This window comes from Rhinatrema bivittatum, chromosome 4 (genome assembly GCF_901001135.1).
Source record: "Rhinatrema bivittatum chromosome 4, aRhiBiv1.1, whole genome shotgun sequence".
Taxonomy (NCBI): Eukaryota; Metazoa; Chordata; class Amphibia; order Gymnophiona; family Rhinatrematidae; genus Rhinatrema; species Rhinatrema bivittatum.
In genome coordinates this window covers 303934945-304172339 of record NC_042618.1, presented here as the reverse complement: position 1 = coordinate 304172339, position 237395 = coordinate 303934945, and the positions used below count along the sequence as shown (strand labels likewise).

The 237395-nt window shown below is 45.7% G+C and overlaps 1 protein-coding gene across 1 annotated transcript; it reads right to left on the bottom strand.

Annotated features, from left to right (window-relative positions):
• Window positions 1-14101: 14101 nt before the first annotated feature.
• On the bottom strand, window positions 14102-197656 carry ELAC2 (elaC ribonuclease Z 2). The gene is made up of 24 exons (XM_029600234.1): window positions 196727-197656; window positions 190680-190730; window positions 173086-173156; window positions 161620-161684; window positions 153264-153321; window positions 142614-142682; window positions 141419-141571; window positions 132373-132431; window positions 131945-132003; window positions 131777-131849; window positions 131410-131522; window positions 123443-123541; window positions 108763-108901; window positions 91579-91664; window positions 90702-90823; window positions 85161-85257; window positions 84464-84602; window positions 77379-77417; window positions 76538-76647; window positions 65120-65219; window positions 55479-55599; window positions 45486-45564; window positions 39331-39475; window positions 14102-20970 (listed from the first exon to the last, which is right to left on the bottom strand). The coding sequence occupies exons 1-24, from the start codon at window positions 197092-197094 to the stop codon at window positions 20716-20718; spliced, it is 2670 nt and encodes an 889-aa protein (XP_029456094.1). The 5' UTR covers window positions 197095-197656; the 3' UTR covers window positions 14102-20715.
• Window positions 197657-237395: the final 39739 nt, after the last annotated feature.

Below are 237395 nucleotides of genomic sequence, written 5' to 3'. Positions count from 1 at the left end.
ACATATCGGGTACTAGGAAGGGAGAGACACAAGGAAGGAGGAGACAGAATAGAAGATACACATAGCGGACCTGGAGGGAAGGAGGAAGCACAGGGAAGGGAGAGCTATACACATGGAACCGGGAGAGGGGAGGGAACAGGGAAGAAAGACAGAAGAAGTACAAGAGGAGGGCACCAGTGAGAAAAGAGAGAGGGGAAACAGTATGCCAGAGGGAGGGAGAGATAGAGACTAGAGAGAAAGGAAAAAGAGGGCATACCGAGAGGCAGGTGGCACAAGAAGACAGGTGAAAGGCTGGGACTGAGTTAAAAAAAAAACACCTGGGGAAAGTGAGAGGGTTGGGTAGGAGATATTAAAGAAGGGCTAGGGATGAGGTGATGGAAAAATAAAATAGATTAAGGGAAGAAAGGTAAAAAAAAGATGATACACAATAGAATAAGAGTGAGTGATTGATGGAAGAGAGATGAGACGTGTCATGGAGGGATAATGGCAGCTGTAGTGGAGAGTTACAAGAGAAAGGAGTCATAGAAAAGGGAAAGAGTAATAGACTGGATATGCATGTGTGTACGGGAGAGAAAGCTGTGTGGGAGTTTGTATGTTTAATATATGTAGATACCCAGCAACACATAGCTGCCTCCTCATACACATTTCCAGAGAGATTTTAGTTGTGGACAGAGAGCAAAATTGTATATGAGAGAGGCTGATGTTGATGTATCTATGAGGATGGTTGAAATAACATTTTATAAAACAAAGTGTATGAAAGGGGGTGCTTGAAGCCCAAATAATGAGAGGACTGTGGTTCCACAAGTGATAGCAGCTCCCTCCCCCCTTCTAACACACACACACAGTTCTCAGACTCTGAAGGAAGCCCCTGCCTCCCCCCTCCCCCAATTTGGTGAAGTGTCCAGTTACAGTCCTTGGAGGAGTTGGCCACCCTAGCCCTGTCTCTGCTCCCATGGTTACACTGTTTACGTTCTGCTCGGAGGCTGTTGCTTTAGGGACACAAACATTCTCCTCCCCAGGTCCCTTTCATGCAAACAGAGCCTCTTTGGGATTTCCATTGCTCCTGCAAGCTCAGGCTCTTTCTGGAGCAAAATTAGTGCATAGAAAGGGCTGGGCTGAAGCTGGTGCTTGTGTTAGCCCAGTGCTTTTCAACCTTTTTTGATGCTCACAGGCATGACACTGAACACATGATCATCATAGGGATAAATGTAAGCATACACTCCACATCCACAGGAAGTCCCCTGCCCCCCACCCACCCACCCCAACAATGAGTGCAGAGCAGAACTAAGACATTCCCAGTACAATTCACCCTACAAAAAAGATATTCTGATTCTGGTGTTAGCTCAGTAACAGCAACACAAGCACCCTCTACCACCAGGCACAATAACCCTACTTATGAAAAGGCAGCAGTTCACCACCAATGCATGTCCTATTGAGAAAGCACAACAAATAAGACTAATGCAGACATTTATATGCTAGTAAAATACTTGACCTTGGTTGCACATACATAGAACCAACTTCCACCAAATATAGAAAGACCACAAATTACAAACATGGAGACAAACTGGAATGGAAACAAAAAAAGCCATTCTGCAATCCAGTGCAAAACTGGAGAATTGGAAACAAATATAGAACCAGGATCTGTAATAATGCACACAAACTAATTCACATAAAGGTATACCTGTATTATGAAACACACTCAAACCTTATCTATGAAAAGGCAATACTATAAATATTAAACCAGGCCCTAAAAATCACTCCACCTCCTATTATTAGCCAAACTGCTATAAAACCCTACACAGAAAACTACAAGCTTGCAGAATACCATTACACCTTGGTCACACATGCAGAACACAAACAGACCCTCACCAAATACAGTTAATGTTTTTGTTTTTCCATTGTTGCACTGCATACAGAGTATGGTTTCTTACTGTTTCCAGTTCAATTGTCTGCACATTTTTATTTATACATTCCTCATATAACATCAAACAAAATCAAGAAATAAAAATGATTGCAAACTATACTAGTAAAACAATATTTCAAAAAAGCTGATGAATAGAAAATCCAATAATTAAAAAAAAAATTAAAAATTCTCCAACCACCAATAAAATATTTCAAAATAGCAGATATCACATAATACCCGATAAAATGGTAGTCAATCAAAAAAAATGAACTTAAAAAGCCACCTCTACTTACCCTCTCCAGCAATTCTTTTTTTTTTATTTATATTTTTATTCAATTATAGCATTTACAATAAATGAAATAATCATGTATACAGATATTCCAAACAAATCTAGAACAATCCCATAATTCACATAGCATTTCAATCACTAGGAACATCTGTTCTAGCCCACGTCTAGGGGAGTAGAGAGAGATTGAAACTTGAGTGCATGTCACTTTATTAATACATCCAATTCCTTAACCTATCTGAGACTTTTGAGTCTTATCCCTTAGGAAACGCTGTAGCTGTGAGGGATCGAAAAAAATAAATTTGATTCATAAGTGATTTGGCACTTGCACGGAAATTTTAAAAAGAAAATAGCACCTATATCCAAAGCAGCTTGCTTTAAAGATAAAAATTGTTTCCGTCTGGCCTGTGTAACTCGAGATACATCAGGAAAAACGTGAATTTTTTGGCCACAGAAATCAAAAGATTTATTTTGAAAATATTTACTAAAAAATAAATCCATATCTTTCTTCAATGAAAACGTGACCAGCAAAGTAGCTCGGGATGCTATATTATCCAAAGAGTCTTCCAGGAAAGTTGATACACCAGGACTCCCTAATGCATCAACACCTCCCCTCAGCAGCTTGAGACATTTTCCTTTGGGGAAGATAATACATTTTTTAAATCGTTGGTACATTCTGAATTTCATAGGAAAGAATTTCAACCACATACTTCTTAAATAGTTCAAAGTCTGACATTAATCTAGATATTGGAAAATTTAGTAGATCCAGCAATTCTCCTACTCCTTTCCCTAGCAAGCCAGTAGCACATACCAGAAACAGTGGCTGCTGAAGTTCTGTCTTCATGGTCTTCTTCCTTAGGGACCATGACCAGTTTTTGTTTCTTTCATACACACATACCAGTCACACCCCATGACCAATCTCTGATTCTCACACACCAGTCACCTGCCCAACCAGTCTGTCTCACATACCAGTTACCTCCCTGACCAGTCTCTCTCTCATGCACACAACCTGCTTCTCACTCCCATGCTCTCTCTCACACAGACGCACCAGTCAAATCCTCAGTCTCTCATACACACTCTCAATCACATTTGCACACACTGTGTCACACATATGCTCTCTCCTACACACACATCCTTTTAATCATACACACACGCTTATGCTCTCTCTGGGGTTAATGAATAAGCCACACTCAGCTTGCTGTGCGTATTTGTGAGTGGTTTTCCCTCACTGATGCAATGTGTGGAATACTGTGTTCTGCGCAGGAAAAATGTGCGCATATATACCCACTTAAAAAACAGCAGCTAGTTTTGCACTGGTGCACGCAAATGGCATGTAAAAGAGGCAATTATCTATTCATGGGTAACGTAGGGAGCTGCACTAGCAGGGAGAATGGTTAATGCAGGTTTTTGTTTTTTTTAAGTGGGATTTTGTTTAGCACCAAGCGGCAGGAGTGAAGTGAAAGTGCTGACTCTGGAAGCCATTTTACTCCTTTGCTGCCATTAGTGTAGGTGTATTTCCATGCAGTTCTGGTATAATGAAGGATTACTTACTTTTTTCCTGATGCTCTGGTACATTTAGCAGGTTAGCAGAAGAATATCAGAGGCAGATGCCTTACAACATGGCAAGAGATAGGACAGTGAGGAAACAGGCAGAGAGAAGGCAGTTTTTCGTCAAAGAAGAGAGAGGAGCAGGTGGTCCCAGCTCAAGTTGTTCGCAGAAGGGCACAAGGGCAATGGATATTTTACATGTGGGCAATGTTACTGGGGATGCCGGAGACTGATGTGATCCGTACTTACAGGCTGAGCTTCAGGGCTATTCTCTGTCTCTACAAAGAGATCCAAGAGGACATAGATCTTCTAAGAGCATGGATGTGCCCTTCCAGGCCTAGACGAGCTTCTCAGAGCCTTGCATTTTCTCACCACCAGATAATTTCAGAACATAGTGGTTTTTGGTGGCTGGCATGGAGCAATTAATGTTCTCTAGGCATTTCAGCCTGATACTGAGGACTATGCTGAAATTGGTTAGGCAGTACATAAAGTACCCACAGCAGCATCAGAGTGGCAGGAGATGAAGCACGCTTTCTACAACATAGCTGGCATGCAAAATGTAATGGGTGCAATTGATTACACCCACGGCATGTCGGGGGGGGGGGGGGGCAACTTGGTAAAGAAATGGTATAATCGCAACAGGAAACATTTTCACTCTAAATATTCAAGCTGTTTGCAATGCGTAAATGAAGATCGTAAACGTGGTCTCCAAATTTGCTGAAAGCAGTCATGACTCTTTCATCCTTGCATAATCTGCACTTGCATACAATTTCACAGAAGGGAAATATGGTGAAGGCTGATTGTTTGGTACATTAGAAATGAAAGTCCATACAAGTACTTTCTTTAAGTTGTAAACTGCAACTTGCAATCAAGCTCTGTGGGGTCAGGGTGTGCACTAAAACAAATGTTTAGGCAAAAGTAAGTGTTCAGGAGAGGGAACCAAAGGCAAGTTAGTACGTGCTTTCTGGTACATGGGTGCCAAAGCGCCTACTAATCTGGTTATCCACCTTACAAGCTCACATGTGTAACTGCTGAGTAGCCATTTTTGTATCCATGCAATAGAAAGATTGTACTATTCTGCCCTGGGACCCTTCCCTGAGAGCGGACATGTTTAACAGATTAGTAGGCGCTTTGATACCCATGTACCAGAAATAACGTACTAATCTGCCTACTGTTATGTATAGCAAAGGCAGCATTGTACACGCTGTCTGGTACATGGGTGCCAGTATGCCTGTTAATCTGATACAGATATCACGCAGAGATGGGTACTGAAAGTAGAGAATTTTCAGGAAACTAGCTCCTTTTTTGCCAAACAGAAATAATGCTAATTTTTTTTTTCTACAGATGATGCTGGGTACAGCTGCTTGCCATGGCTACTTACTTCCTTGCCAGTGCCATATTCTTCTGATGAAATGCGGTATAAGGTGGCATATGACAGAACCAGGGGAGTGATTGAGTGGATAGTTGGGCTTCTTAAAAATCAGTTCTGCTGCTATTGGCTTCCAGTACCCCTCCAGCCCTAATTCCCCTCCACCCCACCACCAATGTAGAGAGCAGCGCCAGATCTGCATCCAAGTGAACATCCAGCTCAATTAGGGGTAGCAACCGCTGCAACAAGCAGGCCACACCCCTGCCACATACTCTTACCCACCCCTGGTTTTTTTTTTTTTTGTTTGTTTGTTTTTTGAGATGGCAGCCCTCCATCCTTCCGCTCCGTGAAGGTGGAACACCAACCACTGGCATCCCGCTCCATGAATGCCTCTGTGGCTACTGCTGCTCCGTGCAGTGTTTTGCTGCCTCCTCTTTATTCACGTCCTCTAGACTTGATGGATCCAGTGTTTATCCCACGCCCCTTTGAAGTCCTTCACAGTTTTAGGTCGTCCTGTAATTTATCACAATCCGCTTGAGATTTAGCTACTCTGCATAATTTTGTGTCATTCACAAATTTCATCACCTCACTTGTCATACCCCTTTCCAGTTCATTTATAAATATATTAAAAAGTAGGGATGTGAATCGTTTTTTGACTATTTAAAATATCATCCGATATATTTTAAGTCGTCAAAAATCGTTAGGGCCACGATACAATACCAATTCCCCCGATTTATCGTCAAAAAATCGTAAATCGGGGGAACGGGGAGGGCAGGAAAACCGGCACACTAAAACCCCCTAAAACCCACCCCCGACCTTTTAAATTAAATCCCCCAACCTCCCCCCAAATGCCTTAAATTACCTGGGGGTCCAGCGGCGGTCTGGAACGGCAGCGGTCCGGAACGGCCTCCTGCAATTGAATCGTGTTGTCTTCAGCCGGCGCCATTTTTCAAAATGGCGGCGCAAAATGGTGGCGGCCATAGACCAACACGATTCGACTGCAGGAGGTCGTTCCGGATCCCCGCTGGACTTTTGGCAAGTCTTGTGGGGGTCAGGAGGCCCCCCCAAGCTGGCCAAAAGTCCCTGGGGGTCCAGCAGGGGTCCGGAAAACGATCTCCTGCCGCGAATCGTTTTCCGTACGGAAAATGGCGCCGGCAGGAGATCGACTGCAGGAGGTCGACTGCAGGAGGTCGTTCAGCGGGGGCAGGAGATCGACTGCAGGAGGTCGTTCAGCGGGGGACCCCCCGCTGAACGACCTCCTGCAGTCGATCTCCTGCCGGCACCATTTTCCGTACGGAAAACGATTCGCGGCAGGAGATCGTTTTCCGGACCCCCGCTGGACCCCCAGGGACTTTTGGCCAGCTTGGGGGGGCCTCCTGACCCCCACAAGACTTGCCAAAAGTCCAGCGGGGATCCGGAACGACCTCCTACAGTCGAATCGTGTTGGTCTATGGCCGCCACCATTTTGCGCCGCCATTTTGAAAAATGGCGCCGGCTGAAGACAACACGATTCAATTGCAGGAGGCCGTTCCGGACCGCCGCTGGACCCCCAGGTAATTTAAGGCATTTGGGGGGCGGGTTCGGGAGGTTGGGGGATTTAATTTAAAAGGTCGGGGGTGGGTTTTAGGGGGTTTTAGTGTGCCGGCTCACGATTTTCACGATACTTTAAACACCCAAACGATAACAATACGATTCCCTCCCCCTCCCAGCCGAAATCGATCGTTAAGACGATTGAGGACACGATTCACATCTCTATTAAAAAGCACCAGTCCAAATACAGATCCTGAGGCACGCCACTGTTTACCTTTTTTCACTGTGAAAACAGACCATTTAATCCAACCTTTTCCTCTCTTTAGTTTGCAATCCACAAAAGGACATCACCTCCTATCCCATGACTTTTTAGTTTTCTTAAAAGCCTCTCATGAGGGACGTTGTCGAACACCTTCTGAAAATCCAAATACACCACCATCTGCTGGTTCACCTTTGTCCACATGTTTATTCACCCCTTCAAAAAAATATAGATTTGTGAGGCAAGACATCCCTTGGGTAAATCCATGCTGGCGGTGTCCCATTAAACTAGGTCTATCTAAATATTTTGTGATTTTATTCTTCATAACAGTTTCCACGATTTTTCCCAGCATTGAAGTCAGGCTGACAGGTCTATAGTTTCCCAGATCACCCTTGATGCCCCTTTTCAATATTGGGGTTACATTGGTCCACCTTCAGGTCTCCAGGTACAATGGATAATTTTAATGATAGGTTATAAATTAATTGTTATAAGTCTGATAGTTAATTTCTAAGTTCTTTCAGAGACTTCTGGGGTGTATCCCAGGTGATTTACTATACTTCAGTTTGTCAATCTGGCCTACCATCTCTTCCAGGTTCACCATTGTTTGGTTCAGTTGATCTGAATCACCCACCCTTGAAAACTATCTCCGGAACAGGTATCTCCCCAACATCCTCTTCAGTAAACCTCAAAGCAAAGAATTTGTTTCTCTTTCTGCAATGGCTTTATCTTCCCCTAAGGCCCCTTTAACCCCTCGATCATCTAACGGTCCAACTGACTCCCTCAGATGTTTTCTTTCGATATATTTTATAAAAGTTTTTATTATGAGTTTTTGCCTCTATGGCCAACTTCTTTTCAAATTCTCTCTTAGCCTTGGTTATCAATGCCTTACATTTAACTTGCCCATTCTTATGCTTTATCCTATTTTCTTCTGCTGGATCCTTCCAATTTTTGAATGGAGATCTTTTAGCCAAAGTAGCCTCTTTTACCTCACTTTTTAGCCATGCTGACAAACGTTTAACCTTCCTTCCATCTTTCTTAATGCGGGGAATACATTTGGACTACACTTCTAAAAATTAAAAAAAAAAATGGCCATACCTGTTGCACACTCTTAACCTTTGCAGCTGCACCTTTCAGGGGGTTTTTTCCCACCCCCCCCTCTCATTTTATCAAAGTTTCCCTTTTGAAAGTTTAGTGCTAGAGACATGGATTTACATACTGATTCCCTTCCAGTCATTAATTCAAATTTGATCATATTATGATCACTATTGCCAAGCAGTCCCAACGTTACCTCTCTCACCAAATCATGTGCTCCACTAAGAATTAGATCTAAAATTGTTCCCTCTCTTGTCGGTTCCTGAACCAGTTGCTCCATAAAACTGTCATTTATTCCATCCAGGAACTCTCTCTCTCTGTAGCATATTCTGATGTTACACTTCCCTAATCAATATTGGGGGAGTTGAAATCTCCCATTACTGAACTAAGAATTTGGTTAGCGTCCCTAATTTCTCTTAGCATTTCACTGTCCATCTCATCATTTTGGCTAGGTGGACAGTAGTATACTCCTAGCGCTATACTCTTCCCCCACATACAAGGGATTTTTACCCATAAAGATTCAATTGTGCATTTAACCTCTTGCAGGATCTTTATACTGTTGGAGTCTATGCCATCCTGGACATAAAGCACCACCCCGCCACCAAGACGCTCCTCTCTGTCATTGTGATATAATTTGTATACTGATATAGCACTATCCCATTGGTTACCCTCTTTCTACCATGTCTCTGAAATGCCAATTAAGTCTGTCATCATTCACTGCTAACAAAAGAGAGAGATGCCAGATGTCCTTTATAGGCATTTATTGTAGTAGAGATTCTGAATGTTCTTATATTTAAGATCAGTAATTTATGTCACCATTTTAGTTGCAACTATTTTTCATGTCCATTTTATTCAGTGTTTAGTTGTAATCCTTGTTCACTGATATGGTTGGTTCATTTATAATTTTATAACTGCTTGATGCTCTTGGGTTCTAAATTATTATTTTGTCACCATTTTAGCTGCAATTATCCTTCATGTCTGTTTTATTCAGTATTTTATGTAAGTTATGTACCATATTTATGTTTTTATTTTTGTATGTGCATAAATGTGTATTAATATTTATGTATTTTATCATAGCCCCTGAGGCAGCCACTTGAGAAGTGGCGAAACTCAGCCTGAGTCAGGCATTTTTGCGTCTCCACTACAATAAATGCTTATAAAGGACATCTGGCATCTATCTTTTTTGTTGACACCATTACGGCTTTCATAGATCGCCTCCCTTCTTGTTTTGTGGATCATTCACTGCTATATACTAACTCTTCCATCTTACGTCAGACTTTTTGCATTAGCATACAAATATTTCAACGTGTGTTCTTGTTTGCATTAACATTCTGCTTTTCAGTTGACAGAGAAACATTGGAATCTTTTAGCTCAGGTGAGTCTAATTATAGACACTTGGAATACTTATTATTGTAACCTCTCAGTTGGGATGCCCTAATGTGTATCCTAATGTGCTGCTGAGCAACTGTCTGCTTTCCCCTTTTAGTTTAAAAGCTGCTCTATTTCCTTTAAGATTAGCGCCTGCAGCTTGGTTCCATCCTGGTTAAGGTGGAGACAATCCTTTCAGAAGAGACTTCCCCCTTGCCCAATAGAACATAAGAAAATGCCATACTGGGTCAGACCAAGGGTCCATCAAGCCCAGCATCCTGTTTCCAACAGTGGCCAATCCAGGCCATAAGAACCTGGCAAGTACCAAAAAACTAAGTCTATTCCATGTAACCATTGCTAATGACAGTGGCTATTCTCTAAGTGAACTTAATAGCAGGTAATGGACTTCTCCTCCAAGAACTTATCCAATCCTTTTTTAAACACAGCTATACTAACTGCACGAACCACATTCTCTGGCAACAAATTCCAGAGTTTAATTGTGCGTTGAGTAAAAAAGAACTTTCTCCGATTAGTTTTAAATGTGCCCCATGCTAACTTCATGGAGTGCCCCCTAGTCTTTCTACTATCCGAAAGAGTAAATAACCGATTCACATCTGCCCGTTCTAGACCTCTCATGATTTTAAACACCTCTATCATATCCCCCCCTCAGTCGTCTCTTCTCCAAGCTAAAAAGTCCTAACCTCTTTAGTCTTTCCTCATAGGGGAGTTGTTCCATTCCCCTTATTTTGGTAGCCCTTCTCTGTACCTTCTCCATCGCAATTATATCTTTGAGATGCGGCGACCAGAATTGTACACAGTATTCAAGGTGCGGTCTCACCATGGAGCGATACAGAGGCATTATGACATTTTCCATTTTATTCATCATTCCTTTTCTAATAATTCCCAACATTCTGTTTGCTTTTTTAACTGCCGCAGCACACTGCACTGACGATTTCAATGTGTTATCCACTATGACACCTAGATCTCTTTCTTGGGTTGTAGCACCTAATATGGAACCCAACATTGTGTAATTATAGCATGGGTTATTTTTCCCTATATGCATCACCTTGCACTTATCCACATTAAATTTCATCTGCCATTTGGATGCCCAATTTTCCAGTCTCACAAGGTCTTCCTGCAATTTATCACAATCTGCTTGTGATTTAACTACTCGGAACAATTTTGTGTCATCTGCAAATTTGATTATCTCACTCGTCGTATTTCTTTCCAGATCATTTATAAATATATTGAACAGTAAGGGTCCCAATACAGATCCCTGAGGCACTCCACTGTCCACTCCCTTCCACTGAGAAAATTGCCCATTCAATCCTACTCTCTGTTTCCTGTCTTTTAGCCAGTTTGCAATCCACGAAAGGACATCGCCACCTATCCCATGACTTTTTACTTTTCCTAGAAGCCTCTCATGAGGAACTTTGTCAAACGCCTTCTGAAAATCCAAGTATACTATATGTACCGGTTCACCTTTATCCACATGTTTATTAACTCCTTCAAAAAAGTGAAGCAGATTTGTGAGGCAAGACTTGCCCTGGGTAAAGCCATGCTGACTTTGTTCCATTAAACCATGTCTTTCTATATGTTCTGTGATTTTGATGTTTAGAACACTTTCCACTATTTTTCCTGGCACTGAAGTCAGGCTAACCGGTCTGTAGTTTCCCAGATCGCCCCTGGAGCCCTTTTTAAATATTGGGGTTACATTTGCTATCCTCCAGTCTTCAGGTACAATGGATGATTTTAATGATAAGTTACAAATTTTTACTAATAGGTCTGAAATTTCATTTTTTAGTTCCTTCAGAACTCTGGGGTGTATACCATCCCGTCCAGGCGATTTACTACTCTTCAGTTTGTCAATCAGGCCTACCACATCTTCCAGATTCACCGTGATTTGATTCAGTCCATCTGAATCATCACCCATGAAAACCTAGTTCCTTACAAAACTGAATTCTAGTTCCTTACAAAACTGAATCCCTCTTCCTTGCACCATCATCTCATCCATGCATTGAGACTCTGGAGCTCTGCCTGTCTTTGGGGACCTGCATGTGGAACAGGGAGCATTTCAGAGAATGCTACCCTGGAGCTTCTGGATTTCAGCTTTCTACTTAAGAGTCTAAATTTGGCTTCCAGAACCTCCCTGCCACATTTTCCTATGTCAGTGCCTATATGTACCACAACAGCTGGCTCCTCCCCAGCACTGTTGGAGATGGATCTGACGTCAGCACGGGGGTGTATATATCCCCACAGGAAGCGTAGCTAGTCAGTAATCTTCCTTGCAAAAGCTGTTATAGATGTGTGTACTGACGCTCAGAGAAAAAAGAAATAGGATTCCCCTGACCGATTGATAGTAGCTGGAGACCGCCAGCATTCCCAACCGGAAGGCGTGGACACCTGGTAGAGTGTACGCTCTTATGAAAACAGATGACATGGCTTACCTTGAATCGGAGAAACCCATGTACGCAGGCAGCTGGGCGGGATGCTGAGTCCATCTGTATTCAATAAAGTCAAGGCCTCACAGGGAGATTTATCCATGATAGGAACAGGGATAATATTTTAATGTAAAGAAACAGCTCCACTCTTTGCAACATTTGGCCAGCTGGAGGAAGGCTCCGTGACCGGCCTCACTTACCCCCCCCCCCCCAGGTACTGTGATGCTGCAAGACTAGGACACTGCCATTAGGCTTCTACCCCAGGTCTCTCTAGGCAGGCACGTGTGGTGTAGCACATCTTGAAGGCCCTGCGGTGAAAACTCTCTTCTGGTGCTCTCTAACGACATCAGCCAGCCCATGTGATTTAAGCATCAATTGTGCAGGAACTCAACACCTCAGCAACAAGTCTCCCTGAAGCCTGAGTGTTGCTTTACATGTGCTTTATCTCCTTGTTTCTGTGCCTGCCTTGCTCCTTGTCTGTTGCCTTCCTTGCCTGTGGTTCTTGTCTTGCCTCCCCATGCCTTGCCCTACTGGTTACCACCTTGCCTTGTGTTCATCTGTGTCTGCCTGACTGCTAGACACAGACTTCTCCTTTGAACTTCACCTCTACCTTGACCCAGATACTGTTGCTTGCTGCCAGCCCTGGCTTCTGCTTGTGTCTTGACTGAGTGCTTCTTGTCAGACTCTCGTTTAAGCTCTGCAGCCCTCAGAACTCAAAGGCTCAACCTCAAGGGAACAGGCCTGGTATAGGCAAAGCCCCACCCTCCAGTCCTAGCAAGAGCGAGTCCACCATCCGGTCAGCATGTGTCTAGTAGGTATGCCTGTAGGCTGTGTCAACCGCACCAAAGCCCAAGGGCTCACATCCATGACACTTACCTCAAGATCGTTTACTCAAACAGCCAGATCCAGATTAAGGCCAACTGATTTCCTAAGCACAGCCCAACAATGGTGTCCCCTTGGCCCTTCTACTGCTTAACAAGACTCAAGTGTTGGAAGGTGAAGTAAGATTAAAAATTCAGTTTTCTTCCAGGCCATCCCCCAAGCCAGACCCCACAACTATATTAAATACATTTTAAAATTTTCATTTAATACTAAATAGTGGTAAGCATAAGCAAGTTATTTACTTATAACTAGGGGGCAACAGAAAAAAAAATGCAAGTTTGACACTGTAGAGACCCCTTTCCCTGGTGCCCTGTGCATGTTCTTATTTTGCTTAATGGTTAGTCTAGCAAACAGCTATATTGACACCAACCAATTATAACTGGAAATGCATTCCAAAACCCTGATTGATTTAGGATTTTGCCACCCCTTGGCACTGTTTGTGCTCTTGCCCCCTCCCCCACCCCAGAAAAGGGTCAACAGAGTAGAGGTTGAAGGTACAGCCTTTTTATTCTGCTCCACTCAATTCAGTACTTCCTCTCGCATCCCTGAATGGCAGGAGAAAGAGGCTGAATTAGGGAGAAGAGTGGCTTTATTCCCTGCTGTGCTCTGGCTCCTCTGCCTCCTACTGTTTCCTGCACAGAATAGGAGATGAGGGGCTGGAATAGGGAATAAAGGAGCTTCTTTTTGCTCTGTTCATTCTAGCCTCCCCTCCTATTCTCTTCTCCAGGAGGGGAGCAACTGGATCAGGAAGCAAAAGCCTGCTCTCTTGAGTGAGATTCAGCACAATTGGAGGGCAGCAAATCTTCAGCTGGCTTACTGCCCACTCAGATTTTTGGCCACCCTAGGCACAGGCCTAGTATGCTTACTGGCAAATCCAGGCCTGCCTGCACCAGTATTATGGAATAGTAAAGCCTTGCACCTGAAAGTGAGTCATGCAACTAAATAACCTGCAGTGTAAAGTCAAGCCCTATCTTTGTTCCAGCTATGACTAAATATTTGTTTGCATGTGACTTATAATGGCAGGGACTCCAATCTGTCATGAGAGGTCTTGTCGAGGAGAATGATATTCTATTTTTATTAATAGTTCATTGAGGTGAAAAATACTATACACGCAGAACATTTTCTTAAATTTTTTGGAACCTTAAAAGTTTTTACTGGAAGACAAATATTAGTCAGTACATCCCAGCAAACCATTCTGCAACATGTGGAAACTGGGCAGCCCTACATGAAGCATTTTTTTGGACCGGTATACATGCTACTTAGAAATGAAATGGGACAAGACATTCATATACCAACTTAGATTGTTGGCCTTCTCTGAACAGGGACCTACCTATTGTACTTGAATTGAAGCTCACCTTGATTATGGGTTTGAATAGGTAAGTAATTTAATCCAAAATCCAGACACCCACACAAAATCCCAAGAAATGCTTCAAAGCAAATCTCTTTAATAAGGCCAGAATGAAGAAAAAAAATTTATATATTCTGCGCAGAATATATACAAATATTTAGGTTTGCCTGCTATATGTATATACAATATATATATTTTTAATCTTACATTTTATACTTACATTTCCCAATTAAAATAAAAATTAGTATTAAATTATGTTCCAAATTTTACTTTGGAGAGAAGGCTTCTGTCTTGAGGAACAAGGCCCACACATCAGCTTAAGAGTTCATTAATTAAAAATAAACTTGTCCACAGATTAAAACATTCTGTAATATTTTCTTCTGTAGTTCAGTGATATGTAATATTTTAGAGATTTGAATGTTTTACCCCAAAGTATTCTTATTTGGCTGTGTTTGGAATTGATACCATATACTCCTGTGACAACCATTCTAACTAGACTGGAAGCACTGAAAAACCTTTGTACCTGAATATACACAGATCAGTCCAGACCAGTGGGTTATGCATCCCTACCAGCAGATGGAGTCGGAGAACAAAAACTTTGGGCACTGCTATAACACCGAGAGTGCCACCTGCAGCCCTCAGTATTTCTCTGACTCCAGCAGATGGTAGAGTTGCATTCATGCAGTCTGTTAGCTATTTACCGTAGTGACAGAAAGTATAGTTTAGGGAAAGTTGTAGGTTAGCTAGCTCTGCTGCTTCCAGAGGTGTTAGGCACCTTCGTTGGCCATACCTCTGAGAAGTCAGGCATCCGGGAGTTTGGACACCCCTATCAGTGTCTCACCTGCAGCGGTCCAGTGGCTCGACAACCAGGGGCTCCTGGTTCCCTCAGCCACTGCAGCGGCTCTTCTTCCTCTGCTCCCTGTGGCTCCTAGGCCATTGTAGTAAAGTTTGTTTAAAAAGAAAAAAGAAAGAGAAATAGAAGTTAGGGAAAGGCCTTCCTCCAGGTAGGTGGAGTCTGTAAAAGGACGGGCAGTGCAGTTGCTGGCAGCTGGGCTGTGGAGAGAGCTTGAGCCCCAGCGTTTGTCGACCTCCCGGAGCTCCGGGTAAGTCGGCAGGAGAGGGGAGGAGAGTGTTTTCGCGTGTTTTTTCTCTTTGCATCGCGATTCTCTCCTGCTCCGTCGGGCGTCAGACCTTCGTTTTTGCAGGGGAGTGGTTATTTTTAGCTCCCCTGACTGAGAAGACTATTTTCTCGCCAGATTTTTGCTTTTTGTTCGGCAGCTGTGTGGTGCTGCAGATCGGGGTATGCCTCCTCGAGCCAAGATGGCGGCCTGCCATGTGTGTGGAGCCAAGCGCTGGGGGTGATTTTCTCTGCCCTGCCTGTTCTTCTGGGCAGGAGTGACCTTCTTCAGGGGTCAGGGCTGGTAGGCATGGCCTCAGATCCTCCAGATGCCAACCGTGTCAGGAGTCGCGGGACAGGAAGCCCCCTCCTGTTCTTTCCCCCATGGATCAGGATGGTTCAGTGGGGATAGATACTGGCCTCCCGGATCCCTCGGCCGAGGGTGGTGTGGATCCAGAGGAGTTTAGTGTGGTGTTCGTGCTGCTGATGCACCAGGCTTTCCTGGCTAGAAAGCAGGCGGTCCTAAAGAGAGCAGCGTGAACAGATATCGCTTCAGAACCTCTGCCGAAGTGAGCGTCCCAGGGACTTATGGATGCACAGCCATCTTTGTGGACCCCACAGCACTTCCCTTGGCTCCTGAACCTGGGGCTCCATTGAATGTTGATGATGCGACCCAGGACCCGGATGAGGTGCCCTCGGAGGGGGATGATCCCTCCATGGTTCGCTTGTTTAAGAGAGAAGAACTTAAGACTCTTATTCCCCAGGTTTTGGAGGTATTAGGGGTCAAGGTAGCACAGGAGGAGTCTGACAGTGATGGGGGTTAACCCGGTCCTGGATGGGATCCGGAGTCCGACGTCCTCTTTTCCGCTACCTAAGATGGTGCGCAAGCTGGTTACCTGGGAGTGGGAGGCACCAGACGCGGGCTTGAAGGTTGGCAAGGCGATGGCAAAGATTTATCCCCTCTCGCAAGATGTGTTAGATCTTTTGAAAGTACCAAGGGTGGATGTGGCGGTGTCGGCCGTCACGAAGACTACCACTATTCCCTTGGCTGGTGCGGCGGCACTGAAGGATATTCAAAACTGCAAGCTGGAGATTCAGCTTAAATGCATCTTTGAAGTATCCGCCTTGAGTCTGCGAGCAGCGGTGTGTACCAGCCTTATGCAAAGAGCCTGTTTGTATTGGGTCCAGGAGGCATCTGTGGCGTCGAGTGCTCCGGGAGTTGGACCATTGCAGGCCACTCGTTTGGAGGCTGGGGTGGCATACGTGGCAGATGCTTTATATGATTTGGTTCGGTTCGTACTTCGGCTCGTAGCATGGTATCCGCGGTCTTGGCACGTAGGTTGCTCTGGTTGAGACATTGGTCAGTGGATTTGTCCTCCAAGTCACAACTTTGTAACCTCCCCTTCAAGGGCAAGCTGCTCTTTGGGGAAGACCTGGACCAAATGGTGAAGTTGCTTGGGGAAACCAAAGGTCACTGGCTTTCAGAGAATAGGAAATCCTCTGGGAAAGTTTTCCTTCTCGAGCTCGTTTTCGGGATTCGCGTAGATTCCGACTGGGGAGGTAGGCTTCTCCTTCGGGGTCCCGGCTGGTGGTGGGGAGGCAGCAGTCCTTTCATGGAGGACGGAGTCCAGGCAGAGATTCCACGGGCCAGGGTGCTGGTTGTGGAAAACCCTCCCAACGAAGCCAGGGGCACCCATTCCACCATACAAGCTGTCTGAGGCAGATTGTCTAGCTTCTACGTGGAGTGGGAGAAGATTACCACGGACCGATGGGTTTTGGACCTGGTGCGGGACGGTTACGCTCTCGAATTTTTTCACCCGGTCCGGGAGGACTTTTTGGAGTCTCGCGTAGCTTCGCGGGCCAAGCGCGAGGCGGTTCAGGGGACCCTATAATGACTTCTCTATCTCCAGGCCATTGTTCCAGTTCCCCTGGTGGAACAGGGCCAAGGATGGTATTCGATATACTTTGTGGTTCCCAAGAAAGAGAGCGCCTTTCGCCCCATCCTGGATTTGCAGAAGGTGAACCGGTGTCTGTAGGTTCCCCATTTTCACATGGAGACCTTGAGGACGGTGAGACAAGCTGTGCACAAGGGGGAGTTTCTGGCGTCCCTAGACCTCACCGAGGCATATCTCCACATCCCGATTCGTCAGGATCATCAGCGCTTGCTCTGTTTCAAGGTTCTGGGTCAACATTTCCAGTTTCAGGCTCCACCATTCGGCCTGACGACAGCTCCCCGGACTTTCACCAAGGTCATGATGGTTGTCGCGGCCTTTCTGCGCAAGGGAGGCATCCTGGTTCACCTGTATCTGGACGATTGGCTGATTCATGCGAAGTCACAAGAGGACTGTGTTAGACTGGTTTGGAGGGTACTCCTCACCTTGACATTGCTCGGCTGGGTCATAAATGTCCAGAAAAGTCACTTGGAGCACTCGCAGTCGCTGGTTTACTTGGGGGCGGCTCTTCGATACCTTCCACGGCAAGGTGTCGCTGGCATCAGACCGTATAACGAAGTTGCAAGGTCAAGTCAAGGCCCTTCTTCTCCGGAAGTCCGACCGTCTGGCATCACTTACAAGTCCTGGGATCCATGGCCACCTTGAATTTGGTCCCGTGGGCGTTTTGCTCATTTGTGGCCGTTGCAGCATGCACTGTTGTCGAGGTGGAGTCCGGTGTCTGAACAGTTCCAGGTACCATTGCCTCTGCTTCCCGATTCCAGAGTCAGTCTGTCGTGGTGGCTGGTATGCAGCAACCTCATAGGGTGTGGACCTGGACCCTCCAAATTGGATAGTTAGCTCCACGGATGCCAACCTCTCCAGCTGGGGAGCGGTTTGCCAGAACAAATCAGCACAAAGCCTTTGTTCGATGACAGAGTTCCTGGTCCATCAATCATCTCGAGACAAGGGCCGTCCGGTGGGCTCTCCGGGTGTTTCTTCCCCTTATCAAGAACTCCATGGTTCGGATATTCTCAGACAAGCGACGGTGGCCTACATCAACTGCTAGGTTGGGACGAAGAGTTGGGCGGTGGCACTGGAAGCAAGGTTGCTGTTTGCCTGGGCAGAACGCCATCTCAAGTGCATCGCCGCCTCGCATGTCACGGGAGTAGACAACGTGCAAGCGGATTTTCTCAGCAGGCAACGTCTCGATCTGAGGGAGTGGGAGCTGGCTCCCGAAGCTTGGAACCTTATTTGTGCTAGGTGGGACGCACCTCAGTTGGATCTCATGGCAACTCGGGTCAGTGCCAAGACGTTATGCTTCTTCAGTTGTTGTCGAGAAGTGGGCTCGGTGGAGTCGGATGCCCTGGTTTGCCCTTGGCCCACGGGGATCTTGCTCTATGCCTTTCCTCCCTGGCCTCTCATTGTGCGACTTCTGCACCGCATAGAGCGGCATCCAGGCCACGTGGTGCTAGTAGCGCTGGAGGGACCATGTCGTCCTTGGTTTGCGGACTTGGTGAGATTAGCGTTGGAAGGTCCACTTCAGCTGGCTCATCTACCGTAGCTGCTCCTCCAAGGTCCCATATATTCGGATCGGGAGGATCACTTCTCTCTTGCGGCTTGGCTTTTGAGAGGCGGAGATTGCGAGAGGTTATTCACAGCCAGTTATTGCCACTCTTCTTCAGGCGCGCCGACCGTCTACTTCTATGGCTTATGTCAGGGTCTGGAAACGTTTTGAAGCATGGTGTTGCGAGCGTTCACTTGACCCTTTGTCAGAGATTCCATAAGTACTGGCGTTTCTGCAGCAGGGTTTGGCCTACAATTCTCTTCGGGTACAGGTCGCTGTGTTAGGTGCCTTATGGGGTAGGCTCCGTGGTCAATCGCTTGCGGTGCACCCAGATATTGCTCGTTTTTGTTTTTTTTTTTAAAGGTATCAAACATTTGCGTTGTCCTCTCCGTCAAATATGTCCAAGTTGGAGCTTAAATCTGGTGCTTCAGGTGGTTTGTGAAGCTCCTTTTGAGCCTTTGCGCAGGGCTCCGCTTAAGGATTTGACCTTGAAGACTGTGTTCCTGGTTGCCATTTGTTCTGCATAACGGATTTCAGAGTTGCAGGCTTTGTCGTGTCGGGAGCCTTTCCTTCGGGTTTATGATGATAGAGTCTCGCTCCGCACAGTTTGTTCAAGGTGGTGTCTGCCTTTTATGTTAACCAGGAGGTGGAGCTCCCTGGTTTTCCAGACTGGGCTCATGAATCCTCGCAGGGAAGGGAGCTTCATCTTTTGGATGTCCGTCGTACCCTTTTGCGCTATTTGGAGGTGTCTAATGATTTTCGGCGGTCAGATCATCTGTTTGTCTTGTTTGGGGGGTCCTGAGAAAGGTGATAAGGCTTCCAAAGCAACGATTTCTCACTGGATTAACGAGGCTCTCTCTTCCGCCCTATGTTGCCCATGGGCATCAGGTGCCCGTGGATCTGAGAGCTCATTCCACTAGAGCCCAGGCTACCTCCTGGCCTGAGTGTCAACTTCTGTCGCCTCAGGAGATTTGCAGAGCGGCGGTTTGGTCCTCTCTCCACACTTTCACCAGGCATTATTGCTTGGATGATCAGGCGAATGATGAATAGTCTTTTGGGGAGCGAGTTTTGCGTGCGGGTCTTTCGGGTTCCCGCCCAGTGTAGAGTGGCTTGGGTACATCCCACTGGTCTGGACTGATCTGGGTATGTTCAGGAAATGAAAATTGGTTCTTACCTGCTAATTTTCATTCCTGTAATACCACAGATCAGTCCAGAAGCCCGCCCTCTTTTCAGACGCCGAAAGACTGCCTTGTGAGGAAGGACTTTTCTGAAGATCTTTCCTAGAATACTATTGCAGATGCTCCGGTTGGAGCAGGGGGCGAGTAGGTCTTCTGTTTGGTTATTTCGTTGCGGGTGAGGCATTTGCGGTTAAGTTTGGTTCCAAACCCCTTTGCCCGTTAGTTAGGTTAGTTCGTTTTGTGAGCTTGGGGACAGACCAATACTAAGGGACTGCAGGTGGCACTCTTATGTAGCAGTGCAAAGGTTTTGTTCTCAGACTCCATCTGCTGGTAGGGTTACATAACCCACTGGTCTGGACTGATCTGTGGTATTACAGAAACGAAAATTAGCAGGTAAGAACCAATTTTCATATATTAGTGAGTCATTTATTGTTGAAAGGTCAGTCAGGCACTTGAATGCTGCTTATTTTTAGCCTATCTGTAGAGGAGTACACTGAAATAAAACATTACCAACAAAAGCTTCTTAAAAAAAATTATAAAAGTAATAATCTCCAGTTAATGCACATTTCTTGTCTATTACTGAATGAAAAATGCTGTCAGTCATTGCTTAATTTTGTAATTCCTAAAATCTATTCCCAAGATTTTCAATAAAGCTTTCAAGATCAAAATATACAAGTTAACTTAGCTCTTAGACCAATTATAAGTATCTCTCAAATATTTACTATGGACATCCTGAAAACAAGTCTTAGTAGAGTGTCTCTCAGATGAAGGTTAACCCAATTCCTCTTATGGCAGAGCATCCAAGAGCCTGCATGGCACACTAAAAAGAAATGTGATCTTTATTTTCTCCCAATGAGGGCTTTGTAATGAATAAAGGGTTTATGTTATGTCCCATGGACTCATCTGGCCTTTTGCTGCTTCTTACTCTTCTCCATATCCTGATCATTCTCTTCATGTTTCCTCTTTTTGCTGGATGGCGTTATGCTAACAGAGTTCTGGGAGCCATTTAACTTCTCAGACATCAGAAGTGCCTCTTTGATTTGCCGCAGCTCCCGCTTTTCACGCCTCTCCTCCATTTCTTCAATGTCACCAGCAAAGAGAGCTTTCAGTGGTGGGATAAGCTTAGGGATTGTTCCAAAGTCAACAAAACGAATCTGAAAAGTAGAATTCAAAGCTGAACTTTTATGATTTTACCTCTGCATATATAACAATTCTGTACAATATGAAAAAAAATATGCACAGGATAATAAACCATGAACCAGTAATACAAAGCCACCACAGAATACAATCCTTGAATTAATGGCACTGGAATTTAAACATGGCTTCACCTCTCTCTGAACTCCTGTGGTCTGTGGGAGAAGATTAAATTACTTATCTGATAATTTCCTTTCCTCTAAGGAAGGCAGGCCAATGCACACCAGTGAGTTATGCACCCCTACCAGCAGATGGAGACAGACAACTGACTCGCTGACATCATAGACATATAGCCCTGCCCCAACATCTTGCCAGTATCTCTAGAAAAACGAAGTGTGGACAACTGATTATACCTGATACATGACTTAAGAGTCCACAACTCGTTATCTCCATTTAACTCAGAAGCACTGAGTTCAGGCAAAATAATTATAAATGATTACATAAGCTTATTCTCACTTACCAGTCCTTTAAAAGACTCAGAGCAAGAAACAATCTGTATCATCCCTGAAGGAAAGGACAAACTGAAAATCAAACCACCAGTAGGGAGCCCAGAGTGGAATTGTGGATTGTCCTGCCTTCCTTAGAGGAAAGGAAATTATTAGGTAAGAATAATTTTACCTCTCTCTGCACTCATGCAGGCCAATCCACACCAGGATGTACTAAAACTACTCCTGAAATGGGTAGGAGACTGCCTATACACCTATTAATACCACCCTTACGAAGACCGCATCCAAGTATGTAAAAGGAAGCACACTGCTGTCCAACAAATCTCAGAATAAGACCACAGTCTAGTCTCCATCCCCGAGACCACCTGCACTCTAGTGAAAAGCACCCTGACTTGCCTAGGCAAGCTGCATCATGGGAGGCCTCTCAGGCTTTCTAACCCCCGGTGCCATATCCTTCACAAAGGGACTACCTCCTATGCATTGCTAAAACACCATAGATAACTCACTAGGGTGTGCAGCTGTGCCCATGCACGTACACACGAAACTGAAGCCTGCAGATTTGCTGTCAGGATTGGCTGAACTGGACTCAATTTACACCATCCGGGGGAGTGGCACAAGATGGCAGGTCAGGAATTGGGCTGGTCTAATGGTCTTCTGCCTAGCCAGTCCCCTCCTCCATAGGTTGAGCCCTTGGGAATGGGGGCCAGTAGAGCTTGGCTGAGGTGGCTGTACATCTTAGTGAGTGCAGGCAAGGACTGAAGCTTGTACTGGATACAGACAAGGCCCGGAGCTTATACTAGATACAGGCAGGGACAGGACACACTAAACAAGGAACACTGACCACAGAGGTCTAAACAGGCCACAGAGCAAAGACAGGCAAGGCGTGAGAAGGCCTGGAGGCTACAAGGCAAGGCCTGGATAGACCGCAAGGCAACAGTGGCTAGGGCAATGATCCAAGGGACACTCCATGCCAAAGACAGGAAGGTTTGGCAAGGCTGGATTATGTAGTGCTGGGGCTTGGTGTGGTGCAGGAAGGAGGAGGAAGAACTTGGCAAGGCTAAAGACAGGGTTCACCGAGGACTGATGGCTAGGAGGCTGCACCACAAGTTGGGTTGGATGACATATGAGGAGACTGCTTTAGTGGCTAAAAGCAGAGCTCACTGGAGGCCTCTGCAGGTGGGGAGGTGTCAGTTGTCCAAGACAGGATAGGTTAAGGCTGCATAGCAGGTGAAATCCTAATAGTACCCCTCCCTTTCAGACCCCCCTCCTCCTGGGTCCCATTTTCCATGGGGTTATGGCAGGGAAGACAAGGCGAGGCTTGGCTGAAAGATTTATCAGGACAGACACCCTCTACTGGATGGTCAGGCTGCATCTGAGCTGGCTGTGTCTGGGCTGGAGTCCTCTGCTGGGCAGGTGCCCTCAGCTGGGCGGACAGGGAACTGGAGTAAGACACCTGGAGTAAGAGTCCGAAAAGCAGGATCACTGGCACAGCGTGACTAGGAAGTAAGGCTCCTGGCTTAGGATCCTTTGCAGACTGGACAACTGGTACAGGGTGAATGGAAAGTTGAAGATCTAAAACAGGGTTTCCTTAAGGCTGTAGCAATGACTCTGGACTTTTCTGTGGAAGAACTTAAAAACCAGAGTCTCTCCAGAACTGGGATGGTTCAAGACATCTGGGTACCAGGGTAACTGGATGCACAGCTCCTCCTTCTGGATGCCAGGTGGTGGGGAGAGGGCTGGACTCACAGCTCCTTCTTCTGGACATGGGCTGGACTCAGCTCCTCCTTCTGGATGCTAGGGTAAAGGAGTGTGTTCTCTTGTATGTAAGGTTGGATATAGACCCCCTTCTGAAGCAAGTCTGTGGATGCAGGTTCTTCTTGGAGCAAGACAGGAAGACTGGATTTCCCTTGAAGAGAAGCAAATGGACTGGGGCCAGAATCTATGCCTGGGCAACATGCTGATTCAGCCTGAGGCAGGTTATCAGGAAGTGTTTCCCCAGAGTGTTTAATAGTAGAACAGCATCTGCTAAAAGCTGGGTGGTTATATTTTATTTATTTATTTTAAAGCTTTTCTATAACCGTTGTTTGGTGGGGACAGTCACAACGGTTTACATTAAGGCACATAAAAGTAATGATACTACAATTTGTCCATTTACATAGGTGCCATAAGGTTCGGTAACAGTTTGTGATCAGTGTTAGTTATAGCCATATTCCCCAAGTACTGGATGGCTGACATGGACTGCTTCCTCTGGAATGGATCAACAGGAATGGAGTCAATCTCAGAAGTTGGTTCCATCTGAAGGGAAGCACAAACAGGAGCGAGAAAGACTACTTGCTTAGGAAAAGGGGTAAAGTTAATTGCCTATGGGCTGCAGGAATGGTTGGTAAATCTTAAGAGGCAATGGAGAAATTACTTACCTGATAATTTCGTTTCCCTTAGTGTAGACAAATGGAGTCAGGACTAGTGGGTTTATGCTCCCCTGCCAGCAGATGGAGCAAGCTGACATCACAGTATACATAACCCTGCAGTGACCCCAGCTTGCCAGTATTCTCTGTATTTAAGGCTTTTATATACCGACTTTCTTGATACAAATCAAATCAACTCTGTTCTTTAAAAGCAACTGTGGACAAACTAGCAAAAAACGATTAAAAACAGGTAACCAGAACTGTACTCAGCCAATCATACTTACCAGTAATCTCTTGGGACCCAGAGCCCCACAGGAGGGCTACTGACACTCATGAGGTAGCCAAGGGTGGGAAGCTGAGTCCATCTATCTACACTAAGGGAAACGAAATTATCAGGTAAGTAGTTTCTCCATTTCCTAGCATGTAGACAGATGGACTCAGGACCCGTGGGATGTACCAGAGCTACTCCAACAGAGTGGGAGGCTGCCTGCGGTCCAGACAAAACCGCACATGCAAAGGCTGCATCCTCCTGCACATCCAGACGATAAAACCTGGAAAACCTGTGTAAGGAGGACCACGTTGCAGCTCAGCAGATAGACGGGAGACAGACTAACCTCCGCCCATGACACTGCCTGAGCCCTAGTGGAATGAGCCTTAACCTGAGTAGGCAACGGCTTCAGCATCCACATACATGGCTGAGGGCTCTTCCTTAATCCAATGAGCTATGGTAGCCCATGAAGCTAGAGCATCCTGCTTACTCCCACCATGGAGAACAAACAGGCAATACAACTTTCGAAAAGGTTCATAAACCTCTAGATACTGCACAAATCGTTTGACATCCAAGAAGTACAAAAGGCAAAACTCTGTATCCCTAACCTTAACCAGGGATGGCAAGGAGATGGACTGATTCAAATGAAAGTCCGAGACTACTTTGGGCAAGAAGGATGAAACATATAGAAACATAGAAATGACGGCAGAAGAAGACCGAATGGCCCATCCAGTCTGCCCAGCAAGCCTCACACATTTTTTCTCTCATTCTTATCTGTTTCTCTTAGCTCCTTGTTCTATTCCCCTTCCACCCCCACCATTAATGTAGAGAGCAGTGATGGAGCTGCATCCAAGTGAAATATCTAGCTTGATTAGTTAGGGGTAGTAGGGGCAGTAACCGCCGCGATAAGCAAGCTACACCCATGCTTATTTGTTTTACCTAGACTATGTTGTACAGCCCTTGTTGGGTTTTTTTTTGTTTTTTTTTCTCCCCTGCCGTTGAAGCAGAGAGCCATGCTGGATATGCATTGAAAGTGAAGTATCAGGCACATTTGGTTTGGGATAGTAACCGCCGTAACAAGCCAGCTACTCCTCGCTTTGTGATTGCGAATCCTTTTTTTTTCTTCACCCCTGTCGTTGAAGCTATGCAGGATATGCGTGAAGCATCAGTTTTTTGTTTTTGTTTTTGGTTTGTTTTTTTTCCCCTGCCGTTGAAGCAGAGAGCTATGCTGGAAATGCGTGATGTATCAGTCTTTCTCCCATGCCGATGAAGCAGAGAACCATGCTGGATATGCATGGAAAGTGAAGTATCAGGCACATTTGGTTTGGGGTAGTAACCGCCGTAACAAGCCAGCTACTCTCCGCTTTTTGAGTGCGAACCCTTTTTCTTCTCCCTTGCCGTTGTAGCAGAGAGCTCTGCTGGATGTGTGAAGTATCAGTTATTCTTCTCCCCTGTCATTGAAGCAGAGAGCTATGCTGTATATGCATTGAAAGTGAAGTATCAGGCATATTTGGTTTGGGGTAGTAACCGCCGTAACAAGCCAGCTACTCCCCTCTTGTGAGTGCAAATCCTTTTTTCCATTACCTCTTGCTGTTGAAGCTTAAAGCAATGTAGGAGTCACAGTAAGCATGTGTATGTTTATTTAATAAGGGTATTGTGTCAATAGCCATCATTCTGGCAAGTCACCCACTCTTCATTGGCGGCCTCTTGACTTTATGGATCCGCAGTGTTTATCCCATGCCCCTTTGAAGTCTTTCACAGTTCTGGTCTTCACCACTTCCTCTGGAAGGGCATTCCAGGCATCCACCACCCTCTCCGTGAAGAAATACTTCCTGACATTGGTTCTGAATCTTCCTCCCTGGAGCCTCAAATCGTGACCCCTGGGTTCTGCTGATTATTTTCCTATGGAAGAGGTTTGTCGTCGTTTTTGGATCATTAAAACCTTTCAAGTATCTGAAAGTCTGTATCATATCACCTCTGCTCTTCCTTTCCTCCAGGGTGTACATATTTAGATTCTTCAATCTCTCCTCGTACGTCATCCGATGAAGATCCTCCACCTTCCTGGTCGCCCTTCTCTGTACCGCTTCCATCTTGTCTTTGTCTTTTTGTAGATACGGTCTCCAGAACTGAACACAGTACTCCAGGTGAGGCCTCACCAAGGACCTGTACAAGGGAATAATCACTTCCCTTTTCTTACTCGATATTCCTCTCTCTATGCAGCCCAGCATTCTTCTGGCTTTTGCTATCGCAAAAGCCAGAAGAATTATGGAACAGTACTCAGCTGTAATGCCCCCAGAGTCACCCGAAGGAACAGCTCCCAGCAAAACAAGGCCTGCAACTCAGAAATCCAATGTGCAGAGCATATAGCCACAAGGAACACAGTCTTCAAAATAAACAACGGTAAGGAAAGGCTACATAGTGGTTGTAACGTAGGGCCCGCCAAAATGTCCAGCACCAAATTAAGACTCCACAATGGAACTGGTAGCCTCAAGGGAGGTCTAAGGTTCTTCACTCCCTTCAAAAAACAGGCCACAACAGGATGAGACAAGGAAATACCATTCACTAGGCCTGTGAAACAGGCAAGAGCTGCAACATGTACCTTCAAGGAATTAAGGGCCAAGTCTTTATTCAATCCAACCCTGCAAAAATCCAGAATGAGAGGGATCTTAACTGAACGAGGAAGAACACCCCGCTCCTCACACCAGGCCTCAAACTCTCCAAACCCGCACATAAACCAAAAAAGTGGAGAACTTGCGAGCACGGAGTAAAGTGGCAATCACTGCAGAGGAATAACCACGCTTTAACAGGCACGCGCTCTCAAAGGCCAAACCGTAAGACAGAATTGAGTCAGATCCTCTTGAAGAACTGGTCCATGCTGAAGCAGTTGCATGTGCGATGGAAAACTAAAGGGGACTTCCACCAGGAGTCATCGCAAATCCGCATATCACAGATACCTGGGCCAGTTCGGCGCCACCAGGAGAACTAGCCCCCTGTAGCCATCGATCTTGCTAATTATCCTGCTCAGCAAGGGCAACGGAGGAAAGGCATAAAGCAATTTGTCTTCCGGCCAGACCTGTACTAGCACGTCTATTCCCAGAGACTGCGGATCTCTCCTGCGCCTGTAGAAGCAAGGGACCTTCACATTTTGAGAAGTCATCAGCAGGTCTAGGAAAGAAGGCCCCCAGCGATCCACCATCAGCTGAAACACCTCGGCTGACAACACCTACTCTCCTGGGTCCAGACTCTCTGCTGAGAAAGTCTGCTGTTATGATGTCTTTCCTGCAATGTGAGAGGCTGTGATCATCTGCAGATGACCTTCCAGCTATTCCAGATGGTCTATTTCCTGTGACACTTGCTGGCTCTTGGTTCCTCCCTGGCGATTGATTCAGGCCACAGTCATTGCGTTGTCTGACATCACACTAACTGCTTGATTCCGCAGCCTGTGGCTCAACTGCAAGCATGCCAGCCGTACCACTCAGGCTTCCAGGCGATTAATGTTCCAGCGGGACTCTTCAGCATACCAGTGCCCCTGGGCAGTTAACTCCAGACAGTGAGACCCCCCCAACCGTGGAGACTCATCTGTCATGAATACCAACTAGGCCAGAGAGGACAAGGGAACACCCTTTCTCAGATGATCCTCCTGCAACCTCCACTGGAGGTGGGAGCAGATTTCCATCGGCAAGTGGAGTATTGGTGTTCCAACCAGATGGGAATATGAAGGTAAGCCTCTGACAAATCCAAGGTGGTCAGAAATTCCCCCAACTGCACCACCACAATTACAGAACATAAGGTTTGCATTCGAAAATAAGTCACCTTCAAGTGACTGCTGACCCTCTTGAGATCCAAGATGGGACGAAAGGAGCCCTCCTTGGGCACAAAATAAATGGAATATCGCCCCATACTTTGAGATGTGGGCACCAGAACCACAGCCCTCTGAGGAGCCTCTGAAGCGTGAAATCCACTGCCTGCTTGTTCTGCGGAGAGTGGCAAGGGGACACCATGTACGCATCCTGAGGAATACTGCAAAGTTCCAGTATACACCCTTCGCATATCACCTCCAGGATCCACTGACCTCAACCCGCCTCCGACAAAAGAGACGTCCCCCAATTTCCTGTTTCGGAAGGTGGGTTGGCAAACCTTCAGTGGGAAGCTCGGGAAGGTTCTCCACCTGAGCCCACTCCTCTCTTGGGCTGCTGGGATGAAAGGACTGAAACCTATTAAAAGGCTGTGTGCTGAATGGTCATCCCTCTAAGACTAAAATGCTTGGAAGCCTGGAAGCGACCCCTCTAAGGGTCACTTTATCTATTCCTTATCCTCCAGCAACCGAGGCACCGGAGACTCACCCCTTACTTTAAAGGGCATCTTGGTAAGACTGGCTTTGGAAGCTGTGTCAGCTGACCAATTTCACAACCAGAATTGATGCCTTGCCACTATCATTGAAGCCACTCCTCTGGCCAAGGTCCAGACCAAATCACAGCCTGGGTCTGCTAAAGGCGGAAGCAGGCTCCATAACTGCTCTGAAATTTCCTCCAGATTCAACCTCCCAAGAAAGAAGCAGACAAGACCTCGCCACTAGGGCACAACAGGAGGCAATCTGTAAATTTATTGCCACTACCTCAAAGGCTTGCTTAAGAATAGCCTCAATCATTCTATCATGTATATCCTTCAAGGACGCTCCTCCCTCTATGAGGATAGTCGTCCGTTTAGACATAGCACATACCAGAGCATCCACTTTGGCAAAACACAAACACTCTCTCGCAGCCAGATCCAGGGGGTACAGGCCTTCTAATGTCCAACCCCTTTAAAATTTGCCACTGGGGCATCCCATTTCAGATCAATCAATTCCTGGATGGGATAAATCATCAGGAAAAAAAAACAAGAGGCTTTACGAAAGGAAATCATAATGGGATTCTTCCTTGGCTCTTTCATAGCATCCAAATCAGGAACACCCAGCTGTTTCAAGGCCTGGGAAAATCAGGGGCAGCAGTTCATCTCTTTGAAGGAACCACAACATGGTTAGATATGGTTTCAGCCCTGGAGGAATTTCCCCATCTTCCAGGGAATCAGGATAAACTTCATTATCAGTGCCATCCGGATTCCTGTCGGGAATACCCGCAGGGAACAGAGGTGAGCCCTGACAGTTAAGTATAGGACTGGAAGAGAGAGGATCCACTGGCTGAGGGTCCAACCGGACAGAAATGAGGGAAGCAGAGGACTGTGCCTGAAGAAAGGCTTGTAAGCCTTGAAAAAAAATTCCACCCAAGAAAAAGCAGCTGGGTCCTGACCAAGCCCAGAAGGAACTGGAGCTGGTCCCACACAACTGACTTTGCCAGCGGAGCAGCTAGTCAAGGTCTGGCATTCTCCATCAAGGCTGTGACCAACCCATCATCAGAATGGGAAGAGCCAAGCTTAGTAAAATCTGAGGAAGAGAAAAGAACTCTTCCCTGAGCATCTGAGCCAGGTCAGGCTGAGAAGCCCTAATATGACAGGCAACACAAATAGGAAGACGCTTAGGCTTCTTGCTTACCAGCGCCATCGCTGTGGTAAACATGCGTCGAGCTCAAAAATAAAATGTGCCCAAAAATAAATACCTAGAAGAAAGCGTGGCAAGGTGCATGAACAACTTGTGAACCCAGTTAAGCACGTAAAGAAGTTTGGACGCGTAAAAAGCGTGCTCAAAAACTGAGCGCACAACACTGCCTGAGTGAGAAGGAAGCTCCCTTTATTGTTCTTTACCTGATCTCTGACCATCACCAGCTGAAATAACAATCAGGCCAATGGCTAAGTAGGGGAGAGGGCACAAGCCTTCACCGCCATGCTCCCTCATTCCTTTTCCTTTTTTTCTTGCGCCTAAACCTGACAAGGCACAGAGGCTCAACAACTCAATTGATGGAGAGCCCCAGACTGAGTTCACTCCAGGAACTCACATCTGTTTCTTTCTTTTCTTGACCACAACAACAAGGAGAAAAGAAAAAAGAACAATTGTACCACAAGGCTGTGCTCAAAAAATTTTTTAAACTAAAATTGACCGTATCGGCAAGCCTGGCAACAAAACCCTGTCAAACATGAAACAGGGATTGTCCGGACTTCTCATCATTTACAGTCAACCTTGAAACTCTATTTTTTACTATACTTTTTTGGAATTTGATTTTTTAGTTGTTTTTTCAAATTTTTTTAAAATATTTTCCATAAAATTTGTAAATCTAGATCAATATGTTTCAATTTTAATTGCAGTCAAAGGGAACTCTCCTCTCATTATTGCCCACAAGTGTCCTATAATAGAACAGGAAAGTATTTCATACTATTTTATAAATATATTCAACATTGTTTTAGAGTTACTTATCTCATTTCGAATGAGCACTGCCAAACCTTCATCGCGGACGTGCACAGTCTCAACTCACTTCCGGACTTGCAGGAAACAGCAACCACATTGATGTACCATGAGCATTTAAATAGAGGCGAAATACCAATCAAAACCAAGGGGTGGCGGTCAGTCAGAAGAACCGACGTCATTGACGTCATTAATTGATCAGCTGTGAATCGCAACTTAAAGGGAACCCCGTCTCTGCTGTGCTTGACGTTGCCAACGTCCTTAATTACTCAGCTGTGAATCAAAAACTTAAAGAAAAAGTTAGAGAAAAACGTTCAATTCTTGTTCACCATTCAAACCTTTAGGTTGTAGTGTGTCTAGGAAATTAATCCATCTTTGCTCAGCTTGCATTAGTTTCCTGTTGAGATTCCCTCCCCGCCAATGAGGTAATATTTGTTGAATGACACAGACCCTTAGATCTTCAAAAGAGTGTTCTTTTTCTAAACAGTGAGGAACTACAGGGGCACTTAGCCGTTTCGTGTTTAAACTAGAGCGGTGCTCAATCATTCTCACTTTCAACTGTCTCATAGTTTTACCCACATATAGCATTTGACAGGGGCAGATGATTACATAGATCACACCCATAGATGTGCATGTAGTGTTCTGTCGTAGCTTGATGGTTAATGAAGGATTTTGTAATATCAATTGCGTATCATCCATCATGATATTACAAACAGAGCATCTACCACAAGGTTGATGTCTCCCTTGATCAATATTAATTTGTAATGGCGAAGAATCCGAGTGTACCAGTTTATCCCTCAGACTAGACTACACTCAGACTAGACTAGACTCAGACACACTACAACCTAAAGGTTTGAATGGTGAACAAGAATTGAACGTTTTTCTCTAACTTTTTCTTTAAGTCTTTGATTCACAGCTGAGTAATTAAGGACGTTGGCAACGTCAAGCACAGCAGAGACGGGGTTCCCTTTAAGTTGCGATTCACAGCTGATCAATTAATGACGTCAATGACGTCGGTTCTTCTGACTGACCGCCACCCCTTGGTTTTGATTGGTATTTCGCCTCTATTTAAATGCTCATGGTACATCAATGTGGTTGCTGTTTCCTGCAAGTCCGGAAGTGAGTTGAGACGGTGCACGTCCGCGATGAAGGTTTGGCAGTGCTCATTCGAAATGAGATAAGTAACTCTAAAACAATGTTGAATATATTTATAAAATAGTATGAAATACTTTCCTGTTCTATTATAGGACACTTGTGGGCAATAATGAGAGGAGAGTTCCCTTTGACTGCAATTAAAATTGAAACATATTGCTCTAGATTTACAAATTTTATAGAAAATATTTAAAAAAATTTGAAAAAACAACTAAAAAATCAAATTCCAAAAAAGTATAGTAAAAAATAGAGTTTCAAGGTTGACTGTAAATGATGAGAAGTCCGGACAATCCCTGTTTCATGTTTGACAGGGTTTTGTCGCCAGGCTTGCCGATACGGTCAATTTTAGTTTAAAAAATTTTTTGAGTACAGCCTTGTGGTACAATTGTTCTTTTTTCCTTGTTGTTGTGGTGATTTAATTGAATGGAAAATAATTAGCTCTTTTTTGGTGATTCTTTCTTTTCTTGTCCATTTTTTTTTTTTAAAGCAGACAATTCCCACTAGGGAGATGCATGTCCACCAACTGCTGGAGACTGAGAATACTGGGAGACTGATGTCAGGACAGGGCTATATGTCAGAGACGTCAGCAAGTCAGTTGTCTCAGTCTCCATTTGCTGGTAGGAGTTTATAACCCACAGGTGTGGATTGGCCTGCCTGAGTGCAGAGGAATATAAGTTGATAAAATAATGAATGGGGTAGAATGGGTAAATAAAGGACAATTATTTGTCTTTTCAAATACTACAAAATAAGGGGACACTCCACAAAAGGTAACCAGCAGATTAAAAATCATATAAAGTACTTTTTCTCTCAGCATATTATCAAGCTGTGGAATCTGTTGCCAGAAAACATGATCAAGATGACTAGCATAGCAAAGTTTAAGAGATGTTTGGACAAGTGTCTAAAAGAAAATTAGGTCTTACCTTAGTTAATTTTCGTTCCTGTAGTACCACGGATCAGTCCAGACTCCTGGGTTTTGCCCCCCCTCTAGCAGATGGAGACAGAAGTTTACAAACAAAACTCCGCCTTATCTAGGCTGGTGCCACCTACAGTCTGGCAGTCTTACTTAATGTCAAAGCAGATGAAGCCCCAAAATTACCACAAATGAACTATATACAGGAACCTACCAACCAAAGAAACAGCTCAACTATCCCCCAAATGGGACCAGAACCAGAGCCATCGATAACGAAGAAAAGAGACAACAGAGACAGAATGGACAGAAAGAAACCATACCGTCGTCAGACCGGACTCTCATACCGAACAGTAGACTCGACGGGCGGGACTCTGGACTGATCCGTGGTACTACAGGAACGAAAATTAACTAAGGTAAGACCTAATTTTCTTTTCCCTGTACGTACCCGGATCAGTCCAGACTCCTGGGATGTACCAGAGCTACCTTAACTAGGGTGGGATCCGGAGAGTCCCGCTCTGAGCACCCCTGCCCCGAAACCGCCGGAACCCGGAGCACGCACATCCAGGCGATAATGACGAGCAAAGGTATGCAACGACTTCCAGGTCGCCGCTCTACAAATGTCTTCCGCCGAAATCTGACGCGTAGAATGAGCCTTCAGCCCCACCGGAACAGACTTGCCCTGCAGCAGATATGCGGAACCAATGGCCTCCTTCAACCAGCGAGCAATGGTAGTCTTGGAAGCCGCCTGACCGCGCCGAGGACCGCCCCACAAGACAAAAAGATGATCTGACCTCCGAAAAGAGTTCGTCACCTCAAGATAACGTAAAAGGGCTCTCCTCACATCTAGCCGCCGCAAATCTCGATAATTCGGAAGCGACTTATCATCCTCAGAAAACGCAGGCAACTCCACCGTCTGGTTGAGATGAAAGGCCGACACCACCTTAGGCAAGAAGGAAGGCACCGTACGAAGCGACACCCCCGAATCCGTAATCCTTAAGAAAGGTTCCCGACAAGACAAGGCTTGAAGCTCCGACACCCTCCTCGCCGACGCCACAGCCACGAGAAAAACTACCTTCAGCGTCAAGTCTTTCACTGTAGCTCCGCGAATAGGCTCGAAGGGAGCGGAACACAAGGCCTTCAGAACCAGATTCAAACTCCACGAAGGACACGGAGAACGGAACGGAGGACGCAATAGCTTAGCTCCCCGGAGGAAACGAACGACGTCCGGGTGTGCAGACAATGCCACCCCGTGGACCTGCCCGCGCAGCAAGGCAAGTGCCGCCACTTGCACCCTGAGCGAACTGCAAGACAAGCCTTTCGCCAAACCATCCTGGAGGAAAAGCAACACCTCCGGCACCGAAGCCCGCGTAGGCCGAATAGCCTGAGCCAGGCACCACGTCTCAAAGACCGTCCATACTCGCACATACGCCAGAGACGTGGAAGGCTTGCGCGACCGCAACAGCGTTGTGACCACCGCATCAGAATAACCCCGTTTCTTCAACCTACGCCTCTCAAAAGCCATGCCGCTAGACAAAAGCATTCGACCTGGTCGAAACAAACGGGACCCTGATGTAGCAGGTCCGGCACATACGGAAACCGCAGGGGAGGCCCCAGCGCCAAGTTCTGAAGATCCGCGAACCACGGCCGCCGCGGCCACTCGGGTGCGACTAGAATCACGGGCGACGGGTGAAGTTCGATGCGCCTCAGCGTCCGACCGATGAGGGGCCACGGGGGAAAGACAGAGTAGCACCCCTGTCGGCCAAGGCAACGCGAGGGCGTCGACCCCTTCCGCCCCCGTCTCCCGGCGACGGGCAAAAAACCGCGGCGCTTTGGCATTTTTGAACGTCGCCATCAGGTCTAGCACAGGTGTTCCCCACCTGGCGCAAATGCTCCGAAACGCCACGTCCGCGAGTTCCCATTCGCCTGGATCCAGCCGATGGCGACTCAGAAAGTCCGCCTGAACGTTTTCCACGCCCGCAATATGCGACGCCGCTATGCATTGCAGATGCCGCTCGGCCCAAGCCATCAACTGCCGCGCCTCGGCGGCCACCAGCAGACTTCTGGTGCCGCCCTGCCGGTTGATGTACGCCACCGTTGTCGCATTGTCCGACAGAATCCTGACCGCCTGTCCGCGAACCAACGGCAGGAACTCCCGCAGGGCGAACCTCACTGCCCTGGTCTCTAACCGATTGATGGACCACGCCGCCTCCGTCGGGGACCATGTGCCCTGCACCGAACTCCGGAGACACACCGCGCCCCAGCCGTACAGACTGGCCTCCGTGGTGACCACCGTCCACGCGGGCAGAGCCAGCGAAATGCCCTTGGTCAAGTTGTTGTGACAGAGCCACCAGGCCATGCTGGAACGGGCCGAAGGTGGCAGCGGCAACGGCAGATGAAACTGCTCCGACACCGGGTTCCAGCGGGAGAGTAAGGCCAATTGCAACGGTCGCATATGCGCGAACGCCCAAGGAACCAATTCCCGCGTGGACGTCATAGACCCTACCATCTGTAGATAGTCCCAGACGACCGGCATGGGCTTGGCCAACAAACGCCTGGCTTGACACTGCAATTTGAGTCTGCGCTCCTGCGTCAGATAAACCATGCCCTGACGCGTGTCGAACAAAGCCCCCAAAAACTCCAGGGATTGCGACGGTTCTAGCCGACTCTTGCCTCGATTGATCACCCAGCCGAGGCTCTGCAACAACTCGACAACTCGTTGAACCGCCAACCGACAGAGACGCTCGGACTTCGCCCGAATCAACCAATCGTCCAGATACGGATGAACCAAGCACCCCTCCTTGCGAAGATGAGCAGCCACCACCACCATGATCTTTGTAAAGGTCCGCGGGGCTGTCGCCAGCCCGAATGGTAGTGCTTGAAACTGGAAGTGCTGCCCCAACACCGCGAATCGAAGGTAGCGTTGGTGATCCGCGCAGATCCCGATGTGGAGATACGCCTCCGTTAGATCCAGAGACGCGAGAAACTCCCCTTGTCTCACGGACGCGATGACCGACCGAAGCGTCTCCATGCGAAACCTGGGGATCCGCAAGCACCTGTTGACGCCCTTGAGGTCGAGAATCGGACGAAACGTGCCCTCTTTTTTTGGTACCAGGAAGTAAATTGAATACCTGCCGCTGCGCAGTTCGTGGAACGGTACGGGCACGATCGCGCCCAGGGCTAACAGATGCCGGATTGTGCCCCGTAACGCCCGCCGCTTCTCTGAAAACCCGCCGGGCGACACCATGAAACAAGGCAGGGGCCGCCGTGCAAAATCTAACGCGTAGCCGCGATTTATCACGTCCAGCACCCACTGATCCGACGTGATCTTGGCCCACTCCCCGGCAAACTGCGACAGCCTGCCGCCGATCACCGGCACCGGAGCGTGGGCCGGCAGCCCATCATTGTGGCAGCTTCCCGGCCGGGGTTCCAGACCCGGTCCCGGGTCTACCAAACCGGCGCCCGCGAAAGGACTGCGTGTACGACTGCTGCCTAGCCGCATTGTGGCGAAAAGAGGAGACCGATCCTCGCGCATTACGGGGCCGACGACCTCCACGGAATCTACCCCGCGTGGCCGGCGTCCCCCGACGCGGCCTGTCCTCCGGCAACCGATGGATCTTGTTCTCGCCCAAAGACTCAATCAAATCCTCTAGCTCCTTACCAAACAGTAACTGCCCCTTAAATGGCAGTGAGCCTAAACGAGCCTTTGACGAAACGTCCGCCGCCCAATGGCGGAGCCACAACAAACGCCGAGCAGACACCGCAGAGACCATCGCCCGTGCCGAAGAACGAAGCAAATCATGAAAAGCATCCGTGCTATAGGCAATCACTGCCTCCAGACGAGTCGCCTGCTGCGCTTCCTCCGGCGACAAACCTTCGTTAGCAGAAAGCTGCTGGGCCCACCTAAGCCCCGCACGGAGGGAGAAACCGCTACAGATCGCTGCCCGTACATCAAGCGCGGAGACTTCAAAAATTTTCTTAAGCTGCACCTCCAGCTTACGATCCTGCAAATCCTTGAGTGCTGTCCCTCCCGTTACCGGGATGGTGGTCCTCTTGGTGACCGCCGCCACCGCAGAATCAAGTTTCGGAATCTTAAGGAGCTCGAGCGCGTCCTCCGTCAGGGGATAAAGCTTATCCATGGCCTTAGCCACCTTCAACCCCAAATCAGGAGTATCCCACTCCTTAAAAAGCAAATCGGACACCGAAAAATGCAATGGAAAAGCCGTCGGTGGTCCCCTCAGCCCCAACACCACGGGGTCTGTGCGTCCTAGGCGCGACTCCGGTCGTGGCAAGTCTATCGCCAACTCTCCGAGGATTGCCGGAATTAGCGGCGCTAATTCGTCGCGCCTAAACAAACGCACCACCTTGGGGTCATCGCCATCCGTCACGTGGAGACCACTCGACCCACTAGCTCCCTGATCCTCTTCCCCGTCAACGCCCCGCGGTTGCGATTGTGGATCCGGCGCCTCCGGATCCCCGGATTCGGAGTCCGTCTCTGCATCCCCCCGCGGAGCCCCCAAACGGAGCGGGCGTGCTCCCACCGGGGGATCCGAGACCGGGAGGGACCTGGCGCTCCGTTTAGGCTCCGGCCCCCGAACCGAATCCGGCGCTCCCCGCGATCTTTTCCTGGCCTGCCTGCTCGCTTTAAAAGCCTTATGCATAACTAAAACAAATTCCGAGGAAAAGGAGTCAGAGGAGCTGCGATCCGGATCCTCCTCCGGATTGCTCACAGCAGGAGACTGGTCCCCCTCGGAAACCCTCCGCTGCGGGGACAGGGCAGGAGGAGCGTCCTCCGCTCCCCCCGGTGACGGGGACGCCGCGCAGCCAGGCCCCGCCGAGCCCAAAATGGCGGATCTTCCCGCCGAAATCGCTGCGTCCAAAATGGCGCCCGTTCCCGCGCTCCGCGGGAACGGACCTACTGCCCCCGACTTGCGTCCCGAAGCCTCCGGCTGCCGCTGCCGCTCCGAACCAGGTCCCGCCGAAACGCCCTCGCCGCCCGAGACACAGCCAGAACAAAGGCTGTCCCGGGAGAGGCGACGGGCCGCCCCGCAGGCCCTGCAAACTGAACGCCGCGGCATGCTCCACAGAGAAGGAGCAGAAAGAAAAAACCAAAAACGACCAACACCCGCGGCGCCGCTCCCGTTCCCCCCCTCTGCACGCAAACGAGCCCGAACAGGGAGAGAAAGGGAAAAGGAGAGACAGGCAAGAAAACAAAATTTTTTTTTTTTTTTTTTTTTTACCGTTCGCCGCCGGCTCCGGGACCACCTGGGGGGAGTGAACCGAGTTCCCCGGTTTCACCCCCAGGCTAGGAACGCTGGCAAGGGCCCTCAGCCCACCCTCAGCGCGCTCAACTCCCCGGAGGAAAAGCTCCCCCGGGAGGAGACAAGCTCGGACCTGCAGGCACACAACTGCGGTCCCAGCGTCAAGAAAACTTTACCAAACCAAAAACTAGACCTAACCAATCACTTTTTTTTTTTTTTTTTTTTTTTTTTTTTAAACTAGGCCTCAGCTCAGACTGCAGGTTTTGCACCCTCTCCACCTGCTAGGAGACAGAAGAAGACTGCCAGACTGTAGGTGGCACCAGCCTAGATAAGGCGGAGTTTTGTTTGTAAACTTCTGTCTCCATCTGCTAGAGGGGGGGCAAAACCCAGGAGTCTGGACTGATCCGGGTACGTACAGGGAACACATTGTTTGTCAGGTAGACTAAAGAAAGCTATTGCTATCCCTGGGAGTCAGAGTTAAATCTACGTTTTAGGATCTGCCAGGTATTTACAACCTGGATTGGCCACCAGAGAGGCTGTTGGGCTTGATAGACCTTGGTCTGACTCAGCATGGCAATTCTTATGTTCCTATGCTGCCATGCTGGGTCAGACCAAGGGTAAATTGAACCCAGCATCCTAGCTTGGATAGTGGCCAATACAGATCTCTAGGAAGTATCTAGTAGATCCCAAACAGTAGATCCATTTTTTGCTACCACTTCCAGGGATAAGTGCTGGCTTTCCCCCAAGTCAAGCAGGCTAATAATTGTTTATGGACTTTTCTTTCAGGAACTTGTCCAAACTCCCTTTAAAAACTCAACTATGCTACCTGTGTTGAGCACATCCTCCAGCAACAAATTACGTAGCTAAATTTTGAAAGCTCAAGATCTCTGTCCCATTTAGTTTTTCATAGGGAAGCCATTCCATCCACTTACTTTTATCACCCTTTTCTGTACCTGTGCAAACCATCTTTTTCAATGTGGGGAGACCAGAACTTAATACCGAAGGTTTAGTAGTACCATAGAGCTATATAGAGGCATTATGATAACCTGAATTTTGTTTTCCATTCTTTTCAGAATAATTCCTAACATTCTATTTGCTGTTTTAACATATCATCCACAATGACACCAAGATCCTTTTCCTGGGTGATGACACCTGATATGGAACCCAGCATTGTGTACCTATAGTTAGAATTATTTTCCCTATATGCATGCACCATATTTCACCCATCCAGTTCTGTTCAACCCAAATCCACAAGCTGCATCCTGAACACCAAAATCTGTCCTCTTCTGCTTCCTAAAGGGCTGGCTCAAAACATTCATTTCTGAATAGAATTGGCTCAATCTCAGAACCCACCCAGCATGCTCAAAACTGGAATCATCAGTACAAACAGTAGGGAGTTTTATGAATGCATACTCAATAGGGCTTGAAAGAGGCTCATATTTTCAGAAGAATAAGACATCCTTTAACAATTGATCTAAATCAGGCACAAATCAAGGTTCTGATCAATAGTAAAATGATTTAACTATAAATGGCATTGAAAACAAACTTACTTGCATGTGATCAAATGCTATGCCAACCTTTTCATTAAAATCTTCTCTAAAGAGCGGGATTTTCGCATATCTTTGACTGAAGTGATTTAACATAATAAATTTTGCATTCATCCTCATCCCAACATCAATGGCCTGGGAAGTTGTGCTGAAAAGAAAAAATGATAGAAAACAGACTTACTGCACAGAAAACAAAAACATTCCTAATGTCAACACATGCATACAAATCCCAACACTAATTATGAAACCAGAACAAAATGATTAAAAATATTTTAAACACTTTAAGTTTTATTAGCCTGTAATGGAGAAATTACTTACCTGATAATTTTGTTTTCCTTAGTGAAGACAGATGGACTCAGACCAGTAGTTATGTGCTCCTCTGCTAGCAGATGGGAGACTGAGTCAGATTTCAAGCTGATGTCATCCTGGGTACATATACCCCTGCACTGACCTCATTTCCTCAGTATCCTCCTCAAAAGCCATTGTGGAAATATATTCTGCATAACTTGGTTATACCTATTAAACTTTATTAACTGGCTCAACTGATTTCAAAAACTGGAGACTGCCAGTGCACTCAACTAAGTCAACGCTGATACCAGCTAACTGAGGGTATCTTGAACTGAGAGTAGGAAATGGCTTACCCGTATTTGTTTAGTCTTGAGGTTTGCTTTTCCAGGTCCTCCTTTCTCCGGAGGGCAGTCGTGGGTGGGACGCTGAGTCCATCTATCTACACTATGGAAAACAAAATCATCAGGTAAGTAATGTCTCCATTTCCTAGCGTGTAGCCAGATGGACTCAGTCCAGTGGGATGTACAAAAGCTACTCCCGGTCAGGGCGGGAGGCTTCCCGTGGCCCACTTAGTGCTGCCCTTTCTGAAGGCTGTGTCTTCTCGGGCCTGAACATCCAGGCTGTAGAACCTGAAGGTGGTCTGTAGGGAGGACCACGTTGCCGCTTGACAGATCTCGGCAGGCGATAGCAGCTTGGTTTCTGCCCAAGATACTGCTTGGTCAATCAGTTCCTGGATGGCCTCCATCATAGGGATGTAGCATGAGGCTTTGAGAAGGAACACCAAGACGGGGCTCGCATCCGTGGTGAGCAAGATCCAATTCGGTGGGGATAAGTTTACTCCACTGCTTAGGTGGTCTTCCTGTAGCCACCACTGAAGCTGAGAACGTACTTCTGCTGGATGTTGGAGGAGAATTGAATAGTCCTGGGACAGTGGGTTCCAGCATGAGAGCAAGGATTGATGGAACGGTCGCATGTGGGCCCTTGCCCATGGAACGACTTCCAGGGTTGATGCCATGAGGCCTAGGACTTGAAGATAGTTCCATACTCTGAGGCGTGCATTGGTCATCAATCGTCATAGCTGTTCCATCAGCTTCCTTCTCCTCGGGGGAGGAAGAAAGACTGTTCTGTTTGGTGTTGAAACGGGCCCCCAGGTAACTCTAGAGACTGGGAGGACTACAGACTGCTCTTGCCCGTGTTCACGACCCAACTGAGCTCCTGCAGTAGGTTCTTGACTTTGCTGGTCACCTGCTGGCTCTTTTCTGAAGACTTTGCCCTGACCAGCCAGTTGTCCAGGTAAGGGTGGACCAAGCTCCCTTCCTTCCTTAGTGTTGCCGCCACGACCACCATGATTTTGGAGATTGTTCTGGGGGCGGTTGCCAGGCCGAAGGGTAGCGCTTGGAACTGATAATGGTGACCCAGTATCGCAAAGCGTAGTTAACACAGGTGTTCTTGATGGACTGGAATGTGACTGTAGGCTTCAAAGAGGTCAGGAACTCCCCTGGTTGTACTGCCATTATTATGGAGCAGAGGGTCTCCATGCAGAAGTGTAGTATCCACAGATGACTTTTGACGTTCTTGAGATCCAAGATGGGCTGGAATGATCCTTCCTTCTTGGGAACAATAAAATAGATGGAATAGCATCCCATAATTTGTTGTGGCGCAGGAACGGGAGTTATTGCCCTCAGGCTGAGTAATCTTGTCAGAGTGGCTTCCACTGCCAGTCTTTTGGTATGGGAGTGGCAGGGTGACATAATAAATTTATCCCGAGGAATGCTGCGGAACTCCAGAGAGTAATCTTCTCGAATGATGTTTAGCACCTATTTGTCCGACGTGATCTTGACCCATCTTTGCTAAGAGAGAGGGAAAGTAGACTTCCTATTTCCTCTTCCCGTGGATGGATCTGCTCCTTCTCATTGGGTGGCACGTCTGCTGTTCCTCTCTTGGTCTGTCGATTCCAAAAGGACTGGGGCCTTCCAGAGGGATGGGCTGCTTGGAACTGCGAGTTCCTGTAGGGTCTAAAGCGTTGAGAACTTCTGCCCCTGGCTCTTCTGGGCGAGGGGCGCTGGGATTTTACCCCTGTCTTCCGGTAGCAGAGGCAATGGTGATTTGCCCCACTTGCTGGCTAACTTTTCTAGTTCGCTTCCGAAAAGGAGATCCTTTAAAGGGCATTCTCATGAGATTCACTCTAGAGGTCGTGTCAGCAGACCAATTTCGCAGCCATAACTGTCTTCTGGCTGATGTACGCACTAGGTCTGAGCTTGCACCCGTCAGGAAAGCTGCTGCAGGTTCCATCATCTCGCCAGTATAGGTTCCGGAGTTATCTACCTCTTCCGAGAGGAGCAAACAGGAATGTGCCACCAGTGCGCAGCAGGAGGCAATCTGCAGTGTCATTGCTGTTGCGTCGAAGGCCTGCTTAAGGATGGATTCTAATCTTCTGTCCTGAGTGTCCTTCAATACAGCCCCTCCCTCAACGGGAATGGTCGTTCGCTTTGAGACAGCACAGACCATGGCATCCACCTTTGGAAAATGCAGGCGTTCCTTGGCCGCTGGTTCCAGAGGGTACAAGGCTTCCAAGGCCCAACCTCCTTTAAAGCCGGCCTCCAGTGTATCCCACTCCAGGTCAATCAGTTCCTGGATGGCCTCCATCATAGGAAAGTAGCATGAGGCTTTGCGAAGGGACACCAAGATGGGGTTCTTCTTTGGTTCTGCCATGGGGTCCATGGCTGGAATACCCAGAGTCTTCAGAGTCTGGGAAACAAGGGCTGGTAATTCATACTTGTGGAAGAAACGAAGCATGGTTCGGTATGGTTCCAGGCTTTTCTCCTTCTTCCAGGGAGCAGTCATCATCTGAGGTATCTGGGTCCCTGTCAGGGAGACTCTTAGTTAGACGAGGCATTCGAGTAAGGCCAGGAGGATTTTGTGCTTCCGGCAGGGGCTGAGCATGTGTTGCAGCCGGGGCTGATTGTGCCTGTATAAAGGTTTGCAGCCCCTGGAAAAATTCCAACCAGGAGAAGGTCCCTGGGTCCATGTTAATCCCAGGTGGAGCTGTAGTAGGGTCCCCTAAGGTGCCTTCCTGTGGTGCAGGCATCTCTGAGTTGCCTAGGTCTGGACCAGACCCGTCCTCAGGCAGTGAAGGACCAGGCTTTGGTCCCCCTGGGCTTCTTCACAAATCTGACACAGGCAGGACTCAAGAGCCACGCAGCCTGAACTGATGTGGCAGGAAATACAAAGAGTGCCTTCTGACCTTCTTGGCCACCGGTGCCATTGAATCTATGCTTGGGCGCACAATTAGTTTCACTGCGTGCGAGAATAGTGCACGTCCGGAGTTATGCGCATGGTGAGGATGTGTGCGTGGCCGTAGATATGCGTACAGAGTGTGCTTCGGTGGGCACGCGGCTAACTTGTGCGAGCGGCTCGGCTGTGCACACGGTCCAGTTGTGTGCATCGCTGTGCGCGCGACTATGGGATGCGCACAAGCATTGGCCGCCGGACTGTCCTGCGTGTACCGCCAAGGGGAAGGGAAGATGGCGCAGACAACTCCCGCGTGTAAGATAGCACCCCCCCTTAGGGTCTCCACGTGTGTGGACTCTTGCTTTGGATCGGGGCCTTGCCTAACCGAGGCCGCTCAACCCGATCGGTGCCCCCGTTTTAACTTGCCGAAGGCAGAGTCGGTACAGTGATTCGAGCTCTAGAGACCAGAGACCTGTATTTAAAGTTCTTTTCTTACCTGGTCTCGGCACTTACCACTTGTGCATCGGTCTCCAGCTGTGGGGGGGGGGGGGGGGGGGGGGGGGGGGAGAGGGTTTTACCTTCATCGCCGTGCTCAGATGTGCACCTGCTGCCTTTCAGCCACTCTGGGGGCTAAGTCCACGCCGGGACCAAGGCACACCTCTGAGGGATATCGGAGATCACCTCAGGAATTCTCAACTGGAGGAGGGACCATGAGGTATCACCGCATGAGATCAGGGCTCGATCTTAAGGTAATTTTATCTTTTTGTTGTAATTTTCCTAACACTGTGCTAGTGTCCGCATCTGCTTAGGAGACTGAGTGATACGGAGAAGTGAGGTCAGTGCAGGGGTATATGTACCCAGGATGATGTCAGCTTGAAATCTGACTCTGTCTCCCATCTGCTAGCAGAGGAGCACATAACCACTGGTCTGAGTCCATCTGGCTACACACTAGCAAAACAGGGAGTTTTGTAAACGCAGGATGAATTGGCCATAATGCGTGATGACCTCATCTGATTGTGTCAACACTGACCCAGCTGTCAGAGCTATGCTGCCTCATGAGCCACTCTCTTCCAGTGCTTAAGCTTTAGTGAAGCAGACTACTTTCCGGGGAGAAGGGTAGGTATTAAGTATGGCCAATTCATCCTGCTGTCTACGAAGAACCCGGTTTACATGACTTTTTCCAATAAAAAAGTTAGCTATTTTGAAAATATTCTCTCAATAAAATATTAAATTTCAATAAAATATTCCTCCAACTTGGTGTGCACACCAGCTCTTCTCACAGGGATCTTACACGTTAGCACAGGAAAGCTTGTTAGATCCCCCTAAACGTTTTAACACCTAATCTAGACAAGCAATAAATTCATACCCCCCCCCAAAACACACGAGAATCCAACCACCGGCCTAGTGACTCTGTGGTAGTGCCGCTTACAGCTATGGAAAAGGTCACAGGTTTATCCCCAGACTTCAGGCTAGCTGGGGATGCTTCAGAAGCAGCATTCACAATCTCTATGGAAAAAGGGAGTTCTGGTTATCAAGGGTGGATTTAGAGCCCATGATACAGGATTCAATAAAAGTCCCGGTACATGGCTCTTGGACTCAGGACCATTGCTGCAATAACCAGGTTATGAACAGTGGGAAGGATGTTCTATTAAAATAGGGGGAAATCCTCCAGGTGGTTGCAAGTTCATGGTGCCAGAATCCCAGCACTCATCCCAACTGAGCTGGAAGAAAAAGAAGAGGAACTACATGGTCAAAAAAAAAAAAAAAAAAAAGATACAAACAGGATAGAATCTTTCCACTATCAAAAGAGTGAAACTTCACATTGTCCCATAGATCAAAGGGATTTTCTGTAACATTAAATATCACCTTTGGACAGCTACTAGAACCAAGAAACAAGGGAAACCACAGTCACAAATGAATATTGCCAAAAAAGTTATAAAAAATACTAGTATAAATCTTAACCCTTTTTATCTCCATTCAACAACAGTTTAACTGGCTTTACTGCCCATGAGAGCAAAAGCAGTAGTTACAATGCAACACCTTCAGAGGACTTTTTTTTTTTTTTTAATCTTTATGCACACCAAGATAAGTATATGCTTCTTCTGCAAGAGGTTCTTCTTAAACAGTTGCAAGTTTATAAATACTAAAAAACTTCCCTAATACCATAACCTTTTTAAACCCACAAGGAAATTAGGCAGCAAAACCTGTTAAGGTCTGGCATCTGAAAGATAAGGATAACACAAAAATCCCAGACTTGCTATGACAGTGGCAACATTTGCATGTGGAATACAAAAGGAGACAATGTCAGACTCCAGAACTTAGCCGAAATGTTGCTGCATTGGATACCCAGGCCTATGAATACAGTATCCTTGTTTGCCTACGTCAAAACTATGCTCTTGAAACTTGGCTTCTGAATTGACCATACAAAGCAACATATGGGAAGACAAGTCTAGTGAGAAATGAGGCCTGTAACCAACTGGAGGTACCCTGCATTTGGTAACTGGTTCCTTACCCAGCTATACAAACAACAATAGTAAACAATGTTTGCAAAGACAGAATGCACACTGAAGTGTCGCAGGTATGTGTGCTGTATGCATAGATTCTAGGTGCAACATACAAAGAAAAACCTTCAATCTCACCTGTGTGTTTTCTCTATGGCCTCCTCTTCCAGCCCATCTTCCAGTGTAGCCTCGTGAATAAGCAAGGTGGAATCCTTTCCTATTGGTTAGATATAACATTTTGTCACTTAAATGAAAGAGAACCACCAAGCAACATTTTTTTTTTTTTAATGGTATATTTGGTCTCTGTTTCCTCTTGCTTCTTTGGGCTTCCAGATAAATCTAAAAAGTGTTCACTACTGGGCAAGAGAAACATTAACTGGTAACTACCTGGGTATTTATTTTATAACCTTTCCTAACCCAGCCATTGCAGCAATGCAGCCTGGCTGGGAGATATGGCCCACACTGTCCACTAGAACCCAATATATGCGTGTAACCAGTTTCAGCCAGTAGGTGTCAAAGAAAAATTTCTTACCTGCTAATTTCATTTCTGGAATACCACAGATAAGTCCAGACTCCTGGGTTTTGCCTCCCTGCCAGCAGATGGAGACAGAAGAAAAGCTTTACTGACACTGCTACTTAACCTAGTGTGGCACCTGCTGGTCCTCAGTATGACCTGTACTCAAGCCAAGACCAGAATAACTGAGACCCTCAACCTCCTCAATGAGCAGAAGGGAGGTGGAGCCTTTGTAGAAACAAATTACAATATTAAGCAGAATTCATGACAGGCAGAATTCTGGACTGATCTGTGGTATTCCAGGAACAAAAATTAGCAAATAAGAACCAATTTGCAGCCAAGACTCCTCGGATGTACCCAAGCTCCCCTATACTGGTCTAGCGAGCCCAGCAGCCTGTCTCCAACAGTGGCCAATCCAGGCCGTAAGTACCTAGCAGATCCCAAAAAGTAGATTTAACACTGTTACTCCCAGGAATAGCAATAGCTTGATCTGACCCAGTATGGCATGTTCTTATGTTACCTGGAAAATGTGATATGGATACTTGTTCAAACCTCTTTTAAAACCTCGCTATGCTATATACTAGCCAAACCTCACAAGTTTGGAACCCTGACATCCAACTGGGAATGCTTGGAGAAAGTGTGTAAATTTTCAAGTAGCCATTTATTATGAAGAAACCAACTGATAACTCTGCCCATAAAGTTGTCTGCACCTGAGTCAAGTGAGCCCTTAGACCATCCGACATTTCGCAATAGTAGCCTTGGATGCCTTGCATCCTTTTCTTGGCCCATTCCAAAGCACACAAATATGATATGATCTCTGGAAACTATTAGCCATATAGAGATACCTTAACAACCCTGCCACATATCCAACACATGAAGTTCCTTCACGTGCAGCACAGACAAATCCAAATTCAGAAAAGCGGGAAGTTCCACTGTTTGACTAAGATAAAAAGCTGCAATAACCTTCGGCAGAAATGAAGGCACCGCTCGCTCACCAGGACAACCCATTCTCTGTAAACTGAAGAAAGGGATCTTTACAAGACAATGCCTGAAGCTCTGAAGTTTTTCTGGCTGAACAAATTGCCAAACAAACCACTTTCAGGGTTAGCACCATCCAAGCCACTGCAGAGGACAACACCCTGATCACCAAATTAAGATTCTACAAAGAACACACCTTCTGCATTAGGGTCCCCAAGTATTGGGCTGCAAGTGTTTTGCTCCTCAAAGAAAATGAATCATAGCTAGATGTGAGGCCAGGTACACTCACTGCACCTTACCCCAAAGAGCCTAAAACCACCCTCCGTACCTGAAGGGAATTATAGGCTAGACCCCTCACTAGATTTTTTTTCCTTATAAAAAAAGATCAAGGTAGGGGTCACGTGATGTGGTGAGCTGAGGCTGTTTCCTACTAGGCTCGGCGTGCCGCACTCCCACAATCAGCAACAATCTACCCTTTCATAGGAGACTCTCAAAATAGTAAATCTGTTAAGGTATATGAGATTGTGAAATATATGCAGAAATCGTTGCCGGAGATGCCCATTGAGGGAAATGGCAGCAGTGCAGGAACAGGTGGAGGAGAGGCCGCAAATCGATCAGATCACTGAAATCAAAGTGGTAGTGCTAGCAGTCCTGGATGAGAAATTGAGCTTGCTGACAAAATTGATGACCTGGGAAACAGGTCATGAAGGTCTAATCTCAGATTTCTGGGGTTGCAGGAATCTATTGAAGGGCAGGCTCACCGATTAGGGTCAAGGAGAGAATCTGAGACACACCTTAGAATTGTGATTGCAAAAATCCCAAACTCTGCTCACAAGCAGTTGGTGATGCAAGCGTATAGAAAATGCCCAGAGTTAAAATACAAAGCATATCCCGTGAGAATCTTCCAAGACTACTTGGCAAAGGTTTCTGCACTGAGGAAGGGCTTTTCGCCAATTTGTTCTGCCTTATTTGAGAAGCAAATAAAGTTTTCACTTCAGGTCCCTGCAAAACTGAAAATTTGGAAAGATGGGGAAAGGAGTATGTGGGGAGTTTGAGAAAGGAAGATCTGCAATTTCACTTTGGAATTTTGCTCTGATACCCAGAAGGAAACTGGAATATTAGTTGGAGTCTGAGGAATCCTGCATCTTTGGGAACAATAATGGATGGATTAAAGTGAAAAGGTGTCTTATGACAATGTGAAGATGGCTTTATGTGAATGTAAAAGGAAAGACTTATTATCGGTTGGGGGGGGGGGGGGGGGGGGGGGATTTAAATAAATTTCATCCATCACATCACCATATGTACTAAGTGGCTTTGAGCCAGGAAGCAGAGCTAGTTCCTTAGATGGCAGAAAGTCACCAGCAATTTGGAGGCGGGTGATTTTTGGGCTGGAGAAACTTCCAGAGGCAGAAGTGAGTCATCTGGAGGAGTTTTCACGGACAAGAGAGGCATGTGAGTTTTTTTTGTTATATATGTGGAACATGTTATACTCTGATGTATTAAGACATTGGTATGGACAAAAAGAAAGGGGTGGAAACCTTCATTGCTTATGACTATTTTAAGTTTGAGGGGGCAAAACATTTAAATGTTTAGATTCTAGACTAGGTTGAAGAAATATGGGGTATGTATTGTGGTCTTAGAGAGGGATGGTGTGGTGGCAAGAGGTGGCAGTGTGGCATCTGATCACATGCTATGGACCCTGAATTTTTTTTTTTTTTTTTTTTTATTAAAGAGGCATATGATAATGGTGAGGGGAAGGGAAGGTGGGAGGGAGAATTGGAAGAAGCAAGGGTGAAAAAGGGAAGCAACTGGAGTGTCATTTTTGGGGTTGTATGGTTCACATTAAGGTTTGTATATGAGGCGAATGGAGGAAGATGGAATTATATACGGGGAATGTTTTTCAAGTGGAAGGGTGGGGCTGGGAGCTCTTCACCCAAATTATGGCGATATGGTCCTTACTAAATTTAATGGGGGGGATAATGTTAAAATAATTTCTTGGAATGGTGACAGTTCAGGTTCCCCAGTAAAGAGGAACATTTTTTTTTCAAGCTTTAGAACTTAACTCTGCTCATATTGCCTGTATACAACAAACATTTAACAGAGCAAGTCTTAAGATAAAGAGAAATTGGGTAGGGGCCTGTTACTTTTCAGCTGTCAAAGAAAAAGGCAGGAATTGCAATTCTAGTGAATAAAAGCACTTGTCTTCAGGTGATAAAGGAAATAAAAGATCAGGAAGATTGCTACATTATCCTAACTGGGAAAGTTAATGGGAAACTTCTTACTCTGTGCAATATATATATGGTCTAAACTCCTACAATCAGGGTTTTTTTTTTTTTTTTTTTTAAATCATGTTTTGTTAGAGAACATGCAAGGTCCACTAATGGTGGAGTATTTTAATTGCGTACATGATCAGCAAATACATAAGTCTGCTGGAAATAAAGGCCCGCCTTTGGGTAAAAACAAGGGTATATCTTTTTTCTGTAAGCAGTTAAAATTACTAGATATATAGAGGATGCTTAACCCAGAAGTTAAAGATTATACACCTGTCCCAGGCCATATGACAATGTCACAGATAGATTACATTTGCTCTTCCATAATCTTCACTGTGGTTAAGAAAGCAGAATTTGGTCCAATAGAAATTTCAGATCATGCAATGATTTGGATAGAATTAGAACTTGTGGAGGAGCAAGGGAGGGAGAAAATCTGGAGATTTCCAGGCTAATTAGTGGATATCGATTTTAAGAGTTTCTTGAAGCAAAAAGTAGTAAGAGTTGGAGAGAAAAAAATATGCCCATCTTATTTTGGGAAATAAGCAAGGTAGTATTAAGGAGGGAAATTCTCATATTCTAACATTAAAAGATAGAATACAAAAGGCAAAGAGGAAGTTGGCAATCCAGGTAAATAATGACACTAAGAGTATCGTAGTACGCTGAATAGCCTAAATGAGAATCTGCACAAGACAGCACAGCAAGCCGTGCAGAACGCAGAATTTATTTTTTTTCGGTTTGGCAACAAGGCAGGGAAAATGCTCTGTCAGTCAAAACATGGAAAGGGAAAACTTAGAGGGTCTCAATAACAGAGCAGAAAAACTGGTAACTAAAAGCAAAGACACATATGCGAAGTACTGGGTGAGGAGGACGTCTGAGGAGAATATATCTTTTTTCATGATTTGAATCTACCTCAGGTGTCAGAGGATCAATTAGAGTACTAAAAAAGACCCATTAGTATACAAGAACTAAACCAAGTGGTGAGGGCTAGTAAATCCCTAGTCCAGAAGGATTCAGTGCAGATTATTATAAAATGTTATCGCAGCAAATAGTTCAGCCTAGGAGGGCTTTCTTTGAGGCAGCGATACAACGAAAATTTTTCCCTGTGGACTTTACTATGGCCTTTATTACAGTTTTGCCAAAACCTGGAAAGGATGCTCATATTAGGCCTATTTCACTGCTAAATGGAGATCTAAAAATTTTTGCTAAGTAATATAATTCCAAATGAGTCTAACAGAACTCATTTGATAAAGCTGATATCGGCAAAGAGGAAATGTATAGATGTTAAAGTACCAGCTTTGGCCATTGGATTTGACTCTGAAAAAGGCTTTCTACAGTATTTTGGCCATACATGTTCTCAGCTTTGGAAAGGTTTGGGTTTAAGGGCTCCATACTACAATATACTGGTCTATTGTATTGATTCCTGGTTTCAAACATTAAAGCCAATGGCTTTAAGTCCACTGATATTGGAATTAGGAGAGGAATTAGACAGGAGTGCCTCCTATCCCTGATTTTATATACTCTATTGATCCCCTGCTCCAGAAAATAGCAGGGAAAGAGTGAATCGAAGGATTTATAATAGGAAAGGAAAAAAAACAAACTTTAAAACTGCAGCATTTGCAGACGATGTTCTGGTATTTGTCAAATCTTCAGCAAACTCTGGATAAAGTTTTAGAAATACAAAAATACAAAGAGTCTGGCAGGTTTGTTGGTTAAAAGTTAACCGAGAAATCAGATCATCTTGATGTTGCTGGAACTCTTAAAGAGGGGTGAGTAGGTAGTTTTCCGCTACATTGGGCTGAATCTGAGATGAGATACTTGGGTATATGTATACCTATGAATAAAAGTTATGAATTTAATGTGGGGACGTTAAAAATAAACTTAATGAAGGTACTACAATCCTGGACGGATTTACTACTTTTCCTTATAAGTGGGCTAATACAGTAAAAACCACGGGAGAGCCGGCACTCCGAGGCGAGTGCCCGCTCTCCCGACGCACGCAATTGAGTATGCAAATGAGGGCCCACGGTAAAAGGAGGCGCTAGGGACACTAGCGCGTCCCTAGCGCCTCCTTTTTGACAGAAGCGGTGGCTGTCAGCGGGTTTGACAGCTGACGCTCAATTTTACCGGCATTGGTGCTCGAACCTGCTGACAGCCACGGGTTTGGAAAAGGGACGCCGGCTAAATTGAGCGTCAGTCTTCTGGGCCGTGGGCAGATTTTACTTTTTTTTAATTTAAATTTTTTTTTTTTTAATTTTGGGGCCTCTGACTTAATATCGCTATGATATTAAGTCAGAGGGTGTACAGAAAAGCATTTTTTTCTGCTTTTCTGTACACTTTCCCTGTGCCGGCCGAAATTAACTTTTGCCTTTGGGCAGGCGTTAATTCCTGAAAGTAAAATGTGCAGCTACACTGCACATTTTACTTTCTGTATCGCGCGAGAATAACTAATAAGCCCATCAACATGCATTTGCATGTTGCGGGCGCTATTAGTTTCGGGGGGGGGTTGGCAAGGGTTAATAGCGCGTCAAAAATGCTCAGCCAAACCGGGGCTAAAGGTGGCTCGGCAGAGCGCACCATACTGTATCAGCCCGAAGGAGAATACAACTGCTGAAGATGGAGCTCTCCAAGTGGCTATACTTATTACAAATGTTGCCCCTGTGGATTTGTAGGACAGATCCTATTGAGATAAACAAACATAACTGCCTTTATTTGTAAGGGATGGAAGGCTAGAATTCAGTTGGGCAAACCAAGAGAGGGGAGCAAGGGGGGCTTAGGTTGTCCAAATGTCCAATCTTACAATATAGCTTGTTCATTGAGACACATATGGGGATTGGGTGTATGAAACTTACCACTCCCCTTTAGTATTTTTACAAAATTGGGCAAGGCCATTCACATTAGGCATCTTGTTGCAAATGAGGTAAGAAGACTTACCTAAGAAATCTGCAGAGCACATCATGGTATGTGCCTGTAGGAGTGCGTGGAATAAGATCTGTTCCATGCTTAAAATGTCAAGTCCAGTATCAGCGCTAATGTCCATAAGAGGGAACTCCTAATTTGATTGGGAATGGATAATTTCATATTTGCTAGTTAGCATGGGGCACATTTAAAACTAATCGGAGAAAGTTCTTTTTTACTCAACGCACAATTAAACTCTGGAATTTGTTGCCAGAGGATGTGGTTAGTGCAGTTAGTGTAGCTGTGTTTAAAAAAGGATTGGATAAGTTCTTGGAGGAGAAGTCCATTACCTGCTATTAAGTTCACTTAGAGAATAGCCACTGCCATTAACAATGGTAACATGGAATAGACTTAGTTTTTGGGTACTTGCCAGGTTCTTATGGCCTGGATTGGCCACTGAATGTATTTTTAGGGTATATAATCATTTGGTTAACACTCATGAAAGGCTTGTTTAAATAGCCATGTTTTAATACCCTTTTTAAATATTTTAATGTAAGATTCCATCCTTTTTACCACAGGAACTGAGTTCCAGTTAGGGACTGGTTATGGAAATAGCCCTCTCTTACATTATTTAAATGAGCAATTTTAGGTGAAGGTATGGGCAATATCCCTGTACATGCTGATCTTGTAATTCTTGATGGGATATGGTAAAATTTAAAGTACTCTAATTGCAACTCCCTTAGTGTCCTAAACTTAACTAGGAACTCAATAAAACTAAGATGAAGGCAGCAGTCCAGCAGCAAGAGGGGGGCTTTCCAGTCTTTTGCATTGGTTAATAAAACGGAAAATGTCATAATGCCTCTGAATCGCTCCATGGTGAGACCGCACCTTGAATACTATGTACAATTCTGGTCGCCGCATCTCAAAAAAGATATAGTTGTGATGGAGAAGGAACAGAGAAGGGCAACCAAAATGATAAAGGGGATGGAACAGCTTTCCCCTATGAGGATAGGCTGAAGAGGTTAGGGCTGTTCAACTTGGAGAAGAGACGGCTGAAGTGGGATATGACAGAGGTCTAAGATCATGAGAGGTCTTGAACGAGTAGCTGTGAATCGGTTATTTACATTTTCGAATAATAGAAGGACTGGGAGCATTCCATGAAGTTAGCAAGTAGCACATTTAAGACTAATCGGAGAAAATTATTTTTCATTCAACGTACAATAAAGCTCTGGAATTTGTTGCCAGAGGATGTGGTTAGTGAAGTTATTGTAGCTGGGATCAAAAAAGGTTTAGATAAGTTCTTGGAGGAGAAGTCCATTAACTGCTATTAATCAAGTTTACTTAAGGAATAGCCACTGCTATTAATTGCATCAGTAGCATGAATCTTCTTAGTGTTTGGGTAATTGCCAGTTCTTGTGGCCTGGTTTGGCCTCTGTTGGAAACAGGATGCTGGGCTTGATGGACCCTTGGTCTGACCTAGCATGGCAATTTTTATATTTATTTATTGGGTTTTATATACCGTCACTGGGATTCCATCGTAACGGTTTACAACAATAAATAATATACATGGTGCACAATGGTGTTAGACGTTCAGTATCACCAGATAGGGCCCCTGGGTCAACGACATCGCTTGGTAGCACCCAGCACCTGCAACATCCGAACGCATTTGCTAATGATGGCCCGATTGCGTTTGGCGCTAGATGGTGCACACTGGAGATGCTGCCCAACACTGGTCATTGCTCCATGTCCTGGTCAATGGCCACCAGTGCTCTGGTATTTGGATATGCACTGGCTACCGATGTTGGATCATAGTACCATTGGCATATCAGCAGTGCTAATTGTCCATGCTCACTCTTCCTTGTAGACTCCTACCAGAACATGCTGGCAGGCAATGAGGCTGTTTTAATCAGGATACCAGAGGTTAAGATTAATTTGGATCCTTGGAGACTAGTACAGTTCCCAGTAGTGTGGGAAGGATAAGCCCTCTTCCCAAGAATGCTCCAGTGCCCCCATGCAGGACAAGGTGTGGAGGGGGGGGGGGGGGGGAAGAGTATATCCTGGAATCCTTTGCTGCCCAGTGATTGGACTAAATTTCATGGAGCTCCTGCCTGAATGGGAACTGAGGCAAGTGCCCAGGCTAGAGGCCTAGCCTGATCACAAATGGACCTTGCAGAGTGTAGGCCTCATGAGGCAACCAAGGCAAAAATCTCATGAAGACTGAGGGAAAGAAACTCATAAGCTGTTGGGAAGCATTATTTATTAATGTAAAAACAAACCTTCAACCAGGCTGCACTAGGCACTAGACCCATGTGGCAGACAGAAAAAGTATTTAAAAAAAATTGAAAAAAAACACCTAAAAAAGGTACACGAGAGAAAAAAAAACCCTTTGCCTACAAGAAAAAACACTCACTGCAGTAGCTGGGAGAGCACAAAGAACTGGCTTGCATGCTCAGTGGAAAAGAAATTAGAGGGAGGTGGCTATAGTTGCAAATGCTCAGAGCATGCAAAAACTTCTAGAATCTTTGAAATCAAAGTTCTGTGCTGGGCTCCTTCAGATGACATCCCACATGTGACTGCCATCCTGCTTGTCCTTGGTGAATAAATGGTTCTTCTGATGTCCTATCTTTGGACACCTGTGAACTTTGAGATTTAAAATGCAGATAAGGGTCTTCTTTAACAGTGATACAGTATATTAATTTTCAAATTTTGGGCCATGGTATCTAAAATAAAAAAAAAAGACTCCAACTAAGATGGAGGAAGTAGAGAATCAGGAAGTTTAGTGAAATTAGGGGTGGTGTTCAACAGTAGGAGGAAAAATTCTTATAGAAGAGCTATCAGATTTCAGAACTAAAATTAGAACAGACTGCTTAGTTTCCAAAGAAATTGAGATTTTTGATTGCTCAGCACCAATCTGTGTCTTGGTGTTGACAAGGATATGGCTTTTTCGATGACAATGGCACTGAGATTCAGCACCAAGGAGCAGAACTGTCTTGATCCTGTGTGCTGAGTCATCACTAGCACAGTCAGGCCTGTTTCAGCACCAAACAGCACAGTTTCTTTCCCATATTGGACATTTTTTGTAGGAACATCTGGGACATATTTTGAAGCATGCTTTGTTTACATTTGAAAAAATAGCTGAAAGCTAAGCCAAATTCAGTTTTTACAACTGAGAGAAAATGTCTTTTTTTTTAAGAACAAAAATGAATACACTAATAAGGAAAATAAAAAAATAGCAGTAAATAGTCAATAAGCAGCTTAGGAGCTAGCGCAAAAATGCAGAAGGAAAAAGACTGAAGCAACTCAACATGGCAGCTGCATGGGAACACCCGTGCATGCTCAAAAAACCTCTGAACTCTTCCATCTTGGCACTAACGGATAATATCACTCACTTTTATGGCCAATTACTGTCTTGCTCATCCATGGAGGAAAAAAACCCCTAAAAAGATTTTTAGAATAAAAGTTTATTTTACTTACCCATCTGGATCAGAGCATCACATGGCATGGTGTCTCCAGAGAATACAATTTTCCAGCCTGATTTGTGGATCATGGTGCAGGCAAAGGCATTTCTACAGTGCCGCACTAAACAGGTCTGAAACTGGAGCAAGCAGAGACAGCAGAGTCAACAAGCAAACCCCAATTTGAACTTCTACAATGACAGAAAAATCAGAACCACCACCCAAGTGCTCCTCTTCACCTTTCTTCCTGCTTCCTATGTGCAGGAGATGCCTTTTACAACTGCACCAGTGAAAACCGCATTACACACTATATTTTATTAATGTATATCTTAGACAGTGCTTCATGCTCTCCCTGCAAAAATAACACATTTGCTTGTAAAATGAGTCAAGTCACGTCAGTGCCCATTACAAACATTTTGCTGTTCATGGACCATACACCACATTTATAAGGATAGTTTCTCCAAAAGTACTCCTACCATGCACCCAACTGCTGACAGCATCTGAAGAGATTTCTGTAAAATGAGCTTGCTTACCGTAAACAGAGTTCTTCATAGACAGACATCAGAATGAATTAGCCATAACATGTGAGTGGCATCTTCCAACTGTGCAGAAGGGACCACTCTCTCTGAGCTCAGTAGAGCTTCTGCTGCCTTGTGAGTGCTTCAGCTGATAATGCCGCTTAACTAGAAAGGTAGTCTACTCTCCAGGGAGGCAGGCATGTATTAAATATGGCTAATTCAACCTGTCTATGGAGAATCCCATTAACGGTTTACCAAACTCGCTTTCTCCACTGACAAGCAGGGCTGAATTTGCCATAACACATGGGATGCACCAAGCTGAAGTTTGCACCCACAGAGAACCTACTGAATAAGACATCCAGTGCTTCACATGGAGAATGAACTACTAGATGAAGAGGCTATGCAAAACTGCTTGTCCAGACAATAATGGGATGTAAAGGTGTGGATGACCCCACTGAAGCTTTGAAACAGCTCTTAGATAAGCAACTGAAGTAGCCATAGCTCTAACTTGAGCTTTGACAGAGTCTTTGATTTGGAGGCCAGACTGTGCATAACAGCACGAGTACAATTGACATCTGCTATTCCCATTCTGTTAGGGTCATAGACAAACAATTGGAATGCCTGTCAATGCAGTTGAAATCTTTGCAAATAGTAAACCATGAACCTATAGGGGGATACCCAATATTTTATCACTGAAGGCCCCAAAGATGACTCTCGGCCACAGAGATTGCAAAAGATGGATAATGATAGGTATCTTCCCTCCAAGACCTGTCTCAGCAGAGAAAGAAAAAAAAACATAAGAACTTTAGCCAGCATATCAAGATCTGCTTGTTTACCTGTTGACTATAAGCTACTGTGTAAATAAACCAAGGAGGAGAAAAAAAACCCTCCAAGAGCAGAGGTTCGACACGCCCAAGAAGAGTCCATATGACAGGGCTGTGCCCCCCTCCAGGGACAAAAGGAAGAATATGTGGACATCACAAGATGTGGCAGAACTGTCTGTAGCCCGGTCAGTAATTGAAAAAGATATTAGTCAGCTAAGAGCAGAAAGAGGATGTAGTTGAAAAATGCACACTGCAGGAAAGCGATCAGAACCATGAGCTAATAAAGGTACAAGACTTAGAGAAACAGATTGCTGAAGGACAGCCTCAACCCTGTTTAGATAAACTACTTGAATATTTAGAGAAAATTCAGGAATTGCAGGAGATTATCAGAGAACAGGAAGAGGCAGCAAATTCAGAGGAAGCTGCAGAATGGGTTCAATAGATAAAACATTGTCACAAGAAAATGTAATTGGAGTTTCAGGTCTCTGAAAGAGAAGGCAGATCAGAGATTTATAAAAAAGAGTCTCAAGAGATGTCAGTGATGGGGATTTTTAGCAGCTTCTGTGCATGTGGAGGAGAACAGGTGTTAGCTCTTGGCACTATTTGTCCTGCTTGCTGTTAAGGTACTGGTGGTGCAGGGAGGAGCAGCATGCACATGCAGCATTGTGTTCGTGGGGGTCTGTGTCAAGCATGGATGCACTGGTAGAATGAGCCTTGTGGGTGACTGGGTCTAGCGCTGAGGCTTTCCTCAACAGCACAGAAACAGCAGACATTTTCAATTCTCTAGCAGCATCAGTGGGGGAAGACAGGATAATCCCCCTCCACAATTATCACTAGCAGTTCCCTGTCCCGTGGAGATGCAGAGAGACACTTGCACCAAGGAGAAGTTTCTGGTTCTGGTAGGTTTTCTGTCTGTTTTAATTTTCTTATGCGCAAAGCAGGCAGCGGAGGATGCTGGCTCTTGGCGGTCAAGAGGCCTGAGCTGTTGAGAAGCTCATCAGGTACCGGATGTTGAACGGATCCATGCCTAAACACGCCGAAGGTGCAAGCAGGCTTTGCACAGCTGTGGGGTAGGCCGTGGCAGCGGTTCTTTTCCCACATATGTTTGCGTATGCGCATTCTCACCGCATAGTGGTTGCATGTGCAGGAACCTGTCCGCATAAGGCTGCGCCTAGATTTGAGTGTACACATCTGCAACCTAGAATTGAGCATGCATTTGTGTGCTTAAGGCTGCAACCTAGCCTGGAGTACATTTGTGTGGATACTTGCGCGCATAAGACTGCGACCTAAACTTGAGTATTTGCGCAGGTGCTTGTGCCTATACAACCATGACCTACACGAGCGCATATTTGCACATGTACTAGCACACATATGACTGTAACCTAGTCTTGACATATTTGCGTGCATCCTGGAGGGGCATGCATGTATGGCCAGGTGCAATTGGCATGCGTGCAGGAGGCTGCCTAGAGCCGAAGTTCAAGAGAGCTAGGCATCGGGGACGAACAGGTCCAAGCACCAAGCGGTGGGTCCAAAAGGGCTTTCGAGTGGCCGGAGGGCTATTCTCGTGACCAGCATTGTGTTGCTGGGTCACACTGGTGCGTGTGGGTCCAGTGGAGGCCGGGCCCAGCCTTGTTCCAGATTCCCTCGCTTGTCTTCAGTCCAACCCTGCTCCTGTCCATGCTCTGACATGCCTCGTCTGCCTCGGCACTTCTTCGGAGTTCCTCTGGGGTCGAGCCATGGCCCAAGAACACACTCTCCCTGAAAGTGGAACCGCTCCCTAGGGCTTCCAACACCAACTGATACTCTGTCCATGACACTGTCTGCATGCATGTAGAATGAGTTTTAAGACCCACTGGTACTGCGCAGCCTTTAGAAACATATGTCAAGGAAATAGTTTCCGTCAATCAGCGGGCTAAGGAAGCTTTAGACGCTTTTTCTCCCTTAGCTCCACTGAACAAAACAAATAGATGATTCGATTGTTGGAAAGAATTGGTGACCTTCAAATAGCACAAAAGGGCTCGCCACACATACAAGAGATGGAGATCTTACTCACAGAAGAATCATGAGCCCAGTCTGGAAACCCCGGCACCTCCACCATCCGATTCACATGAAAGGCAGAGGAAGGAACCATACGTAAAGAAACGTATTTGTATTTATTAAAATTTAATCGCTTAACACAAAATAGGCCTAAGCGATTTACAGTAAAACAAGCATAAAATTAAAATTGGCGACAACATACATAATAAAAAGACATAAAAGTAAGGACCAACCAACAACAGCACAGAATAAACAGAGGACATCTGCAGGATAGGATCGCAACAGTCTTCAAGGTAAGGACCTTTAAAGATGCTTGACTCAAAGGGTCAAAGGGGACCTCACAGAGTACCAGCAACACCAGATTGAGATTCCAGTTAGGACACACCTTCCGGACCGGAGGCTTCAAATGCTTTACCCTTTTCAGGAAGCTGACGTCGGGATGAGAGGCCAATGGCCTGCCCTGAACCTTACTCCTAAGGCAACAGAGGGCCGACACTTGAACTTTCAGCGAACTATAAGCCAAACCCTTTGACAAGCCCTGCTGCAGAAAGGACAAATATGTGGAACAGAGGAAAACAGCAGATCCAAACACCTTCCACACTCAGACATTCACCATGGAGGTCGAACGCCTGGCTTGAGGAAGGGTAGTAATGACAGACAGAATAGCCCTCAGTCGTAACCGTCACCTCTCAAAAGCCAGGCCATGAGACAAAAGTGATCCTCCCGATCCGAAAAGATGGGACCTTGAAGCAACAACCAATGCAGATGAGCTAGTCGAAGGAGTCCATCCAGGCCAGAAGAACCAAATCCACAAATTATGGACGCCGCAGCCACTTGGGAGCCACCAGAACCACAGAGCTGGGATGGGTCTCTATGTGCCATAGCACGTGCCCTATGAGAGGCCACTGGCTGGGGGGGGGGGGGGGGGGGGGGGGGGAGAAGAGAAAAGGTTCTCCTTCGGTTTTGCGACTGAAGAACCGAGTTGTCTTCACATTGAGCCGCATTGCCATGATGTACAGTTCAGGACCCCCCCCCCCCCCCCCAGGCTTCCAGGGACAGCTCCCACTCCCCTGAATCCAGCTGCTGATGGCTGAGGAAATCTGCTTGCACATTGTCTACTCTGGCGACGATGGAATCTGCGATCCCTTCTAGGAGGTGTTCCACCCGTGCAAAGAGCAATTGAGCTTCCCAAGCCACTGCTTGACTCCTGATGCCACCCTTGACGGTTGATGTATACCACCGTCATCACATTGTTCAAGAAAATCCGAACCATATGACCTTGCACAAGTGGCAGAAATTCTTCCAAGGCTCTGCGCATGGCCCTAGTCTCCAATCAGTTTATGGACCAGGATTTCTCCTCCAGTGACCAAAGTCCCTGAGCCGAACGACCCAGGCACACTGCTCCCTAGCCCCTGAGACGAGCATCCGTGGTCACCATCACCCAATCCGGTACTTCGAAACTCACTCCCTTCTCCAGATGGGGCCGGGATAGCCACCATGACAGGCTAGCTCTGACTTCCTTCCCTAGCGGCAGCGGAAGGCGGCATTGCTCTGACATTGGATCCCAGCGTGACAACAGGAATCTCTGCAGCGGATGCATGTAAGCAAAGGCCCATCGAACCAGCTCCAATGTCAAGGCCATGGAGTCTAGGACCTGTAAGTAATCCCAGACCTTCGGAACTTGGAGGTGTAACAGCCACTCGACCTGCTGATGCAACTTGGCTAACCTGTCTGCCTTCAAGAACACCCGGCCAGACTGGGTATCGAATCGGGACCCCAGGTACTCCAGGGATTGAGACTGTGCCAGCTGACTCTTTGCAGGTTTATCACCCAACCCAGAGAGCATAAATTCTGGAGACCGCAGTCCACTGCCCGAAAACATTCCTCCTTTGTCTTGCCCCAGATAAGCAATAGTCGAGGTATGGGTGCACCAGCACCCCTCCCTTTCTTAAGGCTGCCACTACCACCACCTTGGTGAAGGTCCGCGGAGCCGTGGCAAGACTGAATGGAAGTGCTCGGAACTGGAAGTGCTGCCCTAGCACCTTGAACTGCAGAAACCTCTGATGACCCTGCCCTATGGGGATGTACAAATAGGCCTTGGTGAGATCCAATGATACCAGAAATTCCCTCTTGCGGACTGCCGCAATCACTGTGCATAGTGTCTCCATCCAGAAACGTGGGACCTTCAAGCTCCTGTTCACCTTCTGTAGATCAAAGATGGGATGGAAGGTGCCCTCCTTCGGAACCACGAAGTAGATGGAGTACCGTCCTTGACCTTGCTTATTCTTTGGCACCAGGAGAATAGCCTCCAGGCTTAATCTCTGCAGGGTTCCTTTCACTGCCTCCCGCTTGCTGAGGGAAACACAGCACAACTCCAGAAAGGAATCTGAGCGGTCGAGAAAACTAACGTGCAGCCATCCCTGATCACCTCGAGCACCCACTGATTGGATGTAATCTTCACCCACTCCCTGTAAAAAATAAAAAAATAAAAAAGGGACAAGTGGCCCCCCAACTACTCCTGGAGAGGAGTGGGTGGGCCGGATCTCATTGGGCTGGCTTACTGCCTCTGAACCCCTGGCCGGAGCCGCCCATGGAGGGACGTCTGGAGGTTTGAAAGGACTTTTGGCGGCCGGCGGCTTATATCCTGAGAAAGCCACTCCTCTTCTGGAGTGAAAAATACTGACTCCCGAAAATGAAAGAGACAAGAGAAAGACGTAACATTCTTCGTCTTCTGGTAATCTATTGCCCTTAGTTTCAACGACTTCAGAAACTTAAAACATGGCTTTTCACGCACGCCTACTCTTAATCTGCCATCCCAGTCCCATTCCTCCCCTCCCCTCACCCCCCTCTAATCTTTCCTCCCCCTCCACCCCCCTCCACTCCCTCACCCCCCCCCCAACCTCCCATCCCTCCCTAACTTAGCCCCCTCCCCACTCCCTCACCTTGTATATTGATTGTACATAATAGAATGTACATAACCCCTGCTTTGGAAAATAAACCCCCCCCCCTTATTCCCTCCTCTGTTCCCAGCATACTCATATAGTTCCAAGTTACTGCCCTGCCCCTTCCCTCCCCTCCCCCCTAGTTATAATATCAGTTACAATGTAAAGCCCTGTTGGCTGAATTTCCTGTTGTCTGGAAACCGATGTGATGTCTCGTGCGAATGTCGGTATAGAAAAATGTTAAATAAATATATAAGCAAGCTGATCCAGATCCTCCCCAAAGAGAAGCTTCCCTGTAAAAAGGAAGGTGACATAACTGGGACTTGGACCACATGTCCGCCGACTAGTTGCACAGCAACAAAAGGTGCCTTGCCATCACCGCCAAAACCATACTGAGAGCCGCTGTGCGCACCTGCCTCCAGACAGGCCGCCTGAACAAGGGAGAGTACTCCCGAAGCCACTGGCTCCTGAGGCTTCTGAATCCAACATAGGCACGCTCGCTGCATCATACTAATGCAAACCGCAGCACGGAGACCCAAAGCGGAGACTTCGAACATCCATTTGAGTTGAATCTCGAGCTTGCGATCCTGCACAACCTTCAGAGTGGTAGCCCCTGCCACCAGAATCGTGATCTTCTTGGTAACCGCTGAGACTGTGGCATCCACCTTAGGAGTCTTAAGGCAGTCCAAATGTTCCTCTAACAGGGGGTAGAGCTTAGTCATCGCCCTCCCCACTTTCAAGCCTGCCTCAGGGATATCTCACTTCCCGGCTAATCAGCTTTTGAATCTTTTTTGGAATAGGGAAAGCCCTCGGCGGACCACTGAGACCATCCAGGACTGGCTTAACTCCTTTGCTATCTGACTCTTCCTGAGTCAGCTTCACTCCCAATTCCTCCAAAACCTGGGGAATAAGTGGTCTCAGCTCTTCTCTCTTAAGTAGGCGGACCAGCCGGGGGTCAACTCTGTCAGGCCCAGCACCTTCAAGGAGGGTTGACTGTCTTTACTGGCGTCCAGACCGGGGGCGAGATCCCCACCTGGCTCATCCGGGTACACTACCAGAAAGGAGTCCCCCCTCTCCCTGCGGATCTGAGTCTTTTCCGTCCTCCCTGTCCACATTGGACATCCAGAATGAGGCCCCCCGCATCTATGGAGATACCCCCGATAAGATACTAATCTCTTATCGGAACCCAAGCCTGTCTTCCCTGGGTCTACGCTTAGCTGCCTTCTTAGCCAAGAAGGCCTCATGTAGTAGGATGATGAATTCGGGCAAAAAACCCCAGGGCTCAGAGGAATGCACTCAGAATAACTGGAAGTCGAGCTAGAGCCTACATCATCCCCCTGCTCGATACCCTGGATCCCAGGGGAGGGGGAGGGTCATCAGCAGAAGCCCTGCCAGCTGGAGCGTTGTGGTCCGTAGCCCCTTCAGAGGTCTCAGGTACGGAGGTCATCACCTTGGGGCCCTGCCACAGCTCCTGAGGACCGAAAAACATTCCTGGGTTTCTGAGGCTTAGAGGAGGATCCCTTTCCTCCCAGAGCACAAGTAGTGCAAAGGGAGAGGGAGTTCAGGTAGGCAGGCCACACCCCACAGGCTTTGCAAGAAGCAATCCGTGGCTTGTCCGCCATCATGCAGCCCCCGCGGGAACAGTCAGTGCCCCAAATGGCTGGTCCATATGGCCTGAAGGCTGCCATGCTAAAAACTGCAGGTGCGTGGGAGAAGTGGCAGAGAGGAGAGGAGCGCATGCCAAAGATAGCCTCGCTGAACGCGGCACAGGCCGGTGCATCAAAAACAAGCCTGTCCCCCCCTCCACCTGGGGAAAATAAATCACCATCCTCCGCTGGCAGGCCTCTTTGGTTCCCTCCCCCAATATGGCCCTGTTACGCCAGGCCTGCCAGCTCGCAGCACTGTCATGGAGGCCTGGCTGTCCCACTGAAACTTGCTGCTCCCGAAGAAAACTTTTTTTTTTTTTTTTTTTTTTTTTAACTTTACAGCCCAAAAGCCAGTAACTAAAGAGCCAAAGAAAGAAGAGCCCCACAGGGGGATATTAGTGAGTCAGCAGCAGCTAGGAGAGAACCTCAGGGCACCAAGAGGGAGCCAGTCCCCTGGCTATCAGGGGTCCCGGGAATTACGGGCTAGTACAGGAAGGGGTATCCAAACCCCCCCCCCCCCCCCCCATTCGCCTGGCTCAACCCAAGGGATGGACCAAAAGAACTGAACCTGCCACCTTGGGGAGCCCTTTCCAGTCTCTAACACAAAACCAATCAGGATTGCAGGCTTGCACTTCTACCATCTGCTGGAGATAGAGAAATACTGAGGGACTGCAGGTGGCACTCTCAGTTACGTAGCAGTGCCTCAAGATTTTGTTCTCTGCCTCCATCTGCTGGTAGGAATGCATAAACCCACTTGTCTGAACTGATCTGGGAATGTTCAGGAAAATAAAATTACCTTTTTTCTTTACAGTATATGGCTCCCCTTTCCCTCAGTCCTACCATTACCTCAGTATAACTACCTAAGTGATCCCAATGCCCACTCACTGGCTGAAGAATTAAAGATAAGCCACCCTCAGAAACTGCTCCTTTTTCCAGCAGCTGTTTATGCAGCTGCAATGTATTCACTTCCTTAGGAGAGTATATCATCTGTCTCCAAAAAGCAATAGCTAAAATGTGCATATTTTAACTAAATATATTCTGGGTATGTATGGTTTTGGAAGTATGCAGTTTTTGTAAGGTCTTAGGATATGCGCAAACAACCTACTGTTTACATAAAGTGCTGTCACAAGGGGCAGGCAAGTAGGGCAGCCATCTAGTATGCCGATCTTCCCTTTTTGAGTCAGCCTATAAACAAAAACCCAAAAGGAAAGGGAGGCAAATAAAGCAACTTTTGCCCTGGGTGCCATTTTGCCTAGTAATTGCATTTTTTAGGTGGCCCAATGGATATATAATGGAAGAGAGACATTTTCAAATGTCATTTTCCCCATGTAAAAGGCTATTTATTCAGATAAAAAGCATGCCAGAAAATTGCCCATTTCGTATGCTGGTAAAAGTACATACAGGTATCAACAATGTAGGAAAAGCAGGTGGGATCAGAGGAGGCAATTTTTCATTTTCAAAAACTATACAAATTTGTATTTCAGTGAAAAACGACCACAGAAAAAGGAGGTGCAAGTCTTTAAGTACATTTTCCTCTGGAGTTTTCAAAGGGAGAGTATGTGTACATTTCCTTTGAGAACTAATGCAAAGTCTGTAGGGAAAAGTACAGACTAACAATATGCAGAATTTTGAAAACTGCCCCTTAATTCTGAGCCCTGATTTACAAGTTACACCATCGCTTGCCAGCTCTTACCTGCTCAAAGTCATACTTCTTCATAAATTCATCAATGAAACCTTTGGTCTTAAAATTAAGGATGTCAGCACCTTCCATTAAAGATTTTGCAGGAATGAGACTGAGAGAAACAAAACAAAATTAGAGAAAAGTATTAATATCAGTGATAATTCTTAGTTTGATTTCTGCATTAAGTATCATAAAGGAACTAGGAAACAAAGTCAGAAGATTGTTGCATTAGCAGTACTCGAGACCAAAGATAAATTGTGCATGACAGCTGAAGCTAAGCAGTTTCAACTAAAAGTCAATAGATCATGAAAAATGTATTGAACATTTCTATTCCACTTTTCACAGCTCAGTGATTTCAAAGCAGACCACTCCTGGTTAATCCAGTTATGACAATCTGATTGGGTTTCATTGATATTATCGATACAATAATATACTGCTCAAATTATTTTTTTATAGAAAAAAGTCCCCGGGGAAAGTACCTACAGACTAACAATCCATAGTTATGTAAATAACCCTCAGAGGGCTTTTTTTTTTTTTTTTTTTAAACATACACCACACAGGTATTCACAATGATCCATGTACAACAGGCTTCTGAAAATTGCCCTTCCTCAGTGCTGATAAAAAAGTAAAAGTTTCATACTATGTATACTGTTACTCGCAGGGGAAAAAGGTATGGTGTTAAACCATGTAAGAATTGGGCAGTGTATTTTTCTTTGTTTATCTTTGTTTAGTTTACTCTGTTTAGTGATGAGAGCTAATACTATTCTCAGTGCTGTTATTTAACTTGTGTGCCTGGGTTTTGGTTAGTTATTTATCTATGTTGATGATCATTTCATAACTACATAATTACCCTGCCGTTATGTATCTGACCTATGACATTTCTGATGCTATGTTCTTTGCAGTACCTGTCTAGCAGAGCTGCAATAAACTCCAATTAAGATGATGGGCTCGTGGGACTTGTGGTAGTTGACAACAAACCCTAGCTGCTCCAAAACATGGATGATCTTCCACCTTGATTCTGTGGCACTCACCTATGATATTCTCTTGACCAGCCAATCATCCAGACAGGGATACACATGCACCCCCAGCTAGCCTAAGTGCACTGTCACCATTGCAAGGCATCTGATGAAAGCATAAGGGGCTGACAGTGGGCCAAAGGGTAGCACGTGATACTGGAAGTGACAGTTCCCTGCAACAAGTCTGAGATTTCCTGTAACAGAGGTATAAGCATCCTTGAAATAGAGCATAACCAGCCCCTTTTTGAGGAACAGGAATTAAGGTGTCCAGTGAAAGTATCAAACTTCTCTTAGAAATTTATGCAAGGTCTTTGGTCCAGGATAGGCCAGAGTCTTCCTCTTTTCTCTGGAATCAGGAAGTACTTGGAAGTAAAATCACCCACCCTCTTTCCCCTGGTAGAATGGGTTCAACTGTTCTAGTCATCATAAGAGGGTTCTCTGCATCATAAGAGGGCACAAATTAAATCTGTTGTACTATACTGGGTCAGACCAAGGTTCCATCAAGCCCAGTATTCTCTCTCCAACTGTGGCCAATCCAAGTTACAAGTACCTGGCAAGTACCCAAACATTAAACAGATCCCATGCAACTAATGCCAGCAACAAGCAGTGGCTATTCTCTATTAACAGTAATTTAATGGACTTTTCTCCAGGAACTTTTTTAAACCCAGCTACACTAGTTTTAGCTACATCCTCTGACAAAAAATTCCAGAGCTTAATTGTGCGTTGAATGAAAGAATTTTCTCCGGTTTTAAAACGTGCTACTTGCTAACTCCATGAAGTGCCCCCCTAGCACTTATATTATCTGAAAGAGTAAATGAACGGGTAGATGTGAAACGGTTAAGTCCTTTCATGATTTTGTAGACCTGTATCATATCTCTCCTCAGCAGTCTCTTCTCCAAGCTCTATAACCCTTACCTCTTTAGCCTTTCCTCATAGGTTCCATGCCCTCTATCATTTTGATCGCCCTTCTCTGTAATTTCTCCAGTGCAACTATATCTTTTTTGAGATGCGGTGACCCAGAATTGCACACAGTATTCAAGGTACAGTCTAATTATTGAACGATAGAGGCATTATGACATCCTCCATTTTATTTGCCATTCCCTTCCTAATAATTCCTAACATTGTTTGCTTTTTTTATGTTCAAACAATTTTTATTGGTTTTACAAAAAAAACCAGAGTAAAGAGGGTGTTTCCTGAGCCCTCCCAAGGTTAGTCAAACCAACAAACATATACAACTTTTCTCCCCCCCCCAGTTACAAAATCTCCCTCCCCCCCTATTCCCCCCCCCCCCAACCCATCCCCCCCTGCAATCCTCTATAGTCCACAACATTGAAGACAGACGGAGTGGCCAGGCAAAAAATCCGAATCATCAGGCAGGTCCGCGGGAAAGATAGCAGTCCCCACTCCATCATCCAGCGCCCACTCAATCATTCAGCGCAAGGCTACGCGCCCGGGGAGGCAGCCGTTGAAGGTAGGAATTCCAAATGCTTGAGAATAGGTGACGTCGTCGCGGAGAGCCCCGAGCCGCCATACTCTCCATGGTCATCATGGCATGCAGATGATTCCTCCACCCCCAGAAGGATGGGGGCTCCGGGGAACGCCAAAGCAACAAAATGGTTTTCTTCCCCACCAAACCAGCTTTTTGTAATAACAGGCGCGCACCAGGATCTCGAACTCTTATGGGGGAAACACAGCCAAATAAAAACCACAGGGGTGAGAAAGGCAGGGCCACATCCAATAAATCTGCCATATAGTCCGCTATCTTTCGCCAAAATTTGCGAACCGAAGGGCACGTCCAAAAAACATGGGACAGCGTACCCACTGTCCCAGGACAGCGGACACAAGAAGATGAAACAGCTATAGAGGAATTGTACGCCATCTGGGGAGATATGTACGCCCGACTTAAAAATTTAAACTGCATTTCCCTAAAGTACATATTAGCGGAGATCCTGGTGAGGCGCCGAAAACAGTTGCGTAAAATAAGGCTCGTAAGACAAAAGTCCCCATCCCTATTCCACCGCTCCACTAGATAGGAGCATACATCCAACCTAAGCCGGTGCTGCAAGAATTTATAATAACTAGATAGTGAAGGGGCCCTGGTCTGCTCAAAATGAAAAAGACTATCTAGGGTAATGAACAGTGTAAGCTCCTTAGCAGCCGCTGGCAAAGTATTCACATAGTGGCGGACTTGCAGGTATGGAAAAATATGAGTAGCCCCCAGGTGATACAAGTCTCGGAAAACCGAGAACTGCATAAATTCCCCTTCACGAGTCCACAGATGCCCCAAGTGAGTAATATCTTTGGACACCCACACCTTAAACATAACCGACTGAGACCCCGCGGGGAAATCGACATTCCCCCCCAGGGGTAAAAAGTAAGCACATATCGAGGGAACTTGTAGAAGCCTGGTAAGACGTAGCCAAGTAAGCCTAAGAGGCCGAACGAGAGCAGTCTGGGACACAATGGCAGGAAGGCGGCCCGAACTCGCCTGCAGCACATAAGCCGGGGCCAGCGGATGCAAAAGAGCTTGGTCCACCGACAGGGACGCATAATGGGAGGTCCCTAGCAGCCAATTACGTATGAGCCGCAAATTGCAGGCTAAATTGTAACGAGCGAGATCGGGCACACCCAAACCACCCATCCCCCAAGGATTTTGTAGCCACCTTAGAGGAAGTCTAGATTTCCCGCCCCGCCATAAGAACGAGCGCAATGAACGCTCCAAAACGGCCAAATCTTTACGTTTCAATAGCAGAGGTACATTCTGCAAAAGGTAAAGCCATTTCGGCAATATGGTCATTTTGAAAAGCGAGACACGCCCCGTAACCGAGAGGGGCAGGGTCCCCCAGGTTTTCAAAGTGGTTTGGGTCTGATGAAGCAAGCGAGGCACATTGGCCTGGTATACTCGGTCTGGGTTCCCTGGAAGGTAAACTCCCAAATATCGGAGGTCACCTCCCGCCCACTGTAAAGGGAAGGGGCCCAACCAGGTATCCCTCAGAGTGCTAGGGTAAGACAACACCAGAGACTTGGACTTATTAAGCCGAAACCCAGAAAACCTCCCAAAATCCTGAATCAATCGCAGCAAAGGGGGTAAAGACGTGTGAGGGTTAGTGATAAAGACCAAGAGATCGTCAGCAAAGGCAACTTGCTTAAAAATATCATCCCCCATACGAATGCCTCGAATCTCTCGAGACCCATTAATGGCAAGTAACAGGGGCTCTAATTGTAAAAGAAATAAAAGAGGAGAAAGAGGACAGCCCTGTCGAGTACCCCTGCCCACCGGAAAGGGAGCCGACCGCGCCCCATTAGCCAGGATACAAGCTTTTGGCTCACTGTAAAGTAGTTGAATAGCCTGTAGAAAAAAACCGCCAAAACCCAGACGCTTCAATACATAAAACAGATAATCCCACTCCACCCTATCGAACGCTTTTTCGGCGTCGAAGCTGATAGCCAGGTATGAGTGGGACATCCATTGACTCATCGTCATGGCACTTAAAACTTTGCGGATATTATTAAGCGCGTAACGGTGACGGACAAACCCCGCCTGATGTGTCCCCACCAGAGCAGGAAGATAAACAGCCAGTCTGTCCGCCAAGATTTTAGCCAGCAGCTTGTGATCATAGTTAAGTAAAGAAATCGGGCGGTAAGACTCCGGCAATAGGGGATCCTTACCAGCCTTTGGAATCAGAGTAATATGCGCCAAATTTGCATGATCGGGGAAAGAACCTTGGGCCACCAAGGCGGAGAACATCAAAGACAACGGTTTGGACACCTGGTCTGCCAATAATTTGAAAAACTCCGCTGTGAACCCGTCGGGCCCCGGGGCTTTAAAATTTTTTGATCTTTGGATGGCCAAACGTATCTCCGCCTCTGAAATGGGGGCATTCAGCATAGTACATTGATCCCGGGTCAGATGAGGGAGGGACACTAGATCACAAAACTGCTGACAAGCCTCCTGGTTCCACCCATCAGAAGTATAAAGGGAAGCATAAAAATCTCGAAAACATGTTAATATAGAGGGTGTATCTCTGACCACCACAGCTGGGGAGCTACGCAGCGCAGGGATAAATCTACTGACCCCCGAGGACTTAATAAGGTTAGACATCATTCTCCCGGTCTTATTACTGTACTGATAGAGTTTAAATTTATAGTAAAGAAGGCTCTTCTTTGCCCTCTGGTGTAGAAGGGAATTAAGAGCATGCTGTTTGGACAAATAGGACGCTCTTGTCTCCTCGGATTGGGCACGAATCAACTGGGTTCTAGCAAGGCGCACCTGGGCATTAAGAACCATAATGCGACGATTAAGGGTTTTCCGGTGGTGAGAGACATAAGATATGATTTCACCACGCAGCACCGCCTTGGCCGCATTCCAAAATAACACGGGGTTGGACTCATGAAGCAAGTTATTGGCCGTATAGTCTGTCCATTTTGCTAAAAGGAACTCTTTAAATTTCTCGTCCTGGACGAGAAAGTAGGGGTAACGCCAAAGCTTAGGAGAGGTGAAAGGAGATAGGAAACCCATTTCCACCCACACAGGGGCATGGTCTGATATCACAATACTCTCAATTCCCGCCTCGACAACCTTATGAAATGCATGGGTACTCACAAGGAAGTAGTCTATGCGTGAGAAAGAGGAATGTGCCCTGGAGAGATGTGTAAAATCACGCTCAGTGGGATGCAGGTCCCGCCAAACATCCATTAAATGGAGACGCGATTCCAACAGCGCAGGGCCCCTGCCGACTCCCGCATCCCACCGGCGCCCTTGAGAAGCATCCAATTGCGGGTCCCGTATGGTATTAAAGTCACCCCCAAGAATTAAAATATCAGACAAATATGGAATTAAATGGGCATACAAACTGCGATAGAACCCAGGATCATAAGTGTTGGGGGCATACAAATTGCAGAGCACTACCGTTTGATTATAAAGTTCAGTTACCAAAATCAAGTAGCGCCCCTGGGGATCTTTTATTTCCTTGTTTATTACAATGGGGAGTTGCTTACGAAAAAGAATCGCCACGCCCGCTGATTTGGAAGTAGCTGAGGCGTATCTCACCTCCCCCACCCACGTGCGCCTAAGTTTTTCGTGCTCAGCGTCTGTAAGGTGGGTCTCTTGCAAGAAGGCCACCGCCAATGACTGTTTTTTCAAGTGAGAGAGGACTTTGGTGCGTTTAATAGGGGAGTGGAGGCCGCACACATTCCACGAGAGAAATTTAGTGGAATTACTCATTCCACAGAACAGAGTAAAGTATGTCACAATCGGTCAGAGTAATAAGGGCGGCAGAGGCCCTCCCAGCTGGAGCCACCGCCACCAACCACCAGGTACCCATCGAACCAGCCAAGCCATTATGGTTGCGCCTAAAGCCCATCCCATCCGCCCATCCAAACTGATATGTTATCCGGATTGCCCCCCCTCCCCCCCTCCCAAAAAACCCAGTCCCCCTCCCCGTCCCTCCCCCTCCCCACACCCCGCCCTTGAATTCCCCCCCCCCTCCCATGTTCCCAATATCCCCCCAGCCCCATCTTCCCCTTACCCAGTCCCCATCTAATGTCTCCTGCTAAGGAAGACACGAGGATCCAGTATTGATGAGTCCGGGAACCCACCCTTACGAGAAAGAAATGTGCGGACACAAACCAGCAGTGCACCACAAAAGAGAACTTGAAAATGTAAAGAACAGGCATGTATAACCAAACACAACTACACACAATCATCGCACTGGCACCAGAGGTGGTAAAGCGGTATATCGCAAAAAACAGTAAAGTAGGAAAAAAAAACAAAAAAAACCATTGGTACAAGAAACAGTCTCCATCTTCAAAAGGCCCCACAGGAGCGCCGCATCCTCAGCACAAGGAGGGGCACGACTACCAACAATGGTAAAAAAGGGAACTATAGAAGAAAACCCCTCCTGGTCCAGGTAGGCCTCTATGGGCATCAAAAGCACAACCGAAGAAAGAGAGAGAGAAAAAAAGGTCAATGGGCAAACTACACAATGTCAAGAGAGCGAGATCTGTAAAAAAAACCAGATCTGCCAACTCAAAGGGAGAGAGAAAAATAAATGGAACCTGTAAAAACAGTCCCAGATGAGTCGGTATACCAAATATGCACTTCCATTGATTCGCGATGGTCCATAGCTGAAGTAGTCCACAAAAAGCCCAGTAGTCCGTCGCAGGGTTAAAGGCCCATGAGCTCTAAGAAAAAGAACAGGAAGGGCAACCCCTCGGTCCCCGCGAAATCAGGGAAATCAAGGAGAACGCGGCTCCACGACCGCCGGGTGCAAAGGCTAATTATTTATTCATAGTGTCCATAAACGCCTGGGCCAGCTCCGGGGTCTCAAATAGATGTACTTTGTCCGCATACCAGATTTTCAGACGTGCAGGGAACATCAAGGAAAATTTTATCCCCTTACTGTGCAAGGTCGTGCAGAGAGGGACAAAACCACGCCTGGCAGCAGAGACGGACGCTGAAAAGTCCTGAAAAACCCGAATTTGGGTACCTTGATAGTGTAAATCCGGCTTGTTTCGCGTAGCCCGCCAAATTTCGGATTTGTGTGCGGAGTTTAATACTTTGGCTATCACCAGTCTGGGCCGCCCGGAGCTCGTGTTTCGCGCCCCAAGCCTGTGGGCTCGCTCAATAACCAGGGAGCCCTTCAAGTGTGGCAGAGCCAGGACATCAGGTAGCCAGTCTGATAACAGCTGGCACAGAGATCTCTCCTCAATGTCCTCTTTAAACCCCATAAACCGGAGGTTATCCCGCCTGGCGCGATTTTCGAGTTCGTCCACCTTTGATTGAAGGGCCTTGATATCTTTATCCCGGGTAGCCATGAGGGAAGCGCACGCGGCTGCCCCATCCTCCAACCCTGAGATCCGCGATTCTGCCTGGTCTAAACGGGGTGGGAGGGCCGCCAGATGTTCTCTTACCTCCCCCAATTGCGAGGTAATTTGGGACCACCGTTCATCCAGCGCTTCACGGATCGCCTCCTTTATTTCCGCGATCGTTAAGGCCGGGGGGGAGGGGGCGAGCGCACTATCACCGACGGCCGCCATTTTGGAATCAGATGTTTTCGGTCGTTCCTTCTCCTTTTTTCCACTCTTGACGGACATCACCACCCCCGATCTGTGCAGCGATCGGGTGCCCAACATGCACTCTGACCCGAGGTGAAATCAAAATCAAATTTGCAGAAAGAAACGCGGTAGGATGTGCCTCGATGGGCAGAGTGGGTCCCGGAGCCAGGAGAAACACGTCTCACCAGCTCAGCTCATCACGTGATCCCCAGTCTCTGTTTGCTTTTTTTAACCACTATAGTGCACTGGGCCGACAATTTCAATGTAATATCAACTATGATGCCCAGATCTTTTTCCTGGGTGGGGGCCTTTGAGACTGGGACAGAGAAAGAAGAGGATAGCATTTCAACTGGAAGTGCCTCTTCTGCCCTGTCCTCAGATACCTCCTAGCGGAGGGTGGATCTGGAGTGGTAGCGGACAATTGCTGTAGCATTTCACAGTGTTCATAGATCTATGTTACTGCTGCTTTTATCTTTTGGCTGAAGAAATTCTCTCCAGAATTCGGCACTTGTGAGAGTCTTTCCTGGAACTCTGGTCAGAGGTCAAGCCCGCAGCCAGGAGGGTTTGCAAGCACCATACCTCATGGCAGAGTGTCTTGATACTGTTTTGAAAACATTAAAGTTGAGCCATGTGTGTTTTCCACTCTCCATTCCCTTGTCCACCAGTGGCTGGAGTACATCTTAATGCTTCTGAGGGGATAGAACAACTCCCCTATGAGAAAGGCTGAAGAGGTCACGGCTATTCAGCTTGGAGAAGAGACAGCTGAGGGGGATATAATAGATGTGTTTTAAATCATGAGAGGTCTAGAATGGGTAAACGTGAATCTGTTATTTACTCTTTCGGATAATAGGATGACTAGGGGGCACTCCATGAAGTTAGCAAGTAGCACATTTAAAACTAATCAGAGAAAATTCTATTTCACTCAACGCAAAATTAAACTCTGGAATTTGTTGCCAGGGGATCTGGTTAGTGCAGTTAGTGTAGCTAGGTTTAAAAAAGGTTTGGATAGGTTCTTGGAGAAGTCCATTACCTGCTTTAATCAAGTTGACTTAGAAAATAGACACTGCTACTACTAGCAACAGTAGCATGGGATATTTTTAGTTTTTGGGTACTTGCAGCCTGGATTGGCCACTGTTGGAAACAGGATGCTGGGCTTGATGGACCCTTGGTCTGACCCAGTATGGCAATTTCTTATGTTATGAGGAATGAGTACTTTGGCTCTTGGCTCTCGAGAGCAGATCTGACCACTGCTAAACAAGATAGGAAGGCAGAGGCAGTTTATTAATACAGCCACAGAGAGTGGTTCTCCCACATCCCCATCTACATCTCCTGAAGGATTTTGTGCACTGGAACTGCTACAAGCTCCTTAAGGGGCTCCATGACCTGGATGACATCCAGCATCTTGGTTCTGGTTTCATTCCCTGCTTACAAAGAAAATGAAATGGCCTGGTCAAAACCAGTGAAGAGAGGGTCCTCAGGAGGGTAACCATATCCTCTCCGGGGTAGGGTAACAATCAGAAGAGACTTGTCAATGACTCCTCTTCAGAGGCAGTCTCTGTTCTATAGGCGTACCCCCAAGAGAATTTAAGTCCGACCCCTCAACTGGTAGGCTGGTGGGAAGGACACTGACTGGGTTCAATCCTCAGCCAAGGCCTCAGAGGGGTGCACTTGGCTGGTTTGGCCTGGTTCCTGGTGAGCTTCGGCACCCTGTGGAAATTTTCCTCTCCCACTAATGGGCAGGAGAACACCAGCAAGGGGACAGATATTGACCGCATTTCTCCTTCTGGAACCATCAGCTCTGGCACCAATATCAGTACATCACTGCCAAGCAGCTAAATGTACTCCGGCAGCAGCTTGAAGAAGGATGGTAACTACTCTAGTGCATTTTATGTTGAGATACTGATGTCCCGTCCCCCCCCAGAGCCTTTTCTAAGGCCTGCTGGATCTTTTTGTCCAATTCCTCCTCAAAGACAGTCGATTCAAACACAGACTGAGGCAGGAGTGGCGGCCTTGTCTTCCTTGGAACTGAGAAATCTATCAGTGGCAGACACCTTGATCTTCTGAGACTGGCATGGATCCCAGACTTTCTACGAAGATGAGCTTTCCTTGCAGTGGGTTCTCGGTAGCCACTAAACCATTCCCACTCTCAGCATTGCATACTGATGGAGATTGATGCTGATGCTTCTTCGGCTTCCTTCGATGCCCTGGTCGAAGAGATGGAACTTATGATTTTCTTTCAACAGGAAGAATCAGATGGCGGCCTGTCCTTGGGGTCCCTACTGACATTCACCAGTGAAGGAACTGACCGCTCCCCTGAAACTTCTATCTTCACTGGTGCAGCTCTGAGGTCCCTTGATGTCAATGCTGCCAATGCCGGTGATTCAGACTTCAGGTACCCAAAGTGCTTCTCCATTAGTTCCTGACAAGACAGACATTCTCTTTTGGGGTCATGGTCCCATATTTGCAACACCCATGGACATCATGTGATGATCCCAGGCACAAGACACATCTATCATGAGAATCCATGATAGACATGGCCCTGGTGCACCAGGGGCACTGCTGGAACCCATGGATGATCGAAAAATCTGGGAAGCAAAATCAATCTCTATAGTGGTAGTGATGGATGTCTACCAGGCACCAACTGCACACTGACTAAATGAAAACTTAAGAAAATGACCATAAAACCTACCTAGGGAAATTACTGGGAAAGAAGGTAGAAACTATATAGTGGAACCCCCATGATGAACAATTCTGTCTAGAAAAAGCCAAAAAAACAATGCCTTAAGCAGGAACAGTGAGAAAGAGTGACTAGAGGCCCTGTGAAAAGAGACTGAAGGGGCCCCTGTGTGGATGCATGGTATGTTGGCATGCTGAATGAAGCATAATCAAAGCCCTAGAAACATGACATAAAAGAACCATGCCAGACTCCAGATATCACCCACTTGGTGAGGGCTGACATAGGAAATATTGCTGAAATTCTGTGCACATTTTTTTACTGACATTTTATATTTTATTATATTAGGTGAACAGAGCACCCCATAGCTGCTACTCCTGACACACACATTCCAAAAAGAAAGCATCAAGCATGCAAGAGAAGGTGGAACTATGGAGACTTTCTTTGCCTTTGCATTGCCAGCTTGCCACAAACTGACAGAGGTAAAATGGAGGGAAAGATGAGCCAAATAGGGGAAATGGAGAGAAAGAAGAGCAACATGGGGAAAAATGGAATTTCAGTATAATTTCTCTAGCTCCTTAAAACAAAATCCTACAAGCATTTAGGAATTTCTACTATTTTCATAGTACTGCACTAGGATACTGCATAAACCAGCACCTGTTTGTGTGGCAATAATGTACTCACTTGATGTGTGTAAGGATTTCTTGGCAGTGATCATTGTACTGGTTCAGCCAAGTCATCAAAAGCACTGGTCCAATCAGTAGTACTGGACTGAAAGGCTTGTTCAGAGATTTCTACACAACACATTTTATAGGGAGAGAGAGAGAATCAGAGTGGTTAAAGTTGCTCAAAGTATTAAAGATTAACATGATGGTAATTAAGAAGGTAATTCTCACATGAGTGCTGCAGGTAAAGTAGTACTTTAGACACAGAAATGGCCCTTTAGAAAATTGAGACAGCAATATATGTACAAAATCATATAAACACACTATGCATATACTTTTATGCACATAGATTAAGCTATTGTCAAAGCTTGCCACATTCGATCCCTATGTTAAACTTTGTTATGCTTCACTTTGATATGTTAATCGTATGCTTTTGATCTCAACTCTCCCACTCTGTAAACCCCTGTTCATTGTAACTTTATCTTCCTAGTTAATTGGTTACCCCTTGTTTCAATGTAAACCGGTACGATAAGACACTAGTCTTGAGCATCGGTATATCAAAAGAATTTAAATAAATAAATAAATAGGGAAGAGGTGTCCCAGTGTGGAGTGGAGTTGAGATTTACAGACATACTTTTGGAATTTAAAAAGTATGCATGTAAATTCTCTCGACAAACTAATGTACACTAAATAGCAAATGTAATTGTGTGCACATTTTTTTGCATGGATAATTTTCAAAATAAGCTTACATGCATTTTGTTCACTTTATAAGATGCATAAACCTGCTGGCTTTTATATGCCCAAGTTTTAATTAAAGTGAACCTCAACATTTGGACTGAAAGCAGCAAATTGCAACTTACAAATGCCTTCTCTCTTTCAAGAAGAATATTTAATAAACCCTGGAAAACAAAAGGAAACAAAAAACAGCCAGTTTATATTTATTCAAACATTTGAATCACGCCAATAGCATTCAAAAAAACAAATACTACTTCTAAAGATCACCCTCAGTACATAAGGCACCATTTAGAAACAATTCACATGGTTATAACATCCCTAATCTAAAGAGCTTATGACCTAGGGAAGTACAGGAGGTACTTGCTTAAAGCAACAGCATGCCTCACATTCACCCAATCCCCAGGGAGAGGGGCAAAGATGTAATGGCCGCACAGCTGGCTACCATGTGGCTGGGACAGCTGCTTCTGGGTTCCGGGAAAGAAGCTGGCCTCTGCATCCCATCATTTCTCCTGGCCAGCCTCTTGCTGTGCCCCCCATAACCATCCCACTTGGCCCATAATTGAGCCGCAGGCGCAGTGGATGGACAGGACAGCATAGGAGATAAAGAGGATATATGGAGAGCACACCGGCTTCTTCCTCCTGTCTGCCATCGAAAATTGTTTGCTGATTAAGGCCAAGTACAAGGGGAGCATGCGGATTCTTTGGCAGTGGCAGGATTATAAATGAAAATTGGTTCTTGCCTGCTAATTTTTGTTCCTGTGTTACCAAGGATCAGTCCAGACCGCTAGGTTGTGTCTCCCCTTCCAGCAGATGGAGTCAGAGAAAAAAAGCTGAAGGCACCCTCTGATAACCTAGTGTGCCACCTGTTGTCCCTGTATAGCTATACACCCTCAGTATAATCAATATCAAAACAGAAGAGGTAAACTGAATAACCAATGACTAGATCAAGATAGTGCAACTGCACCAAAAAACTGTGCCAAAACTATATACATAAAAAAGAGCACTGATAGAAACCCATATCCAAAGTCTTCATTCTTCATACTCTCCGGAAAGAAACTGCAAAGAGAAAACAGGAACAAGTAAGCAGACTCTCCTGAACCCTATACCCCTGGGCGGGCGTCTTGACTGATCCTTGGTACTACATGAATGAAAATTATCAGGTAAGAACCAATTTTCCTTTCCCTGTACATACCAGATCAGTCCAGACCGCTGGGATGTATCCAAGCTGTCCTAAATGGGGTGGGACCTGGAGAGTCCCGCTCGAAGCACACTGCTGCCAAACGAATTAACATCCGGAGCCCAGACGTCCAAACAGTAATGCTTAGCAAACGTGTGCAAGGATTTCAAAGTGGCTGCTCTGCAAATCTCTTGAGGCGACACACATTGACTTTCTGCCCAAGAAGCTGCCTGCAATCTGATGGAATGAGCCTAAAGACCATCTGGCACCGGACGCCCGTGACATATGTATGCCGAAGCAATGGTGTCCTTTAACCATCTGGGGATGGTAGTCTTGGAAGCCTGACATCCCTTCTTAGGACCGCTCCATAGTACAAAAAGATGGTCTGATAGACGAAAAACATTAGTCATCTCCAAATATTGTAGAAGCACCCGTTGGACATCATCTCCTCAATTCCTGAGCTTGAGAAGTCAGATCCAAATCCGGAAAAGCAGGCAACTCCACTGATTGGTTCACATGAAAAGCAGAGACCACCTTAGGTAGAAAGGAGGGTACCGTTCTTAGAGAAATTCCCGAATCCGAGATCCGCAAGAATGGCTCTCTGCAGGACAACGCTTGAATTTCCAATGTATATCTAGCCAAGCAGATCACCACAAGGAACACTGCTTTGAGTGTTAAATCCTTCAAAGTTGCACGTTTGAGTGGCTCAAAAGGGGGGGGGGGGGGGGGGGGGGGGGGGGGGGGGGGGGGGGGGTCGCAGAGTCCACGGAGAACCAAATTTAAACTCCACGATGGACAAATGGCCTGCACCGGCGGATGCAAATGTTTGGCTCCTTTCAAAAAAACGAGCCACATCAGGTTGGCCTGCAAGAGATGTACCATCTACCTTACCGTGCAAACAGCCCAACGCCACTACCTGAACACGAAGCGAGCTGTATGCCAGGCCCTTTTTTCAAACCGTCCTGCAAGAATGCTAGAATATGTACCAAAGTGGCCCGGTGCGGGGACACGTCCAACCCACTGCACCAGGAATCAAAAACTTCCATACTCTAACATAAGCAAGAGGTAGATGTTTTCTGGGCACGCAATAAGAGTAGAGATAACCACATCCAGATATCCTCTCTCAGCTGCTGCCTCTCATAAGCCAAGCCACTAGACAAAAGCGAGCAGGTTGCTCAAAAAATACTGGACCCTGCCGTAGCAGATTCGGCAGGTGACCGGGACGCAAGGGGCAGTCTACCGCTAAGTTGGTCAGGTCTGCGAACCATGGTCTCCGTGGCCACTCGGGAGCCATGTGAATCACCGGGCCTCGGTGGGACTCTATTCTTCTCAAGACCTTTCCCACCAGCAGCCAGGGAGGAAACACAAAGCAGTATGTCGCAGGGCCACGGAAGGACCAAGGCATTCACTCCTTCCGCCCAGTGTTCCCTCCTGCGGCTGAAGAAACGAGCTGCCTTCTCGTTCAGACGAGTAGCCATTAGATCTACTACTACTGTAATTCTCTTCTACTAGGCCTCCCCGCCTCCACCACCAAACCCCTCCAGCTATTACAGAATGCCACTGCCAGAATACTTACCAATACCCGTAGAAAAGACCACATCACACCCATCCTAAGAGACCTACACTGGCTCCCGATCTCATCTAGAATTCTTTACAAAACACTCTCCCTTATACACAAAACCTTACACAACCAGAAGATCACATGGATTTGTAACTTTCCATTTCAATACCTCTAACAGGACAACCAGATCTGCCTATAAAGGAACCCTCCACATCCCTTCTCCTAAAACTACACAACGAACTTCCACTAGGGACAGAGCACTCTCAATAGCAGGACCCATCAACTGAAACTCTATACCTCCCGACCTACTCATTGAACCCTGCATACACAAATTAAAAAAAAAATTGAAAACCATTACCCCCAGCCACTTAGCTCTATTTTAAAGTTATAAACTGCTTTAAAGTCATAAAATGCTCTCTGAACATGCCTAGTCACCAAGCCATTTTCCTTTACACATTTTATTTCAACAGCCGTCTACTCGCTAGTTTTAATGATATATACTGCACTTTAAGCATGCCTGTTACCATAATCTTTAACCAAACATTGTATATAGTGTACTATATATATATATATATATATATATATATATATATATATATGCTTTTATCCTCAGTTATGTTTCACTCTGCATATAAAGTCATGCACCTTTTAGTTTCAATATATACTCTAAACTTGTTTATTACCTAATTTTTATCCAAACATTGTATATAGTACCAGATATCTATTATCGATATCCGTATATATATATACACATATACACACAAACACACACACACTTTTATCAACAGTTATGTTCACTCTACATATAAAGTTATTCTCCTTTCTCTGTTTGCCATGTAACCAAATTGTTCAATGTATTTTCTCTATCATTATTATACGTTCTATGTAAACCGATAGAATGTGAATACGATTATCAGTATATAAAAACACTTAAAAGGCCCACGGTACCAATTCCAGAGTTGAAGCCATCAAGCTGAGTACCTGCAAAGCCAACCAAAGCTGGATTTGCCTCTAACTTGCAGACTCTCTACTCCAAGAGAAACACCTTGCCTTCCAGTGTGTCGAACCAAGCCCCCAAATAGCCAAGAGTCCAAGACAGGATCAGATGGCTCTTCGCCAAATTCACCACCCAGCCTAGAGATTCTAGGGTGGTGCAACGCCACACAACTGTCTTCCAACTTTGCCCTTATGAGCCAATAGTCTAGATAAGGGTGCATCAGCACTCCCTCGGCCACAAAGCTGCCACCACCACTACCCATTACCTTGGTGAATATGGCAAGCCTGAAAGGGACAGCCTGAAACTGGAAATGCTGACCCAGCACCATAAACCTCAGAAACCACTGGTGATCCTGACAAATGGAGATATGTAAGTATGCCTCTGTCAGATCCAAAGAAGCCAGGAACTCGTCCTTGCGCACCGCTGCGATTACCAACAGAGTTTCCATTTGAACCTCAGGACCTTTAGCGCCACATTTACCAGTTCTAAATCTAGAATGGGGCGAAAAGAGCCTTCTTTGGAACTACGAAGTAGATGAAATAGCGACCTTTACCCCGTTCGCCCTGAGGAACTGGAACCACCGCTCCTAAGTCCCATAACCCGTCTAATGTCACCCAAATCGCCCAACGATTTTCCCAAAGACCCGCAGGAGGGAACTAGAAACAAGCTGTGAATGGACTGAGCAATAATGCATACAGTCTCTTATTATGGTGAGGACCCATTGATCCAGAGTGATCTTGGTCCAATCCCCATAGAATCGCACTAGACGATTCCCTATAAAAGGAACAGTGGAGTGGCCTGGCCTCCCCTCATTGTAAGGATTTGGCTTCTGTGGACCTGCTTCCTGAAGAAGCCCTGAAGGATCTTTGACTGCCTCGAAAGGACTTCCCCCAGGACTGACCTAGAGAAGAGAACTGCTTTTGTGAAGATGGGGCTCCCCTCGCATGACGTGACCTATCATCATAAAAACATAGACTGAAAGGCTGCTTGCCCTTAGGCTTATCTTCTGGCAACGTATGCAACCCAGATTCTTCATCAAGTGCTCCAAATCCTCTCCAAACAGGAGGCGTCCCTTGAAAGGCAGAGACCTCAACCCAGACTTAGATGAAACATCCGTCGACCAGTTACGCAGCCACAACCACCTGGCTGACACCACAGATCCCATAATATGGGACAAAGTTCTCACCAAGTTATATAAGGCATCTGCCACATAAGCAACTGATGCCTGCAAGTGCTCCGCTTTATCTGCCTCATCACCAGATTTTTCCTGTCTGTCCTGAAGCTGTCAAACTCAGCGCAGGCAAGCTCTTTGCATGAAGCTGGAGCAAATAGCCACTCGCAGACTCAAGGCAGATACCTCAAAAATCCTTTTGAGGTGAATCTCCAACTTCTGATCTTGAACATCCTTCAACTCTGTGGAAACCGTGACTGGGATAGTAGTCTTCTTAGTGAGTGCCAAAACCGCAGCATCCACCTTTGGAAGGGAAAAGAGCTCCAACATCAGTTCTGGCAAAGGATAGAACTTAGTCATCGCCCTTCCCACTCTCAAGCCATCTTTTTCACAGATTTATGATAAGGAAAAGCTCTTGGGGGACCCCGAAGCCCATCCACAACCAGATTCACTCCTTCCATATCGGAGTCTTCCTGCGGGACTTTTATCCTGTTCCTCCAAGACCTGAGGAATCAAAGGAACTAACTCTTCCTTCCTGATCAAGCAGAGCACTCTGGGGTCATCTCCCTCAGACTGGAATATCCTCTAGATCTCCCTGAGACAAGCCAGTGTCATCCGGAACAACCTGATCCGAGACCAACAATGTCTCTTGTGTCCCCGGGGGGTCCTCCTGTGACTCTGAGTCATCCAAGTCCTCATCAGCAAACCCAGGATGCCACAAACACTGTCCCAGCAGAGGCCTTTTTCCACGGGATTGCTCAGGCCCAGGAGTGCCACCCCAGACCCCCAAGAGGGTGAGACTGGCTACCCAGTCGTACCTGCTGAGCTAAAGCTTCATGCAGGAGGACAAAATCTGCAGAGAAAGCATGAGGAGCTTTTGGGAGCTGTATGGGTGTGGCATCAGTGGATTCAGGTATTGGTAGATATCAGAATTTCCTCATCTGCCCCCTCCCCCAGCCCTTCTACTGCGATTGGGTAGGACAGAAAAAGTCGAAGGCAAAACTCCCCCCTCTTCTGTCTGAGTGCACAGCACTGCTGGGGCAGCCAAAATGGCTACCATTCCCCGCATCAGAGGAAATCTGAGGCCTGCCGCAGGCTGCACTTCGGCGCGTCAAAAGAGCCCTGGGGGAAGAGCCCAAATGACACTTCATACCGCTCGCGGTCACCGGGGGCTCCAATGGACCCTCTCCCTCTGAAAAGCAGGCTGCACGTAGACCTAAGCGGCTTAGCCATGCCAAAACTGCTCCACATGCGCAGCAAACAGAGCTCTGCCGAGCCCTGAGCAACACTGCGATCGGGAGAAAACAGTCTGTCCACCCATCACTAGCAGGGACTGGAGGGGGAGAGCTGCCCGCGAGATAGCCTTAACACCCCCCCCCCCCCCCCCTTCAAAACAACTTTATAAACCTGGTCAGCCTCTCCTTAGCCTGGAACACAGAGCTGTCCAGCTCAGGTTCATCAAAAAGGAGAGAAAGTCTGAATCAGGAATTTTAAAAGGAAAAGGAAGAAAGGCAAGCTGAGCAAAAGAAAAAGTTACTAGCTGCCCTGAGCCTACAGCCACCTGAGCAGCCTCATGAAGGGGAGGGATCTGGACCAGATTTACACACCACGGACTAACGGAGTGAGCGTACCAAAAGGTCACAGACCTCCAGCTCGTCCACCTCAACCAAATAAGGAAGGATCCACCTGGACCCTAACAATCCTGGGAGGAAAGGCTCACCACAAAAAAAAAAACAAACTCGCCATACTGCAGAACTGCAGGTTTATGCACCAGCCACCATCTGCTGGAGACAAATACTAAGGAACTGCAGGTAGCACCAAGGATTATGAAGCAGTGTCAGTCAAACTTTGTCTCCATCTGCTGGCAGGGATGCAAACCCAGGAGTCTGGACTGATCCGGGTACGTACAGGGAACATAAGTTTATTCTGTATTTTTTTATGAGTAGGACTGAATGGTCAGTTCTCAGTAGAGGAAGGTAAATGAAATGCCGCAGGCATCTGTACTAGGATCAGGTCTTTTTCCTATGGACAGTAACATGACACTCTCTCTTGAAGTTGTGTAAAAAGCAGCATGGGATTTTTGTCCAGTTCTTACACTTAGCATTTTAAGGAAAGTTTGCAATACGTTTTCTACTTTCACGCATGTATAATTTTTTTTTCTGTAGACTGTCAGTTTCCTGCAACACCTGAGGGGCTAAAAGTTGTGCAGCTTCAGAACTGTAATTTTTCTTTCTAAAAACAAGAGCCTTTTTACACACACATACAAGTCAGATAAAACTGTTATAGCATGGCCTCAATACTCACTGTGTGATGGTCTGCATGTATGTGCGAAATAAAGACTGCAGACAAATTACAGAGGATTTCGTCCACATGATTGCCGTAGTGACGGTGCAGCTGGCCAAATGTGCCCTCACCACAGTCCAACAAAAACGACTGGGATGAGCTGTGAAAAAAAACAAAACAAAAAACCCAGCATGACAAGTAGTCCAGTCTGTACTGCTTTTATGAACCCCTGCAGAGGATTCAGACAACCTAGATTCAAACCACAAAAGCCTTTCCCAAGTAACCTCAACGTTAAACATGGCATCACATTTATCCTAAAGTGGTTTCCCCAGTGACTAAAGTGAAGCTACAGAGCTAAAATTCAGACTCAAGAAATGGATCCACTAACCCTAGATCAAAACAGTTGAAGAGGAAGAAAAACATTTTTGTAGGGACATCAGTCTAATTTCCAATTGACATTAGAACTTAGTAAAACTAGACAAAAGAGCAAATTTTTAAAATGCAGAGCATTTCCAAACCCATATCATCCTATGGCAAATCTTTACAGTAACATTCTTTAAAAAAATCTATTACATCAGTCCTTTACATCCCCTTCAAGGGCTGTACTTGAGGACTTCTGTCAAACAGAGAATAAGTAATATCCCTCCATGCTGAATTCTGCACCAATAAAGCAACATTACATTTCAGAACTATAAGGAGAAAGATTAGCAAACACTACCTGATATTTACTAGTGTTGAGCTAACGTTGCGAATTTTCATTGGCACTGCTGATCCAGTTCCCAGAAATACTATTTCCGGATATTTTTCCGTGCTCTCTACAGAAACAGAAAATAATTACGATTACTTTGAACAAACAAAAAAATAGTAAATGAAGTTATTGGGATCCTGTGTTTATAAAGGTTCCTTTGTGTATTCATTTTGGGGGTGCTATGGGCTTAGTAGTTTCCTCCTGCTCCTTTGGGCTTCCATTTTCCCTAACTGGGGCTATGGTCTGGCACCACAAGCCTGCATTCACAAATATTCATTTTTCTCTCTCTTTCTAATTCACCTAGCCCAATCATCGCAGCAACAGTCTTCTGCAAGGGTCTCTGCCTCAGAGATCCTTACAAAACCCAGCAACCAGGCTTTAAATTCAGCTACTAGGTGTCACCACTGTATAACGACGGACTCCTGCCTCCACAGTATCTCTGGACAGCCCAGGTAGCAGAGGACTTGATCTAGGAATTTAACCCAAATCCCCCATATGGGCTGAGCCACTTGTGCACTCTTGTGTACACAGCACTACACGTGTGCAGGGAAATGTGCACATAAAACCCACTGCATGAAGCTAACAGGTATCAAATATAAAATAAAACTGGAGAAAGTATTTTTGCACCATATGCACTATCAAGCTGTGGAATTTGCTGACCGAAGATGTGGTCAAGGCATCTGGCATAGCTGGCTTTAAAGAGGTTTAGACAAGTTCCTGGAGGAAAAATCCATAAACTACCATTAGCCAGGTATACTTGGGCAGACACCACTTATCCTTGGGAGTGAGCAACAAGGAATGGATTTACTCTTTGGGATCATGTCATGTACTTGTGACATGGATTATCCATGGTCAGAGAGAATGCTAGATAGATTGGACCTTTGGTCTGACCCAGCACGCTGAACAGGAAGACAAAATGAATCTCCCTCTCCCCCCCCAATCTATATCTCCTTATGGGCCTGCAGGCCGAATACACTTTACTTTAATAAGATATTAAATTGCCTAAAGCCAGAGCCATTAGATGATGTACAAGCTGCACATTCATAGTTTAAAAATGATACAAGACAATTTCCCTAAAAAATACAACGAAAAACTGATGTAACAAAAACAGAGTTCAGATTACAGGGCATAAGCCAGTTAAAGTATAGGATTTAAAACAAAATTATTTTAAAAGACTTCATGCACTCTATGCGCTGCAAACCTTCAGGCAAGGAATTCCAAAGCACTCTCACCCACCAATATACCCATAATGCTGCTTTTCCTGCTCTGCCAGCCACGCTGCTATTTTAATAGCAAGAAAATGTACTTAACCCATTAAGTCATAAATGTACTTAATATGTACACATAAATGTCATAAATGTAATAAATGTCATATGTAATATGTACCCATAAATGTAATAAATACCCATAAATGTAATTTATGGGTACATAATATGTACCCATAAATGTACTTAACCCATTAAGAGGGCCGGCAAGCCCCCTCTCAGCGCCGGAGGAAGCAGCAGCGCCGACCACGAGGCAGCTCGGTCCAGGAAGCCGGGCCCTCCTCCTCTTCACTCCTGATCCTATCAGGAGACGCTCCGACCAGCAGCCAATCGGGGGACAGCCCCGATTGGTCTTTAAATCCAGTGCGGCAGCTGGCAAGCCCCATCTCAGCGCCGAACGGAGGAAGCAGCAGCGATCGGGGTGCAGCTAGGCCTGCGCGATCGGCGCCGGAGACCCGCCGGGGGTAAGGCCAGACTTATCCTCACTCACCCCCGGCTGCTCCAGCGCCGACCACGAGGCAGCTCGGTCCAGGAAGCCGGGCCCCCCTCCTCTTCACTCCTGATCCTATCAGGAGATGCTCCGACCAGCAGCCAATCGGGGGACAGCCCCGATTGGTCTTTAAATCCAGCGCGGTAGCTCGGCATCACGCGCCGAAGGAGAGCGACAAAGGGGCCCGCCCCTTTGTGCGCCCCTTCGTGCAGCCCCGGAGGGCAGGCTATACACCTCATTACAGCCGCACTTCAGCCTCTTCCCTCAGACTCCCTGCAGTGCTCTCATGCATCTATAAATCTTCACATCAGCTCCACTTACCCCTGCCAGTAAACTTTAGCGGCGTTTCCCCCCTCAGATACTATATCTACACGGGGCCAACCCCCTTAGTCATCCAACACAACAACATCCACCATAACAGACCAACAACCTCACTACAACAGCTCTTCAGTCTCACATCATCAGTCCCTGAGGACATACTCTCTTCCTATTCTCAGCCAATTCTCTACCATCCCCCTCCTGCTCCCTCTATATACCTCCATTCTGGTCCACCACTCTTGCCAGATCGACTACCCAGAATGCATCCAGTTTTCACAATCCCGATTCTCCAACACTGCCTACCATCAATAGGAAAATCAACCAGGCAAGCCCAACACCGCAACATAAAATCCCTCACTCCAATTCTGATTGCACCGATCACCCAATTCCTAGGCTTTACTCTATTTTCTCTATCATTATTCAACACGCAATCAAGAAATCACTGATCCTCACCGATTATCGCACCGACGCTAAGCTCGATATATGCGCAATAACGGAAACATGGCTCAAATTGGATGCCCCAGCCATTATCCTAGGTGACTTTAACCTGCATGTAGACAACCCCACACTTTCATCCAGTTGTGAAGCCTCTCTCACAGCCCTCTCAGCAATGGGATTCAAACAGATAGTGAACAAACCTACACACAAGGCCGGTCACACTCTGGACCTTATCTTTGTCAAAGACATCAAGCCTGAATCGCTCCTCAATTGCAAGAAAGTACCGTGGTCAGACCACACTTATTTCGACTTCATTCTCACGTTCCCTCACCCACATTTTATTACAGAAAATCATGCTCCTCAGAAGACCTTAATAATCTCCTGACCTCACAACTTCTCCTTATAGACCTCACCGATTCGAACACTGCTCTTCGTTCCTGGAACAAAAATCACAGAATCTATAGCTAACAAGCTCTGTCCTCTAGCAACAAAAAGAGCCCACTCAAACGCTTCCAAGAGACAACCTTGGTTCACCAATGAACTTAGAAAGCTAAAACAATGTTTAAGGTAGAAAGAGAACAAATGGCGCAAAGCCCCATGCGCCAGCACACTTTCCGCCTACAAATTTACACTACACCAGTACAAGTCCTCTACCTTAAAATCAAAAAGGGATTTTTACGCGTCCAAGATCCATGACCTGGTCTTCGACGCCAAAGCACTCTTTGCTTATGTATCTAGCTTTACTCAAATCAACCCCCCAGAAGTTCCCAGCAACCTAGCACAAGCTAAAGCAGAAGAACTGGCTCTATTTTTCCAAAACAAAATTATCAGCCTTCTAACAGTTGCCCTCCAATACCTCCTCACACTCGACTTCATTTAATCCCTCCATCAATAGCATCCGCCTTGAAGCTTTCGAACCCATCTCCTGCACTGAGATACAAATAGTATTAAGGAGAATGAAACCTTCCTCTCATCCTGCGGACCACATCCCCACTAAACTCCTCTTGACAATTCCTGACTCCATCTCCAAAACACTGGCAGACATCATTAATTGCTCTCTATCCCAAGGATTCTACCCAGATGACCTCAAACTGGCTTCACTCAAACCACTCCTAAAAAAACCTAATCTGGAATCTAAAGACCCCAATAACTTCCGCCCAATTGCTAACCTGCCCTTCATAGCAAAGGTTATGGAAAAATTAGTGAACACTCAACTATCAGACTACATAGAAGATAAACTCCTATTCCCATCCCAACACGGGTTCCGCAAAGCCTTAAGCACAGAATCACTCCTCATTTCCCTGACAGACTACCTCATCACGGGCCTCAACAAAGGCCAATCATTCTTATTGATTCTACTGGACCTCTCGGCAGCTTTTGACACTGTCAATCACTCCATCCTCATAAACCAGTTAGCTGCCATAGGAATTACTGGCGTCGCACTTAATTGGTTCAAAGCTTCTCAACAATAGAGGCTACAAGGTTAAAATCCAAAACAAAGAATCATCACGATATGACTCAACCGTAGGAGTCCCACAGGGTTCCTCTCTGTCTCCTACGCTCTTTAACATCTATCTTTTACCGCTATGCCAGCTCCTCTCCAGCCTCAATCTAAAACATTTTCTATATGCAGATGATATTCAGATATTGATCCCCGTTAAAGACACATACTCGAAAACACTAGATCACTGGGAAAACTGCCACCAAGAAATCAAACGCCTCCTCACCAGCCTAAACCTAGTATTAAATTCCACCAAAACCGAATTCCTGCTCATCTCTCCAGAGAACAGTAACATCACCTCTACTCATCCAGGCAACCCACAAACCACACAAGTGAGAGACCTAGGAGTGTTAATTGATAATCGGTTGAACTTGAAAGCCTCTATTAACAAAACTACCAAAGACTGTTTTCACAAACTCCAAGTTCTGAAAAGGATAAGACCTCTCTTTCACTTTCAGGACTTTAGAACAATCCTTCAGGCAATAGTTTTCTCAAAGTTAGATTATTGCAATTCCATCTTATTGGGTCTCCCTTCCTCTTATACCAAACCGCTTCAGATGGTACAAAATGCGGCAGCACGAATATTAACAAACACCAGGAGGAGAGATCACATCTCCCCAATCCTAAAAAGCCTTCATTGGCTGCCAATTCACTTCAGAATCCTCTACAAATCTATCTCCTTTATTTACAAAATCATCCATCAACATACTACAATCAACCTGCAAATACCTCTCCTCTTACACAACTCTTCAAGACCTACCAGAGACGCATACAGAGGATCACTCCAGGTACCTCCAACCAAAGCCACTAGACATATTACCTTGAGGGATCAGGCACTCTCTACAGCCGGTCCCCCTTTATGGAATTCCATCCCCCCTGATCTCAGACAGGAGCCCTGCCTCCCAACCTTCAGGAAGAGACTTAAGACTTGGCTGTTTAAACAAGCTTTCCCGGACTCCAACTAATGTCCCACAACTTCAAGATCCATAACACAGCCAGCTCAGTTTTTGTATTAATGCCATGTTATACATATACAATCACACATGCATACTGCACTCAACTCAAAGTGGCCTTCACAGTCAGCCTGTCTTGATGAAACCAGGGAGAGAGCATTTTCTGTTGCAGCTCCCAATTTTTGGAATACACTCCCAGAACACTTGCTATTAACTATATGTATTAACTTTCGCAAGAGCTTGAAAACACATTTGTTTTCACAAGCATTTCCTATAGCCTCACTTTTTTCCCCCATCCTTAGATAATAGATCATTTTGTGAGAAAATTAAATGACAGTCTCTCAAGAAGCAATAATATTAATATCTATGTTTTCAAATAGTGGAGGTATAAAAAAATTGGTTGTTTCCATTTTCTTCTGATTTTATGAAGGTTTTATTGTATGCTGCCTCAGGCAATTGATCTGCAGGTACAGCTTTAAATAAAACTTCATAGTCCAAACGTACAGGTTTCTTGTTGCTTTTCATTGTTTTGTCAGTTCTTGTTACCTGTTGATGAAGTGGGAGCTGCTGTCAGGCTCCGCTGACATTCCAGTACTTGCTCCTGAAAACCAGGAATTTCCATAGCTTCTGTCACAAACTGCGAGGAGTCAATATCTGCCACGGCATCCCTGAATGGTAAAGTTACACATTATAGATTGCAGCAAGCCTTCATGTATAGTCCCTATGATGTCTAATGAACTGCAAGATAGTAGTTGTATCACAGAAAGCAGCCAGACCACAAACAAAATGAGGGCAGATGAGGACAGTCTTCCCTTCCCCACCTAATCACATTTCCATCCTGTTAGGACTCCATAAGAACCCAGCTGATCTCTGGCTTTCCCTCCACAGGGATCTGGTGCTTATCCCAGGCTTTCTTGAATTCTGTTACAGATTTTGCCTCCATCTACTCAACTGGGAAGCTGTTCCATGCCTCTTATCACCAAGTGAAGAAATATTTTCTAATGTCACTCTTAAGTCTATGCCTTTGGGCCTCATATGTCATATCCCATTTATTTAGGATCATTGTATTACACACTCATCCCAGTAACAAATGGAGTAAGCAGTCAGAAATGAATACAGACAACTAGAACATTTTACACTGAGTTTGCTTCTTGTGCATTTATACCTTTAAGTTATTTGATTATCAAAGGGCTTACCAAATCTGTCTCCGGCACACCAAAGCCAGTCGAGTTTTCAGGGAATCCACAAGAACTATGCATAGAATAGATTTGCATTCATTGGAAACCTAGTATATTCAAATATATCTCATACAGAAGCATTTTGGAATCTAAACAAGTTTGGGAAGCCCTGGTCTATCATAACCCTTCACATTCGCCCTAGAATATCAATATTTAGCTCCTTAAGTCTCATTTCATAGACTAACCTTTGCCATTCGGGTTTTGGCCGGAACTGGTATTTGAGTAGACATTCACCTCGGGTGTGATAAGTGCTCAGCACAGGTTCTTCCTCCTGAAAGTCAGCAGCAAGAGTATCAAAATCTCTCCCCTTCCCAAGGCCCTGTTCTCAGAAAGACAAACTTAGGACCTCCTCATTGTCTTCTTAGCCAGGTTAACTGAACAGAAGCTGAACTTATCAAGCCATCAGTTGATGGTAGTACAAGTTTACTTACTTGCAAACAGAATTCTCCATAGACTGTATGAATCAAATCATAATGCACGGATTTACATCATCCGATGACAATAACATGGATCCATTTCTCAGAGTTCAATTAAGACTAATGAGCACATGCAGCCTCGTGAACTCTATCTAGTCTTTCAGAGTTTAAGCTTTAGCGAAGTAGTCAACATTCCAGAGAGGCAAGCAGGAATTAAGTAAGGCTAAGTCATCCTGCTCTCTATAGAGAACCCTGTTTAGAGGTAAGCAAACTTGCTTTCTCTGTAGACAAACAGGCATAAGTTAGTTATAATGTGATGGAAATTTCAAGCTGAGGGCTGCAGTGCAGAACTGCTACTGAAATAAGTAACTAGACTTCAACGTGGAAAGTGGATTACTGGGCAAACAGGCTGCACAGAACTGCTAGAGCCAAAGTTCCTGTCTCTCCAAAATTTATCAAGACATTAGTGGAATGTGAAGGTGTGAACTGACAATCAAGTAGCAGGTTTGCATATGTCTTCAATGGGTGTGGCCTTTAGTCACAGAGGTCACTATGGCTCTCACTTGATGAGCTTTGACGAAGTCCATAATTTGCAAGTCAGCTAGCACATAACAATGCAAGATACAGTCCACTAGACCAGTGGTTCTTAACCTTTTTCCTGTCGGGACACACCTGACAGATGGTTCTCACATGCGTGGCACACTGAACACATGACCATCACGGGGCTAAATGTAAACATATACTCTACCTACGGGATCCACCCTGACTCCCCAACAGTGGGTGCAGAACAGATCTTTTTGTAAACTGATGTTATACCTGTTACACCTGTAAACCGGAGTGACGGCCTTTCGCTAAACTTCGGTATATAAAAGCATACAAATAAAATAATTAGGACAGCCCCCTTTCAATTTATCATGTAAAAAAGATATTTCTGGTGTCATCTCAGTAACAGCAACAAACAGTTTTTATGCGCAATAGCCCTCCTTATGAAAAAACAGTAATTTACCACCAATATATGTCCTATTGAGAAAAAAAGCAAGTTTGCTTACCGTAAACGGTGTTTCCGTAGATAGCAGGATGAATTAGCCATGCTGTCATGGGAACTGTCCTTCAGGGCCCAGGAGGCAGAGCTTCAATAGTAGAATACAGAGCTTTGCTCTGAGTGGCTGCGCATGCCTTCCCGCGCAACAGAAGATATTCTCCTCAGTCTGTGATTAAGTAGGACTCGCTGACTGCCTATCCAGGGAGGTGGGTGGGTCAGCATGGCTAATTCATCTTGCTATCAACGGAAACACCGTTTACGGTAAGCAAACTTGCTTTTTCCCCGTTGATAGCAGGGCTGAATTAGCCATGCTGTCATGGGAGTCCCAAGCTCCTGATCACGCTGAGCTGTACATCACACACCATCCGGCTTATCTCAAGTGATATTGACTGAGCCGGTCTTTTTTTTTTTGCGTGATGTTTGTAGTGGATAGGGTAGTCCAGGATTAATGAACAACAGAGTGTATGACGGCTTTGCCTACTGTCGCATCAGCTGCCGTTTGTTGATCTAAACAATAATGAGACGTAAAAGTATGTAAAGATGACCATGTTGCTGCTTTACAAATGTCAATAGGTTGTACGGCATGGAGATGAGCCACAGAGGTGGCCATTGTCCGAACTTGATGTGCGTTTGGAGTGGAAGGAATCATCTTACGCTTTTGGTAACAGAACTGGATACACTGAGCAATCCAACTGAAAATAGTTTTTTGCCACCGGAAGTGCTGGTGCATTTGGATTAAACGAGATGAACAATTGTGACGTTCTGGATGTAGAATGCGTTCTAGATTTATAATATGCCAGCACTCTTTTACAGTCCAAGGTGTGGAGAAGTTTCTCTTTATCATTTTGATGTGGTTCAGGAAAAAAAAAGATAGGTAACTCTATGGCTTGGTTTAAGTGGAACTGACAAAAACGATGGATGAGTCCATAGGATCACCTAGTTATGATGAAATTGTAAGTATGGGCTGTAATGCACCAATGCTTGAAGTTCGCAGACTCTACATGCCGAAGTTACCGCAACCAGGAAAACCACTTTCCATGTGAGATATTTTATGTGAGTGGATTCAATTGGTTCGAATGGAGGTAACATGAGTTGTTCCAGGATAGTATTTCGATCCCAGGAGATTGGCGGCTTGGAAATTGGAGGTCATAATCGTATGAGACCTCGGAAAAATCTGGAAACCATTGGGTGAACCGAAATGTGTTGCCCTTTGTGCGGTCTATATGCTATGCTGATATAGCACTGAGATGCACGCGAATGGATGAGGTGGCTAGTTCTGCCGTATACAGGGTGTGGAGATTGTCCAATAGCGCTTCCGGAGAACAATCTATTGGTTGGAAGGCCTTATCTAGACACCAGGTGGCATATTCTTTCCACTTGAAACTGTAATTACGTGTTATAGATTGTTTTCTGGAATGTAAAAGTATTTCCTGAGCGGCAATGGATATGCCCTGCTCCTTTAATAGGAGCCGTTCAACCTCCAGTCACGTGAAGGAGGCTTGCATTGGATGCAATAGAGTCCCCCCCTCTTGCGTTAGGTCTACTTGAGGTGGTAGTGTGAATGGTTAGTCTATGGACAGATCTAGTAGGTAAGTGTACCATGGCTGTCTGGGCCAAGCTGGTGCCACTAAAATTATCTGTGCCATGTCCCGTATGCACTTTTGTATGGTTTTTGTGATGCGTGAATTGGGGGAAAAGAATACATGAGAGGTTCCGTCCACGGAATCAGAAACACATCTTGTGCTACTCTGATTGCTGCTCCAGACAGAGCAGAAGCGAGGAACCTTTGCATTGTGTTCTGTAGTGAACAGATCCATTGAGGGCATTCCCCATTTCCTGAAAATGGTCAGTGCCACTTGTTGATTCAATTCCCATTCGTGAGGGTAGAATATTCGACTGAGCCTGTCCGCTCGAGTGTTCACCACTCCCAGTAGATATGTTGCTTGCACTTGTATGCAGTGCTGATGTGCATGGTCCAGAATCTGAATAGTCTCCTTGCATAGTATCCAGGAACCGGACCCTCCTTGTTTGTTTATATAGAACATGGCTACTTGATTGTCAGTATAGACCATTATCCTTCGACCTTGCAGATGGGGAAGGAACGTACAAACTGCAAACTTGATCGCTCGTAGCTCTAGTAAGTTGATTTGTAGGTGTTGTTCTTGTGCGGACCATAACCCTTGAGTCTGCAAATGATCCAAATGTGCCCCCCCATCCCTTGCGGGAGGCATCGGTGGTCAAGACTGCATTGTGTGGAGGTGGGGGTGAACAAAGCCCCTTTCGTTAAAGTTTGTCTTTTCAACCACCAGTCCAAGTCCTTTGTCATTTCTGCTGTGAGAGCTATCTTGGTTGTGAGAGGTTGTGAATGTTGTCTCCACTGCCTCTTCAGTCCCCATTGCAATTGGCGCATGTGCAATCTTGTATTGGGAACTGTGTAGATGGCTGCTGCCATATGTCCCAGGATTGTGAGAACTTGACGTGCAGTTGGATGTGGGGTTAAACGGCGAGATCGCAGAAGCCAACGCATCTCTAAAGTCCTGTCTTGAGGTAGAAACGCCCTTGTCTTGATTGTATCCAAACATGCGCCAATGAATTGAAGAATCTGTGTTGGCTCGAGAATAGATTTTTGAAAATTGATCAGTATGCCCAGTTGATCCAAGCACTGGATGGTCTGTTGGAAATGGTGTCGGAGCGTTTTGGGTTGTGATGTTACTAACAGCCAATCGTCCAGATATGGGAAGCTTTGGATGCTCAGTTTCCGGAGATGTGCCACCACTACTGCCATGCATTTCGTAAAAAAACTGGGGGCCACCGAGAGACCAAATGGGAGGACTTTTTATTGATAATGGTTGTCCTGAAATAGGAAGGATAGGTAGCGCCATGGAACGCATCAAGTCCCTGGGTTGCAGAAGTGGTAGAATATTCTTTAAGGATACCATCTTGAACTTTTCCTTGATTAAGTGTTTGTTGAGCTCCCGGAGATCTAAAATTGGCCGGTGACCTCCTGTCTTCTTGGGAATGAGGAAGTATGGTGAATAAAAACCCTTGTGTTGAGCAGGCAGTGGAATCAATTGGATTGCTCGTTGTTTCTGAAGGAATAGTAATTCCTTCCGTAGTAGGGTTTGTTGTGGGTGCTTTACTTGCCAAGCAAGATGTGGGAGGTGAGGTTTCGTAGCAAACTGAAGTTGGTATCCCTTTTCCACTACTTCTAGAACCCACTGGTCAGTTGTTATGTATGTCCATTCTAATAAGTGAGTGGAGATCCTGCCCGGTGGATACAGATTTGGTAGTGGTGGCGGTATCCTTAAAAAGAGGACTGAGTCTTGGTAGAAGATGTGGTTTGTTGACTCTGCGGACGTTGTCCTCTTGGTCGACATCTTCTTTGCTGTGCCTGACTTTGCTGCTGTTGATAAGGTTGAGGTCGATATGATGGGTACTGATGCATCGGCCTATACTGATAGGGCTGTTTGCGCAGGGGATTGTAGTATTTCCTCTGTGAAGAGAATCTGGATGGCTGAGTCAGGGACTGGACCGCTACTGCCTCTTGGAATTTATCCCCAAAGAGTTTGGAGTGTAGATCCTCACGAATGGCGCTTAAGCAAAGCCATGCGAGTCTTCTCGCTGCTATTGCTGAAGCTGAGATGCGAGACGAAGTTTCGAAAGATTCATAAACTGTCCGCAGTAGGTGTCTGATACCTTCTTCCATATTTAACTGGTGATTAGAACCGGTGGTAAGAGGTTCCGAATCTGTACATTTTTCTTCGTTTGCTGTACGCATTCAAACAAATACTGAACAATATAAAACTGATGTTGCTGAATGAGTGTAGAGAACATTGCTCCTTGAAAAGATTTTCTTGCAAATTCGTCCAGGAGCTTTTGATCCCTACCTAGTGGGATCGATGCATGGTAGCTTGAATCTTTTGGCCCTCTGCATCGCCGACTCCACTACTAACGAGGAGTGTGGAAGTTGCTGGACCAAATAGCAGGGAGCATACTTCATTCTAAATTTTAAATTAGTTTTTCTGGACACTGCTGGAATGGAAAATGGCATTTCCCACGACTTCTCAAGAACGGAGTCTAACATCTTATGTGAAGGTAAGGATGTCTGTTCAGCTGGTACGTCAAATATTTTGAGTAAGTCCAAGGTATCCGTCTGTGGATCTGGCAGCTTCTGTATCTCAAGATTTAACAGAGATCCAACTTTTTCCAGGAATTTGATAGGATAGATCCTCCAGAGGAGAGTATAGTTCCGGGGATTCGTCCGGGGGATTGGATGGAAAACCCATAGGATGAAGAAGGTGATGTTTGCGGGGAATCCTGGTCAATATCATACACAGGGTCTTGGTCAGCGTGAGCAGGCACCACTTGTGGCGGGGTTGGGTCCTTTGCCGGCACTGTTGGCACTTCCCCTTGGGAGGAGGACAAGGAGGAACGTGGGGAGTCACTTCCTGTTGGAGAAGTCGGCATATCAAAAGACGCTTGCATGACTCCAAAAAAGTCAGAGTGCCAACGAAAGTTGCAAAAAAACTTTGTCTGGGTCGGCATTTTTGGCTTAGAGCCAGTCTTTAACTCCAGAGATGGGGTGTGTGTCCGACTCTTGGTTGGTTAAGAAGATGAAGAGTGTGGGTCATGAGTAAACTCCTCTTTTCCTTTTACGCTGTGGATCCTGTGACAAGTCGTCAGTTAGGACATGTCTGACAAATGTATCTGAACAGACCCTGACAGAGGAGCAGGATGAACTTGAAGCATGTGCGCCCGATGGTAGTAGTTCTGTGGAAGAATGACTACTTAACAAAGACATTTTTCTCGCTCTTGATGGCTCATGCGTCGAGGGTATAGTACCCTGCATTGATCCAGACGCATGTTGTAATGATCTTGACGCTGTTAGCATGTCTGTTGATGCTCCATGCAATCCTGCCATCCTGTGCGCCATAGACAGCGCTCCATGTTTCTTTAACGCAGAATCTGCTCACCTTGTAATAGCAGGGGGAAGCGAACAAGTCCATGTCCAGTGTACCCCAGCGGCAGAACAAGTCTGCTGCCACCGCAGGGTTCAGGGGCCACTTGTGTTGGCTGGAAGGACCGATTGAGGCGGTCCGCCAGCATGTTTAGGTGACCCAGCAGATAGGTGGCTTGTGGAAAGGGCCCAATCCCAGACCTGTATTGCCTCCTATTTATTTATTTATTTATTTTTGGGTTTTATATACAGAGGTTCCTGTATAAAGTATATATCACACCGGTTTACAAGGAAATAAAACTGACGCCTCGTAGGGCAGTTTACATTGAAACAAGTAACAGATAATATAAAGGGGCATATAGGAACTTAGAGGAAGTTACAGAGAACAACATGTCAAGTTTAATTGCGATAAACTATTCAGAAACCTAGCAGAGGAATGAGCCTGTGCCGCCCTGCTTGTTGATGTACCACATCGCCACCTGGTTGTCCATTCAAATGAGGATGTCCTTGGAGAACAGCCTGTCCTGGAAGGCCCACAAGGCCTTCTGGATTGCTCGAAGCTCCAGAAAGTTTATCTGGCAGCGAGCTTTTGGCTGCAGTCCAGAGGTCCTGAGTATACAGGCCATCCGTGTGGGCCCTCCACCCCTGAGGTGAGGCATCGGTGGTAAGGGTCATCTAGGGTGGTGTGGCTGAAATGGGAGCCCAGTTTCCAAGTTGGGGAGGGCTTCCAACTAGGTCAGGGAGAGACAGAGGAGGTCCATGACCATAACTGGAGCCTCCAGATCCTAGGATGTCAGTTGCCACTGGGACCGCAAGGCCCACTGATGGTTCTTCATGTGGAGGCGGGCAAAGGGGGGTCACATGGATGGAGAGGCCACCATGTGGCCCAGCAGGCGGGCCAGCACCCTCTTGATGCTGCAAACAAGGGTGGCCAGTGCAGAGAGGGCGACCACCTGGTCCCTTGGGCAGGAAAGCCTTTGCTTGAACCATGTCCAACCTGGTGCCTATGAAGTCTATCTGTGGAGACTTGGGGAAGTTGGTGACAAACCCCAAAGTCTTCAGGGTCTGAACAGTCAGGCCCAGCACTTGCAAGGCCCTGGAACGGGTGTTGCTCTGGATGAGCCGCAACCCCAGAACTGGTCCGAGGCGGGGGGAGGATAATTCCTCAGCTGGTAAAAAGGCTTACAAGAGCTCGGCCTGGAGGTCTTCCTAGCGGAGGAAGGGCCTTCTGAGGGGCTGGCAGAGAGCTACTGAAGAGTATCATGCTGATCTTTCAGCTTCCTTCACTTTGTCCCCAAAAGTTTTCTGTGCTGGGCTCCATCGGATGATGTCACCCACATGTGAGGACTACCATCCTGCTTGACCTAGGAGAAAATCTGTGAGACATTAGCACACAGATGCAGATCTTCAAACTACTGACTGTGGTTTTCTTGGCCCTGGATTTCTCCATTTCACTTTTTTTTTTTTTTAGAACTGAAAAGTTCTATTGAGGGCCTGCTGATATAGCAGCTTAAAAAGACAACACAGTGAGGTAGAAAACTAGGCCAATAAAAAAAGGGCCAGAAAACAGATTGTGGGAAAACATCTGTGCGGTATCTTGGATGACACAAGGCAGTACTCCTACACAGACTCCTGAAGGTGCTCAAAGTCTACTGAGCTCTGAGAGTTGGGTCCATGGCTGCACCATTAGATGACATCACTCCACCAATTATGGCTAATTCATGCCTGCTTGTTGCTGGAGAAGTATAAAGTAAAATACTAAACAATGCAATTAACCTTCCAAACAAATCTTCCAAAAGCAGGATTAAATTCATGCTGAGAGACTGGTGAGGCCTCTCATCAGGCCAACCTACATTTTTTGGGGGGGAAAGGGGCGGGAGTTTTGGTAACTCCAGAGGGCAAGGGGACTAGTACTAACAATTCTTGCTGTCAGACTTTGGCCAATGGCAACAGATACTACATCTGCCCCAGAAGAGCAATACTCTGGGGAAAAAAAAAAATAAAACAAGACTCCTTTTTCTGCATTGGTCAGCTTACAGTTTGAGCCATGTGAAACTGGCAGCAATCTTGCTGCTCTCACTATACTTTGCAAAAACAGAAGGAAAACACATATGTGCTATCCAGAAAAGTATAATCAGGATTCCCTAGTCCAAGTGCTGTAGTGGGAGGGAAGGGGGAGAAAGGAAAAAGGGTGTTGGCCCACTGGCAGTGCTGTACACTGCCATGCATGTGAGTTCTATCCCCAAGTTGTGTGGCATTCCTTGGGTTGGCTGGGTTGGTGATACTCACAGCTTCAGCCATTCCTCCCTTTTATTAAACGTGAAATTACACTTCTTACCTGAAAATTTCCTTTCCTTTAGGATAGGCGGGCCAGTCTACACAAGTGGGTTATATATTCCTGCCAGCAGATGGAGACTGAGATCAATGACTCGCTGACATCACTCATATATAGTTCTGCACTGATAGCTTGCCAGTATTCCTGGAAATGCCACCTGTGGACAAAATAGTTAAACTAGAACCAGCATTTCCTGAAATCCCCGCCCCCCCCATATTGTTTTATATTACCAGGAGACTAAAAGCACTAGACTCAAGAAAAGAATGCCATTAACAATAGCAGAAAAGAAGATTCCATCAATTACCCAGATTTTCATTGATCTGAAACCTTTATTGGTTTCTAATAGCTTCTGTCAAAAAACAGTAACAGGCCATGCAGCCTCTGGTAGGAGGGTGGTCTGGCCATATCTCATCACATCCAAGACCCACTGGTCTGAGGTATTGTGGGTCCACCTTTGATAAAATTGAGATAGACGTCCGCCTATCTCGAATTGAGAATGAACCTCCAAAGCCTCATTGTGAGGAATGGGAAGCTCCAGAACCAAAAGAAATGCCATCCTTTCCAGTCTTTTTCCGAAATGACAGAGACCTCCCAAAAGGACTGAGATTTCAGTGTTCCTGAACTTCTGGAGGAGTGAAAATGACACTAATCCCAAACATGACTCCTAGAGAAAGGAGCGCAGTTGTCCACTTCCTACCCTTTGGGCAAGTGTGAAATCTTGGGAGTCTCCATCGATTTGCCATCTTTTCCGACTGTTCCCCCAAACAAAAATGTAGTCCCGTAAGGCAACTTTGGTCAACTGATACTATTTCTAAATCAAAATTAGCAGTTATGCAACCACAGGAGGAGTTGAGCTGCTATTACCGATGCCACTCTTCGAGCCACAGTGCATGCCAAATCATGGCCTGCATCTTTTCCACTACCTCCGGGATACCCTGGGTCAAACAAACTTCCCGTGCTACCACGCATCAGCAAGCAGACAACTGTAAATTCATAGCCATCACCCTCATAGCCTTGCTTCAATCATTCTATCCTGAGAATCTTTCAAAGCCACTCCACCTTTCACCAAAATTGTGATTATTTTGATGTCAGCACATACTAACTAGAGCATCCACTTTCAGAAAGTGAAGTTTCTCTCTCGCTTTAGGGTCCAGGGAGTAAATTCCTGCCAAGAATCTACCTGCCTTAAAATGTGCCTCTGGCACACTCCCCATTCCAAATCAATCAGCTCCTGAACCACTTCATGAAGAGGAAAGAAACAGGACGCCTTCCACAGACTAATCATAATAGGGTCTTTCTTCTGCGCCTTAGTCATGGTCTGGCTCTGCTGCTTCCATTCCCAGCACCTTCAGCATTTGAGTCAAGTCTGGCAAACTCATCTTGATGGAATAAACACAGAAAAGTTCTGCTAGGCTCCGTGTCAGATGGTATCTCACCTTATTCCAATATCACTTCTCCTAGTCACTCTAAGAAGCAGCAGTGTCTCCTGAAGAGCTCTCGGAGATAGTTGCTCACCTGTAACAGGTGTTCTCCTAGGACAGCACCATGTTAGTCCTCACACACGAGTGACATCATCAGATGGAGCCATGCATGGAAAATTTGTCAAAACTTGTCACGCGGGTTGATGCTTGGGAGCTCGTTGTTGCGTGGAGTAGCCCCAAGAGTTTCTAGAACTTTGACTGGCACAATGAGCATGCCTGAATCCACATGGGGTCCCCCTCTTCAGTCTCGTGATATAGAATTATGAAAAAATAAAAAACATAGGAGAAACCCAACTCTGCAGGGTGGCAGGCGGGTTTCATGAGGCTGTCCTAGAACACCAGTTACAGGTAAGCAACTCTGCTTTCTCCTAGGACAAGCAGGATAGTAGTCCTCACATAGGTGAATCCCTAGCTACCGGCTGCTCCCAAAAACAAAGGATCAGATGTCAAAGTGCCAATGGGCACAACAAAACTGGTGCTGTTGGTAAGAGGGAGACAGCTGGAACCCAAAAAAATTGGGCCTTAGGCAAGAGGAGTTGGGTTCTAGAGTTGAAATATTCCTGAGAACAGATTGGCTTAATCTATCATGTCGGCCACATCTATCCAGACAATAGTGAGGCAAATGTGGAGAGAACTTCATGTTGCAGCCTTGCAAATCTCCTCCATAGGAACTGCCCGCAAGTGGGCCACCAAAGTCGCCATGGCTCTGACAGAATGAGCCTTGACCTCCAAGCTGCAGTCCCACCTGCGTATAACAAAGATGTAGTCTGCTATTCAACTGGACAGTGTCTGCTTACCAATAGCAACTCCCAATCTATTCATGTTGAGAGACAGAGTTGCATGGATTGCCTATGACCTTCTGTCTGCTCCGGATAGAAGGCTAAGTCCCTCTTACAACCAGGCTGTGTAAGGCCCGCTCGCCCTGGTGCAAGCGAGGCTTGGGAAAGAAGGTAAGCAGGATGACTGGTTAAGATGGAACTTGGTCACCACCTTAGGTAGGAACTTAGGGTGCGTGTGGAGAACTAACCGGTCATGGAAGAACTTTGTTATGGAGAATAAGTCACCAGCACCTGAAGCTCACCGACTCTTCCTGTTGAAGTGTCTGCCACCAAAAATATGACCTTCCAGTACAGGTATCTCAGATCACAGCTGCTCAGTGGCTCGAAATAAGCCTTCATTAGCTGAGCCAATACCATGTTGAGGTCCCAAGACACAGTGGGAGGGCTTCAGAGGAGGCTTCAACTGAAGCGGGCCTCACATAAAAACACCCCAAAGGCTGCACAGATGGGTGAACCATCCACACCTTGGTGGTAAGCTCCAATTGTGCTCAGGTACACCCAATGGAGTTGGTTTTCAAACCAGCCTCCGAGAGGTGGGAGAGGTAATCAAGCAGCTTGTGAGTGGAGCTAGAAAAGGGATCCAGGCCACATTGTTCACAACACACTGAAATCCTCCTCCACTTCAGTCCATAAGACTTCCTTGTGGAAGGCTTCCTGGAAGCCACCAAGATCAGACACGAGAGGTTGAGGGACCGCAGAATCAACCTTTCAACTTCCAGGCTGTGAGAGGATCTGGAGGTTGGGATGCTGAAGCTTGCCTTGAACCTGAGAGATGTCTGAGAATGTCCCCAGGCTGATCGGTTTTCAGAGGGAGAGATTCCATAGGAGCAGGAACCAGACCTGCTTCAGCCAATAAGGGGCTATGAGGATCATAGTCCCTCTGTCCTGGCGAAGCTTCAGAAGAGTCCATCACTGGACGGATCGGAGGATACGTGTACAGAAGGCCCTGGCCCCAGTTGCAGGCAAAGGCGTCTGAGGACGGAATGCCATTTGCCTGTATAGGGAGCAGAGCAGAGTCACCTTGCTGTTGCAGGGGGAGGCAAACAGATCCTCGTCCGGGATTCCAAAGAGATAAAAGATCCAATCTGCCACCACCTGGTTCAGGGATTACTTGTGGGGCCTGAAGGCTTACTCAATTGGTTCACTATCATATTCTCCGTTCCAGCCAGATACATGGCTCGGAGTTTCATCCTCTGGGACAGGGCCCAGGACCAGGATTTGGATTGCTTCCTGACAGAGGGAACAATCTCGTACCTCCCTGCCCAGAGAGCGTACCTGATTGCCCAGAGCTCCAGAAAATTGATTTGGCATTGAGCTACCTGGGTAGACCATAGGCCTTTAGTGGGGAGTTCTTCCACATGAGCCACCGACCCCAGGTTGGATACATCCATCGTGAGGACAGGTGGAAATTGTAAAGATATCCCTTGCTTCAGATCAGAGAGGTTCCCTCACCAGGACAAGGAGTCCCGGAGACATGGCGTAACTTGGATGTGAACCCGGAGGTTCTGGGTAGCCTGACACCACTGCGACCTCAGGGTCCATTGGGCCCTGCGCATGTGCAAGCACACAAAAGGGAGTAACATGGACAGTAGCGGCCATGTGCCCTAACAGCCTCAATATTTGCCTCATGGAGTCCCGCTGGCTCCGCTACATTACCCCTGCAAGAGAGACACCAGGATCAGTGTTGTGGCATGAGGTAGAAAGGCCTTCGCCTGAGCCATGTCCAGCAGGACTCCGATGAAATCCAGTTGAGGCGACTGGCTGAGACGAGACTTCAGGTAGTTGATAATGAACCCCAATGACTTCAGAACCCAGATGGTCAGGCGCAGGAACCGTGTTGCCCCCGTCTGGGTAGCGCTCTTGACCAGCCAATCGTCCAGATAGGGGAAAACCTGCACTCCCAACCTGCGTAGGTGCCCCCCCCCCCCCACCCCCAACATGGCCAGACACTTGGTAAATACCTGTGGTGCGGAGGCCAGACCAAAATGGTAACACCCTATACTGAAAGTGGCATTTGTCCACCACAAACCTGAGATACTTCCTGTGACCTCAGAAGATCTCGATGTGGGTGTAGGTGTCTTAAATTGAGGAAGCATAGCCAGTCCCCTTTTTGCAAGAGGGGAATCAGGGTGTCCAGAGAAACCATCTTTAATTTCTCTCTTTTTAGAAATCTGTTCAAGGCTCTCAGATCCAGGATGGGACGGAGTCCCCCAGTTTTCTTTAGAATAAAAAAAAAAAATACCGGGAGTAAAAACCCCATCCCCACTGACCTGGAGAAACAAGCACGACCATCCTGGCCGTTACTAGGGCGGAGAGCTCCGCCAAGAGGTTCTTTTGACACCTTTTCTCCTCCAAGAGGGGTTCGGAGGAGAATCTGGTGGAACATCCAACAGATACAACCTGTATCCCCGTCATAAGATAGACAGAACCTACTGGTCTGAGGTGCCACCAGGCCATTGACCCATGAAGAATCGTATCTGACCTCCGGGGGGGGGGAAGGGGGCACACTGCACAGGGATGGTCGGCGGGCTTTTGGTCCCTCCCATCCAGTCAAAACCCCTGTAGTGGGGTTTAGCTGTCACACGGATTGATGCTTGGGAGCTCGTTGTTGCCTGGAGTGGCCCCAAGAGCTCACTCCTCTGCAGATGGGAGCAGGATGCAGGCGGTGAATACTTCCACCGATAGAAAGAGCGCCTTTTGCCGTGCTGATCTAGCAGAGGACAGCAGATTGGAATGCTGGCAGAAAGGTACAGGAGGGTCTTGTGGTGGCCTTGCAACTGAGCCACCACATCTCTCACCTTGTTGCCAAAGAGATTTTCATCAGTACATGGCAAGTCAGCAAGCCTCTCCTACACCTCCGGCCAGAAATCAGAGGCCCGGAGCCAAGCCATCCTGCGGGCGCAGATCCCAGCAGCTGCAACGCTTGCCGCTGTTTCAGATGGATTGTAGGAGGAACACACCTCATGCTTCCTGCATTCAGGAACCTGTTCTGCAACCATGAGCAAAGCCTATTGCTTTGGTTGGTGCAATCTGTCTGCTACCTCCTGAACCTGTTTCCAGAGGTTACAGTGGTACTGAGTCATATAGAGCTGGTAGGAGGCAATTCAGACTATCAGCATGGAGCCCTGAAAGACCTTCCCGCCCAGCACATCCAGTGCCCTATGTTCCCTATCCACAGGAGCCGAGGCATGGGTCCAGGAGTGTTTGGCCTTCTTAAGTGCGGACTCTACCACCACTGACTGTATGGGAGTTGTGGCTTCTCAAAGCCAGTGGCATGCTGGACCAGGTACACCCCCCATCTGCCTTCTTATTCACAGGTGGCACCGTGAGAGAGTGTTCCCAAATCCTCAGGAGCAGCTCCTTGAAGATTCTGTAGACTGGAACATCCACAACCTCCTTCAGAGCATCCAAATAGAGAATCTCCAACATTTTGTGGCTAGTGTCTTCCTCCATCATCAGCTGGTTCGGAATGGCCTCCGCCATGGCCCACACAATCCCTGCAAAGGTTAAGTCCTCGGGCAGGGACCTCGTCTTTCCTCCGGGGAGAGATGAGTCCAAGGGAAGGCCCTTGGAATCAAAGGAGGAATCTGAGGTGTCTTCTACCCAGGGGTCATAAGGGGCATCGTTCTCACTGAAATCAGCTGGGGATGAAGGCCTGAGTGCACCCTGAGGCCTAGGCACTGCGGGCACCAACAGCCCTGATGGCACCAATGTTCCCAAGGGTGGACCTGTTAGGGCCAGCTGAGGAGCGGGAGGGCGTAACCGTGCTGCCGGCCTTGAAGGGCCTTCCTCATGCGAAGAGCCATGTATGAGGATGACATCGGGCGGAGGGAGCAATTGTGCCCCACGGGGCACCTATGGTCTTCGGGGCACCAGAGTCAGCCGAGTTGGGAGGATGCCGAGAAGGACATTGAGAAGCTCTAACAGTGGCTCCAGCAGGGACATCGCGGTCATCAGCGCAGGCACCGGCTTGATGCCCCGCAGGACTCTATCCACTGCCAGGTGCACCCTTTGTTCCAACTCCTCCTGACTGTTGCCGATGCCAGGTCTGGCTGAGAGGGAGGAGAGGTGGCACAATTCTCCTCAGAGCCTCAAGGAGGTCGATGCCTGACATCGGAATTTGAGGGGACAGCCTCTGAGCCGCAGCATCGATGGAGGGATGCTTTGGGTGCCAGCCTGAGCCCAGCGCATCAACAGTGCTCAGTCTGGTGCATCAGCGCAGAGGTGGAAGGCGAAGATCCAGAAGTCCTCGACCTGGAGCAGAGCCGATCCTTGGCCCCCTCTCTTCCAGCATTACCAGTGGCGGGACAGACTGTGAGGAATCTGTGCCCATCGGTTCCCCACGATCCTTCGGTGTCGAAAGCACTGATGCAGATGTCGAAGGCTTGGACCTCTTAGAGCCAAAGCTTTTCCATTTTGTCTAGGTGGGCATGCCGGCCCTTAGGAGTCATCTTATCACAAAGCCGGCACACCTCCTGTACATCATGGAATGCTCCCAGGAAGAGGATGCAGACATTGTGTGGAACAGTGATGGACAGTCTGAGAGCATTGGGGGCACAGACGACAACCGATACCACCATAACAAAAAACAAGGCCAGTGAACAGTCGATGACCTGTGATCCCCTGAAAGACAACGCCTCAGGGAACCAACCACGCAACAAAGACTTACCGCACCGCAGGGACTAAGGCAGAGGTTAACATAGGACCACCCAGCGCAGGAAACAAAAAACCAAGAGTGAAAAAGTTTTCCAGAAGGACCTAATGACAGCTCCATGGGGGGGGGGGGGGGGGGAATGACTGAAGAGGGACCCCGTATGGACCTGTGGATTAAGGCATGCTGAGCATGCTCAGTGTGCCAGTCAAAGTTCTAGAAACTTTGACAGACGTTTTCCGTGCTGGGCTTCATCTAATGTCACCCATGTGCAAGGACTACCAGCCTGCTTGTCCTAGGAGAAAGCAAGATCCTCTTCTCCCACCTGATTCCTCCCTCCAGTGCTTATATCTCGAAGGGGAAGAGGATGGTCTTGAGTGTTTGTTGCTCCTAGGGGAGGGAGACCTCAGCTGAATCTTCTTGAACCCAGATGCTTTTCTTCCTGAGCTCTGCAGAAAGTCTGCAAACCTTTAAAAAAAAATCCCAACCAAGAGAAAGATGCCGGATCTATTCCTGGTATCATAGGATTAGATAAAGCAAACAGACCCCAAGCCCTCAGCGCCAGTGGAAATAGGAAACAAAAGCTAGACAGGAGAGCTCCTCCCCCTCTCTAGCCTGAGGCTCCCCCCTTTCTTGGGTGTCCCCTTCTAGTGACCTATGAATTCCAGAGGATGAGACCCTTGCAGGAGTAGATTCAGTTATAGGCAAATCTCCTCAAGCCTCCCAATGCTTCTGGCACAGATTAAGTGAAATGGAGGGCTGAACTGACAATCTACACAAATGGGAAGCCTCTTTCTGCATTCACTGCCTGTCAACATAACCAAATCTTCCTACACATGCTGCTCTTCCTGCTGCAAGCTGCAAATTCAAAATGGCACCCATGCCTCCCTCAGCCACACAGGAAGTGTATGTAGGACTTTGCCACTGAAACTAACTTGGAGAGAAGCACTGGTGGTGTGTGCAAGTCAGCCGGCTTGAATCCAACTTTTCCCAGAGAAGATTCACTGCAACAGCAGATATATATATATATATACACACACACATATACACACACACACACACACACATAGAAATGACGGCAGAAGACGACCAACCGGTCCATCCAGTCTGCCCAGCAAGCCTTACACTTATTTTTTCTCATACTTAACTGTTTCTCTTGGCTCTTAGTAATCTTATGTTCTAATTCCCTTTTCACCCCCACTATTAATGTAGAGAGCAGTGATGGAGCTGCTTCCAAGAGAAATATTAAGTTTGATTAGTTGGGTAAGCGGCAGCATAGCTCTCTGCCATGAAGCAGAGGGCAATGCTGGAAATGTGTGAAGTATCAGTTTTTCTTTTCCCCTGTCATTGAAGCAGGGAGTCATGCCGGACATGCACCGAAAGTGAAGCATGCCTTGAAAGTCACATATGTATGAGTGACATCAGGAAGTCATTGATCTCAGTCTCCATTTGCAGGTAGGCATGCATAACCAACTTGTGTGGTCTGGCCTGCCTAGATGAAGAGGAAGGTGTCTTACCTGAAAAGGTTCAGCACTGACTCCTTTTATTAATAAGTCTCTCCTCACAGGCTTCATCTCCCTCCTTCCCTCCCTATTCAGATGGCCTTATTTTGTATTTTCTACATTACCCAGTAGTCAAGAGGACTTAACTTCTTCTGGCAGCTGGCAAGTGGTGGGAAGATCTCAGAGTGGATGAGATTCAGCTGGGTTTGAATCTTGTAACTCCGGTGATTGTGTATTGTTGAAGCATTCTCATTTAGAATCAGATGTTCTGTTGCAGGCCCAAACCTAGAAGAGCACCAAATTAGCATAATAAAATATCACAAATTATTTAGCTTGCTGCACTTTAATTTACAGAACTACAAAAACAAGTTCAGGCCACAGTACAGATTTCTATTTTGAACTGACATTCTATTTCATTACTAAGGTAGATAGAAATAAATGTTTGAAAGTTTTAAAAAAAGGTCTACACTCTTAGCCTAAGTTTCCAGCCTTTTCCTCATTAATGAGGAGACTGGGAGAAGCTCTCTTAAAGTTGAGACTATTGTATAGCTTTCCACTTCTCCTTACATAGTCCTGTAACCCAGGCTAGACAGAGCTCTCTTTTCATATTCCAGATCTAAGGTGCCACAGAAAATGGAGAAATTACTTACCTGATAATTTTGTTTTCCTTAGTGTAGACAGATGGATTCAGGACCAATGGGTATAGTGCTCTTCTGCTAGCAGATTTCAAAGCTGACGTCACTCTAGATATACCCCTGCAATAACCTTAGCTCTTCAGTATTCTCTTAAAAAAGCCATTGTGGATATATCTTTGCTTAAATAACTTGTTTAAACTTTGAACTGGTTTAACTAATTTCCAAACTGGAGACCGCCAGTGCACTCAACCAATCAACGCAGACACCGGACAAACTGTGGGTGTTGAACTAGGGGTAGGCCGCGGCTTACCTGTATTTGCTTAGTCTCGAGGCTTGCTATCAGAGGTTCTCCTTTTCTGGGGCAGCCGTGGGCGGTATGCTGAGTCCATCTGTCTACACCAAGAAAAACGAAATCATCAGGTAAGTAATTTCTCCATTTTCTAGCATGTAGCCAGACTCAGAACCAATGGGATGTACAAAAGCTACTCCTAGACAGGGCGGGAGGCGGCCCGTGGCCCACTTAGCACTGCCTTTGTGAAGGCTGCATCTTCTCAGGCTTGAACATCCAGGCGGTAGAACCTGGAGAAGGTATGTATGGAGGACCACGTTGCCGCCAGACAGATCTCGGCAGGCGACAGTAGCTTGGTTTCTGCCCAAGAAACTGACTGGGCCCTCATAGAATGAGCCTTAACCTGTAGTGGTGAGGGCTTCCCTGCCTCTATGTAGGCTGCCTTGATTACTTCCTTGATCCAGCGGGCTATGGTTGCCTGCGAGGCCGCTTCTTGTTTCTTCCCGCTGTGAAGGAAGAACAAGCGGTCTCGTTTTGCGCACTGGTTCCGAACTTTCCAGGTACCGTAGTAGGAGTCTGCTGATGTTTAGTTGGCGAAGGCGGCGTGAGTCTTCAGAGTCCTTATGTTCATCCGGAGATGGTAGTGTGATGGTTTGGTTCAAGTGAAACTGGGAAACTACTTTCGGTAGAAAGGAGAGTACGGTGCGCAGCTGTATGGTTCCAGGCGTGAACCTAAGGAACTGTTCCCGACAGGATAGTGCCTGTAGTTCAGAGATGCAACAAGCTGAACATATTGCCACCAGGAATACAGTCTTCAACGTTACAAGGCGTAGTGACAGACCGTGTTTTGGTCTGAAGGAATCCCCAGCTAGGAAGTCTAACCCTAGATTGAGATTCCATAGAGGCAGCGGCCACTTCAGGGGTGGTCGGAGTTGTTTAACACCTTTCAGGAAGCAGGTCAAATCCGGATGGGTTGATAGCCGGATACAGTTCACGTCGGCCCTGAAGCAGGACAGTGTGGCTACTTGGACCTTGAGGGAGTTGTGACAACCCCTTCTTCATCCCATCCTGTAGGAATTCCAGAATCATGGGAATCTTGGCTGTCTGCGGGAGTATCCCACGGTCCTCACACCAGGCTTCAAATACTCTCCAGATCCGTATGTAAGACAGGGATGTGGAGAGCTTGCGTGCTCAGAGCAGGGTGTCAATCATGGCCTTTGAGTAACCGTGCTTCTTCAGGCGAGTCCTCTAAAGGGCCAGACTATAAGAGAATCGAGCCGGATCTTCGTGGAGAATTGGGCCCTGTCGGAGAAGGTCCCTGTGTGGAGGTAGGCACAGAGGGTTCCCTGCAAGGAGTCTTTGCATATCTGCGTACCATGGTCACCTTGGCCAATCCGGGGCCACTAGTAGAACTAATCCCCTGTGATGTTCTATCCTGCGGATGACCTTGCCCAATAGTGGCCATGAAGGGGGGGGGGGGGGGGGGGGGTGGGGAAGGCGTACACTAAGTCTTCCTCTGGCCAAGTCTGGACTAGAGCGTAGATTCCTTTCGGACTGTGGCTCTTGTCTGTGGCTGAAGATCTTGGGCACTGAGACGGGTGGCCAGTAGGTCCATTTCTGGGAGGCCCCAGCGATTTACTATCAGTTGGAAGGCTGTAGTCTACAGTGTCCATTCTCTTGGGTCCAGGCTCTCTTTGCTGAGACTGTGTCTTTCCTGCAATGTGGGAGGAGAGATTCCTTGCAGGTTTATCTCCGCCCATGCCATGAGGGGATCTATCTCCAGAGACACCTGCTGGCTCCTGGTTCCTCCCTGGTGGTTGATGTAAGAGACAGCTGTCATGTTGTCAGACATTACTCAAATCGCTTTGCCTCGGAATCTGGCTGAATGGCAGGCACGCTATTCTGACTGCTCGAGCTTCCAGGCGTTTTATGTTCCATTGTCCCTGGGCTGTCAGTTCCTGACAGTGGGCTCCCCACCCTCGCAGGCTCGCATCCGTGGTGAGCAAGGTCCAGTTCAGTGGGGATAGGCTTACTCCTCTGCTTAGGTGGTCTTCCTGAAGCTACCACTGGAGCTGAGAACATACCTCTGCTAGTAGCTGGAGGCGAATTGAGTAGTCCTGGGACAGTGGGTTCCACAGTGACAGTAAGGAGCGCTGGAGCGGTCGCATATGGGCCCTTGCCCATGGGTTGACCTACAGGGTTGATGCCATGAGGCTGAGGACTTGAAGACAGTCCCATACCTTGGGGCGTGCATTGGTCATCAATTGTCGTAATTGTTCCATCAGTTTCCTTCTTCTCGGAGGAGGGAGGATGACTTTGTTCTGTTTGGTGTTGAAATGGGCCCCCAGGTACTCTAGGGATTGAGGGGGCTGCAGATTGCTCTTGCCAGTTTTCACGATACAACTGAGTTCCTGCAGTAGGCTCTTGACTCTGCTTGTCACCTGTCTGCTCTCTTCCGAAGACTTTGCCCTGATCAGCCAGTCGTCCAGGTAAGGGTGTACCAAGATCCCTTCCTTCCTCAGTGTTGCCGTCACGTCCACCATAATTTTGGTGAATGTTCTGGGGGCGGTTGCTAGACCGAAAGATAGTGCTTGGAACTGGTAATGGTGACCCAGTATCGCAAAGGCTAGAACGCGCTGGTGATCTTGATGGACTGGGATGTGAATGTAGGCTTTGGAAAGGTCCAGGGAGGTCAGAAACTCTCCTGGTTGTACTGCCATTATGACTGAGCGAGGAGTCTCCATGCGGAGTGTAGTATCTGCAGATGACAGACATTCTTGAGATCCAAGATGGGTCAGAATGATCCTTCCTTCTTGGGAAGGATAAAATAGATGGAACAGCGCCCCATATTTTGTTGGGGCGTGGGAACCAGAGTTATTGCCTTCAGACTGAATAGTCTTGTTAGGGTGGCTTCCACTGCCAGTCTTTTGGTGCGGGAGTGGCAAGGTGACAAATTTGTCTCGAGGGATGCTGCGGAACTCCAGAGAGTAACCTTCTCGAATGATGTTTACTACCCATTTGACTGACGTGATCTCATCCCATCTTTGGTAGAAGAGAGCAAGTCGACCCCCTACTCCTCTCTTCCTGTGGATGGGTCAGCCCGTTCTCATTGTGGAGCACAGCTGGAACCTGCCCCCAGGCCTGCTCCTCTCTTGGTCTGTCTGTTCCAAACGGGCTGGGAACTTCTGGAGGGATAAGGTGCCTGGAGCTGCGAGTTCCTTTAGGGTCTAAAGCGTTGTGAACCTCTGCCCTTGGTTCTTCTGGGAGAGGGACGCTGAGATCTTTTATTCCTATTTTCCAGTAGCTGAGGCACTGGGGATTCGCCCCACTTGCTGGCTAACTTCTCCAATTCGCTTCCGAACAAGAGATCCTTTAAAGGGCATCCTTGTGAGATTCACTTTAGATGTTGTGTCAGCAGACCAATTCCGTAGCCATAGTTGTCTTCTGGCTGCCACTACCGAGGCTATGCCTCTGGCTGAAGTACACACCAGGTCTGAGCTTGCGTCCATCAGGAAGGCTGCTGCAGGTTCCATCGTCTCACTGATATACGTTCCGGAGGAATTTGCCTCTCTCTAGAGGAGCAAGCAGGAATGTGCCACCAGTGCGCAGCAGGAGGCAATCTGCAGTGTCATTGATGTTGCGAAGGCCTGTTTAAGGATGGATTCCAGTTGTCTATCTTGAGTATCCTTCAATGCAGCCCCTCCCTCAAGGGCAATCGTTGTTCACTTTGAGACAGCACAGACCATGGCGTCCACTTTCGGGAAATGCAGGCGTTCCTTGGTTGCTGGTTCTAGAGGGTATAGGGCTTCCAAGGCCCGATTTCCTTTGAAGCTGGCCTCTGGGGCATCCCATTCCAGGTCGATGAGTTCCTGGATGGCTTCCATCATTGGGAAGTAGCATGAGGCTTTACGAAGGGACACCAGCATGGGGGTTCTTCTTTGGTTCCACCATCTGGTCTGTTCCTGGAATATCCAGAGTCTTCAGAGTCTGGGAAACAAGGGCTGGTAAGTTCATCCTTGTGGAAGACGTGAAGCATGGTTCGGTATGGTTCCAGGCTGGGAGGAATTTCTCCTATTTCCATGGAGTCGCCATCATAATCTGAGGTGTCTGGGTCCGTGTCAGGGAAATTCTTAGTTAGGTGAGGCATGTCCAGAGGCATCCGAGCAGGGCCGGGAGCATCTTATGCTTCCGGCAGGGGTTGAACCCGGGGTGCAGCCGGGGCTGATTGCGCCTGAATGAAGGCTTGTAGCCCTTGGAAAAATTCTAACCAGGAGAAGGTCCCTGGGTCCATGTTAACACCAGGGAGAGTCGATGTAGAAGCCCCTGAGGGGCCCTCTTGCGGAGAGGCTCTCTCAGAGATGCATAGATCTGGGGAACTATCGTCTGTAGTAGTTCTGGATCCATCCACAGACAGTGAGGGACCAGGCTTTGGTTCCCCCTGGGCTTCCTCGCAATACTGGCACAGGCAGGACTCGAGTTCAGGCTGCGTGGCTCTTATGTGGCAGGCTGTGCAAAGAGAATCCCTTCTGGCCTTCTTGGGTGCCAGTGTCATTGCCTCTAGCTTCAATGCGCACGTGTAATCGTAAACATGGCTGTGCGTGTAGATGTGCACGCGGGGTGCACTCCATTGTGCACGTGGTTATTATCCACACCACTGTGTGCACGTCTGTAGTGGATGCGCACAACTTAGGTGCATCGGCCGCCCGGCCTACCCCTTGCATACTGCCAGTCAAGAAGAGATGGTGCCGACGCTCCCCGCGTGTAAGATGGCGACCCGAAGGTCTCCATGTGGACTCCTGTACCAGATCGGGGGCCTAGCTCAACCAGGGCTGCTCAACCCAATCTGTGTTCCCTTTTACCTCGCCAGAAAAGAAATCGAATTGGTACGGCAATCCGAGCCTCAGAGACCTGAATTTGAAGTTTTCTGCTTACCTGGTCTCTGTGCTTACTGATCGAGTGCCAGGACGGTCTCCAGCTGTGGGGGGAGAAGGCTTTGCCTTCACTGCCGTGCTTGGTTGTGCACCCGCTGCCTTTTGGCCACTCTGGGGCTAAGTCCACGCCGGGAACCGGCTACTGGACCAAGGCACACCTCTAAGGGATATCGGAAATCTCAGGAATTTTCAACTGGGGGAAGGACCCTTAGGTTTCACCACAGGAGAGTGGGGCTCGATCTTCTTTAAGGTAAATTTTCTTTTTTTCTTCTTTGCTGTAATTAACACTATTCTAGTGTGTGGGATAGTGTCCGCATCTGCTAGGAGACAGAGATACTGAAGAGCTAAGGTTACTGCAGGTGTATATCTAGAGTGACGTCAGCTTTGAAATCTGACTGTCTCCTATCTGCTAGCAGAAGAGCACTATACCCATTGGTCCTGAGTCCATCTGGCTACATGCTAGGAAATGGGTTAATATGCATCCTCCTAGTCAGCAGGTGCCACTGTGAAGAATAACCATAAACAGGGGAAACAGTGAGCACTGCCTTCAGTTACCAGGGCACTAATACAAAGAATTTTGGGCAGATAGTTTTATTTAAAGAGATTTGTATGCTGCATTTATCCAAAGTGGCTAACAATTACATTGCTAATAAAACAAACATAAAACAATTTAAAGCACTGGGAAAAATAACCCATGCTATAGTTACATAATGTTAGGTTCCATATTAGGTCTACAACCCAAGAAAGATCTAGGCGTCATAGTGGATAACACATTGAAATCATCGGTTCAGTGTGCTGTGGCAGTCAAAAAAGCAAACAGAATGTTGAGAATTATTAGGAAGGGAATGGTGAATAAAACTGAAAATGTCATAATGCCTCTAACGCTCCATGGTGAGACCGCACCTTGAATACTGTGTACAATTCTTGTCACCGCATCTCAAAAAGATATAATTGCAATGGAAAAGGTACAGAGAAGGGCTACCAAAATGATAAGGGGAATGGAACAGCTCCCCTATGAGGAAAGACTAAAGAGGTTAGGACTTTTCAGCTTGGAGAAGAGACGGCTGAGGGGGGATATGATAGAAGTGTTTAAAATCATGAGAGATCTAGACTGGGTAGATGTGAATCTGTTATTTACTCTTTCGGATAATGGAAAGTCTAGGGGGCACTCCATGAAGTTAGCATGTGGCACATTTAAAACTAATCGGAGAAAGTTCTTTTTTATTCAACGCACAATTAAACTCTGGAATTTGTTGCCAGAGGATGTGGTTAGTGCAGTTAGTATAGCTGTGTTTTAAAAAAGGATTGGATAAGTTCTTGGAGGAGAAGTCCATTACCTGCTATTAAGTTGACTTAGAAATCAGCCACTGCTATTACTAGCAACGGTAACATGGGATAGACTTAGTTTTTGGGTACTTGCCAGGTTCTTATGGCCTGGATTGGTCACTGTTGGAAACAGGATGCTGGGCTTGATGGTATACAAGACTTAAAAATGTTCATGTTTTTCCACTGGAAGCATTATATAAAAATTAACGCAAGCCAAAAGAATTTTAGCTCAAGCCAAATGCTTCAAACCAACCTGGTTTCTCCAGGGTAGCCCTAGATTTGATTTTCAGAATGCAAGACATTCCCTTAAGTTAGAACATAAGAATTTGCCATCCTGGGTCAGACCAAGGGTCCATCAAGCCCAGCATCCTGTTTCCAACAGAGGCCAAACCAGGCCACAAGAACCTGGCAATTACCTAAACACTAAGAAGATCCCATGCTACTGATGCAATTAATAGCAGTGGCTATTCTCTAAGTAAACTTTATTAATAGCCATTAATGGACTTCTCCTCCAAGAACTTATCCAAACCTTTTTTGAATCCATCTACACTAACTGCACTAACCACATCCTCTGGCAACAAATTCCAGAGCTTTATTGTGCATTGGTGAAAAAGTTGTATCGATTAATACCATACTTAAAAAGTTGAACTGCCTCTGCCTCCCCATCTCCCTGGCAGTCAGATGAGGAGGCAGAGGCAGTTCAGCCATGACAGCAGGTCAGCAAATTGGGAACATCCACTCTTATCTTCAGGTAACTCCCCTTCCCACGTGCTAGGATTACAAAGGAAGCGTGCATTTTGGAGAAGAGCAGCTGAGGGAACAGAGGCAAGGAGAATATACTCACCAAGTCCCTGGCCCTGCCACTACTCTACCTATAGTATACTGTACCCAAGAAACTGAGGGGGAATATGAAAAGGAGGAGGAAGAGGCAAGAAACCTGCAGTGATGAAGGAGGATACCAGTGATAAGCAAAATTGCTTACCTTGTAATAGGTGTTATCCCAGGACAGCAGGATGTAGTCCTCACATATGGGTGACATCGGTAATGGAGCCCTATGTACGGAAAACTTCTGTAAAAGTTTCTATGAAACTTTTGACTGGCACCAGAGTGCCTACTGAGCATGCCCAGCATGTCATGATATTCCCTGCCACAGGGGTCTCCCTTTAGTCTTTGTTTGTAGCAAATAGCGTTAGCCAAAAATAAAACAATAAAACGTATCGGACCCAACTCCGCGGGGTGGCGGGTGGGTTTCGTGAGGACTACATCCTGCTGTCCTGGGATAACACCTATTACAAGGTAAGCAATTTTGCTTTATCCCAGGACAAGCAGGATGCTAGTCCTCACATATGGGTGATTAGCAAGCTAGAGGCTGATTCATTTTGTGCTGAAATGACCGTAAGGTATTGTTATTGAAATGAATCAGTCGAAATCACAGCAGGTTGGATGTAGAAGGAGTTGGGATTAAACTGGAAACAAGTTCTTTAAGACAGATTGTCCATAGGCTGAATCTTGTCTTCCCTCTTTGTCTAGACAGTAGTGAGCTGCAAAGGTGTGAAGAGAACTCCATGTTGCTGCTTTACAAATGTCCAGAATAGGTACAGAACGAAGGTGTGCTACTGAGGTTGACATTGCTCTGACTGAATGTGCGTTTACTCGCCCTTGGAGAGTAAGGCCTGCTTTTTCATAACAAAATTGTATGCAATCTGCTAGCCAGGTTGACAGAGTATGCTTACCCACTGCTTTACCTGGTTTGTTTGGATCATAGGACACAAACAGCTGATTTGATTTTCTTTGGGCTGCAGTGCGGTTTAAATAGAAAGATAACGCACGCTTACAGTCCAAAGTGTGTAAGGCTCTCTCTCCCTGGTGAGAGTGAGGCCTAGGAAAGAATGTAGGTAAAACTATGGTTTGGTTCAAATGAAATTCCGTGACAACCTTAGGAAGGAATTTTGGATGTGTACGGAGGACTACTCTGTCATGAAGGAACTTCGTGAAGGGTTCGTAAGTTACTAGTGCTTGTAGTTCACTGACCCTTCTAGCTGATGTAATGGCTATAAGAAATACCGTTTTCCAAGTAAGGAATTTAAGGTCACAGGTATTTATGGGTTCAAATGGAGAACGCATAAGCTTGGTTAAAACTACGTTCAGGTCCCATTGAATGCTTGGGGAATGAATTGGAGGTTTAATGTGAGTTAGGCCTCTCATGAATTTACTGACGAGAGGCTGCGTGGAGATCGATGTATCTCCTAGCTTGTTATGATAAGCTGAGATTGCACTTAAGTGTACCCTTACAGATGACGTCTTAAGACCAGAGTCTGAGAGATGGTAAAGGTAATCTAGTAGCGAGGTAGTGGGGCAAGTGAAAGGATCTAAATCTTTCTGAGTGCACCATAAAGTAAACCTTTTCCATTTGTAGGAATAATTCTTTCTAGTGGAAGGTTTACGTGCAGCTATAAGTACCTGAGATATATTAGTTGAAAGGTTGAATGGTTGTAAGATCAGGCTTTCAACATCCATGCTGTCAGGGACAGGGATTGAAGGTTGGGATGGCGCAACTGACCCTGTTCCTGAGTTATGAGATTGGGAGCTACTCCCAGGCGAATTGGATCCCTGACTGAGAGATCTAGCAGTGTGGGGAACCATACTTGTCGAGGCCAATATGGGGCTATGAGTATCATTGTCCCCTTGTCCTGTTGTAGCTTTACTAAGGTTTTGGTTATGAGCGGTATTGGTGGATACGCGTATAACAGGCCTGAGTTCCAATGGCGGGCAAACGCGTCCTTTGGTAAGCTGTTCTGCCGGAAGAGGAGAGAGCAGTAATTGTTCACTTTGTAGTTCAGATGTGACGCAAAGAGATCTATTGTTGGTTGACCCCAGCGTTGAAATATCTTGATTGCTAACGCTGGGTCGAGGGACCACTCGTGTGGTTGAAAGTGACGGCTGAGGCGATCCGCTACTGTGTTGTGGATGCCTGCTAGGTAGGTGGCCCGTAGTAGAATTGAGTGTGCTAGGGCCCAGTCCCATATTTGAGCCGCTTCCTGGCAAAGGAGGTACGAGCCCGTACCACCCTGTTTGTTGATGTACCACATGGCTACTGTATTGTCCGTTTGGATCAGAACAGTCTTGTGTGAAAGGCAGTCCTTGAATGCATATAGAGCATAGCGTATAGCTCGAAGCTCCAGGAAATTTATTTGAAAGGAAGCTTCTTGCTTTGTCCACTTGCCCTGTGTTTTCAGATGAGCAATGTGCGCTCCCCATCCCAAGGTGGACGCATCTGTAGTTAAAGTCACTTGTGAAACTGGTTGTTGAAAAGGTAGGCCTTTGAGCAAGTTGAGTGGTGATGTCCACCAGAGAAGGGAATACTTCAGCTCTGGTGTTATCTGGATGTGAGTGGACAGTGGTTGAATGGCTTGAATCCATTGAGATTTGAGTGTCCATTGCATTAGTCGCATGGTCAGTCTGGCCATGGGAGTGACGTGAACTGTTGAGGCCATGTGTCCGAGTAGGATGAGGCACTGATGAGCTGTGACTGTATATTGATTGCGAATAGAATGTACTAGGAGAACGAGCGATTGAGCCCGGTCTTTCGGAAGAAAAGCCTTTGCTGTGATGGTGTTGAGATCTGCACCTATGAACTGCAACTGGTGAGATGGTGTGAGCTGGGATTTGTCGTAATTGATGAGAAATCCCAAGGAGTGAAGCAATCTTATTGTGAGATGGAGAGAAGTGACAGCTCCGCTCTGTGTATGACTCTTGATGAGCCAATCGTCCAAGTAGGGGAACACATGTACTTGTTGCTTGTGAAGATGTGCCACCGCTACTGCTAGACACTTTGTGAACACTCGAGGTGCTGAGGCAAGGCCGAAAGGTAGCACCCTGTATTGGAAGTGTTGACCTTGTACCAGAAATCGTAGGAACTGTCGATGAGGTGGAAATATGGGAATGTGAGCGTAAGCGTCTTGAAGATCCAGAGAGCAGAGCCAATCTCCTTTTTGAAGAAGAGGTAGCATGGTGCCTAAGGACACCATCCTGAATTTTTCCTTCTTTAAAAATTTGTTGAGATTTCTTAGGTCCAGGATAGGACGTAGACCCCCGGTTTTCTTTGGAATGAGGAAATATCGGGAGTAGAATCCTGTGCCCCACTGAGGCCTGGGAACTCTTTCGATGGCCCTGGCAGTCAGGAGGGTAGATAATTCTGCTTGCAGGATTGTGTAATGATGAGACACTGTCCAAGACGGGATAGGGGGATTGTCTTTTGGTACAGTGAGGAAGTCCAAGTGGTACCCCTGAGATATGATTGAGAGTACCCATTGGTCTGTAGTGATGGAGGTCCAAGTTTGAAGATGGTGAGCAACTCGGCCTCCAACCGGTACTTGTGGATAGGGATTTTGATAATGACTCATGCCCTCTGGTTGAACTTCAAAATCCGGAAGTGGACGCCGCAGGCGGAGGTTGTTGAGGCCTAGCAGGTCTTTGGCGAGGCTGAGGCCGTTGAGCAGGTCTTTGTTGTCTGGGCCTGGCTACTGGCGGATAATACCGCCTAGGGCGGTAATATGGCTTTCTTTGTTCCCTTCTTGGAGGCCTCCTAGAAGGTTGATGTACCTCTTGTGGCAGCTGAGAAAGCTGTTTGAGGGTTTCTGTATGGTCCTTGATGGTGGCTACTGCCTCCTTGACCTTATCGCCAAAGAGGTTCTCCCCTAAGCAGGGCAGGTCCGCCAAGCGCTCCTGTACCTCTGGTCTCAGCTCTGAAGATTTAAGCCAGGCCCATCTTCTCGCTGTTATTCCAGCTGCAGACAATCTGGAGGTTGTCTCGAATGAATCATACGTGGCCCGAACCTCGTGTTTCCCCGCCTCTAGGCCCTTATGTACTAGGTTTTGAAAACCTTCCTGAAGATGGTCAGGTAACTGCTGAGACAGGGATTCAACTTGCTTCCATAGGTCACGCTGGTACTGGTTCATAAAAAGCTGGTATGAATTTATTCTAGCTACCAGCATAGCAGCTTGGAAGATTTTTCGACCAAGATTGTCCAAGAACCTATTATCCTTTCCAGGAGGTATGGAGGCATGTTGCTTTAATCTTTTGGCCTTCTTTTGGGCCGACTCGACCACCACTGACTGATGCGGTAGTTGAGTTTTTTGGAACCCCGGGATGGGTTGTACTAGGTAAGTGGCATCCGCCCGCTTATTAACAGCTGCCACCGACCCAGGGTGTTCCCATATCCTGTACATAAGTTCTTGTAAAACTTCATGAACAGGAATAGCAAGAATTTCCTTGGGAGGGTCTACGAATTGAAGCACCTCCAAGGTTTTTTGTCTGCTGTCCACTTCAGAGATGAGAGAAAAGGGAATTGTTTGAGACATCTCCTTAATAAAGTTGGAGAAAGAGAGATCCTCCGGTGGTGACTTTCTTCTATCTTCTGGGGGAGAAGGCTCAGAAAGGAGGTCTTCATCCGAGGAGAATTCTTCGTCACTATCATCCAGAGGGAGCTCCAACGGCCTAGTAGGCTTAGTTGGCATTTCAGAAAGTGGAGTCTGAGGTCTGAGGGGTGGTGGGACACCCGAAGGACCTGGTATTGGCTCTTGACTGTCATCTACATCTATAGGATGTGGTAGAGATGAGAAGCAATGTATTAATGAGTCCAGTTTGTCCATCAATGGTTGAAAAATGGACTCTTGAGAAGGCATCGAAGGTGCCATCGGGATCGATGGCCGTGGTGGAATCGATGGTACTCGGGGAATCGGCAATGCTGAATCCGGTGGCTGCGGCCTAGGTAGAACCGGCAATGGAATCGGCGCCATCGAGGAGAGCGGTGATTTCCTTGGCATCGGTAGTGAAGGAATCGGTGATGGAACCGGAGATCCTCCTATGACCGGTGTCGATGGCAGAACCGGAGTGGCAGGCCGTGGCATCGCCTCGATAAAGGCATCCTTAACCGCTTGACGTATGTAACTGTCAAGTTCCGCCCGCATGGATGATGTGAACAGAGCACCCATGGGGGGAGGCGGTGGTGGCGACAGTAGTACGACCTCAGGGCCCTGAGGAGGTACGATTCCTTCCGCCGGAATCGGCGAGGGTTGGCCTGTCGGTGGCTCGGAAGCCTTACTTTGGAGCCGGGCTTTCTTACTCGGTGCCCCGTCTTCCGCCGATGGCTCGCCGGGTATCGGAGCGATGGTTGCTGGTTGCGGCCTGCGATGCCGATGGCGATGTTTATCTTTTTCGCGCCCTTTTTCGCTACTCGATGTGGACGCTCTGGACGATGGTGAGGGGGAGGAAAAAGGAGCGTCTCCCGAGTCACCGGAGTGACGTTTCTTCAAGACTACTTTCCTAATCGCCCCAGCCGGAGACGATTGTGTGGAAGTAGATGGAGCAGTAATCAGTTGAATTTTGAATAATTGCTCCATCTTGTCCATCCGTAGACGTCGACCTTTCGAGGTCATCGTAGCGCATAAGGGACAATTTTTTACATCATGACCTTCACCAAGGCAAAGTACACAGTCTTGGTGAGGGTCTGTAATAGACATATTTCTCGCGCATTTCGGACATTTTTTAAAACCTGTAGCCATTTTGTGGCCGGGCAGCCGTCGACGGCCTAAGGCTCAGGTAAATTTTGTTTTTAGTCAAAAAAACGGCACGGAACCGCGAGAACGGGAAAAACTCACCGCGATGATCAAACTAAGGGAGACCCTCTGCGTTTGAAGTTTTTTAAAGCTTTCCGTAAGGAAAATATGTGGAGAATCCCACAGGACTCCTGATAACCGCGAGGCTAATTGCTTCGCGGAAAAAAGAAGACTAAAGGGAGACCCCTGTGGCAGGGAATATCATGACATGCTGGGCATGCTCAGTAGGCACTCTGGTGCCAGTCAAAAGTTTCATAGAAACTTTTACAGAAGTTTTCCGTACATAGGGCTCCATTACCGATGTCACCCATATGTGAGGACTAGCATCCTGCTTGTCCTGGGATAATACTTTTTACACAAAATAGAAAATGTCAATCGAGAAAAATAATTTGAGGATACCCCTAAGAGAGAGATGGAGAAAAGGGAAAAGAGGAATCCAATGGCAAGAAAACTATTCTAGGGATAGAGGGGGCAATGCTAGTGCAGGTAATAATAGAAACAGGAGGGAGTAAGTGGAGAGGAGCTACCTCTGGTGAGGTGGGAGGGGGAAGCAAAAGAATCTGGAAAGACAAGAAGGGAGACATAAGGGGAACAATGATGCACCAAAATTTTCTGCATATGCACAGACAAAAATAAATAGAATTATGTCCTCTTTTCCATAGGTAAAACATAGGAAACATTTTAAAAAACAGACTGTCCTGCATAAAGCAAGCAACCTGGCCACACAATGTTTCAGGCTAGTCACACTCACAAACTGTTATAAAGCTGACAGACATGTTATGCCCTTATAGTTATAGAAAAGCCTTAAAAATACAAATGTTACAACTTGCTTTGGACACAACTGTAACAATTTAGATTACAATCATAAAATTACAATACAATATAAAACATTAAAAAGCTAAGCATGTACATACAAAACAGAGTAACAGCAATTCATACTGACAACTATGCATCAGCAGTACAAATACATCAGTTAAAAATGAAAGTTAAAAAAAAAACACCAACTTTCCTAAATATACATTCATACCTTTCCATCCATTGCTTGTAAGTGCTTTTGTGAAGAACTGACTCAGGAGTAATATGGACCACCAAGGCTACAGGATTTTCCACTTTGCCTTCTTGATACCTAGGAAGAAAAATAGTTTATCATTTTTTTATTCTGAAATTACACTGGTATATTAGCATTCTAATATAGATATAACTGTTCAACCAAGGAAGTATTGAACTAGCCTGCGAGACAATCCTCTGGCCTTCAAATGGAGGGTCTTTTGTCACTGACAGCTGAGATGAAAAAGGCACATTCTTGGTGCCTTAAATCCATAGCAGACAGGACTCATTGGCTTTGAATAGCTATTCATCTAGGAAAAGGCAAACTGGTTTCAAACTCCCACTGCCTTGAGGATAAGGGAGTAAACCCCCTCAAAAATAAATTAAAATTTCAGGAATTGAGTCCCAAAGTTGGTTCAATATCAACCCTGGCATTGTCCAGCAACTTCTGTAATTTAAAAAAAACAAACAAAAACAAAACAAATAACATGACATTAATCCTTGATGCAGTAAGCTAATGGCATGCCTAATGTATCCAGAGTTTAAAAACACACTAACCCAAAAAGGCGCCCACCAAGACATACTTAAAATGTGTGCATGAAAAATGTGCACCTAAAAGTTAATGTAAGAATATAAGATCTGCCTTACTGGGTCAGACCAAAAGGTCCATCAAACTCAGTATCCCGTTTCTAACAATGGCCAATCCAGGCCATAAGTACCTGGCAGAATCCGAAAAGGCTGATTCTATGCTGCTTATTCCAGGGATAAAATCCACCTTAATAGTTTATGGATTTTTTCCTCCAGGAACTTATCCAAACCCAGCTACACTAACAGTTTTTACCACATCCTCCAGCAACAAATTCCAGAGTTTAATTATGCATTGATTAAAAAACACTTGTCTTAAATGCATTACCTAGTAACTTCTTTGTATGTACCCTAGTCTTTGTACTTTTTGAAAGAATAAACAGATTTGAATTTACCTGTTCCACTGTACTCATTTTCTACATCATACAAAACCAAAGTTAGGAGTACAACTTTATGCCCACAAATCATGTTCTCTATACAATGCGTACCATTATTAATGTAGAGTTCCAGAAATCTGCTGCTTATTCTTGGGATAAGCAGCTTGGAATCTGTCTACCCCTTGGGATCCTGTCAGGTATTTGTGACCTGCTTGGCCACTGTTGGAAACAGGACATTGACGGATTTTTGGTATGGAAAGTCTGTGTGTTATGTATTATGCACAGAAAACTATTTGTGCACAGAACAGTTCTGTGCATAAATTTCGAGCACAGGATCCCCAGCACCACAAACTGCAGGTTCAACCCCATAGATTAATACTAGCCCCGGAAATTTCACTTCTGACTAGGAGATTTTTCTTTATCAGATAAGTAGTAATTTCTCCTTTCCAGCATTATTTCCTTTTCTTTAATGGAGAGGTTAATCCACAACTAGTGGATTACGTACCTCTACCAACAGAGCAAAGCTGACGTCACGGTATATATATCCCCACACTGACATCAGCCCACTGGTATTCTCTGCAAAAGCCAACTGTGGACAACTAAACAATACATGATCATAACTATTAACAGACAAGCATTGAAGCACTCAGTTAATGGGAAAAGTGAGCTCAGACAAGAAGCGTAATATCACTAATCTAGGGACGGGATCTGACACCAGTAATAGCTGGAAACATAGCCACTGAGGAGGATAATAGCACCACCATCCAGCAGCCAAGGGCGGGAAGGGGGATTAACCTGTTTTTATTAAAGAAAAGGAAATATCAGGTAAGTAGAAATTTGTCCTCTCTTAGCATTCAGACAGGTTAATCCACGAGCAGTGGGATGTACCAAAGCTACTCCTGAACAAGGTGGGAGGCTGCCTGCATTAAAAAAAATCCACCGTACGCATGAAGGCTGCATTCTCCTGGTCTGCACATCCAGGAAATAATGCCTAAAAAAGGCATGAAAGGAGAACATTGTCACATGGCAAATAGAGGGAAATGACAATCTAATCTCCCCCCATGACACTGCTTGAGCCCTAGTGGAATGAGCCCTGACTAGACAACGGCTGCTCAGCATGTACATATGCTGCCGTGATAACCTTAATCTAGCTGGCTACCATAGTCCACAACACCGGCTCACCCTGTTTACCCCCACGTGGAGTATAAATAGCCTGTCCATCTTCCTGAGAGGTTTAGAAACCTCCAAATATATCATGATATGCTGGTTTACATCCAAGGTCCGTAAGAGATATTAATCCACATCTCTCTCTGTCCAGAGTCAGCGGGAGAAAGATTGAATCAAGTGAAAATCTGAGACCACCTTCAGCAAAAAAGAGACTGAACAGTTTGCAGCTGGACTGCCCCCGGAGTCACTCGAAGGACTGGTTCCTAGCAAGACAGAGCCTGCAGTTCGGAAAACTCTACACACAGAATACCATCCTCAAAGTAACCTCAAGGAGAGACACTGCAGTGGTAGAAAGGTGGGACCTACCAGAAGATCCAGAACCAGATTAAAACTCCACAAGGGTACTGGCAACCGCAAAGGGTGACAAAGATGCTTCACCCTTTCAAGAACTAGGCCACACCCAGATAGGCTGACAAGGGTTCACTATTTACCTGACCTCGGAAACTAGCAAAAGCCACCACCTGTACCTTAAAGGAATTAAGGATCAAGCCCTTAATCAACCCATCCTGCAAAAAAATCCAAAATAAGCAGGATAAATCCCTCGTTCCTCACAGAAAACCTCAAACATTCACCAAACCCGAACATAAGCTAAGGAAGTGGAGAACTTTTGTGCTTGAATAAGGTGAAATCACAGCAGAGGAATAAACACTTCAACAGCCGAGCCCTCTCAAGGGCCACACTGTAAGACAAAATAGAGTCAGATCTTTGTGAAGAATAGGCCCCTGCCATAACAGATCCCTGTGGACCAGTAATCTGAGATGAGTGTCCACCAGGAGCCTCCTGGGCCAATCTGATGCCAGCAGAAGCACCAGTGTGTGTCTCGATCCTCCAAATCATTGCGCCCAACATGGGCCATGGGGAAAAGGTATATAGAAGCTTGCCTTCCAGCCAATCCTGCATGAGAGCATCAATGGCCAAGACTTCAGATCTCTCCTGCGACTGAAGCAGCATTCTGCGATGTCTAGAAATGGGAGGCTCCAGTGGCCCACTATGAGCTGCAACGCTTTGACAATTCCCATTCTCCTGAATCCAGACTGTCTGCTGAGAAAGTCTGCTCATATACTGGTGCAGGTTAAAGACAGGAGCTCGTGATTAGTGTGCATTAGAGTGGGCGTTCAATCAACCTCTCCAGAGCGCCTGATTTAATATTTAAAATTGGCTGCTGTGGTAAAAAGGAGGCATTAGGGGAAATTGTGCGCCCCTAGCACCTCATTGGCAGTAGGTGCCCAGGAGAGGTGGCTGTTAGCGGGTTAGGAGAACAGACACTCAGTTTTACTAGCGTCCCTTTTCCTAACCTGACCGCTGGCACTTTTTTTTTTTTAAACGTTCTTTTCTGTACAATATAAAGTCTGAGGAAGTAAAGAAAAGCAGCATTTTCTGTTTTTCTGTATACTTTTTGGGCTGCTCAAAAATTAATACCTGCCTCAGGCAGACGTTAATTCCAGAGTTAAAAATAAGCGCTTCTGGCACACTTTTTTTTTTTTTTTTTTTTTTTTTTTAGCATCGGGGGAATAGCTAATAGCCTCATCAACAGGAATTTACATATGAGCATTATTAGCTTCGTGGGGGTTTGGACGAGTGTTTTAGATGCGTTAATTTCCTTAGAGAGCAAGGGGTTGTGGACGCGCGTCCAAAATGCATGTCGAACCATGGATTAACCAGTGCGCTCGCCTGAGCATATGCACCCTTACCCACAGAACCATCTCTAGGGTGGCTGCCATCACCCTGAGCACCTGTAGATAAGACCACACCTGCAAGCGTATTGTTCTATCAATAGTCATATCTGCACCATCAGTTTCTGAATGCAGATCTCTGGCACGAACACAGTGCCTTGCTTTGTGTCGAAACCAACACACAGATACTCCACTGTCTAGAATGGCTGCAGACTGTTCTTGGCCAAGTTCACCACCCAATTTAGTTTCTGTAGCAAGGAGATCACTTCGCATGAAGCCTGAAGACTCTTGTACTTTTGACCCGAATTAGCCAATGTTCTAAGTACAGGTGGACCAGAATGCCATCCTCTCTCAAAACCGCTGCTACACTGGAGAAGGTTCTGGGCAAGGTGGCCAAACCGAAGGGTAGCACTCAAAACTGATGTCGCCCTAAAACAGCAAAACACAGAAAACAGTTGATGCTCCAACCGGATGAGAAAATGCACATACACCTCTGACAAATCCAGAGACTTAAGAAGCTCCCCCAACTGTACTGCCATTAATCACAAAGTGTAATGTTTCCATGCAGACACGAGTCATTCGCAAATGACTCAACTCCCTTGAGATCCAGAATGGAGCAAAGGAACCCACTTTCTTGGGTACAATGAAATAACTGGGATATCAACCCGGATATTGTAAACTTTTGTGATCTTTTGGAATGACTATGTAAAACACCTAAATAAATACATTTTCTTACGACATAGGCACTGGGATCACGGCTTGAGCAGCCTTGAAAACGTACACTCCACTGCCTGTCTTTTCTGCAGAGAGCTGCAGGGAGACATCATGAAAATGTCCCGAGGAAAGCTGAGAAAAGAGAAAGCTATGCTCTGGACTATCACCTTGAAAACCCACTGGTCTGATGTAATCTCGACCCACCTCTAATAAAAGACAGATGACTCCCTATCTCCTGTTCCAGGAAGTGGGTTGGCACACATCGAGAGGGTCGAAGGGCACTGCCACTCGTGCCCGTGTCTTTTCTGGGCTGCCTGGGAAGAAGGACTGATCTACCCAAAATATCAAGCCCTCTGAGAAGCCGCTCCTCTGTAGGATCGAAAAAGATTGAAACCCGTAGCACGACCTCCCATGCCAAATGAGTGCGGCATCTACTTTTTATCCTCTGGTAACAGAGGAACTTAGGACTCACCCCGTTTATTGGCCACTTTTCCCCAATTCATTCCCAAACAAGAATGATCCTTTAAAAGGCAATTTTATAAGATTAGAGACTCTGAAATTGTATTGGCTGACCAATTCCTCAGCCATAGTTGATGCCTGGTCGCTATCACTGGAGCCACCCCTCTGGCAAAAATGCAGACTAGGTCGCAGCCTGCAACCGCCAAAAAGGCAGCTGCTGGTTCCATCACTACCCCAGAATTCAAACCAGACTCATCGACTTCCTGAGAAACAAGCAAGAGCCAACCACCAGGAAGCAGCAAGAGGCTATCTACAAATTCATTGCCTCCACCTCAAAGGCCTGCTTAAGGACAGCCTCAATTCTATTATGTGCATCCCTCAATGCCACCCCACCTTTCTACAGGGATAATCACCCGCTTTGCAATGGCACACACCAGCGTATCCACTTTCGGAAAGCACACTGCTCTCTCGCCACCAGATCCAGGGGGTACAGCGCTTCCAAGACTCATCCCCCTTTAAAATTAGCTTCCAGGGGACCCCATTTAAGATTAATTCTTGAATAGCATCCATAAGGGGGAAGAAACATGATGCTTTATGCAAAGAAACTAAAATGGGATTCTTCTTTGGCTCAGGCATAGGATCAGTACCCAGTACCCCCAGCATCTTCAGTGTCTGGAAGATCTCCGAGCTCTGACAAGACCCATAGAATGAGAGGGTCTAATTCCTCCCTGTGGAACAGGCGAACAACCTTCGGTTCATCGCTCTCCAGAGGCGATGCCTTCCCCAGCTCTTCGTCTGGATCTGTCCCAGGCAGGGGTGGAGGGATCAAGAAGCACCAGAAGCATCTGGGATGGGGGCCCCATCCCCCGGAAGCGAGCAGCACCGCAGCTTCTTGATTCAAAGGGACCCCTGGGAATCTTCTTGAAGGGATCCTCAGGTCACCCCTGCTGTAGACCCCCCACTCTGCTCAGCCTGGGTAGCCATGAAGGCTTTGTGCATTAAAAGCACAAAATCCAAAGAGAAGGCATTTAGACTGCCCCCCCTCCCCCACCAGGGGATCGGGCTTGCCATCTGAAAAGTCCTGGGACTGATCCTGAAGGTCCTTAGGACTGCCAGGAACCAGAGACAGATCAGGCAGGAGATCCCCTCCCCCCGATGCTTTGGCCCATGCGTCGGCGAAGGAATTCAAGATGGGTGCTGTTCCCACGCTCAGCGGGAACAGATCGGCTTGGCCCTCCTGAGTGGCAGATTGTTCCGCCACACCATGGGACTTAGCCAGAGACCCCGGTCAGAGGTACCCTCCCCCCCCCCCGGGGATGCACCTGACAGCCACAAATGGGAGAGCCGCGAAGCGGACTCCCTACAGGCCACACATGATGCTTCCCTGCGTCTTTCCCCATGCCACGTCCAGCATGGACAGGACAGGGAAAACGTGTTCAGCTGCAGGCACCAAACGGAGCACTGGAGTGCATCCAACAAACGCCGCTGCAGAGATAAAATCCTGCCCATTTCCAACCCAGAGTATGGAGCACCCCTGATCAAAATTTCTAGTTTACTATTGCTTTTTTTTTTTTTTTAAACACAAAGAATCTATCAAGACCCTTTGCAGCACCTCCATCTGCTGGAGACAGAGAAATACTGAAGAGTTGCAGGTGGCACAAGTGTTTCTCCGTCTCCATCTACTGGAAGGGAGGCAAAACCCAGCAGTCTGGACTGATCCAGGTACATACAGGGAAGGTGATCAATGGGAAGATTTCTGTTTCAGAGGGGAAATTCCTGGAGGACATCCAAATCAACTCTCCCCTGAGCTTCATCTTCTGACAGTTGGTTGGATTCCCAAAGAAGAGAATGGTTTGCCCAAAAAGCGTGCATTAACTTCTACAGCTGCTAGCGCTGATAGGTGCTTCCGTGGCATGGAAATGGAAAAAGACTTCTGTTTGTGGAAATAAATCCCCCATTCTGGACAGGAGAGGTTGAAGAGTGCCCTCCTCATCACTGTACACCAAAGAGTTTACCAGTTATGTGACTTCTGTATCCTCTGGGCCTCTTCCTCAGAGACTAACATAGGGTCATTACCTTGAGAAGCATGCACTGGACTTGAAGACTATCCGAGTTTGGGGTGGCATAAAGACCAAAGGCACAGTGGAGCTGATAGGGGCCTGTTTCCAGGCATAGAGCAAGTGAGCCTCTGGACTGGGTGCTCCGAACAGAAGAACTGACTAAGGTCCAGAAAGAAAGGATGATAAAAGCCAGGAAAGGGTAAGTAACCTCCCCCCCCAATCCCTTTTCTCCTTTGCCATTGTTTGTGTTTTGATATTGCATGCTTTTTCTTTAAAGTATTCAATGCTTGTTATATTTTTCAAAATCCATAAAGTAAAAATGATAAAGAAACCCCTCTCTCCATACCTAGGAACTCAATCACCCTGAGATTTTCATGGTTAGTAAGTTGGGTAGGAGTAGAGGCACAAACATTTTCCTCTTTCATATACACACAGCACATACTCCCCTGTCACTCATTCTGAAGCCTTTCCCTCCTTTCTTTGGCCACCAGCAGTATCCTTCAGCCAGGATGGCCAGGCTTCTCCCGTTCTTCTATTGCCACTGTCACCCCAGGTGCACTGCCTCATGCAACTGCATGGTTTGCACACAAGATAGCACTTGGCCTGGAGCTGACCTTATTCTCAGCTACAGTAGGTCACTGGAGTATTTTACTTACACATGATGAGAAGATGAAAGGAAAGAAAAAAAAGACTATATATGCCTCACATGATGGCTTCCTGATAAAAGCTGAATGTGAAGTAGCAAGAAGAGGTCATGTATTACAGCTCCCTGAGGCAGCGTGATGCTGAGGAAATTCCCCCCCCCCCCCCCCAAAAAAAAACAAAACAAAAAACACAAAACAAGCCACATACCTTCTCAACATCTCATTCTCACAGACTGGATCCACAAAGTTTTCATTGGGACATTCCAGAACTATGAAAGCAGGACCTGGATCTGTGGGTGTACAAACCTCTTGAGGCAAAATCTGAAATATGTGACATTTAGTCAGTTACTTTAAACTACTATCTCCACAGGATGCATTAAGCACTTCTGCCAGCTGTCTCTTATCCTACAGTTCACTATTGCCACTTGTTTTTTCACACAATAAAAACTAATCAAAATTACTTACAAACTCACTTCAATAAAAACTAATTTGTTTCTACAGATTTCTAGTTAGATTGGATTATGCGTGTTCTCTATATATCCAAGACAACCCCCACTGAACATAATATGCTGTACCTCTTTTCCTTCAAAAATGACACTTTTTCCAGCTTTGACAGCTGCAATTATTGGGCCAATGGCTTGGGTACCTCTGGAAATAAGAAAAGCAAAGGTAAAACAATTACTTCTTTTAATGTTATCACCAGCAGACAGAATTGCATTAAACATGCAAACTGATGCACTTACACTGGAAGGCCAAGCTCTTTAGCTTTAGCAACCAGAAAGTTGCCTTTCTTTGGATGAAGCTGTGAACAGAAAATATTTCACGTTGAATGAACAAATTTCTATTAACTAGAAATGCTTACGCAATGGAATTGCTACAAATTGTCCAAAGAATCTGAAGGTGGCTGAAGTCAGAAATGTGTCTACCATTATGTCCTCTACAACATCCCCAGCTTCTGACAGCCTGGAAAGCGGGAGCTAGATCTAGTAATAAAACACAGGTCTACATAATAGCAAGTAGTACTGCAAAGAAAATGTCAGCCATGTCCATTATCATCACACAAGATATGAGGTAACAGTACTGCTCAACTCTGAAGCAAAGCAGTTTTTACAGACCATTACTAGTCTCATGGTGACGCAAACTGAGTACTACAAAACCAGAGACGCCTTACCTTGCAAATAAAAGCAACCACCAAGGAAGCAGTTCTTGCGGAAGTTCTCTCACTGTTCTCTACGCAAAACAGAAACAGTGCTTACAAACGAGAGCCTATAAAATATACGCTTTAAGAAAAATGTGTTAAGAATGAGATACCACCAAAAGATTAAATATAGATATGTGTTGTCAGTTTTACTAAGTTTGCGCTGCCAGAAGCAGTTAGTACTTTCCCTCAAATGATAATCATCCATCTACAGTCCTAGTCAATTTCAATTTGTCCAACTGAACATATCTTTAGGTAACAAACATTTCCAAAAGATAATTCTTCAAACTGAAGCGAATACACTGCCACAATAGCAGGGAGCTGATGAAAAAAGAAAATTATTCTTTACCTGCTAATTTTCGTTCCTATAGTACCAAGGATCAGTCCAGACAGTGGGTTATCTCCCTCTTCCAGCAGATGGAGTCAATTAGAACTTTGAAGGATGCTTCCTTATAAGGTAGTGCACCCTCTACTAATCTTCAGTATGGAGTATATCAAAGCAAAGAAGAAAATCAGGAAGGATCAAGAACAATAGAATTCAGTAACAAATAGTGTGCAAAAGGCACAAAACAGTGTCAAACAAACTTGCAGAATGAACTATTAACCAGCCAAAGGAAAAAAGGCACTGAAGAACAATTTGAGCAGAGGCGCAATCCCAAACCCAATAAAACTGACAGGGAGGATGTCTGGACTGATCCTTGGTATTACAGGAACGAGAATTAGCAGGTAAGGAATACTTTTCTTTTCCCTGTACGTACCAGGACCAGTCCAGAAAGTGGGATGTACCAAAGCTTCCCTACGTAGGGTGGGCCCCGGAAAGCCCTGCTCGAATGACCCTAGAGCCAAAGGAGTCAAAAGTAGGCGACTGTATGTGTAGACGATAATGACAAGCAAAGGTATGTAACGATTTCCAAGTTGCTGCTCGACAAATCTCCTGGAACGAGAGAGATTGCATCTCCGCTCAGGAAGTAGCCTGAGCTCGAAGAGAATGGGCCTTGACATCCGCCAGAGGTTGTCGACCCGCTCCAATGTAGGCCACAGAGATAGCCTCTTTCAGCCAGCGAGCAATGGGAGTTTGATGCCTTGGCCCCATTCCTCGGACCATGCCAGAGAACAAAAAGATGGTCCAACAAGCGAAAATCATTAGTGACTTCCAGATAGTGAATGAGGATACGCTTGACATCTAGCTTGCGTAGATCCGCCGATGCATCTGCTGAGAAGGATGGATGCTCTACAGTCTAATTCAAGTGGAACTCTGAAACCACCTTGGGCAGAAAAGCAGGCACAGTGCGCAAGGAAACTCCCGAATCTGTAAAACGAAGGTAGGGCTCTTTGCACGAGAGTGCTTGAAGCTCCGAGATTCTGCGGGCAGAACAGATAGCTACCAGGAAAACAGTCTTGAGAGTGATATCCTTGAGGGTCGCGGAATGCATGGGTTCAAAGGGTGGACCGACCAAAATTCAGAGAACAAGATTGAGACTCCACGAAGGATACAGAGCGTGGACCGGGAGTTTCATGTGCTTCACCCCTCCTGAGGAATCTGATGATATCCAGGTGAGAGGAGAGGGAAGTTTCCGCTCATTGATGAAGTAGAGACCCTAGGGCAAAGACTTGCACTCTCAGCGAGTTGTAGGCCAGATCCTTGTCCAGACCCTGTTGAAGAAAAGATAGGATCTGAGCCACTGAGGAGGTCCGTGGCGACACAGGTATGGAGGCACCCCAGTTCTCAAAAAAACTTTCCATACCCTGATATAGGAGATGGAGGTAGACTTCTTTCTAGCCTTGAGGAGGGTTGAGATAACGGCCTCTGGGTATCCACGCCATCTCAGCCAGCGCCTCTCAAAAGCCAGGCCACAAGACAGAAGCGATCGGCCTGGGCGAACGATACCAGACCCTGATGCAGCAAGCGTGGAAGGTGACCCAGATGAAGAGGTCTGTCCACTGTGAGGTTGATCAAATCTGCAAAACCACGGACGACGGGGCCATTCCGGCACCACCAGCATTACCGGACCCTGGTGGGACTATTCTCCAGAGCACCTTGCCCACCAGAGGCCAAGGGGGAAACACGTAGAGGAGAACGAGACGGGGCCAGGGGAGGACTAAGGCATCCACTCCCTCTGCGCCGTACTCTCTTCTGCGACTGAAGAACCGAGCTGCCTTGGCATTCTGGGAGGTTGCCATTAGATCCAGATAGGAGTCCCCCCATCTGTGGAACTGGAGATTCACTGCCTCAGGGTTCCCACTCTCCGGGATCTAGATGCTGACTGAGAAAGTCGGCTTGAACGTTGTCTACGCCTGCGATGTGGGAAGCCGCTAGGCGGGAGAGATGAGTATCCACCCACGCCATCAACCTGACTGTCTCCCGAGAGACAAGCCTTGGCGATTGATGTGGGCCACAGTGGTCGCATTGTCTGAGAGTATTCGGACTGCGCGATGGACGAGAGGTAGGAAGCGTTTCAATGCCAGACGCACTGCTCTGGTCTCCAAGCGATTGATTGGCCAAGTTGCTTGGGACGGCATCTACTTCCCTTGCGCAGAACTCATCTGACACACCGCTCCCCAGCCAGAGAGACTGGCGTCCGTTGTGACGATTACCCATTTCGGGATGTCCAAAGAAACACCCTGGAGAAGATGAAACAGGTTGAACCACCACGAGATGGCTTGGAAGTCCCAAGACACCGGCTTCCAGCGGGAGAGCAAGGCGCGCTGTAAGGGACGCATATGTACAAACGCCCAGGGGACCAGATCTATGGTGGAAGCCATGGATTCCAGGACCTGGAGGTAATCCCATGCCGATTTTTGATCTAATTTTGTTTGATAAATTTTGGATACGAATTTTGAGCTCCAATTATGTATTATCTGTTGTCTGTCTTGATGTCAAGAAGACTATGAATGAATATTTACAGGATGGAGGAATGTGTGTCAGTCTTGTGTAACATATGTTTAATGTAATGTTTGAAGTACTTGTTGTTTGTGGTTCAGCCTACCCCTTTACCCCAGGCACAAACGGTTTTCACCGATGGTGGTCCGAAATGGGGAGCGGTCGCCTGGCAAGCGCAAGGAAAATGGGTGACAAATTACGCCACCTCAGCAGTCAGCACAGAGAGCAGAACTAGCTGCAGTCAATTCTCGCTTTGCAATGTTTTATGAATGCTGATTTAAACATTATTTCTGATAGCCAGTATGTTTGTAATGTTGCTTCTTCTCTTCCTGGAGCATATGTAACCCCTTCATTAGACGAGAATCTAATATCCCTGTTCCTTACCCTGCAGTCAGCTCTCCAAAGCCGCACACACCAACTTTACATTGCCCATATCAGAAGCCACCAGCCTTTCCCTCGATGGATTTCTGAGGGCAATGCAGTTGCAGCCACAAAACAGGCAGTGCTTACTGTGACACCCTGGAATAGTCATTCCATGTTCCATCAAAATGCTAAGTCTATCGCAAAACAATTTAATATCCCACTAGAACAAGCCCAAGCCATTGTGCAACAATGCCCCCAATGTTCACAAGTCACCTCTGCCCCTTCTATGGGCGTGAACCCACGAGGCTTACGTGCCAACGAATTCTGGCAGATGGATGTTACCCAATATCCCTCCTCTGCCCCATGGAAGTTTTTGCATGTAACCATTGATACTTTCTCGCATTTTCTATGGGCCACACCCCAAAAAGCAGAAGCTACCGAACATGTTATTAATCACTGTATAAAAACTTTTTCTATAAATGGGATTACCCTCTGTTCTGAAAACTAATGGCCCTGCTTACAGCAGCCATTCCTTTGCTGAATTTTGCCAACAATGAAACATTAAACACATATTTGGCATTCCCTACAATTCCACAGGGCAAGCCATTGTGGAGAGGGCCAATCACACCCTTAAGACAGCCCTTGACAAACACAAACAAAAAGGAGGGAATGCCATTGGACTTCCCCCTGAACAGGACTGGCTGAACAAAGTATTGTTCACTTTAAATCTAAACATATCAAATTCAAATCAGACCACAGCCGTGGATAATCATTATGGGACTAGGGTTAGTCACCCACAGCCGTCAGTCTTGTATAGAATGTTACCTAACCCTGTTTGGCATGGTCCCGTTCCTTTGTTAACATGGGGACATAGATATGCTGCTGTGCTTGCTCCCAAAGGTCCACTTTGGGTTCCGAGCCGCTGTGTGGAGCCGTGTAAGGATGGCATGGCATCAAGGTCTACAGAACCCAATCCCAAACTTCTCCCTGAGCCTCCACAGCCCTCAGAAGGACAGAGGCCGGACTCCCTGCAAAAAGCAGCACCACAAGACCTGGGGACAGATCAAAGCGCTATCTGACCAATCTGCACAACTCTTGGAACAGCAAGGCCTTGAGAAAACTCCAGAGAACGTGTGACTTTTGTTAAGTGGACATTGTTTCAAATCCTGGCCAATGGAAACTAATTTTCAGATGGCATGTAACCTCTGCTGAATTGAGAAGAGTTTTCCATATCTTGCATGAACAATGATGGTATGTCATAGCATGATTTCTGCTGATTTGAAAAAGTATAAACAACTAGGAAACAGTTGCTAGCAGAACTCACTCTTGAAAGAATGCCTTACTATCAATTCACTTACACACACACACACAACTAGCTATGCACAACTGCAGAAATAAGTTATTATAATACCAGTGCAATACATCCAGCTGTAAGAAATTCATTGCACTAGGGAATAACTAACAAATGCTACAGGTTCCAGATTAGCAGCCTTTCATCATATATATATGAGAGTGAGAGAGAGTGAGAGTGAGAGAGTGTGTGTGAGAGAGAGAGAGACAGAGACAGAGACACACAAAAGAACGTCAGGACATTTGGGAAGAGACAGTTGGCTGCCAGCAATTCCCAGTTTCTAGCTTGTGGGTGAGAAATTTCCATGAAGGATGGGATTTATAAATGGTTTTCCCCATTTTAAACCAGAGCTGATCACACATTTATAAAAGGCAGTCACAAGTAGGGTAACAGAATACCAAAAATTACTTCTGCTTTTCAAGAATTATTAAAATCAAACTGAGTCGCTGAGAACTTTATTTTGAATTGGGGTCAGTGATAAGGTTTTTAAATTAAACTGGAAATACTTAAATCACACATTTATGACAAATTTTATCTTGTCTGCTATGAGAATGTTAGGAAACTATCAATAAATCTGGGTGAATTTTTATTTTTTATGCTCAGAGTGGTTATATTTATTGTATTTGGTGTAAGATGGGGCCTAGAGATAAAAACAAACAATGAAAGTTTATTAGGGCAGTCTTACACCAAATTAGCTGCGGGTAAGAGATTTGGGGGTGGATTTAAGAATTCATCAGGGTTTCCCCCCCCCCCCTAGTAATTTATAACATTTGAGGGAAAGTGCTAACCACGCCTGATAGCGCCAGCTCAGCCCTATTCGCACCTTTTTTTCATAAATTTATATATGAAATCACTTTGCACTTTTTGGTGATTTTGCAAATATCTTACTATGCAGGTTCATTAAATACATACACATGTAGATATTTCAGTACTACTGAGTTGTAGTCTTCCTTGCTTCTATCCTATATATTTATATACATATGTGCTAGAAGGAAATTGGTATCTCTTTTATACGTTAAAAGAGGAGGCTTCATTAGCAAGATTACTTATTGTAAACTGTTTTCTGTAGATAGTAATATGAATTAATATGAAATACCTGCCCACACCTTGGAAAGTAGACTACCTAGCTAGATTTAGCTATGATATAGTCTTGTGAGCCTTCTCAAGACAACGCCAGCATGGGAGCTCCTGCACATGCTTGGTAGAGCTCAAAGCTCTACTAAATCAACGAGATGAGTCTGTTCAGTGCCACCTGATGACATCACCCCACAAGCAATGGCTAATTAAAGCTTATTGATGGAAAAAAATAGAAATCTTTACCCCCTGTTTCAGGTGCCTTGGGTATTTTGGTAATTTTAAAGTTTAACTAGGTAAAAGTGAATATTTCAAAAGCAATGCAAATGAGAAAGGTTATCAATTTCTAAGTCTCAAAATCCCCATCATTCACTAAGGTAAAGATATAAATTTAAGGCATCATAGGTAGACAGCATGGAAAGGATAAAATAGATAACTATGGTTTGTAGCTCCCTGCTGTCAAAAGTAGAAAAATCCTGCTGTATAGCAGTATTCCTTTATACTATTGCTGGCAACAAGAATGTATTGTTTCAGAATAGGCAGCAGTCAAACTGTATACAACACCAAAAGGAAATCATCATTGATGGCAAGACAGTTGGTGATCTGACTGTCATGAAATTTAGTCAAAACAGACAAAATCTGGTATTAAAATGGAAATGCCAGAAAAAAAAAAAAAAAGACAAAATGCAACAGATATTAGAGCAGAATACATAGAGACCTCCCCTTCAGAGCAGTACAAACAAACATTCTCACTAGCTCCTAATTCTACCACACATGCAAGTTTACTTACTAATCAGTGTGAAACTTATTAAAAGCAGCAGCACTAGACTGATTTACCTTTTAACAGCTTTCTTGGCTCTGTCTTATTCCTAGGTCTTTGTGTTTTAACATTGTATATCCACTCTTAAAATGATTAGATAAAAAGACAGGAGGAGTGATACATGCCTATCCAAAGAACTTAAGATTCACTTTAGCCACTTTTTTTTTTTTTTTTTTTTTAATAAAGTTTCTCTTGCAGCCTCTTCCATAAACTTTCATTAAAAGATCTTAAAGTAGCCATGAATTTCCAAGTGCTATATATATATATATATATATATTTATTTATCTAACATTTTTCTATACCGACCTTCAAGGTTAAATACCATATCAGGTCAGTTTACATCGAACAGGGGTAGATCAGTGTAACATAACATAACAAAGGAACAACTTTTTATAATTAGTGGAGGTAAAGCAGAAAAGTAAGAAAGTTACATAATAACAAGGACCATGAACTAGGAAGCTGAATTCAGCTGGAAAAAGAGAAACCTTAAGAATGTATTAAATTAAAATACTAGGAGACTAGTAACTGATGAGAATATTGAAGGGGCGAAGTTCCAAATTCAATGCTGAGTATATATATATATATATATATATATGGCTTAAGCAAAACCTTGAAATCCTGTTGACTGGACAGGCTATTGAAACCAATATCAGAATTATCCAAATATTATGCTGTGTATGTAAGCTGAGTTCACATTGGTCTCATCTGCAAAACTGAAGAGACATTAATCCTCTATTCTGCAGCTTTACAAGCCAGTTTTTACATTTCCTGATGCTACTACCAAAAAGGCAGAGATGCATACTGTATTAGCAGTAAAATTATAAAAATGTAGAGATAATCTTGTTTACAGATTTGACAATATTCAGAAAAATGGATTCTCCACTGCAGATTTTAGAAAACCACTGCCCTTGTAATGAGTTACAGAAGTTCACTGCAGATTTGTTTGTCCCCAGATATCGCACACTTCCTGATCACCACTCATTCTATAACTAGCCTGTATATGAAAATTCCACCTCTACTAACAGACTTGGTAAGTAAGATAAGATTTATATCCTACACAGCAGGGAGCAGGTTAAGGATACCATGGACACAATCAGCCAGAAATAGAAGATGTTTGAGCGAAATCTCCAAGGGGAAGTGTCACCTTAAGAATTAAAAGGGTTTGAGAGGACAGGCAGGGTTGGAACTCCAAGCCCACTTCCCAAACTGCTATACAAAAAGGGCTGGGGATCCAGGAGTAAGAGGCAGCTACCAGAACCAGAAAGAGATGAGAAAAAGAGGTCAGATGCTGGGGAGGATTCCGCCCCGCTTAAGCTGCTGCTCTCATAGGAGGCACAAGACACCTAAGGCAAAGAAGTAACCTTAACAAAAGAAGGGGGAAAGAGGGAGGTATGTGCTTTTTGTTAGGGCTAACTGGCTATACCTGGCCCTTGTCAATTTCATGAACTATGTTTAGCTTCATGCAGATTTGGGCATTTAGTTCTTTGGTTTGATTGTTGATTTACTAACCCCTCTTTCTTTTAACCTAGTAAATAAACCAGACTATGTAAGAATAAAAAAAAAAAAGTTTAAAGTCTGGGATCGTTCTACCTTTCCCTCTATCTCAGACAGGCCTGGCAGCATATGCGTTACCTTCACAGTACAAAAAGACATGAGATCACAGACATGTAAAGTTCTCAGACACAACCATGGCAACAATGATTCAAGCAACAATTTATAGCATTTTGAACACTGCTAAACTCTGAGAAGTCCACTGGCCAATATTTACTTGTCTAGATGTCAACAGAATAAGTTATGTAAAGCATCTGCCACTTGGTAAACTTGGAATTCATAGGTTCAAATTCCAGCATGGTTGATTTGGTCATTAATCACCTCAAGTTACATAAAATATCACTTGTAGGAATCAACATTAGGTAATTATAGTGCTTTTGTCCAAAGCACTCTATAGATAGGTTAGGCTATAGACCTACTAATAATTATCTCCTAGGCCAGGGGTTCTCAACTTAGGCTGGGTGTGTCTGAAGGACTTTCTGGTTTTCAGACTATCCACAATGAATGTGCATGAGAGAGATTTGCATGCACTGCCTCCATTGTCTGCAGCTCCCTCTCATTCAAATGTGGATATCCTGAAAATCTGAATGACTGGCTGTGTCTGAAGGACTAAGTTGAGAACCCCTGGCCTAGGAGTCAATTAATAGTAGGTCAATAGCTCTGAAACCGTCTGGATTAGGCAGCTGAGGTAGAACTGATCCAATGGAAATGCAATAATGGAAGAGCTGCTATGCACCCAACCCTACTGCTAAAAGGAATTTATTCAGGTTCTGTAGAGGCTCGATTTCACAAACGTTCTATAGCTCAGTTATAGTGCTATACTGATCCTAGAGAAACCAGGGCCCTAAGTTGTGACACTCTGAAAAGACCAAACAGAAAGGATCATGCAATTGTTAATGTAATACATTATCTTTCGTGTTGATCCTTTTGAAAGGTATCACAATTTACTAAGATTTAAATAAGCAAAATTCTGAGTTACCTGGTCTTCCAGAGGATTCTCCTTTCTTGCTGAGCGGGTTTTCAAGTTTCTCAAGCTGTTGCTGTGCAGAATTAGGCGATGGAGGTTTGTGGCCGACACTGTCTGGTGATGGCTCAGGACTCTGACAATCTTTGGTGTCGTGTGATATTCCGGCTGCTCTCACACACACAAAAAACCCAACAGTAATAAAACGGATCTGAAAAGGCTTTCATCTCAATGGTTTAATAGGTAGGTTCTAAAATATTAATGCACACAAGTCTGAATATATACGACTTGTCGGTTAAGCAGAAGAATTCCTGCTTTAGTGAGAAAAGAAAAGAGAGACAATGAACCACTGAACACAAAGGATGTTGGGGGGGGGGGGGGGGGAGGGCAGGGAACAGTACAACTTCAGGAAGGCTTTAGAACTGAGAGTCCAGTCCGTGGCTCGGTGGCAAGTTGTGCGCTGCTATGAGGAGGGACCTGGGTTTGACTCCCAGCTCAGGTTTTCCATGCCTTGTATTCACTGGGGCTGGGTCCACAGAACCTGGAGGAGGAAGAGTCAGTCATTCCTGCAACTGTGACTCCTAGGAGGTCAGATTTAGAGCCCATGTTTGCATAGTTCTCAAAGGAGACTTGGTGCATGACTGCTGACCACGGACCATCACTGTGCTGAGGGGACTATAAACTGGAGAAGATATAAGTAGGGGGGGGGGTGGAATATTCCAAAGTATGTAAAATGAAGGCAGATAGTGATAGATCCCGGCCCTAATCTGATTTGAGCTGGAAGCCCAGAGGAGGAATTAAGGAAAAAAAAAAAAAGACATAACATACTATATCTCAGAATGATGGACATCACAATTCCACAAAGTACATCAACATTTTTTTTCTCCTATCTAAATAACTATAGTACTGTATCCTGGGGTCTCCCCATTCTCAGCACCCAATCAAATATAACTATTGCATACTGCATAAATTCTGCTTTTACTTAACACACACTTTCCTCAAATTTGTTTTAAAATAAAAATTTTGTGGATGCCTAAGTTTACACTAGCTGCCAGAAACGTTATTGTGGATGGAAGAAAACAGGCCTACTTTTGCTAGAGTATAATACGTCAGGATGACCATTTTCAGCAGATATTTTTGTGGGGCAATACAGAAACCCCTCCTACCCAACAAAAATATAAACAGATTACAAAACATACCAAGAACTCACCAAATATAGGCACCTGATAGACAGTCATGGTGTCATCCCTGTACTCCGGATCAGAATAAGGTCGCACAGCTGCCAAAAAAAAAAAAAAAAAAAAAAAAAAGAAAAATTTATACATGCCTTGCATTTATAAAACTTGTAGTTACAAAGAAGTGGAGACAATAAAATGGTTTTGCAAATATTTTATGGCCTGGGAAAGTCAAACTACTTACCACCATATCATTTCTAAATATATGTAGCACTGTACAATTATACATAAAGAGGTATGGTAGAGATGAATTAACTGAGCACGGTGCTATCAGATGTACATCTGCAATACAGAATGCTAGGTACCTCCTTTCTTGTACCTGAAGGACTCTTCCATTTTATTTTTGATCAATATATGTTTATACTGTACAGCACCTGTTAAGTAAACACGCTTCAAAGACCCACTTCAAAAAGACGAAAAATGGAGTTCAACAGTAACACTTTGCAAATTAATACCTCAGAAGGCAGTTATTTCTTGCACTGTCAAAATTTTGACCTTAAATGACATTCAGCGTATTATATTGCAATACAGATAGATACCTTAGTTTTCAGTTTTTGATTTTGCCTGGGAATTTCAAAGTTATAACAAATCAGTGAAAAAGTGACATAACAGGAGAAAAAAAAAAGTCATGGAAATGTGATTTTTCTACTGATCTTGTGTGTTAACACTGAAATTTGAAGGCAAAATAAAGATAAAAATTGAAAATGAAGGTCCCTAAATATAGATAGAAATCCCAAGTTGACTAACCTAATATCACAGTGATTTCTGGAGCAGAACACTGATTTCACAAATAGGATTACAACTTTGTATAAAGACCAGCAGTAGGGGAAAAAAAAGTAGTCCGTTCTTCACAAAGTATCCTCAATAAAAAGCGATTCAAGAATGACACAAAAATAAACGTTCTTCCATTTTTTTTCCCCCCTCAAAGGATTGCTTGCTTTTTACTACTTATATCTTTAAAATAAATTTGTATTCCACCAATCCACAAATCTTTGTGGATAACATTTCATAAATAATCATAAGCTAAACCACCACCACATTAAATACCATGACAATAATAGACTAATAAATTGAAAAACTTCAGAGGAAAAAAAAAAAAAAAAAAAAAAGCAGGTCAGCCCCTGGAATAGTGACAATTGGGTCTCTCCACTTTCTGGAATTAGGGGGAAATGCCTATGAAAAGAAATATGCCTTCAGAAGTCCCGGAAATGAAGTAAATCCTTTTCAGTCTTGATTTCTTCAGGCATATTGTTGCACAAAGTAGGCCCGCAATTTTAAACATCCTATTCCTGGATTTAGCTAACCGTGCTTCTCTTAAATAAAAGGTATATCCAGACGACATTGTCATCAAACCAGAGTAGGCATTTTGGTTGATAGGTATGGACTACAGATGTAATGCAAGGTGGATCCATTTAAAGAAGAAAGTTAAAACTTTAAATTTTATTCACCATGAGACCAGTAACCAGCATAAAAATGGCCAGAACAAGTGAAACATAGTGAATGGCCATATTTTGAATTGTAAAGAATTCAGATGTATGCTTGGTAGACCTAAAAAGAATGTTACAATAAGGCAGAAAAGATAAATTATATGGAAACCTGATTGACTGAGAAGAGGCTTTAATGAATGGAAAAGGAGTAACTTAAGAGGATGATTATACTAGTGCACTGAAATGTGGTCTTAGGGATAAGAGAGGGGGTCTATCTGTATCCCAGGTTGCAGACCAGGTATAAAGCTCCTTTCGAATGGAACACTGAAAGTAAGGCTGTCCATTTCTGAGCAAGACAAGATTATAATTTCCATTTTCTTTATATTCAACTACAGTTTGTTCTCATGCAGTCAGTCAATCCGTGCTAAAAACAGCTTGATAATTTTTCCCAATGCTGCATCAATGTAGGAAATGATGGGGGGAGGATGGACAGTGTCATCCATGTAACATTTGAAAGATAGCCTGGGAAGCAGTGAACCAAGGGGCATTAAATGTTGAATAGGATGGGCAATAGGAGGCCTTGAGGTACTCCTGTAGATAGAGAATAGGAATTAGAAACAGCAGCACCCATCCTTACCCTATAAAAGCGACCTATCAAGAATGAGGTGAACCATGAATAAACTGTGGACCCTATACCCAGAATTTTCAGACAATACAATTTAGTGTGTCAAAGACTGATAAGTCCAATAGGACTAACAGATATTTGGTACTGAGTCAAAGCTCTGAAAGATAATGAAGGTGGACAGAAGTAAAGATTCCATGCTATGGCGTGGGCAGAATTCAAACTGGGAGCTGTGTCTAAAAGATCATCTTTGAGGAATTCCTGCAGTTGTGAACATACTATTTTTTCCATTAACGTAAGGGCCGATACAGTAAAAACGCAGGAGAGCGCCTGCTCTCCTGTGCGCGTGATTCTGTATTTAAATGAGGCCCGGTTAGTGTCCCTAGCGCCTCCTTTTGGACAGGAGCAGCAGCTTTGACAGCCGACGCTCAATTTTGCCGGCATCTGTTCTCCCGCCCGCTGACAGCCGCGGGCCCGGAAACCGGCAAAATTGAGCGTCCGGTTTTCGACCTGACAGCCGCGGGCTGACTTCAAATTTTTTTTTTTTTACCCTTCAGGACCTCCGACTTAATATCACCATGATATTAAGTTGGAGGGTGCACAGAAAAGCAGTCTTTACTGCTTTTCTGTGCACTTTCCCAGTGAAGAAATTAGCGCCTACTTTTGGGTAGGCGCTAATTTCTGAAAGCAAAATGTGCGGCTTGGCTGCACATTTTGTTTTCTGAATTGCGCGGGAATACCTAATAGGGCCATCAACATGCATTTGCATGTTGCGGGCACTATTAGGTTTAGGGGATTGGACGCGCATTTTCGGCCCCTTACTGAATAAGGGGCAACGCTAGCACGTCGAAAACACGCGTCCAATGACGGGTTAACAGTGCGCTCCGGAGCACACTGTACTGTATCAGCCCGCCAGTTAATAATGGTAAAGTAGAAACTGGATGGTAATTGGAAAGATCCGCTGGAATTTGTTGCCAGCGGATGTGGTTAGTGCAGTTAGTATAGCTGTGTTTAAAAAAGGATTGGATAAGTTCTTGGAGGAAAAGTCTATTACCTGCTATTAATTAAGTTGACTTAGAAAATAGCCACTGCTATTACTAGCAACGGTAACATGGAATAGACTTAGTTTCTGGGTACTTGCCAGGTTCTTATGGCCTGGATTGGCCACTGTTGGAATTAGGATGCTGGGCTTGATGGACCCTTGGTCTGATCCAGTATGGCATGTTCTTATGTTAAAATGCATACTTGCCAATTAGATGTGCTAGAACCCTCCTCACTGATGTAGGGTCCCACAGGTGAGAATGACTGGCAATAGTGGTCCTCCACTGCCCATTGAGCTCAGCAGGTATCAAAAGGTGACTCCTGGATGGGAGAAACCTTTGACCTTCACCAAGGAGTTACCCCGGAGAAGAGACCAAATCTGGAATGGTTTCCTCGTGAACTAGATTGCTGTGCCGTAGGACATCCTATGGACAGCGCTACTGCCCAACTGGCTCTTGGATCCTGGGAGGAACAGAGAAAGTGACTGCTAGTCATATGCAGAGACATCCCTTCTCTGGGAAACTGATAACAAGGGGACACCCCGTGTAGGGTTGACAACCAGGTGTCCAGAGGAGCCTTGGAAACCTAGTCGTATCTCACCTTCCTAAAGGGACAGGAATGCAATGGAAATCGGGGCCTCACGATCCCGAAAAATCTTAACTCTCCAGGTGAAAGTTGAGTTACGGTCACTAATTGCTGAGGTTCAGAAGTGACTAATCTGCCACTTACAGCCACTCTCAGATGGGGTAGGCCATGATGGCAATCAAATGGAAGGACTCCAGCAAAACGGTCCAATGACCACTATTGCTGTCCCTGGTCTACAAGGAGATGCACAGATTCAAAAGAATCAGGGCTCCAGTTCAGCAATAAACCTGCAAGTGATGGAGCCCCAGGGGCTTCCCCACAAAGGGGATTTGTAACACAGGAGGGATCAAAAGAGACCTTCTTCTGAGGAAGGAGGAGACGACTCCCAACACTACCCTCCTGGTATCCACTCCCATTGGAGTCCAACCAGGGACACAGTCTTAGGTCAGTACTGTGGCTGCAGCGCACAACCTGTTGTGCTTGCCATGGAGGAAACACACACACAGTAGAGAACTGGAAGAATAGAGCCCTCCGTTGTAAAAACATGCGGACTAGTACTTGGTGGAATCCCATCCTACAGATGGCGGCACACCTATTCACCGTGTTTGTGGATACAATCTCATGGCATAGCAAGGACCGAGCACCACCTGTTAGAGTGGGTGGAAGCACACTGCCAAAAAGCAATCAGAGTGTGTGATGGCGCTTCCTCGCCAATCACAGAACAGACTATAAAGGATGATACTTTGACATAATGACCTAACCCTGGCATGGCTATATACTGTAAACCACCACCAATGTACTGGTATATATTATGTAGCACACTGTCACCGAAAACCTTTTGTTAGACCCTCTATTCACGAGTAGGCATATATAATTCCATCTCGTTTGTCATAAGGGGTCTCTACTTTAATTATGAATCACACCTATATTTTGTTTGAATTTTTCACATTTTCTTTAAAAATATCTCCTCAAAAACATTCATGGGGAAAACTCCCAACCGATACAGTCACACGGGTAATATTGATACAGATACTTATCCACGATGAAAAGGTCCCAAACGTCCCGACATGGCCATGTTTCAGACCGGAGTCCTGCTTCAGGGGAATAGCTCGAAATCTGGAAACCAATTCAACGGAAACGATCCATCTTTTACTCAAAGAAGTTCCATCATAAGCGGCGATTTAGTCCGTGCATATCCTTTTCTAAATGCGGGCTGAATTGCAACCCGCCTGATTTAACAATGGCGACAAACCGGAAACTTTTATACACCTCTTCCGGAAACACACTTTAGTTCATACCTCCTCCGAGAACGCAAGAGGTGTTCCCGGAAGATGTGTATAAAAGTTTCCGGTTTGTCGCCATTGTTAAATCAGGCGGGTTGCAATTCAGCCCGCATTTAGAAAAGGATATGCACGGACTAAATCGCCGCTTATGATGGAACTTCTTTGAGTAAAAGATGGATCGTTTCCGTTGAATTGGTTTCCAGATTTCGAGCTATTCCCCTGAAGCAGGACTCCGGTCTGAAACATGGCCATGTCGGGACGTTTGGGACCTTTTCATCGTGGATAAGTATCTGTATCAATATTACCCGTGTGACTGTATCGGTTGGGAGTTTTCCCCATGAATGTTTTTGAGGAGATATTTTTAAAGAAAATGTGAAAAATTCAAACAAAATATAGGTGTGATTCGTAATTAAAGTAATGAGACCCCTTATGACAAACGAGATGGAATTATATATGCCTACTCGTGAATAGAGGGTCTAACAAACGTTTTTCGGTGACAGTGTGCTATATAATATATACCAGTACATTGGTTATTGTTGTTGTTTACAGAGGGGTGTACTGGAATACACTATTGGTGCGAGTGGGTGTTTGTGTGATGGCTATATACTGCACAGGTATGGAGAATGCTGCCTGCCAGTGCCTCGCCGCTTGGAATAGATGCTCTGACCGTGCATGCTGCACACCAGTGTCACACTAACATCCAATGGAGTGGATAGGAACAGTGTGACAACGGCTTCTCAGTACCACCAGGACTCTGATTATAGTGTGGTGGTGGGTGCCATTGCTCCCATGGTACCCCCAAGTACCTGATAATGTTCCAAGAGGATTGCCAAAGAGGTCAAGCAAGGTGACAGAACATTTTTCAGATACAGAGAAAGGAAAAAGGCATAAAGAGGTATAGTGAAACTGAAAGGTGCCAAGGATCAATGTGTGGAGAGAGATGAAGAAATGGCAGAAATATTAAACAAATACTTCAGTTCGGTGTTCACTAAAGACGACTCTGGAGGAGGACAGTTGCTAGTTAACAAGACTATGGATGGGGGTGGAGTAGACAAAACTCAATTTCCAGAAGAGAATGTATGGGAAGAGCTAAGAAAACTGAAAGTGGACAAAGCCATGGGGCCTGAGGAAGTTCATCCCAGGATACTGAGGGAGCTCAGAGATGTGCTGGCAGGGCTGCTGCGTGACCTGTTCAACAGATCCCTGGAAACAGGAGTGGTGCTGAGTGATTGGAGAAGAGCGGTGGCGTTCCCACTTCACATGAGTGGGAGCAGAGAGGAAGCTGAAAACTACGGACCAGTTAGTCTCACCTCGGTGGTGGGAAAATTAATGGAGACTCAGCTGAAGGAAAGGATAATGAGCTTACAATCCGAGGAGCATCGATTCACCAGGGGAAGGTCCTGTCAGATTATTGATTTTTTTTTTATTGTGCGACTAGTGAATTGGATCAGGGAAGAGCACTCAATGTGATTTAAATGGATTTTAGTAAAGCTTTTGATACAGTCCCACATAAAAGACTCACTCCCAAGCTTCTCATTTTATTCATGAGTGCCAAGGTGGTGGCGTGGATTACAAACTGGTTGATGGATAGAAGACAGCGTGCGAGGGTAAAGGGAGCCTGCTCTGAAGGGAAAGCTGTTAAGTGGAGTGCCACAGGGATCGGTATTGGGACCGGATCTGTTCAATATATTTGTGGACGACATTGCAGAAGGGATAGAAGGTAAAGTTCATCTATTTGCAGACAATACTAAGATCTGCAACAGAGTGGACATGCTGGAAGGAGTAGAGAGAATGATTTAAGGAAGCTGAGATTCAATGCCAAGAAGTCCAGAGTCATGCATCTGGAGTGTGGTAATCCAAAAAAGAGTTATGAGATTGTGGGTGAAGGGCTGTTGTGCATGGAGCAAGAGAAGGTCCTTGGGGGCAATAGTGTCTAGCGATCTGAAGACAATGAAGCAATGAGAGAAGGCGATAGCAAAAGCCAGAAGAATGCTGGGTTGCATTCAGCGAACAACCAGTAAGAAAAAGGAGGTGAAAATCCCCTTGTACAGGTCCTTGGTAGCTTTACCTGGAGGACTGTGTTCAATTCTGGAGACTGTATCGCAAAAGGAACAGATAGGATGGAGGTGGTCCAGAGAAGGGCAACCAAAATAGTGGGGGGGGGGGGGGGGTTCTCCATCAAATGACTTCTGAGAGGTTGAAGGACCTAAATATGTATACCTTGGAGGAGAGATATGGTACAGACCTTCTGATGCACAATGACAAACCTTTTCTGTTGGAAAGAAATCAGTAGAACTACGGGTCATGAAATGAAACTCTAGGGAAGATGATTCAGAATCAATGTCAGGAAATATTTCTTCATAGAGAGTGCGGTGGATGCCTGGTATGCCCTTCCAGAGGAGGAGGAGGAGGAGACAAAAACAGTAAAAGATTTCAAAGGAGCATGGGATAAACACTGTGGATCCCTTAAGGCTAGAGGATGGGAATGAAGAAAAGAGTGCATGGGGGCAACTTGCTGGTGAGGCAGTTACTACTCTTGATCAATAAGCATTTATGCTGTTGATGCAACTTCATCATTGCTCTCTGCTTCAACAGCACGACAACTTTGTTATAAATTCACCCTCCCCTATCTTACACCTTTTCTTTTCGCCCCTCCACCCTATCCCCCATCCCAGTATTCCTTCTCAATCCAGACAATCATTCACCTGATTTCGTTTTAACATTAATGGCACATTTACTCACATTCGTTATAAGAATTGTCACCATAGGCTTCTAAATGTTTAAATGTTTAATTGTTCCTCATTTTTTATGTAATGCTCGCAAGCACTATTATTTTGTTCCATATAATGCTACTAGGCAAGTTGAATTGTTTTACTGTAAACTGGTTTGATTTGCATCCAATGCAAGAAGATCGGTATATAAAAAAACAAAAATAAATAAATAAGAGAGGAAAAGGGGAATTAGATTCACAGAGCAACCAACAAGGACACTGAATTGTACAGTCTGGGAAAACAATTTAGTATGGGGGCAGTTACTACCCGTAACCAATAAGCCTGATATTTTTGATTCAAACTCCAACGGCAAGAGTTAATGGGGAATTTGGCTCAAACAGCAACCAACAAGGAACCTGACTGACAGTCTGGGAAACTGATAATTATAAAAGGTGACTTGTATTGCGCAGTAGTTACTACTATAAGCTTGCTGGGCAGACTGGATGGACCACTTGGTCCTATTCTGATGTCATTTTCTATGTTTCTATGAAACAGCCCTTAAAAATTGTGCCGGGAATGGCTCACTGCCGTTTCCCTCATGGAACGGCAGCAGCAAAGTCCATGGCGACCGATGGTTCCCTGGTGCTCTGCGATAGTGTCCTGCAGCATCTAACCATGTCCACTGGTGCCCAACGTGGTGATGGGGCCCACAGAGCTCCCACGCTCAACAATGGATTGCATCAATGGCACCAAATGATGCTGTACCCAGGACTTTGATGGTGCTTGACCGTGTTTTGATCATTTCTGGTGCCACAGACGCCCACGGATATAGACAGCCCAGCAGCTCCGATGCCCAAAGGCATTGATGGATTGGTGGTACCAAGGGTGCCAGGGGCACCCGCAGGCAAAGGCTCTGCAGCCCCAACGTGCCTCATTGGTGCCCAAAGGAACCTATGACCGCTGGTGTGAGATTGCTCACCTATATGCCTGAAGGAGTCAATGCTGCGAGCTTGATGGCTTTCCTCACCAGCAGCTATCGCTGATGATAGCCTCGTTAGCACAGATGGTGCATGAAGCCAGGTGGAGCGCCCCCCCCCCCCGATCACAACAGCTCAGGGCCCCAGGATCAGCTGGATCCATGTTGCCAGATAGCTGTAGACCAGTGATGGGACAGCCCAATACCTGTCTGTGCCCAGTCTAGACACCACAAGTGTGCCTCAAGAGCATGGACCACTGCACCTGGATGCCTCTGTGCTCCAGGGTGCCTTGAGTAGATGGCAACTGCAGCGCTAAACAGCACCAAGTCCATCCAAGGCTGAAACACCTGTCACTCGATGGCTTCATTAGCACTTGAGGGCTCTCAGGCAGCCATGCACCTTGACTGTCTATGTATGCACCTCAATGGCATCGAGAGGGACCATGGTGCTCGATAGGAGTCCTGGTCCCCCGACACTAGAGGTCAGTGCCGCTACTCCCCCAGAGGCCTAAGGTATTCGATGACTCCGGTGCAGAGTTCACTGATATCTACGGTACAGAAGGCTCTTACGACACAGAGTGCGCCCCAGCACAAATCGACGGCATCAAGGATGAGTATGACGCTCAATGGCAGTCCAGACATTGATCCATCAGATCTTCAGTGCACTAGTCACAGATGTGCATGGGCAATTGTTACTGGACATGGCACTGAAGGTGCAGCAGCAAGCTGCTCACCCTCTTTCACAAGGAGACTGCACTGCCATCACAGGCAAGCAGGAAGGGGGGCTACATCGTCCAGGGCTCATGTCTGTCTGTGGAGACCAATTCTTTTGAATGTGGGGAGGACGAGCTCCCCACCCCCCACAGGAACCTTGTGGTCCTCTATTTCGTCACAGTCTGAGCTGCCATAGATGCCGATCGAGCGATGAAATGACATGGAACTCTCCTGCTTGGGTAAAATTCAGACAAGACCCCAGGCTCAGAGGTCTATGTGGATCACCCACAGACTGCCAAGCACCTGACAAAGGTGTAAAAAAACAGACAGAGCAAGGAAAGGACAGAGTTTTCAAACTGCAGGTGATTTATTTAATAAGGGATAGTATTAGACTCTGCCAGGCTGCACAGTGACTAGAGCCTGCCATGTGGCTGGCAGACAGTGGAAAGAAGGAAAAGAAAAAAAAAAAGAAAAAAGTCTATCATAAGGGAAAGAAAAAAACTGCTACAACTAGAAAAAAAATCATTTACAAAAACTGAGGAGAGCGCTAAACTGACTACTGTGATTCACACAGCTCTGCGGAAAAAAAGACTGAGGGATTCTGCCTGGGGGGCAGGGTGATAACTACAGCTGCACATGCTCAGTAGGGCGTTTGAAAGTTCTAGAATCTGAGATCAAAGTTCTGGACCAGAGCTCCATTTGATGTCACTCATGTGAGGACTATCATCCTGTTTGTTCTCTGAGAATTTCTACAGAAAATGTATGTAAATTTTAAAATACATTGTGTCTTATTTTCTAATCCTAACCAAAACATGTCCCCAGAAATGGCTTTCCTCAATCCAGCTAGAAATATGCATGCTATGGAACCCTATGGGTACTTTAGAACTGACTGAGCAATAGACAGCACATTTACCTCGAAAAATGGTTTTGAAAGTTGCCCTCCACAATGGATTTGTTTTGTCCACTATTTCACTAGATCCTCTACCTTGCCAGTGGCAACCCGACAAACTACCCCCAGAAGCAAAGCTGTTTTGTGCCCGCCCCCGAATTACATATGTCCAGCTACAAGTGGACTGGTGGAAGTAGTATCCTACTGTGATGTCAAACTTTTCATGTTCGAGTACCAGATTCAATACTGCTCCCATATGTTTGGATTCTGTTATTTGCCTCTCTCTTTGTAAATTAGGATCAGCCAACTGGTCTTCAAGATCTGTAAACACATGAATAAATCTATGGAAAAGGGCATTTTAAACAAAAAAGGCTTACCTAAGTTTATTCCAGCTAATGGGCCAGAAAACACTTTGATGGCATCCAGGTACTTTTGCTACAAAAACAAACAAAAAAAAAGCCAAAGGATTTAGGGGGGAAAAGCTCCACACCAGTTAAGCAATAAAAATCAGGTACAATAGTATGCTTAGATTTAATGAAAGGTGAGAAGCTACCAGCGCAAATATTGACCTACTAATCGTTTAGCAGAAGCAGCACAATCCTCACACAGAAGTCTGCTCTGGTATAAAAGGCACTGTCAGTGCTGTAAGCACAAAGTACAATCCTAATTTTAGTGATAGACTTCATTAAAACAATGAATTCTTTATATCTTGTGTCAAACCAGCTGCATAGATGGGAGCTTGTGTCACAGACTCATGGGAGTTGTAAGGTAAAGACTCACGCTTCCTGTTAAGCCAAGAGATGTCAAACTGTATTTGGATATGAAAAAGATTTTTTTGGCTAGAATAATCACTCACCTTTTAACCATAACAGCAGCTGTTTGGACTGCCACCTTTAATGCATGGAATACATATAGTCTGGGCTTCCATTAATTTTTTTTTAAACATCATCCATGCCTAATGTAAACAAATTTTGCAGCTGCTGCTTTCAGTTATCAGTCTCCCTTTTGAAGGAAAATGTTATCACAGATTTCCTTATTGTCCTCCCTTCAGTTATAAAGTCAAATTTGATTATGTTATGATCACTATTACCAAGTGGCCCCAACACCATTACCTCAAACCTCACAGTACACTTCCTTTTTCTTCCTGTAGGCTTGTTACTGCAGCTTTGTAGGCCAAGTTAAGTGTTAGAATGGCCCTGCATATTAATTGCCATCTTCACTTTTTTTGCCCTAATCTGTGGGCACTTTCAATACAGAATCAGTTTGCTCAGCCTCTATCTTTCTAAGAAGCCAAGTAGCTTGTTTTCAGTAATGGATTCGGAAGTCAAACAAATTGCAGGTTGCTTCTACATGATCTATTTTCTAGATCTTTAATTTGATCTTCATTTACATCCACTGCCTTTTATAAAAAACAAGCAGTTAAGCCCGTTAAAACGGGCTACATCCCTCTGTCTCTCACCTCCCCCTCATTCTCTCTCCCCTCACTCTTCACCACCCCCTACCTCCCTCCCTCACCCACTCCTCCCCTCCCTCCCACTCTCTCCCCCCCACTCAGTCCCTCCTCTCTCCCCCCCACTCAGTCCCTCCTCTCTCCCCCCCACTCAGTCCCTCCTCTCTCCCCCCCACTCAGTCCCACCCCCCACTCTCTCTCTCTTCTCCCTCCCTCGCTACTGGCCGCTGCCGCCGCCCGCTACCGCCGTCGCTGCTGCCACTGGACGCCGCCATTTTTTTTCTGACGCTGGCTCAGACAGACGTGCTCGCCCGCACATGCGCGGTAGAGCTGGTCTCTACTGCGCATTTGCGGCACGTCGGTCAAGCTTCGTTTATCTAGTAAGATGTTTAGTTATTTCCTGAACAGCTCCTTGCACATCACCTTCTGCTTCAGATAACTGCTATCCTACCTCTGGATTGTCACCAATTTCAGTGATCATGCAACTTCAAGCTTCAACTTTAGATTGCTTACCATACAAATGCCCAAGATGATTTACAGCAATACTAAATGCATAAATATAATAAAGGGCCACAAAAAACACAAATTTTGAAGGAAACCCAAATAACTGCCAGCATGGTTTAATAGTGAGGTGAAAGGGGCAATTAAAAGCCAAAAGGGCATTATTCTATAAAATGGAAAGCAGACCAAAATGAGGAAACCAGGGAAGAAAATAGGCACTGGCAAGTAAGATGTAATAAAGCAAATTAAGAGAATATAAAAAGAAGTTTGCCAGAGGTAAACATGTAAACTTTTTCAAGTACATTTGAAGCAAAATGCCTGTGAGGGAGTTAGTTGGGCCACTAAATGATGGATGCAGAAAAGGAGTTCTAAGAAAATAGCATAAAAACAAATTCTTTGCATGTATCTTTAATGAGTATGTTGAATCATATCCCTGCCATTAACATGTTTTGATAGTGATAACTAAGCAACTGATCAAAATCACCATGAAACTGAAGAATGTAATAAATCAGATTGACAGCTTAAAGGACAAATCTCAGGGACCGAATGGTGTTCACCCTAAAGTTTTAAAAACTCAAAACATGAAATTGCAGACCTGCTTCTGGTGATTTGCAACCAGGCATTTAAAACAGTCACAGTATCTGAAGACTAGAGGGTGGCCTACAGGATGCCAATTTTAAGAAAAACGAGAATTTACAGAGCTGGACATTTGTGCCAACCAAACTGCAGAAGCTACTCAAAGACAAAAATTACAGACCCCACAGATATGAAGGGGGGGGGGGGGGGGGGGGGAAGAGAATGACCAACATGGGTTTTGTAAAAGAAAGTCTTGCCTTACCAGTTTACTAGATTATATATTTTTTTAAAGCGTAAAACGTGGATAAAAAGGTGAGCTAGTTTATATAGTATATTTGGATTTTGAAAAGACATTTCAAAAGGTCCATCAGATTCCTCAGGAATTTGGGAGGTCATGGGAGGCAGTGTCCTATTGGACTGGTAACTGGATTAAAAAAAAAAAAAAGAGAGACAGAAACCAAGCATAGAACTAAGTGGTCAGTTTTCCCAAATAGAGAAAGATGGTTAGTGGCAATTCCTATGGGTTTATACTGGCAATGGAGAAATTACTACTTTCCTGCTAATTTCGTTTTCTTTAGCATAAACAGACTCAGGACCAGTGGGTTGTGCACCTCTGCCAGAAATGGAGACTGAGCAAACTGATGTCACAGTACATATACTCCTGCAGTGACATCAGCCTACCAGTATTCGCGTCAAAAGCCAAACTGTGGATAGACTTGAAAAAAAAGATTAAAAAAACCCACCATTACTGTACTCAACAGGTAACACTGAACTCAGGCGATGAATGTATGTACCCCAATCTAGGGACTGGATGAATACTTACCAGTAATCCCCTGGCACACACAGCCACACAGGAGGACCATTAAACAATCATTCAGCAGCCAAGGGCAGGAAGCAGAGTATCTACACTAAGTAAAACAAAGTTATCAGGTAAGCAGTAACTTCTCCTTTCCTAGCATGTAGACAAATGGACTCAGGACCAGTGGGGTGTACCCAAGCTACTCCTTAACAGGGTGGAAGGCTGCCCGCAGTCCAGTCAAAACTGCACGTGCAAAGGTTGCGTCTGGATATGCAGGCCCAGGAGGACAATACCTGGAAAAGATATGCAAGGAGGACCATGTCGCAGCTCAGCAAATATTGATGGGAGACAATCTAACCTCCACCCATGGCGCTGTCTGAGCCCTAGCAGAATGAACCCTGAGCAGCCAACGGCTTTTCAGCGGTCACATATGCAGTGAGCTACTGTAGCCCAAGAGGCTGGTTTGTCCTGTTTACCTTCACCATGAAGGACAGACAGATCTTTCGGAAAGGTTTAGAAATCCCCAGGTACTTCAAGACATGCCTTTTGACATCCAAGGGACACAACAGGCAATATTCCTCCACATTTTTCTCCTTACCCAGAAAAGGCAAGGAAATGGACTGATTCAAATGAAAAATCAGAGACCACTTTAGGCAAGAAAGAAGGAACAAGTATGCAGTTGAATCGCTTCTGAAGTCACCAGAAAGAACAGATCCAGACAAGTCAAGGCCTGCAGCTCAGAAATTCGGCACACAGAACATACCACCACCAGAAACACTGTCTTCAAGGTCAATAACCTAAAGGAAAGGCTTCGCAGTGGTCGAAACTTAGGGCCCGCCAAGAAATTCAACACCAGATTAAGACTCCACAAATGGAACCGGTAACCGCAAGGGACGACAAAGATGTCAGACTCCCTTCAAGAAATGGGCCCCATCAGGATAAGACTAAGGATTCACTATGCACCCGGCCCCTGAAACAGGCAAGAGTCGTAACCTGTACCTTTAAAGAATTAGAGAGCCAACCCTTTATTTAAGCCATCCTGCAAGAGTTCCAAAATGAGTGGGATCTTAACTGAACAAGTTAAACACACCTCGATCCTCACACCAAGCCTCAAACTCACCAAACCCGCACACAGGCTAAAGAAGTGGAGAACATTTGAGCTCATAGCAAGGTGGTAATCACCACAGAATATCCATGCTTCAACAAGCAAGCCCTCTCAAGGGCCATACCTTAAGGCAAAACCAAGTAGGATATTTTTGAAGAACAGGTCCCTGCTGCAACAGATTCTTGTGCAGCAGAAGATGAAGGCGGCTTTCTACCAAGAGTCTTCATAGATCTGCATACCATGGTCTTCTGGGCCAATCCAGTGCCCTTCAATCCTACAAACTATTCTGCCCAACATAGGTCTCGGGGAAAAGGCATACAGCAGCTTATCTTCCAGCCATATCTGCACGAGAGCATAGATAGCCAAGGACTTCTGATCTTTCCTGCGACTGAAGAATCTAGGAACCTTCACATCACGAGAGGTTGCCAGCAAGTCTAGGAACGGAAGGCCCCAGCAATCCACTGTGAGCTGAAATGCCTAGTCAGACAATACCCATTGTCCTGAGTCCAGACTCTCCCTGCTCAAAAGTTTGCTCTTACATTGTCTTTCCCTGCAAATGCGAGTCCTAGATCTCCTAGAGATGCCCTTCCACAAGTTGGAATATTTCCAGCAACACTTGCTGGTTCTTGGTTCCTCCCTACCGACTGATGTAAGCCACAGGTCTTGCATTGTCTGACAATCTGCTGGTGAACTGTAAGCATGCCATCCAGACCGTCCAAGGCAATTGATGCTCCAGAAAGACTCTGTGTTCCACCTCTTTATGCCCTTAGTTCCTAACAGTGAGCTCCCCAATCCTGGAGACTCACATCTGTGAGGAGTACCAACCAGTCTGGCAATGTCATGGAAGATGCCCCCTCTCAGATCCATTTGCAACCACCATGGGAGATGAGTAAATTTCTATCGGCAAGTAGAGCTGAATCAAATAGTCCTGAGACTGTGGGTTCCAATGAGACAGCAGGGAGCGCTGAACAGGACGCATATGCGCTCTCACCCATGGCACCACTTCCAGGTTTACCACCAGAGTACCTATAGATAGGACCACACTGTCGGGTGTACAGTGTTCACCAAAAAGCACATCTGAGACAACTTTTAAATATCAACTTCTGGCAGGAAATCTTTGCCCTGCCTCGTGTTGAACCGAACACCCAGGTACTCCAACAGCTGAGATAGCTAAAGACTGCTCTTGGCTAAGCTCACTACCTTGCAGGTCAGACAGCTCTCTTCCAGGGATTTGGCTTGAATCATCCAGTCATCCAAATACTGGTGTACTAGGATTCCATCCTCTCTAAAAACTCTGCTGCCACCAGCACCATAACCTTGGTAGCAGGACCAAAAGATAGCACCCAAAACGGATAATGGTGCCCAACATCATGAAACACAGAAAATGGTATTCCAATTAGATGGGGATATGGAGGTAACACCTCGAACGGATCCAAGGAGGTGAGAAATCCCCGACTGCACGGCCATCATCACTGAGCGCAATGTTTCCATGTGAAAATTTGTCACCTGCAAAATGACAGCAGACTTATTTGAGATTCAGGATGGGATGAAAGGAGACCTCGTTCTTGGGTAAAACAAAATAAATGGAATATCACCTCATACTGTCCAAAGATGTCAGTAATGGAACCACAGCCCCCAGACTGAGGAGCCTTGACAGTGTATATATTCCACTGCCTGCTTCTTCTGCAGGGAGTGATGGGGAGACATTATGAACATGTCCTGAAGAATGGTGCTAAACTCCAGCACATATCCTTCTCTTATCACCTCCAGGACCCACTAATCCAATGTGATCTCGACCCACCTCTGATAAGAGGCATCTCCCTATCCAGAGGGAGAGAGAGTTAGCAAACCCTCATCAAGAGACTTGGAAGGATCCACTACCTGAGCCCGTGCCTCATTTGGGCTACCTGGGCCGAAAGGCAGAGTCCTCTGAAAGTTTGGCTGTCTGTAGGGATGAAACCACTTGGAACGCTTGACATACGAAGGGGCGCAGTAACTGCTTATCATCCTCTGGCACCCAAGGAACCAGGGATTGATCCCACTTACTGGCCAGTTTCTCCAACTCACTCCCAAAGAGCAAGCCTTTAATAGGCAATTTCATAAGATTAGCTTTGGAGACTGCGTTGGCTGACCAATTACACCACCATAACTAATGCTTGGCTGCTATTACCAAAACCATTCCTATGGCTGAGGTACAGACCAAATTGTAGCCTGCATCAACTTAAAAAGCAGGTTCCATAACTGCTCTGAAATTCACTCCAGAATCAACCTCCTGAGAGAGCCACCAGGGAACAGGACGCTATCTGCAAGTTCATTACCACTACTTCAAATGCCTGTTTAAGGATGGCCTCAATCCACCTATCATGCACATCCTTCAAGGCCATTCCTCCCTCCACTGGGATAGTCGTCTGCTTAGGAGACAGCACAGAAACAAGCAGGTCCACTTTCTTAAAATGTAGATGTGCTCTCACTACTGGATCCAGGGGGCTACAGGCCTTCCCCAAGGTCCAACCCCCCTTTGAAATTTACCTCCAGAGCCTCCCATTGAAGATCAATCAATTCTTGAATTGCTTCCATAACAGGGAAAAGACTGGAGGCTTTACGCAAGGAAACCAAAATGGGACTTTTCTTTGGCTCAGATATGGAAGATGAACCAGGTACTCCCAGCAACTTCAATTTTGGGAAATCAGGGCTGGCAGTTGATCTCTATGAAGGAACTGTAACAATCCTATATGGTTCCAGTCCCAGAGGAATTTCCCCAGCCACCAGAGAGTCAGGATCTGCCTCATCAGTGCCATCCAGATTCCTTTCAGGAATACCCACAGCTAATAGAGGCGTGCTTCAGTGCATGAATACAGTACCGGAACAGGGGGAGGCCACAGCCTGAAGATCTGACAGGATTGGATGGGGCTGAGGACTGCGCCTCAAGAGGATTACAAGCAGAAGAATCCATGCCAAAACCAGAAGGCATTTGTGTGGGGCCCACCGAGTTGCCATCTCCTGCTGAGGAACCAGTCAAGGGAGTCCAAGGTCAGGCGTTCCTCCTGACAAGTCCTTAAGCAGGCCATCATAAGGCTGGGAAGAACCAGGCTTAGTAAAATCAGAGGAACATAATTCTCCCTGAGCCTCTAAGCAGCACTGACACATTAGAGAAAGGTGCTTAGCTTTCTTGGTACCGGTGCCATTAATTCTTCAGCTTGCTTAACAGGTGACTGAAGATGTGCGTACAAGACTTACGCGCCTCAAGTCTATGTGCTACAAAATTAAGCGCACTGTCACCATGCCAAACCTGGGCACACAACAGATACGTGTTAGAAAGTGCACCCAAAGAAAATGGGTGCACAATTTGGATGCACTTGCACACACTGATGGTCCTACCACACGGCATACAGGTAAAAGCCTAACAGCAGGGCCTAGCCTACCCGGACTGCTCAACCTACCAAGCTTGCCTAGTTCCCTTAATCCCCCAGTTTGCTGAGCTCAGAGACCGGAGGAAGTCTTACATAACCCCTTTACTCTATTTTTAAGCTTACCTGAGCTCAGCCCTTCCCGAATGAAAACAGAGACTGTCTCTGGCTGCAGGAGGAGAGGGCATATGCCGTCACCATCGCTCTTGGCTTCCTGCACCCACAGCCGTTTGAACAACTGAAAGGCAAAGTCCATGCCAGCTGAAAAACCAGCTACCAGACCAAGGCACTCATCTGAGGAATCACAGAAGTCACCTCAGGAATTCTCAACTGGGGGAGGGACCATTTGGTATCACCGCAGGAGAGCAGGGTTCTCTCTCTTCTTAAAATTCTCCTAAAATCTGAAGCAATCCCCAGTAGGGAGATGCACGTCCACCATCTGCTGGACACAGAATCCTGGCAGGCTGATGTGACTGCAGGAATATATATCTCTATCTCTATATCTATCTATCTATCTATCTATATATATACATATATACACACACACACATATATATACATATACATACATACATACATACTGTGACATCAGTTTGCTCCATCTCCATCTGCTGGCAGAGGTGCATAACCCACTGGTCCAGAGTCTGTCTACATGCTAGGAAGTGTGGAACAACTGCACCTTGAGTAGTGTGTGCAGTTCTGGTCACTGCATAAAAAACACAACCCCCCACAACTTAACAGGCATAGAAGAGGTACAAGATAAAGGGGGATAGAAAAGCACCCTTATAGAAGACGACTAAACAGATTAAGGCTTTTTAGCATGGAGAAGACATGCATATATACATACATCCTTCAAATGCCTTCTTTTATAAAATAAAACCTCGTTTCCACTTACCACCTGAGGTGGGCCAGAAAGAACACACTTTGGAACCCCTGTGTCCTTCAAAGTGAGAATCATTCCTAAAGGAGACAGAATCATTACTAAGCTGTATTACCATTATCACTACATGTAACAGCCTAAGCGTGTTTTCCTAATGTCTCATTTGGCCATTCCTAGAGTACTTAAAAGCAGCAGTGCCTCCTACACTGCTACGAGGGGAAGAATATTCTATACTACATTAAGGAACAGAGCCACAAACTAGTTTTTCCAAACAAGATCTCACTTCAGAGAACAAACATAGCTCCCAAATTACTAAACATTTAACTGCTGGCAGGTGACTTCTTCCTTTCACTTACACACTTCCTCTTGAAGGAAAGACCTCAATTACAGATTATATACTAAGGGGTAGATTTTAAAAGAAGCGCGATCAGCCTACTTTTGCCTGCGCATCAGACTCAAGCAAAAGTACGCTGGATTTTAGTAGATACGCGCGGAGCCGCGCGTATCTACTAAAATCCTGGATCGGCGCGCGCAAGGCTATCGATTTTGTATAGCCTGCGCGCGCCGAGCCGCGCTGCCTCCCCCCGTTCCCTCCAAGGCCGCTCCGAAATCGGAGCGGCCTCGGAGGGAACTTTCCTTTGCCCTCCCCTCACCTTACCCTCCCTTCCCCTACCTAACCCACCCACCCGGCCCTGTCTACACCCCCCCCTTACCTTTGTCGGGGGATTTACGCCTCCCGGAGGGAGACGTAAATCCCCGCGCGCCAGCGGGCCTGCTGCGCGCCGGGCCGCGACCTGGGGGCGGGTACGGAGGGCGCGGCCACGCCCCCGGGCCGTAGCCACGCCCCGTACCCACCCCCAAAACGCTGCCGACACGCCCCCGCAACGCCGCGCGCTCCGGCCCCGCCCCCCGACATGCCCCCCTCCGAGAACCCCGGGACGTACGCGAGTCCCGGGGCTCTGCGCGCGCCGGGAGGCCTATGTAAAATAGGCTTCCCGGCGCGCAGGGCCCTGCTCGCGTAAATCCGCCCGGTTTTGGGCGGATTTACGCGAGCAGGGCTCTGAAAATCCGCCCCTAAATGATTACCTACCGAGTCAGTAAGTCAAAGTTCCCCCGTGCCCCCCCCCCCACAATTTTCAGAATATTTTACACAGCATGCTATTTAATGTATACTACTTGAATATCCAGCTGTGACCACACCCCCCCCCCAAGCATATCATGAGCAGTTTAAAATTATGGAAACAATACTAAAACTAAGTTTCAACAATACAAGCTTCCAGGGCTAGTAGAGCTCTTGCTGTGATTATCTGATGTAGCCTTATATTTTGTTTCACTTCCATAACGCACAAAAAAAAACAAAACAAAAAACCCCACACCCACACAGTATGGTACCAAGATGTAAAGGTGCAACACTGTATAGTCTGCACTTGAAAGCAAGTTGTATCAGCAAAAAAATTATTCATTAGTGTCCCAAGTTGAATTCTGCATTACTGGAATATACATAACGTTTAGCTTGGTTAATGGTAATCTAAATAAAAATGTGTTAGCACCTTTCATCTGGAATTCTCAACTTGCACTTTGCTTCCCTTTATGAAGGGTTTGCACTTCACTTTGCAGTACACTGCCTAATTAAGTATCCCGGGAGTTCTGGAAGCTTGCATCTTTTATCACTTTAGTCTTAATATTTAAGAAATTAATTACTCTGCTGATTTTTAAATAATTCTATTGGTGAATCAACTATCCCTGGGGGAATTGTGTGCAACACAATTTACAAGTCATCCTCCTCCCCCCACCAGAATCAGGTACTGCAACTGGGTGACAAAGGAAAGACAGCAGCCTGCGAAGACCAAAACACAGTATTGTGGCTGAATGGAGGAGGTATTTGCATCAGTCCGCATGGGCCGAAAAGCAACAGTAAGGTATGTTATATGTCCACACTGGTCAGAATGGAGACTGCATTAACAGCTTTGACTCATTAGAAGGAAGCGGCTGGGAGATCATGTGACGTTGTGCAGGGGAACGGATGTGGCCTTCCTCTGCTGGCTCCTCACTTCACCATCTAGCTCCATCCCCGACCACCAAAGCTTGTCAATTGCACAGGACCAGAGCTAGTTATCGTCACTCTCCGGGGAACCTCTTGGATTTCCACGATGTCAACGCGCACCGCAAAGAAAGAGAAAGACAGGGAAAGAGAAACTGAGGCCTATGGAAGCACTACTGGAAGATGAGACCTGCCCTCCCGATTCTTCGGTGCCGGCGAACTGGGCTGACATCCAAGCAGCGGTAGTAGCGGCCCTAGAACCAGAATTTAAAAAACTTCCGAACCAAATCGCCGATTTAAATTATTCTCTCGCTGGCTATGATAAAAGATTTCAAGAAGTGGAGCACAGAATTTCAGAAGCGGAAGATGGCCTCCAGACCATGCGCTCTGATGTCACTCATCTCCAATCCATGATCGCCCAGCATACTAACTGGCTTGAAGACCTGGAAAATAGGTCTCGCCGGTCAAATCTCCGGTTTATAGGGCTAGCGGAGGAGCTTGGTAAGCACGATCTGTCCATTACACTGGAGGCCTGGCTGAATCGGGAGCTTCAACTCCCCGCGACACGTGGCCCACTGCGAGTGGAACACGCACAACGCTTAGGCCAGCGACAACCACAGCAGGCCAAGCCCAGGGTCACTATCGCTAAAAATCCTGAATTTCATGCATAAAGAGGTAGTCCTGCAGGCGGTCCGGAGAGGGAGAGCTCCTTCTTATGAAGGTAAGAAGATCCTGGTTTTTCAGGATTTTTCGGTGGCACTCTCCGCGCAACGCAGAGCCCTCTCTCCCTATTATGCCCAACTTCACAACTTGGGTCAGCGTGCAGTTCTCGTGTACCCAGCCAAGGTAAGGGTATCCACCCCTGGCGGTCCCCGGTGGTTCACTGCGGTGGAAGAACTCCGGGACTACATCACTTCTCTTGCCAGGTCAGCAGCAGCTGCGGGAGAACAGCCTTGATTCCTGTTAACCAGGCCTAGCTGACTTTCATCTATCAGAGGTGACTTTCCACGCTTGTTTTCGATTAATGGCCTGCTGGATGTTTTTCTCCAGAGCATCTCCGATTTACTTGGATCTGGTTTTAAGTCCTACATTGTACAATCAGAAGCCTTATACCAGCTATGCTTGATCACTTTGTTCAGGGGACATAAAAAAAAAAAAAGTTTCTCTCTTTCTACAAGTTTGTAAGCCTCATGTTAAGCCAGGACATGCATACAGGCTACGTTTGGGTGCTCTCACTGCGAGATGGCAGTGCAGCATCACTCAGTTTACCGCATGCATTATGTTTGTTAGGTCGATGTTACTCTGGTTTTGCTTATTTCGATCTGTTTGGGGTTCATATTTTGGGATTCTTTGCACCCCTTCAAAAAAAACAAAAAAAACAAAACCCACCACCACCTAACATAGGGGTGGGGCTGGATGGAGGGTGCGAGAGTCTTAGCATCCTGAGTGATCTCCTTGGGGGGGGGGGGGGGGGGGGGGGGGGGGGGGGGAGTAGATGTTTAAGGGGAAGAGGGTGGGTTGGTGGGAGCTACGGATCTCTAGGGATTTGCTTCTTTTGTTTTGGGGATTGTGGAATGGGTTGTGTACTGTTCAGTGTTCACAAGTAGATGTTAGATTGCTGAGGAGATTGTCTTTGCTGGGACGGCCATCTCTTCCCCTAAACTTGGAATGCTATGTTCTACTAATCCTATTTGTTTATGAAAATGGATAATCATGGACCTATCTTATCTTGGAATGTATGTGGTATCCACTCACCCATTAAAAGGTCTAAAATCCTACAAGCCTTGAAGTGAAAGTTGACGGACCTTGCCTTTCTTCAAGAAAGGCATTTGACCAATGGGGAGCACACTAAATTATGCCAAGGTTGGGTGGGAGCAGTTCACTTTGCATCAGCCAGTTCCAAATCTGCGGGGGTGGCCATTTTAATTTGGAAGAATCTCTCGTTTCAGGTTTCAAACGAGATTAAAGATCCAAATGGCAGATATTTGATTTTAGAAGCAGAGTTGAATCGGGTCCCTATGGTACTATGTTGCGTCTATGCACCTAATACACACCAAGCTTCCTTTTATCAAACACTACACAAATTGCTTTTCCCATATATAGACAAGGTACTGGTGGTTGGTGGGGATTTTAATGGTTTAAGAGACCCTGAGTGGGATAGAATTTCCATGCTGGCTCACACAGGACAGCCCAGTAAAGAACTTCAATCTCTGGAAAATACCCTACATTTAGTGGATTCCTGGAGGACGCTCCATCCATTTGAAAAAGACTTCTCCCAGCTTTCCAGAGCACATGCGACTCAATCCCATCTGGATTACTTTTTCGTTACTGCACATTATTTTTCCAAGATTTCATCCACCGGGATTGGAGATATTATAATCTCTGACCATGCACCCATATGGGTAGAATTGAAGGCAAAACCTGCTGGTCCCACGATGTGACATTGGCGGTATCCCTATTTTGTAGCGGAGGATGCTTCATTTCAGGCCTTCATGCGGGAGAGGTGGGAAGATTTCGCAGCACTGAATGCTCAGCACGGTGATGACCCTGTTTTATTCTGACATACCGCTAAGACGGCATTATGGAGTGACATCATCTCCTATGTTGCCCATTGGAGAAAGTCCTTGGATAAAAGGCTTTTACTTCTCAGTGCCCAACTACAAAAGGCTAAACAGGATCTAGTGGCTCTGCAGTCCCCTCAACACCGAGCAGCTTGTGTCTCCTTGCAAACCGCAATAAATTCTCTCCTCCACCAGAGGAAAAAAAAAAAAAAAGGTGTCTTATATTATCAATTTAAGTTATATCAGTTTGGGAATAAGACAGGGAAAATGCTAGCCAGTTTGGTCAAATCAGCCAGGGGTTCCCGCCATATTCCAGCTATACGGACCGCTAGAGGCCAAATAGTTAATACACCAGACATTCTAACCACTTTTCAGGAATATTACACTTATCAGTCCGAGGGGTGGAATCAGGAAAATTGGAGTGAATTCTGTACCAGGTTTCATCTTCCCTCGATTACTGTGGCACAGCAGCGCTGGTTGAATGAACCTATCAAGGTGGAGGAGGTTCGGGCAGCTATTCACAAGGCCAAAACGTTAAAAGCGCCCGGGCCTGATGGCTTTAGCTTTGAGTTTTATAAATGCTTAGTGGACCCTCTCACAAATCTCCTTCCTTCCCTTTGGTGTTTCAAAATTTGATAGACCAGGGCTCCTTTCCCTCTCATGGTAATGTAGCCCATTTGACCTTAATCCCAAAGCCTGGTAAGGACCCATTGCTGCCAACCGCTTATCGTCCTATCTCCCTGCTGAATGTTGACCATAAACTTTTACAGTCAAAATCATGGCGGATCGCTTGGGGAACATTTTGCCGACCTTAATTCAGCCGAGCCAGGTGGGTTTTGTCAAGTCAATACGCTTTAATATCCGGCGGGTGGCCGCGGCGATGGCGTTGTGCCGGCGTTCAGACATCCCATTTCTGGTGGTGAGTCTGGACGCCGAAAAGGCATTTGATCGGGTTGAGTGGAGTTTTGTGTTTCAGTTGCTCACTTCAATGGGGTTTCAGGGATTTTTTTTTTCAAGCCATCCAGTTACTTTATAATGACCCCATAACATCCCATTGACAGATATTGAAGCTATCTTCCCCATTTCCAGTGATGCAAGGCACTCGTCAAGGTTGGCCACTATCCCCCCTACTATTTCTGCTTACTATAAAACCTTTGCTCTTGGCACTGCAGGCTTCCCCAAACATTAGGGGGGGGGGGGGGGTGTAGTTTTACTCCCAGACGAAGGAGATTTTTAAATATTCTGCTTTCGCAAATAACGTCTTAGTTTTTCTTACATCTCCGGAGCGCTCCCTGTCTGCCCTTTTGGAACTGTTTTTTTTGGTACGTTCTCAGGTCTGAGAATAAATTGGGACAAGTCAGAGGCCTTGGCCTACCAGTCAGTTCTTAAAGAACGATGGATGGGATGATTTCCTCTACAATGAGCAACAGACTCTCTCAAATATTTGGGGGTTTATCTACTGATATGAAAAACATCTATTCCTTAAATATTTCTCGATTAATAAACTTGACGAGGGACAAATTAACCCAGTGGCAAGACCTCCCTCTCTCTCTCGGGGGACGCATTAATTTATTCAAATTGATACTTCTGCCTAAGTGGCTCTACATGCTGCAGAACTTCCCACTCCTAACCAGCAGCAGTGACTTGGGGACTCTTGACAAACTAATCCGTAATTTTTTGTGGAGGGGTAAGAAGGCTCGAATCCCGTTGCGCTAGCTTAAATTGAAATGGGGCTTGGGTGGTATGAGTGTGCCGGATTTGCTCCGTTACAATATTGCAGTTAATCTGCGTGTAACTCTAGATTGGATTTCTGGAGATCCCAATTTTGTGGCCCCCTTGGCGGAACATACTTTAGTTGCCCTGCTAGACTTGCACTATGTACTCATGTGCCCCCGTAGGGCTCTCTCTAGCACAGTGCACCAGGACCCGCTAATAGCGCCAATTCGTCACGCCTGGCGATTTTTGACTCAGCAGCTTGGATTACCAGCTTTTTGTGTGTTCCTGGCATCCATTTTAGGTAACCCTGACTTCTCACCGGGCTCCCAATCCAGAGTATTTAGAGACTGGCAGGCGAAAGGCATTACCATGTTAGGCCATGTGTTAGATGCTTCAGGTATGATGTTCTCTTTTGCAGAGCTTCAAAATACATATGGGCTGTCCGGGGTTCACTTATTTGGTTACCTGCAACTCCATCACTATCTCACTTCTATTCCATCCTCTAATAAGTTAGTCTCACATTTTCAGACCATTGAAAGTTTTTTTATGCTTGGAAGCCCACGTGTGCCTTCCCTGTCTATTTATTACCAAAGGCTACTTAAAGGTTTAGCGACCGATTCTTACCAAATTTCGGTGGAGCGATGGGACAGGGATGGAGTGTTTCAGGTGCCTATAGCGGTTTTCAAGGCTTGTATGAAAAATTTGACTAAACTTACCAGTAACATGTACTACAGGGAGATGCAATTCAAGTTGCTCCGCCGGGCATATGTAACTCCGCAAATTGCCTTTCACGCTCAGTTGGCGACCACCGCGTGCTGTCCGTGCTGTCAGTCTTCCACAGGGACCCTTTCCCATGCTTTTTGGGCTTGCCTGGGCATTCAAACGTTTTGGGGGAGCATTGTGGGATATTTACGGCGGTTATTAGGGGTTAATCTTCCCATATATGATCTTATTTGACTGTATTCCCCGACCGCTTGTTAGAGGTCAATGTCCCCATTGGTTTCTGAGGAAGGCCTTTGCGGTGCGGAAAAAGGTTATTCTCATCACCTGGAGAGACGCTGCCTCCCCCCTCTTTTTGGATGTGGCATATCCATCTACACCGCATGATGCAAATGGACAACATGGATTCCAAGACTTGCCCACAACAATGCAGTCACTTTATTCAAATTTGGAATGGATATTTACAGGCATTACCACAACGGGCATGCAGCCTGATACTGAATGACTGATTAGGACTTAGTGCCCTATAAATTCTCTACTCATGGACTTCCCTGGACTTTCTGTTTTACAGAGACTGAGGGTTATGTTTGGGGAGGGGGATTCTTGCAAGAAAGGAAAGAGGAGTTGGAACGAAGGATTCGATTGGGAGGATTGGGGGATGTATAAAACAATGTGTCTGATTCTTGTTTGTTTACCCATGTGTTTCAATTCAATAAAAAACCGTTTTATATTAGAAGAAGTAGCTGGCAAGGCTGAGCTAGAAAGACAGGCCAAGAAGCAGAGAATGAGCTATAGTGGGAGGAAGACCGTGTAGAAGAGTTGGGCCTCAAGTGTGGAACAAAAAGGGTGTCTGGTCATCAGGCCAGGGAAGTGGGGGGAAGGGACAGCTCTGATGTGATTTTATAGTACTGCTGGGAGATTCTTACATAAGAAGTATTAAATTTTCAGTGGTAGCTTTTCTTCCTGTATTGCACTTTAAATTACAAAGTGATTTGTATTGTGTTTTGAATACTACAAGATTTAAAAAAAACAAAACAAAACAGAAATAAAGAGTGAAGAAGTTTTAATTCTATTAAAAGAAATTAGGCAAAATTACTCCAGAAGCACACATTACCTTCTTACTACAAATGAGAAATGACTACTTACCTGATAATTTCCTTTTCTTTAGGACAGTCAGATGAATCCAGAACCAGTGGTTTATGCACCTCTACCAGCAGATGGAGAATGAGCAAAGCTGAAATCACAGTATATGCTCCTGCAATGACATCAGCCTGCCAGTATTCTCTTCAAAAGCCAACTGTGGACAGACTAGCAAAAACCTAACTAACAGATAACCATTCTAGCACTCAGCCAACAGGAAACACTGAGCTCAGACAAAAGAATGCATTAACACTAGTCTAGGGACTGGACTAATACTTACCAGTAACCCCTGGAGCACATAGCCACGTAGGAGGACCATAACCCAGTCATTTGACAGCCAAGGGTGAGAAGCTGGATTCATCTGACTTTCTAAAGAAAGAAAAAAAGAAATTATCGGCTAGGTAGTAGTTTCTTAGTTTCTAGTCAGATGAATCCAGAACCAGTGGGATGTATCGTGGTCCAGTCAAAACCGCATGTGTAAAGGCTGCGTCCTCTCGGGCCTGCACATCCAGACGATAAATACCTGGAAAAGGTGTGTAAGGACCACCACGGCACAACTTAGATTGTCTCCTGTCGACATTTGCTTAGGGGAATGGAACAACTCCCCTATGAGGAAAGACTAAAGAGGTTAGGACTTTTCAGCTTGGAGAAGAGACGACTGAGGGGGGATATGATAGAGGTGTTTAAAATCATGAGAGGTCTAGAACGGGTAGATGTGAATCGGTTATTTACTCTTTCGGATAGTAGAAAGACTAGGGGGCACTCCATGAAGTTAGCATGGGGCACATTTAAAACTAAATCGGAGAAAGTTCTTTTTTACTCAACGCACAATTAAACTCTGGAATTTGTTGCCAGAGGATGTGGTTAGTGCAGTTAGTATAGTGGTGTTTAAAAAAGGATTGGATAAGTTCTTGGAAGAGAAGTCCATTACCTGCTATTAAGTTCACTTAGAGAATAGCCACTGCCATTAGCAATGGTTACATGGAATAGACTTAGTTTTTGGGTACTTGCCAGGTTCTTATGGCCTGGATTGGCCACTGCTGGAGGCAGGATGCTGGGCTTGATGGACCCTTGGTCTGACCCAGTATGGCATTTTCTTATGACCGCCCATGACACTGCTTGAGCCCTAGTGGAATGAGCCCTGACTAGGCAACGGTTGTTCAGCATCTATATACACAGACGTAACTACCGCCTTAATCCTGCAAAAGCTGGCTCACTGTTTATTATCACTGTGGAGGACAAACAGGCGATCCTTCTTCCTGAGAGTTTTAGAAACCTTCAGATGTGTCTTATCCAAGGCAGCAACAGGCGATATTCCTCTGTATCTTTCCCTATCCAGAGATGGCAGGGAAAGGGACTGATTCAAGTGAAAATCTGAGACCATTTTTGGCAAAAAAGAAAGGAAGGAACAGTATGCAGCTATATTGCCCCCAGAGTCATTGAAAGGAACGGCTCCCGGCAAGACAAGGCCTGCAGCTTGGAAATTCATCACAACACATACAGTTTTAAAGGTCAGTAACTACAAGAAAAGATAAGATTCACATTGGTCTGAACATAGGGCCCGCTAAGAAATCCAAAACCAAATTAAGACTCCACAAGAGCACCAGTAACCACAAGGGAAGACAAAGATGTTTCACTCCTTTCAAGAAATGGGCCACATCTGGATGAGCTGACAAGGGACCACAATTCATTTGACCTCTGAAACAGGCAAAGGCCGCTACTTGCACCTTTAAGGAATTAGAGGCCAACCCTTTATTCAATCCATCCTGTAAAAACTCCAAAATGAGCAGGTTCTTAGCCGAACGAGGAAGAACAAATCAGTCTTCACATCAAGCCTCAAACACTTGCACATAGGCTAAGGAAGTGGAAGAAAAAAAACAACCAAACACACCCCTCTTGCTCTCAAGGGCCATACTGTAATACAAAATAGAGTCAGATCTTCATGAAGAACATGACCCTGCTGAAACAGATTTCTGTGTGCTGGAAACTGAAGAGGGGAAGCTACCAGCAGCTTTTGCAAATCTTCATACCAAGGTCTCCTGTGCCAATCTGGTGACACAAGCAGCACCATACCTCTGAACCATTCTGCCCAACGTGGTCCACGGAGGAAAGGCATACAAAAGCTTGTCCTCCAGCCATTCCTGCACAAGAGCATCGATACCCAATGACTTTGGATAATTCCTGAGACCAAAGCAGTAAGGAACATTCACAGTGTGAGAAGTCGCCAGCAGGTCTAGAAATGGAAGGTCCCTGCCATCCATCAGTTGAAACACTTTGTTTGACAATACCCATTCTAGGTCCAGACTCTCTCTGCTGAGAGTCTGCCCTCATAGTGTCTTTTCCTGCAGTAAGCGAGTCAGATCTCCTGAAGATGCACTTCTGTCCATTCCATAAGTTTGAATATCTCCTGCGAAACTCGCAGGTTCTTGGTTCCTCTCTGCCAATTGATGTAACCATTGTCGTTGCATTGTCCAACATTATCCGGACCGCTCGACCCTGTAACCTGTTGCTGAACTGCAAGCATGCCGATTGGACAGCCCGGGCTTCCAGCAGATTGATATTCCGGAGATATTCTTCTGCACTCCAGCACCCTTGGCTCCTGAAAGTGAGCTCCCCAACCCTGGAGGTGCTCATCTGTTGTGATTACTAACCAGTCCAGTTATTTCAGGGAAACTCCCTCTTAGATGATCTGCTTGTAGTCACCACTGTAATTGAGAGCAGATTTCCATCAGCAGGTGAAACTGAATCACAGACAAATGTGTCCACTTAAAAAACAAAACAAAACATGCAAACACTCACCACTGGATCCAGGAAGTACAGACCCTTCCAAACACAACCCTCTTTGAAATTAGCCTCTGGGGCACCCCACTCAAGATCAATTCTTGAATAGCATCCATAACAGGGATTTACGCGTGCAGGGCACTTGCGCCCGCGCAATCATATTGCGTTGCTAGCTTTCGCCTGTGTGAATATTCATTTGGCTATTACCCAGCACATCATGTAAGAGAATAGTGTGTTTTTCAGCTTTGATTAGTCTTCATTTGCTGGTAGCGGTGCATAACCCTCTGGTTCTGGATTCATCTGACTAGACTAAGGAAACATTGCTTCTCATTTAAAGTTTTCCTAATCAATGTGGTAGATTGAAAGACAAACACATTTGAGGTCACAGTACATAGTAGGGGTGGCATGTAATAGTCATTCTGGCATAGCAATGAGCTCTAACCAGCAAGATACACTGCAAAACCAAATACAACACACTATTAGTCAACTTACAGAAAGGCAGCTGTGGACAATAAAACCTACCTGACAATCCTCCAACATTTGCCCAGTTCATTCTGGTAAGAAAAATGTTGTCTAGTCGAGCAATTTTCAACCTGAAGGGAAAGTAGATAAACAGCTCATACTTGCTTTTCCAAAGTTTCATGGAACATAAAAATAACTAAACCAGACCCTCTTCCCCCATTTAGACAGCAGTTGGCCATCACTCATTTCACGTCCTCACCAGCAGTTGTGAGAGCAGAGGAACCTGGTGTGCGGTGTGGTGTGGGAGATCAGCGATAGCCTACAAAGGCAGCATCATTTAGCCCAGATCATCACCAGCCTCCGGCACATAAGAGTTTCCCCAAGGGAGTACCTCCGTGGTGCTTTCCGATGACACATTGTCTGCATCCACAGTGGGGAAGGGGGGGGTGTCTCTTCGAGGTACGCCGCCTGGATCAACTTCATTTCTCTTGCCTGATAGCAGCAGGATCTCCTTCGAATGTGCTGAGCTATTCTGGCGGAGGGATTGCCAGGTCTGGGTCAGGTTTTGGATGTGAATTCTCCCCTGCACCCCTCTTCCTAGGAAGCTGACTCCATTGATGGTGGTGAACTCTCTGCTGTTCCAGCTCGTCCCAAGGCTTTGTGGGACCTAGTAACTGGTTTTGGGGGCTCTCTTAAGCAGATTAACCTCAAGATTGATAATCTTTCCCTAAATTTAACAAAAGTCTGATTTGCAGAATCAGGTTAGTTCTATAGGTTGACTTTCCAGTGTTGAAGATACTTTAAATTCTGTTCTGGATTTTAATGCAGTAACTGAGAGATCATATGGCTTTGTCTAGACATATTTAAAATTTTGGAAAAATAATGTGAAGCACTTTAATCTGTGCTTTCTAGGATTTCCCTAAAGTCGTTGGGGAGATTCCATTTTCAATACTGATGAGGTTTACACAGGATGCTTTGGGCTTTTCACCTGAAAATATGCCATCAACTCACATTTTTCTTTCTAATAAACTTATTAGGAAAATCATCAGGACCAGGAGTTATCTTCTTTCCTTGAAAATTCTTCATTGGAAGTTCTTGATCGAGGCACTTTATCAGTTTCTTTCATTCCATCTCAGGATTTAAATATTTTTTGCTCAACCTGTAAGAATTTTCCCTTATCTTGCTTCTGTTACTCAAATTAAGCGAAATGGTTTATCTTTTTGTCAGGATGTTATTTCCCTTGGATTTTCTTCTGTTCTTAGTTTTCCTTGTAAATGTGTCATTAAAAAAAAAAAGGGGCTGAGTTTTTTTCTTACCCGAGCAATTAAAACTTTTTATACAGAGTCCCGTAACGCATTTCTTCCCCTGTGCCTCAATCTTCTTAGCTATAAGTGTTTAACATTGGTTTATACTATGTTTAATGTCTTTCTTTTTGGGGATTATGGTTTCCTTTAATTTACTCCCTTAGATATTTCCCTCTCCTCATTTTCTGTTATAAAGTGGATATTTTTTGTATTTTTTTTCGTTTGAATCCATGTTTTTCTGTCACAAGCAATTTGTTTGTAATTTAAAAATTCTATAAATAAAAAAAAAAGTTAAAAATAACACAAATGTAAATTATAAAAAGTTTTAAAACCGTATAAAGAGGAAATCCAGCATAACATCAGTTAAACATTAATAAAACAAACCAAAAACGAGACACTTATAACAAACCAACTCTTAAAGAATGGGGTAACGTGTATGAACAGGTTGGGGTTAGTGCTCCATGCTGCTAAGATAGAGATCTGGATTCTTCTATAGCAGTTCATTTTTATTTGTAATCTTAATATACATGTATATGGAAAGACAGTATAACCAAAGCATATCGAATCAAACAAAAAAAACAAAACACAAAACAAAAAACCACACTTTGCAATGTTAACACATACAAGACATACACAAGACAAAATATCAAAATTAAAACCATAACCTAAAAAATTAGATAACATTACTGCTTTATTACAGATTAAGAGGGAGATCAAAAAGCAAGTTTACCTACTTAAACATGTTCTCCATAGACAGGGTGAATTATCCATGATGCACAGGCAAAGTCATCCGATGGCACCAAACAGACTTTTTTCTCCCAACTCAAGGAGCTTTTGCTCTGAGAAGAACGGGAATTCCCACACAAAAGTACTGCCTCGTGAGCCCCCTCAATTCTACTTTAGAACAAAGTTTAGTTAAGTAGTTGACTCTCCAAGAAGGTGGGTATTTTGAATTCTATGAATAACATTGTTTACAATAAGCAAACTTGGTTTTTCCTCGACAAGCAGGACTGAATTAGCCCGACATGTTCGGGGGTAGTTCCAAGCTTAGGGCTGCAATGGAGCATTTACTGAATAAGCAATCTGGATCCCACTGTGGACAATAAACTGTGTGAGCCAGCTATACAAAACTGCTTGTGCAAAATTTACTATCACTCTTTGAAAGATTACATCCCATTACTGGCTAGACAAAAAGGTGCAACTTTGCAGAAGTCTTCAAGAGATAAAGCTTGCAAATAAGCCATGGCCAACTTGAAGAGCCATGATCAAGTCTATAATCCAGAACATCACTAGCGCAGAAGAATGCACTCACTATACAATGTGAGTTTATCCCTTATACGGATCCCTGGTGAGGCCTCACCTAGAGTACTGTGCTCAGTTCTGGAGACTGTATCTCCGAAGGGACAGAGACAGAATGGAGACGGTCCAGAGAAGGGTGACCAAAAAGGTGGATGGTCTTCATCGAATGACTTATCTAAATATGTATACCCTGGAGGAAAGGAGGAACAGGGGTGATATGATACAGACTTTCAGATACCTGAAAGGTTTTAATGATCCAAAGTCAACGACAAACCTTTTCTGTTGGGGGGGGGGGGGGGGGGGGGGGGGGGGGGGTAGGAATGAGAAGAAGAAAGAAAGAAAAAGAAAAACAAAAAATCTGCAGAACCGGGGGGGGGGGGGGGGGGGGGGGGGGGTGTCACGATTTAAAACCAATGACTCAGAACCAATGTCAGGAAGTATTTCTTCACGGAGAGGGTGTGGGATAAAAACTGCGGATCCATAAAGTCTAGAGGATGCGAATGAAGCGAAGAGGCATGGGGGTGGCTTGCGGGAATGACAGATACTACCTGGTGATTAATAAATACCCTTATTCAAACACACACGGTTAATGCGACTCCAACATTGCTCTATGCTTCAACGGCTTGAGGAAGTGTAGAAAAATGGATTTGCCATTCACAAATAAGTGGGGGCGTAGCTTGCTTGCTGCAGCGGTTACTACGCCAAATCAATTAAGCCTGATACTTCACTTTGAATACATATCCAGCGCAGCTCACTGCTTTAAACGGCAGGGGGGGGGGGGGGAGAAGAAAAGAGGATTTATATTCAGACAATAACCAACAAGGACTGAATTGCACAGGCTGGGCAAACAAATAAGCATGGGAGTAGCTTGCTTATTGTGGCAGTTACTACCCCTAACCAATTAAACTTGATACTTCACTTTGATGCAGATCCAGCCTCTCTACATCAATGGCGGGGGTGGACAGAAATTAGAACCATAAAGTTCCCAATAAGGGCCTTGAACTCAGCGGTCGGAGTAACAGATAAGTATGAGAAAAAATAAGTGTGAAAGCTTGCTGGGCAGACTGGATGGGCCGTTTGGTCTTCTTCTGCCGTCATTTCTATGTTTCTATACACACAGATGGTTAGGCTTGTAAGAGACAAATAGTTGCAAAGTCCAACAATGTGGCAAAGTTCTTTACCTCTGGTAAGCCAAGGTTCTTTTACAGTCTAAAGGAATGAAGGGCCTTTTCACCTTCATATGTGACCTTGGAAAAAATATAGGTAACATGAAGACTTGATCAATATGGAAAGTGGAGACACCTTTACTAGAAACTTTGGGTGGATGCAGAGCACCACTCTGTTGTAGAAGAATTGCATATAAAGCAGAGTAATGAAAAGCCTGGAGCTCACAGATTCTTCTGGTAGATGTGATAACATGGAATACTACTTTCCATGCAAGAAGTTTGAGAGAAGCCAACTCCAAAGGTTGGCTTCATAAGTTGTGCTGAAAATCATGTTCAAGTCCCATGAGGGGAGTGAGCAAAGCCAACACCAGCCTCCCAGATGTATTCACAAATGTCAAGAGAGTGAATGTCCTCTGCAGTCTCCTATAGTGCACGAGAAAGGAATCAGATGTCAGAATTTCAGAAGCAGATGCAAGGGAGGCTCTTTGGAGACAGCAGAGACTAGAGCAGTGAGATGGTGCTGTAGAAACTAGGTGCTTTGAGAACCAGATGTCTGATGCGCCATATGCTTTTCATGAACTTGGATTCTCAAGGGATGAGTGGAGCCTCAATTTGCATATGGTAGGCTGCTATGGGACAGAAGTGTACTCTGACAAGGTGCTGAGAGCTGAGGAAAAAAGTACTCAAGTAGCAAATTTTGATTTGCATGCAAAAGGGTCCAAGGAACGTTGCTGATATGATGAGAACCACTTCCATTTAGTTTCAATATCTTTAAAAAAAAAACAAAACCACACGCCAGCAACACTGCATTTCCATTTAACTCCATAGGCTCTCCTAGTTTATGGCTTCCTAGCAAACATTATGCCCTCCACTCCTTTGGGTAAGGAAAGAGTGACAATCAATTGCTCAACCATCCAGCCTAAGTTAAGAGAGAAAAGGTTTGGATGATAGACATCCCTCGTGTTCAGTTTACAAGGATGGATCAGCCCTAAGAGAAAATTCGAAGACAATACTTGTCTGGGCCATGCTGGTGCATTAAACTATCAGATGGGCCTTATCTTTGAGCACTTTTTGTACTGTCCTGGCAATGAGCAGAATCAGTGGAAAAGCATACCTGCATTCCATTTGAGCTGCAAGTGTCATGAATTTGCTGGGAAGAATGGAGCAAAATCTTTCCAATTGTTTTTCACACCCCCCTCCATGCGAAAATTGGGATTGAGGATGGTCCCCAAAAGACTGAATAATCTGTTGGCTGTTGAAGGAACCAGTCGTGCAGGTGAAATATCGAGTCAGTCTAACATGTTGGCAAACTTCAAAAACGTAGGTAGCTTGCACAATAGTTTGATATGTGTATGCCCATATCTATCACCTCCTGGGAAAAAAAAAAAAAAAAAAAAAGTCCATGACCCCATGCTTCCTTATTTACTGATATAGAACAAAGCTACTTTGAATAAGAATTCTCTTCACTTCAAGATGTCTAAAAATTGTTAAGATGTGGCTGATCGCTTGCAATTCTAAACGGTTGATCAGAAGCTGCCTAATATGTCCAAGTCCTTTGGATTCAGAAGGGACCAGTGTGGGCTCCCCATACCATGGTAAAGATCTTTTTGCTTATATGATCTAGTGAGAATGTAGACAAATCCCCCTATAATGTTTAGAGGTCTAGCCACCAACAAAGTTGTTTCATTTCCTTTGAGACATTAACAATAGTCAAGGGTTCAGTCAATTGGTCCCACTGGGAGTAGAGGCCATATTGAAGGAGTTGCATGTGGACGTGAGAGTTAGTGGTACATGAGCTGCTACCATGTAGCTTAGAACTAGCCCTGGATGTGATCTGATCTGTGTTTGGCTATTGAACAGTGAGTGAATACTCAGATTCCATCTGTTAGAAGAAAAAACAAACATTCTTGTAATGAGCTTACCCATGGCCCAATTAGTTTGGTTCTCAGATTTAATAAGGGTTGATTTTTCAAAATTCTAGAATTTGAACAGACTTTTGTAGGGAGGTCAGCATTCCCTCCTGGGAAGTCAGTCACTAGATAGTCATTTAGGTAAGGGAAGAGACAGATGCCTTCAGGGGCAGTGGAATGGCTTTTTGGATTGGGGGAGGGGGCAACCAAATCAGCCCCCAATTCCACCTTTACATTTAGTTATTCTTCCATACATCTGAAGTATAATTATTTGTTCCCAGACCAATTAAATGCTTGATGCTAAAAAACCAGTCACAGTAGTAGTAAAGGACAACAAGAACAGCATTACTAATAGAAATGTCAGTACTACAAGTATTTGTGATCTCAGATCACCAACACATATGTAGCCCTCAATATGGGGGGGGGGGGGAGGGGGGAGAATGGGATATTTTCCCTTACACCATAGATAACTTACAAAAAAAATTCTAGTGTTATCAGAAACAAAATTTCCTCCACTACCAGGCACACTGAAATATAAAGTCCTGTGGGGAAGAATATGTAGCACATATGCAGCAAACCTGCCATACTATAGCAGCATTAACTCACAAGACTCCAAATGCAACAACTATATAATTGGGCAACACTGCAATTACTACACCGTGCCCTAAAAACACCAATACACCTCCTGACAAGAAAACGCAATGATGAACAAGACTACTACAGATCCCTACGCAGAATTCCTCACCTTAGTCACATGAAAAATGACCCTCAAATACAAAATAATCAAAAGTTAAACAAATATGCAGACAAAAACTAGAACCACCTCAAAATGCCAGATGACATACAATGCAATACTATTTCCGACTAAATTAAGCCAGGCACAATCATTGTTCTTGTGGGGAGGACTGCTATGTTGCCAATACCCCTCACAAGAAAAAAACCAAACAGTCTCAACAGCACCCACATAATATGGTATGGTATGTTGGAGCCCTTGAGCCTTTGTTGATATTGTGGGAGGTGGGAGCAGGAAGCCAAAGGAAGAGATGGGAGGATGGGACAATAAGTGAGAGAGTAAGAGAAAGTGGAGATGGGGGCACCCAGGGTTGCTTTGCTTCTATACCTGTTAAACAAGTACGTGGCAACCTTATGCTAAATCTAAATTTTAACCCATGCAACAAGTTTATGATAAAAGACAAGTTGCTGAAACTCATAGCTATTCTATGTTTGTGCCAGTCTAATTCAGTTATAGCAGTCAAAACCTGGGGTGGGGGGAAATGGTTTTCAAACTCTGAAATGTTTAGTATGTAATTAGGATTACAGCAGTGCAGTTACAATTCAGTAGCAAAACTAATTTTAAAGATAACTGGAGCAAATTGAAAATTATGCTCCTGTACACTGAATGCATGATTAATTATGAATTACAGAGCTCATTAAAAGAGAAAAAAAAAGGAGGAAATATTTACCAAAATGTATGTTAGAAAATATTGTGCCATAGAACTTAAGGATCTCCTAAGGCTACAAAATAACATATCTGAATTAGGTGTAATGTAAACTATCACTCCCTTCTTCTCTATATAGGAAGCATCCCAACAGTGTTACAAGTTTAAGATTTAGAAAAGATTTTAAAGATAAATAGCAACATTTTAAAATTTATTTGAATACACAATTTTTTGTTACAAAGATTTTGAAATGAAACTAAGATACAGCTGTTTTATCTGTGCTTATCAAGTAATACAATGCTCAAGAAAAATTATGAGAGATCTAATTTTTAGCAAGAACTGCCATTTTGTTTTATATTAACAAAACTGTGAAAAATATCTCCAAAGTATTAAAAAGTCAGTCCTTAATATCCGTTTCTCTTATCTGATCAATTTTTATCAACCCTATGTCTAAAGATTATACGGTATTATCTGCCTCCTTCAGTATGGTACTGTTGGGGTCCCGGTCGTGACCAGGTCCTTACCTTGGCGCCAGAGGAATTCTGCCGGCGAATCTGGGGATCCTCTGGGCCTGCTCAGGCCTCTGCGGCGGCGTCTCCACGAGGGAGACGCCGAACGCTGCGATGGCTCCTCCCCCTTAGGCATGCGCGCAGAGGGAACCCTTTTAAAGGGCCTCTGGTGCGAAATCGCGGCCAGCCCCTTTCCATGAAAGACTCTGGCGAGGATTTAAACCCGGCGTCTGACCATAGTTCCCTATCTTGCAACGTGGTCAACTCCTTGTGAGTGGTAAGTTGCAGTTCCTGCCTCGACTCCCGCTCTGGATCCGGTTCCTGGTCTTCCTGCATCCAGCCCGTGGGACCTCGTCGCTGGAGTCTATCTTGCTGCTGCTCCGCTTCCGCTCCTGGCGGTGGTTCCAGGTGCCAGTATTCTTCCTTTGGATCGTCTTCTGGTTTTGACCCCGGCTTGTCTCTTCGTGTGCTGATCTCCTTCTGTCCTGACCCAGGTCTGTCTACTCGTCTCTTCTGACCCCATGGTCCACCTAAATCCCAGCGGTTCGGATCCCTACAGGCTCCTCCTGGGGGGGGGGGGGGGGGGGGGGGAGGATCTCAGGCTTCCAGGGCGAAGTATTCTTCAGTCTTCAGCTTCAGATCTGCCTGCTGGCCTACTTCCTTCAGCAGAGTTCTCTTCCATCCTCTTTCCGTCCGGCCGGCCCAAGGATCCACTGCTCTGATCACAACAGGTACTGTTTTTTTTTTTCTTGGGTTCCTGATTTTGTCTTGATACTATAAACATATTTAAAAGTTTAAAATCAGCCACTCTGATGAACTCCCATGTTTAGGTGTCTATTGAAAAAATAAAAAACTTAAGCTGTTTGTTGAAAATTGTTGCTTTAATCTATTTTGAAATGTTCAGATTTCACTTGTCTGTTATTTTCTCATCTGTACTAGCGTATGTTAGAAAGAAAAAAAAAAACACTGCTTATGCCCTGATTACCATAATCTGAAACCCATTATTTTTCTTTATAATCTTCTAGCTCAGAACCAAAAAAAGGCAAAACATTCAAATATTCTGTTAATATTCCTTTCCCTATGTTTAGTTCTTGTTTTTGGCTAGTATAGACATGGTAGACATTTTACTCTCTCTAAGTAAGAACTAACATCATAAGATGTGCCATACTGCGTCAGACCAAGGGTCCATCAAGACAGTATCCTGTTTCCAACAATGGCCAATCCAAGTCACAAGTACCTGGCAAGCACCCAAACATTAAAGAGATCTCCAGCTACTATTGCTTATTAACAGTTTATGGATTTTTCCTCTAGGAACTTATCCAAACCTTTTTTAAACCCAGTGTTTAACTATGCACTGAGTGAAAAAGAATTCTTTGATTTGTTTTAAATGAGCTACTTGCTAACTTCATGGAGTGCCCTCTAGTCCTATTATCTGAGAGAGTAAATAACAGATTTACATTAACCTGTTCAAGTCCTGTCATGATTTTGACTACCTCTATCATATCCCTACTCTGTCATCTCTTCTCCAAACTGAAGAGCTTTAACTTATTTAGCCTTTCCTCATGCGGGAGCCATTCCATGCCCTTTATTTTAGTGCAGAGAAGGGCAACCTTCTGCATCACAACTATATCTTTTTTGAGATGCAGTGACCAGAACTGCACACAATATTCGAGATACAGTCTCACCATAAAGCGATACAGAGGCATTATGACATCCATCGTTTTGCCATTCCCTTCCTAATAATTCCTAAATCTGTTTGCTTTTTTGATCGTCACAGTACACTGAGGCGACGATTTCAATGTATTACCCACTATGATGGCTAGATCTCTTTCCTGGGTGGTAACTCCTAAGATAGAACCTTACATTGTGTAACTAAACAAGGGATATTTTTCCCTATATGCATCACCTTGCACTTATCCACATGAAATTTAATCTGCCATTTGGAAGCCCAATCTTCCAGTCTCACAAGGTCCTCCTGCAATTTATCACAATCCGCTTGAGATTTAAACTATTCTACATAATTTTTTTGTCATCTGCAAATTTGATCACATCACTTGGCATACCCCTTTCCAGATCATTTATAAATATATTAAACACCACCGGTCCAAGTACAGATCCCTGAGGCACCCCACTGTGAAAACAGACCATTTACTCCTACTCAGTTTCCTGTCTTTTAACCAGTTTGCAATCCACAAAAGGACATCACCTTCAAGCCCATTATCTTTTAGTTTTCTTAGAAGCCTCTCATGAGGGACTTTGTAAAACACTTTCCAAAAACCCCACATACACCACATCTACTGGTTTATCTTTGTCTACATGTTTATTCACCCCTTCAAAAAAGTATAAATTTTGTGAGGCTGGCCATTTCCCATTATACCAAGTCTAAATGTTTTGTGATTTTATTCTTTATAAAACAGTTTTCACGATTTTTCCAGGCACTGACGTCAGGCTCACCAGTCTATAGTATCCTGCGGCACCCCTGGAGCCCTTTTTAAATATCAGGGACACATTGGCCACCTTCTAGTCTTCAGTTACAATTAACTTGTAGGTAATCATCCATTGTAATAGGTCTGATATTTAATTTAGTTCTTTCAGAATCCTGGGGTGTATGCCATCTGGTCCAGGTGATTTACTACTCTTCAGTTTGTCAATCTGGCCTACCACATCTTCCAGGTTCACAGTGATTTCGTACAGTTCATCTGAATTGTTACTCTTGAAAACCATCTCCAGAACAGGTCCTTTCCAACCACCTCTTCAGTTAACACTAAAGCAAATAATTATCTTCCTAAGTGCCCCTTTAACCGCTCGATCATCCAACGGTACAACAGACTCCCTCACAGACTCTCTGCTTCGGATACATTTTAATAAGTTATGAGTTTTTACCTCTACGGCCAACTTCTTTTCAAATTCTCTCTTAGCCTCTTATCAATGTCTGACATTTAGCTTGCCAATGCTTAATCCTATTTTCTTCTAATGGATCCTTCTTCCAAATTTTTGAATGAAGATCTTTTGGCTAAAATAGCTTTTCACCTCACTATATATGCTGTCATATCAGCTTGCTCTGACTCCATCTGCTGACAGGGGAGCATAAACCCACTGGTCCCATCTGTCTACACGCTAGGAAAACTTTGAGATGCGGCAAGACCAGAATTGTACACAGTATTCAAGGTGCGGTTTCACCATGGAGCGATACAGAGGCATTAATGACATTTTCCATTTTATTCACCATTACCTTTCTAAATTAAACATTGTTTGCTTTTTTGACTGCCATAGCACACTGAACAGACGATTTCAATGTGTATCCACTATGACACCTAGATCTCTTTCTTGGGTGGTAGCTCCTAATATGGATCCTAACATTGTGTAACTATAGCATGGGTTATTTTTCCTTATTTGCATCACCTTGCACTTATCCATTATAATTTCTTCTGCCATATGGATGCCCAAGTTTCTAGTCTCACAAGGTCTTCCTACAAGTTATCAATCTGCTTGTGATTTAAACTACTCTGAATAATTTTGTATCTGTAAATCTGATTACCTCACTCATCATATTCTTTTCCAGTTCATTTATAAATATTGAAAAGCACAGGTCCCAATACAGATCCCTGAAGCACTCCACTGAGAAAATTGTCCATTTAACCCTACTCCTGTTTCCTGTCTTTTAACCAGTTTGTAATCCACGAAAGGACATCGCCACCTATCCCATGACTTTTTACTTTTCCTAGAAGCCTCATGAGGAACTGTGTCAAAAACACCTTCTGAAAATCCAAATACACTACATCTACCAGTTCACCTTTATCCACATGTTTATTAACCCCTTCAAAAAAAAGTGAAGCAGATTTGTGAGGCAAGACTTGCCTTAGGTAAAGCCATGCTGACTTTGTTCCATTAAACCATGTCTTTCTATATGTTCTGTGATTTTGATATTTAGAACACTTTCCACTATTTTTCCTGGCACCGAAGTCAGGCTAACTGGTCTGTAGTTTCCTGGATTGCCCCTGGAGACCTTTTTAAATATCGGGGGTTACATTAGCTATCCTCCAGTCTTCAGGTACAATGGATGATTTTAGTGATAGGTTATAAATTCTACTGGAAGTGGTCCATCGGGGCCCCACAACAGACACATGCTTTCATTCTATGCTCAATATAGACTGTCTCTTCATCCTGACTCTCAGCAATGCCTGTTCCTGAAAGAAAATGTTTACCTAATTTTACCAGCTGCTGAACTTCTCTGCAGTTCCAGAATACCTTATCTCCCAAATAGTCTGACTACTGAACTGCCCTATTCTCAAGCCAGCTGAATATTTCCAGTAATCCAGGTGAAACCAAGACTTCATTATCTGAAATTGAAATGCCTTAAACTTATTGAAGCTTAATTTTACAAAAGCTTCATTCTTCCTGACTGAAAAAAGTGCAATCTATGCCAAGTACTTCTCCAGTCTACAAATGACACTGAACGGCAATTTCCATCTGCCAATTCCTGTAATTTGTATTTATACAAGAACATTCCCAGCAATCCATACCTTAGCAATAGATTGACTACCTACCAGTAGTGCTAGTTGCCTCTGTGTATTCCTGTACCCCTGTTCCTCATCTCAATGCTAGTCTGTGCTCCTGAGTCCTTGTCGTCCCATGGTCGGTCTTCGGTCTCGTCTTCAAAGCTTGTGTCTTCCACGCCTTCCTACCTGCCTCTCTGCCCCGTGCTCCTTTGGACAGATCTAGTCTGACTTCAACGTGACTCTTGATCCCGTTTTGAATTCTGCCTGCCACCGACCACTACCAGATTTCTTAATCTAATCATACACCTCCTGCCCAAACTGCTGCCTGACTCTGCTTGTATCCAGCCTGCCCTGGACCCTGGCCTGTGACTAGACCATCTCTACAGATCTTCACCTCATCTGCACCTAAGTCCTGCCAGCTCTGGCACCCAAAGACTCAACCTCAGGGGAAAGAGGGTTACTACAGGCGAAGCTCCAATTGGGCCTCTGCTACAGACAGCTCCACCAACTGACAGAGGACCTGCAGAGCTCCTCCCTGCAGGTTGCATCAACTGTACTGCTGTCCAAGAGTTCATACCCACAGATAGGATATTACTCAAACTGTTTAATACTAGCTTCAAGAATCATCCTCCACCTTCAAAACTTCCTGACTTCGCTGAACACCACTTCATCCAACTGTGGCAAGATCAATCTGCTTCATCCTAACTTATAAATTCATATGGAAAGCTCAAAATCACAGAAATTCTCTAAGATGACTGGTAAATCCATCCCCATTCAGAAAATAAGACAAATTATAAAAGCTATGGGTGTCTTGTACCTTTCAAAAGAGCTTTTAAGAGACAGTTTTCCACCACCTCTAAAGGGCATCATTTTTAAACTTTCCTCTCCATTGTTAATGCTTCCAGATATCCAATTTCATAAGAATATTAGATATGCCATCAAACCCAGTAGTCTGACTCCAACAGCAGTCAACCCAAGTCACAAGTCTCCAGACATTAAAGAGATCCCATGCCACTAATGCCAGCAATAAGCAGTGGCTATTCCCTACTGATTAAAAGCAGTTTATGGACTTCTCCTCCAATGACCTATCCAAAACTTTTTTTCTTTTACACCCAGCTACACTAACAGTCTTAATCACATCCGCTGGCAAGGAATTCCATCAAGTGAAAAAGATAACTAACCCCATCAGATCAATCCAGTTGGTACAAACATTTAACTAGGGAAAAATGTATCCGCCACAGCTGAGCAAAAAGCCAATGAAACTAGCAAACAACTGATAAAGCCTCAACAAGAAGTCTCCTTACTTGCTGGGGTGGTTGTGGTTATGAATAACAAACCAAGGACTAAAAGAGCTCCCCCTTCATGTAGGAGTTTGTCAGATTGCATTTGGACTTATTGTAAGGGTTTTTAGGGTACATGTAAGCATAACAGTGAGTGGTAGCATGGTAATGCGTAAGAAAAGTTTGTTTGAATTTATTCAGCTAAACAATCATTACTACCTTGTATTTATTCTGACCAACAGTAGCCCTCAGAAAAAGGTTAAGTTCCACAAGTCCATCCACTTCTCAAACATTTACCTTACACAGTGAACAAAGCAACTGGCCAATTCCTGCTTCCTTTTCCCTAAGGAAACTAATCAGAATTCTAAATTATAAGACTGCATGCAATTTCTAATATTTCCTGTGACCAGAGGCTAGAACTTAATCCAACGAGAGTTTTAAATTATGATAAAAGTCATAAAAATGACAAAAAGGGGAGGGAGGATGGATGTTGGTGCTCATAGGCCCTTAACCACTGTAAAACACTTTTTGATATGTCCCACAAGAAGTTAGTATTCCTGTTCTACTAAATTTTTCATCAGCAACCTTTATAAATGCTTAGAAGTATAATATTGTAACATGACATGTGTTGTAATGTTGTAGTTTGTATAGATAGATGCTTTATAAGCTAAAGATGCTAAGCAACAAGGCTGTAGAACATTTTGAACTGACATGAAGTCAGTTTACATTCCATTTAAGATTATAGAAGCATATCCAGAAGGACAAGGCCACCTGACATTCCATCTAAGACTATAGAAAATATTCTTAGAACAAGTACAAGGTTGCAGTGCTGGCAATTAACTTGGAGAATGAAAGCAAGTTACCTTGCAGCCATTCAGATTATGTTTATAATAGACATTTTGACAATTAAGTAACCTAGTTTAGGGGTTGGAAATATACAACTGAAATTCTATATAATGCTGTGTTATCAATAAAAATCATTTGAGTGCCAACTTATGCTAATGTCTTCTGTGGCATTCTGCCTCTCAATAAGGCACCTTATTTAAGATACATTTTTTTTATGCTATAAAACTACAGCTAGTGGCTTTAAGCATTCTTATTTTCAGATGAACCATAATACCTCTAACACTTTAAAATTTAAACAAAAAATGTTTGCGAGTAGATTTAAATAGTACACCAAGTACAATACTGTCAAAGTAAATTGGAAATGAGAAAAATGGGCAATTCTATGAATAGACAAATCTGAAATTATTCAAAACTAATCTGAAAACCTGGCTTTTTAAAACAAGCATTTTATAAAGATAAAGAAAAGGAGAAAAATAGTTGAGCGATAAGGATGCACCAAGCTAGAAGTTTTTAGTAACCTACATAAGCATATTAATGTTAAAATCAAACTGCCTAATTTGTTCCTAACAATCAGGTTTAACTTACACACCTAGTTTATTATTTTAAATTGTTACTGTACTATGATGGCACACGAGTAATTTGTAATCTATACCACCCATATTTCTCTATCGTGCCCTGCTATAAACCGTTGTGATGGTATAGAAAAATTTTTAAATAAAATAAAAATAAATACTGCATATGTACCTAAAAATATTGTATAAAAGCTTTTAAAACTACATAGGTCCTTTTTTCAGATGTCAGATCACAGACATTCACATCTAAAGATTGATCCTACATTGTTGAAGTAGCTCATGTACAGTATTTTTGGATAATACTTAAAAGCTATTCGTAACCTGCATACAACAAACAAGTCATTTGTTTTAAAATACACCACTAACTCCCTGGACTCAACCACCTCCAGCCTACCCAGGAAGGAGCAGCATTGCAAATATAAAACAGGCCCTAGAAGACAAATATACCTCCTATTGCCCTACACAAACTATGCACTAGCAGAATCCATCACCTTTGTCACACATACAGAACATGGAAAGACCAACAAAATTAAACACATAATAGTAAAATCATACTAATAAAGAACATCTCCACTTGTAAACTAGAGAAGTACTTAGCATAAGTTGCAGTTCTTTCAGTCATGATGAAGCTTTTACAAAATTAAACTTCAATAAGGTAAAAAGGCATTTCAATTGCAGGTAATGAAGTCTGTGTTCCACCTGGATTACTGGAAATATCATTCAGATGGATTGAGGACGAGAGGCAGTTGAGCAGTCTATTCTGAAGATAAGGTATTCTGGAACAGCTAACGAATAGCACATCTCAAACGTTGAGATAATATTTCCCAAGACACCAAGTATCCAATAATAAAACTGAGGCTTTAAAAACTAAACCAAAAAAAAAACGAAACAAGTATCTTTGGATAAGCCCTTATCCAAAGATACTTGTTTCTATAATAAAGAATCCAAATCGGACATTTTGGCTTCTAATTTTCAACTTGCTGCCTTGCTCTGATGCAGTTGAGAGATACTGGACTGCAACTTGCTGCTCCTTTAATTTGAGTGACTGTTTCCCCTGAGCTTCTCTCTAGAAGAGATTCACCCCAAAACAGGAATTGTTGGCCAATTACTCAAGCACATCTTCTCACAAACCACTAATGCTCAACCAAAACATTCGGGCATGCACTAAACGGCCACTGTTGAAGATCTGGCTGTAGCACTGAACAATTCATAAACCAAGTGGAGAAGATGAGGCTCACACTCTGCTGGTAATCTACCTGTTCTTCTGGCGATGCCAAAATGGGCATCAACTTTCCTATGTTATCATGTAGAATTGGTGGGCCACAATGCCTACGGAGTATGAAGCTCTGAAAAACATTTTTCCCCAAAAATTAACCATGGGGGGGGGGGGGGGGGGGGGAAGAGAGGGAACGGTGCTGGAAAATGTCCTTATCTTGGTCTTTCAGCACCGATGCCACTTCCACTGAGTGATATCAAACATTAAAATTTGTTGAATACTATATATAAAATGCAGTTTCCTGGCTGCTGGGAGGCGCAGAATGAAAGTATCTCCCATTGTTTGTAAATCCTGCAGGATCACATGCACCAGAATTGTTGCAGGCTTGAACAGAGAACATAAGATTTGCATTACTGGGTCAGATCAAAAGGTCTATCAAGCCCATTATCCTGTTTTCAATAATGGCCAATTCAGGTCACAAGTACCTGGCAGGATCCCAAGGAGCAGGTAGATTCCATGCTGCTTATCCCAGGGATAAGCAGTGGATTTCTGCAACTCCACCTTAATAATGGTTTATTTGTTATTTATTTTTTTATGGATTTTTTCTCTGGGAATATGTTAAAAAAAAAAAAGTTTGAATGCAGTTACACTAATAGCTTTCACCACATCCTCTGGCAATGAATTCCAGAGCTTAATTATACATGGCCTTGAAATTGTCCATCTGTTCTTGATCATGCTTAAACAATTTAAAAAGAAAAAAAAAAAAAAAAAGGCAGCATTGCCAATAAGAGTACAGAAGACTGGCCACAGCTCTGTATCTGCAGCAGAGTAAAATGTTCCTGCTGTGTGAAGGATAAGGGAGGGGCTGCTGAGGATGTTATAGAGATTGCAGAAAGGGTTAAGCAAGAGAGCACATGTGTGGTGGCACAAAGTAGAGGGAGGCTGAGAGCGTGAATAGTGAGGACATGTCATTGTTACATACTGGGTAATGTTGTGACCATGGCCCTGTACAAGAATCTGTTGGTCCCCTTTACAAATAAGTGAAGACCTCAGCTCGATCAGTTCAAGTTTTAGCAGTGATCCCCATTCTGCAGAAGAGTAGGACAGAGTAAAGCATTACTTACAGTGACAGGCAGAAGCAATCCAAGAGCAGCAAAATGAGTGATGGAATAGAAAGCATAAGGGGATCAGAAGGAAAATTAGCACCACTAAGGCTGTTTCTTTTTCAAAGCAATATTCAGTTACTTAAGCATGCACCCTGAAACAATCCTCAACATCCAACATGGAAAGCAACCAGCAAGCCATAGGCAGCATGCTGTTTAACAAAGCTTAGCAATCGCAGCCATTACTGAAGTATGACAGGAGGGTGTGAAGAGGTTGCTTTTCCAAAACCAAGTGGCTGTAAGAAAATCCGATTAGTCATTTCTTCTATTTTCCCTTTTCAACTACGCTACAACAGTGGCAAGGAGCACTAATCCCCAAGTCATAGACAAAGTGTTGCTGGTTCTGGAGCTTGATAGCAGTTCTTTTGAGACCAATTTCAGTAAGAGTAAACAGTTCCTAACCACCTATGTAATTTCTCAAGTGTTTCAAAAGGGAAAGAAATTAACTTACTTGTGCTCTTGCATTAGTCTCTGAGTTCCTTCCCCACAATTGAAGAGATACCTTAAATTAGATTAAAATTGTGAAGTTAAGATAACATACTGGATTGGATCAAAGGTGCATCAAGCCAGTATAGTATGAGCTGTGTTTTTCTATTGGGTTAACTTGCAAATGTGTTAAAACAAATTTAAGTTTTAGTAAGACTGCATTGACCAATTGCATTTATCAAAAACACACATACAGAAGATACTAGCAAATGATTACCAGGGTCCACAGGGTTTACTTGTACCTGTTTGTACTACTGTAAACCCTCCATCCCTTGGCCTCACAATGTCTTCATGCATCTGTCCCAAGCTTACTTAAATTCTCTCACTGTTCATGCCTACCACCTCTGCTGGAATTCTGTTCCAGGTGTTCACCACCTCTTGGTAAAATTATTTTCTTGCATTTCTTTAACCTCCTTTTAGTTTCACATTTCCATGCTTAAGCTTCCGATTCCATGGAAAACACTCTCTCATACCTTATTGAAGTAAGACATACCTACCTCCTTCTCTTTAGCTCCTTACGTCTTTCCACAAAGCTTGCAGGCCTTCCTGTGGTACAAACCTACCATGATTTACAGTTTTGCATTATGGGAAGACATGCTTTGGAAACATATTTGGTACCATGCTGGGTTAGACAAATGGTTAATTGAGCCCAGCATCCTGTCAGGGAATGGCCAATCAGGATCTGAGTATCCAGCAGATCCATATGAGGACTCATTCCTTGCTGCTCCCTCCCAAGAGTACAAGGCAATGAACTCCTCTTGGCTAATAATTATTAAAAACATATCCAAACTTTTTTTTTTTTTTTTTTTTTTTTTTTTTTTTACACAACTTATAACACTTAAGCATAGTATTGGTCTTCCCCACTGGTCTGTGACAGAATGATTGACTTGGCTCTAAGCCCTAATGAGCTGTTTGAAAACAGAAAGCAGGTTCCATTACTTTAGTGTGGAACTTCTTGTTAATTGTTAGCACCATCAGCTGGACTCCATTCTGGTTAAAGGTGCAGACCATTCCACATTTAAAACAAACCAGGGAGGTGGTATTTCCCCCCCATACAATGCACAATTAAAATGTGGAATTTTGTTGCCAGAGGATGTGATAAAAACAGTTAACATAGCTGCATTTAAAAAGAGAGTTTAGACAAGTTCCTGGAAAGAGTTCATAAACCATTGTTTGTCATGTAGGCTTGGGAAAGCCATTGCTTCAGTAAGGCGAACTGAATCTATTCTTTGGGATCCTATCAGACACTTATGACCTGGATTGACCACTGTCACAGACAGGATGCTGGGCTTGATCGATTTATACTTCGCATTCTATTTGAAGGACAGAATAATTCTATTCGAGTCACAAAACTAAGTCAGTGCTATCACAAATACCCAGTGCCAGCTCCATGTGTCCAGATTTCAAACATGCCATGGGGGGGGGGGGGGGGGGGGGGTGAAGGGGAGAAAGATTGCTTATCTGTAGAATATATTCCTATTACATGTATGGTTTGACAGGAGGCCTCCCTTCTAGTCTTCAAACAGCAGTAGGACCTAAACTGCCCAAAGACCTGAAGTGGATAAGAAATATTGTATTAAGAGGACCATGGATCATTTAGACAATTAACTATTTAAATGAGAATTCTTGAGGCCCATTTCGCAGTTCTGCATTAGGGCAGTCATGCTCAACTAGGGGAGGACCCATCACCCCAAGAGCAGCCCAGATCCTATTTCAATTAATTTGGCTGTACTATACCAAAGGAAAAGATCCAAGGCCCATCACCCCAAGAAACCTTCCAGATACTTTTCCAAATTGGTTCAGCAATAGTATTTTGCTAGAGTGCACGGGTGGAACTATTAAACTCTTAAGTGAACAAAGTAATGAGACCGGATGAGATACATGTCAGGGTACTGAAGATTCTCACAGAAGTGCTTGCAAGTCTGAAGACAGACTTATTTAACAGAAGCTTGGAAACCAGAGTACTGCTGCAAGACTGGAGAAGGGTAGTAGTAGACCCACTTCACAAAAAAAGGTAGCAGGAAGGAGCCTAGAAAGCCTTACCTCGTTGGTGGGAAGACTGATTGAGACACTTCTGAAGGAAAGAATAGTGATCTGCAATGCAGTGGGTTGAATGATCCAAGATATTGTTTTACCAGAGGAAGATCATGTCAGACAAATACAATGGACTTTATTTTTTTAAGTGACTAGAGAATTAGATTAAAGGAAGAACACGATGTGATGTGTGGGACAGTAGCAAAGTTCTGCTGCAGTCCATATACAAGAGGCCCATGAACATATTGAAAAGCATGGAACATCCCAAGGTGGTAGAATGGATCAGAAACAGCAAGTGGTCATAAACTGAACCTACTCAGAGGAGGGAAAGTGAAGTGGAATGCCTCAGGGATTTATTCTGGAATCAGTTTATTTTCAGTGATATTGTGGAAGGTTAGAAAAAATAAGTTTGTCTTTTTGCAAATGATACAACTAAGATCTGAAACAGAGTGAACACACCTGAAGGAATGTTAGAGGGTTTGGCAGATGAGATTCGATGCCAAGAACTACAGTCATACATTCGGGGGTGCAGAAATCCAAGGGATCTGTAGTGATTTGGGGGTGGGGCCCCCACATGTCCCATGTGCAAGGAATGAAGCAGAGACCTCAGGTTGACAGTGTGACTGTCTCAAGGCAGCAAAGAAACGTGACATGGTAGCTAAAGCCAGAGAGATGCTGAGCTGCATAGAGAATGGCATAACCAGCAGGAAAAAGGACACGAAGCCAGATAATGCCTCTGTACTTTGTTCAGTTTTGGAGACCGTATCTCTGAAAAAAGGACAGACAGGATGGAACCTATCCAGAGAAACGTGACCAAAATGGAGTCAGGTCTACACCAAAAGAGTAGTGAGACTGAAAGACTTAATATGAATACACTGGGGGAGAGGAAGGACTTAAATATCCAAATGGTATTAATGCACAGGAATCAAATCTTTTTCAATAGGAAGAAAACTGCAGAACAAGGGGTCATATGAAGTTCCAAGGGGGGCAAGTCAGAACCATCAGGAAGTATTTCTTCACAGAAAGTGTGGTGGATGCATGAAATGCCCTCCCAGAAAGTTTATGGAGAGCAAAAACGGTAATGAATTTGAAAGGGTACGGGATAAACACAGACTAAGAATGGGTAATCCATGTTGACTAGAGTAACCTGCACAGAACAATTATCCTAACAATCAGGCCGATACAGTAAGGAGCGGTAGAAAGAGATGAGTTACGGCCGGGCGCACCCGCGTTTGCCGCACGCACAGTTCGGATCACCTACCACTCGATACTGTATTGAAATAGCATGCAAATACAAGCCGCGTCCGAGAAGCGTTAGGCCCGCGCAATCCATTTTACTGTATAGAGCGCTATACAGCATCCTGGGTGCACTGGTACCTGTCATTTCAAATGTCAGGTACCTGGGGGATTGCGAGTCCTCTCTCCCCTCCTCCCGAAGCAAGGCAGGGCGAAAATTAAAACAAAAAAGTGAAGTGTAATAAAAGTAAACTTACTGCATGTGAATTTTCTTTGAACAGTCCTCTCTCTCTCTCCTCTTCCCGAGGCACGTACTGCGGCTCCCCTGCCACCCGGGGGAGCAGGCGCAAAAGCGGCTTCCAGCAGCCCCCGCCAGCGGTGAATGAATGCAAGCCTGTGTGTGCAATTTGCCTCCCGGGAGGCAGGGCGCGCCTCGGGAGGAGGGGAGAGAGGACTGTTCAAAGAAAATTCACATGCAGTAAGTTTACTTTTATTACACTTTATTTACTTTTGTTTTAATGACATGTCAAGCCGATTTTCGTCCTGCTTCAGGAGGGGGGGGGGGGGGGGGGGGAATTTTGACCGGAGCCTGCCTATTGCTGTCACACCACACCAACACCAGGGTAAGGGTCCCAGGGGGTGAGGGGGTCATTTGCCCATAAAATTTCATCTCTCTGACCTGACGCTCCACACTAACGCAGGAGTAAGGGTAGGCGGTAAGTTAGCAGGTTAAACGCGCGGCAAAACTACAGGTTAAAAAGGAGATAATCGGGGCGCACATTATTGTATGGGAGGGAATAGCTAATCGGAGCGTTTACATCTCATATACATGCTGCAGGTGGAAAGGGTTACCGGTTGATTTAAAGAAGCGGTAAGGATGAGTTAAAAGGGATAGTGAATCGCGGGTTAGACTTACGCGGCCAAATTGTGAGTTAGAAGCGGGTTCGAAGCAGGGTAACCATGGCCGCGCTTTACTGTATTGGCCTGAATGAATTTAACAAAAAAAAAAAAAAAAAGTTTGCTGGGCAGACTGGATGGACCATTTGTGTCTTACTGCCAAAATTTACTATGTTGTTATAACATGACAAAGGAATATTTAAACAGAAGACTCTCCAGGGAGTATTCTGATTTTAGCATACTTGGGTAGGAGGTTATTTCTCTACAGAAAGAGCAATGGAAATATGAAGCATTCTTATGGGTAAAAATTTTAGCTGGCAAAACACTGTCAGACAATAATAGTAATCAAACCAAAGCATCAAGAAGTTTTCCTTATAAACCCTCAACCAATAATCCCAACAATAGCAGCACAGTAAAAGGAGAGTAATTCCCACAGACAAATGGTCCTCTTCTGTAGTGAAGGAAAAAAAAATATATATATGCCAATAATTACATCAACTGTCTAAGATTTCAATCTAGACTGTAGACCTGGCAAGAGGATACCAATAAATGGTGTCCAAATCTGGCATAGTCCTTCGACTATCAAGAAAAAGGTAAGATCAAATTCCATGCAAGCCATGTTTACCATGGACGATTTCCATTCAAGAGAATAAGGAGGAGCTTCCATCACCCAGCTTTTAATACACATTTTTTTTTTTGTCAATAAGTAAACAACCAAGAAGAGTGAGATGTGCTTACTCATAGTTCAGGATGCAAAAACACATTACCAGAGATGGTTGTCAAAAATCTAATTTCTTTCCAAAATGACTGGATAAAAGGGCATTCCCACAAACAATGAATAAAAGTACCCCTTTCACCACATGCAGGGGCTGATGAAATGCCACTCGTGTAAAGACGTGCATCCAAACTGGGCACCCTTTTTTCAACACACGCACATCCACCTCTTCTGGGTGTGTGATGTTATATTTTAAATGAGTTGCCACATTAAAAAAAAAAAAAAAAGCATTGGCACCTAGGGGAGCTGTGGCTGTGCACACATTAGGAAAACAGGTACTCAATATGAGCTTCTATTTCCATGCCCAGCAGGAATACAAGAGAGCAATAAGGGCAGGCAGGGTGGCTTTACTGCAGTGGGAGGAGTGATGCCCTTTGATTGAATGCTTAGTAAGAAGAAAATACATCTAAATTGAGGGAGACAAACATAAAATAAAGATATCTAGCCCAAAGTGTCAGTGCCAAGAAAGGAGTTGGGCTTCTCACAGTAGCGCTAGGCAGGGCCACCCTCCCTACAGAAGAGCAGTATTTTTTTTTTGTTATTGAGCCCCTGATGTGCTGCAAAACTTAACAGCAGCTTTGGGGCTGGTATTAAATTTGCCTTGTTAAAAAGTGCACCTTGAACACACAGCAATTTTTTTGATTTGGGGATAATAGCCAATAGCCTCACCCACATGGCATTTACATGTGATCAGCACCATTAGCGACACATCGGTTTGGGCACGCTAATCCCCTTATTGCATTGGGTGTTAGTCAAGCTGCAAGTTAACCTGTGCAGTTTATTGCATCGGCCCCTTAAAGCGTTTATCGGAGCTAATTAAATTTTATCTTATATGCCCTAATGGGCGAGATAATAAGCTTTTAAAGAATTTTAAAATGCATTAAGATGCAGTATTGTGAGCATGTAATACAAGTGCATAAATAATTAGAAGCCAGGGGAGCTATGCCAAGCGTTCTGGTTCTCAGAACAGGCCCTGGCGGTGTTAGACACCCATGGCTTATGATGATCAGGTTTTGTCCAAGATCCCAAGCTATTCCTCCAGCCTCCTAGTCCCCCCTTCCCTCCCTTACCTGTTGAACTCCGAGAACACATAGAGCGCAGCGCCGGCATCCCTGCTGCCCGCAGCCACCACTTGCACGTATACAGTGGACGGTCCGTGCAAGTCCTCACGCTGACGCTTCTCCCGGGACTTTATGTGCCTTAGTGTGTCCTTCGGGGGTTTCTGTTTCCGAGCGAACTGCCGGGCCTGGACCTGGCCAGACACACCGGAATCCAACACTCCAGACATGGTGAATCCCGGCCCGCAGACAAGTTCAGAAAAGCATGGAACTTTCACCCGCAGCCTGCCACTCCTTGACCAGGAGTACCGTTGCAAGCGCAAAGCTAGTGACACACGATATCTACAGCCAGGGAATAACCGCAACCCAAAGCCGCTCATCACCTCTACACCTTTCTTCACTCTCCGAATCACAACGCCGCCATCTTACTTCAAAAAGGAGGCGGAGGACTCCTTCCCCACAGCCAATCCGTGGTCGGAAGTATCGCGGAGATAGGCGGATCTAAACGCTGAAGGCTAATCAGCAACAATGATCTAGAACGAGGCTTGACGCAAAGTTTTGATATGTGTAACCAGCCTCACGTGGAGATCCTTCAGCGTATATTATCGTAAGTCTGTCAACAATCATCAATTGATTTAAAAAAAATCTCTATACTAAAGCTGCCATATTTAGCATCAAGGGCAAGTCTATCATTAAGCAGAGTAAGGCGGCCACTTCAGCAAAATATTGGCATAGCAAAAGTTCCCACCAAAATACCTCTGCAACGACCGCCTCTTAAACAGAAAACATCCTTGAAGAAACAGCTTGGGGACAGCAGTAGCCGCTAATGATAGTGTACCCGCCGGGATCCCAAGTCCCGCAGGCAGGAAGCAAAATACTAGCAGGGGCGCCAAATGATGATGTGTATCCCCCATGGAGTAAGAAGGAGTAGCGGCGCGGTGATGCAACGATGACTTGGTCGCGGAGACGGAAGATATTCAGTGGCGCAAAATGATGACGTCAAATTTCTGCGTCAGCCGCGGTTCATGTAGAATGATAATGTAGCCATGGGGCTCTCGGCCTCAGGTACAAAGACGATGCTAGTGGCGTTGAGTTTCTGCATTCCGCAAGCAAGGACGTAAAAATGCCCAGTGGGTGGAGTGTGAGGGAAGGGAAAAGATTTTGTGGAGAAGTGAGTGAGACAATGGCGTAGCTAGAACTGATTTTTGGGTGGTCCTAAGGTTAACATACAGGTCTGTAGGCTTACAGGTTTGAACCCTACTAGTTATCCTCTTATTGACAAATAATGCCTTGGAATGCACCCTACAATAGGTTTCTAAATAGTCTACAATAGCCGTTCTGCATTATGAGTGAAACTTTTAGAATATTTTAACTCAATTATTGCAAGTACTTACCAACATTAAAAATTCCTTGCTATTTTCTATTTATTGCAGTTTATAAATACACAAGAATATCATGTAAAAAGCAAAGAACACAAACATCAGATCTATATTTGAATTCTGGAGTCAACTCAGTAAAAAAATAAAGACTCCCCTTCTAAACATTATTGAGTGAATTTTAAATGGGCCACGTGCGTAAAAGGGGGTTACGTGCATGGGTGGACCTTAATGCGTGCTGCGCACATTTTCAAAGGGGCCCGGCCACGCACGTAAATCCTGTTACAACAGCAGGGGAGAAAGACTAATACTTCACGCATACCCAGCATAGCTCTCTGCTTCAATGGCAGGGGAGAAAGACTGATACTTCATGCATATCCAGCATAGCTCTCTGCTTCAACGGCAGGGGAGAAAGTCTGATACTTCACTTTCAATGCATATTCAGCATAACTCTCTGCTTCGGCAGAGGGAATGAAGAAAAGTGGATCTATATACAGACAACAACCAACAAGGACTGAATTACAGAGTTTGGGTAAACAAATAAGCATGGGTGTAGCTTGCTTATTGCGGCGGTTACTACCCCTAAGTAATTAAGGTAGATATTTCACTTAGATTCAGTTCCAACACTGCTCTCTACATTAATGGTGGGGGTGGAAGGGAAATAGAACCAAAAGATTACTAAGAGCCAAGAGTAACAGATAAGTATGAGAAAAAAAAAAAGTATGAAACTTGCTGGGCAGACTGGATGGGCCATTTGGTCTTCTGCCGTCATTTCTATGTTTCTAAGTTCCAGGCCCAAGGAAAGGGGCAGTCTGCGGGGAGGGGCAGGGCTGGAGGCAGCCAGTACAGCGGCCATTTGCTGCTGTGCTGGGGAAGCCCGGCTGTCGGCCGGCACGCGCAAATTGCTTCTGCTCCAACGGAGCAGTAAGCAAAAAAAAAAAAAAGGTAGGGAAAAATGTTTAGGGGGTGGGGAGAAGAGGGGAAGGGAGGTTAGGTAGGGGGTAGGGAACTGGGGAAAGCCAGGATGTGTTGCCGTGTGGAAATTGCATAAGCTCCCCCCCCCTACGTGCGGATTATAAAATCTGGCGCATATGTGCATGCGGCCCAAGGATTTTATATCATGCATGCGCTGGCACGTGCATGTTATAAAATTGGCACGTCCATGTGTGCGCAGCGGGAAGTGTGTGCACGTTTAAAAATCTACCCCTTTGTGAAGTAACACAAATTCCTGCAAAGAAAGAGACATCTAGAACTTTGCCATACCCTACAATCACAGCACTGACTCTCAGGACTCAAATAACAGCAACCTTATGAAAAAGCAGCAATGTAAATACTACACCAGACCCTAGAACATTAATTCACCACTTGCTGGGATAACAAGAAAAGCCAGACTGCTACAAATCCCTACAGCGAAACTGCATGCTAGCAGAAATACTGCACTTCAGTCACATACAGGTAGAACATAGATCGACCCTTACCTAATACAGAAATAAGGGACTACAAATTAGAAATAGAAACATGCAAAGAAATTCAAAATAGAAAGTCTGAGAAACCAGACTCTGAACAGTGGAACTCTAAAGAGGAAAATACAAAATTATAAGAATACACATAGCCAAATATGGCATATTCTAATTGCTAAAAAATAAACATTTTTTTCTTTTTTACTTTTGTTGTTTGATCTTTTTATTTTTTAAATCAGTTGGTCCTGATGTCTTTTTTTTCCACTTTCCCTTTGTCAGTCTTTTCCTTATTCTTTCCTCAGGTTCACTCTTCTCTGTTTCTTCTCTCTCCTATCTTCTTCCCTTCCACTCTCACAGACACAGGCTCATGTATTTTCTCACAGACTCCCTTACACACACAATCTCTCACTCTCACATGGTCTACCACACACCCAGGCTCCCACTCACACACAAAATACCCAGGCTCCCATTCTTACCACACAATCCAGGATGCCATTCTTACCCACACACTCAGGCTTCCATTCTCACACACAAAAACACCCAGGCTCCCATTCTCATACATACAAACACCCAAACTCCCATTCTCACACATACAAACAACCCAGGCTCCCATTCTCATACGCACAAACACCCAGGCTCCAATTCTCACCACACAAACATCCAGGCTTACATTCTTACACACACACACACACACACAACCCAGGCTACCATTCTTACCAACACACCCAGGCTCCCATTCTCATATACAAACACTTAGGCTCCCATTCTTATACACACATACACACACCCAGGCTACTGTTTTGAAACACACATACATACACTCAAGCTCCCATTCTTACACACAAACAGGCTTCCATTCTCTTACACACACAAAATACTCAGGCTCCCATTCTCACACACATACAAACACCCACACTTCCCTTCTCATATACCCACACAAACAGGCACCCATTCTCACATGTATGCACCAGGCTTTACCACTAAATCCCTTCTGCCACCATGGGGATGGTCTCCGTGGCAGCCTTACTCCAGTAGGCATTCTTTTTCACTGCTGCGGGGATGGGTTCCTATTGAGGCCTTGCTCCACCGGGCCCTCTCTTTCGCTGCCACAGGATGAGCTCCTGTAGCAGCCTTGCTCTGGCAGGCCCTCTCTTTTGCTGCTCAGGGATGGAGTCCCGCCACAGCCTTACATCAGCAAGTCTTCCTCTTTGCTGCCGTGGGGAAGGGCTCTCATAGCGGCCTTGCTTTAGTGGGTTCTTCTTCACAGCTGCCGTAGGGACAGGCTCCCATGGTGGCCTTACTTTGGCAGGACTTCTTCGTTGCCACAGGGATGGGCTCCCATGGCGACCTTGCTTCGAAAGGGTCTCTCCTTCAGCCACTGCAATGAAGGAGCCTGCGGTGGCCATTCTTCAGGCCCCGTTTGGTGTTGGGCAGCCCTGATTGAGTGGACCTGAGCCCAAAGTGGGTAGGCCATGGCCATACCACTGGAGTGAGAGGGAAAAGGGTGATTGAGTGAGAGGAGAAAAAAGGAAAGGGTATCAGTGAGATGGAAAAAGCGGAAAAGAGAGGGAACAACATTATTTGGTGTGTGTGAGTGGAAGAAAGTACAGGGCAAGTGGAAGGACAAGGCGGATTAGCTGGCCACCAAAAGTGCCACAGTTTTGGGGGTGGTAGGACTGCAAAGATTGTGACTCCTTGTTCTTCCATCCTGTGTGGGCCCAGAAAAGGAAACTGTGTTATCTGGGCCTGCGCAGGTGGGAAGAAGGTGTATTTGCTATGGCTGAAATGAGCAGGATCAGCATTGGCCCACATGATCAGAAGAAATGATCAGAATTAGGAGGAAAGACAGCATTCCTTGGGATTATCCAGCTTTACAGTTTGATGTACCTTTTATGTTTGTTGAGTTTATTACTATATATTGAATTAGTTTGTTTTTGTTTTAATTATTAGTTTATTAAGTATTTTTTATGTATTTAATTATGTTTTATAAAATGATTTTTATGGGTCTTTGTCTGCATGCCTGCTTGGCTAACGATTTACAAGCAGTATATAAGTAGTCGGTTGTGTGGGTTGAAGGTAGAGGTTGCTGCCACTTATGCATTCCGGAGGGGAAGAATAGTGATTTTGAGAGAGTATGTGTATGAGAATGAACATATATGTGTTAGAAACTGTGTGTATTTGAGACTGGACAAAGTTTGTGTGCGGCCGCCCTTCCCCCATTAATCCAGGACAATATAAGAGTGACTGGAAATCAAAAGTTCTCAGGTATGGAAAGCTATGAATTTTAACAATCCTTATTCCTCATCATTTTGCCAGATCAGTCTGTACAAATGTGATTATGCCCTCCGGCCAGCAGATGGAGATAGACAAAAAAGCTCAGCACTAAGCCCACTCTCCACATAAGGATCTGGTGCTGCCTCAACTCAGTATTGTCTCTGCCTTAGCAGATGTACAGATGCATGATCTGGTGCTGCAACTACATGGAACAGGCATGGAAGGCCTGGCTCTAAGGCACTGGCCTTTTTTAAGGTTGCTTTCCCTAGTGTAACCAGGAACAGGAGGGGCCGACGCTTAATTTTACCGGCGTCGGTTGTCAAACCCGCTGACAGCCACGGGTTCGGAAAACGGACGCCGGCAAAATATCGCTATGATATTAAGTCGGAGGGTGTACAGAAAAGCAGTTTTTACTACTTTTCTGTACACTTTCCCGGTGCTGGCCGAGATTTCCTGCCTTCGGGCAGGCGTTAATTTCTGAAAGTAAAATGTGCAGCTTGGCTGCACATTTTACACTCTGTATCACGTGGGACTAACTAATAGGCTCATCAACATGCATTTGCAGGTTGCGGGCGCTATTAGTTTTTGGGGGGTTGGACACGTGTTTTCCTCGCGCTATTACCCCTTATTACCCCTTATACAGTATTAGCGCATGGAAAACGCGCGTCTAGACGGGGGCTAATGGTGTGCTCAGCTTGAGCGCACCGTACTGAATTGGCCTGAAAGTCTATTGTAGAAGCTTATGGGGAAGGCTGCTCACTAGTTTATAGGCACAAAGTGGTCTGCCCAGCTCTGGTGCTTCGCAGCAGGTGAAATCCAGGCATATTGGCGCTCTCCTCTCCCACCCTCTTGGCTGGGAGTGAACCAGCTGTCTGCCCCTCTTCTTGATGGAGGCTTCCTAAAAAGGCTGGTAATATCAATTAAGCTGGTGCTGCTTTAGAGGATGGCAGCCTGTTCTTTTTAAGCCTTGTGGCCCTAGGGGGGCAAAAAGTGCAGCTCATATGATGTACCTTACTTCATGATCCATGTAGATGTTAATATGATGCTGAGCGCCCTCTAGCAAATGTCGCCATTCCTTAAGCACTAGCTTAATCATTAGGAGCTTACTATCCCCGATGCCTTAGTTGCATTCAGCCAGTGAAAACTTCTTTGAAAAGAATGAGCAAGGATGGAGAACACCCTTAGGGGAATGCTGGCTTAGGAGTGCCCCTATGTCCAGAGTGGAAGTGTCCACTTCTACAATGAAGGGGCATGTAAAATCCAGGTGAAGACAAGGTCTCTGTAGGAAGGCATCCTTTAATTCTTGGAAGTCTGCTACAGCTTCTGGAGGCCAAAGTTTAGTGTTAGCCCCCTTGCGGGTGAGAGCAGTGAGAGGAGCAGAGATCTTGGAGTAATTTGCGATGAAGTGTTGGTAATAGGTGGCGAAGCCCAAGAATCTTTGCAGGGCCTGGATCCCAGTCGGTTGGAGCACTCCTGCATACCTTTGACTTTGTCGGGGTCCATGTGGAAGCCTTTGGTGGAAATTATGTATCCCAGAAAAAGAAGGCTCTCCCTTTCGAATAGGCATTTCTCTAATTTCGCAAACAAGTTGTTGTACCACAGTCGCTGAAGCTCCTGGCGTACTTCATGGCAATGAGAATTGAGGTCTCTGGAGAAGATGAGGATATCGTCAATTTATACAACAACACAGAGATAGAGGAGGTCCCTGAAGATCTCATTCATCATCTTTTGAAAGACAGCCAGGGCATTTCATAACCCAAAGGGCATCACCAGATACTCATAATGCCCATCTCATATGTTGAATGCTGTCTTCCATTTGTCCTCAGAGCGAATTTGGATTAGGTTGTAAGCTCTTCGGAGGTCCAATTTTGAGAAGATACTTGCACCTGAAGGTGGTCAAGCAGTTTAGAGATCATCAGTAAAGCATACCGATCCTTCTTGATAATTGCGTTTAATCTGTGGTAATCGATGCTAGGTCAGAGTGACCCTTCCTTCTTAGAAAAAAATAACAAGTCGGCACCTGCCGGGGACGTCAATGGCTGGATGAAACCCAGTCTAGGTTCTCACGGATGTACTCTGACATTGTTATGTTTTAATTTGGTTTGTGGGCCCTTGGGTCGTGGAGAGAGATGACCCAACCCACTGGGAGGAGCCCAGTGGGGACTCTCCTTGACAGGCGGGATCTCAGCAGTGATGGACACAGGAGTCAGAGAATATTTATTATACAGCAAATAGAAACCCGAGGAGCGGGTTGTAAACTCAGTCCAGGAATTAGAAGACTTGAGATGGATTCTCTGGTAGTGGTCCGCAGGGCGGGGTAACCTGGGGAATCCTTGCTTCTTGAAACCTTGTGCGTGGTAGCTCCGGTAATGGCCCATAGAGTGGGGTAACCCGGAAAGTACTTGCTTCTGATAGCTTGTGTGTTGTAACTCTGGTAGTGGTCTGCAGCGCGGAGTAGGCCAGAGGTAGGTGTTGGCAATTAGCACAAGAGAGCTTGGATCCGGTAGTATTCCACAGTGCGGGGTAACCCGAGGATCCCACACAGCTGAACGAAGAGTAGGTCTTGTACTCACCACGCAGAAGTGGATCTTGCTATTCCTTGCTTGAGATGCTTCACATTGCTGTACCGGCATTCCTGGCTGAGTGACTCAGGTACCCGCTCCTTGGGGACCTTGCTGCATTCAGGGCTATCCGCTCCTCGGAGAGCCTCTCCTGTCTGTCTCTCCTTCTCCAGCTAAGTGAGTACTTCTGCACCGGACCTCCACTGCTGCTACTATTCAGACAGCAACTGAGGGCCCCAACTTTTATGGTTTGGGGAACAAACAAACATGGGGATAACTTGCTGATGTGGCTTTTACTACTCTTAATCACTAAGCTTGATACATTTGATGCAGCTTCCTCATTGCTTTCTGCTTCCATGGCAAGGGTTAATGGAAAATGGATTTAAACAGCATCCGAGGTCCCTGACTTTTTGCTATGGTTTTGAGGTGTTGGAGTGGATTCTTGGGTATTGCAGTGATGGCAACTCCCACGGGGAGGAGCCCCGTGAGGAACCGCAGTAACCTTTTACTGTTCCTTACAGGGACCCATCCACCAATGTAACCAAAATCACTTGATTTACACCATGTTTTGAGCCAAACATTGAAGTTATCTATATGGCAGAGCCTTTCCTTCCCATTTCCATGAACAGGTAATACTTCTGAAAAGGCAATGGTCTTTGCCATGTGTCTAATCTTCATCCCTAGGTTTGGAAATCTTTCTGTACTGCAAAGATACCATGTCTAGCAAAGTCATTGGTCCCCAGATGAATGATAACATTGATATTGAAGTCTCTACTTTCTTCTATAATTGAGTTGACTATCTGGTTGGCATTTCTACTAGCTGAGGATCCTGGACGGCATTTAACTGTTATGTCCCCATCAAAATATTACCCAAATTGATTCTTCTAATGAGTGAGTCTCCTAGCAAAGCAGCTTCCTTTTATAACCTTTAATAATGTTTAAGGGTTTTTGGGTACACAGACAGCTGCGATCTCTCATGCTCACCTCTTTTTTCGCTGCACCATCAAATCTAGGACGAGTGGCGGCCTCCGCCAGTCACCACCGACCTCCCTGGCGTTCCTGGGATGGCGTAGGCGCTGCCGAGCGTCATCTTGCTTCTGGAGTCACATAGGTGCGCATGCATGGGCCAGCTATGTACACATCATGGTGGGAACCTCAGGGGCATCCCCTCCGGATGAGTCTCGCTACCTGTACTTAAGCAGACCAGCCTTATGCACTGATGAGTTAGCAAGGAGTTTCCTCGTTGTTGAATCCACTTCTCTTGGACTACTGATTCCAGTTCCTGGCTTGCTGTGTGAACGCTCTGAGTACCCGCTCCTCGGGGGCTCTTCCACGTTCCTAGGCTATCCGCTCCTCGGAGGGCCTTCCTGCCTTTGAACTCCTGTTTGTTCTACTTCTCAGGACTTCCCTTGGAATCACGTCTCATGAGTACGTTCTTCGTACTTCAACTCTACCAAGCCTTGCTGGGATTCCCTGCAGTGTACCCCGTGCCTCGGGCCACTACCTCGTCCTCCTCAGCAGGATTCATTTCATCATACCCTGCGCTGCAGATTGCTGCCTTAACGTCTTCAGGACCCTTCTGAGCTTCCGTACCTCTGACTGCCTCAATATCACCATCATTGTACAGTCATCCTTGGCATACCCCACGCTGCGGGCCACTACCGGATCTGCACACCTGAGGTAATTGCTTCACTACTGAGAAGGCTGCCTGGAGCACCCTGTTCCGCGGGCCACTACCAGATATTCACATCTGAGGTGTCACCCTGGGCATACCCCTTGCTCAAGAACTGTATTTCAATGGCAGTCTCCACTCCACAGATTCTGCTCAAGAACTGCAGTTCCCCGCTCCACGGGTTCTGCTCTTTTTCCTTTATAATAAAGTCTCTCTTACAGCTGTGTCCTAAAGCCTCTGAGACCGCGCCTACCGACAGTGAGGCCCACAGGGCTCCTCCCTGTGGGCAGAGACATCTCTCACCTCGGCTCAGCGTTCACATCCATACCAAAACATAACAGTGACTACATCCCTTTCAGATATCACCTTATTTTCTATTCCTCAAGCTTCTTCATGGTTAAAGCAGTGGGCTACGAACCAGGAGACCAGGGTTTGAGTCCTGCTGTCGCTCCTTGTGACCTTGGGCAAGTCACTTTACCCTCCATTGCCTCAGGTACAAACTTAGATTGTAAGCCCTCTGGGGATAGGGAAATACCTACAGTAATGAATGTAATCCACTTTGAAGCGCTGAAAAAAGTGCAAAAAGCAGAATATAAATCTACATAATTAAATAAATAATAAATAAAACCCAATGCAGAAAATGTATTATGTAAGAGTAATGGTGGGGAGAGTGGGTGTCTTTTCATCACAGGCCTTATTCTGCCAGAGCCCACTGTAATCCATTTATTCCTGGATTTCTGAATTCTGGATGTCAGACTTCTTTGTGGGAGTGGAGTTGGATATTCAAGATACTGCCCAGTTAGGGAAATTGGTGTCATATGATCAGATGTCTGATTCTACCAGAGCCCACTGTAAACCATTTATTCATGGGTTTCTGAATCCTTTGTGGGACCTGGGGGAGATAGTATGGATGCTGCCAGGGAGGGGATGTTTTCTGAAACTTGAACAATTCCTCTTTCAGACTTGTCAACTGCTTTTTCATTATAGACAGCTGAAAGCAAACTGGACATCTCTTAAGTCTCCTAAAGTCAGACCTTGGGACATAAGCACCACAATTGTTACACTGAATTAAAGACATTCTGCTAATACTAATATACAAGTTGTTAGATAAGTTAAGTGATTAGACTTAGGTACCAAAGTCCTTGGATGAACTATTTAAGAAGAAATCACCCTAGGAGTGGGTGGGTGTGGGGCAGAGTGGGAGGGAACAAACAACTCTTGTAGATACCAGCCCTTTTAAAATTAACAAGCACAGTTACTTAATACAGACTAGTGATATCAATACTTGGGAAAAATAGAGATTTCAAAGCCTGCAAAACAGCAATGCAGAAGAATATCACCAAGAAAGCAAATCTATAATATGGCTAACTTTACATTTTTCAACTTAACTGGCCACAAGAACACGTAACAATGAGTGTCTCCTTGCAGTCAATTCTGACTAAGGAAGTTCTTGATGACCCCCTACAATGCACTATGAGTCACCTGCCCCAAAGGAGAAAAGCCCAATAATTTTTTTTTTTTTTTTGAAACACAGCTACTAGCAATACAACTATAGGGTGAACTGGTAGATGTGGAGTACTTGGATTTTCACAAGGTTTTTGACAAATTCCCTCATGAGAGGCTTCTGAGAAAACTAAAAAGTCATAGGATAGGAGGAAATGTGTTACGCGCCCCGTCCACGGCCGTCCCGCGCATGGGACAGCTCACCTGCATAGGTCCTCAGTGTGTCCCGGGACGACCTCCCTCACGGTAGTTGCTAGCCCAGCTAGGCACCGGCGTCCCACGACGGTGGTCACCGGGCTTCCCACTGCGCGCCAGGCCTCACACCGAGGTTCGGCGTCTTCCTCCATGCTAGCCACACCCATACGCGCGCGCAGCCTGCACCGATACTTGTAGGGCCAAGGGCGGGCCTGGGTTCCGCGGCACGCCCTGATTGATCTACAATATAAGGAAGTTCCTGACTTCACTTCCTTGCCTTGGCAATCAGGTCAGCTTGTATGCTAGATTGTCTCCACGCTTGTTCCTGTTTGTTCCTAGTCTCGTTCCAGGATCCTTCTGTTCCAGTTCCATTCCTGACTTGTTCCTGCATCCTTCTTCCTGAATCTGTCCCTGTGTTTGTCTATCTGCCTTCCCAGGTAGTACCCTCAGACTGACTTCTGGACTGACCTCGACTTGTTCCTGACCTGCCTGCCTGTCTGCCGCCTGTCTACGACTCCAGTTACTTCCAGATTCCTCTGTCTGTCTGCCGCCTGCCTCAAAGACCCTAGCCTGTTCCAGATCTGCTCATCTGTCTGCCGCCTGCCTGAAGACCTCGGCCTGTTCCAGAACTGTTTGCCTGTCTGCCGCCTGCCTCTAGACTTCTGCTTGCCTCTGATTACATCTGACCTCCGGTATCTGACCCTTGCTTCAGTGACCACTCCTGGGACTGACCTATGGACATTGACCTTTTGCCTGCCTGACCTCGCCTCCAGATTCTGGCTCTGTTCCTCGCCTTGTCATCACAAACTCTGTTCTGGTTCTCCCTGCTCCAGCTCGAACCCGACCTTGCTCCTTCTGTGTCTGTGGGCACGCCGGACTTACATTCTCCCAGGAGCCCCAGCAAGGCCCACCTAAGTTCAAGTGGCCCGGGTCCCTACAGGCTCCTCCCGAAGGAGACAGAGGCTAGGTAGAGTTTCACCACTGGAAGCGCTATTAGGTTCGGGGGGGGGGGGGGGGGGGTTGGATGCGTGTTTTCGGCCCCTTACTGAATAAGGGTAACGCTATTGAGTCGAAAACACGCGTCCAATCGAGGGTTAACAGTGTGCTCCGTCGGAGCGCACTGTACTGTATCGGCCCGTAAGTTAGAAAAGTGTGAAGGCTCTTTGTTTTCTGTACTATTATTTAAATGAAAATATTAGATTGCACTGAAATGTAGGATGATGATTTGTACTGGCTCACACACAGGTCGATACAGTAACGTGCGGTTGAATATTTCCCGTCTGTAACGTGCTGGGAGCGCACAATACAGACGAGCAAGGCCATCCAGCGATACAGTCTCCAGTTTCACGCGTCCTTAGCGCTTCCTAAAATAGACACATAACCCTTTCCGCACCCAGCATGTAGATGATGTGTAAATGAACGAATTAGCTGTATAATGAAGGAATTAGCTATTCCCCTCCGATACTGTAACGGGCGCTGATATTATCTCCTTAGTAACCCGCTGTTTTGCCGCGGCCTTAACGTGTTAGTTTACCGCCTCCCCCTAGTAGGTGTTAGGACTGTGAGTCTTGTAGCAAACCCATCGACACCACTTAAAATACTGAAACACAATAAAACACAATAAAAAAAAAAAGCGATACAGAGATGATCGAGAAAATGTAATGCTGTGGGACACATAAAAACCTGTCAGAAAAAAAAATAAAAATTTTTAAATACCTGTTGGAGGGCCGCGTGGGTCCAGGCGGGCGGCGGCGGGAGCCGGGGAGCAAGTGGTCGCGTGTAAAATCTAGGCCGCGGGTGGGTGGGCGCCTGTTCCAAGCGGCGGCGGCGGGGGCGGGTGGACGCGCGATAGTCTCAGACGGGCGGCGGGATCCGGGCAGAGGGAGCCAGCGGCGAAAACAGCCTCCGGCTCCCTCTGCCTGGATGAATGCACGGCAGTGAAGGAATGGCCGTGCGATTTCAGCGCTCAAGGCAGTCACATGCCGTGACTGCCTTGAGCACTGAAATCGCACGGCCATTCATCCAGGCAGAGGGAGCCTCTGCCTGGTTGAATGCACGGCCCCCGCCGGAATGAATGCCCGTGCGATTTCGGCAGTCACGTGACTGTAGCAAGTCACGTGACTACCGAAATCGCACGGGCATCCATTCCGGCGGGGGCCGTGCATTCAACCAGGCAGAGGCTCCCTCTGCCTGGATGAATGGCCGTGCGATTTCAACGCTCACTGCCTTGAGCGCTGAAATCACACGGCCATTCCTTCACTGCCGTGCATTCATCCAGGCAGGCCGGCTCCCTCTGCCTGGATGAATGGCCGTGTGATTTCAGCGCTCAAGGCAGTCACGGCATGTGACTGCCTTGAGCGCTGAAATCGCACGGAGAGGAGAGGGGAGAAGGGACGGAGGGGAGAATCGCACGGAGAGGAGGGGAGGGGAGGATCGCACGGAGAGGAGGGGAGGGGAGGATCGCACGGAGAGGAGGGGAGGGGAGGATCGCACGGAGAGGAGAAGGGAGAAGGGACAACCGTAGCAGGCCCGAGCCTTGCTACTTTTTCGGTTTTTGTTTTTTTTTTTTTGCTTCGGGAGGAGGGGACCGGACGGGGCTGCAGGAGACCGGACGGGCTGCACCGGAGACCGGACGGGCTGGACCGGAGACCGGACGGGGCCAGGGCAGGTAAGCGGGGGCTGGGGGAAAGTTTGCTGAGCATCGGGGAACATCTGGTACCTGTCATTTCAAATGTCATTTGAAATGACATTTGAAATAACAGATACCAGCGCGGCCGTGAAGCGTTAGGCCCGCGAACCCAGGATACTGTATAGGCGCTCTATACAGTAAAATGGGTTGCGCGGTCCTAACGCTTGCCTAAGGCTTCGCAGCCGCGGCATGCATTTGCATGCAATTAGAAGAGAGTATCGGGCGCTAAGTGAAGAGAACTGTGCGTGCGGGGAGGAAGGGTGTGCCTGACACTGCCGCACTGTTTCTACCGCGGCCTTACAGTATCGAGCTGACACAGACTTTCACTATTCACCCATCTCCTACTTTCCCAGGGTGAATTGGCTGGGAAAGGGTAAGAAGCAGATGGTAGGATTCCTGGAAGTGTGGTAGAGTTGCCAGCTTCCTAGAAATATTACTGACATACCATTTCTCTGAGACCCCTGGCCCCTGCCTCCCCCTTCCCCCAATTTCAAATTATCAAAAAGGCCAGACTCTATAGGGAACTCCCCCTCTTGGCCCTTTTGGTGATTTGACCTGCGCCATGTCTTGGGGGAGGGGAAGTGCCATCTCATCCCTCACCTCAGGCAGCAGATTGCCTTGAGCTGCTCCTGAATAAAACAGAACCTATATGTACTGCAATAATGGATAAACAGAAACATTACCTGAGAAAAAGCTTTCCCATAAGAACATAAAAAATTGCCATGCTGGGTCAGAACAAAAGTCCATCAAGGCCAGCATCCTGTTTCCAGCAGAGGCCAAACCAGGCCACAAGAACCTTGCAAGTACCCAAAAACTAAGAAGATCCCATGTTACTGATGCCAGTAATAGCTAGAGATGTGAATCGTGTGCCAGATCGTCTTAACGATCAGATTCGGCTGGGGGGGGTGAAATCTGATCATTAAGATATGTGAATTGGAATCGTTTCCGATTCCAATTCACATCGCAAATTTTTTTTTTTAGGGAGGGCCCGCGCCACTAAAAAAACAACCCACCCGACCCTTTAAATCGACCCCACCCTCCCGACCCCCCCAAAACCTTTTAAAATTACCTGGTGGTCCAGGGGGGCCTCGGGGGGCCACGGGGAGAGATCCAGGGGAGAGATTTCCCGTTCCCAGGCATCAGCTGTTCTAAAAAAAAATGGCGCAGATGCCCCTTTGCCCTTACCATGTGACAGGGTATCCGTGCCATTGGCAGGCCCCTGTCACATGGTAGGAGCACTGGATGGCCGGCGCCATCTTTAAAGATGGCACCGGCCATCTTTACTCATCAGCCCCTAATAGGCCATCCTGGGAACGGGAAATCTGTCCCCGAGGCCCCCCTGGATCTCTCCTCTCCCCGAGGCCCCCCTGGATCTCTCCCCGAGGCCCCCCGAGGCCCCCCTGGACCACCAGGTAATTTTAAAAGGTTTTGGGGGGGTCGGGTGGGTTTTTTTTTTTTAGCGGCGTGGGCCTCCCTAAAAGAAAAGGGTCGGGAGGGTGGGGGAGGCTAAGGGGGGTCGATTTAAAGGGTCGAGTGGGTTTTTTTTTTATCGGGCCATCGGCGCCATTTTAATTAGTGGCAGCCAAAATGGCGCCGATGGCCCGAGAGCGGGAGATTGCGCTGGGACCCCCCCCCCCCACTGGACCACCAGGTAATTTAACATTTTGGGGGGGATTTGGGAGGGTGGGGGAGGGTAAGGAATTGGTTTTAAAGGGTCGGGGTGGGTTTAGGGATTGTTTTGGTGTGCCGGTTTTCCCGCCCTCCCCCAAATAATTCCCGTGCCCTATTTAAGGATACAATACAAATGCCCCTGATGATAAATCGGGGGCATTTGTATTGTATCGTGCACTCTAACGATTTAGAATGATTTTAAAATTATCTGACGATAATTTTAATCATTCAAAAACGATTCACATCCCTAGTAATAGCAGAGGCCATTCCCTAAGTTGAGTGTGAAAAACCTTTCTACGATTAGTCTTAAATGTGCTACTTGCTAATTTCATGGAGTACCCCCTAGTCCTTCTATTTTCCAAAAGTGTAAATAACTGATTCACATCTACTCATTCAAGACCTCACATTATTTTAAAGACCTCTATCATATCCCCCCTCAGCCGTCTCTTCTCCAAGCTGAACAGCCCTAACCTCTTCAGCCTTTCCTCTTAGGGGAGCTGTTCCATCCCCTTTATCATTTTGGTTGCCCTTCTCTGTACCTTCTCCATCGCAACTATATCTTTTTTGAGATGCGGTGACCAGAATTGTACACAGTATTCAAGACGCGGTCTCACCATGGAGCGATATGGAGGCATTATGACATTTTTCGTTTGTTAACCATTCCCTTCTTAATTCCTAACATTCTGTTTGCTTTTTTGACTGCTGCAGCACACTGAGCTGACAATTTCAAAGTATTATCCACTATGATGCCTAGATCTTTTTTCCTGGGTCCTAATATGGAACCTAACATTGTGTAACCACAGCAAGGGTTATTTTTCCCTATATGCAACACCTTGCATTTTTCCACATTAAATTTCATCTGCCATTTGGATGTCCAATCTTCCAGTCTTGCAAGGTCCTCCTGTAATGTATCACAATCTGCTTGTGATTTAACTACTCTGAATAATTTTGTATCATCTGCAAATTTGATAACCTCACTTGTCGTATTCCTTTCCAGATCATTTATAAATATATTGAAAAGCACTGGTCCAAGTACAGATCCCCGAGGCACTCCACTGCTTACACTTTTCCATTGAGAAATTTGACCATTTAATCCTACTCCCTGTTTCCTGCCTTTTAACCAGTTTGTAATCCACGAAAGGATGTCCCCTCCTATCCCATGACTTTTTAGTTTTCTTAAATGCCTCTTATGAGGGACTTTGTCAAATGCCTTCTGAAAATCCAAATACACAACATCTACTGGTTCACCTTTATCCATATGTTTATTAACCGCTTCAATAAAATGAAGCAGATTTGTGAGGCAAGACTTCGCTTGGGTAAATCCATGTTGACTGTGTTCCATTAAACCATGTCTTTCTATATGCTCTGTGATTTTGATCTTTAGAATAGTTTCCACTATTTTTCCCGGCACTGAAGTCAGGTTCACTGGTCTATAGTTTCCTGGATCACACCTGGAGCCCTTTTTAAATATTGGTGTTACAATGGCCACACTCCAGTCTTCAGGTACAATGGATGGTTTTAATGATAGGTTACAAATTTTAACTAATAGATCTAATTTGGAAATCTTTAGCTCAGGTGATTTTTTACATATAGGCACATGGACTATGTTTGCTTTTATTGGAACCTCTCTGTTGGGATGCCCTAACTCTCCTGTTTCATTAGTATCCTTCAAGGATACGTTCCTCTGAACCATACGCTGCTCAGTGACTGTTTGCTTTCCCCCTTGTTCTAGTTTAAAAGCTGCTCTATCTCCTTTTTAAAAGTTAGCGCCAGCAGCTTGGTTCCATTCTGGTTAAGGTGGAGCCCATCCTTTCGGAAAAGTCTCCCCCTTCCCCAAAAGGTTCTCTAGTTCCTTACAAAACTGAATCCCTCTTCCCTGCACCATTATCTCATCCACGCATTGAAACTCCGGAGCTCTGCCTGCCTCTGGGGACCTGCATGTGGAACAGGAAGCATTTCAGAGAATGCCACCCTGGAGGTTCTGGATTTCAATTTTATACCTAAAACCCTAAATTTGGCTTCCAGAACCTCTCTCCCACATTTTCCTATGTAATTGGTGCTCACGTGTACCATGACAGCCAGCTCCTCCCCAGCACTGTCTATAATCCTATCTAGGTGACACGTGAGGTCTGCCAACTTCGCACCAGGCAGGCAAGTTACCAGGTGGTCCTCATGTCCACCAGCCACCCCGCTATCTACATTTTTAGTAATTGAATCACCAACTATAATAGCCAGGCTAACTCTTCCCTCCTGGGCAGTAGCCCTGGGAGAATTGTCCTTAGTGCGAGAGGACAATACATCACCTGGAGAGCAGGTCCTTGAAGCAGGATCACTTCCTGCTTCACCAGGGTGATATTCTCCAACTGGGAGACCTTTCTGATCCAGGGCAGCACTGGGGCTGCCAGACTGGATTTGGGACTTGGTTATTATGTCCCGGAAGGTCTCATCAATGTACCTCTCTGTCTACCTCAGCTCCTCCAAGTCTGCCACTCTAGCCTCCAGCGATCGGACTCGTTCCCTGAGAGCTAGATATACCGACGAGTGCACATACACAGTCTCTCACAGTGGGTAAAAAAATCATACATGTCACACTCAATGCATAAGACTAGCAAGTCCCCTCTTGCTGCTGGACTGCTGACTTCATCTTAATTTTGTTGAATTCCTAGTTAAGTTTAGGTACTAAGGGAGTTGGAATTAGAGTACTTTAAATTTACAGATGTATTTACTAATTAATCAGCTAGTGCCCCTCAAGGGGATGATTAAACTTTCAATAAGGGCTGGTGCAATAGTTTGATTTAGATAAGAGCCTGATTGATTTTTAATGAGAAAGTGTCTCCTGCCTAAAACTCAAGGGTTGACTGGTGGGAAAGCCAGCAATAGAATTAATTACCTCTGGTTTGTTTATTATCTCAGCACACACAAACTCTAAAGAATATATCCAAGTATTTCACCTTTCTCCAAACTTTTTAAGTCCAAAGATTTCCCAAAGCTATACTTACCTATCCTCTTTAACCACCATTAGATTGATCTTCACTGAAAGAATTGAAGGGTTTGAGCAGCGCGCGCTACCGGTCCTCTTCTACTGCAAAGGGTGTGGGGCCTCTGGAAGCTGGGGCTGTGGTGTTCAATCCCTGGATCGCTTGCTGTGACCTCTGGAGCCTTCTCCTGGGGGATGCTGGGAACAGTATGCAGATGAGCCTTCTGGTCCTCTTCTACTGCAAGGGGTGCAGGGCCTCTGGAAGCTGGTGCTGTGTTCAATCCCTGGATCGCTTGCTGTGACCTCTGGAGTTCTCTCCTGGGGGATGCTGGGAGCTGAATGCATATACCATGCACACATGATTTATGCACAAATTTATTTTATGCCATCATACTAGACCTTCATTGTATTATGTTTAATCATCTGGCAGAGCTTAATACGTTTTTGAAATAGTTTGTTTTGATTACATATAAAAACTTATCTTAGTTTAAAGAATACTTATCCCATCCTGACACGGTCTGCGTTTCAAAACTACTGTGTCTGCATCAGGGGGTAGTTTCATAATTATGAGGTATATCTTTCAGTTACATTACTGTTGTGACCTTTGGAACCTGTTGCAGACCACGGGCTACGGATCCTGAACAGGCGCGGTCGCTAGCTTATGGGAGAGTGTGAGCCCCTGGACCACAACGCAGCTCAGGGAGGAGCCCCAAGGCACACCGTGGGAGGTGAGAGCATGCAAGCACGGGTGGAGCAGGAACCAGGCAGGATCAGCCCTCCGCTGGATTTACACGTACCAGTGTGACCCAGCAATGCAGTGCTGGTCACGAGAGTAGCCCACCGGCCACTCGGTAGCCCTTTTGGACCCGCCGCTTGGGAATGACGAGTGCGTGAGGCCAGATGGAGGCTGAGGGCAGGAACAAGATGAGGACTTGGAACTTGGAAGGACTCAGTCGAGGACTTGGAACTTGGAAGGACTCAGACAAAGACTTGAAACTTGGAAGGTACAGGTGGGCATTGTCCCTCAGGGCGCCCTACACAGCCCGTGGGCTGGTCACAGACCACCCTGTCCGCTTGCGTGCCCTACACAACCTAAGAAGGCTGGTTGCGGACCACTTGGGAGTGAGACAAGCACCAAAAGGGGATCCAACCAAATGAGGTTCCAATGACCGGAAACAGGAGCTGGAAGGAACGGAATTATTATTATTATTATTATTATTATTTTTACTATACCGGCTTTCATGACAGGTATCACATCAAACCGGTTTACATTTAACAGGGTGTGCAAGATATAGAGAGCTCGAACAACTGTAACACGTGCAAGGTTAGCGGAATAGCAGTTACAATAAAACTGGGAGTGGAAGAGAGAGAAGAGGAGGGAGATTAACTAACAGCAAATTATTTACAGTATTGCAGAATAAATTCCATTGTAGTGCAATTGATATAGTGAATGAGATTGATAACACTGAGTTGGTGTTGTCAGATAAGTAAGTGATTTCTATTTGAGTCCATTTTTAACAATGAGTTTGTGGTGTCGGGTGAAGGGATCAGTCGATGTCTGGATAAGCTTTTCTAAAAAGACAAGTTTTCAGCCTTTTTCTGAACGTGGGTAGGCACGGTTCCTGTCGTAGGTCGGCTGGGATTGAGTTCCATAAAGGTGGTCCTGCTGTTGAGAACGATCTGTCTTTGAGGGATTTGTGTATAAAGGTTTTTGCATGTGGAACGTGAAGAGATTCCTTGTAACACTCCCTAATAGGTCTGGCGGACGTGTGTTTTTTGAAAGGAATTTGTAAGTAGAGCGGGGCGTGTTGATGGATTACTTTGTAGATGGTGGTGATGGATTTGTAAATGATTCTGTAGTGAATCGGCAACCAGTGGAGGTCTTTGAGGATAGGGGAGATGTGGTCAGTTCTTCTGGAGTTAGTCAGAATTCTGGCTGCTGTATTCTGTACCATCTGTAAAGGTTTGGTATGGGATGCAGGGAGACCTAGAAGAATAGAGTTGCAATAATCTAGCTTTGAGAAGATTATTGCTTGTAAAATTGTTCTGAAGTCCTGGGCGTGGAAGAGTGGCTTAATTCTTTTAAGGATATGTAATTTGTGGAAGCAATCTTTGGTAGTTTGGTTGATAAACGATTTTAGGTTGAGACGGTTGTCCATGATAGCTCCTAGGTCTCTTACGTGAGAGGTTTGAAGGTAGGCTGGTAGGTTTGAAGAGATGTTATTGTTTTCCGGGGATATAAGCAGAAATTCTGTTTTTGAAGCATTGAGAATTAAGTTTAGACTGGTGAGGAGGTGTTTGATCTCTAGTAGGCAGCTATCCCAGAATTCTAATGTTTTTATAATGGATTCTTTTACAGGGATCACAATCTGGACATCATCTGCGAAAAGGAACTGTTTCAGGTTTAGTTTCATTAGCAGTTGGCAGAGAGGGAGCAGGTACACATTAAAGAGCGTGGGTGAGAGAGAGGAGCCCTGCGGGACCCCTAGAGAGGATGGGAAGTAATGGGATTCTTTATTGTGAATTTTGACTTTGTATTCTCTGTTCTCCAGGAAGGTTTTAAACCAGGTTAGTGCTGTGCCTGTTATTCCGATGTTTGCCAGCTGTTTTAGAAGGATGTGGTGGTTGACTGTATCGAAGGCGGCCGAAAAGTCTAAAAGGATTAATAAGTAAGCGTGACCTTTATCAATGCCGGAGAGGAGGAAGTCCATAAGGGAGAGGAGTAGCGTTTCGGTGCTTAATGCTTTGCGAAATCCATATTGATTAGGGGACAGAATTTGGTGATCCTCAATGTAATTCGATAATTGTGTGTTTACTAATTTTTCCATAACCTTTGCAATGAACGGTAGGTTGGAAATGGGACGGAAATTGTTAGGATCGCTGGTATTTAAGTTCGGTTTTTTTAGGAGAGCTTTGATTGAGGCCGTTTTGAGGTCATCTGGATAGATGCCCTGGGATAGAGAACAATTTATAATGTCAACCAGAGTTTTCGATATGGTATCGGGGATTAGTAAAAGCATTTTGGAAGGGATTTGATCAAAAGGGTGTGATGAAGGTTACCCTCAAGGTGGCCAACTGGAAGACTCGAAGAGCTGGCAGACTTGGAACTTGGAACTCGGAAGACTTGGAACTTTGAACACTCAGAACTTGGAACCCTTGGAACACTCGATCAGGATAAGGCGACGAAGGACCTCTGGAACATCAGGACTTGGAACAGGCGATGAAGGAGCTCTGGAACATCGGAACACCAGGACTTGGAACAGGCAACGAAGGAGCTCAGGGACATCGGAACATCTGCCCCAGCTCTCCCAGGCCATTCTCTTGTATCTTCAGCCATTCACAGGCCTTTCCATCTCTTTCTTTCTCTCTCTCTGTTCTGTCTTCTGTTGTGGACAGGGATGGGCTCTGCCCATGGCCCTGCTGAGACTAATCTTCGACCACTAGTGGGATGGGCTCTGCGAGTCCCACCACCAGCATGTCTTCTAATCTCAGCCACTAGCTGGATGGGTTCCACTCATGGCCTGCCAACCTATCTTCATGTGCAAGCAGGATGGGCTCTGCTTGCGGCCCCCTAATGGTTGACACTAATGGTTGGCGACTGCTTAGTTTGCCTAATGAAAGTGCCAGCTCTGGCAGGACCTCAGCATGTCTCCCCACACCCTTCAGGCTGGACCTCGGCACTTTTCCCCTCCCGGGGTCAAAGCCCAGAAGCTTTCTAGTTCTTTTCATTGCCCACTCCCCCTAGGTCCAAGACCAGTACCTTCCTAGTTCTCCCAAACATCCTGCCCCCTCCCCGACACCAAACTTGCATGACCTTTGCTCTCTCCCATTCCTGTTGTGTCAGTGAGAAGGCATTATCTTTCTGTGAGTGCAATGCGTCCCTCTGTTCCTCTGAAATCAAATGTCTTTTTGTGGCAGTAATGGGCAGTGGCAGTTTTGCTGAAGAGATCCTTCCTCATCTGGTGCTGTTCATGGGAGGTTCTTTAGGTGAGTTCTTAACTTCTTTCTGACCCTTCCAGATTCCCAAGTTAAGTGGAGAAACTCCTCAAGGGAGGGGGTTGGGACCGGGCCGGCCTTTAGTCTTCAGAGCGGAGGCAAGTTACGCTGTTGGGCAGTGTCTGGCTGTGCTGGGTGTCCCTCTGGATTGGGCAACAGAGTGACTCTACTATCACTGGCCACTGTTAGGGAAGAAAATCAGGGTGGAGAGTCTGAGGACTGCAGCAAAAAAGCAGCAGCCCAGAGAGAAGGAGGAGAGCTCAGCTGAGAGTTAGATTGAAAGGATAGGCCACAGACACTAATGAGGCTGAAATGCATGTGCAGTGCACTGCACATCAATAACCAATCTTTTTACAGGCAAAGTGCTGTGGTGGCAGAAAGCTATTGGCTGGCTGAGCTGGTCAAACGTGGCGCGGGAGGATCAGGAAGCTGTAGGCTGCAATGCGGTACTGTTCGGATTATTTAAATCTGGACAATTTGTCAACCCTATACCTGTGCTGACAGAAAGGACTCCTGCTGGGACCCCTTGCCATGCCCTGTCTCTGAACAAAAGTCTCAGTATATGACACCACTCTATTAGAACAAAATGGGAAAGTGGAATCTTTGGAACAACAGATATATGTGACACAAGCCACCCATGCAGCTCTAATCAAGGACAGTATGATAGTACATTCCAAATGGAGGCTTTGGAGAACAGATCCTTTTGAATTTAAGTTTTCTTAATTTCCCTAAGTCCCCAAATGTAGTGTTATGGGAAACTGAAGAACTATTTTACTGAAATACTAAAAATACTGGTACTCGCCATGTGTTCTCTATATACAAGAAGCAGACAGTAGAGGGTACTCTAACCTACATGCATAGAAAGTCTAGCCTATATTTTTACTTATATGAGATGAGTTTGGACATACTCCATGCTGTAGCATGAGCGTGCATATGCCCAGTGGGAGGTGGCTCAAATGTTTTTAAAGTTCCATACCACTTTGATTTTGTGCTGTTTTATTTTATTATTTTAGATTTAATTATTGTGTATGCTATCGTAACCTGCCCCAAACATTTCGGAGGGTGTGGAATATAAATAATTTTAAATAAATACTGCAATTAAGTCAATCCAACACTTTCATTTCATGGTATTATGGATTCTAATTAGGCCCATGGAGTAAGAAATGCTCTAAGCAATAGTATTTACTTCCAGTCCATGAGAGCTGCCAATAGGGCAGGTTTTCAGGATATCCCTAATGAACCTGCATGAGAGAAATTTGCAAATCTATCTCATGCATATTCATTAGGCTTATCCTAAAAACCTGACCTGTTTGCAGCTCTAGAGGATTGGAAGTGAATGAATACCAGTGCTCTAGAGAATACATACTTCAGACTGCCTTCTCATTGATGGGTTGTGTTGTAAATGATTTATTTAAGAAACTGAATTGGTACAGAGTTGCTTATTTCATCTGTTTTTACTCCTGAAATGATTTGTTAGACTTCAGCAGAGCATGAACTGTGTTATTAATGTACACAGAATCCCTCTGTCTGAATGGTAGTTGTATCTCAAACAGCTGAGATAAAACAGACATTTCTTACTACGTCAATTATGCTTTATACAATTTATCAGGTTCTTTGTGTAATCTTACTTATATGGGGAACCAAAATTAACAAGGAAATCTTTCTGTGAAGGTGAAAAGGAAACTTAGGAAAAGTGAGTTGGCCAAGGCAATAGTTTATTGGTAGAACAAGGATTACAACTCATATCTTATTTTTCAGTCTTCTCCTTTAAAACCAACAAAGTTCTCTGTCATCCCATTTTTAAAGCAAAATCTGAAATAACAAGGCACTGAAGCAGAGTGGTTATAACAAAGAGCTCAGAACCCAGCATCTGCTTTACCTCTCCAATTTATTATTTGTGATATGACCTCAGAAAGTCACTTAACTTCCCTGTGCTGAAATTTAGTATGTTACAATGAGGCAAATATTATAAAACCCGCACCAAAATTGGCGCAAAATTTTAGTGCTGATTTTTAATATCACGCACATTTTTTTCCTTTTGTGTACTATTTTCTGCAATTTAAGTATCCTTGTATTTCATTGTTATTAAATGAAAACTTTAAGATATAATTATAAAAATAAAAAAAAACAAAAACCTGTGACCCTGCTTGATGCTATAAATTAATGGTATGCAAATCAAACCAGTGCTAGAAATCCGTGGTAATCCCAAAAAAACACACCAAAGCCAGCATTAAAGCAGAGATGTAAAAGATGGTAAAAAAACCCCCAAACTATTAAAAAGCAGCTTTCCCTACTGGTTGATAGAAGTGACCTGAGCAGGCTTATGGTGTGATTGGTGGTGCATAGATGTCCATCTGGGATGGAAATCTCTGGCAAGAGGATGTAGGGCCTGTCACGGATGTCACTGGCTATGCCTCTTTGGGCTAGAGATTTTACATTAGTATGGGAAACTCTGGCCAAGGAAGACATTGGTGAACGGTTTGATAACAGCCAGAGAAACAATAGATAGGCTCTGGCTGTTGCTTTAGTGCACTTTATTTACAGTGGGATTAACTTTGAACAATGCCTTCACTTCAGGTAACAGAAAATAATATTGCTCATCTTACTTCAGTTATGGCATAAACCTTTACTCTTGGGCAGGGGTGGGCAATTCCAGTCCTCGAGGGCCACAAACCTGTCGAGGTTTTAGGATATCCTAATGAATATGCAATGCATAGATTTGCATACAACTGAGGCAGAGTGCATGCAAATCTCTCTCATGCATATTCATTAGGGATATCCTGAAAACCAGACTGGTTTGTGACCCTTGAGGACTGGAACTGCCCACCCCTGCTCTTGGGAGATCCTTGTAGTCAGTAGCTCGCTCTCTCTCTGCTCTGCCAACTTAACAGCTAGCTAAAGGAAACTCTCCTGGCCCAGAATTCCTTGCAGTTTTGATCTTTAAGGGGGACCTGTCCAGCCACCTGTGACCGGTCCTTTAAGGTAGTTTGAAGGAGTTTCTTATGGCTTCCCTCACAGGCTTGCAATAAAATGGAATCACTTCAAAAGAAGAATCAGACCAGTCAGTCTTTAAAAATGTCATTTTATTAAATCACATTTGAAATTAGAACATATTGAACATATTAAAAGCATAGTAAAATGGGAACAACTTGTACATATTAAATATTAAAAACATTAAAAATATGAAAAGCATATTAAATCAGAACATACATATTAAAATCATACATAACATATTAAAGAACAGGTACATAGCCACACTGCATATTTCATTTTTTAAAAATCAAATTTAAAATTGGGACATATAAAAAAAAGCCTTTTCCTATCCTTGTTGTTTGTGTGCGCTGCATGGGTTGTGGAATGTAGACAGGGAGGGAAGAGAGTAGCATGCATGATGTGGAGGGTATAGTTGGGGGGTGGGGGGTAGGGGGTGGAGAAAAGAAAGTGGGTTGAGGGGCATGCATGAGAGGGTGGGGAAAGAGTGGCATGCAAGAGGTGGAGGGCACAGCTAGAGGGGGAATTAAAAAAAAGTAAGTTGAGGGGTCAGAAGATCTGGGAGAGCATTGCCAAGGATGTCAGCAGCCTGTAAGGAATGACCAGGTCAGTGAATCTGCTGAAGCATCGCTGGCAGGACACCAGGGCGGCTGTCAAGGCTAAGCTGGCACAGATTGAGAGGTCCAAACGCCAGATGGGAGGAGGCCCACCATATGAAGTGCAGCTGATACTGGTGGAGGTCCTGGTCTAGGAACTCTTCTGCTGGACCCTTTTGCTCTGTCCATACTGGAGACACTGATACAGATGGTTCGGAAAGAGCAGGTGAGTATGGTGAGGAATTTATCTCCAAGCTGAAAAGGGCTGGCTGAGGGGTCAGAAGGATGTAATACTTGGTTCTGATATGTCTTTTTTTTTTTTCTCACAATGACTATCAGCTGACGAACACGGAGAAACCTGCCACAGAGGGACAAAATAATTAGAAATACGACAATCCATTAACTCGCTGCATGCAAGGCACCAAAATAAATCATGCTGATGATGTGCTGACGCTCATCTCATAGAGCTTACAAGTATAGCAGAGTAGTCAGCACTTTCGGCACTATGAATCTCATATATTCTTCTGCCTTGTGCACCTTGTGCGCGCCAAGCCACGCTGCCTTCCCCCGTTCCCTCCCCCCTAACCTAACCTTCCCACCCCTTCCCCTGACCTTTCCCCCCCCCCCCCCGGTCCTACTCTAACCCCTCCTGACCTTTGTGAAACCTTTTGCGCCTGCCTCTGACCCTGGCTCTGCCCCGCCCTTTTGCAAGCCCTGGCACACATAATCCCCCCTACGTGCATAAATCCTCTGGATATCTTAAAGTTAGCTGAAATCATTATAAAATCGGGCGCACATGTGTGCATGCCGGGTAGCGCATGCACATGTTCGCCCATGCGCTCCTTTTAAAATCTACCCCATCCTCTGGATTTACACGCGTAGGGCTTTTAAAATCTGGCCCATAATGTAATAAGTTATCCATCTAAATGGCTTACCTGGCTATATTCAGCCTTTATCTGACTAAAATCTAGCCAGCTAATAAGTTAGGTGACTATAATTTAACTGGATAAGTTAGGTGTGGTTCAGGGGTGTAACTGAGAGGAGTTGAGTTAGCCAATGAAGTTAACCAGCTAACTTAAATATTCAGAGTTAGCCAGATGACTTAGGTAGCTAATTCTGGTTGAGTCCTACTTAGTTAGCTGGTTAACTAAATTCAGCTAACTTTAAGATATCCAGCTATATTCAGTTGTGTGTCTGCACTGTTGAATTTGCCTCCAAGGTTAGCTGGATAGGTTTATCCAGCTATATTCAATAGTGTGGCTGCACCGTTGAATATGCCTCCAAAGTTAGCCATAAATTTATCCGGCTCACTTTGCTATCCAGACTGTGTCTGAATATAGACCTCATTATTAATATTCAAAGTCAGATAAGAAAATGTGGTCAGAGATGGGAACAGAGCTGACTTAAATGCAAATTTTCTGAACATAAACCCTCTTTCCTCCAAAATAAAATATATGCCCTGTTGCAGCCCAGGTCGCCTCCCTTGCGATCGGGACCGTGGCCGCTTACCTCCGCTCCGGACCGCGCCAAAAACCGCCGGTTTCCATGCTTGCTAGGCCGCATGGCTGTGGCGTCTCCACAAGGGAGATGCCGCCGAGGCCCAATGTTGGCTCCGCCCCCACGCTGCTTCTGCTCCCCCCCACCAAACAGGAAGATCGTTCGGCCATATGGCTGCAGGATCGCTTCCCCACGTGTGCCGTGATGGTGCGCCAGGCATGGGTTCTCCTCTTCACTGTTGCGGGGATGGGATCCCGCGACAGCCTTGCAGTTCCGGTGTCAGTTGGGTGGGCCTGGGTCTAAATTGGGTGGGCAGCTGCCCACCGAGGCCCACCCAAGGCTACGCCACTGACCCTGGCATTGGTGGACTCCGGGGCCAGTGGAAATTTTATCCTAAGACAACTTGAGGAACACCTTCGGATTCCCACCGTCCATATGCCAACACCATTACTGCTCTCTTCCATTCATGGCGAACCATTACCAGGTGAAGTTACTTTCTCCACGGTCCCCATCTGACTCCGCACTGGATCTCTGCACATGGATACCATTTCCTTTCTGGTACTGGACAAGGCTATTCACCCTGTGGTCCTTGGACTGCCGTGGTTAAAACTACACACCCTGCAATTCGATTGGAGCACTCTATGATTGTCCCAATGGGGCAACTCCTGCTATAAAAAGTGCTTTCAAGTCAAGGCCCGGATAACCTTGCCTAGCTACTATGACGTCCCTTCCGGGTCTCCCGCTGAAATACTCCTCCTTTGCGGATGTGTTTTCAAAGAAAGCGGTGGACAACCTACCTCCTCACCGCTCATTTGATTGTGCTATAAACTTGTTGCCTAACACTGAGCCTCCCCGAGGAAGGGTCTATCCACTTTCACTAACAGAGGCAAAGGTCATGTCTGAATATATACAAGAAAATTTGGCAAAAGGCTTCATTCGGCCTTCCAAATCTCCCGCTGGAGCAGGATTCATTTTTGTGGGGAAAAAGGATGGCTCCCTCCGGCTGTGCATAGATTACCGCGGCTTAAATGAGATTACCCAGAAGGACCATTACCCCTTGCCATTAATCTCTGAACTTTTTGACAGGCTCCAGGGGGCCAAGATATTTACCTCAGGGGAGCTTACAATTTGGTCAGGATACACCAAGGCGACGAATGGAAAACCACATTTAACACCCGCAACGGCCATTTTGAATACCTGGTAATGCCGTTTGGCCTCTGCAACGCTCCAGCGATAGTTTTAGAATATGATGAATGAGATCTTCAGAGACATTGTCACAAGATCTCTAGAGCCATCACCAGGACGTTGCCAACATTCTGCAACGCCTAAGGGACAACCAATTATATGCCAAACTGGAGAAATGTTCTTTCGACCAGGAGTCTGTCCCTTTTCTAGGCTATGTGGTCTCGAGCCAGGGTTTCCAGATGGATCCACAGAAGACCAAGAGTATTCGCGATTGGCCTGAACCAATGGGCCTTAAAGCGCTCCGAAGATTTCTTGGTTTTACGAACTACTATAGGTCGTTCATCCATCATTTTCAACACTGACCGCCCCACTCACAGCCATGACTCGTAAGGGAGCCAATCTCTCTCAGTGGTCACCCGAGGCCATGACCGCATTCCAGGAGCTCAAGGAGGCGTCCCTACGAGAACCATGCTTGCGTCATCCTGACCCCCGACGACTCTTCATTGTCAAAGTAGACGCTTCTGATGTCGGTGTTGGTGCAGTATTCAGCCCACATTCAGCCCATTACACCTTGCACCCATGCTCTTTCTTCTCCTGATGCTTCTCCCTGGCTGAGTGTAATTATGGAATTGGGAATTACTGACAATTAAACTGGTCTTTGAGGAGTGGTGTCCCTGGCTCGAGCACAGCACCAGATCACGGTATATACTGACCACAAGAAACTAGAGTACCTGCACCATGCTCAATGCCTTAATCACAGGCAGGCCCGCTGGTCTCTCTTTTTTACTCAGTTCAATTTCCTACTACGATACCGGCCAGCCAATAAGAGTGCTCGAGCCGATGCACTCTCTCGTTATTTCACCACAGACGAAGTTCCGGATATTCCATGGCACGTCATTGATCCAACTAAAGTTCTCCTCTCCACCACACTCTCCACCACACAGTGCCATCTGGGAAGATGGTGGTTCCCCAACCACTTCGAAGGAAAATCCTCCGCTGGGCGCATGATTCCTTGCTGGCAGGCCATCCTGGACAAGCTAGAATTCTTTCCACTCTCCAGAGATTCTATTGGTGGCCAACCATGAAGAAAGATGCTGTTACATTCATTGTGTCTTGAACTAGTAGTGGGCCCTTGGGTCATAACAAGTGACTCCGCCACAGGAAGGAGCCCTGTGGGCCCTTACCACAACTGGCAAGATCTCAGCAGTGATGGACAACAGAGGAAACAACTTTATTATACAGCCAAAGGTGATCTGAGGAGCGGATCAATAGAGTCAGTCCCGAGAGAGTGACCTGCAGCTGATCGGTCCGAGTAGTAATCCTCAACATGGAGTAGTCCGGTGAATGCCTTCTCTAGGCATAGCTTGTGCTGGCAACTCCGGTAGTGATCCGCAGCATGGGGTAGGCCGGAGGCTGATGAGAAGTTGCATAAGACAGGAGGGATCCGGTAGTGGCCCACAAGCGGGGTAACCTGAGGATCCGTGCCACAAAAGTAGAAGAGCAGGTTCTGTACTCACGCCGGTACTGTAGAAGTAGATGGAGGATCAGGCATCGAGGAGGCCCGAACAAGAACAGTGAGGGTCATCCAGGAACGATGCAGAAACTCACTAGAGTGCGACAAGGCCCCCGAGGAGTGGGTACCTAGGTCACCCAGTAGGATAGCGAGACGGAGTCCCAGCATGGCGGAAATAGCAGGACAGGAATCCTTGCTAACTCATCTTGCAAGAAGTCAGCTGAGTTTAAGTATGGTAGGCGGATGATGTCATGCGGTGGGGACGCCCCTGAGGTTCCTGCCATGATGTGTTTAAGAAGGGGGCAGGTGCGCGTGCGCCTTAGGTAACCCCAGATGTAAGATGGCTGCCAGGAGCGCCCATGTCATCCCGGGCACGCCATGAGGGTTGGCGTGTGGAAGCGGAAGTCGCCATTCTGCCCAGACATGGAGCTGCATAGAGAAAGGAAGTGAGCAGCAAAGGTCGCAGCCGTCTGTGACCGGGAGCAACAGTACCCCCCTTCTTAGGGCCCCTCCCAGGTGGTTTCGGCTTCCTAGGATGAGCAAGGTGGAAGCAATGTAGCATCTTTGTCCAGTATGTTGGCAGCAGGTTCCCAGCTCTTTTCTTCTAGTCCGTACCCTTCCCAGGAGATGAGGTACTCCCAGTGCTTTCCTTTTTTACGAACATCCAATATATCATCCACCTTGTACGCAATGTCATCTTCAGCATCGAGGGGTTATGGATCAGGAGTCTTCTGAGAAAACTTAGAGAGAATAAGTGGTTTCAGGAATGAAATGTGGAAAGCGTTGTGTATTTTCATTGAGGGTGGCAACCTCAAGCTGTAAGTCATAGGTCCCAAACGTCGGAAGACGGTGAAGGGTCCAATGTATCGTGGAGTGAATTGAACCGAAGGTAGCTTGAGCCATATATATTTGGTACTGAGCCATACCTTATCTCCTGGCTTAAACTGAGGGGCCACTTGATGATGAGTATCATAGAATCTTTTTGTCGTTGTCCAGCCTTATGTAGAAGCTCCTTGGTCTGAGTCCAGAGTTGGTGAATCTCATCAGCAGTAGCTTGAGCAGCCGGAGACGTACCAGTCAGTGGTATGGTAAGTGGTGGAAGTGGCTGACGGCCATACACAATCTGAAATGGCGAAGATCCTGTGGTGGATGCCGGGTGCGAATTCAAGGTGAACTCAGCCCAGGGTAGTAACTCTGCCCAATCAGTTTGCCTAGAGTTGACATAGGCATGGATGAATTGCTTAAGAGTCCTGTTCATTCTCTCCATTTTTCCATTAGATTGGGGGTGGTATGCAGATGTCAAATCCAGAGAAATATCAAATTTTCGACACAGTGCCCTCCAGAACTTGGTGGTGAACTGGACTCCTCTGTCTGATACAATATGTTTCAGCATCCCATGTAAGCGAAAAATATGCCGCACAAAGAGCTTGGCTAACTCTGGGGCAGATGGCAGTCCCGGTAGAGCAACAAAGTGTGCCATTTTCGAGAACCCGTCCACGGTAACCCATATCTTATTGTTGCCACTAGAAAGAGGTAGATCGACCACAAAGTCGGTTGCAATATGCGTCCAAGGTTCATCAGGAATGGGCAAAGACTGGAGCAGACCCCAGGGGCGACCGGCAGGAGGCCTTTGCCTGGTGCAGGAGGTACAGGATTCTACATACGCTTGTACGTCTTTTCTCATAGATGGCCATCAGTAGTATCGCTGTAGGGTAGCAAGGGTACGTGCTTGTCCTGGATGGCGTGCTATCTTAAGAGTCATTGTCCCAATTCCATCTCTAGAAGAATGAGCAGGGATGTAGAATGAGTGTATCGCTGTGCTGGCTAAGTACGGTCCCAACGCCGATGTCTGAGGTGCCCACCTCGACGATGAATGGCTTGTGAGGATCAGGGTTGCGTAAACAGGGTTTCTGGAGGAAGGCCCTTTTGAGCAGTTGGAATGCAGAGATGGCCTCTGGAGACCAGTTTGAAGGATTAGCCCCTTTTTTTGTCATAGTGGTGAGGGGAGCAGTCAAGGTAGAGTAGACCTTGATAAAGAAGCAATAATAATTTGTGAAGCTAAGAAAGCAGCGTAGAGCCTTGATACCGGTGGGTTGAGGCCAGTCATGTATGCTTCTCGTCTTCTGGGGATCTATCTGAAATCCTTTTCTGGACACAATGTACCCAAGGAATGGAAGAGACTTGATGAAAGGCACACTTTTCAATCTTGGCGAACAGGCAGTTATCCCAAAGCCGTTCTAAAACAGTAATGACATCGGTTTGATGGGTTTGCACATCACGGGAAAAAATTAGGATGTCATCTAGGTAAATGACCACACATTGGTACAGTATGTCATGCAAAATGTCGTTCATCATATTTTTAAATACAGCCGGGGCATTACAGAGGCCAAAAGGCATTACCAAATATTCGAAGTGGCCATCGCGAGTATTAAAGGCCATCTTCCACTCATCACCATGACGGATACGAATGAGATTGTAGGTGCCTTTTAGATCCAATTTGGTGAAAATCTTTGCCCCCTGGAGCCGATCAAATAATTCTGAAATTAACGGTAAGGGATATCAGTCTTTGATGGTGATCTCGTTCAGACCTCTGTAGTTAATGCAAGGACGAAGGGATCCATCCTTCTTGCCAATGAAAAAAGAATCGGGCTCCTGCCAGAGATTTGGAGAGTCTAATAAACCCTTTCTGCAGATTTTCTTGGATATAAGCTGACATGGCCTCAGTTTCAACTAGGGAGAGTGGATACACTCTTCCTCTGGGTGGCTCGGAATTGGGCTTTTAATTGATTGCACAGTCAAAGGGTCTGTGCGGTGGAAGCACATCTGCAGCTTGCTTTGAGAATACGTCTTGAAAGGAAGCGTACTGTGGCAGTAGAGCAGGAGGAGCAGACGTAGTAGCCATACAAGGTAGTAGAGTTATTTTTTTTAGACATCTGTTATGGCAGTCAGGGCCCCATTGAGATAGCTCCATAGATTACCAGTTAAATTGAGGAGAGTGCTCTTGTAGCCAGGGTATGCCAAGCATTATAGGGTGGATGGCCTTTTCGAGAATCAGGAACGTGATGGTTTCTGTATGCAAGGATCCCGTGCAGAGGCAGACAGGCGGTGTGGTGATCGTAACTTCTCCAGGCAAGGGCTCGCCATGAATGGTTGAGAGGAGGAGCGGTTTGGGTACTGGCTCAGTAGGAAGTCGTAGGTGTTCAACTAATCTTTTGAGAATAAAGTTCCCACCTGCACCCAAGTCGACCAGGGCTTGAGTGGCGTATTCGAGAGGCCCAGAGATGATAGAAACAGGAAGAGTCAGAGGGAGAAGGAGCAGTTAGACCTAGGAAGAGTCCTCCAGTGGATCCTAGGTCCGAGTGTTTCCTGGACAGATAGGGCAGGTTTGAACTGCATGGCTGGTCTTCCTGCAATACATGCACAGGCCCATCTTTTTATGACAGCACCTCTCTTTGGCTGTGAGATGACTACGGCCTAATTGCATAGGTTCTTCTTCTTCTTCAGGGCTAGGTACAGCCTGGATCAGAGTGGGCGGCAGATTCCGTGAACGGATACCGCTGGATACATGTTTCTTCAGAGGTTTTACCTCAGTTGAGCGTTCACGTATACAGTGGTGATTTCGCCCAGCAAGGTCCATCAGTGAGCTTAGAGTGTCAGGTAACTCCCGGGCAGCAAGTTCATCTTTTATGCGGGAATTGAGTCCTCGTAGAAATATAGCTCTTAGGCAACCTGAATCCCATAGGAGTTTGGAAGAAAAGGTCTTGAATTCAATCACATAGTCCGGGAGTGGTTTGGTTCCCTGTTGTAGATCCAGGAGTGCTGAACCGGCAATAGACTGGCAAGCGGGGTCATCAAAAACTGACTTAAAGAGAGCCAGAAACCCAGGCAAGTCATTTAGGATTGGGTCATTGCGCTCCCAAAGGGGTGAAGCCCAAGCCAGGGCTTTCCCATCCAACAGGGACAAAATGTAAGTAATCTTGATAGTAGCAGTAGAAAAGTAAGCTGGTTGTAGAGCAAAATGCATACAGCATTGATTGAGAAAGCCCCTACGCAACAGGGATTCTCCTGTGAAATACATGGGGGCTGATAGAGGAACTGTAGTTCGCCCAGTAATCACTGGGGGTGATGCATTCTCGCTGGAAGTAGAAGAATCCTTCAGTCTGGAATTCAGCTGGTTACAGGCGGTAGCCAACGTGTCGAGAGACCTCTGTTGCTCGGTGAGCCTGCAAGGCTGAAAGCTGAGCCGGGTCCATGGAGTTAGCAATCTGTTACATTCAGTGTGTCTTGAATTAGTAGTGGGCCCTTGGGTCCTGGCGAGTGAAGACTCCGCCCACAGGGAGGAGCCCTGTGGGCCATTACCACAACAGGCAAGGTCTCAGCAGTGATGGACAACAGAGGAAACAACTATTATACAGTCAATGGTGATCCGAGGAGCGGATCAATAGAGTCAGTCCCGAGAGAGTGACCTGCAGCTGGTCAGTTCGAGTAGTAATCCTCAGCATGGAGTAGTCCTGTGAATACCTTCTCTAGGTGTAGCTTGTGCTGGCAACTCCGGTAGTGGTCCGCAGCGCGGGGTAGGCCAGAAGCCGATGAGAAGTTGCACAAGACAAGAGGGATCCGGTAGTGGCCCACAAGTGGGGTAACCCGAGGATCCGTGCCACAAAGTTAGAAGAGCAGGTTCTGTACTCACACCAGTACTGTAGAAGTAGATGGAGGATCAGGCACCGAGCAGGTCCGAACAAGAACAGTGAGGGTCATCCGGGGATGATGCAGGAACTCACTAGAACAGAGAAACAGAAAGTAATGGCTCTCCGAGTAGCAGATAGCCCTGAGTGCGGCAAGACCCCCGAGGAGCGGGTACCTAGGTCACCCAGTAGGATAGCGAGACAGAGTCCCAGCGTGGCGGAAATAGCAGGACAGGAATCCTTGCTAACTCGTCTTGCAAGCAGTCAGCTGAGTTTAAGTATGGTAGGCGGATGACGTCATGCGGTGGGGACGCCCCGAGGTTCCCGCCATGACGTGTTTAAGAAGGGGGCAGGCGCACGCGTGCCTTAGGTAATCCCAGATGTAAGATGGCTGCCGTGAGGGGTTGAATAAGCATGTGGATAAAGGTGAACCGGTAGATGTGGTGTATTTGGGTTTTCAGAAGGCGTTTGACAAAGTCCTTCATGAGAGGCTTCTAAGAAAACTAAAAAGTCATGGAATAGGAGGCGATGTCCTTTTGTGGATTGAAACTGGTTAAAAGACAGGAAACAGATTAAACTGTCTGTTTTCACAGTGGATAAAGGTAAACAGTGGAGTGCTTCAGGGATTTGTACTTGCAAGGGTGCTTTTTAATATATTTATAAATGATTTGGAAAGGGATACGATGAGTGAGGTGATCAAATTTGCAGCTGACACAAAATTATTCAGATTAGTTAAATCACAAGTGGATTGTGATAAATTGCATGAGCACCTTGTGAGACTGGAAGATTGGGTGATCAAATGGCAGATGAAATTTAATGTGGACAAGTGCATGGTGATGCATATAGGGAAAAATAACCCTTGCTATAGTTACACGATTTTAGGTTCCGTATTAGGAGCTACCACCCAAGAAAGGGATCTAGGTGTCATAGTGAATAATACATTGAAACTGTCAGCTCAGTCTGCTCTGGTGGTCAAAAAAGCAAATAGAATATTAGGAATTATTAGGAAGGGAATGGTGAATACAATGGTGGACATCGCAGTGCCTCTGTATCACTCCAGGTTAGACCGCACCTTGAATACTGTGAGCAATTCTGGTCGCTGCATCTCAAAAAAGATATAGTTGCGATGGAGAAGGTACAGAGAAGGGCAACCAAAATGATAACGGGGATGGAACAGCTCCCCTATGAGGAAAGACTGAAGAGGTTAGGGCTGTTCAGCTTGGAGAAGAGATGGCTGAGGGGGGATATGATAGAGGTCTTTAAGATCATGAGAGGTCTTGAACACATAGATGTGAATCGATTATTTACACTTTCGAATAATAGAAGGACTAGGGGCATTCCATGAAGTTAGCATGGGGCACATTTAAGACTAATCGGAGAAATTCTATTTCACTCAATGCACAATTAAGCTCTGAAATTTGTTGCCAGAGGATGTGGTTAATGCAGGTTATAAAATTGGGCGTCCATATGAGCGCGCACTAATTTTGAAAATCTACCCCATTATGCGCAGCTCACAAACAAGAAATCAAAGAAATTAAATTTTAAACTACACCTGGCTGTGCCTTGTATTTCTACTCCTTCTAGGATGGTCATTGGCTGCTACAGCAGAGGGGAAAAAATGTGTATGTGGGAAGGGAAAAGGAAGAAAAGAAGCAAAAAGAAAGTGAGGAATGCCAAAATGAGGAGGGGGTGAGAGGATCCCCAGATCACAAGGAGAGGAGGGGGAATCCTCAGAGCATGTGGGGGAGAAAGGAGGCCCCAAAGCATGGGGAAGGTAGGGAACCTCTCTAAGGCATAGAGGGGGCGGGTGCGGTATCACTGGCATGGGGTTACTTTCGCTTGCCCAAGGTGCAACCCCAAGACTCGCAGTAGGATGGGTGGGAATGTCTCACTGTGCCCATTCAGATCCATTAGACCTGCCTGCTGCTCAACCAAAACAAAGGGCAGACAAGGACAAAAAGAAGCAGAGAGCTCTGGACAGAAAGGAGGGGAAATTGAAAGGGGAAGAGGCCACCCTAAAGGGAGAACCTGTTGCGACCGTCACTTCCCGACGGCTTCACTCCGCCTACCTTTCCTTCTTTGTGGCTCCTCCTGCTCTTCACGGTCGCCTGGCTGCCGCGGCGTCCACCTGCCATCCTCTCCAGTGTCCCCAGACTGGCTTGGGCATTGCCTCCCGCCATGTTCTACAGGTACCTTAGGGCACATGTTCCTCAAGGGCGTCCCCCTGTGATGACGTCACGCTGCCCGAATATTTAAGCCCACAGTTTATTGCTAGCCGTTGAGTTAGCAAGGGGAATTCTTATGGATGGGATTCGCTCCCCATACCCAGCTACTCTGCCTTTCCAACTTCCATTGGACTCTTTCTGCTAACGGGGTACCCGCTCCTCAGGAGCCTCTTTTGCTTCTTTCAGGTCGCTATCAGGTAACCGGTACTCGCTCCTCGAGGGCTCATGTTCCCTGACCCGCTGCCTGCATCTATCTCCTTTTCTACTTGGAAGAATTCGCTACAGACACCATCAGTGAGTACTACTATCATCCACTCCTCAGAGCTGTCTCCCTGGAACCAGGTACTCGCTCTTCGAGGGCCTGCCTCTTTTCCAGCACCAGTGCCATCTCCTACGTGGAACTGCTGTGTGAGTACTTTGCCAATGAGTCTCTCTGCTCCCAGGGATCTGGTATTCGCTCCTCGAAGGCCAGCTCTCCCTACCTCAGGGCTTCTCCATACTTGGGACTCTGTGAATGTTCTATTGTACTCATTTTCTCAGTTCTCTCCACTACAGCACTGCTACCGGAGGAACAGTTGTTCCAGCGCCCTGGGGAATACTAGCCCAGCCGGGCTACATCTTCTACTCACTGCTGCCACCTCTGGTGGCTTCTCAAACTGTCTAAATAAAGAAATATCTGTGTTTGTGCGTCCAGAGCTGAGCCTGACCTGTGGCCCCTCACGGGACTTTCCCCCATGGGTGTGGTCAGCTGCCACAGTATCCAAGGGTCCACCCAAACCTCACTAATTATAATAGAACCTAAATATATAAAACTAAGGTATAATCGGGAGGGGAAGGAGTGGGAGCAGAGCACTCTGTCCACTGCCCACCGGAAGGGGAGCTTCTCCACCTGGCCAGAGGACACTACAGAAAAGCACTCTGCTTTTATCAAGGCATGCACCAGGGGTTTGAATAGAGCCCTGCACTCTGGGGACTGTCCCGGGCACCTTCTCCCGCCTTGATTGCCAAATCGTCTCTTTGGCGATTGTAACCCTTTTTTTTTTTGTGGACTTACCCGTTTCCATGGTCACACAAAAGAATTTATTTTTTGGGGTTTCAACATCTGTTTCCCCTCTTGCATGTCCCCATGGTGTGGGTGCTTTCTGTGGGGGTGAAAGCAGACTTTCTTTACCCAGGCAGTGATGTGGCATTTCCCTAGTGTGGGTATGGTACTTTGACAAAACAGGCTGGACTCGCTGCATGGGTGTTCAAATTAAAGTTTACTCTGATTGATTTTAAAAGAATCCATATGAGGAAATAATAAAGTGTTCAGTTATATCCATATTCTTCAGCCATACTGGAGTACAATATGTCCCTTGGTACTTGTGTTTCATCCATGGAGTGGATGGAATATTTGTCCCAAAGGAGCTGAGGTAGTCTATCCATGAAGGATGTCCCTTTTCCCCATAGTACCTGATGTCCAAAAGGCACTCCCGTACTTCAACCTGCCTGTGTCTTGGGGGTCAAAACTCTATTGGGGGTCTCCAGATGTCCTCAGTCCTCTTCACACTAAACAGCAGGGGACCATCTTGGAAGAAAGGTGTCTAGCAGAAGCAGCTTTTAAACTTCTAGTTCTGGGCAAGGAAGAGGGCAGAACAATACTTCCCATAGCTGTACAAAAATACAGTTTGGACAACACGATACTAAATCTGCAATCTTTGGTCTCTGTAACCTCCTCTTGATGTGGTGAAGGGGTATACAGGTCTCCCCTGCACTTCCTGACTGGGGATTTCTACCTCAAAAAAAGCATGGGTCTCCAAAAATCTCATAACTTAGGGAAAAAAGTTCAAAATATCAGTCTCTATCCCTCTTTCCTCCAGTATTTATCCAAAGACCTGATAGAGCAGAGCATCTCCTTTCCTTAGCCAGGCTGGGGGCTTAAACTTGGAGAGCACTCTGTATCAGCAACTTCTCCTTCTACAACAGAACCTAATCTACCTCACAGTACCCTAAGCTACCCTCCCTCCCCTTGTTCCTCAAGGACTTTCCATTCCAGACATCCTCTGGGGGAGGTGCTTTTATGAATGGTAGGTCCCTTCACAGCTGTCTACCCAAGGGCTGGAAGCTAGGGCCATTTAATGGAGACTCCATAGTCTCTACATGATGGATAGGAGATAGCTGACCAGGATGATCCTTGCGTACTTGCCAGGTTCTTATGGCCTGGATTGGCCACTGTTGGAAACAGGATGCTGGGCTTGATGGACCCTTGGTCTGACCCAGTATGGCATGTTCTTATGTTCTCATATGGGACCTTTCCTGATGGTGTGCCCGAATAGGAGGAGGTGGAAAGTGAAATTATACCAAAAACTCATAAAAAAAAAAAAAAAAAAAAAAAGAATGGGGTCAACCTAGGACATTTCAGTCCTAGTTGGGCAAGGTCTTCCTCCTGTCCACTTTTTGTCATCTGCTGGATACTTGTGCCCTGGACTGGCCACTGTCAGAGACAGGATGCAGGACTCCATGGACTTTGGTCTAACCCAACATGACATTTATGTTCTTATGTAATTTTGACTGGCTTTCCCTTTGTCCAGTCTCATCAAAGATATTTATGGCCTCAACCTTGTGAATAAGTCCCATTGCCACCCTTATTCTTCTACTCAATAGATTTTCACCTGCACTAATAGAAAAGAATACTTCATGGATCCATCACAGATGTCAAAAGTGAGTGCATGCTATGAACTGAATTTTGTGGTACCACACGCCCCGGGCTCATCAGAGTCATGATAACTGGCTTCAGAGGAAGTTTCTTACGTAGCCATTCATAAACATTTGCAGTTATGTCTCCTCTAGAATCCAATCTGAATTTCACTAGAGTACCTGCAATTTGCAGAATCTTGTACCATGCTGTCTTCTGATCTAATGTTAACTTAATTAGCTTGGGTTTGGCTGTTTCTTGTGTTACATCTGTCTACACTACGGAAAACAAAATTTTCAGGTAAGTAATTTCTCAATTCTTTACTTTCCTGTGTGACTACTTCTTGTACCAACTTAGTGCAGCACACTGCTGCAAAGTGTTCAGCATTTGGGTGCTTATTGCATTTTTTGCCTAAGGCTGTTGAAGAGTTGGTCTCTACCACAGGTGGTGAAGAGATGGTCTCTACCACACCGTCCATATTGTTTCATTTTTCTTTGGGAATAAGGTCTATGAGTGCCTGCTTTGCATTGCATCCTGCTCTGGATATTAATTTTGCCACATAACACCTCCTCTATGCTCTATGTTCTTGGAACCAGGCTCTGTGCTTTAATCAGTTCACAGTACCTAGTCATTTCTATAACTGTGGACAGCGTCACGTTTTTATGCATTTGCAACTTCAGTGACATACCTTTGTCTTGAATTCCAATCTCTTCGGGCTATCCTGGTGGCTCAGTTGGTAAGTGCTGTGCACTGTCATGCCGAAGGTCCATGGTGTGATACCTGGATTAGATTTTGTGCCCCTGAGCTTGGCCAGGTCTGGAGATACTGTGGATGCAGCATTCACACAGCCTCCAGGGGAGAGAAAGTTATGGTCATTAACTAAGGATGATACCTAATAGCCTGATTCAAGGCCCATGATTGCAGAGTTCCAGAAGGAGCTC

What these genes read in the sequence shown, in the direction of transcription:
- ELAC2 (XM_029600234.1), bottom strand. Translation starts at nt 197,094, where the DNA reads ATGAGCGGCTTTGGGTTGCGGTTATTCCCTGGCTGTAGATATCGTGTG. An exon ending in GTGTTCTCGGAGTTCAACAG is followed by an intron (nt 190,731 to 196,726) that starts GTAAGGGAGGGA and finishes ATCTAATTTAAG; the next exon opens with GTATCTCTTCAATTGTGGGG. An exon ending in AGAAGTATGACTTTGAGCAG is followed by an intron (nt 55,600 to 65,119) that starts GTAAGAGCTGGC and finishes TGCTTGCTCCAG; the next exon opens with TTTCAGACCTGTTTAGTGCG.